The sequence below is a fragment of the Otolemur garnettii genome, unplaced genomic scaffold, assembly GCF_000181295.1.
Source record: "Otolemur garnettii isolate 467f Iridium unplaced genomic scaffold, OtoGar3 scaffold00030, whole genome shotgun sequence".
NCBI lineage: Eukaryota > Metazoa > Chordata > Mammalia > Primates > Galagidae > Otolemur > Otolemur garnettii.
Window position 1 is genome coordinate 4155921 of NW_003852425.1, and position 262381 is coordinate 4418301.

The 262381-nt window shown below is 44.6% G+C and overlaps 1 protein-coding gene and 1 pseudogene across 2 annotated transcripts; both read left to right on the forward strand.

Moving 5' to 3' along the window:
• The first annotated feature begins 59023 nt into the window (after nucleotides 1-59023).
• Nucleotides 59024-187110, forward strand: SEMA6A (semaphorin 6A). 2 transcript variants are annotated; one of them, XM_003788897.2, is made up of 19 exons: nucleotides 59024-59773; nucleotides 124763-124900; nucleotides 127076-127193; nucleotides 131323-131383; nucleotides 132396-132458; nucleotides 133177-133278; nucleotides 139269-139359; nucleotides 142357-142476; nucleotides 143431-143519; nucleotides 144368-144585; nucleotides 149029-149160; nucleotides 151264-151419; nucleotides 152853-153029; nucleotides 153364-153504; nucleotides 153580-153660; nucleotides 155859-155917; nucleotides 158200-158220; nucleotides 163711-163875; nucleotides 183015-187110. In XM_003788897.2, the coding sequence occupies exons 2-19, from the start codon at nucleotides 124801-124803 to the stop codon at nucleotides 184208-184210; spliced, it is 3090 nt and encodes a 1029-aa protein (XP_003788945.1). In that variant the 5' UTR covers nucleotides 59024-59773; nucleotides 124763-124800; the 3' UTR covers nucleotides 184211-187110. The 2 variants fall into 2 exon arrangements, with proteins under 2 accessions (XP_003788945.1, XP_023368487.1); XM_023512719.1 differs by lacking the exons at nucleotides 59024-59773; nucleotides 124763-124900; nucleotides 127076-127193 and having other exon boundaries at nucleotides 131350-131387; nucleotides 183015-185054.
• On the forward strand, nucleotides 185666-186514 carry LOC111725025 (annotated as a pseudogene).
• Nucleotides 187111-262381: the final 75271 nt, after the last annotated feature.

The window sequence follows — 262381 nt, forward strand, 5'->3', positions numbered from 1 at the left end:
AACCCTAACATACCTGTGTATCATCTGTATCATCCATTCTTTGTTCTCTATTCTCTTCCCTGGAGAACCCTAACATACCTGTGTATCATCTGTATTAGCTATTCTTTGTTCTCCATTACCCCCTAGAATGTAAGCCTCACAAGCCCTACAACACTGCCTGCCACACAGTAGGCACCGAGCAAATCATTTTTTTATGAATAAAATATGGTGAGGACAAGAGCCATGCAGAAACCGAATAGAATCTGACTTACATGGTCTGATTTGAGTGACGTCAGAGGGGTTCTTTTGTCCCAAGATAGCTTTCGGGCTGTAACGCCACGCCAGCATTCTCCCCTCCTCTCTGGCCTGCAAGTCCCACCTTTAGCCTTAGCGATTATTAGTCCAGAATAGGAGTGTCAAAGAGCTAAGGGACACACTTACAGTAGGAGCTCAGAGAAGAGGTGGCTTGGGATGTGAGGAGGGGAGAGAGGGAAGAGACAGAGTGTTGAAGCAGAGAGGGCCTGGGCCCTTGGAAGAGTCTCATAAGCTCCATTTCCGCATCTGAAAAATTGAAGGGCGGAATGATGATCGCAGCTTTCCATCCATGTAGTGAAGTGTAGTGAACAAACATCTGGAAATCAGACAGCTGGATCCAAACTCTATCCTTCTCACTCTATAGGTTTACAAAATTGCCTCATTTCTCCCGCCACCGTGAATGGTGGCAGCATGAGGGGCCTCAGTGCCTGAAAGAGAACACTCAGGGTGAGTCCTTAAAGACAGAGTTGAAGGACCGAGGAGCCACTGAAGGAAAACACTGCGGCCTTTGTTGCCAAGCCTGTCTCTGTGATAGGAACACGGCCAGGACAAACAGAGACCCCCTCATTTTGTAAAAGTCTTAGTGATCCAAAGAGGATGTGGCATAAAGGAGCTGAGATGCTGTTATCTTTATCCATCATCTGCTACGTAGATGAAAATCTAAAAGGAAATTCTGTGTCCCTGGAGACATTGGCTTTAGACCCTGGGCAGATGACTGGACTATAAGACCATAAGTTTAAGGCAAAGGAGATTCAAGGGTCTGACTGTGAAATCTGCCCAGGGCCAATCCCTTGGGGTCCTCTGAAGGTTCACAGGCAAAGGAATCAGGAGTCCATATCCCCAGTGCACAGCCAAAGCAAGTCAGTACAAGGAGGTTTTCATTCAAACCTAATTTAATTTCTCTGTAAATAAGGACTAAGGTAGTCACTGGCTACTACAATTTACTTATAGTCCCCCCAAATGTTTTATAGTCTGTATCATTTCCAGAATAACCACAAATGGAATCCATAAATACTCTCTCTCTGATGTTTTTACCCACCTTCTTTCTTCCTTCCCTGCTTCCCTCCTCTCCAAGAATTGGTCTAGATTGGTTAGAAACCATCACAACATCACTTGCAGAATCAAGAAACTATATTGGTGCTCATTAAAAGAAGCCAGACACTAAAACGTGCATATGGTATGATTGCATTTCTGTGAAGTTTTAAAATGAGCAAAGTTAATATCCCACGTGAGAGGTCAGGGTAGTGGTTACCTCTGTGGGGGGTAAGGACCGGGTGTTTAGGAGCTCCAGACTGCTCAGAGTATGGCACCTCTTTATCTGGGTGCTGGTTACACTTATAATACCTTCACTGTATGTTTGTCTTACTTCATTTTAAAAATAAACTGTGAGGTGATTTTAAGGGAACAGATTTCTTCATTTCATCAGTAAGCTAGAAGTTCAATCACACTCAAATGAATATTGTGCTAGTTTCATTCCAAAATTGAATCTGTAGCCTAAAGAAAAAAAAATCAACAAAATAAATGAAAACTCTATTACACCATCACATTTTTAAAAATCAGCATGAATGCCTATGACATTCTAGCACCAAATTATTCAAATATCTTAAATATCAAATCTCAAATGTTCACATTAATATAGTAGATAATGCCTGCTAAAATACTGAATATATGCAGCATGTGTGTTTAATTAGCACTTGAAATTTTTTGGCCATGCCAAAGCCTGGTCTGAGAGCAAAGGGGAAACTGAATTCTAATAGATCTTGCTCAGAAATATATTGCTCAGAAAAAGCCTATACTATAACACGTCAATATAAATTGTAATGTAGAACCTGTCACCCCTGCCCAGATTCTGAACCCACGCATTATGGGGGGAGGTCCCGTGGTACAGAAGAGACCACTGGAGGTGACAAGCCCTACGAGAAAAGACAAACATTCCAAATAGGTACTTTCACACCCTCCTATGAGCACCAAGATGTCAAAACTGGTGGGGTTCCATCTTCATGGAAGAAAACATCAGGAACAGGGCAGACCCTGGGGTTCCCTAGCCCCATTTGCAAACACCAAAATTTATTTAATAAGTCAACAGATTCCTTTCAGCGAGGTGAGAAAGCTGCCTTGATTAGTATATCAGAGCTGGTTAAGTCACAGCACCAGCCCATGATGTGGGTATTATTCTTCTCTTTCTACAGAAAGAGAATTGCCAAACAGTAATGAGGTGCTAAGTGGTAGAGCCTTCCTACTTACAGCACCTGCTATGCACTCTGCCTGGCTGCTGTCTCGGCGTCGTCATCGCTGGTTTAGGAGACAGGAGATAAACAGAGGCACCGAGGTGAGTTCAGCCTCGGGTGGAGATGGTAAAAACAGGATGCGTCAGTGCCATGGCAACTGGCCCTCAGGTGCACCAGCAAAAGAGTAAACTGATGATTCTTATCCTTGCACGCTTCTTGTAATGAGGTTGGCACCAGACAGAATAAGGATCGGGCTGCTTGCCTGAGGGCCTGCATTCCAAAAAGTTGGATGCGAGGACACACTGGCTTGACCGCAGTTGGAAAAACTATGCTGCTTAAGGGGACCGTCCTGGAGTACATTAGATGTGCCCCCGTGGGATCTGGGAAAACCCATTCGCCTGCTGGGGACAGAGTTGGCTGGTCAGGTTCTATGGGAAAAGAGACAGACCTACCATGAGCGGCAGTATGATGTCGGGGTTACCAGCAGAAAGCCACCTGTGCTCCAGGACCCACAGCTGCACAAATCCAGGCAAGTTGCTTAAACTCCACGCCTCAATTTGCAAAATGAAATAAACAAAACTATCTTCTAGGGTTATCGTAAAGTGTAAATGAGTATATATATTTAAAGCACTTAGGACACCTGGCATACACGGATGTTATATAAAGTTTTAGTCGTTATAAACACAAGTTTCATAATTAATAGATGTTATGGACTGTGCGTTCCCCGCCCAATCACCCATGTAACAATCCGATCCCCTGGGCAACGGCATTAGCCTATGCACAGGGAAGTCATCATTGTGGAGCCCAGAATTAGTATCCTCGTAAGAAGAGGATAGAGCACTAACTCACTTGCTCTGCTCTCCACTGTGAGAAGATACGCACAGAAGTCAGCCATCCAGGACCCAGAAAAGGCCTTCACCAGAGCCCTGCCGTGCTGGCACCCTGATCTCAGATTTCCAGCCTCCAGAACGGTGAGCAACACATTTCTGTTGTGTATAAGCCACTGTGTCACAATATTTGTCCTAGCAGCCCTAACTAAGACAACGGGCCGTGTATGTGTAACACAAATGGTAAGGCAAACTTAGAAGCCTGGAAACATACATATTTCGATAGCTTTGATTCACTTCTCTCATTGATCAAGGGAGAAAGTAAAAAGGATATCCAGAGGAGCACTCGTTGAACCTTATCAAACTGCTGCTATTCAGCCTTGCCCTTTGCCTATAAAATAGCAGCTCCATGTGGTTCAAGCTGTTACTAAAAGGGGCCTCAAAAAGTCTGCATTTTCTGGTCTTTGAACTTCCATGGCCCATCTTGAACCTCAGGGCAAGAATTGCATGTGGCTGTGTGGCCACTGGACTCCTCCATCAGGTCATTCTTTCTCTCATGTGGTCCACAGACACTCACTGGTGAACACATGGACTGTTGATCGTGGGTACCCCACGGGATATTTTCCTCTAACCTGAACTTTGAAGTGAGCAGGGGGCACCAGGAATGCCCTGAAGCATCAGTGCTCAAATGAACCCAGGGGCTTTTTCTTGAAGTCTTAAAGTTTAAATGTACACAATCTGTAAACTGGAAGGAACCTGAGATGACCTTCCCCTAGCACGCAGCCCACCCATCACAGCAAGTCCCTCTGCCATGTTCCAAACAGGGAGACATCCTGCCAGGTTTTAAAAATGTCTCCATAAAAGTATGAAATAAATAGTAAGTCTTCGTCACCTATCCTCATAACTAATCTCTTCCTCTAAATCAAACATTGTTAAGAATGTCTCAGGTATTTAAGCAGAAAAAAAACGATGCTAAAATTTACACAAATGGGAATTTAACACGCATGCTACTCCTTTACTTTTTTTTAATCTAAAGACCTACATGGAAATCTTCCCTTTATGCACAGACAGGAAAGCATCCCAGAGTGACAAGGAGTGGGCCTAGGAGTCAGAAAGACCACTTTGTCTGTTGGGAAACGAGTTAGTTGGTCAAGTGACGAGAGCAGTGACAATCTTGTCATAAAAGTAGCTGTGGCCAGAAGAAAATCCTGTGGAATTTTTTTTTTTTGCAGTTTTTGGCGGGGCTGGGCTTGAACTCACCACCCCTGGTATATGGGGCTAGTGCCCTACTCCTTGAGCTATAGGTGCCGCCCTGGAACTTTTTTTAAACAATCTCTTATTCATGATCTTTACTGTTTCCCATGTTTTGCTAGTACAAATGTGGATAGAGTAATATCCTTGGTGTGGGGATACACTATTTTTTTTAAGGCAATCTGTTCCATTGTAAGGCATTCCAGTTTTTAGAATATTTGTCTTTGAATTGATCTGATATTCAGTTCAAAATATTCATCATAATTTATAATTTGGGGATCAGAAACAAAGAACCATGCAGAAAAATGTATTCTCCAGTTTGTGAGACATTTCAATATTTCATCACGTGTCCCAGTAGGCTTGACAGATTTAACAAATAAAAAAAATACAGGGGACCCAATTACAATTTAGAGAAGTAATGAATAATTTTTTAGGGCTCGGCGCCTATAGCTCAACCGGCTAAGGCGCCAGCCACGTACACCTAAGGTGGCGGGTTCGAATCCCCAGCTCGGACCTGCCAAACAACAATGACGGCTGCAACCAAAAAATAGCCAGGTGTGGCAGGCGCCTGTGGTCCCAGCTACTTGGGAGGCGGAGGCAGGAGACTCGCTTGAGCCCAGGAGTTGGAGGTTGCTGTGAGCTGTAATGCCACGGCACTCTACCCAGGGGGACAGCTTGAGGCTCTGTCTCAAAAAAAAAAAAAAAAAAAAAATAATTTTTTAGTATGAGTTTGTCTCAGGCATTTTCTTAAAATGAATTTTAGTTATACTTTAAAAATAATTAGTATTTATCTGAAATTCAAATTTAACTGGATATTCCACATTTATCTGGTAATCCTACTCCTGGGTTTATCCTTCTAAGTAAAAATGACCATTTTCTGTGACCATTTCTCATATTATTTTATTCCCAGGTGCTCTAGCTTTGGGTTCATCTTGAAACTGTGACCCAGAGCTCCAGAGAAGCCTACAGCAGGTGCTACCTTCATTACCCGACTCAGCACTGTGTCAGCCATTTCTATCCAACCCACAAAGACTGTGCCCCAAAGACAGACCTATGAGTAAAAGAAGACTCACACATTTGGCTCCTACTATACAAGAGAGAGATGGGACCATTCCCAAAGGAAAGGAAAATGAACATCTCTATTATCTGTGTCACCAGAAAACTACTCAGCAGTCCTGCTTTGCTACTTCAATTTCTTGAGTCACTATTCCTCTGCTACAAAAGGCAATCATGAGACTAGAATTCTTCAATTCAAATCTACCGGCTCTGATGATAACACAAAGTGCAATGCTACTGGTACTTTCTTAAATACAAACATTATACATTTATTATTCAACCCACACTTTAAAGGTCTTTAAAAATTTTTTGTGGGTAGCTTTGTCACATTGTTGGTTTATTTTTAAATTTGTATCATAGCCGAGGCAGGCAGGTTCCATAAAATACATCATATTGCTGCTCAATTAATTATTCATCAACACGATGCTGTGAGCCAGGGCACAGGCAGTGGAGCCATTTATTTTGACACTTTAAACACCAGTTTGGATTGGCCACGCGGCTAATCAGCTGAGTTCAGCTAGTTGTTAGTGAGAGTAAACACAGACCGTTCCTAGAATGGAGATTTGGCTTCAATGTTAACCATGAAAAGAAGTGATTAAGAAAGGGAAGGGTGTGGGATGAAGGGGGAGAGAGAAATGATGGAGCAAAATGGGGAGAAATGGCTGACGGGGGCAGGACAGTTATCACTCTGCCCACTCTTGGGCCTCTCACCCCACCAAGGTCATTTCCATGAGCCCATCATTTTCCTCAACAGCAGTAAAACAGACCCATATTACATTTAGCATTCCGCAACCTCCTTTTTCACTCAACAGTATTTCCTGAGGATTTTTCCAAGCTAGCATTTCCAGATTTCCCTTTCACTGTTTTTACTACCGCATACAATATCATGGTAAAAATACACCGCAATTTATTTAGTCCCCTATCAAGTTGTTTACCTTTATTGCTATTATAAACAAGGCCGCCATAAATATCCCTGCTCGTTCTTCCTTATGCACATTCAGGAGCTTTGCTTAAGTGAAACTCCTGAGAAATAGAATTTCCTGGTCAAAGCAAACATAGAACTTGAAGCAGATGCTGCCAATTTGGAAAAGGTCTGGACGTTTTCATCTTTTGGGGAGGGGACTGGGTGGCAGCCAAAAGGGATTTTATCCTTATGGGGAATGTTTTTACTATTTTTTAATACAGGGAATAAATTAACTTGGTAATTATGAAATTAAAAATTTTTAACAAAAGAATGAAATTTTAGACAGAAGACATCAATGGCTTAAATAACTGAGTATCAAATTTAACTGAAATTCAACTTTCACTGGCTATCCTACATTTGTCTGGTAACCCTTAAATTGATCTGAAACCATGCAACTTGCCTATGCCATCAGGGCCCTTGTCTTGGGAGCAAAATAGCTGTGTTAGTAAGAGAAGGCTGAGCTTGTTAGACACCCCCCACACACACATGCACAAGCATGTACGTGACTGTCTAAAGGGCACCTTTGAACAGGCCAGTCACTTGGCCATTCCATCTAAACCTGGTCATGTGCTCTGGATAGGTTAGTTTCTGAGGGAGCCACCAACGAGTAGCTTTCCATTCAGCTTTTGAATGATTTATATGAAGAAAGCAGAGGTCAGCTTTATTAAGCTGATTTTGGCAGGTGTGAGAATTCAGATTCTCTCTGCCAAGAGGGAGTCCTAGTAATACCAAGCCTCAGAACGGGGATGGGGTGGGGGGGGGGTGGACCACCAGTCACCAGATGATGGCTTAGAGCAGGCTCAGCCCAATACCCTGTCCCTGTCAGTCAAGGTCACACGCAAGTTAGGATGATTCAAAGAGACTCCATCAGAAGTTCGAGCAGGAAAAGTACTCTGAGGTGAAGAACAGCCTGTATCTTAAGTCCAACCCCCAGGCACCAGGCTCTGAGACAGAGATTTTCCACTGGAAGTTCACTGGGGAGCACCCTAGGATCTGGTCCTGTCGGGGTATGAAACAGGGCTAGGCCAAGAGAGGGACGACCTGCAACGCAGTGGTGACAGAGGCCTCAGTTGGTCCCACAGGGACTGCACGAACCCTCCCAGATGTCTTGCTAGATGCGGAGAAGTTGATGCATCTGTGTCAGCCACAGCTGGACTGGACTGGATGTTCTTCCCTGGGGAACCGAGTGTGACCTAGATGAAAAGAGGTGGCTGTCTTTCCTGAAGGCAGTGCCCTAAGAGGGACTCAGCTGAGCATCACAGGTCACCCACACCCTCAGTAGCTAGGAGACTGACTCCTCAGTTCTGATGGGGGAACTGGGCAGCACCCCGCAGCATTCTCCAGGGTCAGCCCCCAGGCCACTTGGGTTCATTTTCTTTATACAGTATAACTTGGGAATTGCTCCTCCAGGACTCTAGTGACCCATTTTTCCTAGGTAAACTCACAAGGGGGGAGTTAGAGATGTGAATGACCTCTCCATGCTGCAGCCAGTCTCATGGTGACTCCTCACATCATCTCTCCTCCCTCAGTCCACATCCCCCCCACCCTTGGCCAGCACCTCTGCTGGTCCATATGGTGTATGGGGGAGGTCACCCTGACCTTTGTGAATAAGATCAGAGCCCATCTCACGCCATGGCCACTGCATTTGTCCATTTATTATTAAAAACAGGCACGGGAGTTCCAAGAGAAGCTGAGTTAGTAACAATAGCTGTGTCCTCCTGATCACCGGGGTCCATTACTCCTGCTGAGATGAGGACCATTCCCCTCACCTGGAGACCTGGGCCCATTGGTCAGTCAGCAGGTGTAGCCTGAAGCTTAATGGGACCCTTGCTGAGTTTCCCGGTGGAAATGCTCTGTCTCTGGAAATTAAGGACCCCACGCCCCCAAAGCCTAGAAGTACAATAGAGGAAGGACAAATCTCCGAGGTGGGTCACCTGGGGTGGGACAACCTGGGCCATGCCTGTTTCTACTCCTTGGTTTCCTGACTCACAATCGCTGCCCCCTGAGGTTTAGGGTGTGCGCTGTGTTCTAGAGGATGCTGACCACCCCAACAGTTTCTTCTCTTTAATCTAGGTCATGGATGGCTAGTAAGAAGCTGTTTCATTACTCCACAAGACCTCAACCTCTGGGTGAGGCAGTAGGTGATAATACCAGTGGGTGCCACAGTCCCACTGCCGCACCTCCTTGACTTCAACTCGGCTCCTCCGAGCAGTTGCTACCCGGGAGCCTGCGTCAGAGAACCAAGCACAAACACTGACAATCGTGCTGGCAGAGAAGGCATCTCTCTCGTATCACTTCACATGCCCATGCAGTTAGCATGAGCCCCCTGCTCCTTCTCAGACGAGAGGGGACCAATGCAATCACTTGCCTCCAGCTGGCTGGTTGTTCTCCACAGACGATGGTGGCAAATCAGCGGCTTAGTATTTGTTCCTAGAAGGCTGGACATTTAGCAGTGGCAGATCAGCCTTAGTGAGAGAGAGCCCATGCTGTTGGGAATACGCATAGCTTCTGTCTCTGCCACCGAGGTGTGAAGTCCATTCTGCCAGTGTGGGAATGTCCAGTCAACTGGCTGAGCCATTTTGCCTACTTAACTGTTTAGTACATCCTCCCTTGCAGGGAGGGTGCTCTCTGTCATGCACTGATATTTACACAAGGCTTGTCACACATTATGCTCCCTCTCAAAGAAGCTTCCATATGCCCCTTCCTCAGATTCCTCCAACCCCTCTCCTTCCAGGCCCTGACCAACCAAACAAGCCATTCGTTCCTGACCAGGAGCCCACATGTATTCTTACTGTGGGGCACTTCTCTTTGCACACAAAGGAACCACGCACACCTCCCATATCTCTGCCCATGTGGGGGGATTTCTCTCCCCTCTTTCCATCTGGAGTAAAGAATGGCACATATCTTAAGTGGGTGGAGGTCTGTGGCAGGAAGTTTACTGGGGAGTACCGTACGAAGCAGGGGTCAAGCAGGCCATTTGCCACTTCCACCCATAGAAAGAGCCAACCCCTTCATGAACAAAGAAGTTTGGCCTTTCACCTCCCCCCTTGGCTGGTTCAGGCCCTCCCACCCCCACACAGCCGTACGTACTAGTGAGGGAGAGACACCAGTGCAAGAGTGGCAGGTGACCAGGCTGTGCCACCTGCTCAAGTGGCTTCCTGCACCTTAGACTCTGCACATGCCCAGTCCCCATCGTAGTCCTTCATCTTACCCTGACCTGCTGAGTGTACGAGCTCGTGATCTGGTCGGTCTGACGGAGGTCAAAGGAGTCCATGTATGAAGGTCATACAGGCCAGCCTCCTGGGGCCCAAAGCAGGGTGGAGAAAGATGGACGGTGGATTTAAAGGCAAACAGAAGATTCTCAGGTCACTGCCAAACCCTCCCCACCACAGGGACAGAGGCCTGGAGGAGGAGGAGAGCTTGTGCGCCCAGTAAAGAGCTCATTCCCAGTTATTCTCCCCAGATGAACCAGTCGCTGAATGATCTTCACCTGCTAGGAGCACAGCGCATAAAGGGGCAGACACAAGTCAGAAATGTGCTCAGGGAAAAGCCTTTGTGGAAACCCAGAATGGAACCGCACATCTCTGCTCTAATAAGCCGGACGAGTTGGATCCTCCAGGCCCAGAAGGACAGAGCACGGCCTGATAGAGGGAAGTCCCATTAACGGCTAGAAGGTTTTCGTGTTGTCCAACAAAACATTCTGTGAAATTAAAAATGTTGTAAAGGTTTGTGCTGTCCAGAGAGCCACTGGCCACGTGTGGATACAGAGCACTCTATTTGTGGCGACTGTGACAAGGAAACTGAGCATTTTATTTAACTTTAATTAATTTAGATGTAAACAGCCACCTGTGGTTAGTAGCTACTGCACGGGACAGCAGAGACTGGGAAAGTGCAGGCACTAACTCTCCAGATAAGTCCCTTTGGAGGGTCAGTCAGCCCAGTTCCCACAGAGCTATGAAGGCACAGGGCACTTTCACCTAAATCCCTGGAGCTTAACCAGAGTTCCTGGCCTGTGGTAGGGAGCAGGCTTTGGAGTCAGCCAGGCCCTGGAGCTCCTGCTCACAGCTGTGTGATTTCAAGTACGCTGCTTTCCTCTCTGAGATTCAATTTTCTCACCTGTGAAATTAGAATGGTATTTCCCTTATAAGGGTGTCATGGATATTAATGAAGAGCCATCTGCAAGGTGCCTGGTCTATAGAGGCCATTTCCTTAATACTTCCTCTGATATCAGTCACCAGCCTCGAGTCCCTTCTACTACCGCTTGTCCTTAGCTAATCCCTAGGATAGATATCACACCAGCTCTCTACTCAGAGCTCGCTATCCCGGGCTGGCTGCTTTGCATGTTCATGAATTGACCTCAGAGAACTGGAGACATTGATAATTTGGAGTATGAAATGAAGGGTACTTTAGCTGGGCACCATGGCTTACGCCTGTAATCCCAGCACTCTGGGAGGCTGAGGCAGATGAATAGCCTGAGTTCACAGGTTCGAGACCAGCCTAAGCAAGAGCAAGACCCAGTCTGTAAAAATAGCCGTTGTGGCAGGCACCTGTAGTCTCAGCTACTTGGGAGGCTGAGGCAAGAGAATCACCTGAGCCCAAGAGTTGGAGGTTACTGTGAGCTATGAAGCCGCAGCCATGGCACTCTACTAAGGGTGACAAGGTGATGAGACTCTGTGTCTCAAAGAAGTAAAAAATAAATAAATAGAAACAATAACTTTAAAAAAATTAAGGGTTCCTTCATGGCGGGGAGTGGAATTTATCCTATAATCTCACAAACATGGCATTTCCTTCCCCATCGCTCCTCCTTTACCCTAACAACACAATGACCTAATAAAATCAGCAGCCTCATTGCATCCGTGGGAGTGAGATTCTCACCTATTTTTGCTGCCAGTTCCTAGGAGTAAAAGTCTAAGATGAGAGGCTGAAATTCTCAGTTGAGGGCCCTTGTCTGGGAATTACGTAATTCCCCGCGGGCGAACAGCCAGAAACCAAATTTGGCAACTCACCAGGGCTTGCTGGAGGCTGACTTCTCCTCCCGTGGCTTTGGCTGTTTGGCGAGGTGCTTTTGTTTTGGTTTGGGATGTTGGGAGTGTTTGGAGCTGTGTGAGTATTCTCAAGTCTGCCCTTTTTGCCCGTGGTTGGGGGAGAAGGGAGGGCTTCCTTTGTCTGCAAAGCTGGGTAATGATCTCGTTATTTCTGTGGCAGGAGGTATTGGGAGTTCGGAGGTTCAAATTTTAACCTAGCTCCATTATGGATCCCTCTAATGAATTTATGTTTTAATTTTTTTTTTTATCCGAGTCTCAGCCCCAGACATAAACACACGGAATACCATAAATAAAATTTATGAACCTGGCTTTGGGGATTTGAAGTGGAGAAGGCTTGCTGAGTTTCAGGGGCGAGTTTTAACATCAGGGCCTCCTCACCTTGTTATTTATTATTACCTGTGCAAAGCACAGTTAGGAAGGAACAAAATAGGTCAGTCCCTGCTGTACCGCAACAGGATGCAGTGAGGGAACTACCAAAGAAATGTTAAAGCCCGTCCTGCTCGTCGGAAAAGCAGGCTTCCATCGTTTGTTTTTCACAAGAATCCTGCAAATCAAACTCATGCCAGTGAAGTGACGCTTTCAGCCTCTCTCAGGCAGCAGTAATAAGTCATCCTTCCTGCAAATTTTATGTGGAAAAGGACCACGTGTCTTCATGACAATTAAAAATGCTGGGAAACCACAGACGCTTCTCTCCCTGATCTAATGTTCCTTTTACGTCACTTTCTACCACTTTGCTTGGTATTTTGTTTTTAACGTCAGTTTTCTCTAAACTCCTAAAACTCACTTTGCACTCTTCGGAGAAAAAACAAAATCTGTGCTTAAATAGGATACACCAGCATTTCTTCAGATTACCTGCATTTAAATGGCTCTACCTGTGTGCAAACCCTTTTGGAAAGATGGGGGGGTGGGGGCAGGGTTGGCAATCTGCCATCTTGAAATGAGCTAAAGTCAAATTGCCAGAGAGAAAGAAAAAGGGGGAATAATTACAGCGCCCGTGTCTTCAAAGGCAAATGTAATGGATAAAGAAACAGAGCAGGCAAACAAAAAAAAAAAAATTGAAAACATTATGTTCCAACTAGATTAGGGGTTTTCTCTTCAGAGGTTTTCTTCAAGAGAAGTCCACAGAGCAAACGTCAATCTCATGGAATTGCAGTCTCAGCAGACCAACGTGGAGGGTCCACATCAGCTCTGGGAGGCACAGGCAGGAAGCCCTGCACTGTCTGGTTTTGTAAATGCTCAGGTAAACCAGCGGCCCCGAGCCCAGCCTGCTGCCCTGGTCAGTGATTGTAAATTCCCATGTCCTTATCTTCTTCCCCACCCCCACTCGGGACCCCCTGGAGAGGAAAGCAGCTCCTAGAGAGATGCCCAGGAAAAAGAAAATGAAAGCGCATCCCCAAGAGGACCTCCTCTGCCAAGGGCACAGGGAAACGTCCTCTTGTTCAGTGCTTCCCAACAGGCAGGGATCTGAGTGTTTGGTCCCCCGCAGAGAGATGGGGAAGATGGCTGCTGGTTCTTTTCCCAACCCCACAGCCCCGGCCCCCATCCCTAGAAGTGGTTCTGCCATCACACAGCATGGACAGCACAGTGACACTTAAATGTCATTTTGAACACCTTGGCCAGAGCCGTTTTCCTCCTCATGTCACTTCAGATGGGGAAAAAACCCTTAAAGTGGAAGGAGAGAAGTAGGGCAGGTGGCTTAGCAGCAGTGCCCTGCTGGGCAGCGGAATGTCCCCTCTCACCTGTGTGGCTGTCCTTCAGCGACCCCACTACCTACAGTCCCTTCCCTTGAACAAGCATCAGGCTGCCCCTCAGCCCCCACCACCCTCCACGGGCAGCTCCTGTCCCCAGGGCCCAGGGTGCGCTCCACACAGCACTCTATAATGGAACAGTCCTGGGCCAAGTCTGGCGCGGCTCCCAAGCCCAGCTCCTCCCAGAAGTGCCATCTTCTGCAAATTGCTTAACCTCTGCAAGCCTTCATTTCCTCACCTGGGACATGTGGACAGTAACACCTAGTTCACAGAGCTGAAATGAGGCTCAGATAAGATAGTGCACGGAAAGCTTCTAGCCTGGCACCTAGTAGGTGCTCAACCAATAGCAGCATTGTTTTCTCTTACATAGAATAGTCAACAGGTCTCTTAATGAATAAAGAGACTCTCCCCACCACCCCCCTCACCCTTTAAGGGAAAACAAGGTGAGAGAAACAGCTCAGTCAGCGAGAGCAGTGCAGCTGGTGGCGTGCACAGGTTCAAGTCCCTCAGGATGTCAAGACCAAGGAGTCTGTCCATAAACACAGAGGTTGGGTTGTACCATTCTGAAGATCTGAAGGAGAAACTCGGCTGATCCATGACTCTGGACGAGAGAAGAAGTAAATGAACAAAGGAATGACAGCCTTCTAAGCAGGATGGGAGGAGGTAGGATCCCAGTGTGCAGAATTCTCCTAAGACTGAGAAGGCTGCCCTGGAGAGGGTCGCAGGGATTCCTTCTGATTCCCTCAAAGACCCCAATCCCAGTGGACATGAGAAGACACAGAATTCAGCCAGCAAAAGTCCACAGGACAAAAGGCAGGTAGATCACACACTCAGTAGTGCAGAGGAACAACACCTCCTTGAGACTGAAAATCTTCTTCCCTTTGAGTTTGGTCAGGCTTGCTGTTGAGCCAGCAGAAGAGAGGCAGGTGGGCGGGACAGGGGTGTGGCATGCAAGTGGGTGGGTTCTGTCACAGACACCTTTTTCCACACTTGCTCCCAAGCCCAGGGGTCTTGAAGAAGCCAGGCTGTTGGAATTTTGGGGAAGCATACCCAAGTGTGGACTGTGAGACTGACGAAGGAGCATTGGTTTCAAAATGCAGATTCCCGGCTCGGCGCCTATAGCTCAACCGGCTAAGGCGCCAGCCACGTACACCTAAGGTGGCGGGTTCGAATCCCCAGCCCGGACCCGCCAAACAACAATGACGGCTGCAACCAAAAAATAGCCGGGCGTTGTGGCGGGCGCCTGTGGTCCCAGCTACTTGGGAGGCGGAGGCAGGAGACTCGCTTGAGCCCAGGAGTTGGAGGTTGCTGTGAGCTGTAATGCCATGGCACTCTACCCAGGGGGACAGCTGGAGGCTCTGTCTCAAAAAAAAAAAAACAACAAAATGCAGATTCCCAAAGGATGTTGAGCACATGTTGAGTGAGGGGCAGAGTCTCCCCTGCCCACCCCACCTCTGCACTCCTCAGGAATTTACCCTCTTTTCACAGCTGACACTGGGGAAAGGAGGAAACAGTCCGGCAGGAGATTTGATGATGAGGCATAAGAGGGAGTGAAGAAAAAAGGCATTGGCTGGGATGCTCCAGATGTCTTTTAGGATAGGTGTTCTCTTGGACTGAAGACCGGGAGATACCTGGGTAGTCCTGGAGATATTCCAGTGCCAAGTAGATAGTCAAGCAAACAAAATTTCTTGCATTTTTAAGAAGAGTGTCGGCTTTCAAGTTCAGTTTAGTTCAACAACATACCTGCCCCTGTGGTGTCGGGTTGACTTGGGTGCCTTTAGTTGTGATTCAGAGAAGTGGGGCGTTTTATTTCCCCAAACCCAGGCTCACAGGTGTTTGTGCTCCATCATGGAGAAACTCAAGCAGCTGCCCAGCGCTCATTTCTTCTGAAGACAGGAGGACCTGTGCATTCCCTAATGGACACTTGGCACTCGATCCAGCCAGTGTCACATAAAATAAAGACAAACCTTTTTTTTTTTTTTTGCTCACAGGTTAAAAAAAAATGGGAGCATGATGGGAGCAGGATTAACCCTGAGGCACTCCTTCACTGGTAGGGTTCTCGCCTTGGCTGCTCTCTTGGGTGACATGGCTGCAGTCTCATTAGAAAGCTGTAGGACAGTGGCAGACACAAAGGAAATGAAGATTTCTGGTGAAATAGGTATTACGGAGGCCTTTCCCTCCTGTAGCTGTGATTTAAGAAGCAAAGTACTTTTCACAAACTCCTCTAATCCCAGCTCTGAGGAAGTTCATTCAACCCATTCAAACCCGTACTCTACTCCACAACCCCAGATTCCAGCTCTGTCCCCCCAAATCTGACAGTCCCACACTCACAACCCTGTGACCTTGGGGAGAGCAAGGCCTCCTGCAAGGTTGTTCTTCCCTGTCTCACTTTCCTCACTATGTATTGAATGAAAGAACAGTTGACAGAGGAGAGTTTGTGTCCTCGCTGAGGTCCCAGTGAGTTTGCAGAGACCCTGCCCTGCACGATTAGAGAAACCAGGACAGTGACTGCCAAGGTCCTGCCCAGTTTTCCCCTCCGGAGGTGTAGCAGGGATCCACGTTTTACCATTCTATAATGTTGCCCATGAGTCCGCAGCACCCTGCTCGCCATCGGGCCATTGTTAGAGTGAGCACTGATTGGAATTCCAAAGCCCAGAGCTAAGCTTTTTGCTAAAAGAAAAGCCGACTTGCCAACTTTACAAGGTTGGGAGGCCCAAGTCTCTGGAGCTAGAGGAGCTGGTTTGATTTAGTGGCAGCACCAATCTGATCCTTTAAATTGTTTCCGAGCAGAATGTAACCAGCTCTTTTGAAAGTCAGTCTGACTGTAATTTGCTACTAATTGTAGTTTAAAATGAGCTACTCTGGGCCCAGCTGATAGCAAAGCATAAATTCAAGTGGCTGCTCTTAGGATGTCCTTGGATTAAGGTGAGTGTTAGCATCTTCACTACCTGGGCTTCTGGAAATCGGATCTTTTCTAGGCCTATCATACATATCCCCCTACTCATCAAATCAGAGCAAGCTCCCAGATGATGGGAAAGATAAGAATTATTCTAGGTGGCACTTTTAAATTTTAGGAGAAATCAGGGTCATAGTGGCGAATGGGCAGCTTGCTTCTATCGTGCCTTTCTTTGGCTACCCATACGCTGAGATTGTTGCTGCTCCTTTCTTAAGCCACTTACTTCTTAGGGCAACATTCACAAAGTGCGGTCTGAGGACCACCATGAGGGAAAAGCTGCAGGCCTTTTCTGGAGGCTGCAATCCTACTCTACTGAATCAGAACTTGGGTGTGGGGTAGGAGGTGGGTCCCAGGAATCCGCATTTAAAGTGAGATCCCTGCCCGATGCTAATGTAAGGCCCTGCTTGAGAACCACCGCCTTGTAGAAAGATTAGGCTGCTTCTTCAGTGGGGGGTTTTGAAATCAAAAAATTGAGTGCTGCTTGGAGTGAAATGGAAATCAAGAAGAGAGCATGGCATGGAGGCTCTGGGACGAGCTCCTCCCTTAATGCGCAAACTACTGTCTCTGCCATCCTGGGCACCACAATCCAGGCTGGCCAGGCTAGGTCCAAGGGCAGACCACTAACCACAACTCAGGGTTCCCCTTCATCTGACCTTGATCTCCTCCTCCTCTCTCATACTCCAGTTCAGGCAGGGGCTCCCTTCTCACCTCGACTGCCAGGTGATTAATGGGGTTTATACCAAGACTGGCCCAATTGCCTGAATTCTCCTGGGATTTTTCGGTAAGAAAGTGGGTATGATACTAGAGGCCTGCTAAACTTGCACTGTAAAGATTAAAGAATTAGATAATGCATTGGAACCCCTGGGAAGATAGTTCAAATACATTATCAAATGGTCTCAAATCAGCAGAAATTTAGCCCCAGATTTCTTTGCAAATAAATCCCAGAAAAAATATGAAGGAATGAAGGGAGGAAATGGCATTATCCCCGTCCCCATGAGTTCTTAATAAAAATCAGTTACACAGTTCAACAGCTCTCTTGTGACTTTCTGTGGGTTGCAACAAAGGGGTGTTTTAGGGGGTTCCAAAAGAATCCTCCCTGGGAAATTTGGCTGCCTATCAAATGACAGAGGGTATTGTTTATTCCTGAATAGCTTTGTCAGCAATAGGCACATTTAACAAGATAGTTACCCTGAAAACTCAGTGTGTAGAGAAAGCAATAGCATATGGAGACGGAGATGTGTTTTAAATGTTTCTCTTTCCTTTGGATTGCACAGAGTGTGCTACGTGTGTCTCTGGAGAGTGTGTGGGAAGGGAGGAAAGGGTGGTGGGGAGGGGACACCAGAGACACTGGCCACACAACACAGCCCGAGTCAGCCAGATGGGTCATTACGCAAACACACACGTTGAAGAAATTTCTCTAACCTTAAAAACAAGAGATTCAAAACGGTATTTTCAGAATACCCAGACGATTGAAATAGATAATGCACCTGACCTTATGTACCCAAAACCAAACACTTCCAGTAACTAAAACTATAAACACCTTTGCGTTAAATCTAATCCGCTGCTAATAGCCATTTAATAATTAATCAACCCATAAAAGCAAAAGATATATGTTTTTACAAATAGATGCTTCCCTGTCCACCTGTGTATCTTTCTTTTCTGGGTATTTAAATGCTGAAAGCACATTTAGAAGAGAGTTTAAGAAGGAGAAAACATGCTTACATTTTGCTTTCTCTGTGCCAGGCCCCCCTCTCACGTCTTTGCATATCTTAATTCATTTGCTATTTGCAGTGATCCTGTGAGGAAGGTATGAGCTTTATTTCTATTCACAGTTGAGGACACTGAGGCCCAGAGAAGTTAAGTAACTTGCCCAAGGTCACAGAGCGGATCCTTGGCAAAGGCGTGACTGAATCCAGGCAGACAGTGGAGGGTCACACTCTTGACTTTACTGCCATAGCCTCTCTCTAAGGCTCAGGAAGAGAGAGGCTTCCTCTACTTCCTATGGCTGGTAGTAATTGTACTTGCCTTTAAGGAGGTTAGAAAAATACAATGTTTCCCAGGCTTTCCATAGACTTATTTTTAAAATCCTTGTTTAGCTTAGATGGTTAATGATGAGGTAGTCACAAGTTCACTTACAGCGAATGAAATGTCATAAATAAATCACAAATGGCTAATTTGCACCACCGAAGTCAGAATTTGTAACGAGAGCAAGAGGGAGAAATGTTTGCGAAAACCCCCTTCAGAGTAAAAAGCAAAAAGTTAAAATTAACTCCCTTGAGGTAAAAAAGACTACTCTTTGCAATTTACCCAAGTGCTTGGAGGTGACTTACAATTCCCAGCCTTCACTCAGATCTGAGTTTAAAAGTGCTTCTTTTAGCAGCTCTTGCAGGATAAATTATGACTTCAAAGCAGAAATGTCTCCATTCACAAACTGGGTCGCTGACAAGAGCTCTGGGGTGCAAGGCAACTGTAACAAGCAAAGAAGTATGGCCACAAGAAAAATGAATTTTCACCCCGGGTTCTGCCCACTCTTCTCGATTTCATACGGTATTACCGAGAGCGCCACTCAGGCCCCACCCAGTGGGAGGAGCCGGGGGAGGGCACAGCCTCGGTCACATCCAATGGCCTCGTGGACCTGCAGCTGGAACAGCAGAGCAACCCCCAGCTTCTCCCGCGGATTTCCCAGCACCAGGGGCTGTGCTGAGTCCCGGTCTGGGTGGTTGACCAAGACTTGAAGTCCCAGCTTAGGGCTGGGGTCTGGGCCCAGGGCAACGTGGAGGTGCCTAACGAGGCTTCCTGTGAAGTCCCTCTCAGACAAGAGATCCTGAGGCCCTTGGAAGCCTGCAGCCTGTGTGAGGCCACTCAGCTCTGAGGCAGGGTGGTGTTCCTGTCTGAACAGGGGGCAGGAATGGCTGCTGTTGCACTTTCAAATTGCACATCCAGGAGTGGCTTTAGAAAGGCCCATCTTGGCTTGGCGCCTGTGGCTCAAGCAGCTAAGGCGCCAGCCACATACACCTGAGCTGGCAGGTTCAAATCCAGCCTGGGCCTGCTAAACAACAATGATGGATGCAACCAGAAAAAAAAAAAGGCCCATGTTACAGTCTAAGGATGAAGACAGACACTGTTTTAGCAGGAAAGCCTCTGTGGGCTCTGAAGTGGGAGCTGGGAGCTCCTGGGAGCGCAGCAGCAGCTCTGAGTGCCAGGCAGGCACAGCCGCACCTCTCTGTACCCCAGGTGGTAAAGGAACTTTAGAGCAGAAGCTAACCTGGCAGGATTAGGTGATGCCCTTTCCCCACAGGCTCACCTCTGCTCTCCCCAGCTCAGCCAGAGCCCGTAACAGAGGCCAGCTCAGAACCTCCAGCCGGGGCAGCAGAATTGGGGCTTGCCTCAGTGTCAAGCCTGGCCCTGCAGCTCTTTCCTGGGACTGGAACACAGCTGGAACACAGATCACTTGGCCAAGGCCCTGATGTCTCATCTGAGTTTCACCATCTTCCTCCTCCACCTTCCCAGAAGCCTGAACTCTTTCTCCCACTCCCATTCCTAAGAAAGAAAACTTGCCTATGGGGGGTGGAGGGGAGGGAGGGAAGGGCAGTGCGCACCAGATCTCTGCTTCATGACTTCTTGGTTGAGAGAGTTTGTGAGTGTTCACAAGAAAGTATGTCCTACCTGTTGATGCCACTTAATAAAAATTAAAAATAACTCAAGGCTAGCCTTCGTGGCAAACACTTTAGGGAATCCTCACATCTAGCCCATGAGGGAGGTATTCTTGTCCCTATTTGCAGACGAGGAAAGGTGGTCCGATGTGGTCATGACTTACCCAAGGGCCTACCCTCGAAAGAGGCGCCAGCGATCAGAACTCTACAGCCGGCTCTTACCTCATGCACCATGTATTTCATTTCTCCCGAGATTTGCCGGACGCATTTCCCTTACCTTGCCGTGATTCCCCTCTCTCATCTCTCGCAGAGGTTCCAGTCTGGCAGAGGGTGTCACCCGGCAAGGCAGTGGAAAGAAACTCGATCTAAGCCATGCTGTGAACTAGTTCTACAGAGAAGCGGGTGAGATGGGAGAGCCCACTTACAAAGAAAGCAAGCAGTTTCTCACCCTCGGCTAAGATTTCCCTCCCCACTACCCTCCTTCCCTCTACTTTTGCGGTAAAATAAGGCACGAGACAAAACATTCCCATCCTTCCTGCTATCTCAATGCAGCCAGGAAAATACAGACATAGACCCAGACCCCAGGGGACAGAATACTGACAGGGAGGATGGTAAGACTTAGCTGGGAGCCCAGTGGGGGAAAAATTGGATACAACAAGAGAAATTAACAATGAAAACCAAAGTGAGTTATTCTATTGCTGCTAACTGGGACAGTATCAAGATACAGATGGAGGAAACCATATGGGGAAAAAAATAAATAAGAAAAGCAAGGAAAGAGGGGAAAAAATGTAACTGTACTCTTTTCCCTAGTGGAAAGACAACCCACTGGAGGTCCAGCGTGCCGAGGGGCTGGCCTTGGCTGTGCCTCTCTCTGGCTCTGTGATACTGGCCAAGGCACTGCCTGTTTTCCACCCTCATTGCCACGAGCAAAACAAACACATTCTACCAATTAACCAGTCGCTGGCACTGGCCTGTTGTGAATTGTTCCCGCACCTTTATGCCCATAACATAAACAAAAGCAGAAGGGTAGGAAGAAAAACGTGATGCTTAAGTCACTTGCTTTGTTATGCAATAATTTATAAGTCATCCTTCCATGCTTGGACACACAAATGCATTCTCTGTGCCTTTTAAAAACTTTTGTTTGGACTGATATTCAGAAAAGAAAGCAGTAAGTGGCTCTATACTGTGAAGTTTACATTGCCCTGTTTTGGTGTTGCCATCATTCAGCTGGAGTCTGAGAGCAGACATGAATAGAGCTAAGTACTACGGGCCTTGCAGAAAATAATGTGTATTTCACTTCTAGAAGGAGCTCCAATCACTTCTTACAGAAGAAACAGTGACTGGAGGACTTAGCTTACCTTTTTTTCCCCTCTTTCTAGAAGTTAATCAATAATGTAGGCACAGTCAAGATCTGAGGTTATGTTTTCAGAATACATTCTAGCTTAGCTAATGAGACTATACCCCACATTTTTTAAGGTTAAATACACACAGTGTGAAGGAGACAACAGTAACTGTGTCATCTTGTATCAAAATGTGTCTTTCTATAGTAGCTGGGAACTCAGAAAATTCTCTCCACGTTCTGTACTCATTTTGGGTAGAAGTAGAGAACTCTAACAGGCTAGCTAATGTGTGGGGAGAGAGCTGTAGAGACTGGCTCCATAGGCCCCTCACCTGTTTGATGCTAAGTAGAGAAACACCAGGAGTCTCCCGTAACCTTTGCAATGACATACTCTTTATCTAATGCACTCAGCTACTTAATTAGTCTGCCAATATAAATCTTTAGAAAAACTGTGTGCAGAGTCAGCAGGGGGTCCAGGTCCTGATGTTGTTTTTCCCACCACTGAATAAATGATTTCCACCACCACACTGGTGCGCTCGTCCTCATCAGTATGTATGAAAGAACAGAACCAGCACTGGGAGATTTATACTGTACTATACCCAACTTAATTAATAAGAAAAGGAGCCCATTTCTGGGGGAGGGAGACAACGTCCACAGGTTCCCACGTACCTCCGTTTAATTAATAGTATAAATCCCTCATGAGGAGAAGGCTTTAAGGGTACACTTGCCGTTTTTCTACCTGGCACAACTACCGACTAAACTTTTCAGTAACCGACAGATGTTAAGATGCCCTGATCTTTAGGTAGCACCTGCAATTTACTGACGACCTTTGTGTCTGAACCCAACACCCATGTCAGTCATTCAGTGAATATTAAATGAGGGTCAGGCTACGAGCAGAGGGCACACAGGTGAACTAGGTAGAGCCTGATTGTCAAGTAACTTTCAGTTAAGTAGAGGAGACAAGGTTATAAACACTCATGAAACGGAGAATCTGTGAAGGGGACCGTATGTACAAATTTCAAAAAGAGCCTCAGGTGAAGACACCCGGGAGAGCAGGGCACACAGGGGTCAACGGGTAGAGCAGACATCACGGGGAGCTGAAGTCTGCACACAGCTGTAAGGACAAGTGTGTCCCTGCCCTGGGACTCAGGCAGATTCCCCACTGGGTCCCCAGCATCCAGCCCAGAGCAAGTGCCCAGTGAACTCTTCTGAGTAAACTGAGTGAGTCGACCCGGAATAGAAGGGTGTGACAGCACTTCCAGGGCTTCCACAGGCCAGGGCCCAAGGGTCTTGGTGCCTTCTGAGAATCACAAATAATTTATACACTGGACAATGTGAACAAGGATGTGGCAAAAGGGGCGGGATGTGTGGGGGGAGCGGAAAAAGTATTCTACGAAGCCTGGTCAATAAAACTGGGTGACATAAGTGGCAGCCTTCCAACAATTCTTACCTCACAGAACCCTGGAACCTATCAGAGCAAAGTCGACTTCATACATAAACAAGCATGACGGGGAGGTGCTTCGATGATCACCCTGAATTGTTCCTTGACTCATTAAGTGGCAGAAAGAAAACACCAGGTGTCTCAGCAGTAAAATGCCGTTTTCAGTTGGAAATGGTGGAGAGGGATGGGGGTGGAGAGGGAAGCTGGCTGCACAACAACGTGAGTAGACTTAACGTCATCGAGTGGTTCACTTAACGATGATTACAATGGCAAATTCTATGTGATGTATATTTTACTACAATAGAGAAGAGTGTTTCTTGAGTGCCAATCATGCCCAAGGCACCCAGACTTGCCTCAGAGAATTTTGGTCATGGTCAATAGCAAAGCTCCTGGGTTTAGTTATGTTTTTATTGAGATATAAGTTACATACACGAGGTCTTAAGTGTCTATCTCAATGGATTTTAGTACCTGTACCTACCACTGCCCAGGTCAAGAGTTAGAAAACATTCAACACTGCAGCAGGTTCTCGCCACCTTCCCCCCAGTATATGACATTCCCAGCAAAGCGAACTGCAATCTGGTTGCTGTATGAAAAAAGTTTTTTCTTTAAAAATAAGTTTTCGGGCTCAGCGCCTATAGCTCAACCGGCTAAGGTGCCAGCCATGTACACCTAAGGTGGCAGGTTCGAATCCCCAGCCCGGACCCGCCAAACAACAATGACGGCTGCAACCAAAAATAGCCGGGCGTTGTGGCGGGCGCCTGTGGTCCCAGCTACTTGGGAGGCGGAGGCAGGAGACTCGCTTGAGCCCAGGAGTTGGAGGTTGCTGTGAGCTGTAATGCCACGGCACTCTGCCCAGGGGGACAGTTTGAGGCTCTGTCTCAAAAAAAAAAAAAAAAAAAAAAAAGATAAAAATAAGTTTTCGGGAGGTGCCTGTGGCTCAAAGGAGTAGGGCGCCAGCCCCATATGCCAGAGGTGGCAGATTCAAACTCAGACCCGGCCAAAAAAAATAAAAATAAAAATAAGTTTTCATCCTCACTTTTTCTTGATTTTATGCAGGGGCAATTGTTAACATTGCTGTTTAGTTGTTTATTTTTTTTTATTACTGCATAGCAAATTCCTACCAGCTTAGTAATAAAAGACAATCCACAAATTAATTATCTCCCACTCCACATGGGCTAGCAGTCCTGGCGAGTGTTAGCTGGGTTTTCTGCCTGTGATCTTACAAGTAGTTTAGGGTCCTAGCCCATCTCTCAGGCAGAGTCCTCTTCCAATCACCCTGGCTGTTGGCAGAATTCATTCCCCGTGCAGCTCTGTCTTTGAGGTCCCTGTTTTCTTGCTAGCTGTCAGTCAGGCCTCTAAAGCCCCTCCCTGGCCCAATGCCCCCCACCCCCCACCCAGGAGCTTATTTTTGTCAAGGTCAGCAGAAGAATAGGCTGCTGCCTTTCATTTCTTTTAAGGTCTCACCTGATTAACTCAGGCCTACTTGGGATAAATTCCCTTTTGTTTTTTTGTTTTGTTTTGTTTTTGAGACAGAGTCTCAAGCTATCACCCTGGGTAGAGTGTGTGGCATCACAGCTCACAGCAACCTCAAACTCCTGGGCTTCAGCAATTCTCCTGCCTCAGCCTTCCAAGTAGCTGGGACTACAGGCACCCACCACAATGCCCGGCTATTTTGTTGTTGTTGTTGTTGCAGTTGTCATTGTTGTTTTAGCTGACCCGGGCTGGGTTCAAACCCACCAGGCTTGCATCCTTGCCATCCAGTGGCTGGCATCCTACCCACTGAGCTATGGGCACCGCCTGATAAATTCCCTTTTGATTAACTCAACATCTACTGATTTGGGATCCTAATCACATCTGCAAAATCTCTTTTGCCATATAGCAGAACAAAATGACAGGAATAATATTTCACACTGCTCACAGTCTTGTCTCCACACCAGGGGAGAGGATTACACAGGGTGTGCTCTGGGTGCCCAAGGTACACTGGATTCAGGAATCTTGGCGCTGTCTTAGAATGCTGCTGACCACAATGGCCTCTCAGTCATTTTGTCTAACCACAAATGCAATGACATAATAATTTCTCCATTTAAGACATTTATTTTAGAAAATTTAGAAAATACAGAGCAAAGAAAATAAAAGTGGACGTGCCATTCACTATTACAACCAGATAAAATTAGCATTTTCATGGATCTACTTCGAGATTTTTCCTAAGTAATATAAATATACACCTGTGAGTGTTTGTAGAAAGAAGATGGCTCTCTAAGGACCAGTGCTGGTCACCACAGTGACTATTCAGTCTGGTTGTTCATCAGCTCTTGGAGAACTAGTCTCATCTTTTGGTTCTGGACATATTATAGAATACACTAGTATATGTACATATATACATACACCATTCGATTCTGCTGAACTAGAACTTGACAATATGTAAATATCAGCAGAATATCCCAAAAAATCCCTCTTCGCATGTAGCAAATGTAAAGAAATTGGTCCAGAAAGAGTTAGCTCAGCTCAAGGGTGGCCCAACAGAGCTGTTTTTGGACGATTAAACAAGCAGGGCAGTGAGGTCCATCATAACTCATTACTACTAATGACTTTTCTCATTTCAAGTCTGTAGTAGTAATTAGGACTTTCACAAATATTCCATTTTTCCTTCTCTAAGCATATGATAGGATTCCTTTTCCTTATCCTCACATATCTCTTTGCTTTTCAAAAGATTGGGTCTCCTCATGTTGTCCAGTTTCATCTTAAACTCATGAGCTCAAGGGCTCCTCCCATCGCAGCCTCTGGAATAGCCAGGAGGATAGGTGTGGGTCACCAGCCCCAGCTCCTGTGCTCACATAGCACCACCCCTGTGACCTCTCTTGGTGGTGAAATGAAAACACAAGTGACATGCGTTATCTCAGGGCAAAAACATCAAGAATGAGTTTGTGACTGGTGAGGCCACGATCACCCAGCTCTGTGACACTGTGAGCCACCCTGAGATGGCATCTCTGCTAGCTGGGTCCTGCCCGGGTGGCCATGAGTAGACAGCACCCCTTCCACTGTTGGCCCACATTGTGTAAGAAACAAAAGTTTGTTGGTCAGCCACCAGGAGTTGTCCCTTATTGCAACAGAACTAGCCGAAAGTGACTAATGCAAAAATTAGCATTTGAGAATCACTGTTCTCTTTTTATAAATTAAAACAGATTCAAGCCCATGCCCACACAAATATGTCTTTCACATACTCGCACTCAGATGTGTTTTTTCAGGGGAAGGGAACGGGTCCGGAATGAGGGTGTCCTGGGAAGGCACACCGGAGCCTGTCCTTGGGGCACATCTTCCTTCAGAAGCAACTTTGCAAGAAAAGGTTGTGGACAGCAGATCACCACACGGGGCTGGTAAGGCCGGAGGCTGAGGCACCCGCCCACCTTCACAATTTCATATTATGTACTGCGAGTTGGTCAGATTAATCAGAAACTGAAATTGAATGTCTCTAAACATATGTTTGTGCTGTTAAAATCCAATTCTGCTAACTTCTCTTTTGAAGGCAGGGCACCATAAAGAATTACCTTTAAAATGTAGGAATCGTCATGCCTAATACGGATTTTCCAAGGGTAGATTCTTCTGACTCAGGGCTGTGGCCAGTTACAATTCCTCATGGTCAAGACAGGTATGAGTAGTGGTGTTTTCTGTTAATACAAAAAAAAAAAACAAATAAGAAACAAAAGCAGAAATAGTCATCCCCGTGTTATCCGTGAGGAGGTGAAATGAAAGTTTTAGCAAAGAGCAGAGAATGCTTCTAGACTTGCTAAAACCTAGCATTGGGTCAGGTGGCGGCCTCTTTGTATTTGACACTGAGAAGGCCCTGCTGGCTTCCCTGTCCTGTTCTGATTTTTTTTTCCAGGTAACCACAGCTCCCGTGAGCCCCAGGGGTTAAAAGGGGCTGAATGTCTGCCGTTCCCACTGAGGGTGGGTGTGTAGCTCAGGCCTAAACCAATCCATGTGATCCCCTGCCCCAGCCACAGTGACTGCCTCAAGCACGGGTGACACAGTATGTGGGCCCAGAAGACTGGAGGACAAGTTTTCGGTAACTTTTGAGAAAGAAACACCCTTCTCTTTTCTGACAGCTGGAAGTGACTATCTCTCTGGCTCTCTCCAAGGACACATGTGAAATCAAGTGTCCTGAGAACTTGTCAGCAGCCAGATTACTGCCGGGAGGTTAAGGCCAGCCTTGGGTGAATCTGCCATTGTGGCAGACTAAGCAGAAAAACAGGCAGGAACCTTGATGACAGTGACTGTGTCACTGAGTTAAACCAGTCCCGGGGTTGGCCCCATCTGCAGACTGCCAGCTCTAACAGACCAATCCATGTGCTCTTAGTGCTTGTTGAAGCCAGTTTTTTTTCTTTTTGTTGCTGGGTTTTTAATTCTGTCCATCCTACACTTAAACTGACACAGTTACAGACTATTATAACGTTACTCAAGGTCCTGGATGGAACAGGAAACCAGAAAGTCTTTGCTCAGTGCAAAGCAATGCCTTCAGCAGGGCACGATTCTAAATATCCTCAAGTGACAGTTCACACTGAGTCACCTGCGATTCCAGGAATGTTTAACTTCAGGATTGTAAAAAAAATTGGATATGGTCTTTTTCGTAGCTTTGTTGGGTAAAGAGGTGGGATCAGGAAAGGAGTGGCAATCAGAAAAGAGGACAAAGATTTGGTCACAATAACAGCTGACATGACATTGTGCTTACCATGTACTCAGCAGTGTTCAAGACAGAAGATATACTTACTCATTGACTCTTCATAATGATCTTACAATATTATACAGAAGGTGCCAAAAAATGTATATACATTTTAAGAAAGAAAAAACTATTAAAATTATAATATTCGATATATAGCAATAACAAAAGATGAATACAAGTCAGGCTGAATAGCTCTTGTCATGGCAGAAGTCAAACATGACTTCAGTATTACAAATGTGATACAATTTTTCCCTGTCTTAAAATGTGTATACGTTTTCCTGGAAACCTCTATATTTATCTCCATTTGCTTAGGAAATAACTAGAGGTACCAGAGGTGCCAGGCCCCAGGTCCCATAGCCAGTAAAGAGCTGCCACTCTAGCCACACGGCCTTGTGCCACTGGCTGTCCCACCCTCTGCTGGTTTGGCCACCTGAGTCCTTTAAGGCCAGTGTAGAAACATCCCACTATGGACATGGGCCTTCCCTGAGTCCATTTTATTTGTAGCTCCCTTTGAAATCTAGCAGGAATACCTCGGATTCATCTGGATGGAGCCAGCATTGGGAGAGCCCAAGTGTGCATTGTTTGTGAATGAATTGTGCCAAGGAATCAGGTAAGGAGAGGGGGTTCCCAGGCCAGTTACTTGCACAGACTTCATCGCCACCTCCTAACCTGGTGATGTCATGGAGAGCCAAAGTTTTTGTTTATAAACAGTCTCCATTTCTTTCTCACTCCTCTGCAAGGAGAAGGCTATTACATTAGGATGAAAAATCTTTGCCAAAATTGTAACAGTGTTAGTTAGACCCAATCCAGTTGTAAAAGTAAATAGAACGAAAAAGAATGCATTAAAAGTTTCTGACGGTGGCAATGATAAACGTGAAGAATGAGCTCAGTGAGTTCCATGAGATCGTCTTCGTGAAGTTCCCTCTGTATTCTCCCTGATGTGTGTAAGACACCACAGGGAAATAATCCCCAAAGCATATAGATGGCTACTATTTTCAAATGCTTGCTTAGTTTACTCTTCTCTGTATTTCTCGTGTTTTCCTCTCTTGGCAATAAACCTCTCCCACCCCACCCCCCTCCCAGCACAAGATCGGATCTCTACTCATTCAGAAGGGGCAGACCAGAGAGTGGGAAGCAGGGCAAACCACAGGCCTTTGTCTCTTTGTTTTAGAAAAGCCTAAACCCTTGGGGAAAGACATTCTCTATTCATATCCTGAAGCAACAGGAATGGAGAAGTTCTTCCACACTTCCCCAATTCCCTGAGCTTGGGGAAGGGTGGAAGAGGCGGAGGCCTGGGACGAGTCCCAAGAGCAGAGAGGAATTGTGTCCCACACTAAGCAGCCCACTAGGAAGGCTGCCAGCTGGGAGAGGGACGGCTACATTGTGCACAGTGACAGAAATATAAGCAGCCTTCACAAAGATTCCTGGGCTCCCAGCATGACATGGGAACAGCAGAAGACCATTAAAACTGAGGACAGGGAGGACAAGCTCCCAGGCCTACCCTGTCTGGAGCAATAACAGAGGACCCAGTGTCTCCTGTCTTCCCACCACTCGGCTCTGTGGAAGACGCCAGACTGTGGCACAGCCCCAGGAAGAGGTTACATTATCCCAAGACAGACTCAAATTTAGTCATGTTTTGCTGGCTGGCTTGTTTTCCACAGGCCCAGCATCACGGGCAAATCAGAATCAGATTGTGAGATTATGAGTCGGGACACAGAAAGCAGAAAGATGAAGTGGCGTCTGCAGACCAGAGTTGGGCATGTGAAACTTGGGGTGCTACAGAAAACATAGCATCCTGCCATCAAGGTTGATCGTCGGCTGCTGCCCAGAACAAAGCAGGGACAAAGCAGAGCTGGGAGCAGCCGAAGCAGACAGGAGCCAAGGGACAGCGTGTGTGGTAGGAGAAGTGGTGGTGCACTGGGGACCCCTGGGGACCTCTCTGGAGAAGGTGGGATTTGAGCTGGTACCTCAGTAGGGTGTGTGAGGACGGGAGGGAGAAAAGCTGTCCAACCACAGGGCAGCACGAGCAGGAAATCGGATGGAGCGTGAGCTTAGCTGCTCAAGGGTGATGACATTTGACAGACTGACTCGAGGGAAGAGTGGACATGTAAATAAAGGATGGGGGCCACCTGGGAGGCTCTTGAGTGCCTTACTCAGCTGTCTGTGGATATCATAATCCACAGGACACCAACAGAGAGCCTCAAAGTGGACGGTGCAATGATTTTCAAAACAAGTCTTCTCAGATTCACATGAAGCTGACAGGACAGATTATTGATTAGCCAGTGAACCCAGAACTAGGGAGAAATGTACAGGAGGCCATGCCAGGAATCTAGGGGAGAAGGGATGAGGCCTGCCTTAGCTGTGATGAGAAAGGAGATGAGTAGGAGAAATAGTGGAAGAAGATGTTTTGACAAGTGGAATTCACTTTGGCAAGTTGAAACTGTGACGAGCATTCTGTGTAGCTGAGCTCACAACCAACCACATTGGGTGTCAGGTTGTTTATTTAATCTAAGTAATGGTACAGGCAAAAACGGCACAAGGTATTTCAGTGTGTTATCTTAACCTCCCCTGCACCCTATTGCCTTTGTAAATAGGTTGTCTGGGCCGGTTGAGAAAGAAACACAGAAGTGAAGAGAAAACAAGAGTTTCCATCCTCACGAGGGTTTCTTTCTGGTCATGTTTGACGCTGGTGCTGTTGAATGTCTGCTGACACTTTGACACATTTTTGCACAGAGCAACTATGAGGACAAGCATCTCTAATTGCAAGAACAAAGCCATCTTAGAGCCCTTGAATCTGTTAGTCCTTACAAGCAAGAGAGAATTTATAAAGAAATTAGCCAGGTCTGTGCAAAAACTACCACAGATAAATACAATATACCCAAAAGACACGCAGGAAATTGCTCCAGCAGCATAGCAGAGTCTTTGGATTCAAAGTCCTGGGTTCAGAGTCCAACCTGGCCACTTAATGACCACGTGGCCTTGGACGTATTACTTGAAAGACTAGCTCTGAGGCCCCAGGGTATGAATCAGAAACAGGTACCCCTCTCGGCAGATGAAGTCCTAAGAAGCTTCCTGCTCACTTCCCTGACTGGGCACTCAGGTGCAGCAAGCAGTATGCCATTACTGTATACAGTAGCTCTGTTACTAGTAATCAGCATTTTTATTTCTTCTTTGTATACTGAAGAAAGCAAGAGGACCTGTCGTAGGGAATATTTTTAGGGTATAATTTCTGTAGAACATGTGGAGTGTTTAGCATCGTGTTTGGCACATTTCAAACATACAATAAATGTTTATTATTAATACTTTATGATTATCCATCTAAATGTCTTCTGTTTTAGAGGTCAGCCAACTACAGCCCATAGCCCACTGCCTGGTTTTGTATTTTAAATGGTTGGGAAAAAAGTAAAAAGTGGACTCTTCTGTGACACATGAAAGTCCCATGGAATGCAAATTGTATTGTCCTTAAGTCAGGTTTGACTGGCGCATCGCTGCGCTCACTCATGTCCGTATTGTCCACGGCCGCTTCCCTGGTACAGCAGCAGGGCTGAGAAACAGCATCGGCAAGGACATGGTCCATAAAGCCCCAAGTATTTTCTACCTGGCCCTTTACAGAAACAGTTTGCCAAATCCTGGTTTTCTTTTCTTTTCTTCTTCTTCTTTTTTTTTTTTTTTTTTTTTGCAGCTTTTGCCTGGGGCTGGGTTTGAACCTGCCACCTCTGGCATATGGGGCCAGTGCTGTACTCCTTTGAGCCACAGGCGCTGCCCCCCAAATCCTGTTTTATTATTTTTCTTTCACTGGCTCCAGGACATGCTCCTCAATCTTTTCCAAAGATGAGAATTAAATTAAAATGATTTTTGAAATTCTTGGTGCACCAGTGAGCACCAAGCTGTTGAAAGAGAGTCATTCTTATCCTTTCCAAGTATTTTGCAATATCTTTCAAAACACTGTCACCTCTTTGCACGGGTGCTGACAACGTGCCTCCCATTCCTCCTTTGCGTGTACAGAGACGGGGTAGGAGGGGCACAGCGCTGCCCCAGCACACTGCCTAGAAAGGCTGCCCTCAGTGTGACAATCAGTCTATGTTACCCAGGTTCAGAGCTGGGAACGTTTTATATGGACAGGAGCCAGCAATCTTTGGCTGTCACACGGTGTCAACATACATAAATGCAAAACGAGGCATCCAGTTGATCACTGAGTTGTTGTATCTATCTGATGCCAAAAATCCATATATTTGGAAACATCTGGATAATTGATGACACTTTTCACTTTTCATCTCAATTTGGCATTCGGCCTATTTCAGCGAACATGAACAGCCAAATATTAGCCGTTTTCTGAGTACCGGCATGGGGGGAAACCACTGCATCCAGCATCCTTTCTCCGACGAGCTTCCCGGTTCTGTTTCTGCTGTTCAGAGCGATCCCTTTGTCCTCCTCTGCTTCTTGCCTCCCTTCTGTTGAGCTCCCACTCCTTCCTCTAGCCCAATCAACTTTTTTAAGACTTCCCTCTGATTTCTAATCCCTTTTGTCCAAAGAAGAAAAAGGATTGGGTTTTATAATAATTGAAATTCTTAATTAAAGCCCACTATATAAATGGCTTCTCCATTGCTGGGAACCTGCTGTGTGTATAATTTACCAGACTTTGTCCCCTGCAGAATTCAAGGGAAAGGTCACAGAAAGACAGCTCTTGATTTATCTATTCATATTTTTCCTATTATTTTCAATTGATTTTTAACAATCTGCTCAATGTCATAATTGTATATAAAATCCTGATGATGTAAGGCAGGCTTCTCTGGGCCGCTTATGTACAATTACGGCAGTTATATCCTTGTCTTGACTTGGGCTATTTAAGGAGGCAGGGTTATGGTCCACACCGGGCCACAGTCTTCTGCTGTAATAACACGGACCTTGCCAAGACAAACGCACTCCCCTCTCTCTGCCCCTCTAAATTCTTGATTGATGCTCCGCCTTTATGAAGTCTCGCTGTGAACACAGCATTTAGTCCACCCGCTCTTGTCAGGACGCCTTTTGCACATTCCCAGGGAGGGCTTTTTTCTTCTCCAAACAACACTGTAGATTTAGCTGTAGCCCCAGATCCTATAAACAGGGATCACAGCTGCAAAACTGTGAATTTTATTGTCGTTGGTCCTAAGCTGTGGACTTCCTATTAAAAAAGTAAAAGCTTCAAAAAGAAGAGAGAAAGCATCTTGATTTAAAAATAATTGTGGCACGATCTCTGGAGCTACATTCTGTTCATACAAACGTTCGGTTTCCCTTTCAAAGACCACTACACAAATACTATTTTCCTAAAATTCTTTTTAATTAAAGAGGAAAAAATGATGTTTACAATACTAGATTGGTCAGCTTAATTTTAATGCCAGGCAAGATCATAAAAATAGGTAACACAAAAATCCTTGAAAGGATGATGAAAGGATAAGATGATGAAATAGCAACCAAGATGGTTGTGACAAGAGAATCCTGCCAAACCAATTTAACGTGCAGGTGAAATTACATCACAAAGTATGCCATGACAAAGATACTACAAAGGTATCTCTGGACAGCTAACTTACCTTAATATCTCAGGGATAGACTAGGATGACAGTAATTTTTAATTAGATTAGGATGAATTTCATATAACAAACTATTTCATGGATTATATACTCTCTCAGACCCTATCAGAATCTTTTTGTCCTTTACCCACATTGGACAGAAATAAACATGAAGAGCCAAGATCATCTCAGTTCTTCTACTAGAGTGTCTACTAAGAGGGGTCACGTTCCACTCATCTTCCCACCTGACACTCTGGACACCAGGTCACCCCTGTCAACATAGGACTCAGTCCCTCTCAGAGGGGAGAACTCACATGACATCCTGCTCTCTTCATGTCCAGCTTAGGACGTGTCCCTCTCTGTGCTGACTGGCCCATCAAAGAGCTTGGAAAGGAGTTCTGTTTGCTCCTAAAACCTCTGCTAAGAAAGGAATTTCTACAAGTTTATTAATTTCTAGAACTATATCAGCTCTTACCCATTCCCTCTAAGAACGCTCCAGCAAGCTTCTGGTCCCGCTCAGAATGAAATCCCAAACTGTGCTGTAGGAAGCCAGGCAGAGCACGCAGGCACAATCCCACCTTCCCTCCAGGGACCCCTCCTTTTCACCTCCCTGATCCCCTCTGTACCAGCCACTCAGCCCGTTTCTCTGCTACTGTGTATGTGACAAGCTCAGCCTGTCACCTGGCTTCTACAACCTCTTTCCTAGAAGAGTCTTGCGCCATGTCCTCCCATGGCTCATCCGGTCACTCAGGCCTCTTCCGTGTAAGGTCAAACCCCCAAAGAGGCCTTCCCCGACCACCCTGTACAAGGCAGAATAGTACCCCAATAGCTGCCCATGTCCTAATCCTTAAAACTTGTAAGTTTCCTGATACGGCAAAAAGTCCTTACAGGTGTGATTAAGAATATGGAGATGGGAAAATTATCCTGCATTATTGGATTGGGCCCAGTGTAACCAACCACAAGGTCTTCATGAGATGCAAAGAGTCAGAGAGAGATTTAAAGAGGCCAGGCTGCTGGCTTTGAAGGTGGAGCAAAGGGCAATAAACCAAAGAATGAAAGTAATTTATAGAAACTGGAAAAAGCAAGGGACATTTCTCCCCTGCAGACTCCAGAAAGAATGCTGCCCTGTCAACATTCTGATTTTTAGCCCAGTGAGATCCATTTTGGGCCTTTGACCCACAGAACAGTTTATCAAATTTCTAAAATTTGGGTTGCTTTAAATGCTTTACTTTTCTTGACAGCATTTACCATTATAGAAAATTGTATTGCTGACCTGGTGCAGTGGCTCACACCCGTCATCCCAGCACTCTGGGAGGCCGAGGCGGATGGATTGCCTGAACTAAGGAGTTCGAGACCATCCAGAGCAAGAGTGAAATAGAGAAACTACTGAAAATGGAGAAATTGGCTGGGCATTGTGATGGGCACCTGTTGTCCCAGCTACTCAGGAAGCTGAGTCAGGAAGATCACTTGAGCCCCAAAGTTTGTTGTTGCTATAAGTTATGATGATACCACAGCACTTAACCCCAGGGTGACAGAGTGAGACTCCACCTTAAAGGGAAAAAAGAAAATTGCATTGCTGTCTCATCTGCTTGTTTACCTGCTTACTGATCTCTTGCCACGGAAGGTAAACTTCGTAAGGGTACAGACTTCACTGTGTCCACCTCCAAATCTCTCATAAGGAAAAGCTAGTCACTCAGTGGATTATTGTTGAATGAATCACTGAATGAGTATGTAACTTAACACAGACACAACTAAATTATGAATATGCAACATAATGTGGATGCTTGTGGAGTTGTGCATGTGTATGCATGTGTGCGCATGTGTATGCGTGTGCTCGTGTGTGCATGTGTGTGCATGTGTGCATGTGTGTGCATGTGTGTATGCACGTGTGTGCACGTGTGTGCGTGTGCACGTGTGCGTGTGTGTATGCGTGTGCACAGGTATAGCGGTCAGAGGAGAGTGAAAGGAGCAGTAGAGAGTCCTAGTGGGGTTAGTAGCAGCAGCAGTGGTGGAGCTGGGGAACTTGACCTATGTCTATGATGGAGCAATGACCATGACTGATAATAATGAAGATACCTCATATGAAAATGTCCTCCACATTTAAGTTTGGAAGGGTTCAGGACAATGCTGTTCCTACCATATCACTGACATCCTCAAATGAAAGGTTCTACCACAGGGCAATAATCAATAGTTCAGTGTCCATACAAGGATCACCTACATTGACAAATTTCATCAAATTATGCAACTAAAGAAGTCTAGTTGTGATTAAAGCTCTAAAGAAAAATTAACTCCCAGAAAAATTTAGATCACTATGTAAACTCTAGATTTGTAAACCAAAAAGATTCCCTTATTAAAAAAAGGAATAAAGAAAAATAAATTAAAAAGCTGAGGATTTAATTGGTACCAGAAATAGACCTTAAAAGAGTTATAGGCCCAATTAGTAAATTGGATCTCAGCTGACATTTCTGCTTCTAGTGTAATGGTGTATTTATTTAACTGCCTTCAGAGGTTCTATGCACTTGGAAAGTAATAATTTTCTTTAAAATACTAATGACCCTTCACAGGAATAAAAGGATAATCTGTAACTTCCTTCAGATCTCTGCAAATCATGTCACTGCTCCGGCCACCTCACATGAATCCTAGTGCCACGCGTTAAATCAATCTGTGTCATTCACTCCTGACTCCACATTCTGGGCAGCATGCTCAGGGCTGCGGATTCAGAATGAAAAAGCATGGACCTTGCTTTAGGAATCTTATAGGTGAAACAACCACTAACACAATACAGTGTAGTTGATACATATCAACTGGACAGTGTCGCCCAGCCTGGGGGTGGTGGGAAGGGGAAGGGGGGTAGTGAGTGATCCAGGCTTTTGGGGAGAAACAGGAAGTAGGCACTATCCAGGAAAGGGGGTGAACCAAGGGGGTGCAGTCGGGAGACATTCAGGGAAGGCTGGGAAGCATGAGAAACCCCAGCACAGTGAGAGTCACCCCAACACCACCCTTAGCTTACTCTTCATTTTTTTTCTCCATTTATGATAGTGGGGTTGTGTTGTATTCTTTGAAGGTCTCTCTGTATTACTATACACAGGTATAGTGCATTCACCTGGTGGTGTGAGTATTTCAGCATCTCAACTGCTCATGTTATTTATCCTTTTTCTTATTTATGTTGAAATTGCTTCAATTGCTTTGTTTTGATTTTGCCATTGCAACAACATTGCTATTTCCACCTCTGAGTAGTAGTAAATGTTCTCACCTGTCCTCCTTACGTACATGTGTGAGAAATTTTACAGAGCAATATATCTAGAAGTGGCAATGTTGAGTTTCAGGGTATGTACACATTCCACTTTGATATTTCCAGACTGTTTCCCAAAATGGTTGTAATCCACACTCTCCCCACATTAGTATCTTGTTTGTTCAATAAATGGTACATATTAGGATTGGGCATATTTCATTAACATTTAACTAGTATATAGACTGAAGACACCAAATTTACTATCAAAGTAAAACAAGGTGAAACAAGATACTATAGATTACATCTATCGTTAAATTTCCCCAGAAATGTTTAAAGGATACTTTTTAAAAACTACCTAGAAGAGAATTACTACAGACCTTCAATCAAAGAAGTAAAACTAAATTTAAATTATATAGAATTAATCTACATGAAATTTCAACTGCAGAATTGGTTGCTAGATATAAATTCTTAGTCACAGTACAAGGATGAAGCAAACTCATAGAAACACTTCAGCCACTATGCTAGACTTCTTCACTAATTCTCTAGAAAGAACTATTAGAAAGATGCCAACATTCACAGATAGGTGGATAGAAGGAATTAGTTTTGCTTTCCTTAAAATACCAACTTCTGGCTCGGCGCCTATAGCTCAACCGGCTAAGGCGCCAGCCACGTACACCTAAGGTGGTGGGTTCGAATCCCCAGCCCGGACCCGCCAAACAACAATGACGGCTGCAACCAAAAAATAGCCGGGCGTTGTGGCGGGCGCCTGTGGTCCCAGCTACTTGGGAGGCGGAGGCAGGAGACTCGCTTGAGCCCAGGAGTTGGAGGTTGCTGTGAGCTGTAATGCCACGACACTCTACCCAGGGGGACAGCTTGAGGCTCTGTCTCAAAAAAAAAAAAAAATACCAACTTCTTTGAGAAGTTCTTTTCAAGAGCAAAACACCCCAAACCAAGGAGTAAACTGTGCAAGAGATTGCATGACCCACCGCCCGGATAATTAGCTCCTGAACCATCAAATTCTGAGGGTTAATGGAAGGAGTGTTAAAGACTAAGCAGACATCCAGGATTGAAGAACTGATCAGTAATGTGGGCAAGAGAGTTTGGACATGCAGCCATCATTGTATTCTGAGTCAATTATAATTGGTATTTATTTATTGATTGATTTTTGGGAGACAGAGTCTCACTTTGTCACCCTTGGTAGGGTGCGGTGATGTCATAGCTCACAGCAACCTCAAACTCCTGGGCTCAAGTGATTCTCTTGCTTCAGCCTCCTGAGTCGCTGGGACTACAGGCACACACCATAACACCTGGCTATTTTTAGAGATGAGGTCTCACTCTGGCTCAGGCTGGCCTTGAACCTGTGACCTCACGCAATCCACCCACCTCAGCCTCTCAGAGTGCTGGGATTACAGGCATGAGTCACCACACCTGGCTATAATTTGTATTTAAATACAAATAGATATTATTTAAATAAAATAGATATTATTTGTGGTGAGGTCAACCTGTGGCTAAAGGGAAAAGAGGTACATGGCTGGAAGCTTCTTGTACACAAGGCCAGACTAGGCCAAAAGCCAGGCAGTCTCAACTTCTGGGCATTTCCAACTGAGAAGTTAGTCTGTAGTGACTTCTGTGGTTCCCTTTCTTCTGCCACTGGCTAATGGTTTCTCCTCTGAATATTTCTTTCTTTCTCTTCACAATTCCTTACCTTAAAATATCTAGCCACTGGGGGCAGTGCCTGTGGCTCAAAGGTATAGGGCGCCAGCCCCATATGCCAGAGGTGGTGGGTTCGAACCCAGCCCTGGCCAAAAACTGCAAAAAAAAAAAAAAAATATATATATATATATATATATACACACATACATATATACATATATATATGGCCACCATATGGGTATAGGGCACTATAAAAAATACACAAATGATTTCATTCTGCTTGGGGGACTCATAGGTTGCCCATTCTACCTACAACAGGAGTTTCAGTAGGAGCCTGCCTTTCTATTGCTGTTGGCTGCCTTTCTTAGGCAATCTATTCCATGCCAATCCTTGAGCTGAATTAGCCACTTCAGTATGTGCCCAGTAGTGTTCTGAAGAGGACAGAGGATCAGCTGTGGAGCTGAACAGCTGTAGGTTTAAATCCTGGCTCCACCCCTTACCAAGTAGCTGCATTATCTGTAAAGTAGGCAATTGTTCTGAGCCTCAAATCCCATATCTCTGAGTCCACTATACATACACTGCCTTTCAGTTTTGTGGCACAGAGTAAAGGAGTGTGGATGCAAAGCACCTGAGTGGCAGAAACAGCTTCCTAGAATCCCCAAGGCTTGTGGAATGAATTCTAGTCAATGGATGGGACCCAAGGAATCTATGTCCCAGGTAGGTACAGGAAGTTCAGGGTTTCCTCCATCCCTCTTGTGCTGGGCTGCAGCTTCCTTGCAAGCTGTGTATACAGATGGCTAGAAGATGATGGGACTTGGCAAAGCAAGAGATGTTAAGCTATTGAGATGTTAGAGTTGAGTTCCTCCTATAGCCCAGCATAAACCAGTGGTTCTCAGTGTGGTCCCTGGATCAGCAGTATCTGCACCACCTGAGACTGGTTAGAAATGCACATCCTTAGGCCCCCACCCCTGGTCTGCTGACTCAGAAATTCTGTAGATGGGACCACAGTCCCTGCAGGTAATTCTGATGTATGCTCAAGTTTGAGAATCACTGGCATAGACCATCCCGACTACACCAATCTAGCACAACACAAGCACTCAAGAAATGGTAGTTACTTTTATTTAGTAGAACTACGTGTGGTAAACTACATGTTGCAACTAAGGAAAAACACTCAGGTTTCTATTCCTCACTAGCAAATGTATTTGTTCTACTTTCTAAATGGAGTCTGATCCTCAGTGAGCACACCCCTCTCTATGGAAATGAAGATGGTGGAACTGTTCAGATGATCAAGAAACAAAGGATGTGGTGGTCCAAATGCTAAACACAAGTTTATGATCGCAGTTAAATTGATATGTGAGATTCATTGATGATGTTTGGAAATCAAATCCCGCAAATCTATAAATATGTCACGATCAATTATGTAACACAGCTGCAGTTATGAAGTAGGAAACCTTACAAGAGAAGTTGCAGTTGTGTGACGTTTTCAGAATGAGATGTGAAATTTAAATTTAAATTCTAATTTAAGCTGTGTGTGTGTGTGTGTGTGTGTGTCCATGATTGGGAGGTTGGCTTTCTTTGAAAAAGTCCTAAAAGGAATTTTAATGAGATTTATTTCAATTTTGTCTTCTTACCCTGTCTTCGTTCATTAATGTCTGTTCAGATTTTCAAATTTTGCTTTTCCCCCTTTAATGCGTTAGGCGCTGGAGTCATAAGCCTGTGATCCCCAAATACAAACGTACAGACTCTAGAAGCTTAGGATGAGCTACGAATATATCACATGAGGACCCTGGAAAAACTTTAAGTCTTTAAATTATGTTGCACAGAGCCTGAGGTTTTGGTTGTAAGACAACAGTCCTACATTTCGAGTGCCTTGCCTCATTAACACGATGTGATAATCCATTTTTCTCTTAAAAGTGCTACATGACATCTATTTACTTGTCCTAATTAAAGTGAGTTAAAAATAAACTTTGTTTTAAGAATTTCGTGCCATGCCTGAAGCTTTCCTGAATATCAGCAAAATAAGATCTGGAAATCGCTTTTCTAAGAACATTACAACTGGACCAGGCTATTACAACCCCATTTCCATTTTTATTCCCGAAACTCTCAAAAGTAATCCCCAGCTAATGAATGGATTTTTATAAATGAAGTCAGTTCTCTGTTTTGCTATTTCTTAAAAATTCATACTTGCATGCCTTGGAATTTCATATCACCTGCAGAATCCATTCATTATCCATTTAGTAAACGTTTTTCCTAAATTGCTTTAGTTATTTTTCTATTTTATTTTATCTCCCCTTACCCTTCCCCATTTTATAAGGAGCTGTTCTGATGTGTTTAATGTATACCTGCTATTCTGCACCCAGGTTTTATTTTTGTAAATGACATTGGGTTATGTATCTAACTTTCTTTCCATGCCTCTTACACTCAGCACTTTATTTGTAGATACAAATATATTGCCATATATACACTCAGTCCATTATCTCTAACTCTTGTATAATTACTGCAAACCCTTTTCCAACCCTTTTCTAACTATTTCTTGTTTGAACAAGAAAATTCATGGTTTCTCTTTCCACAGAGCTTACAGTTTAGTGGGGAGAACAGACATCAAATGAATAACCGAACACAGTATGGCAAGTGTTTATCATTCATTTTTTTCCACAAATATTGATCAAATGCTTTCCATGTGCTAAAGATGAAGTGAAGCACTAGGGATACCACAGAGAGCACGATGGTAGAGGAAGTTCACATTCTCGGGAATGATCCCAGCCTTGCAGAGATTGAAGATCAATGGCAAATGGTTAAATGGTTTTATGCAACAGTGATATGATGCAGTTCGTATCTTTATTCTCAATGCAGGGTGAATAATGGATCAGACAGGAGCAGGACTGGACTCAGAAAAACCAGCCAGGAGGCTGCTGCAGTAAAACAGTTGAGAAATAATAGTGGCTTCCGCAGAGGGTGGTGGCAGTGGACAAAAAAGAAACAAGACAGTGAGGTGGTATATTTTGGAAATGGAACAGACAGCATTCGCTGATAGATTAATAGTGAGTGGCAAAGAAGAATCAGGGAGTATCCCTGGGTGTCTAGAAACTGAGGTGGGGAAGACTGAACATGGGTCAGGCTGAAAAAGAGCAGAGTCCTATTTGGGTCATGACATCTATGAAGCGTCAAATGGAGGTGCCCAACAGGCAATGGAGCACACAGAGCTGCTTCTGAGCAGCTCTGCAGAAGGAAGATGTGTTTCCTGGAGTCATCACATATGGATGGTCCTGAAGTCTTGGAAATGAACAGGAGTGTAGAAATGGGCAAAGGGGTGCCCGTTACATTTCCCAAATGACACTCAACACTGAGGGACAGGATGGAGGGGGAGTCTGCAGGGAAGTTGCAAGGGAGAGCTCAGGGGGGTCTGCTGTGTGTGACCCTTCTGGGTATCTCTGTTTCCCCAGCTCATACCCTTGACCAAAGCTGCTCTACGGGGAGACAGGGAAGGCAGCCTCGGAAGGATGGTGTAAAGAGAAACTGGAAATTAGGATGTAGGGGTGGTGCATGCAGGCAAATCTTTGGTGAACTGGGGTGAAGGGGAGAGAATAAGGCAGGCAGTATGTGGAGGAGAATTTTAAATTAAGAAAATAATTTTTTTTTGGCAGGTGAGACTTGAGCATGACTAAAACAAGATGCAAAGGTGCATAGTAGTGGAAGATCCCTTACAGCCAGAAGGAGGTGGGATGTGAGCCCATGGTCAGTGACACGAGTTCCACCCCTGTCCTTGAAGGCCACCCCACTGGTGAGTGAGATGAGAGCAGGGGCCGGTCTCAGGCCTCTCTTCCAACTGGTTTCACAATGAGCAGGAGGAAAAGGGACCCAACTCCCTGAAAAGTAATTTGTTTGAAGGTCACTGTCAAACCATCTAGGCCTTAAAACAAGAAGACATATATAGAACTGAGCAGAGAATCTGATTCTATGTTGTTACAGGGAAAATCTGGGTTGGGAGATGGCTGTCCGGTAGAAGAAAATTACTCTCGTCTAGTCTGGGAAGTGACCATAACTGGCTTTGACAGAAACCCAGAGAAATTGTGCAGCCTTTTGTTGTATTTATCAAAAAGCTGAAAGCTCCCTTCTTTTTCAGCTTAACCAGCCATTTAGAGCAAAAGACAGATTCTCCAGGGTCAGTCAACTTCAGGAATACCAGAAAAAGTGGCGGTGACCCATCAACCAAACAGGGAGTGACCAGAAGACACACTGAGGCCTTCAAGCATTTTGTTGTCACTGGCCAGGCTTATACCCCCTAGACCTTATCCAGGAGTCTGCAAAGTCCTGTCAATCTTCTGCTTAGGCCTGGGAAACAGCCATATACAAATTCAACAATATTTTAAAACAGCTAACAGGGTAAATAAAAATATACCTAAAGATCATGTCTTTAATCTTAGGCTAAAGAGCATAAATGTTTAATTTTCCTAATCAAGGTGTTCATGAATTAAAACTAACGTTTTGGAACTTTCTGAATTGACTTCTTACACATCAATTTACCAAATCACATCCTATGTCCTATTTTTCGGAGCTTTACGCACAGGTGGTTGGGTCACAAAGCCATAGCCAAGAGGACAACACTGGCAGAGTAGCTTAGAGGAGATAAACCACTCCTGCAGTCCTAGGCGAGACTCTCAAACTCAAGGGTACAAATTGGCATCACAGGTAAATAGAAAGGCGATATATTTTGTTGCAAAGAAAGCTAACTTGGGAACTGGGCCTTTGGTGCTGGCCTGCCCCTAACATAGAGGTGTGAATTTGGCAAGTTACTAAAGTCCTCAAGGCTCTTCATCTGTAGAGCACTCACTAGGTGCTCAGAGATTTGTAAGATCTCTCCCACTTTAAACATCCCTTCCTCTGATGTATTAATCAGGATTAGTTCAGTTCTGAGTGATATAAAGCAACCTCAAACTGACTTAAGAAAGAAGGGAGATTTAATGGTCCACACAACTACAAAGCTATGGCAGCCTGCAGGGCACCATCTGGGAAACGGAAAAAGGGGCTCCCAGGTGAGCATGTGGCTGGAATCTGTGTGTGAACAAACCAAAACCAAAAATCAAAAACTCATGCCCCTTCCTCCGGATAGCTACAGCCTTGCTCCCAGGTGCACACGATTTACTTCAGCCCCCCTTGACCCACTGGCTTGGAAGCCTTTTGCATTTGACAGCTGGTGCAACTCTATACAGGGGCCTCGAATCTCAGGGTACTACAGCTTCAGCCCCAGCTGGGTTAAGGGACTCAAACACCATCTCCAGGCCTTACTCTTTCCTCTTGGCTCTGCTTTTCTTTGGGATCTACTTCTCTTCTCTCTCTCTGAGAGAGAGAGGTGCCAGCGACAATGCTGACTCACACATTCACCTCTTGTATCTGAGGACGGGGCCGGGGTCCCATCAAACTATTGGGATTAAGAGAGAAGAGGAACTCAAGGTGCCGTTCCAAAAGGCGGGTGATGGATGCTGACCTGGGAAACATAATCCACGTCCTTTTATGTGGCTCTGCAGCTTCCAATCAGCTCACCAAGTACCATTAGAAGATCTAAAGAACCTCCCTCTGAAGTTTTTACATCAGCAAAAACCTTGAATTATGGTAGATGATGCTGACAGTGCCATGGCAAAAGTGGTACATGTGCACATTGCTGGTGACATCGTTAACTGGCGCACAGCTTTGGAAATCTATTGAACAATTCTGATCAATAGTCATAAAATATGCTTGCATCATGTGGCTTAGTAATACCCCTGAGGACGTATCATAGGAAAATAGCTGAAATTTAAAGATTCATGTATGTGAAAATGTTTATTCACCAATATCTATGATAACAGCAAGTTGGAAATGGCCTAGATGTCAACCACAGGGGAATAGAGAGAAATTATAACAACCGCATGAAATATTGAGTAACCGTTGAAATGACGAGTATAAAGGGTCTACAAGAAGCATACCAAAAGAGAAAAGAATGTACAAAAGTATGCGAATGCTTTGATGATAACAAAAGATACACACGCATATAGCTGGCCTAGGAAGGAACACCTAAAAATGGACCTGATGGCTGTGTTTAGAGAGCAGGGGTAATGAGGAAACTGTCTTTAAATTTCAGGCAACGTTGGTCTAATATTGTTTGAAAATAAACAAAATGTAATGAGAAAATTCTATGATTTATGATTGATTATCTCACTTTCCCCATAGGGAGTTTCTAGAGGATGAAATGAGACAATGGTTATACAATGCTTAGGGAGGAAGGAGGAAGGAGGGAAGGGAGGGGAGCACAGAGCGGGGTTGGTGTGCTCTTACCTAACGGGCACAATGTCAGGGTACTTGGCACATCTACTGGGTGCAAGGCCCAACTGTAACTTCGACTTTACCTAACAAATGCGAACAATGAAATCTAATCATTTGTACCCTTATATTAATCTGAAATTTAATTTTTTTTATTAAAGAAAAAGTTTAGGGAGTGCCTGCCACATATTGAGGATGCAATTCATGTTGGCCATCAATATTAAGGTGATACATTTAAAACCCTGTGTGCATATTATGTCCTATTAAAAATGATAGAATTTGAGCCTTCTCCTCTAATACTAAGAGAAAGTGATTTCTCCTTACCATCAATCCCCTTCCCACACCACACTGTTACTCTGTTGATCTAACCTCAAGCGCCTCTGATGGTATTTCCTTAGAGGTTCATGGGGGAAGGAAGGGATTTATTTTCAGGGATCCTGACCTGAAGGGAAGTCCTCTTGAAAAACAGAGCTAGGAGGCTTAGAATGCAAATGTCTGCCTCAGGTCGTGAGTAATATTGCTCAGGGAACACAAGCAGAACAGAAGGGCAACTGTGGGGGAAGAAGGAAGAGAAAATTGCCTTTCAAAAGTGAATGTTTTAATCACATAAGTAATACATAAATACATTCTCACTCTAAAACGTTAAAACATCACAGCTTACATGTCAGCTAAGACAAAAGTCCTCTTTAATATCAGTCTTAATCTCTTCAGGCTGCCATAACAAGACATCACAGACTGTGCGGCTTAAACTACAGAAACTTGTTCTCTCATAGGTCTGGAAACTGAAAAGCCCAAGCTCAAGGTTTGGCTTCTGGTGAGGGCTCTCTTCCTGGCCTGCAGACAGCCGCCTTCTCACTATATCCTCACATGGCATTTCCTGGGTGCAAGCAAGGAGAGAAAGAGAGAGAGAGAGGAGGAGAGAGAGAGAGAAGAGTGTGTCCTCTTGGACGAACATTAATCCCACCAGTTCAGGGCCCCCCTCTATTCCTTATGACCTCATCTAATCCCAATTATTTCCGTTTTCCAAATACAGCCGCACTGGAGGTTAAAGCATCAACATATGAATTTGGGGGCACACATCCATTCAGTCCAAACAATACCCTGCCCCCTTACTCCTAGGTGCTGCTTCCCCAATACTGACCCCTATTATCAATTTCAAGATACAGCATGTTTTTAGACTTTTTCTAAAAAAGAGAAAAAAATGTACACATAGAGTTACGAGGTTATTTTTATTCTGCGCAGTTTTAAAAATATTCGTATGCCTATATTTCTTTAACTTGCTTCTTTGTAAAATATGTCTTGGTGAACTTCCATAGTACTTTATAGGTATATATTATTTTTTAACTGCTGCAGAATACTTTAAATATGATTTAAATCCTATTAACTATTTTTATGATTAACGTATTGGACAATGGGGTACAATCTGATATATCAATACATGTAGACAGCATGTAATGATCAAGTCAGGGTAATTAGCTTATCCATCACTCTAATCATCATTTCCTTGTGATGACACCATTCAAGAAACTCTCTTCTAGCTATTTCGAAATATACATTTTTGTTGCCTCTAGTCATCCTGTGCCAGAGAACACCAGCACCCATCCCTCTTATTTAACTATGGCTTTGTACTGATTAACGAATCTCTCCCCATCCTATTCATTATTTTCAATAACTACCACCACCCTGGCAAATATTTGTCATCTAAAATTTTTTAATCACCAACAGTTCGACAGTGAGAATCTTTGTAAATGCCTCTTTGTTTACAAAAGCGAATGTTTCTTAAAGCTGAATTGCCGGGTCACAGAATATGCACATTATGAATTTTAATAGATACTGTCAAATTATTCTATTCACCAAGGTGGCTCTACTAATTTATATTCTCACTGGTAATTTATGAGGCTGCCTGAACATCCTTGCCAAGATTCTGTATTATCAAACTTTAATATTCTTTGCCAATCTGATACACACACAAAACATTGCCTTACTGTTTAAATTTGTGTTTTCCTGACTGATGGTGAAGTGGGAAGTCTTCTGGGATGTGTATTGGCCAACGGCATTTTCTCCTACGTATCACCTTTCTGTGTTCTGTCCACCTTTCCCTATTCAGTTGTTTATCATTGTCTTTTTAAATTTATAGAACTCCCTTATAGTTTCTATATGCTAATCCTCTGTTAATCAGATTGCAATTATTTTGTCCTCTCTGCCATTGCCCTTTTTACTTTATTTATGAAAATTTTTGTCTGAGAAAGTTTCTATTTTGGAAAATAGAAATTTTAGAAAATTTCTAACTTTTTTGGCTTTCAAGGTTTTGTTCTTTAGTTGTTAGGAAGGCCTTTTTATGCCTCCAAGATCATAATTTCATTCTCCCATACGCTCGTTTAACTCCCACATTTTGTTTTTCTCTTACTTTTAGATATTGAATGTGTCTGAAATCTATCTTTGAAAGTGGTGTGAGGCAGGAACTAGCTTTATTATAATTTTCTGAATGGATAGCCAGCTGTCCCAGGGCAGGGAGTTGAATCTGTGTTAGAAGCTCATGCTCTAAGCAGAGAAAACACCTGTTATTTCCCTGTTTCTGGGCTTGGCTTAAGAGGAAATTCCACTGATGTCCACCACTGTCTGGAAGAATTGGACTGCACTCGGAAGCACAGAACCTGGGGTGCCTTCAGTCTCTGTGCGACAGCTACGTGCTGGAAATACGATATTAGCAAGGTTCAGCGAAAACCTGCATCAAGAGCTCGCGTCAACGTTGAGCCCTCTCGAAAGCAAATTATCTTTGCTATAAATCAAATTATCAAGCCCTGCTTTCTCTCTTTTATAATTAAGATTTTCCCATACTGTAATTTGGTTTTGGGTTGAATGAGCACACATTTAAATGTAAACAATTTCTTGAACTTGTGTGAGAGAAAGATTCACCGTAATATGATGCACGTTTCAAGCCCAAATGGACTTTCAGGTGTTTTCCAGAAGGGCTGACACCAGGAACTCCGTGTAACACGCACACTTCCCTGGCCCGAGTGTTGGGCAGCAGGCGGGTAGGTGCCCACTCAGCCACTGCACAACTATGAAACGTTTGCCAACTCACCTTGATATCTGCTTTGCCCATTTGTCTTTACTACTGAATGAAGATAGTAAAAATAGGCCTGGCGCGGTGGCTCACGCCTATAATCCCAGCACTCTGGGATGCTGAGGCAGACGGATCTGTTGAGCTCAGGAGCTTGAGACCAGCTTGAGGAATAACAAGACCCCATCTCCACTAAAAATTAAAAAAAAAAAGATAATAAAAATAGTCACATTATAAAGTCTAATGGGATAATACTTGCAAAGCTCTTAGAAAAGCGTCCACATGCCTGTTTTCAGCGTTCAGGGACGATTTCAGCCCTGAAGGAACCGCTTTCCTACTTTTGTCCTTTTTAAAACTTTGCATGTTTTCAGTTTAGCTTCTTTTTCCATCCTCACTATTTTTTCCTTACATATGTTCTATCATAGAGTCTTAGGCTCAAAACCATTGTCAAAGAAAGTTGGGAGATGCCTCTGTGGCCAGCACCCAGATCCCCACCCCCCAGTTTGAATCCAAGGGAATGAAGGTGAGCTTCAATCACAGGCTCTTTCACAGTCAGCTGCCAGGCCGGCTCCAGGCCTAAGCTACTCTGAGAGACTCCGGGGCACTTGATGGGAAAGTTATGTGTTGTGCCATGAAGCTTCAAGAGCAGACTTGCCAAGTTTATTGACTGAAGAACTTTTTATGAGCAGCACTTTGCAAGGAGATTTTGGATATGTAATCTCAGGGGAGGAAAGGTTAGGGTGCCCAGGCTCACCTTACTTTTCTGGGTTCCAAGCCATGCATGCTCTTTCACCACACACGCTGCCCTCCTAGGCACCAAACTACACCTCAACAGAGCTCCACATTTTACAGAACAAGACCTGTCTGCTCCGCAGAGAAACAGGTTGCACGTTACTGCATCCACCCTGACAAATGATGATGCCCTCATCATCCAGAATGGCCGGACAGTGCCTGGGGTCCTTTTGTCACCACAGTAGGGGTGAACCTGGAGGTGCAAAGACTAGCCTGGGACAACACAAGAGTATACTGAAGGTGTCATTCATTCCAGAGAAGTCTCAGAGGAAACAAGACCATAACAAGGAGGTTTGGTAGGGAGCAGAGAGGCGGGCGATCCAGTCAGGGAGGAAGGAAGCAGAGCTGAATGGACAGTAAAGCCCAGAAAAGCACCACTGACCGGGAGAGCCAATGCCGAGGTAAACCAGGATTAATGGGACAGCCAGCATGGTGGACACTGGGCCCAAATCTCAAAGGCAGGAGGGACTCTCTGATGTTGACAGAGGCTAGATGTTCCATTATACAAAAAAAGTAAGAACTGCTAAAATGGCCACACATGTAATTCTAGCACTCTGGGAGGCAGAAGAGGATGGATTGTTTGAGCTCAGGAGTTCGAGACCAGCCTGAGCAAAAGAGAAATCCCATCTCTGCTAAAAAGAAAATAGGAAAACGGAGGGGAGAGGATCACTTGACCCCAAGAGTTTGAGGTTGCTGCGAGCTATGATGCCATGGCACTCTACTCAGGGCAACAGAGTGAGACTTTGCCTACCTCCCTCCCCAAAAAGGTGCTAAAAGAGGCTTATAGCATCTGTGCAAATATTTAATGTGTAAAATAAAAAACAATGTTTTCATGTATTCTATATGTTTTATTGTACATACATGTATATATAATGTTTTTAATATATATGGTATGCATGTGAACATTATTAGACAAAAAGGTCAGATCATATCATTTGAGAACTCTCCTGAAGGTGAGATGCAAGGCTTACTTGACGTGCACCAGCCTGGAGGACCCTGGCTGAGGGTACACAGGATTCACACAGGCCTCTGGAGGCTGCTGTGGACTAAATGTTTGTGTCCACCCAAGTTTCATCTATTAAGCTTTAATAGATGCTGTGTTCGGAGTAAGGAAGTAAGTAATGGTTAAGTAATCATGTTGCAAGGCCTTGATTCCTTGGGGTTAGTGTCCTTGTAAGAAGAACACCAGAGATACGACCAATTGGTCTGTATCTCCCCACCCCCTCTCTTTTTCTCTCTGCTCTCAGGCATCAAGGAAAAGCAATGTGAGCACACAGGGAGTGAGTGCTGATCTGTAAGCCAGTAAGAGAGAGAGCTCACCAGAACCCAATAGACCAGATCCTTCATAGCGGACTTCTAGTCCCCAGAACCTTGAGAAGATAAATTCCTATTGTGAAAGGCACACATCCTGTAGCATTTTGTTGCAGCACCCCTCGCTGACCGACACTGATGTGAGAAGGAAATTGTACGTCTAGCTCTCCTATTCTTACTGGTCTTTGCAAGAGACCGTAGGAAGTAACCAGCCAGTAGTAAGAAAAGTCCTCACCACCCATGTCAGGCACTTCTTTACCATGTGGAACCTCCTCGCTCAGCAAACCCAGTCCTACTCTCACCCCCAAACTGCGGGCGCTGCCCCCAAGCAAACTGGATTTAAAGAGAAGGACCACGTGCTGCCCACTGTAACCTTAGGCAAAGAAACTGCATTTTAAAACCTGTATGTCTGGGAGCATTTCTTGAAAGAAAGCTACTCACTTCACTTTAAGTGTTACCTAGGGTACAGGACGTGCACCCAGTGGCCCCAGCGTGACGACATTACATGCAGTGTGGTGTGGTTACTCACTCACTCAACAACTATTTATAGCAGGTGTAGGAGGTGCCAGGTGCTTCTCTAATTGCTGGGGACATGGGGCCTAATGAAAGACTCCGTTCCTGCCCTGAGGAAACTTATGACCCAGTGGTAGAGATGGACATTAAACAAACAAGGAAATATATACAAGGTCAGGCTGCAGTAAGGGCCAGGAGGAAACGCAGAATGGGGAAGGGGAGCAGGGAGGAGAAGCTGTTATGTTACCGTGTGGTCCCGGAAGGGCTGAGGGAGAACTGACATTTGAACAAGGACTGCAGGGGATGAGGGAACGAGCCCTATGGACATCTGGGGGAAGGGGGTTTCAGGAAGAGGGAGAAGTAAGAGCCTGAAGGGGGAGTGGGCAGGAGGCAGGGAGGCCAGAGCGGAGTGAAGGGCTGGAGAAGAGCAAGCCAGAGAGCGGGAGGAGCGGCCAGGTGGTGCCGACCGACCGACCGGGGCTGTTACTCGGAGGGAGGGAGGACAGAGCCACTGCACGGGTTTGAGCAGAAGAGTGCCATGTCTTTAATGAAGGAGTTGAAGGGTCATTCTGGCTGCTATTTGGGACTAGCCTGTAGGGAAGCAAGTTCAAAAGCAAGAGAGGCCAGCTGGGGGGTCAGGGGGCCACTATGAAACCCCAGATGAAAATGACGGCGGTGTGGACCAGGGCAATGACAGTGGAGATGAGATGTGAGCAGATTCTAGATACATTCTGAAGGGAGGCCAACGGGATTCACTGATGACTTGAACGTGACAAATGGGAAAGGGGGAGGCGTCAAGGATGGTGGAAGGTGTGAGGTCTGAGCAGCAGGAAGGATGAGGTTGCTACAGGATCTGGAGAAGTAACGTGGATAAACAAAGGCTCCCTGCACCTTGTGCGGCCTCCACCCAACAACGCACTGACGGGGCCTGAGAGTACAAGGCTAATTCTTGGTCCACAGTGAGTGAGTTAATTACTGCCAGACGATGTTCTTACTAAAGGTTCTTTGGTGTGTTTTATAAAAAAAAAAATGAGCAAAGTAAATAATAGAATGTAAAGAAGTAATACAGTGACTGAAGAATTAAGCAAAAGGGAGAAATTCCCTGAAGTAAAGGAATCTAGCAAAAAAAGGAAAACAAAGCTATAATAATTCAAAACTCTACGTCTGCAATCTTGCTTAGAGGGCAAAGAATGGAAAGGAACAATAATAGTGCGGAGGAGGCAAGGGTTAGGGACTTTCAAAAGTTTGCTTCAACCGAAGAAAAGGCTTTAAAAGGCTATTTGGAGAAAGGAAATGAGTCAACTGCTCTGAGGCATGAAAAGAAAGGGAGAGAACTCTGAGGAAACCAACGTGCGTTTTGTACAGTCTTAATAATACAATTCATGGCACAATACAGTATTTCTTAAGAAAACAGGTGTGTGGGTTTTCAGTTTAGATGTTAAAATGCAACATTCTGCTTTATATTAATAAGTACTTGGTTATGAATAAAGGTGTATTTAAGAGGGTTTCACAAAGCAACTGACATCAATTGTTCTACTTGTCTTGCACATAGCGATATACAAATCAGATACTGGTAAGGAGTGAAACTTTGGGAAAGTACCAAATTATATGTTATTTATTTTAAAATACAGTATTTAAGCTCATTTCAGCCTAAAAGTTACATCTGAAATAACTTTTAAATCTAGCTAAGTGTGTTCAGTATTTTCATAGGGTGATTAACTAGGGACTTCTCCCAGGCACAAAATCCAAAGTGGAGCGAAGACATTCGGAAACCATCCTTTTATTTCATAATTATATGTATAGGGGAGTGTTCAGAAGATAATTTTACATTCGATGGTTTGTTTAATACTTCATTTAAAAACCTACTTTAGAGCCAAATGTATCATTTTTTAAAAAAGTACATTCATTCATTCATTGTCCACAATGAAACCAGCCTGTTTGGATGGTTCGAACCGCTGTCTTCTGTTGTAAGATTTCAATGTTAAAACAAACACTACACCCTCAGGTGTCTCCATTTCTCATAATAAATACACATTCATCATAATAAACAGCCTGGAAAAAGTCTTTCGGGTGCTATCAGTACGGAGTTTTCCCACATACTCTAAAAACTAGAATTGGAACAAACTGAAGCATAGTGTTAAATTTAAGCATATGCCAGAGCAATCTCGTCTCCTAAGCAGGCCTTCCACTAGCTAGAAGCAAAGGCCTTGAAAGCAGCTCTCAAAAACAAGTACATTTCAATTTTCATCCTCCTTTTGGCCAAAGAGCAAAGTCCAACGTAGTGTTTAGTCAACTGGTTTATCTGGTTATGAGAAGCATAAATCACATTCAGATAACTGTATGTTTAAACAAACTCACATCCAAGTAGATACCTTTATGTCTAAAGATCAGTGGGGGTGGGACAATTGAAAAGTTAGGTTGGAACAGAACGATGAAACTAAGGCCAAAAACAGACTTTGCTCTGTCATTATATAACTAAAGAGTTCAACTAACGTAAATGTAAAGGGCTTTTGTCGGGGGGGTGGGGGGGGTGGGGGGGGGGGGGGGGTGGGGTAGGGTGGAGTTAGGGTTTACTTAACATTTATTGTCCATTCATTACCTTACTTCTAATCTGCCATTCTCTTAATTTCCCAAACAATAATTTGATATCAGAAGTGAATGGAGCCAAGGCTTCACTGTAGTACAGTGGAATGATTGTCACACACAGGGTGGGCACCACCCTGAAGCTATTCATGAGGGGCAGACAGGGGATCACTGTTAGCAAACTCCAGCCTGCTGGTAGAGCTGGTCCCCAGAGAGGCTCTTACATTGTTTCCAGTGAATTCCAATTGCAGTTTTATCTCCTTCCAGGGGTCTTTAGAGTACTGTTTATATTCTTACTGCATCTTACTTTCAAGCATCTTGTTTTTGTAATTGTTGGATTGACTCATCACTCACATGGATAAATCTTTAACTCCTTCTTCAGGAAAGCAAATGAGATACTATATAGTAGAAGTTCTTTCTATATTGGGAGAGAGCCTACATTTTGTTAATCTTTAGAACTGGAATTTCAAAATAAGAAGGGTATAAAATATTTTTAGCACTTTTAAAAATTTTTGTTCTCTTTTTAAATGATCCTATTTCCTCCAGTGATCTATTTCTTATCCTACCGAATCCTTGAAAAGGAACTCACTGACTCATCCTCTCTTTTATGTACCAAGCCCTCACTCTCTGCGAGGTGCTAAGGATACAAGAGAAAAGAAACAGATGTTCTCCCAAGACTTGAGAAGCTTCTGATCTAACAGGAAAGAGGAACATTCAACAAATAATTGTATCAGATAACAATTCTAGCTGTCATACATAATATGTACTACCAGGGAAATTCACAGGGTACTTTGAGAACACATAATGGGGAGTATGACCTTTTCTGGAGTCTCAGCAAAGTCTTTCTTGAGGCAGGAACCTTGAGGCTGAAGCTTGAAGGATGAGTAGAGGTAGCCAGGTAAAGGGGGGGAAGGAAAAGTCGCAGTGTTCCGGGCAGATGTACATGGAGAGGCTATAGTTGCAAAGAAGAAAGAGCTTTCCAGAAACTGAAAACAACCTGTGATGCTGCAAGAGAGACAGTGATGGGAGAAGACCAGAGAGGGAGGCCAGAAACCAATTATGCACAGTCTTCAGGCTGTGCCAAGTGTAAGAATGCCCTGGGGTGCCTCGCAAGTGTTTCAAGCAGAGCTTCCATGTGATCAGATATGTGTCTTTCAAAGATCACTTTGGCTACAATCTGGAGAATGAATTGGATAATATTTAAGTTAATTTGCGAGGGGGGGGACAACTCAAAACATCGGTATATAGTCGATCTAGATATAGATGCATATGTAAAAGTACAGAAACAAACTGTAAGGATGCACAGAAGACTCAAAATGGTGCTAGCTACGAAAAACAGGGGATGGGAGAGAGAAAGAGGTGTTAATTATAAGGAAGTGAGGCTATATCCACCATGTTTTATTTCTTATTTACAAATACCACAAAAATATTAACCGTTGCTGAGTAATTATGAGAATTAGGATGTTTATTATTCTTTGAAAAATTTCGTATCTTTTGATTTCCTCAAAAGAAAAACAAAGTTAAAAAAAGAAAAGAGAACTGGGAGGAGGAAAGGAGACAGCATTTCCCAAGGGAGGGTGTGGCCATGTTCATGGTTGCTGAGAACTCAGGTAAAATGAAAACTCTGAAATGTGTCTGCTGGACTTCCTGTCATGGATGTCACTGAAGACAAGAAGCTTGTCAGTGGAGAGCTGGAAACAGAAGCCAGACTGAGGAAGGGGTAGATGGAAAAGGAGGACGTGGTCGGTGGTGGCTATCAACAATCTCTGATGATGTCTGCCTTTGGAAGAGAAGAGAGGAATTGGCTTGAAAGAAGCAGAGGATTCAGGGAGAGCTGTTTCTAAGACAAGCAGGACTGAAAATTGCTTACATGTTGATGGGAGATGCAGGAGAGGGGCTGGAAAAATAGGTCCGAATTTGTTAGCACGTGTGAACTACTGGGAATGTGGAGAGCAACTGGTCTCGCATTGGCGGACAGACACTCAGGACATAATGGGACAGAAGTAAAAATGTTCCCATAGATAGACTATGTTTTTTCAGGGAAGTAGGAGGCACCAAGGGGGAAACATCTGATTAAGGGAGAAAGGTAGAGGCTGAGATAGAGCACCTGGGGGGGATAACTCAACTTGCCTGAGGCTTCCAGCAGGACTGAGCTGCCCAGGACAAGAGCAGCAAAGGCTGGTGTCTACACAAGGCTTAACTTTTAGTCAAATCAGTACTGACAAAAAGATAGGAGAGGAAAGGAATTGAAAGTATTTGAGAGGAAAGACAGAGAGAGAGAGATACCACCCTGATACTATGAAGCTATGCTGGTAGAGAAGGGAATGAAAGCAGGGAGTGGATGGATCGAGACAGAGGTAACACGCACCATCTGGAGGTCTTGGAGAAGTCAGAGAGAACGCAGGGAGGGAGCTCGGAAGCTGGAGGGACGGGAAGCTGGACTGGAGAGTGGGGTGTCAGAATTAGAGACGTAGAAGATGGAGCATCTTCTGCTAGTACAGCCCAGCGTGAGTCTCTGGAGTGGGCGGCAGAGGGAAGCAGAAAAAGGCAGTGTAGATGATGAAGACAGGAAACTGAGGGCCAGCGGCTTGGTGGTGAGGCGGATGCTAACACCACCACAAGCAATGACGGGAAGTAGGACAGGAGGACGGTAAGAACGGGGTAAAATGAGGTATGTGAGTAACAGCACCGACATATTCACGGAGCACAGCTGCCAAACCCACACGGGGTTTTCAGAGGGGGAGAAATGGCTCGAATGCAGCAGAAGGAGCAAAAAGGACACTGCCCGCTCTTCCCAACCCTGGGATAAAGGGGGCAAGAAGGAGCAGAAACAGCCCTCACGGGAAGAGGCTTGGACAAAACAGTGTTCTAGAACACAGCCAGGATTCACTGTGACAGTGGTTCTCACTCTGGGCTGCACAATAGAATCATCTGGGAATTTTGAAATGTACCCATGCCCAGGTCTCACCCTCGCCTGGTCACACTGAACCTCTGAAACCTGGGGATCTGTGTCATTTAAGAGCTCCCCTGGCAATTCTAATGTGCAAATGGATTTTAAAACTACTGATTTAAGGAAAAGAGGTGAAGGAATTTGGGAGAAGGGGCTGAGGAGGATACAGACAGATTTCTTTCATTCATTCTTTCTTTCTTTCTTTCTTTTTTTGAGACAGAGTTTTACTTTGTCACTCTTGGTAGAGGGCCATGGCGTCATAGTAGCCTCAAACTCTTGGGCTAAAATGATTCTCTTGCTTTAGCCTTCCCAGTAGGACTAGAGGTAACTGCCACAACACCTGGCTTTTTGTTTTTTTTAGAGATGAGGTCTCTCTCTGCCTCAGGCTGGTCTTGAACCTGGGAGCTCAGGCAACTCACTGGCCTTAGCCTCCCAAAGTGCTAGGAATATAGGCAAGAGCCACTGTGCCTGGCCTAGGGATAGATTACTTGGTCATGAATGATAACGTCCTGAATGTACAAACCGTGCTGTCCTGTGTATGTCCGCAGGGAACTTACACCCACAAGGGAACTGGGCAGTAAGCATCAGCAGTCCCTTTATCTCCCAAGTTCACTAAACCTACCTTTAAATCTCTCAAAGCAGAGGTTCTGATCAAACAGCTAGATGAGGTTTGTAAAGGGATCCTAGGTGAGTTTTTCTTTTTTTATTTTAATCTTGCTCCACACTTTTCTCAGGTGATTTGAGGAAAGCAGATGTTGTCAAATAAGCGTTGATTGAAGAGCAGTTGTTACTAGTGGCTGCCGGGCTGGATTCCTTCACTGACACAAGTCGGGCCACTTCTTTCCTCTGGGCTTCCATCTACAAACCCTGTAAAAACCGCAATTGATGTGGAGGACAATGATGCCAGTAACCCTTGCAGAGCAATGCTTATCCTAGACTCAAAATTTACAAACACCATCTCGTTTAATACACAGGATCCCAGGGAAGTGAGTAGAGTATTTGAATTCCATTTACAGGTGAGTCCACTGGGTCTTCAGAGAGATAAGTAACTTACCCAACATCACCAGCTAGTAAGTTACATCCCTCAGACTGTCTCCAGGGGCCAGGGCCTCAATCACTCTAATTCACTACAAAACTGGCTAAAGTTTCCTCCCACCTAGTTCCTCTAATTCTTTAACTTCCACTGGCTTTCTTTCCCTGAAGGACAGGGAGGAATGCACACTTCAAAGGCTTTGGAGGGTATGGTTTTACCAACAGTTAAGGCAGGCTTCTGGGAGTGAGTCTGAGGCCACAGGGGGTAAGTGACATCATGAGCTTTCAAGGCTTGGCTTCCCCACTCCTCCACAGGGGCTCCCCTGAGGGATCCAGGAGTCTCACCTTAGCCGAGTTACCTTCCAGCTCCTGGAGCGTCTCTCTTCTGGCAGGTGGAAATGTAACATAATGTGGTCAGGACAACCGGTGCCTAATTGGATGGTGAGATTTTAGGATCTAGTCATTGCCAGGAAGAGTCTGGGTGGTATTTCTTCAGCCTGCAAAAGTAAATTAAAATTCTTTCCCTCTTGTAGTCTATAATTTTAAATTAGGTAAATTTAATCTATTGCTTCTTAGCTCAGCATTACTACAAATTAAACATGCAAATATTAATACTGAAAATAATTTCCCTTTAAATAATATCCTGAACCCTGATGTGGGGCATTTCCAATATATCCATAAAGCAAACAAGACAACTTAATTGTTTGTTTCTCCAAGGGAAGGAGCTAAACCCGGAATTAATTTGGTTCAGCCTGTGAAACAATTCGTTTGCTCTGCCTAATTCTGCCAATTAAAGAACTTTTCCCAGACACAATTAGCATGTAAATCAGCGGCGGAGAGCAAAGGCGGCGCCTAGGCGACCCGGGTGGAGTGGAGTGCTGGGCCGAGAACCCCCGGCGCCGCAAGGACCGGACACCGGACCAGGGGACCGCGCCGGAGCTCACTGGCGATCTAGGAGACAAGGCTCGCTTCCACTCTGCGGTCACCAGCCGAAATCTGGGTGTTAAGAGCGCGGCCGCGCGGCCGTCTTGGCCGACAGAGCCTTTGCCGAGCTCTCGGTGGGATCCCAGGGGGTCGTCCAGGAGCCAATCCCCACCCAAGACGCGGGAGCGCGCAGCCCAGCCGGCCGCCTTGCCGCCCTGCGTTCCGCTGCTCCCTCCCGGAACCGGCTCCCGGGGCCGCGGGGGCTGCGCGCGCACCGACGGCCGCGCCCCCCCCCCCGGGGCCGTCGCGGCCTTCGCCTGGGAAAGGTGGAGATGGCGGCCCCTGGTGGCATCTCTGGAGAACAGCAGAGGTACTGACTTTTTCTCACCGTTCTCCCCACCTTTTCCAGGTGATTTGTGAAAAAAAAGGGGGGGGGGAGTGTTGTCGCTTGTGCATTTTTCTTGAACCATCTTTAGCAGATGTCTGTATATGCAAAAGTGGAAATAAAGGTGGACTTACTAGGGGCCCTACCCCCAATTACGGAACAGGTACAGCTTCTAATACGAGGGACTGAGCCCCTCCCGCCCCAGTGACTAGTAACTCTCCTAGAACTGAAGAGCCGCCCGGCATTACTTTAAAGGCTGTAACTACAGTCCTTGCCATCTGCGATGCCCACTTGGGGAGCAGCAGCCGCGGCGCGCGCAGTCGCTCGCGGGGCGCGAGCAGCGGCCGGGGGAGGGGAGAGCGGCGAGCGGCGCGGCCTGACGAGTTGGCACAGGCCTGTAACTGCAAGACTTCTTGGCTATGAAAGTTCAAGTGGTGGAGGAAGGCCGTGCCTGCAATTCTTCGTGTGAGGGTAACAATAGTGCCTTGGAAGTAGTTGCGATTTTCCTCTTCCGTGAAGCTCTTGGGTTCTCACTGGAATTGTTTGCGTCTTATTTCTGAAGTTTATTTCTAGGAACAGTCCACACACTGTGGACTTTAAAAAACGAAAGTTTAAAAATGGATCGTCGTGGTTAATATTAATAACACCATTCTCTGCACTGTGGTTTATTTGCCTACTTAACATGCTTTATGAACGGGTGTATGCGCGTAACCAATAGCTGTGTTCCGATCTTCCAAGAATATTTTTAACCGCGCCGGCGTCTATCCAATTCATTTGGGGATGTAGGGCATCCACCACTTCTGAAATCTACCTCTCGATAACAGTAATCAGAATTAGAAAGCCTCGCCATTCACTTACCCTCATCCTTTCGAACTTTTCCATTTAAGAAAATCGATGAACAAAACCTTTCTTGTAACTCGCTCTTGCGCTACGTCTATTTTAATTTATTTTTCTGATTTGGCAGGACTCAGCAATGCTGTCCGGGATTTTTACCCCCAGTAGCTGGAGCAGATATGGGGGTGGGGGAGGTGAGGGCTGGGCTCCAGACCCAGTCGCCCCCGCAGATCTCCGCGGAGCGCGCCAGGGGGCCGGGAATCCTGGTGGCAGGAAGCGGTGCTGGCCAGTAGGTCCAAGACTCCACCTGCAGCCACATTGCGCAGGTTCTCCCTCTTGGCCTCGCTCATTTGCGCTCACACACACCCTACAGCTTTCTTTGGGTCGGAGCAGACGCCAGCCAAAGTAGGCGGGGTTGCAAGAGGAGAGTCCGCTCTGCGCGATCCAGTCCGGGACTTGGCTCCGCCCGGGAGCGGCGGCCTCTCCGGTGACAGAGTAGTGAGCTGCACGGGGTGAGGCTGCAGCCAACTCCGCTCCCAGCGCACTCGGCTGCCCAGGCGCACGGGACGCAGCAGCGGCGCTCCTCCGCGGTGCCGATCGCCCGAGATGCCCGCTTAAGAGCGTGCGGCCGCGGCCAGCATCACCACACCCGCGGCACCGCTCTCCCGGCCGAGGAGCCGGGCCAGAGCCGCGCACCCCTGCCCCAGCCCCCACCCCGCCCCCCGCCCTGAAATGACTTGTTAATCGGCGCAGACACCACCAAGGGGACTCACCGGAGTGGAATCCAAGTGGAATTTGGATTTGGCGAAGAGTTTCTTGAACATTTACCCTCTTACTTGTTGGTTTTCTTCTTCTTCATCTTCTTTTTCTCTCTTTTTTTTGGGGGACCGTCTTTTCCCCCTCTTCTCTCTCCGACCATCACTGGAGATGAACACAGCGCGCTTGCATCCCAGAAAGTAGTCGCCGCGACTGTTGCCCCCAAAGAGACAACAAGCACACATGTAGGAATGACAAAGGCTTGCGAAGGAGAGAGCGCAGCTCGCGGCCCAGAGAGATCCCCTCGATAATGGATTACTAAATGGGATACACGCTGCACCAGTCCGCTCCAAGCCAGCCTTCTGCCCGTCGATGCACCGAAAAGGTACGGCCCGGGCGCCCCGGTGCGCCCCACCTCCCGGGCAGCTGGGCTCCAGCCTGAGGGTTCGGGGTCCGCGGCCAGCGCGTGCGATCGGCTTTGTGGTGCTTGTGTTTTATTTTGTCTCGTGTCTCTGTCTCCCGAGCGTTGCAGAGTCCTGGGGGAGCAGCAGGGAGCCCTGCCTGCTGCCTTTCGCCCTGCGCCCCAGAGGCCGCCTGGCTCAGCGTCCAGAGCTTCCCCACCCGCGTCGCGCACACGCCCGGCGCCGCCCCGGACCGCGACGGCGTGGATGGCTCCCCGACCCGGGGTGTGTGTGTGCGGGACCCAGGGCTGGTCTTCACTCTCGGGCCAGCAGAGAGTGGAGCAGGCCGGAGAGGGTGGGAATCTCAGAAGCTCCCAGTTGCAGTGACTAAGGCAGGGAAAGGGGTCCTGCCCTCGAGGGCTGGAGGGGGTTGGGTAGAACAGCGCTGCTTTCGTCCAGTGCCAGCTTTGGATTTTGGGTCGAGAAAAAGAGTTCCGTGGAGACTGTGTGGAAGCGAAGGGACTCTTTTGTTGTCAGCACGGGGTTTGGGCTGGGCTCCGTGGAGTGCGGGAAACTTGTAATGGCCCTGGGCACCCGCATGCCCTGCTTCTTGGTGAGATCTTGGCTCCAGTGGCTGCTGGCACCAGAGGTTCCGGGCTTTGTTTGCTCGGATAAGTGTTCAGGAGCGGCCTCTCGGTGTGGAGCTGCGCCCCCGCCCTGAGTTCTGTCCCTAGCCACAGCTCCAAACCGAACGACGAGAGGTCCGTCGCGGCTGCGTCCCTCTCAAGCACCAAGCTCTCGGCGATGGGGCTGGCGTATGCTGCGCCCTCCTCCGAGGTCTGCATGGTCCCTCTTTGGAAAGGAGGCATCCCAGGAGGGGGAAGGGTGGGAAGCTTTGGCTAGTGGTGGCCCTGGTTTGCTACTCAGACGTGGGCTCTGTCCCAACTCCTCTCTGTGTTCTAGAGCGGTGCCACAGGGGCCGCAGGGCGCCTGGGAGCCAGCTGAGCAGTGCCCACCCGCCCTGCCTGACCCTGCTGGGGTAGGAGATGTCTCATCTCCCATCTCCCAAGAACTGAGATGTCTTTCTCAGTTCCTCACTGTGGGAGACCGTGCAAAGCAAGATCCTGAGGTCTCCTTTCTCGCTCGAGCCGAGAGTCACAGGGGGGAGCCAGGGAGCGGTCCTGGACTTGTGGGTGTCGGGAAAGGAACCAGAAACAGGATTTAGCGGTCTTTCCCGCTCCCTCGCCGCCCTCTGCCCAGCGCCTCCGCCCCCTGCACAGCGTGGGGTCACTGAACCAGGCGTTTCTGGAAAGTTTCTCTGAAAGCTGGGGCAGCAGGCACGACAGAACTAGGGAGCAGTGCATCTGTGGGAGACTGGAGCCCAAGGGAATCATGTGCACAGCCCAGAGATGTAGCCAGGACTAGGTGCCAGCCCATCGGAGAGTGGCGCCTCCTGGCCGGCGGCACTTGCTTGACCAGTTGGGAAGGGGACGGGATGGGGGTTGGGAGATGCTGAAGCAGGACTCAGGATGCAGGTGTGACCGTTTTGGTCGCAAGCGGTCGCCAGGGTTCGTGTAGCCATTGGTGGGCACTCGCCGGCTTGAAGCTCCAAGGGCAGCATCCCGAGCCTTCTGCACCTTGAGCGCGATTTTTCTGCTGCCAGCTGTCCAGGGAGGGGCGAGGCAGAGCCAGGTGTGAGTGGAGCGGGGGCAGCACAGGAGCCTGGGAGCCTGGAGGCGCTGTCTTCACAGCCTGGAAAACCTTCCAGGGGTGACCTCTGGCCTTTATGGCAGTGATCCGCACTGCCAGCCATTCCGCGTCCAGTCACTGAAAGAAAGGTAACTGCTTTGGGAGTGAGGTGGCCTGGCACAGCCATGGTGGGATCGCTCCTGTTTTATACCCAGTGGAAACCGAGTTGCCGCTGAACCCGATCCCTGACAGGTTTAATATGCAGGCGCGCGCGCGCACACACACACACACACACACGCACGCGCGCGCACACACACACGCACGCAGAGGCACACACTATCTCACTTGTAGTCACAACTTTCTGTGCCTCACATCTGAGAAGCCGTTTAAGCAGTATTTTCTCAGCAGGTTTCAGGAAAGCTATTTAATGCCCCCCAGCGCTGGTTTTTAAGTCTTTCTGGGATGGGAAGGTGGTGCGTTTGCCTGTCTTCCTTTAACCCTGCTAATTGTTGGTCTCTGGTTCCCTGATCGACACACACATCTTGGGCATGAAGTGCGTGGTCGGCTACTGCGATGGCCTGGGAAGATTGGTGGTTCTGAACCCATTAATCCTTTATTTAGATTTTTGCTGGCAGAGTAAAGATGCCTGTGTTAAATTCTGAATGAAAATACCCTTTGTACACTTTACCCAAGTGGCTACCAGAGGTCAAGATCGCAAGCATTTTGCATGACGTTTTAATACCGTGTTTTGCCTGCATGTAGCAGTTTGATGATTTACAGTAAGCTTTGATTAAACTACTCCAGGCACCAAAGTTAATTATTAACCTAACCTTAAATACAGTGGCAGAATCGTGTCTCCACCTATTAACCTAAACTATCTATTAAAAAATAATTGCACTAGCTATTTGAGTTTAGTTTACCCATACTTGTTTATATGGTAACTTTTATTTGAATCTTGAGTAACACCCACTCCCAGTTATTACTTGGGTTTCAGGATATTCTTGAATGAGGAACTTTGCGAACTAGTCTAAAGCAGAAAAGAATGATCAGATTTAAAACCTACGTGTTATGAGTCCTTTTTCCAACTGGATTTAAAGAAGCATCCTACTTTATGTTATTTACAGGGTTTGTGGGGTGACAGTCTCCCTCATGTGCTAGGCTTTACAGCAGTCACACTTTAGAGATGTGCCACATTCTCAGTAATGCATATAATTAACATACATAAATGTTAAGTAGACACCTAAAATGATATCTCAGGAGCCATCTCTAGGATGTACTTTTTGGATAAAACACCTAAGTTTGAATAGGTTAAAATTTTATAAGAACTAGTATGGAATACTCAAGTAAATGTCGAATGAATGAATGGTACACATGGCTCACATGTGTCCACTTACAGTGGACCTGTTTATTTTTCCTACAGTGAAAAAAAAAATCTGTGCCTTCAGTCAAGTGGTTATTACAAAGTGGGGCTAAGTAAAACTCTTTATTTACATACAAACACACCCCCCTCAAATTCCTTCAAAGTTTAGCCATTTCCATCATTTAAAACATTCAGCATTTGCATTTAGCGTTAGAGTGGGCGGGTAACACTGCACTAGTGAAGTCTAGTGTGTTGGTTAAATCAGGAAGATAGCAAGACTTAGGAAGACTGTTATCTTCACTGAATAAAAATAAGGCATCCAAATTAAGAGTTTGTATTAAATTCAAAATGCATATTCATGCTTTCAAAGTAGATAGGTAATTGCACTCCCACATGAATGGAAGGAAAAATACTGTTTTGAACCAGGAGGTAAGTCAGATAGTTTACTCTGTCTACATAGTAGTACAGCTCTTTTCAGGGCAGGACAAAAGAGTGATGATGGGACAAAAAGGTTTTTTTTAGAACTAGATTGCCAAGAACTGATACCGTCTCTCCATCTTATTTGTTTGCAGGAAGGAATCACAGAACAAGCCAAACTAATTGCAAATGCTTTAATTAGGCATCTGCCATTTGTGTAATGTAAAGCCTAGGAAAGCCTCTGCACTGGCTCCCCCCACGCCCTTCTCTGGGTTTAGACAATCAACTGGCCTTCTCCCAGAGTGGGTGTTCCTGACATCATCAGTGGGAACTCTGTGTTGTGGCAGACACATCTGTGCATGCCAGGGCAGGGTAAAGCTTTGAATCAATCTGCTAGGCCCTCCCATATCAATGCCCCCCACTCTCTTGGGGTGCCCTGGGCCAAGTTGTCTCTGAGCTATTTCTATTCCAGAGTGAAGGCTTTTCTACCTTAAATGTGCTGCAAGAGCAACTGAACGATTCTCTGCTGGCAACCACATGGTTGCCTCTTGGGGATATGGTAAGGGAGGGAGAGAAGGGAGGCATTCAGTTCCTTTGAAATGGGCAAATAAGATGTCATACCGCACAAACCTCAAGGGGAGAAGGAGCAGCAATTTCTCAGCATGGGACGATTACATATAGTCTATACACAAGGGTGTCTTGCTTTGTGAAACATGAGCTCTAGCGAAGCTTTCTTATTAAAATAATTCTAATTATACTTATGGGGAGTATCATAAGAAACTGTAATACACTGGTGATTTCCAAATAACCTCTTCATCCCAGACCTCTCGCTCAGACCTCCCAAATATCCAGTGCCTACTGGCATCTTAAACTTAACATTTGGGAAACCTGGATCTTTCTCCCTCAATCTACTTTTCTTATAATCTTCTTTATCATGGTAAATGGCAATTCCATTCCTCAAGTTGTTTGGCCCCCATCCTTTCTCCCCTTGACACTTCTTTCTCACCCCCATGTCCACTGTGCTACAGGGAGCACGTGCAGGCTTCCTCCAGGCCTTCCTTCTCTGTGGCCTGCACGTTGACCAAGCCACTGCCCTCCTGTGAGGCTTGTGCCAGCCTCCAAGCCAGTCCGCCTGCTTCTGCTGCTGACCCCTCCAATCTTTTTTCAACACAGCAGTCCACAAACACAGCAGTGTTCCTAAGCCTGCTAACTTGGCTGCTCAGATGTTTTCCTGCCTTCTTCCAGTAAAAACCAAAGTCCTTACTATGGCCTTAGCAGCCCTTCATGATGTGCGCTGGGGCCTCCACCTCTCTGACCTCCACTCTTCCTGGGCTTCCTTGAAGATGCCAGGCATGGTGTATTCTTGAGATCCTTTGCAGGGACTTGGCCCTTGCTCTTTCTGGGCTTGGTTAGTTCTTCCCCTAGAAAGGTGCATGGTTTGCTCCTCCTAGTCTTCAGGTTTCTGCTCCAATGTCACCTTCTGGCAAAGCCTTTTCTGATCCCCTAATTTACTTTACCCTTTCCCCACCAGCACTCCCACCCCTTAGCATGCTTCATTTTTCCCTTAGCACTTTGTACAGGCTGACAGACTCTATGTTGTCCTTGTTTATTTTCTGCCTTCTACTAGAATATAATGCCACCAGGACAGGAATTTTATGTGTTACTCACTGCAGTATTTCCAGCCCCTAAAACAGTGCCTGGCACACCATAGGCCCTCCATAACAAGTGCCTGTTGGCAAGAATAAACAATGGATCTTTTTGCAAACAATGAGTCTTCATTTTATCTCTTTTGTTTGCCCTTATTCTTCTATATCATGCTCTTAACAAATGAGATACTTCATTGTTTGCAGGAGTGGACGTGTGTACATGCACGTGCTACTTCCATGTACACAGACGACTTGCCTCACGCACCACTGGTGGCATGTTCACTGTGTGTTGTTCTCCCAGTCTTCATTCCCACGGTCTAACCCTGTCTTCTTCTGTGGCCAAGAGCGCACATCTGTGAGACACCTGGTTGTAGCTGGAGGGAGTCTAAGTTAGGTAAATTCAACTTGCCAGGAAACAGAATTGAGAAGACAGCCAGCATTTATGAGGCTTGAGCTTTTGACCCTGGCCTCATTCATTTGTTCTGCATTCTTCTAACAGAAGGCCACAGAACTGTCCTTGCTTCTTTGGAGTTTGCCAACCATAATTTTAAAATGAAAGTTTCTGTCTGGAGAATGGAGTATGCTTGTTAATCCATGTCTCTGCCCTGTACCAGTTACAGTATAACTGCTATTGAAACTCCCGCTCTTGGGAGCTGGGAGATGTGGGTTCTAAACTCTTACTATGTTGGAATGATCCTTTAACTTCCTGGGGTGTCATCATTTTAAATAAAATTGTGAATAGTAAGTTTTTTCCTGTCTTATAGGATTACTGGGAGAATAATAGGAAATCATGACTATGAATGTATTTGGTAAAATAGAACACAGGCTCTGGACATTTGAAAAGTGGGAAGAACCTATTTCATTATCTTATAACACACACACACAATTATGCTCTATGGATATATATAGTTTCAGCATCAATCACATTATGAAACTAAATGATATGTTCCATTTCATCGAAAATGCACATTCCACATATAACATGGATAGCAAGCTTATTACTTAGAATACCCACCACCTCAAGTAGAGATTCCTTTCACTATGCTCATGAAATTGGGCAAAGTCACAAGAATGGCACTCTGCCAGGAATTATTTAAAAAGTAAGAGAATTGTTTTTGCTCAGTTAAGTTCTGAAATAGCTCAAAGTGACCACTGATGTAGAGTAGACTTGTCAGGGTGAACCAGGAGTGGTGGGTGCGATGTTTCCATCTGATCCCGTACCAAGGGCAAATTCATTATATTTTGTGGTGTGAAGTATATAAATGTGGAGGAACTGTCAGAGGTAACGCAGTGAGCCGCTCCAGAGGCAGCGCTGAGGTCATGCTTTTTTGGCAGACAACAACACTTGGATTTCTACCTCTTTTTTTTTTTTTTTTTGCCACTTACTAACAGCGTGACTTTGAGCTATTTCCTTAACTTCTCTGCTTCACTTTCCATTTGTAAACTGCTCGTAGGTTGGTGATGTTATGGTTACTGAGAGGAGTAAATGTGACAACATCTGTAAAACGCATAGCCCGATGCCTGAGCAAGCAGCAACCTCACATTCTCTGTGAGGTGTTATTTTTATTTTGGCCACTGTAGTCATGGAAAATGCCCTGGGAATGGATTTTTAAAACGCACACTGTTTTTCTGGGAGGAGAGGACCCATAGGGAAATGGCTACAGATCTGTAACATGAAGAGATGATGCAAAGGAAACAACCTTTGGACCAGAAAGGAACATTCACACCATAAACTGGCCAGCGTGTCATGGGTTTTAAGCGGAGAAGCGTGTGAGCAGGTCACTTAGCAGGGAACAGGAGTGATGATTCTTTTCCTAACTTTGGAAGTTGAACCATCACCCCCAAAACACAAAGGAAAAAAACAGTATATAAAACAATAACGAGCAGTACAGGGTCAAATAAGAGCCCAAAGGGTAGTTGTTTTAAGAAAATAATAGCTGTCACTTAGCATTTTATAATAAAATGCACAGTCTGCACCCACTTTTGGAGTCTGAGAGCAGCCCGTCATGACTGTTCAGGGATGGATTGAATTTCCAAGGACCACAGCTGGGTTAGGAGAGAAATTGGGCTGATGATTGCACTCCTCCAGGAGGCTGTGGCTGGGACCCCAAGAGGGTCTTTATGGGGGTCAGGTACTCACCAGGACACTCTTCATGGCTGAGCTAGAAGTCAGTTTGGGAGAGCGTGAATTTCCCAGCAAAAGCAAACTACTGCCTTCCTCATGAAAGGTACAAAATACTTGGCTGACCCAAATTGAGATAACACTTACTCTACTGACAGATAAGAGTGCTACAAAACCTAATACTTGATTCAAATGATAGTCATACAAGTTCTTATTAGGGAGAAAAATCTGACTTCTAAAAGGCACAGCAGAAGGGGAAATACGTTGGTGTCATCACTACAAATCCCTGGACTCCAGCTGCCATCGTGTCCTCTAGGAATCGCTCTATGGCTTAGAATTACAGTTATTTTCATCTGGGAAAAATTTTTTCTTCTCAAATCCTTTAAGTGGAAAGGAGACATAAGATGATGGGAGTGAATCAGTAATGAACACGTTCCAAAGACCGAAGGATGGGATCTTTCCAGCAGCCAGTGTGGTGACCACTGCTGTCAAAGTGTTAGTAGTGATTGCTATTTCTACACATACACATACAGCTTTGGACCTGAGGCTTTTCTTTGATATTCCTAGATGTTTTCTAGTGATTTCCAACTAACCTACACTTGCTGTCTCTAAAAAATTGAATTCAAAGAATTCCCGCCAACTAAAAAAATGTAGGAGAAGAATCTTTAAAAAATGGATGCTGTTTACCATCTCTTAGCTCTTCTGCCCCTTCCACATCTCTACAGCCGGCCTTTGGCCAGGATTTGATTTGAATCATTTATAGAACCAAGCAGGATCTGGCACTAAATACAATGAAAACCTGCCATTGGAAAATAAACATTTTAGGGACTGGGAAGAAATGATATTAAGTACGGTTTAATGCTGCATGAAGGCATTACAGACAAGCTTTCTGTGGTGGGTCCGTTCTTTTTCCTGTTTCTGATTCTTTTCATAGGCAGAGTATTCAATCTTTTCATTAATATTGCAGTGACTCTGGCACTTCCCCACCCCTCCCCCAGACTCCTACTGTTCTTGCAGGAGGAAACTGAGAGAATACTGATCGAGCTGGTGAATGGAAATGTGCCTTTCCTGAAAATGGAATGCTTTATGAAAAATTGCATTCCACAAAAAAGCACTCCAACAATCTCCAAACAGCCCCTCCTCCTTTCTCCCCAAGAGAGCCACGTGACTTCATTCACACATTTTGGGTTTTGAAGGCATTTGTTCTTAGTGACGATACGTAGAAACCAAATTGTTTATAGCCTTCTAAACTCGAGTATATGTAGCAGAATGGCAGTCGGGTTGATTTTTATAAGAATACTTGTTAATGGTTCGTGAGATGGATTCTGTGCTAATTCTTCTTGCATCGTGAATGATGGCCCTAGCTAGACACTGTCGCTGGGATCTTCATCTATTAATCATGGAGGCTGCTTTCTTATTCGGTTGCCATAGTTTCAGTGCCTCAGATAGTGTTGGGGTGTCTTGGGAAAGGTTTGAGATATACTAGGGCTTGCAAGCCTTGCAGTTACTTTGGCAGTTGTGCTCTGAAAAACTGAAAACCGCTTCTCATATAATTCAGTATCGGATTAAAAGAGGCAGCTTCTGAGAGTGTCTCCCTGGACCTTGTTAAGTGCACATCCAGCTGATATTTACGCCAGGATTTGCCTCTTGCTCAGTCTTGCTGGTAAAAAAAAAGAAAGAAAGAAAGGAAGGAAAAATGACAGGGGGCTGATGTTACTTTCATCTTTGGATGGGAAAGCAAAGGGGTGCAAACTCTTCATTAAGGCTATTCAGAATGTGGTGGTAAATAGGGGCGTTCATGACTTTGCTTGAAATTTCAGCTTCATAATTTGGTCTTGGCTCTGCAGATTGCTAAATAAATAAAATGACATCATGAGTGTTTTGTGTCGTGTTTTATTTGGGCAATGGAAACATTTAGAGCTCTCCTTGAGGTTTAACCTTTAATTTTGAGGTTTGACACTCATTACTGAGGAGTTAGAGACCATTTTCGTGTATTCCCCCCCCCCCCCAAAAAAAAAGGAATGACATGTTTTGGATCGTTAAGTGTACTGCTTTATCAGCTCTTGAGTATATGAACATTTTTCATTTTTGGGGGGCTGATTAGAAAATGCTCTCCAGTTATGTATATGTTATGTGACTCAGTCAAGAAAAGATCTGGGGAGTAAATTGCTGTGGGAGGGAGAGACATCCCTCCTGTGTGATGTAGGACACAGCTTGCTTTTGTTAGGCAAATTTGGCCTTGTGTAACAGATACCGGTACAGGCTCAGTGTTTTAGTTCCCATTTCTCCAGTGGACTTTCCAGGACTCCTACCAGTCTAAGCCAAGCAACTTGACTCCTTTGTAGATTAAAATATAAAATAAAATAATCTCACCTTTGAAGCAAATAGTGCTGAATTGAAGACCTGCAAAGCATCAAGTGAAAACCCAGTCTGATTCAGAAGAAGAAACTCTGAATTTTTTACAAATGGTGGGACTCATCTAGAAAATTAGTCCTTTTTTTTTTGTAACTAGAAAATGACCAGTTTTTATTTCAGGGTGAGCTTCAAAGCAGCTGTCTTCAATTTCCCCAGATCTAGCCTGCCAAAATTTTTGCCTAAGATCAACGAGCATTTTTAATGCACGTGCCTATTATGTTGACCCCTCCCTTAGCCAACCACACTCAATGATTGATTTTAGGGGCCAATAATGTGAAGTAAATTAAAAGGATAACATGGCCTTAATTGCTACTGGCTTCACCAGGCTTCTGGGCACTGGAATTCCTTGTGGAGAAACACTTTCAAGTGTCACAGCAGTTTTTGATCATGTGGTCTGGCTCACCCATAGGCTTCAATTATCCTCCAACCCTCCCCTGCCTCTCCTCACATAGATCCCAGAAGCAAGGAAAGCGTGCATCTCCACGTTCAGTTTTATGAACCCCTGATTATTTGGCAGGGTAAGAAAACAAGCCCTGTTTGTTTTACAGTATTCTCCTAAGTTAGCTCTTAAAACAGAAAGACAGACGTGGCATGGAGAACAGTGGAGCTGTTCTTTTTGTTTTAAGAACAATTTGGGTGAATTCGGTTTGCCCTCCTCTCCGATGATAACAGGACTGTGATTACTCTTGGGCTCTTGGGTGTCCTATTAGACACAATATTGCACACGTACCCTTCAGAAAAGTAAGCAGTAGGTTTTTGTGTGGATGCCAGTCAAATACAATGTGGACCTTAATTAACCTTAATTAATGATTTCTGATTACAGATTTTCTTTTGTGCCTTAGAGGCACAAGGCATCAATGCCTTGGAGGCTATATTTAGGTGGAACGTTTTCAAACAGCAATGCCATGAATGTACTTCCATTGTCTCGCCCTGCAAACCACACTAGGTTCTTGTTATCACAGAAAATGGGGTTCTGCATCATTTTCAGAATGGGCGTGTAATAAATGACAATGTCACGTTGGGTACCACTGAAATTTATAAGTGATGTAGAGTATTTGAATCTTCAGAGGAGGCATTTTTAATTTTAAATGACTTTATGTATCAAAATTGCAGATAGGTACTGGCTTCTAACTGGGATCAAGGCCATTCCCTCAAAAGGTTCAGCGGCACCCTAACTCTTTAAGAACATAAAAGCAGACTGCATGCCAGAGACAGTAGACCAGGTGGTGTTTCCTTGGCTCAAGAGTACCCTTTACTGAGTGCTAACCATAGAACAGCAATCAGGGAATATTGCTGACGCCGGCGAGAAGTGGGCCTTACTTTTGGTGAAATACTTTTTCCTGTGTTTTAAGTTTTAGAACAGATATCAAGAAGCTGAATTATGATGTTAATGAGCTATTTACATTCAACTTTTAACTAGAGGGTCTAATAAAAGTGAGATATAATATATTAATGCCAACTTAGAAATTAAATTTCTGTGTGAATAATCATTTTGTAGCTTATATGAAACCCTAATAGCATATAGCCCATCTAGTTTAGCATAATTTGTGCTTATGAATTATAAATGCTTAGTTTTACAATTAGACTCACCAATCTGTAGCCATGTTAATGAGAAATTACCGAAATTAAATTGATTTGTAATATTTCTTGTTGGGTGTTCTAGGGTAGTGGTTATCTGAAATAATTTTCAGTTATCTGTCCCAGTGCATGCAATATGGTTTCATTATTTATTTATTTATTTTTAAGAGACAGAGTCTTACTTTGTTGCCCTCCGTAGAGTGCAGTGGCGTCACAGCTCACAGCAACCTCCATCTAGCTCTTGGGCTTAGGTGATTCTTTTGCCTCAGCCTCCCAAGTAGCTGGGACTACAGGCACCAGCCACAATGCCTGTCTGTTTTTTGTTGCAGTTTGGCCGGGGCCAGGTTTGAACCCGCCACCCTCGATATTTGGGGCCGGCACCCTACTCACTGAGCCACAGGCACCGCCCCATTTTATTTTTAATGGAATAAAGTCTGCTCCATGGGATGAGCTCACCACGTTTGACCCAGTAAAGAGATATCAAAAGTAGAAAGAGCAAAGTAGTTTCCTATGTAGCTCAAAGAAAAGGGAACACATACTTTAGTTACTTTTTTCTTGTAAAGGGATGTTCAGAGTACAGGGAAGAGTTTTTAAAAAGTCAGCTTTTATCTAGGTGTTTCCATTTCTTTGTGATGAGGGGAAGTAACCATGGTGAACATGCTGATTCACGAATTCTCCAGGGATATCTTGGAGGGTGGAACTTTCGTTTTCATATTTTGTCATGTCCAGAACACAAGACCTGTGACTATTGCCCAAACACATCCGTTCCCAAGAATAAAAAGAATGACATTATTGCCTGTGCGGTTAGAAAACAGCCCATTCCCACCCCTCCAGCAGATCCTCCCAACTTGCCAGGTGTGCAGGAGAAGGCTTTGAAATGTTGTGAATAACTTGACATTATCACATTGTTATTGAATTGCAAATTATTCGGAGCAGAACTTGAAAGAGTTTTAAATGTAGGACTAGGACAATGCATTTTCTTGCCTGTTGTCAAGCATTCCTAGTCTTAACTCCTTTGTTCTATGAAATGTAATCATAATGTATTTGCATCTTTCAGTGTCAACACACCTTCCTGGGTGGCACCTTTGGAGGAGAAAATAGCCTGGGGTGCTCAGCAGTGAGACATACTCTGTAGGCGGCAGGGACCTTTCTAGAGGGGTCTTGCTGAGTCCCACATCAGAAATAGAAGTTAGGCTTACTGAGGTTGATCAACACCAGCAGTATTTATAAACATTGACTTATTTAATCTTATTACAACCCTCTGGATTTGGTGGGGGCAGGAATTAGGACACCCAATTTAAAGATGTGATAACTCAGCCTGGGACCAGATCCCCAGCCTTCTGAGTTTGAGTTTTGTTTAGCGTCACTGTGTTGTTTGCTCAATACTTCAAACATCTTTCAAAAGATGACCGTGTTTCACCCACAGATACACTCGGAGCAGACTGAGCACTGACAAGAGCAGGGTTAGAAGTAGCCGGCTAAGGACCCCACCTGGGGCGTCTAGTGCGCTGGAGCCCTAGATTCCTGCTTCTCGGTGGACTACTTCTGGGAGGAGACACTGTCTCTGGAGGTTCTGAGAGTCATGAGTCAAAATCATCCTAAAGGACATCAGTTGGCAAACAGAGGATGTTTTTATTTGGGGTTCTAGTCCTATTTTATGATGGGGATAAAAATAAATAGTTACATAAGGGTGGCAGTTTTGGCTCTGGCTCATGGTAACACTGGAGGGACAGAAGGTCGGAGCAGATACTCTCAGGAATACCCTACTGGGGCTTGCAACTTACACCTAGACAACAGAAACACCTTCTCAGCAGGAATCAAGTAGGTCCAGTGGCAGAACGGAAGTCCACCCCCCACCCTGACCCCCACACACAAAGGTCGTCTGACTCTAGTTCAGACTACCAGGTCTAGTGAAAGGAGCAGTGTCGTTTCAGCAGATACATATGTATTTATCACCTACCATAAGCGAGGAAAAGTTCTAGGTACTGCAGGGCAACAACAAAGACCTAGTTCAGAATTTACAGAATAATTGCGAACCTACTCTAAGTCAGACATGGATTCATATTTTAGAGAACGTGGACACGTGAAAAGTCACGGTGGTGTGAGGTCTGATTATTCTCTGCCTGCCTCAAAGGGGCTCTGTGCAGCTGGGGTGTCAGGCAGGGCTGGGGAAGGAAGAGGCTTCAAATGTGTCACCTCCTTAGACACATTTGAGCTGTGTCTAAGCAATCAGCTAGGAGGGAGGCTGGGATGGAGGAGCAAAGGGCCCAGAGGCAGAGAATGGAGAACTTGCCCCCCACCCCCACCCCCAGCAAGGGTCCTCCAGGTGACTGGTGCACGGGGAGGGGGTGATGTGAGAAGCCTGGAAAGCAGGGGGAGCGAGAGCAGCTCTGCCTAGCAAATGAGGGAGTCAGTGCTGCTGCAGGGGGCTGGAGTTTTCAGTAAGAAGATGATGTCCTCAAATATGTGTTTTAGAAGTATATAGAACTTGTTAGGACTGTGGGGAAAAGGAAACAGTTTCTGGGTATATTGGTACAATACAGCAGACAGGACTTGGGGGCCAGTTGGATGTGTGGGGTAAGGTAGTGAGTGGAGGGTGTGAAAAAGGCTTCTGTGGCATCACATCCAGGGAGCTGGGTGGAGAGTAGTGGCGTTGGCTGAGACGAGAACCCAGTTTTATAGACAAAATCTTTAATGAACAGTTGTCATAAGCTATAGTTAAGTGACAACACCATACCCTGGGACTTAGTTTGATTATTCTCTGCAGAAAGAGTACCAAAGGCTTTCAATTCGAGGGTGTTTAAACGGTCACATTTGGTCTGGCCCTGGGACCACTTTCTCCCACATCAGAGAGGTCCACACACTACTATGAGGTGGTAAATACCAGGAAGACTCAACCCATCCAGGGCAGCTCCCCAGACCACAGGAGGGCCAAGGGCTAAATGACCTGCTCATGGGAGAATCAGGGCATCTATGGAGCCACCGGGCTCCTGTTTTTTTTCATTCCAAAGAATTTTACTTAATAAAAGTATTTTTTTTAATTGCTGAATTGTTTTTCCCCCTCCCCTGCTCTACGTGGGGTATATTTATATGAGTGGTTATCTCTTAAATTGCCTTGTGCAACCAAAATGCTACCGATGATGTAATTCACAAAATACAAATAACACCTAAATCGTGTTGTTTATTTAATAAGACAGTGTTAATCAGACAGCCAGTTCTTTTTATTTCCTGCATTGCACTAAAATTGAACACTGCTTACATAGTAGAAGGGAACATGTGGTGTTAGATAATATTTTATTTAGGAAGAACTAAGTCGTCATCGCACAGGTGATTGAGGGCTCACAAATTTAGTTTGTATGATTTCAACCTTTAGATAAGTATTGCTATGAAGAATCCTTCAATGCCTCGACCAGTTTAAGATAACTAATATTATACTACAGAGAAAAAGAATCCGGAAAAGGTGCGTATCCTTTATTTACCCTGCACGGGGCATTTTTCTTTCTGGAGTTTCTAAATAAAACTTGTAACATAAAAGTTTTTATTCTCACTTTTTATTTTAAAAAGAAATTGAATAACAAAAGTAAAACAGAACAGGTTTAGAAACATGGAGAATTTTCAAGGGTCTTTCACAAGTTAAATGAGTCTCTAGAAAAGTTCTAGAGAACCTCTATGAACTGTGTGCCTTATTTTAAAGGCACACTAGAATGAGACATTAAGGAATCATTTGAATTTTTAAAATGTTGGGACATCATGTTGGAGTTGGTGTCATCGTGGCCGGAAACTGAATTATGGATCACTGATGGAGTGTATGCCAGCTTATCACTTAGGCGTGGAATCTCCTGCTTCTAACTTTACTTATAGGCTGCCCTCTAGTGTTACTGAATCTCAGCACAACCACTTTTGTTTGGATCCCCTTAGAAGGAGAGAAAACAGTCAGAGGAAGCGGCTGCCTACCTCAGTGATTTTTAACCGGTGTGCCGCGGCACACTGGTGTGCCGTGAGGGAATCTCAGTTATGCCTTGAAATATTTTAAAGGTCATTAATTAAGTTATTTTCTAAAGAAGTTCAAAGCATAGTAAGCATATTCTTTTTTTTAACTTTTTTTTTGATCAACATAATTTATGTGTGCCACAGAAGTTTAATGACAGGTTCAAGTGTGCCGTGAGATAAACAAGGTTAAAAATCACTGATCTATCTAGTTAGTAGGTAGCCCGGCCTAGCTAGACACTGTCCCTAAGTACAATTAAGAAGGTTATGATACATGGTTCGAAAGGTTTTCAATAAATTAAAATGTGCCCACTGCCAATGCTCTGGATGGCCCAGAAGAAAATATCGGGTGGAAACACACACACCCCAAGACTGTGAATTGAAGTCAAGCTCCAAATCCAAAGTCAAACACCAAACAAGAAGCTCTGGGGCTACCATAAGTAATTGTACTTATATTTTCTATTTTGTCTGTTCATAAGAGCGATACAAGATAACATAAGCTCTATGTCTAAATGACTCTCAAAGAACTTCTTTAATAATGTCAACTAAAAAATTACAAGTATCAAGAAAAGCATTTCAACCATCATTGGTGGGAGATGTTTGACCAGACCAGACAGACAGCCTAAAAGTTGATGGAATAATTAACCCTCTGAGAAGAGTTATTGAACTTGGGCCTTTTTTCCTATTCCAAACCTTCAAAGAGTGTATTCAAGAACTTTAAAGATTATTCTCTGAAGATACTGAGAAGAGAATGCATTTGCTGCAGCCTGAATGGTGGAGCTGAGCACTTTGCTGACCGTAGTGTCAGCACTGCCTTTTCTTGGATGAAGAGTGAGCAGACTCCAGAGTCTGCCTGCATTAAGTGGGAGGGTCATTTCAGACTCGGTAGCTATTTTTTGCCAGGTATAATGTTGGCATTCTCAGTGGGTTAGGAAGGGAATGTTACAAAGTTCTAAGTGCACCCAGCTCATAACAGGAGAGTGGTATGGATTTTATAAAAATGGTTACTGATCATGATGATAGTGATTTATCATAGTTTTGAGACTAACGTCAAGAAGAATAACTAAAACCGTATGAGTGGGAGACACACACAAAGTGAAGCCGAACGTCCACATGGCACTTGGAAGTCACTTCTCGTCATCTAGAGGGGTATCGTGATGGAGGGGTGCAAACTTGTGTTTCTGGTGGCAACGCCTCATTGGGAATGCTACTTGACCTCTCCAGGCACATCTTCCTCATGTGTGAAAGGGAAATACTATAGTGCCACCTCATAAAATGAATTGATGATTAAATGAGATAATATGTACTGGAATGATGTCTGGTACCTAGTCAGCACTCAGTCAAAATCAGCTGGGCCTTTGGCATGTAAGTTAAAACTGAAAAGACAAGCCGATGAGAGGGCGGGAGTGTTCATATGAACCTGTCTGCCTGCTTGTGTCTTCCTCTCTGCTCCTTTTGTGTTTTAGGGCATGGTTTAAAATAACTGAACAATCATTATTTCGTTTTATTTAGGAAATATTTAATACATGGTTACTGTATGCAAGGAGCTAAATTAGATCCTGCTAGATATTTACAGAATACTAAGTAATCATGAAAGCCAAGGTGACTGAATTTTGCTACAGTTTTTCTTTGCCTTTGTTGTGTCCCCTGCTCAGTTAGGAGACCATTTTTCATGCCACATGTGCTGAGCTCCAGGCTTCCTGTACCCTGGGAACAGAGGATGTGGAAACTCTGGGGTCATAATACCAAGGGTTTCCTCACTGGGTAAGTTTTCTGAATGCGGTGTTCAGATTGTAGATAATTTTATATTTGGATTACGATACTCGGGAATTTTCACTAACAAAGAGTATCCAGAGGCTCTTTTAATTTAATGTTTGACGCACACTAATGTATAGGTACAAACAAGTTTTATATTGTACAATAAAACTTTGTTATATGTGTCATTAACTACTTAGACCAATTGAAGTTATGGGCTTTATACACTTGTTTTTCACAAAAACCAATAGCTGAATTCTTAAACAGCAGAGTGAGTGGATTGAACAGTAAATTCCTATTCTGACCCTGTCTTCACCCCTACTTCACGGAGGTGTAATGAGGAGACAGAAAAGGAGTTGGGTGATTGAAAAAGAAAAACAAGGGCCAAACTGATCATTATCTCTCAAGCAAACAAGAGTTAATTTTAGCTTTAGCATCCTAATTATTTACTCGAATGAGCAAAGCCTAATTCAAAAAAATAAGGAAGTTGTTAAGAGCTTGGAGACTGGGTGTCTCCGGAGATGGATAAAAGGAACTGGGGCCCCTCCTTCCCAGGGCAGTGAGAATTGTGTTGGTTTGCTATTCACCCAAAGTCAGGACCATCTGACAGCTGTTTGGGGTTTCTTGTGAAATGGACTTGGGCCCTGGCCAGATGCTAGTGGACAGATGTTCACAACACAAAACCCTTCCTCAAGATAGGAGCTAATTGGCACCCTCCTATCAATCTCAACAAATAAGGCCAGGAATGGGCTGGATCTGCTGGTGACCATCTCAACGCTCCAGCCTGCCTGCCTCTCCCGACTTAAGGAGCACGCCCTGTAGGGAGACTGAGCTTTCTCCATGGTCAGACCTCTGGCTCCAGAGCGTCTTGACACAAAACCTCCAAGGAGGTGTTTAAGGTTTGTTTTATATGTCAGCGTGCTTGTCTGTGTACACTGAATTGAAACCTTTCAAAAACGAGGGCCAATGAGGGGTCATTTGGACTTTACTGCCCACCTCTGACCAAGGCAAGTTTTAAAATGCAGAGTTTCCTCCACAAACCTGGTTTCTGGGGCGGTATTTTTTGAACAAGTACCTTTCACTTTATTTCCTCTTACCTTTCCGTGAACCCCTCCGAGCCCTCCCCGGGAATGTACACACTTCATTTCAGACCTTTCCTGACATCTGATGGGTAATAGCTGCGATGTGGTTTCATTAACGTGGATTTTTTAAAAACTGAGGTGGTTTAAAAGTAGGTATTTTAGGGGCAAACTGGTTTGACAACGACCCGTACATAACGACATGGCCTGGCTCCTACACTTATCCAATGTATAATTAACTGTACTTGATTTCAAGCCTTTCAGAGTAGGAATTCTCCCTATTTTCCTCTCAGTTTCGCAAGTTGAGAACAAACACTCTACCTTTTGGCTTATTACTAGTAGAATCTGTTACCCATCTATGGACTGACAAATAGTAATTCTTTCTAAGGCAAAGTACGCTCTTACAATATGTGATTTAAAGTACTTTCACTGATGTTAATGTTCAGTGCTTTTATTTTTGATGGACTCAGTTCATAAACAGATACAGAACAGAAAGACACCTGTCTCCTGCCCAGCTCTAGGCCTCTCTGCGGCCCTCCTCCCATCGCCACCCACGAACATCTTCCCCCCTTTCCAGGGATAAAGATCTAAGAAAGAGCCATTCTCCAACCCAGGTCTTTCCAAAGCATAATCTGTCTTAACCTAGGTAAGGCCAAATGCAGTCTATCAGACATTTCTATAGTTATTTATCTAACAAAAAATCGATGGACTTGGTTGGAGCTCTAATATATGGAGCGTGAGAAACTGCCTTATCATGATTCCCCCCTCGAGGACCCACCTCACCCTCAGGATTTCTCTGGACTAGGAACACACCCCCGCTTTTCCATTCTCTAGCGTGGCTCCTGCTCCCTTCCATGAAAGGCGGCTCTGACTACAGGAGCTAGAAGATGCCCAGCAACCGAGCCTGGCCACTATTGAGGCCGTTGTTTGTTCCCAGCACCGTGGAGCCAAATCTCATTTTATAGCACAGTGTGTTCTAGGAATTTCCCTTCATCAGTACAACAGCCCTTCTCTAATGCCTTCCTCTTCCCCATTTGCTGCTGTCACAGGCAGCGCCACACAGTCCTGCGGCGGGCAATTATAATTCGCTTCTCTCCAAGGCTTCGCTCTCCCCCATTTGCAAGGGACCACAAGGCATCAGCTGCCATGTTAAATAGACGTTAATGACACCGAGCGTGAGCAGCCAGAGCGATGGAGCTGGTGTAGTTAAGGTTTAATCCCTTTGAGGGACTGAACGGCAGGGGAATTCAGGAGTGGTTTCACTACTGTGGTTACATTGAGGCTTATGAGAAATTTGGCTGAGATGAAACTGGGTGGATTTTCAAGTACTTAAAGGTAAACGAGGCATTTGTTGTTTAAAGTGAATATGTTAATAAAATTTTCCAAGCACAGTCACAAAAAATAGGTCTGATCCCAAGTTACATGATGGATGTGCAAAGGTGCCTGTGTGCTCATTCCCCCCCACTCCCAGCCCCCGTAGTTTTCCAAGCTGTTTTCTAAATGGAGAAGTGTCCTTTGGTGACTTGCAAGGATTCTGGTGAATGAATAAATGCTCTCTAGTGCACAGCCAGCTCCTACTGGGCCCTTCTTTGTGCAAGGAGATGCTTTTCTCCTGAGACGGGGTCTCCATCATGACTAACTTATCCCTATACCCAAGCCACATAAAATTTTACCTTTTTTTTTTTTTTGAAACTTTTCCAGTATATGTTGGCAGTGGTTAAATGAACATATATTCATTTTTGTCACATCTGGCAACCTTTGGCACCACTTATGAAATAATTTTCTGTTGGACTTGTAAAATTGTTCCATTAGTAATACTTCCTGTAAGTAAGTGTAAGTAAAAGTAATTGTAAGTGTAAAGAAGCCTTCTTCCCACAGCTGCCCCTCCACCAGTTTAAAAAGGTTTGGAACTTTCCTCCTGGTAGAGAGGAGGCAGCCTGATGCCCCCCACCCCAAGTGTGTCTCTCCTTCACACTCCCTGGCCTTGCACAGCCGTGCTGGGGTGGGGAAGAGGCACCTCCTAATGAACCTGAACTTGGAGCATTTCATTTAGTACCAAGTCATTAATTGACCCAGAGAGCGACCAAGTAACTGTGCAAAGTTTTTCAAAGCTCTTTTATATGCATCTCATTTCATTCTCCTTGTCGTCTATGGCACCTCCCTCCAGCCTGGTTTGGAAAAATAGAAGCAACATTTTCCTCTTGACTAAAAAGATACCATAACGTTATGTGTTTTTATCATTTTGCCCAAATATTACTCATCGTAATTTTCAGCCTAGCAAACTAAAACCCATTGAAAAGCATGGGTGGCTAGAAAATCCTTTTTAAAAAAAGAAATTGGAACATCAGAGGAAGCATGAGGCCTTCAGTAATGTTATTTTACACACTGTGGGACATTTTAAAAAGCAGGGACAAAGCCCATGGCTCGCCTCACGGCACTCTCCAGGTTCATCAATGATTCCTTTCCTCCTGGCAGTGACATGGGGTAGGTGGTGATTGGCATGCTTATGTTTTTTGTTGTCACCATTTGCTCGGGTTAATGTAGAAAACTGCAGTCAGAATCCACAGACAAGATCCTGTGACTGACTCTCGGGAGAATCTTTGTGGCAAACAGCAGGCAGCTATGTTTTAAAGCTTCACCCTGGCTGTCAGAAGGCTGACGGCTGCTGGTACTTCAAGTTGTCAGTCCAGACATACTAATTCTTCCGTGGGATTATTGATGCTGTTGTTGGTGTGGCATGTCTGTGTTTAATTGCAAACAGGAAGCTGAAAGAGAAAGCTTGTTGTGATCACAACCTCTGAGATACCTACTATAGCTGAACTTAATAATCAGCTCAAAACTTAGGGGTGCGTGGGAGGAAATTGACTTCAACAAATGAAATGATGCATAGGAGAGAAGAGAGGTGGTCTGTCACTGGTTACCTGCAGAATAGCCAGTGCCTGTGTTCAGATCCAGATTTCACCTTTCTGTAGCTGTGTGATGTCAGGCAAACTCCTTAACCTCTCTGTGCCTCAGTTTCTGCCTCTGTAAAATGCAACAGTGATCGCATCTGCCTCATAGGGTTACTGTGGGGATTAAATGAGTCAGTATGTGTAAATGGCTCTAAGTGCATATTGCATTGCAAGAGCTAGATCTGTCAGTGTTCCCTATATTTCCATCCCCCCAATCTCCTGCTCATTTGCACACTCTGAGGAAGGGTGAGCCTGCACAGGTATGCACCTGTAAGCTGGAGAATGTCCTGCAGGATTGAGTCCACACTCTGTTTGTTACACGGGCATGTTTGGGTTTTGTTGCCCACTTTATCTGTTTTAACCCCCTTCCCTCCCCTCACAACCCCTGCATGTCATTCCCCGCCTCCACCTTCCCCCATCATAGTCTTCCACCTGTGTTCCCTTTGGTCATGGCCTGTACCTCAAAGTGATGCTTTATGAATTTCATAAGGCCATTCTTCTTTAAGGCCCCCAAGAACAGAGGCTATGCCCTCATCTCTGTGCACTGTGACCTGTTGGATGTGCTAATTAATGGATGCTAACGTTTGAAAATGGAGCTAACACAGGATTTCTTATGAGAATGTGGGATTCCCATCCTGAAGAGTGAGAGTTTTAAGCATGAGGGTACTTGGAGACTGGGTTGCCAAAGACCTATGTGATCAGAAATGCCACAGTTGAAGCCTAGGAGTCTACAGAGGCCCATTTCCCTCAGATGATTATGATGAGAAGTCAGTTTTGGGAGCCTCTGATTTGATTAATTATTCTGAGAACAGTGTTCCTTTTGCATGACGTGATTGTAGAGCTAAGCTTTTCTCTCAGGATTCTGATGCAGACCAGTTGCTGTTCTCCCTGTTTTTATGAAGCTATGGTTAAATAAAAGTGCCAGGTAGATCTAAGACATCATTATTACTGATGGATGCAGGCCACCTGGGGACGGTGGCAGGTCCTCCGAGTCCAGGCCACAGAGATGTCGGCCAAGCACATGCTGACAGGTGCTTCCACAGATAGTCCTTGGAGAAGAATACTAGATCAGCATTTCTGGGGAAATCATCTCTGTAGCCTTTGTAGTGGTTCAGTAGAGCCAGTCAAAGGCAGTTTCCAGCCCACGACACCCGCCGTGGGATTCTCTGTATCATTAGATATTGTTAACATTAGCAGTTTTGAAGTATTATTTCTCAGACCTGGTTTCAAGTTCAAGAGCTAAAAGGTAGAGGAATGGTGTCCGATAACCTCAGAGAGGATCATTCCCTTGGTAATCTCTCCTTTCTTAAAATAATCCAGACGTTGCTGACAGTGTGAAATTTGTAACTAACCTTCAATAGATGTGTTTATTTTGCTTTTAGAATTAAAACCAAGGAGGCTTAGAAGTAGTCATAAAAGGAAGCATTATGGAAATTAATGATCTAAAGTAATCGGCAGATAAATACAATACATATTTTAAAATGACAATGACGGTGGTTTGATGTTTCTTTAAAAAAAATAAACTCTCTACCCATCAACCCCTTTCCACTCAGGCTCTGAAGGGATGCAGTTCCTTAGTTTCTGTTTATACAAGGTCTGTCCTGACTTCAACATGACCTTAAGATGCCCAGAACCAGGATTTCTGGCTCGCAGCTGATGGAATTGCATGTGTGCATTGACCGACCGCATAGAGAGGGTGTTAGTGCATCAGCATTGGTTGAGAATTCTGATTGTTGTTCTTAGAGCATTACTATTAAATGCTCTGAGAAGTGTTATAATTTATGCATAGTTTATATGAAATGGGGGGAAACTCCCTGGTGAATTTTGCGTAAGTGGTGTACTACAATCCTGTTGTTACCAGCAAAACTCTCCCAGGGCACATTCTGTTAACAATAATTATATAGTAATGCTGCATCAGAAGAGTATCATTTCCCACTTACTATGACTAAAATCATTTTTATTCCACTTCTCCACTTTCCATCTCTGTTTTGATTTTGTTTCTCCAGGCAATATGGACAGAAGTGAAAGGAAAATTGGCCCCCCTCGGCCCCCATACTGACTCCCCATCCTCGTCCAGTCCCTCTGTCATGAGGGTTGTATAATAGTTTGGTCTCCTCCTGAAGATAAGTATGAGCAAGCCCCCCTGCCTCTGATCTTTCCAGGCCTCAGCACTTCTGTTCTGCTATCTGAGCTCTCCATATGCTACAGGAGGGCGCAGACCAGGGGAATTTATTCCATTATTAAAGCTAGCCTCTCAGACTCCAAGAGAAATTTTTATTTCTGGATTCAGTCCCTCAAATGGTAGACTTAGAAAGGTTTGTAAAGTACCCTTTTAGTAAGCCCTTGGCTATATTAAGGGATTTAGTATGTGACTTTTTTCTTTCCTTTTTGTTTTTAAGAGACATCCAAGGGATGATTTATCAGGTCCATTTTGTTGTTTGCTGATAATGATTTTTATTTTTATTTTTAGTTGATTCATCAGAGAGCCTGAAAAGTGCTTATTGGGTCTTTCCATCAGCTAGCACTGAGAACCTTTAAATGAATGGTTTAGGCTACTGTGTCCACAAGATCACACTCCTCTTATCATACACTTCTTTCTAGAAGGAGATTGCTGGCAGAGAAGGCCAAGCCTGTCCCATTACTCCTTTCATTTCCAAGGCACCGTTTGTTTAAGGCTAGAGTTTAAAATGTTTGGGGAGTAATGATAAAACTCTTTTGGTTATCCATTGTGGGTTACAGAATGGAATGGCGCAGAGCAATGCTGTTTTAGGGTGAACTGAAGCCATCCAGGCAGAGAGCATAAGATCATCTTCTTTTCTCTTCTGTTGACTTGGTATCCTCTGTGGGTAGTTGTTTCCTGGCCTCAATTTTTCCATTGAAAGGGGGATTTTTGGAAACATATCTTTAAAGTCTTCAGCTAAAGCAGCTGTATCAATGAAAAATGTTCTACTGAAGCACGACAGTCACTTAAGCATGGTATGTACCATCACATGTGTACTTATTATACACTATACACTGAAAAAACCTTAGAAGATGACACGAATACCAAGAGGCCTGTTTTATAATTCCTGTCCACCAACACCCCTGAGATGTGTTAGCAGCCCTAAGGAACCCTCCAGAACCCAAGCAGGAGCTTGGAAATTCCCTCTCTGTACCACCCCAAAGCAAGTTTTCTGCTCCAGTGTGAAGAGAAATATAACATTTAATGAAATGTACCATGAGCCTTGGGAACCGCTGTTCAGCCAGCTTAGACATGGCAGCTAAATGTACAATATCAGGAGTGTGCCAGTCTTCCATGGAAGCAAGAATTAAGGTTCATAAATCAAATCTCAAGTCAAGAAAAGAAAGCTGTTAAGGAGGATAAAGGGATTCTAGCTGGTCCTGGCTGTTCTGACATGCCCAGCTGTGTTGATACCCACAGAGCTTTGGAGTCACTTCAAGACCATCAACCCTAAACTGGACGATTAATTAAGTTCCAGGGCTGCCAGGCATCCCTTTTTGCAGATGTGAATGTAAGTGATGGGGTAGATGGTCTAAGACTGTAACCATGGTAGCCAGAGTACTCCAGCACTAAAGGTGTGACCAGGGATAAGGTTCAGTGCCTTTGGAGATAGCGTCAATTTGCAGCCCCTCAAAGCACTTCAGCTTCTCTCAAAGACGAGCTTACATATTGCAAGATTCTGAGTATAATATGCCTTAATTAATATTGCTGATCATGTTCCCTCCTTATTTGCAGAATGCTTCCCATTCACAGGTGTTGACTCATGGGATCATTCGGCTTCTTCTATTAAATATCAGATGTATCACAGTTTACCTCACTGGATTTTCTTTTCTGGTTTGGATCCAAAGACCTGATCAGACAGTCTTACTGCTTGCTTGTTAGTAATACTGTTAGGATGTAAAACCTTCTGAAATGGAGGCTTCCTTAGTAGATAAAACGAAGGCCTTTTCTTAATCAGCATATTATTACTTAAGAGAATACTGTGAAGTATTATAATCATACGTGTTGGGCACCTCTTTGTAAAATTTTGTAATGAATGTTTTTTGTAAATAAATGTACATTTGCTGGCTTAGTGCCCATATAGCACAGTGGTTACAGTGCCAAACAACAATGACAACTGCAACAACAACAAAAAATAGCCGGGTGTTGTGGCAGGTGCCTGTAAGGACCAGTGACCCTTAGGGCTGCTAACACACCTCAGCTACCTGGGAGGCTGAGGCAAGAGAATCTCTTAAGCCCAAGAGTTTGGGGTTGCTGTGAGCTGTGACGCCACGGGACTACCAGGGCGACATAGTGAGACTTTGTCTCAAAAAAGAAAAAAAAAAAGAATATACACTTGGCTATAATTTCCCATTTTCCCCATGTACGTGACTTCAGGGACATGCTACAAATTAACTAGTGAGGGAAAAGGTGATAAATTCTTTTAAAATATCACCCTTTTCACCTTTCGAATGTGTAAAACAATACAATTTTTAATACTAACCCCCTCAAATTTGTGGTATTTCAAATGCTTAGGCGTTAATTTCATAGGTTTGAATATTGCAAAACAAACATACAAAAGTAATATGAACACATTCAAAGGGCTTAGTACATGCCTTGGCTGGCAATCCAGTTAGGATGACCTGGAAGTGAAGGATCAAAGCAAATATTTCCATAAAATTGAATAAGAGGTTCTTTAGTAACATCAATCCTGTACTTCTTCGGGACACTGAATACATGTGCCCAGGTGTGCCATTTCTTTAATGCCACTGGAATAAAAAGGATAGATTTGCAAAAGTCCTTTAAAAGTCTTTTTAGAGTAGCAGGAAAAAGTGATTCAAAAGCAAAGAGCAAACAGGATGACTTAATGGAAATCAGGCAACAAGGCTAAGGAAAAAAATAGGTTTGGAACCTAAAATAAATCGAATATATAACACCTTTCCATTCTGCTCCTTTTCCTTTTTGTTTTTCATGAGAATCTGTATTTATGGAAAAGTCAGTTGATTGCTTATCAGGCTGAAGCTTGTGTTTGCTCAGACTAGTGATAATGAGTGATAAAAAGAGGTGGGGATGGTTAAAGTGGGAGGAGATGGAATCAGGGAAAATGGGTGGGCTCAGTGCAGTTCGCAGGATCCCAGTTCTGCGAGCTCTATAATTCCCCATTGTGCTGTTATGTTCATTGGACAGGGATTAGAATGAGCCTCGGCGGTTTCCAAGCAATGGTCCGCTAGCTCCCGGAAAAGAGCTCCCAGTAAGTCCTTGTGGTTGGGCTGACTAGGGCCCTGCTCCTGGACCAGCAGTATCAGCATCACCTGAGAGCGTATCAGAAATGCAGATGCTCAGGCCCTATGCCAGACCACCTTGGCATGAATCTGCATTTTTAACAAGATCCGTTAATGTCTTAGAGGCACTGGTTGAAAGGACATGTGGACACAAGATGTGAGGACACAGAGTGTGGGGTGCAAAATTAGGGTTACCAGAGGAAAAGAAGGAGCAGGCTATTTTTAGCTAGCGAGCCAACTACATTCCAGGCATGTGCAGATAGTTGTTGGTAGTTTATCTTGCAAGATGTAAAGCAGTCAGCTTGTCTCAGGGAAGTACTTACCTGAACCACAGAAAGCTTGTGCCTTTGTGTCATGGACAGCCCCATATTTACCTAATAGCCCAAGGCCACGTGGGCAGATGGAGCTGAGGTAAGAAAGCTGTATGCACCGTGTATGCACGGTGATTCTAATCTCAGTGGCCTTTGAGATTATGATTGCCACCAGGTTTGAGAAGTTTTACTCCTATAAAACAAGATTGTCTTTGGTTCCCAGTACACACTTACTATTGAAATGATTTATTATTTTATTAAAGCTTCTGGCTCCCACAATGCACAGCAGCCCTTTCAAAACAATCTTAGCCTCATGAGATAGCTCAATACTGGGTTCCCTTGATTCTAAAAAGCAAAGGCAGGATTTATGCCATTACCCAAGCAGACCTGGACGGGGCCATGAAGATGACAGGGGAAAAAGATCAGAGCAAGTCATTGCCCTATCTAAATGATATCCCCAAGCTTACATTGAAAGACTAGATTGGTTCTTGTCTCTGCTGTCCTACGTGGGGCTGCCATTTTCCAGAACAGCCAAGCCCACTAGGCGGTAGGTGGATAAGCTGCTTTCTCTCCTTACTTAGCTGCCTGTAGCAGTGGAGGCCAAAGTTGCAGATAAATCCCCTGCCACCTCACCTTTGATGCCAAAGTCTAAAGGCAGTAAATACCGAGCTAGAGAAACATTGCTTAGCAATGGTGATACCGCAGTAATTACAAATCTGTCTTCGTCCAGCAACTCTTTGCTGTAATGATCTCAGTCCTGTTTGGCAGACAGAATTCAGTCTCAGAGTCACGGCAGACCTCTCCTGAGAAGTCCACAAGGAAAACTGTCCCCGCATCCTTGCCACGGATCCTGCGTCCCTGTGCCAGACTGCAGCCCTGGGAAAGGGGATGAGGAAGGAAATTCCTCAGTGATCCCAGCCACTAACTTGGACAAGGAAAGGCCACCCACAGAAGCAGAGGTTGGAAGGAGTGCCTTCAACTTCCTTGAAACAGTAATAAACCAGGAGTGAAACTCACATACTGTTACAAGGCCTAGAGTCTCTTCCCAGCTTTTCCAATACCCAGATTCTTGGAACCATTAGAGGCCAAGGAAAACTCTATTTTTTTCAATCCTGTCTTTACCAGGGGCATTGTGTGTGTATGTGTGTGACATACTTTTTATTCAGTCTACATGAGGAATACAGCAGAGGACATTGATTGCCATGTAATCAAAGAGATTAAAGAATTTAATAGAGAAGTGAAAGGGAAGAGTGGCTCTGCAGTCTCCTATAGAAGTGAAAGGGCCGGTTCCAGCATGAAGTTAACCACACTGGAGACCTGATCGGGGGCCCTGCGGCTTGACCACATTATCCAAACAGGGCCGCTGCCTTATCATAGGCTTCCATTTACTGTTCTTTCTCTAATGCCAGCACAAAGTCGTGTCAACACGTGGGAGTGGTATTGCTGCGACTAATCTGTGTTAAACAGCGCTTGGGGCTCATGAAACTAGTCAGATTATATACCTTTGGAGAAGATTAAATAGGCATCGGGGGTTAATCAGTCCTGACCTCTCACTGCATTCGAAAATGAAAACCTTGGCCGAAGTTTAAAAGGTAACAAGTCTAGATGTTAAGGATGAATTTTGTTTTCCTATTAATATTTCTTTGTAGCCAGTTAAATTTCAAGAGTAATGAGATTTATATTTAAAAAGTTTTTTCAGCAGATAGTAAAACAGTTTTTTTAAGGTTAAGACATGTCTACAGTTTTCAAGAGTAGCTGAGAAACGGTGAGAACAGAGAGGTTTCAAGTGGGAGAGAACCTTTCTGAGCTGGGTGGTTTTGCTCACATGCTGTGTAAGAGAGCCGGGAAGTTCTTACTGGACCAAGGCGCCTTTTAAGAGTTTTCTAAAACATTGAGTAAAATTCAGCTAGTTATGAAACAGGGAGGTAGCTCTTCTGTGTCTCAAAAGCAGCCAGTTATGGTCACAACACAGAAAAATCAATCATTCTTCCTATAGTAGATGAAAGATGAAATTTAAAGAGAAAGAAAAGCTGGTGTTTTCTGCACTTAGGGGGATAAAGCCTTCAACTGTATGCTAATGCTGTTTGGGCTTCACGAGTATCTGAATACACCTGCATTCACATACTCTCAGTGTTACAAATGGAAGATAATGATGCTGTCTCCAAAATGACAACCACGACATTAAAAGAGTGGATGTGGCTCTGAGCAGCAGCCTCGGGAATGAAGGGAAGGGCTGGCAGGCCGGGGAAGTGAGGACAGGGAGGAGCAAGCCCAGCGTCCCTGGCTTCTTGCTCAGGGTACCACACAGCCCAGCCCTTCCTGTTTCCCCAGACCACTGCCTAGTTGTACTTGGGGTTCATGATAAACCCCACAAGTTTTGCCCCAATCTGCTTTCTGCACATGGCCAAAGTTTACCTTGAAAAAGATCGACATTCTCTTGGAATCCTAGTAGAATAGGATAGGCAACGGTTTTTGTTTTGTTTTGTTGCTTTGTGCTTGGGGCAGTGGATATACGAACCCGTATTGCTTGAAATTCTCTGCAGCGTGATGTGAAGGAGATGGGAGAACACTCATGTGCTCTGGGCCCTTTTAATGAAAGATAAAGGGACAGTCAAGGTCCTTTAAGAAAGACTATTAGTAAGATATATGTATGTAAAAGGTTGGGAAGGGGTGTCAGGGGAGGAAATAAAGAACAATAGAGCATTGAAGAGGAAAAGGTAATGCTGCGTGTCCTTTAGAAGACAGTTTATTTCCCAAAGAAGTGTCTGGTTTTCTGACTTATAGAAACACCAGAATATTGGTTGGTGATGGTAGCAGACTTGGTGCATGGTCCCTAATCTGACCCATGGTCCCCACGCTGACCCATGATGTGGTTAGCAGGTTATGGCTGTGAAGGATCTAAGAAATGATTATCTCAGACTCCCTATCCAAAGTCTTAAAACAATTCCACACCAATTCCTCTATCTCAGATGAAGAGGGGAATACAGACCCAAAATCTCGTGGTTCCCCAGGCTACTCTCCCAGCAGCAGGGGCAGAATCCCCAGGAAACTCAGAGAAGACTATGAATGAGCAAGTCCCAGTGCACTGACCCAGATAGGACACCTGCTCCGCACCTGAGAGTCACCTTACCCAGTGAATAAGGCATCTGAAAGGACTTAAGGGTTTTTTTTTTTTTTTCATGTAGAAGATGTACCAAGTTCACTCTATGAATTGGCATTTGAACTTGTAATGACAATAACATGAACTTAGTACTGGCAGAATGAACTTATGTGGGTGGCCACTTGGTATAGCGACATGCACAGTCCTTAACCCTTTGTTACCTCATGCTAGTATGTGGTTGCTGCCTTTCAGAATATTGCTTTCAAATGTTATTGAATGCTCGTGAGCATTAAAAAATAAATGAATGATAACAATTTTGGTAACTCCTGCTCCCTGGCCCCTGACTTGTGAAAACACAATAGGTTCAGATAGTGACCTGGGATGCTAATTTGAATCTGCCAGATTTTGAGTATTTAGAATGTACTGGACACATTGATCATCACCACTTAGCATTCCGTGTGGCCAGACCGGCATGGACTCAGCTGCTTTCATGTTCCCCCTCCACCCCCATGACCCATCCAAGCTGATCCGCATGAACGTTATCAAGCATTTGCAGCCCTCGAAAGACATGATCCAGATCTGACTCCTGTAGTTTATTACGAATAGTATCAAGTGGGGCAGAACACTCTCCTCTGTAAGCCATTTATGTTGTCATCTCAGTATTATCATGATGGTGAATTCTATTGTCTTGGGATAGATGGAGAGCTGTGACATCAGTTCAGTGTTGCTAATGGAAAATATTATTTACACAAGATTTTTCCTGTCTACATTTAGCCACGTACAAATACACTGCCATCTCAGTGCCAAAAGATGCGGGTCTGAAGTAGAAGATGTTGGCAGGTGTTGGTGCCAGTCAGATGAGAATAAACTGCCAAGGAAGACACAGCCGTGAAAGATGATTGTTTCGGCCAAGTTTTGTTTTCATCTTTCTTGCTCTTGAAATTAGGTATCTAACACATGCTTACACACAACATCAGTCTGTATGAACTATGAGGGATGCCTGCTTACAAGCAAACAGGGAAACAGTGCAAAAACTATGCCCCGCATCTTTGGCATAGCTTGGCTTTGACTTGTTGTAATGGTGGGGAAGTTCATTTCTCCTAGGTTTCAGAGTATGATTAGGAACTGGGCCCTTCAGCAGTAATGTGAGAGAAGCTATAGCCAAAAGTCAGGGGATCTTTTGTGAACACCTGAAAAGGGGTTTATCTAAGAATAGAGACCTCCAACAGGGTGGAGACCACACACAGGCATGGGGCAGAAAACAGCCTCATGCTGTCTGGTAGTGATGGCAGAGTCCAGCTTGGCACACGTTTACTGTAATAAGTTTTTACTCACTTTTAAAATGGCATCTGAAATGATTGTGAATCAAGAGCCATGATAAGAGATAACTTTCCCAGTTTTAGTATATGTGAGGATGTATACATTTATCTATATCTGTCTTTTATAGCTTAGTGTTACAATAACTGCATAGCTTGAAAATAATGAGTATTGAAGTCTTATCCATGTTTTGAGGAGAAAAAAGTTTTGGAAAAACTATCAGAGCATATAAAGATGGATCTTTTATGTAACCAAGAAATTAAGAAAAGGAGTCTTATGGGCGGCACCTGTGGCTCAAAGGAGTAGGGCACCAGCCCCATATACTAGAGGTAGCAGGTTCAAACCCAGCCAAAAAACAAACTGCAAAAAAAAGGAAAGGAATCTTATAAAAATTATGTAGTTTACACAAGAACATGAATAAATTGAACTTGTAATGGAAAGAAAGACTAACAGAAAGAACAGTGGGATTAGAAAATTCTCAAGAACACTTCCTTGACAAACTAAAAATTAACCCAGGAAAGCAATATAATACATTCTGCATCTACTGAGAGTTGAAGATACATCAGGAAGAACAACTCACAAGACTAATGACTTAAGTAATTAAATTTTACATAGAAACCAAAATATTTTTTATAAGTCTGAGCCAGAAGTAAAATAATGGCTAGATATAAAGTATCTGGACTTGAAAGATGCTAAAAAATAATATAATGGTTAACATCATTTCCACGTTAGTGGTAAGAGTCAAGTTGTTATAAGGAAATCCATCAGTGATTTTGTATATTGTTATGTGATTTGAAGGAAATTAATTAGGTACAAATTAAAGGCTACAGATGTTAACACTGGATGAATTATTAAAATGCATTGCAAAGAAGGATGCAAGTTAACCATACTGGAATCCTGGGATCCACTTGTCTGGAGTGGGACCCAAGGAGCAGGGACAGGAGCTCTGCACACCACCGAGGACAGCTACAAGGCAGGACGATTCTTACAGACTATGACTATCAATGATTTGTTTTGTTCTCAGTTTGCAAATGGGAAATGCTTCCATAACATGTCAGATTATGTACATACTCAGTAATCTACCAATCTTTAACAACCTTACCATTAGGAGTATGTGACATATATTTCCAGAGGAAAATTACCAAAACAAAACAAAAATAAAAACTATTTCAAAAGCAACCCAGTATTGCCCCAGCTTTAGCCACAGCATGGTGCTTGCCCTAGATCATCACAGCCAGAACCCCATGGTGAACAGTTGTCTACTGGTAAAGAATGCAGTACTATGTGTCAGAACTTCCAGAAGTGGGGGTGTTGGGTTGTAGCAAGTGAGACAGGGTGTGAATGTTTAGAACTGTACCTTATGTATAGTGAAGAGAAATTTGCTCGGTTGCAGAAGACAACAAAGGAAAATGGTTTCGTATTTGCTATGAATGACTTCCCGTGAAAAATACGGCCCAGTCCAAGAATGCCTTAACAACAAAAAAAAAGATATTAGTTGCACAAATGTACAAAGGCAAAGAATGAACACTCTAAAAAATACATAGGAAACAGCCTGGCAGTGGAGTGCCCCTGTTGAACGGTAGGCTGTGGTATTATAGGATGAAGGGTCCATGGTCAGACAGGACTTCAGCTTTGTTTATCATCATGTTTGTTTCATTTATTAATTCTTCCATGAGAAGGGCATTATGTATTAAATGTGTAATTTTTTTTATTTTTTTTACACAGAATCTCACTCTGTTGCCTCAGGCTAGAGTGCTGTGGCCTTAGCCTCGCTCACAGCAACCTCAAACTCCTGGGCTCAAGTGATCCTCCTGCCTCAGCCTCCCCAGTAGCTGGGACAATAGGCTCGTGCAACGATGCCCAGCTAATTTTTCTATTTTTATTTATTTATTTTTATGAGACAGAGTCTCACTAGGTTGCCCTAGGTAGAGTACTATGGTGTCACAGCTCATAGCAACCTCCAACTCTTGGGCTTCAGCAATTCTTTTGCCTCAGCCTCCCAGTAGCTGGGACTATAGGTGCCCACCACAACACCCAGTTAGTTTTTGGTTGCAGTTGTCATTGTTATTTAGTGGGCCTGGGCCAGGTTCTAATCCACTAGCCTCAGTGTATTTAGCCGGCTCCCTACTCACTGAGCTATAGGCACTGAGCCAATTTTTCTATTTTTCATAGAGACAAGGTCTTGAACTCCTGAGCTCAAGTAGTTTTCCTGCCTCGGCCTCCCAGAGTGCTAAGATTACAGGTGTGAGCAACCGCACCCAGGCTATTTATATAATTAATGTAAGTACATGAAAAGTAGCCATTAAGTATATTCTAACAGATCTAACAGATACATAATGACTTTAAGATGGCAGATAAAAATATTTCAACCTTTGGTTGGACGTAAAAACCCATCTAGTGACACTAACCGAAATGCTGTTCCTCTGAACAGAACTGTCTTGAGAGCGTCTGTAGGGTGGCAGCGCTAGAGGAGCCCTGGGAGCATGGGACTGGAAGGGATTCCTTGTCCTAACACCCTGAGGTGGCCCACATGTGAGTTTGACCTTTCAGGACACCAAGTTGCATTTTCGCCATCCAAGCTCAGGATACCCACTGATCATCAGGAAAGAGAAATTAAACTGTCCAGTAATAAATTCCTTGGAGGGAGACAAAATGCTTTTAAAGGATCAACAACACCTATGAGTAATATTAGAGAAAACAAACTCCAGCCCTTGAGCCCTTATAGACGGTTCAGAAACGTAATGCTCACGTGTAAGGCTGCGAGTTGTTATTTGGACAAGGTTCTTAAGGGCAGATAAAGCTATCGAAGTTTTTGCTTGTGTGGCCTGTCTACATTTATTTCCCATATGCTTACTCATACACCTTTGGGGTTTTTTATTTCCTGTTACTTTTTTTTCTTTCCTTCTAAATGTACTGAAATTCCTGAGAAGATGAAAACATCACTGCCACTGCTGACAGCACCGAGCAGACTCCTCGTGTTGGTTTAATGCCCACTGTTCGTTTGCTTCCTCTGTGCAGCCACCTTACAGGCCCAAGTTACTGTTACCCCCATTTGGGGGGTTAAATCAGTTGAGATTCTACAGAGTAAAGAATTCTTCCCAAGTCACACAGTTAGAAAACCACAGTGCTTGGGGTTCAACCCCGGGTTGGCTAATGCTAGGCGGCCCCATGCAGCCTAGTGTGGAAGTGCCAGGGCATCCTCCCTGGAGGGAGTGAAGAGCTTGTTTGTGTATGAAGTGTCCATGTGTCCTGGGGAGAGTCACTTCACTTCTCTAAAACATGCTTCTTTTCAGACCGAGGTGCAAGATGAGATGTCCCCAGGTCCTTCCTAGCTCTCATTCTTCTGTGGTTCTCTTTTCTCTTACCACCTTACTCTCAAGAGATGTGTTTGTGTGCTACACACACTGCTGTGCTTCTGTGTGTGCGTGGCTGTTGTGAGCACTTCCCTGCTCCCCTCTGCTGGGGCTGTTTCTGGCAAATACTGGGCTGTCTCTACTGTGGACTCGATTCTCAGAAGCCTTATTTTTTTTTCTTCCACACATGCTAATATATTGTCCGTCTTGCCTCTCCTAATAGCCCATGAGTCTTGAACTTGGAGCCAGCAAAGTGCTGCCTTTGTAGAGCATAAAAGAACACCAGTTTTGGTTTTTAGTGTTTTGTTTTTTTTCTAAATCACACGAGGCTTGAATAAAAAGCCTTCCGACCATTCAGAGGCAGCTGGCATTGTGCAGCTGTTCCTTGACTGCTGAGAGCATCTCGGCAGACAATGCGGTACCTGAAGGATGGGAGCCATTCAGGAGCTGCAGGGCCTAGGAGTGTTGCCAGTGTCCTGTGCGGAAGATCGGGAGCCTTTTTTCCTTGGTCAAACCTTGATAAGCATATTGCAGTTTGTGGCTGTTGTTGTTTCTGTTGTTTGCCTGCCTGCGTTAGTTTCACAATTTTATTGCAATGATGACTTCCCAACACAATGGCACTTGGGGAATTGGTCCCACCTCCCTGAAATGTACAGTGAGACTTTGATTGGTCATAGTCCCGCTCACAGTTAGCAATACATCACCGGGACTGAGTTCCCAGGCCTCTGGCTCCCTGGGACAATGTTTCTTTCTTCACCAAGCTGATGGTAAATATCTGGTCAGCCTCATCTATTTAAAACCAGCCAAGCAGGAATCCTAGTGCACGGGAGAGGATTCTTTTGTTTGTTTGTAAGTAAACAATGGACTCAGCTCTTCCTAACTAAAATTAAATTCCAATCACTCTTAAAATAATTCCAAAGGACTAATCCACTTTCAACAGGGAACAGGAGGAGGAGGGCCATAGGCAAAGTTTCTGGTGCTGGTTGCTACTTCACTGTGCCTAACATCTGTTGTCATAACTGATGATTCTAGGGAACTTTCTTGTGCCAAAAAAAAAAAAAATTATCTTCCTTTGCAGGTAGACAGAGCTGTGTGAACTAAAAGCCAAGTAGGCATCTTTATCTGAAATCATTTCCTTGTAGAGAAATAAGATTGAGTTGATCTAATTATTTGGGGGTGGTCATTTACATGTTTTTTTGGTGTTTTTTTTTTTAAGATGCCTAAAACCTAAAAGACTACTTAAAAGGAGCCTATCTTTTTGCTTTAGAATGACAAAAGACCCCTACTCTAAGCAGTCAGTATATAGAAATCTGGATTATTGAAAAATGGAGGGAGTAGCTGTGATCTGTTTTACAGAGTCATTTAGAGGAGCGTCGTAAGCAGAAGCTCTGCTCCTGCAGTTATAACATGACCTACTTACAAGCTGGACACTTGCTAAGAGATGTTGTGTATTTCCAGTTGTCCCTGTGCTCAGCCTCAGCGCTGTTTTTCAGGGTGTGTCAGGACCTCCCATAATGACCAGGACATCAGGATAAGGGGTAATGCTTTATGGCTCCCCTGAAACTCAGTGGATGGGTTGTTACTCCTCATTTCCCACAAGTTTAAGTCAGCCGTTACTGAAGTTCACGTTCCTATGTAATATTTGACCATTCTAAACCCAATTGCCCTGTATTTCTGAAACAAAGTCAGGGTAACTGCAATATAGCTTGATTACAGTTTAATCATTCACAACCCAAAGAGCACATGCCTATCCCAACCTGCTGCTGCTTCCTCAGACCCGCCTGAGCCCCGTGCACTTTGCACATCGCTGCTCTTTCTGTGTATCTCCACCCAAATCCCCCCCCCCTCCCCCCCCCCATCCTCTCCTAACCCGCCCTCTGCCCCTAACCAGCTGCAAAGCCAACCTTGTATCTGTGTGGGACTCACAGTCCTGCATCCCACTTTCTCCCCAGCTTCCCTGTTTACCCACCAGGTCATGAGCTTATTAGTTACTAGTTGGTCTAACTTTAGCCGCCTTGTCTGGGTAAAACATACCCCCCTCCCCATCACCCAACCTCCTTCTCCTTCCAGGCTTTGTCCTCCCACTGAGCTAGCAGCAGGCCTGTCTCTGGGCTGCCCTCCCTCCTTCCTTCCTTCAGGCCACCCTCGTCACTGCCCCCAACACAGTGTCTGTACATTTCCAATAAAAGGATGGATATTTGTATTATGCTAAATGCTTATCTCCCCCGGGCTGAGTGGCCCGACTGACAGACAGTATACCCAAGCATGAGTAAGCATCCTTTCTGGCATTTCAAATGAATTTGAATTTCTTCAGTTGCTCTTATTGAGTTATTTCTCGGGTCAGATTTCTTTAGTTCTTCTAGAATGGCCTTCTGTAGTGAAAGTATAAAGCCTTCATCTGTTCATTCATTCATTCAGTAACAATGCTCCTGAGATTCGCCTAAGTACTGTGTCCAGTGGTGAACAAAAAGGACGGGATCCAGAGACGTGCGGGCTCTCTGCCCAGTGGGGGCAAGAGGCGATTCACCCAGTGGGCATACGAGGGCATTGGCCATTACAACTTGTAGTCCCTCACAGAAGGGAGAAAACTGCGTGCATTAAAAAGAGGGGTGTGGTGAGGAGAAGCTGGCAGGAACCCAGACAGGTGGACTAGTCAGAGAAGCTTTCTCCAGGGAGGTCACATCTGAGCTAAGACCTGAGGCAGAGGGGCCAGCAAGGAGAAGGAAGATGACCTGGTTAGGTGGAGGGGGTATCTGCTGGGAAAACCTCAAATGAGAAGAAGCTCTGGGGTTTCTGACGACTCAAAACAGAGTTTGACTGGAATTGGTGAAGGGGGAGGCCAGGCTCCCAGGGGCCAAGCCTCAGGGCTGTGGGCCACATAGGGAGAGGGTGGGGTTCTAAGTGCAGCAGGAAGCATGGGAGGCTGCGGCAGACTCTGATTTATGCTGCTCATATATGAAGTTCAGCAAAACACGATGATGCCAGCAATGATGGAGAGAAGGGAGGAATTCTGGCTAAATTTAGGAAGAATCAATAAGCCTTGCTGAGATAAAGCTATCGGTTCTGGACGCTGGTCTTTGATGGCCTTTTCACCAGTAGCTTTGAGGAAGTTGCAGGAGGAGAGAAACCTAGTTTTAGAGCAGACAGGAGGTTAGGAGGTAAGTATGGATGATACCCTCCCTTACAAGGTGTTTGGCAATAAAGGAAAGGACCCCCCTTGCAGGAAAACATGGAGAAGACGATTGGTTTGGAGTAGGGAGATAGGCGTGTTTACGGGAATGTCAGTGAAACTACCAGGAGAGGGATGATCCCGGGCACAGCCAGGAAGGAGCAGCCTGGGATGGACCTGGGACACTGCAGGTGGAGGCTGGAGGTGTGAGGAAGGCGAGCTGAGCGGAAGGCTCAGGGCCTTAGTTTTGTGCCCTGGTAAAAAGCCAAGCCTCTTCCTAGAAAGAAGGGTTGGAATCCCAGCTGTCTCAGGAAACTCCAGGGGGACTGCTCTCCAGCCAGAGAAAGGCCTGATGAGTCCAGGGCAGTTTTGCTAGACTTTTTTTCCCATCCATACACCTGTGTACTGTACAATTTTTCTCCAGCAGCACCACCTCACTCCAGAGAAAAGTATGCTGATGTGTTTTGGAAAGATTTTCAATAACAAGGGCTTTGTAAATAACTTTCCATTTAACCAGAAAATCATTCAAGCAGGAACCCCTGTCCCCCAAGTATTCCAGTTAGTCAAAGTTGTACTGGGAAAGGCAGAAGGCTGCTAAGTAGGCCAGACTAAAAAGGCCGGAGAAATCCCACGTGTGCGCGCAGAGAGCAATGCCGGGCTCGCCCACTGCCAGCCACTTCCAACCTGCTGTGAGAGGCACCGCTGCTGGGGAAGGGAAGGAAATCAACACGGGGTCCTTCATTCAGGGGATTCTGGGGCACTGTTTAGTTTACTTAGAAATAAACCCATGTACAAAAATAAAACAAAAAAGAAAGAAATTAACGCATATAGTTTGGATTAACAGTAAAAGATCTCAAAAGGCCAGTACTTGACCAGATAGGTGCATTGTAGAATTTACTGTAAAATAATCCTGTAAGAACTTGTATGGTGCATATGTGGGGCCAAGATAAGATGTCTGGGAGCTGTTGGCAGAGGGCATGGAGAAATCTGACCCTGCACTTGGTAAATTACAAACTGTCATCTCTGTCTGCATCCCCGCTAATGATACTTAACAACTGGCTTAGGTGTGACAACATGCTAAGAGCTGGTGCTTTCAGACCAACCACATCCAAAGGCATTGTTACTGATGTCCTCTGGAGTTTATTTGTAATAAAGCACTGTGACATACACAAGGACTTTTACCGTTAGATTTTGGGTGTTTTGGGGAAGGTGGACCTTGGCCCTGTCTCCATTAGATCAAGAGAGCCTTTATACAGGACTGAGCATGCAGGTTGTACCACTCCGAGAAACCCAGGTACTTCAGAAACTCCCAAGCTTTGGGTCCCACAGTTCACCAAACTAGAGGAACCATCAGAAAAGGGCAACATTTTGTACTTTGTGTCGTGGTCACTGAGCCTTGCCCATCTGGCTGATGAAGTTAGGGTAGGGATTTTGTTCTATTAAACTTTCTTCACCCTTTCTCCACTCTCCATGCTCTCCATCCTCACCCCGTAGCCTCTAGCACAGTGCCCCCCACACAGACTAATCAGCATGTATTAAATGGTTAGAGAATGGAAGAGTACAGAACCGCCCTGATTACAGGGCCAGTACACGTGGCAGTTAAAAAGGTGGGCTTCAGAGCCCGCTTACCCAGGAGTCAAGTCCCTGTTCCCCGACTTGCTGATTAGTGTGTGACCTTGGAAAGCGTCCTCATTGGTAAAATAGGGGTGATTACAGTGTGTATCTCTAAGTGGTGTGAGTATGAAATGAGTCGTCACACATCAAAGGCTAGATCTGAGTCTGACGCATTGTAAACACACAATAAAATATTATTTAGTACAAAATGAATTCCTTCGGTCAGAGAGAGCTCTTCTGAAAATCAACCATCTAAAATAAAGACATACTCGTCTTTTTAGTCACTGATTAAGGAACGTAATACAAACTGGGCATTGTGCCAGGCGCCTGTAGTCACAGCTGCTTGGGAGGCTGAGGCAAGAGGATCCGCTTGAGCCCAAGAGTTTGAGGTTGCTGTGAGCTAAGACGCCACCGCACACTACCAAGGGTGACCAAGTGAGACTCTGTCTCAAAACATAAAAATAAAAATAAATAAAAGGTTATACAACTTGTGTGTTTTCAATGGCATGTTTTTAAGGGTAAGGATTTTAGATAAATAAGAGTTTTTACCCCGCAAATATCCAAAAGGTTTTTAATAAAATCGTACACAATTTTATTTTTAAAACACCCCAAAACCCAGTATGAGTCTTCTTACAAAATACCTTACCAGATACTGTTTCTTTTTGGAAATAAATTAATAAATTCACATCTGGATGCTAAATTTCAATCTTAATATAGTATGGAAACAGCTGTGTTATAAGTTTTTAACCTTCCAAAACACAGACTTCTGAAGGGAACATGGGAAAGGACATTTATCTTTTTTTTTTTTTTTTGCAGTTTTTGGCTGGGGCTGGGTTTGAACCTGTCACCTCTGGTATATGGGGCCAGCGCCCTACTCCTCTGAGCCACAGGTGCCGCCCAGGACATTTATCTTTTCAAAGACATGAAAATGAAATGCATAATATTTTTAGGGAACTTAAAAGAAAAATACATATTAAAAATGAAGACCATTTGTAACAGGGACTGTCTATATAGCTACCACATTGGAAATTCTATAGTTACCCCATGTACAGCTTGTAATGTGTTTTAGTAATTGCTGGAAGCAATAATGCCTTTTTATCATAGAATGAAAGCAGTGTAAATGGTCATCATTTTTAAGATACTTAAGATTTGTAACGTTTCATTCAAATGGGCATATCTGCAGCCATCTTGAATTATAGCCACCTTTTATTTGGGAAAACAAAACAAAGTTCTCAAAGAAAAAGCAGGAAATGCTGATTATGATAGTGGTTACTTAACGCCTGGTTTTAGACCATATAATGGCTTTTTTTTTTTAAACTGGGTAGACTTATGAAATGACTCTGGATTTTGGAGCCATTGAGACCTGAGTTTTAATCCTGACTCTGACGCTATCTAGCTGCAAGGTCTTGGCCAATCTCTCTGAATTCTATTTTTCTCTTATTATTATTTTTACTTGATGCATAATTAGACATTTGTGAGGGACAGTATGATATTCTGATACATTATGCAATGTGTAATGATCTAATCAGGGTAATTAGCATAACTATCACCTCAAACATTTATCATTTCTGACTGTTGGGTGCATTCAAAATCTCCTCTTCTAGCTGTTTGAAAATAGACAATAGACTGTTGTTAATTCTGTAGCGCTGGAGAACACTAGAACTTACTCCTCTTGGTCAGCTGTACTTTGGTGTCTGCTAACAGACCTCTGGCTATTCTGCCCGCCCGCCTTTCCCTGCCTCTGCTGGTCCAACAGCTGCCTTGGAACTCTTGTCTCAATATTTAAAACAGCTGAATGAAATAGAAAATATTTGGTAAACTGCTATTCATACTAAACCAACTCTTTACTCACACTGTCCAAATCCTTTTCTGTTCTTGCTAGTTGCTTTATTTTCGTTCCTGAGGTTAATAACACCCTTTGAGACTTAATGTCCACCCAGACCCGGCAGCGCCTTGGCTTGTTACTATGCTGGTTCCCCCAACTAGAATCTCTTAGTTAATTTAACATAGTCAGAGAAAAACTCATTTGTCTCCTTCAGTGTGTTTCATAGTCAAAGTGACACAGGGTCAGGCATTATCTGGTGGAAGGGGACAGTGAAATTAAAGTCCCCGGGCACAGCCATTCACAGCGGTAGAACGGACGATTATCAGACGGTATAATTATAAAGCCACAGCAGTCCCCCACAACACACTGGCTGGCTGCCTAGCACAAAGGCTTAGATCCTCCATTTGTGCAGACTGGAATATCTATGAAGTAGTCATGCATTTTTGTGTACCGTCCATCACAACTTAGATAGGCAACTGCCGCTGTTTGCATTTCGGGAAGTTTGGTGGCTGTTAAGCTTCTGCCTGGTGTTTGGAGGGACAGATAGGAGGCAGGGCTGAAGAAGGACTTTTAATGGCAGAATGATGACACCTCTGCCAGGGTCTTATCACAGGCTCATTAGCTGAGTGGATATTTGAGCCTGGACAGTTTCAATATATACAAAGTCATCTGTTTCATTAAGTTAATTTACCTGAGCTGGCGCTCCTGGTAATCAACTGCGTCTGCAGTATCAGCTTGATATTGAAAAGGCAAATGAGATCAGGGTTGGGCAGGGGGCACCGGTCCCCACGGTACTGGGGTCTGTGTGGCTGCATTTCCCTTAAATTGGGCACTTCCAGAAATTCACATTACATTTGCAAGCTAGAAGCATGGCTGGAAGTTTACTCCTCATTCACTTTTGGTTTCACTGGGTGAAGTTGAGAAATGAGAAGCAAATACGTTATGTTAATAATGTCAGGTTATTATCAAGGCAATCGTTAAGGAAATGAAGAAAGGAAGAGGAAGCCAAAGAAAGGACGACCCATTAGTGGATTAGGTGTTTAACCTCTGGTGTTCCAGGAGAGCTGTAAATTGCTTTACAACTAGATTCACTTAAATGATATGACCTAAAGGAAATTGTATCTGCAGCTTATATCCTTGAAGACCCTGGTAATTAAAGAAAAACCTGTATTGTTTCCCTTTCTTTGTTTGGTTCTCAAAGATGCAGCTTTGTTCCTTTTTTAATAAGCACTTGCCTTGGCTTTTAGACTTGGGCCTAATGACACCTGAGTTGGTTTCTGCCTGATAGGTTAGAAAGCTGTTTGTATGTTAACATTTAATCTTATCTAAGGTTTTGTGCCTCACAGGGTTGACTTCTCCCTGAAAGTTGTTACTAACTGTCACATCATGCTGTTAACTCTGACAACCTAAGACCAATAATTAGACTCATTAGAACCCACTGGCTTGACAAGAGAAAAATAAAACAATTCCTGAACCAGAAAGAATGTGTAGAAAGACGTTTGTATAAATTTCTGGTTAAGAATACATAATTCCTACCTCTTTCTCCTAGTACATGGAGCATCAGCTAGTGGGAAAAAGATGGATAAGAATTTCCCCCTCAACCTTATTTATACTTTCACCTTTCCATGGCCTGTTGGGTATACAAGATCACTTTCTGAATGTAGTGAAGTGAGAATTACTTCCTACGTGTAAGGGGAAAGCGTGTGTTTCTTTGCATTGAAGAATTAGAAATCGTTTATTTTATTTAGCAAGCCCTACATCCATTTGTTTAATTTGGCAATATTTGCCTTTTCTTCATCCAACATTTTGGAAAATCCATCACTATCCACTTTTTAGGGCAGAAATAGTCAGTGGATTTTTCTTTTAAGATGAAAAATACTTAATGTTAAATATGATTTTGAAGAATTAATCTCTATTTGAATTGATATTTTGCTGGAGCTTTAAGTAACAGTTTAAACTGTATCGTTAGGAGGAGATAAAATAAATATCATCATCTTTTCACACCCCAGGGATTCTGGTCCAGCTATGTCTTTCTCAGTTCTTATTTCATTGTTCATATAATTGAATAAAGTATCTACTCTAATGTGATATTAAGGTCACAGATTTAATAATATAGAACTTGGGGAATGCAAAATTTACTTTTCTCAAGATAACAGATTCTTCCTTGTGCTGGGTATTATGTGCACTTAAACTAAGCTCTCAACAATGTAACTAGGTCAGGGATTTCATAGAGTGTGGAGGTGTTGTGTTACTGTATCTTATATTTCATGTATATTTCCAGAGCCTGTATTTGCAAGTAGAAAGGCAGATGCTGTATGTCAGTCTGATGTGTGTTACCAGGGCGTGTATACGTGGTTTCTGAGGCCAGCCAGCACTAAGGCCTGGTATAATGTATGGTAACCGCATCAAGGGCACCAGTCCATTATAAAGCCAGCTAAGTAAGTAAATCTAAGGCTTTCTGGAAAATTAAAACTTCAAAATTATATAGCATTTTTGTTTGTTATAATATATGTGTATTTGTACTTTATTTTCAGGTTTATTATTGATAATATGTCTGTCTCTCCCATAAATTGTAAATCCTCTAAGGCCAGAGATTGTACATTAGATTATTCATTTATTGATCCATTTATTTACCCATCAAACATTCATCAGCCCTTGCCAGATTCACCATCTAGCGGTGTGGACCGATTAGTAAACAGCTAATATCAATTTGATTGCTATGATACAGCTCTCCCAGGTACTGTGGAACAAAGGGATGCATTAGTGATTCATTGTCGGTGAGAGGCAGAGGAGACTTCACAGAAGAGGGGATGTTTGAAGAGCATCTGAAGGGAAAGGTAGAAATTCACAAGACAGAGGAGGAAACAGGATAGAGAAGTGGGGCAGGGAGAAGGTGTCAGGAGAGAAATGGGGGGGGGGGCCCACCCTAGGAATAGTGCAAGATACAAAGATAGGAAAAGAGGGAAGAAAAGAAACCAAAAGCAGATCTGATAAGAGCCATCCTTTCAAACCCCTCCCTCACTCACCCAGTTCAACTGGAGAGTGAGAAATGCTCAAAACCCTGTTGTTGGGGGCAGTTCACTGAAATCCTGGTGTATATTCTTAATGTGGATCGGCAGTCAGGAAAGCCGAGATGGGAGGGTGGGGCAGCTCACCTGCCTGCCAGGTGAGAGGATTGATTCCAGAGAGGGTCTCAAGTGTTGCTTCCTTCCCAAATCCTTGTCCTTCAGACAGCCCTTACCTTTGTGCTGGCCACAGCGCCTAAGACTGTTCCTTGTTCATTACTATAGGCAATCAATACTCGGTTTAAATTGCTGAAAACAAATAGAAGTAAAAGACCACCTCCACTGGAGTTGTTCTGTCATGTAGCGCAGAAGAGAGCTACGGGCAGAGTAGACATGACTCAAAAACTAATGACTGTGGCTATTCTGGTTTTGACATTGGCGTAGTACTAAAAATGCATTATTAAAAATATAGTCCTCCTTCACTCAAAGAAATAGTTTAAATTTTCACGAAATTTTGGTTAGGCAACAAATTGCAGTTACTATGTTTTCAGAATAGCAAACAAAACACGGGCAGCACCAGTGCAAGACACAGCAGGCTGTGGGCAGGAAGTTTTGGAGACAGAAACTTCAAACTATAGTGAGGAATTGTTTTTAGCACACAGGGGATACAGGACACTTTGTTTCCTATAGTGTGTAGGCAACAGTTACATAAAATTCTAAATGCTGAAAGGTAAGGATACTTTGAGTTTCCAAATGCCAACCCCAAGTACGAAGGGAACTGAATCCAAACAAATTGGAGCAACACTCTTCATAACTCTTTGAGTTATAATATTTTCTCCACATTAGTAAAATAGGGGGATTGGAGTATAAGGCCTTTATCCCAATTTTACAGACAAAGAAGTTGGGATACGGAACGGAGTGACAGCCTCTGGATTAAAAGGGAGACTGAGTCCACACTGGCTAATGAATTGCAGAACTGACATAATTAACTGCACAATTAGAGAAAAAATAATCGTTTTATCCAAAACAGCTAGAAAATTGATATAAAGGTGGGCATTTGCATTGAATTTTCTGAATGCTATATCTCTTGGTAGTTATTTTACATTTCAAATATAGAAATAAACCTCAGATCGACTTGGAAACAGAAAAAAAAATGGAATCCTACATTGCTCAAATGATTCTTTGTGGACCTGAGCCTTTTCATGATACTACGTGAAGGCATTGTTATCCCACATATAGAGCCAAGAAACTTGGAATTCAATAACTAACCCAAGGCTGCTTGGCCCCTAATGGAAGGAATGGGCAGAAAGCCACTGGGGCATGAGCTCAGTGAAAGCAGAGACGTCTTCTGTTCACTGAGGAGTCCTCAGTGCCTAGGACATACCCAGCACACAGTAGGTATTCAGAAAGTATTTTCTTAAACAACTCAGAACTTCATTGCTTGGGTTTACAAAGTGATCAGGGGATGAATTGGTCACAGAGAAGAAAAACTTTTGTGTCTGCTGCAGGAATGAAGAATTGTCCAGCACGTGGGCAGACATTCGGTTGGAATATATGGCAATCTAACAGTAAAAGCAAAACAAAATACACAAGATGAAGAGTTAAGAGATGGTATTGCCTCGGTCTTTATCCCAAATATCTTGTACTAGTAGAAAAAATGTTGTCCATGTCATGGAAACAACAGCTGAGACAAAGCACAGAGCATCTGACCCCTAACCTCTGTAGAATAGGTTCTAAAAATTGTGTGTGCTCCTGGAGGTGGGACGCAACTACAGTGGGGACCTTACCTAACAATGCCAACATTGTAACCTAATCCTTTGTACCCTCATGTGAATCTGAAATTTTAAAAAGTAAAATAAAAATTGTGTGTATGTGGGCATACCCATGTAATCACACACACATTGTATAGGTTAGGAACCTGTGAAAAGAAATGGTTATGCCGAAAGATGTGTTTAACCTTGGCTGTAGCATTTGCTGGTGGAAACTCTGTAATTACTGTTATGTTTTTGGAGGTGACTGTTCATGATTTTTTTCAAAGTCTGACAGCTGCCCTCTTGATATTTATGTGTTTCTTGCCAGGGAACCCAAGATTCACAACTCTGAGCTTGTAATGAGGAATAGAAGACAATACAAATAACATGAAAAGGAGTATGAATCGGGTATCGTCAGAGAGACAAATCACATATTCTATGCTGCTTTAATTGGAAGACAGTTCTTTCATGGGGTTACTTTCCCTTCAGCTGAGATAATTAAGTCTGGGCTGACACTGGTGACCAGCTACTGATGATATATAGTCAGAGACTAACAATGCAGCAATCAGTAATCAAAATTTATATTTCCCAGGTTACTAGGGCACAGTGGAAGAAAAAAACAGCATTGATAAGGCTGAGAGATAGGGTTTCACATGCAGCATTCACACGGCCTCTCCCGCATAGCATCTGGGGGGGGGGCGTTAATGAGGTCTGCTTTATTTCAACCCTGTCATAAAAGAGAACATACCTATTGTCTATGTTTACATGAGAAATTCTTTGCAAACCCTATGCTGGAAAAGAAGTTTCTGCATAGCTCCCTGTAATTTCTAACAATTAAATTATGTTTCAGAAATGGGTTGGCATGAGCATAGGTGGGCATGAAGTAAACTTAAATATTTTTAAAACCACTCCATGCAGCTAGCACAAATACAGGTTTTTGTATCATGGTTAATGATCCCTGGCTTTGGCTGAAGGTACTGGAATGGCAGGGTTAGGGTTATAATGTAGATGCCATTTGTGTTTGGTTCAGCGGTTCCCAAACTTGTGTGCTCACTAGAATCACCTGGGGATCCACTAAAATTTTCCCTGCTCACACCCCTGAGGCCAATTAAGTCACAATCTCGGGGTGTGGGACCCAGGCTTCTGCAATTTTGGAAGCTCTCCGGGCAATTCCAACGTGCAGGCAAGTTTGGAAACCACTGGTTTATACTCACAGTATTATATAGTGAGTATATAACACTCAACCTCATGAACTTCCCTCAACCCTATCCCATATTCCAGAACATTCTGCATTTGGTCGTGAACAGAGCAGCATGAGCCGGTAGAGTGAGGAAAAGAGAGCCAGGGTCTTCGGATGCCACTGGCCTCTAAGGTTCTAATTGGAACTGAATTTGGAATCAGAATCTTCTGTCTTCCCCCCAGTGAAAGACCTAAAACGTCGAAAGAGAGGCCATAATGGGCCCCACCAGGTGAGAAAAGCAAGTTCAAAGTGGCTGAAGAAGACTGAGCTGTGGGGAGAAGGCGAACCAGAGAGAGAAGAAAGCAGCTTTTACTCCTTTCTTAGGACTTAGCTCAGGGCTTATTGGACGAGCGAGTGAAACAGAAAGGGGAGGCTATCCCTGAGAGCCTGCCTCCCGGGAAGGGTGTGGGGTCAGCAGGAGCGGTGCTTCCACCTCCACATCCCCACACAGTGGGTTCCTCTCACTCTGCTAAACTCTCTCTCTAGTCCAGTCAAGCCCCTGTCTTCTCGGGGAGCAGCCCTCTGGGAAAGTCTGGCCATCCCAGAGGATGGTCGCTCAACTTCTGAAATTCTAGACATCCTTCTGGGGTCTTTAGAAGCAGCCCTTGGTCTTTCTTTGCCATGGGAGGTAGACAGGAAGGACAGTGAAGCCGGACGACATGGGGATAGGCACCTGTCAGAAGTGAGTGGTCAGATAAAGAAGGAAGAAAAAGGTTCCCACATGCAGTACTGGAATCTCATTTGTAGAAAATTAAATAAAAACCATGAAGGGTATTTGCTGTAAGCTCATCTGATCCTTTGTATTTGACTTCATTGTGCCCCGTTTTTCTGAGGGTTGCCACATTTTTATTTGAAAGTTCATCAATTAGGCAGCCATTTATATGGCATGCTGGCGGGTTTATAGGGCCATGTAAACCACCAGCTGTCATATATATCCATCTGTGTCGCAGATAAACTGGAGCCATCGCTATAGATGCCACAGTGCCTATAAACTTCCCTCACCCCCATCTTGTATTCCAGAACATTACTATTGGCTGAACCTACTGGGAAAAGTTGGGATCCTTGGGAAAATTGTGGGAATTGGCAGGTATCAGTAGGCCTACGTTCCAGATTTGCCTCTGGAGAGAGAGAGTTTTGAAAATAATAACGAGTTTTGTTTTGTTCTAAAAAAGAAACACATGCACAAGAAAAAATTTTCGAAAAAACATAAAAGAGCGTAATGGAGAGAGTGAGCTTGTTACCCACATCTGACCCCCTTGTCTGCCTCCCTTGGAGACGCTGTTACTAGTTGCTTATATATTGGAACTGAAATATTTACAACACTTAAAAAAATCAATCTTGGCCTGTACACACAAATTTCAATTTTCATTAAGGAAAATAGCCCCGTTTACAATCACTGCAGCACTCAATGTGCTGATAGTTAAAAATACTCAAAGCTATTTAAAACAAAATCAACAAATATTTAACAAGTTCCTTCATTGTACATGATGTTGTCTAAACAAGCCATTTCTAATGAGGATTTTACACATATACATTTTATCTTTTTTTCCTGGTGAATCATCAGTTAGTCTAACTTTACATTACTGGAAGGACAGTCATTCTTTGTTTTAAATCATTTTCTCAGAAATGAAGATGATCTCCTTCTTGCCCCTCCTCCCTCATCTTCTCAGCTTTTCACACATTCTCTCATTTGAGCTCTTTTTTAAGCCCAGACATCTGGGTGGGTGGTATGTTCTGGCCAGAGAAGGAGCTCTCATACCTTCTCCAGATGGATTGGCTCAAGGATCTAATATTCCCCCAAGAAGTAAAACTTCCCCAAGTTGCAGATGAAGAAGAGCTATCTGCGGGACACTGTGTTCTAAGCACACATGCGTTGAAGGATGAGAGATGGTCATGACAGAGCCCGGATCCCCGGCCACGTCTTGTCTGCAGAGGGGGAAACGCCCACACTCTGTAGCCCATGGAGGGATTCCAGGCAGGTTGTATGGTTGAGAGCCCTAGTGCCCCCCCCAAGGGGGGGCCAGCTACACCTATCTGTATGTATGCCTTCTCTCCAGCTGTCTGGCCCAGCTGTCCTGGTGTCAGAAGAAAGTTATGAGTCACTGGGAAGGGATGATTTGAGACAAGAGTAAAGTCATCTCTTGGAGTCTGTTTGGCAGTTAAGTCTTAGTAACAAGCCAGCGGCTGACATGCTCAGGACGGCCACACAACCAGAGCTTAACCTTGTGTTCCGGACTTCGAGACCTCTGGGCTTTGTAGAATGAGAAGAGGTAGGGCTGAATGGCTGCAGTGTGTCCCCACCCCAGAAGGCCTCTGGTTGTGGTCCATGTAGTCATTAGATTATTACCATCTCTCTCCTTGCAGATGTTTTTCAACAATAGACCTGTATCCTGTGTAGTCTGGTCCAGCTAGGAGCCTGAATGAGTGAGGCTTGGCCAAAGCCTCAGGGCTTTCTTTGGGTTTTTTGATTCCAGGCACATTATTTCATCAACGGAGCTCTATGAGCAGCTGCCAGCAAGAGTTTGAGTCCACAGCAGGATTTTGCTGGACCATCTGGGGCTTCCTGCTCTAATCAGTTTCCTCAGTATGTGGGAGGAAGGACTTGTCAGAGGATCCAGGAATCACAGGCAGTCAGGCTGTCCACTGGGACTCTATAAACAGTGTCTGGTCTAGCCCCACACCCCAGGTCCCAACCCTCAACAGTCTTCCACCCTGCACCAGCCTTCCCTCCCCGTAGGGAGGCCAGTCCTTGTTTGGATTATGGACTCTGCTCTTGTTTTGAGCAGGAATCATCTCCTTATAGTTTCTACCTACTGATCTTAGTTCTGTCTTTAGGTTTCTCTGCAGATATCTGAAAATGCCTGTCTCTGCCCTTTGCATCCCCTCTTTTCCTTGTTTCAACACTAATTTTTAAGAAATTGTCCCAATGCTCTTTCTCGGCGTAATAGTCTTTCCTCGTTTACTGAATGTCTGTTACAACGTCGATGCCCTAGGCTTTGTTCTGGAATGTGGGAGCACAATGATTTACCCACAGGGAGCTTGCGTACTACTGGAGGGGAGAGAGAAACAAAAGAAAATAAGAATATAAATGTGAAAACATCAACCAGGGACAATCCCTTGCAGAAATTTTAGAATAAAATGATGGAGGGCAAAAAAGGTATTGGGCTCTTTGGGGAGGTCAGGGAAGTCCTGTCTGAAAAAGTGACATTTTAGCTGAGTCTTGAATGACAAAAATGAGCTATTTATATATGAAGACTGGAGTGAGAAAGATCACTCCAAGCCACAAGTGCAGCAAGTGCATGAGGCCAGAATGAGAGCTCATGCCTTTGAGAAAAGCGAGGCAGAGGGGGTGGAACAGTGAGGGACATTGTGATGTGGAAAGTGAGGGGGTCAGGAAGGTAAGTACATCTTTACACCCAAGAGAGGGGATTTAAATTTTGTTGTTAATGCAATAAGAATCCACTAGAGGGTTTTATGTAGGGGGAGGACATAATAAGATCTGTGTTTTTAAAAGACCATCAGTTGCTGGGTGAAGATTAAATTGAGGGTTATTAGATAGCTAAGGCAGTAATCTCGGCAGGAGCTGAGGCCGGGGTAGATGAAGATGATTGTAGGCAGAATGTAGGGAAGGAGATTTGCCATGTGGTTTGGAAAAAGAATCAATATCTGGATATTATCTCTCAGTCCTTTTAATTCTTATAGTATTTTATATATGTGTACATGTATTATGTGTGTGTATATATACGGTAGAACTTCCATAGTTGACTGTCACGACCGCATAAATGATCACATGAGACACGGACAGATAGTACATGCCACAAGAGGTGAGGCTAACCATAGGTGCAGGACAGCACTGAGCCCTTCTCGCAGAGTCCTTTTATTGAGAAGATACGTAATAGGTGGAAAGACTACTAAGCAAAAACATGGAAATGATCTCATAGGTGCCAACAGAGTGTGTACTCAAGGAATTGATCTTCAAGGGTGGTAAGGAAATGATCTTTAAAATACTAAATGTAATTTTTTCCACTAATCCTTTAAGGAACTTGTCATAAAATGTTTAATGTTTAACCATGGCCTTACTACTTCAGGATTGAACTTTGCTCCTCCAGGATTACTGAGTTACTTGGTGGCTTGCCTTCCAAGTCACGAGAGATTTCTAAGCTTGCCAAGTATGATGTTTAATCCTCTATAGTTGACCACTTCCCTACATTGACCACCTCCTTAAGTTGACCTGATTTTCCATAGACTGGACACGCACCACATGTACCTATCAGGACATAGGCCTAGTTCCATCTGTTGGCCACCTCTGTATGTTTACCAGTTTGTTACAGTTCCTTGGGTGATCAGCTTACTGAGGTTCTGCTGCGTTCTTCATTGTTCTAGCAGTTTGTGTTCTATCTTCCATGGTGATCTGGAGACCCCATAAGGGCAGAATCTATGGTCAACCCAAGCTCCTTGGTATCCTCAACTATCTTGAAACAGCGTCTATCTTGTATGTACTAGAAATTGAGCCACTTCAGGAGTGACGGAGTCATTAAGTGAATGAGGGAAGGGGAACCGCTGACGAAGGCAGTTTCTGTGTTTTGTTGAATGTTGACACTAATGTCCTCTCTCAACACCTGCCCACCAGTGTGGTATTTTCTCACATCTCATGTTCTTGCTTGTCACTAACTCAAAAACACTCAAAAAAAGTAATCTATGATGTTCAGGAGCAATATTCCTCTGGAATTTATCCAAAACACGGATAAATGACCAAGAAGGATTCTCTTCCAATACACCTGTTGTGTGAGTGTGGACAAGGCTTGCTCACCTCCTTTACTTTCAAGTGTGGGAGCAGTGGCCCAGTTTGGGAATCTTGCCCAACCTCCGTACAGCATTGTGCTCTCATGGAAGATTCTGGAGGACACTCACCTTCCTTTCATGCCTTAGCAATGCAGGAAAGAGCTGATTGGATAGATACGGGATGAACACCCCCGCCTATTCTTGTATAACACTTCAGAATGACTTTTTTTCCCTTCTCTCTCTTTGGAGAGACAAAGACTATGTTACCTAAACAAGATAAGTGTTGCTGTTGGAGAAGAAAATCACTCTGCGTTAGTCTTTTAGTTATTTGTAGTGAACCTGGAGAATCTCCTTTGTGAAAAGTTCATGTAATATTCTCTCTCCGTGTGTCCCACACCCCTGTCGTTGATCTAGGTGGACCTCTGTGCTCCTCAGGAGCCAGGGCATAAGGGGGGGCCTCAGAACTGTCCGTTCCCATGCCTCGACTTCCTCTGAGAAAGGGGGGCACATGCCTGGGGGTGCTTGCTCAGTGCGGGGGTGCTGGCCTGGGCCTGGCCCACTCACTCCCCCTCTCCGTCTGGTTTATCACCTGCTGTGGTCTGACCCTCACAACACTTTCATTCGGTTTCTGCTTGTCACACCCAAGCTTATTGGATCATTTCACTTTTCTTCCTGATTCTGGTCTCTCTGGCAGAGATTGTAATTACAGTGATTGTCTGCTGTGCTATTAATTATGGGAATTGTGATATTTTTTTAATGTAGGGGTAATTGGTGAGACCCATGTACTGTCTTCCCTCTAGATAATTTGAATGGCGGTAATTAACCTTGCCTCCAGGTTATCTGATATTAACCATTTGCCTCCATTTTATCTCAGAGTTAAAATTGATTACCGCTGTGCCTGGTGCCCCGTGTTCACTTTGGGAGAAGCAAACGAGGGACAGAGAGGAAGGGACAGAGCACATGTCCCCCTCCATCAGTACCAACCCTTGTGCAAGATAACAGTTGTCCTCCTAAAATATTTTGGAAATCCCAATCTTTTATTAACTTGGTCCTAAACTTCTAATATTAGTCATCCAAAGAAAGTTGCAGGCATTTGAAAACTAAAGACAGTCGTACGCAGCAAGGCAGGGAGCAGATCCTGCCTCTCACCGACCGTCCCCTCTGATGACAGGGTTGGAAGAGGCCATTACTAGCATCTTCCACGGGGAGAGGAGATTATAGGGTGCTGACATTGTGGGCACTGTTTGGAAAATGCACCTTCAACTGCACAAAAAGCTTGTGACATCGACCCAGTCAATATAAGAGAGGAAGGAGTGCTGAGCCCCTGCTCGGTGGCCTTGGTGACCACCAGACAGAGGAAAAACCAAGGCCACTCAGGCAGAGGGAGTGCGGAGCCCGCCACTTCTGCCTTTGCCCAGTGTCACTGCTTACTCACCAGGGGCTGTGAGACCTCTCCAACAAGGCGACCCCTGCGTTGTGAGCCTTCCTCATTCAGGGGAAGCCTCTGCTTGTGTGGAGAGTTGCCTGGAGAACTGCCATTTTATAGGCACAGAACGTGGGTAATTAAACATAAGTAACTCAGCCAGCAATTCTTAATCTCTGAATTATTCTTGCAAATGTAATATGACATGCATTTTAAAAAATAAATGAAATCAGATGAAATGTTTTCTATTCTATGAGAATTTCACAACGCACTGTGGGATAATTAGAGAGCTCCTGATTTTAGCAAAACCAGGGTTTGGGATTCCACTCTCAAGGATTCCCTTTCTCTGTCACTTTTTATCGGAGTTTTAATCTCTTCAGGAACACAAGCCTATAATTCCATGGTTCCTTTTTTTTTTTTTTTTTTTTAAGCTCTTGAAATGGAACTGTTTCCAAATTAAAATTTTTTTTCTTATTTTAGAAAAGTAACCTAGGCCGGGCATCTGTAGCTGACGCCTGTGATTGTTGCACCCAGGGAGGCTTAGATAGAAGGATCCCTTGAGCTCAGGAGATAGAGACCAGCCTGAGCAAGAAAGAGACCTCATCTCTACTAAACTAGAAAAATTAGCGAGGTGTTATGGCGAATACCTGCATTTCCAGCTACTTGGGAAGCTGAGACATGAGGATTGCTTGAGTCCAGGAGTTGGAGGTTGCTGTGAAGTAAGCTGATGCCATGGCACTCTAGTCTGGGCAACAGAGTAAAACTCTGCCTCCAAACAAACAAAAAGGAAAAGTAACTTGGGACATATACCCTGGTGGGTCTGGGGCGATATCTAGTCATCGATTCCATTAATATTTTCCAGTGAAATGTGAATATTCATACTAAGAGGGAGTTCAGGTCAAATTTTGTTACCAAATTAATTTTTTTATTTTTAGGGTTTTTGTTTTCTTTGTAATTGCAGTTTGCTTCATCCAGATCTAGTAAAACAAGAAATTGCAAATCTTACTTTTCTTTAATCTTAAGCATCAGGACAGACTTCAAAACTGTCCCCACAATGGTTTCTCCAGACGCTCAACCACCTCATGCTCAGTCACTTCCCAGTCAACAGGACCGCTCTGTCTCTGTGCAGTGACCCATAAGTCACCTGTGTAAAGAATCAAGTCATTAAGTGGTGGAGATATTCAGGCACACCCCTAATTTCCTGGAACTTACTTTTATTGGCCTTAAGGAAGCATATTTCAGTATGTTTGGGAATAGTTGTTAATTTGAAGGTAGGGTTTCCCATCATAAACAAACCAACATGTTAGCAGGTGTTAGCCTGAGATTTGACTCTGATTGGGGAAGAGGCAATAAGAATGATTCTCCATCACAATTCAAATTGATAAATAGTCTTTGAAAAACACCTAAATCATTTTGCTAAGTAAATCAAACCAGGCTGAAGAGTCACTTTTGATGTGTTAAGAACATGAGCAAAGCCAATAAAGATATCATTCATTTCAGAAAAATTTGGCAGTATCTACCAAATTTTATAACAGGTTTAAATGTGTGGGTTTGTAGTTTTCACTTCATTCATTGGGCATAAAGCAGCCTTTTGTTTCTTTAGATAGATGAAATGAATTTCCTAAAGGTTGTGGGGGAAATCGTGGAAATTCTAGAAGTGATTCTTCCCTATCATTTCCCTTCTGGATGTGTCTGAACCTTGGCAGACTGAGAATCCACTGTAGATATTGAAGATAGACACCCGTCAGCATGACCGGGCTTTGCTACAGTGCAGATCCTGAAATGATATTAAACCTCCTTCTGTATAATCAGAAGCTCATAATCAAATACAAACTCTATTTTTGGCTTTCTGGGTGCTGGGCTTCAGAGCTCATTGAAGGAGACAGGGCATACAATGAAAGGTGACATTTGCAGCGTGCACCAGAGGACCTGGCTCCGGCATTCTGCAAAATGTTTTCCACTGTCTTCCGGGTCTTGAGACTATTTTAAGAAAACGTTTACAAGCAACAAGAAACAATAAGGATGTGTAGGATTTGGTTGAAATTTAAATCATCTGTGATTATTGGTGACATGATTGTTTGGGGCTGTTATTCAGAACCCAAAGAAGGAGAGAACTGCAGTTTGTTTTCTCTGTCTCCAGGAGCCATGTTGGAAGTGGACTTCAACTCCAAAACCAGGGAAAGAACACATCCCCGCAGCTGCCTGAGGCCTGAGCCTGAGCAGTCCCAGGCAGAGGGAGGATCAGGGAGGTTAGAGCTGTGGCAGGGAGATTTTGTTTTCATTAACTACACTGAGAGGAAACAGAGGAGAAATTATTAGGGAGAGTCATCCCATCAAAGGGCAACAATTGCTTTATATTAGTTTAAATCTGCTCAGGATTTTGATAAAGGCTTATGGAAAACTCCAGTCACTAAGAAGTCTCTAGTTCACGCCTTTAAAATCACTCTGCAAATATCTTTCTACAGACTATGGAAAAATGCCTTGGATTTAGGCTTTTTTTTTTTTGCCCTGTGCTTTATTTTTAATGAAATTACAAATGCACAAAAAATTAGAGTAATGTGGAAATAACCCACATACTTGACACCTTAAACGAATACATCCCCATATCCTGAGCTGGTACCTTAGAGCTCCTCCCACACCTTTTTCTTCTTAGCCGAAAAAGGCAATCAGGCACAATCTTTATTCTCTCTCAGTTACAGTGCTTCAAACTGAACTTTGGGTTAAATAAAAAAAGTCCACTCATTACTTTAGACAAATGTTTGAAATTCCTTAAGCAAAGAGTGAAGTAGTTTCATATGCATGTTCAAAAATCCAAGAAGCAGGGGGCTGTCCATTTTAACACTCGGCTGTCTTGACCTGGCCCTGTTTCTGCCTGATCTGTCTTAGGTCCTCCTACCTGCCCTCTCCACAAGGAGCGACCATGCAACCTTCCAAGGCTTCCTCCACCCAAGGCCTTTGCTGACCATAGCGCCCTGCATACCTCTGCTGGACCTTTGCCCTCCAAGGGTTAGAGAGAAGGAAAACCGTGGTGATGAGGAATCTTAATCTCTTTTTGAAAGTGTATTGTTGCTTGTGTGTTCTGTTTTGAACAATGGACAGGAGCTATCAGGTTTACCCACTGAACAGTGGGTCCTGGGTGCATGGAGGCATTCCCTTCTGTCTGTAGCAACATCTTAGCACACGGCCTCCGGTAGAAAACAGGGAATCGTTAAAGCCAGGCGATGGAAGTCACGAATATCAGGCAACAAGCCAGGGAGAAAGGAATGAATATTGGCGTCCTTTCTGAAAGCAGTGTCAGGTAGGGGAAGAGCTTGGTGGCAGGAGTCAGAAGTCCTCAGCTCTGTCACTTTGGAGCGCATAGCATTTGGCAGGTGACCTTGCTTTGGGGGGGGGGCCTCTGTTTCCATCACAGTAAAATAAAAGGGGTATTTGTTTCTGCATCTGGAGCAGATGCTGGAGTTCAGTAATATTGTAAAAAGTGTAAAAAGCTGGAGATGGCAAAGAGCGGCGGCATGCCGTGGGTAAGCCTCGTTTGCAACAGTAGTGTCAGGCCCACCAAGGTCATGACTACAGCAGTGGAGTCCCAGTGAGCCATTAGACTGTGCCTGAAACATCCCAGCAGAGTGCACTGACTACGTGGCTCGGAGCTGCGTGTCTGGATGGGGGTGCAGGCTTAGAGAGAAGGAAATCACCTGAAGGACAAAACGTGCCTTCTCTCCTCAAAAAGATAACAGGCATACAACCAGCCTTTATTTTTCAACGAGAATTTTTTTTTTCTAGAAGTACTTTTGAATTTACAACTATTTTTCTGGGCCTTGGTGACAGTGGTTTCAGATCTAAAACGGAACATCTATTATACACAGTCGATATTTATTATTATCCTCCATTGAACGCCATCATCATTCTCCAAAATGTGTTGGAGTTAAGTCTGTGGCATTTCCCTTTCCTCCGAAATGGGTGCTTTTATGTCTCTGTTAATGGCTGAGAGGAGGAGGAAAGAAAGACCAGATGCTTTACTAAGAGGCTAGAGCTATTTTTCTCATTGGCGTGAACCTTATATCTTAATGCAAATATCACCGAACAGGTGGCCTTCATGGTTCCTGAAGACTGGGTAGAAGAAAGGTTTCAAACAGAATTAATGGGCCCAAGTCATTTCTAATTCCATTTGGGAAATTTTCTTTGGCCCAGCTCTGCATCCTGTAGACGGCAGCACCCTCTTAATGCTATAGTCCTTGAAACTGGCTGTCCAGGTCACTGCAGGACACCTGCTATTTAAATCCTCATTAATTCTTTAAATTGTCCTCTGGTTCAAGAACCATCAGCATTTCCAGTCTCTGTGAGATGGGTCTCTGGCATCCCGGAAGCTGGATTTTCAGTACAAACATCTGCTTCTCCCACTTCTCCCTGGACAGTGGTTCCTCACTGACCCAAGAGGCCCACATCTGGTTAATGTATCAACCGTGGAAGCAGCAACCTTGCCCTTACTCTTCATGACTGATGCAGTTCTCTGTTATCTTGCCGTTAAAACCTGCCTATTGAGGGAGGCTGCAAGCAGGCTGGTGGTTCCCCTGTACACAGTGGTGTTCGTGAAATAATGAAGTCTGCCTAATGCCTATTGAGAAGAATTTGCCTTTTAGTATCACCTTAAACCTGCAAGCACAGGGCAGCAAAGTTGAATGAGCCTTTGAACGCCTACATATTTGAGAGCCACTGGGTACGCCTTTTAAAGATTTTTATCACTGAAGCCATTAGGGGCTTTCAGCCACTCTGTCCACGTAAGCAGAGATGCACCAGCCTATATTCAGCCATGATCCTAACTGCATTTTCCTTATGCCAGCATCATTTTTTCCCCAAACCTGCCTTCTGTCTCCTTTCCTTTGATGTCCTGTGAGTCCTGGCCTCACCCTCGACCTCTGTGCTATAAATGCAATCACCCTTTTACACAGGTATCCACGGGTTCCACATCGGTGGACTCAACCAACTGCTGGTCAAAAATATTTGAGAGAAAATTGCATCTGTGCTGAGCATGTACAGACCTTTAATTCTTGTCATCCTAAATAATACAGTAAACTAACTACAGCATTTACGTTCTATTATGTATTATAAGTAACCGCGAGATGATTTAAAGTGTACACAAGAATGTGCACGGTTGCAAATGCAGCACCGTTTTATATTTGAGCATCCTCAGATTTTGGAATCCATGGGAGGTCCTGAAACCAGCCCCCACAGATAGCAAGAGACGACTGTGACTGCATTTACTATGTGTTGCCAAGACGTGTTACTTAACCTCCCTGAATCTCAGTGTCCTCGTGTGTACAATGGAGATAAGAAGGCTTGTCTCTCTGGGCTGCTGTGGTGTTAAAATAAAATAGTGTGCACGTGAACTTTACCCACAAGGTACCCAGTACACTCCACTTCCACACGTCTCTGTCCCTTTTCATGTCATTATTTTCCTTTGCGTGAATGCCATAATTTACATTTTTTAAATTAAAATGTGAGTGTGATTCTGGAACAGGCCCTCCTACCCCTCCCAGGTGCCCACTTCCAGAGGTAGGGGTGTTCTGGGGAGCGGGTGGGAGGGAGGGAAGGAGACTTCTCTTCCCACTGAAGCAGGTAGAACACCAGGGGCTACTCTGGAGTCCACCCGAGAATTACTTGAGGAAGTCCAGGAAAACCATGAAAAGGCGTTCTTTAGTGTCTGAACTGAGGAATAAACAACAATGTACTGAGCGCTTTGTACCATCTCTGAGACACTGTTTACCTCATGAGGAAACTGAGGCTCAGAGAGCTTAAAGTTCTTGCCAAAGGGCCAAGCTGGTAAGGGGGGCATGAGGTTTTGGGTTTTTTTGTTTTGTTTGTTTTTAAGACAGAGTCTCACTCAGTTGCCCTGGGATTGAGTTCTATCATAGCTCACAGCAATCTCAAAGTTTTGGGCTCAACTGATCCTCTTGCCTCAGCCTCCCCAGTGGCTGGGATTACAAGTGCCAGCCACAACACTCGGCTATTTTTAGAGATGGGATCTTATTCTTGTTCATGCTATTCTCGAACTCCTGAACTCAAGCAATCCACCCACCTCGGCCTCCCAGAGTGCTTAGGATTACAGGCCTGAGCCACAGCGCCTGGCCTTGGGACATGGGGTTTCCAAGGTCAGATTTCACTCTCTGCTCCCTTATGTTATTAGCAACAGTTTGGTTTCATGTAGGAGCTTTTAAACTGAGTTCAATTCTGAGTTTTTAGAGGCAGTTTCACTGTAAAGGTAGATGATGAAGTCTGAAATCTGGAGTGATAAAAATGAAAATACTAGACCATGTAAAACCCAAACGCTGAATGGGATTAAATCTTAACAACAGTGTTCTCTTTGGTTATGTTTAACAGCTTATTGAACTTGGACTTTGTCCTCAAGTTGAGACTGGACAGTGTAACATGCTGGGACTGCTTTGCTCTAGCTTGGTGAACTTTTCACAACTTTTTCGTGCTGTGCCTCCCAGGGGCTGCTGCATCACACAGCGTTTGTTACGTTGTGTTTGCCACGTATCATACCACACATGGACACACCGATTACAGTTTCCAAACAACTCACTGTTTAGGGGCAACCAGGAAAAAGTACAGAAAAAAATAAGGCATGTTCTCCTGTTTGTTTTGGAAAGAGCCCTTGCCTAGAACGTTTGCGGCCTGCCTTCTGTCATAATCTCAGAGTGGCTGCACACCAGCCAGAGCCCAGCTGTATCTCCCTGTGCCTCCTGGGCATGAAGGTCCAGCGCCTTTCCCTGCCACCATATTCCTCCTCCTGCCCTGACACCGTCCCTCCAGATGGTGTCACTGGCCCGAGTCACTCCTTGTACTATCCCTCGTAATCACATTCGCTCTCTCTCTGCGTCTCTCTCTCTCTTACATACACCCTCTCTTCTTCACTGGAACAGAATCACCTAGGATAGTACAATTTCACAGCCCAGAAACACTTTATAGATCATTTCATTTCATATTCTTTCATTTTACAGATGAGGAAACTGGGAGCCAGAGAGACTGATGACCTGTCCAGGGTCCCTTTGTTAGCTGACCCTCCCTTCTTCTTCTTTTACTTTGAGATAGAGTCTCACTTTGTCACCCTGGATAGAGAAACCTCAAATTCCTGGGCTCAAGCAACCCTCTTGCCTCAGCCTCCCGAGTAGGTGGGACTACAGGCACCTGCCACAATGTCTAGCTTTTTTTTTTTTTTTTTTTAAGAGACTCGATTTTGCTCAGGCTGGTCTTGAATTCTTGAGCTCAAGCAATCTACCTGCCTGGGCCTCTCAGAGTATAAGGATTACGGGCATAAGCCACCACGCCCAGGCCCCTTTCTTCTATTAATGATGGCGTGAATTATTGATTATCTTTGAAATTTCTATAAGGTCAATAAAAAAGAGTCAATTCCTCTTAATTTCAGACTAGAAATCAATCAAATCGTTATCAATTCCTCTTGACTCAGAGCTATGATTTTGTATTTGCCAGCTCCCAGATATATTATTTTTCACCTTATCATCACTTGTTATTCAAATGTTCACTGGATGCCAACATTCTAGAAAACGTTGCCACCTGTACCAAATCAGACACAAGTTGCCTCTATAACTAAGTCCGCCAAGCAGCTGGCACATTGGTTGCTGAAGCGGGACAAGTGGAGAGTGGGTGGAGCAGCCCATCTGGGTCTTTAAAGAAAGCAGTGTCCATCTGTTTGTGTATATAGAGAGTGGGGACCCTGAGGTCCACTTGCTAGGGCTGACACTCAGCAACTTACAGACGACAGTACAGAGAAGCAGAAGGCCTCATGCAGCAGCGATGATGTCCTTCACCCGGTATCAGAGAAGTGGCCCTCAGAGCCTGCCGGGGCTGCAGGCAAGGTTAGTAGGGAAGGCAGGTCTCCCAATACCATGGGAAGTGTTGTGAATGTTTCCAAGTGGGGGACAGCCGCTCTATCCTGTGTGGCCACTGCCCAGCTCCAGAGTGTTGCCATGTGGGAGCATGGACCAGCAAAGCCAGATCTCTGATTTTGATTTTTAAGACACTAGAAATCTGGATTGCTATGTGAAGTCTCCTATTATTTTTTTCCTAAATGTTGCTGATTCCTTTTTTTCCTTCCTTGCAAGTCAGCTTTTGGCCAAAGACTACTAATCTGTGAGCACCAGCAGAATTTCCCAGGGCAGGGTTGGGGCAGTAGTTAAGTGGTACTTGGCTGGGTAGGCTTGTCCTGGCTCTCCAGTACTCAAGGCGCTTATGAAATTAACCTGATTGATTAGAAGCAAGCTGTGGCCACAGGTGACCTCATTCTGATGCCATAACCATTTCCAGTTCCTCATCCCCCTCGCTTCAGACTTGGTTGATACGGGGACCTGCTGTATGATGAGGGCATGGGAGGTGGCAGTGTGTGTGGATGGAAGCTCCAATGATTGAAAAGATTTTATTATTTCCAAAAACAATGGTTGGTGTAAATGCACTCAGAGGATTTCCAGACAGTGCCCCTTTCAGTGCCTTTGGTCTGGTCCCCGTCTGGAATACCTGAGGCCACTTTGCATCGTGTGCTCTTCCTTCGGCTCCTGGCAGCCGATAGTCAGGCTGCTCTTTGTACATCACAGTTCTGGTATTCAGTTTGGTCTTTGAAACTGTGGAGGGGAAACTACTGTAAGAAGAATTTTGTCTGAGCTTAAAGTATATAGGAAGTCAATACAAATTCCTTTAGATGGGCCTAAACAGACCTAATAAATTCGCCAAGCAGATTTCACCTACTGAAATGAAGAATGTTAGTAAAGTTTTCTATTAATTTTATGGGTTGAAGCAGGCTAGGGTTATAACTTTGTAGTAAAGGGTATATCTTACAGAGGCCGCTTCTGTTCAGACAAGGATGGAAGAACGCTGAGACAATGAGATGGAAAATTCAGGTATAATAAGCTCACTTGTGAAGTCAGTGTTTTATTTAGAATCCTCATATTGACCAGTCTTCCTTTACCTAATTTTCTGACTAGCTCCTGTAGTCTCCAGTCGTATTTAGCCTCTACGAGCATAGCCATAGACAGGGAAATCAACACACGTTTGCAGATACCTATAAATATGCTATCTGTGGGTAGCACTTCTCAAAGTTTTGAAAACTGTTTAAACAATCTCTTACATTGCAGCAGCCCAGCTGCTCAAGATTTTTAAACCCTGTAGAAAATTCTTGTGTCTTTTTGTTCAACTGGACTGGTACCCATCTGCATTGCAGTGATCTCAGGAGGGGGACTGAGCCCACGTCCTGGAGGATAGGAAATGACAATGTTCCTGACTTAGGATCCCTCCATAAGAAACTATTTCAACAAGAAAATGTGTTATCTACCTATTGACAAAGGTTAGGGCCCAACACTGAGTAGGAAGGGAATAATACATCAAAACTTCAGCTGAAGAAGATGTCCCAGTGTTCACATGGACTGGCCGAATTACCCGGCACTGCCAGAACCCTTCCACCCATATGATGTACCTGTTAACTACCTGTTGAGATGGTGCTAGAAAGACACATTAAACAGCTGTTTCCTGTAAGCGAGCCCTACTATAAACCTGGAGATATTTGAATGACATAGCTCAGCCATGATTCTGGCTGCAAGAATTAAAAAAGCCCTTAACTTACATAACAGATTTCTCCTCCATTCATTGCTCTTCTTGCCAGCTTCTGGGGTTGGGAACTTTGCATCTGACCCAAGCAATCTTTAGATGGAAAGAATTCAAGTCACGGGACATAATAAAGTGGCAGGATTTTGTCTTGTGAGCTTGTAGGACATGTATACAAAGATGAACACGGTTAAGGAAGGATAGAGACTCATTTGTCATGTCAAGCAAAATTAATCCTTAAAAGCATACAGATACTTCCAAAGATTTTCAGAGGAATGAGAATCAGCCTTTGGAGTCTCTCTTTTATTTCCTCTACATGCTACAAGCTCTTGAGCCAATATGCCTTCCTCTAATACCCTAATACCACTCTTGAGTCCTTAGTAAACACTGCCCATTCTTCCTCCTCCCCCATATACTATCTCATCTAAAATGTAACAGCTGATTGGGGCTCGTTCGTTCCATGTTTTACTTTTGCTGTTAATTTCTTCTACAGTTATCCTGCATAGGGACCATGAAAAGGAAGTAGTGCTTCTTTCCTTGGGGTTCAGATTCTCCAGAATAGGAAGAGCTGGCAAGTAAATGAATGAGTAAACTGTTGCTTTTCACCTGCCTATAAATACCTGTTTATGTCTCTTGGTAATGGATCACCCTCGTGAACAAGTAGTCATCTAAAGTTTAATTTTAATCTACACATCAGAGTTGGAGAAATGGAATTGTTTATGTTCTTCTTTCAACCCCTCTCCCTCCTTGATTTTCAAGATAAAGCAAATTAATTAATGTGTACTTTTCAATTGAAGGAATGATTAAGGCCCAGCAGTGTCTGTAAAATTATGAGTTACGATGCAACACTTGGGACTTATTAATGCTTTTTTTGGCATGAAGAAAAGAGACATAGGTATCTAATATTAAATGGTGTTCCAAAATGCGTAAGTTAGCAGTCTGTTTGCCAAATTAACTTTCAAAGACATCTAGGTTACTGAGTTTGACATTTCTACACACAAATCTTCAATGATTGATGGACTACTGTAAAATAGCTTTGTTCAAAAAAGATAGTCTTTGGCAGGCTACTTCAAAGGGTACACTAATGTGAAAAGATGAAAAGACATCTTAATTTTACATTAATTTCCCTGATCAATGCTTTTTTGAAATATGCCCAAGAATAACACTGTATCCAGCAGCCCCACGTGGGATTGTTTTTATTTCCAAGAGTAAGGAGAATTTTTCTACACATAAAGAGCATCTCCAAGAAAATACCCACGTTTAGAACAGTGTATCTGGCATTTTATTCACTAATGTTCCACAGCAAGGTAGAATCTGAGTGTTTTTTAATCAACAATGCTGTTTAAAGATGTGCTTTCAGATTCTTGGTGTAGTCTTCCTCAGAGTCTGAAAGGACCAACTTACTTCTTTTTAAATGTAGATCATGTGGTTTTGTTTATGTCTGAGGTCACTGTAGAATTAACATAAACCAGGGGAGAAAATCTCCACTAAAGGATCAAGCTCGTCGTGGAGATGAGTGAATGGGGCTAGTTATACCTATACGAGTGTACGTGTGTGTGCACCTGTGTGTACACGAGTGTGCACCAGTTGCATGCATGTACTGTCCACATGGACATGCTTCTTTGTGAGTAGTAGAGTGTCGGGGGAGGGGCATGGTGCCTGGGGAAACTGACATTTAGGTCATTATGACTGATTCTGATTGTTGTAAAGGAACTGAAAATCCAGATTATTATCTAAAATCTCCTAATTTTTCAGTGTTGACCACTACTTCAATTTTCTGAAAGATTCTGCACCGGCCAAACAAACATGGCTGTGTGTGGCAGTGTTTTATCTCTATAACCTGCTGAGAAAAAGAAAAATATTTAGCTTAAGAAGAAGAAAAAACACTTTTCAGTTATCACCCTTTTTGGGGAACGCAAAGTTTCATAATTGTAAAATAGCCACCGACAATGGCCTAAAGCTGACCCGGGACAAAGGACGTCTGTGTCCTGTGTCCACAAGAAACTTTGCAAAGGGGCTGCAGTGGGTGGGGAAGGAGAGAGCAGGGGTCGTGCGTACAGATGCTTCGTGCAAAACACAATAGCCAGCGAGTCTGCTGGGAGGAGACGCAGAGCAGAAGCCTTTCTCTCTTCAAGGCTATTTCATTTTATGGAATTGAATAAAGCTGACTTGCCAAAAAAAAAAAAAAAACCCTTTTCTTTGCTCGTTGGCAGGGTGAAGTAGAAAAATAAAGTCTCCCCGCTGAACTACTATGAGGTCAGAAGCCTTGCTGCTATATTTCACACTGCTACACTTCACTGGGGCTGGCTTCCCAGAAGATTCTGAGCCAATCAGTATTTCGCATGGCAACTGTAAGTACCCACAGTCTCACCCACTTTCTCCCTTTGCAGATATTTTATCCTGAATCAGCCTAGCAAAAAATAACAATTTGAAATGAAACCAAAAAGGAGCCTATGTAGATGGCAGAGGTAGATAATTCAGGTCCAGTCCATTGGTGGGATGACTGTTACCTACTTCAAGCAAATGTTGTGGGAACATGTGGGTGAGGATTTGAAAAATCCCCAGTACCCTGATGAAGTCTCGATTATTATAGGGAGGCCATTGTGTTTGTGCCTTATAACCAGCTATGGGGGAGGATGTCACGCTCATTTGTGTCTTGCCCTCGTTACGTATCTTCATATGGTCTAATTCATATTGTTAAAAGATATGAACAAAATAACGACTGCTTAGGAGTACTTTAGAGAAAAAAATTCGTATTTTTTAGAAGTTTTAGTATTGCTAGACTTGGACAGAGAGTGATTTTGAATTTGCGGAGTCTGTTTTAACCATGGATAACTGTCTGTTGGTCTCTGCTTCCCTGCGAGGAGTACTTGCTGACAAGATTAAGAATTCAGTTGTCTCCTCCAAAGAGGAATGTCTTCCTACCTCTCTATTAGACGGGACACCCAGTTTACTACTTTTCCCCTCCCCTTCAGAAGCTAAGCCGTTTATCACATTAAGGTGTAAGAGAGCATTTTTTCCTAAGTAACTGTTTTTCCGGTATTTATCTCCCTCTCAAACAAAACAAAACAAAAAATAACCTGAATAAAGCACACCAAAGTGTAATCTAGCTAATACGGGATACTAATGGCATCCATTATTGCACTCTCTCTTGAATAAAGGAGGTAATTTTACATGAAGGTGAAGTTGCCAAACTGACACATAAAACAATTAGAGAACAAAAGGTCAAAGGACATGATTAAGACCAAGTTGTGTAGTTCAAGGTCATCACTCCTCTTGAGTTCATCAACTCAAGGTACCAAAACTTAATAAACACTTCTTTGTCTTCATTTGAGATAAGTTTTATATCTTTTGTGGCCCAGTACAGAAGGGACCCAGCCCAGATATGCTGCTGAAAGTCCTAACTCAGTGGTTACTCAGAGCCTCTTTGATGACTGAGTATAAGAAATTTCAGAGCAGTGGAAGGAACTGCACAAAAATAATCCTACAACAACCTTGCTTGTGAACAAAATATACTCAAGCTCTCATACGACACACACTGTGAGCAATGCTTAGATACTACAAGGGTTTAAAGTGTAGAGGTCTAGGCATAAATCCGTGAATGGTTTTCTAGTCATTATTTACACCCCCACCCTTCCCCGGAAAACAAGTGCTTTTTAAATGTGACTCATCTTTCTTTGCTTCTAAGTTTCTGGAGGACGGCCAATGCTCTGGATATTGTAGGTGTAAAGGCAGAAAGATGTTGAGACGTAGGTATTTCTAAAGGTCAGATCTCATTACAAATTGCCTACTCTCAGCCAAAGAGAACTGTAGGGAAGGAGAAATATGTCCATTGACGACTCTCCAACTCAGGGAAAATTCCAGATCACCTGACTGGCTACACTCAGTTTGACCCTGTCCTGTCAAAGCCCACATTTCTGTGAAAGTAGCCAATTGCTTAACTCCAGAGTGAACTTCCCACAGTTCCTAGAACGCCAACCAAGCTCACAGGGCTGCCTTCAATAGCAGATTATTCCAACTGGACGCCTGTGGAGACTGTATTTTTCTTCTGGCTCCTGGACGAGGGCTCTCGCCTCCAGACCACATTGCCTTTGTGGTGATTGATGGGAAGGCTGCTTTGAAATAGTTTTGTCCCGAGACAAGATCTTTGGCAGACTGCCTCCTCGGGCTTAGCACTCTACAGAAGATGAAAAGAGCACTGTGGAAGGAAAGAGCACCTTCCTGCAAAGCGTTCACTGGCGAGTTTCAACCCCAGAAAGAGGGACCAGTCAGAAATTGTGACACTTAGAAATAGAAGTCTAGGCTCATTATCATCTGGAAACGAAACTGGAACTTGATCGTCCTCAAAGAGCACTCTTCCTTGAGACCATTTCCTAAAATAACAGACGTATTTGGAGATGGAAAATGGTGGCCCGGTCTGATTTAAACACAGTTTTGTTTTGTGGCCCACCTCCCTCCCCCGTGCCCTGTCGATTCTTGGCTTGATCTGCTTTTCCCCCCTCTTGCCCTTTCTCCTCTTTTCACAGATACAAAACAGTATCCGGTGTTTGTGGGCCACAAGCCAGGACGGAACACCACACAGAGGCACAAACTGGACATCCAGATGATCATGATCATGAACAGAACCCTCTACATTGCTGCTAGGTGCGTGGCCCCATCCTCACGCCCGCCTTCAGGTGCCCAGGTCCTGAATTCACCAGCTACGTGGCGTTTTTAAGAGCTTCGGCCCCCAGTGTTCTTTACACTAAAGGCCACTGTAATTTCTCAAGCAATCATTCTGTCAAGATTGTCTGTGTCTACTTAACTTGATGGGATTTAGATTCAGATAATTGCATACTTTGGAGCTTATACTCAAATATAGGCACCTAGTGCTGTGCTCCACTCCTGGATACTGTGTCGTTAAATTAAGGTGAATGTGTGAACATGGATCGTACAGTGTGCCTGGAGTATGTGCGGTAAACCTGTTTGTACTTTGCACTGAGTATATATATACACGTATGTATACATAGACCTCACTAAGGCGTGAGATACCTGTGTCATGACTTTGAAAGAATGGCAACCGCAATCAAAGAAAGCATAATACCTAGACTTTAGAAGGTTTTGTGTGACTATTGTAAAAAATACTTATCCGTCAAGAAAATGTTATTTAGACAGACCAATGTCTTGAGGCTGAATGTCTTGGTAAGAATACTGCTTCAAGTCAGATCACACGGATTTAGGCTTTTGTTCTCATTCTGCCCTTAATGTAGCTATACCACAACTTCTGACCACAGTGTCCTTGCCAAATGGCAGGTTGGATTTGATTACCTTAATAAAGTCCCGTGGGATTCCAGCAATAGATGAGCCTCCACTGGGGGGCGGGGGGGGGAGTGTAGCTCCTTCAGAATAATTGCCCATGAACAGTGAGAGGGAGCACAGACCCACAGTGCTCCCCTGCATCTTCCCTGGGCCTGGACTGATCCATCACTACCCACTGGGAAGCAGAAACGAGCTTATGTTTGTATCTGGCTGTGACCACAGGTTAGAACCTATGGGTAACAACAGTGCTGGGTGTTCTGATGTTAACTTTTTGCAACATAACGTGAAAAATAAAAACACTGGCAAATCATCCTGAGCATTCCCCATACTTGGTCACAGGGAACAAGAGCAAAAACACCTTTAAAAAATTCACAAATACATATAGCACATGTAGCTAGTATGTTGTATTCATACAATTAACAAACGGAGTTGTAAGCTCTTTTGAATATTACTTCATTCCGTCCTGGAAACAATCTTATAAGAAGGAGGAGCACTTATTACCCCTGTATTTTAGGGAAGGAAAGCACGGGACAGAGAGGTAAAATGACTCAGCCAGATGACAGGGGCGGGATTTGAACTGGGCAGGTCTTGCTCTGGGTTTCATGTTGCCGCTGCCTGTACCATGCTGCCCACTAAGGAGTAGAGGAGATGCTCTTTGTCCTGGTAATAACTTTCTAATAGCTGTTGCCCCAAAGCATACTTGTCGTGTGTATTCATTATAAAGCGTCCCAAGGAGGTCTCAGTGGTCACCTCTCTGGCTGAAAACCAGCTTCTTCTTAAAGACCATTTTTGATTTCCTAAATGCAGCAGAACTAGATTCCATTTGTACCTAAGGGCTGATCAAAGCAAATGATTAAGCATTGGATCTGTAAGAAACAGTTCGACTCACAGATCTCCTGGGAACTGCTCACTTTGCAAGTGAGTCTCTGGGGCTGGGGAATGGCGTAACAGGCTGCCCTCAAAGCAGGCATTTCACAGGGGGTGGACTTCAGGTCTGAGGCTAGCGGAGTGTTAGGAGTGAGGCCCCATGCAAATTTAAACGTGACCATAACCCCATCTCATTAAAAACCAAGACAGTTTCATTCTAACTCCCCAACGAAAGAAAGGAAAAAGAAGAGAGAGAAGGAAGAAAAAGAAGAAACACGGTCAGCTTTTTAAAAATCATTAGTAGATTCTTCTTGCTTTCATTAAAGGTCAAGTTTGTAACACGTCTAGCACCGACTTGCTGCTTTTCACAACATACACAGCCACTTCCCTTCAACACACACAGAAAAATTCCTAAAAGAGTTCTGTGACCACCATATTTAGGAAATCTCCTCTCCTTTGAATTTCACATTTCCCAGCATTGCTCTGAGAGATCCAGGTTCCTAGGCAGCAAGTAACATGATTTCAAGTTAAATCCTTGCCCTAGGCTCGAGCCATGGCAACACAATTCAGTGGTACTCCCTGGAGGGGTAAGAGGAAGTCCTAGGATTAAGTCAGTTTATGTTCAAATAACTTAATTCAGCAAGAACAGCGCATGAAGCCCAGGATGTGTGTCTGACGGTTGGGACTGACCTCTGACCCTGGTTTGTGGTTTACCAGAAAGCACCTTTTCTGTTTGCTGATGCCATAGGATCTTCTGGATTTTAAAAAGGATTGCCATTGTCCCCGAGATTTCATTCACAGAATCCTATTTTGAAAAGGCTTCCCAGTTCTTGCAGACAATTGGTGTCGGCGGTCACGAGCCAAGTCCCATCCAGAACCCGGGGAGGGGACGAGTGAGGCTTGGTGGCAGGAACCCCTTTCAATTCTGCTTTACTATTATCCACTTTGTAAATTCCTCTTCTTTTTTAATCTCTAAACTGCTAATTAACATAAACAGGCCGAGCCAAAAGGGGGCAATCTGAGAGCTTTCTGAGGAGTTGCCAGTGCATATTAATCAGCTGTTAATTTACAATTCACATACTCAGCTCCTACTTACGTTTTGAGGGGAGGCAGGACAAGGAAAAGCCTGGAGTCCTCTCAAACCCAATACCAGAGTAATAGGCAATCACATCCCCCAACGAGCCTGACCACAGCACCACTAATAAAGTCAAACAAGTAATAAACAAATGCAGTAAAACTGCCTAGAAATTAAAGGGCAGGGCAATTCTGGCGACGTCCTGAAGTTTGAAGAAACTTCCCAGTTCAGCAATTTACAGAACAGGCTCTCCACTCTCCCCCTTGCCCCCCACACACACTCACACATGCGCGCACACTCTCTCACAGTTCAGTAGCAGGCAAGGGAATTTTGTGAGCCAACTGCCTACCCCTTCCTTTTATTTTCACGTGAGAGAGCCTGTTCTTATTTTTATTTTTTTTTTCTGTTGCACTTTCCCTAAAAGCAGCAGCAAACAGATTTCCCAAGAACTAAAAATTACATTTCTATGCATACTGTATATTTAGTGGAGTAAATCCTGCAAATAGTTCCTTTCTTTCCTTTTTTCTTTCTTATCCCCCTTACCCCTTTCTTTTAAGTAATGAGGGGGCTTGAAAGTCTGCATGGGAGACTTGAGGTCCTGGTTTAAAGCTGTGGGTAATTTTCCAACCCCAGGACTTCCTGTATTTTAGAAAAAGTCAATGTTATTTCAAGGGAAAATGAGCTGTTTTGCTTTCCCTCGCTAGCCCCCCATCTCCTCCATTGAGTGTAGTTCTTTTCTTTTCTTTCTTCTGAATTCCAGACAAAAACGCCCTTGTACTCGGCTCACACAGAAGGGGATGTTTAAATATAGCCCCACACCTGAGCTGCCGATTCTGTTTCTCTCCTTCCAAGGGGAGATTGGCAGCAAATCGTAAAGACAACCAAATTCTCAGCAAAACATAAGCTGAACAGAAGCGCGGAATGTAGACTTCAGCTCAGATACGTTTTAGACTCTTAATTGACCATGGTCTTGTGAAGAAAATGGTGGCTTCTGGAAATAATTTCACCTTTATCATTTCCCATCTTGTCAATCAAATCATCAAAGCTAAGACTGAAAATGTTTTCTACAGAGAGATGGAGAGGGAAATTAGTTTTTTGTTAGTCCTCTGTGATGAAAAAATGCGGCATGTTGAATACCAAGTGTTTGGTACGTGGCTTTGACGACAATGAAAGGGCAGGAGAACCCATCTGTGTTCCGGTCTTTGGGCCAGTTTACCCTGCAGAGTCCTCCCTCCTTAAATGTGTGTATGCAGGTGCTGCTATTCTGGTGTCAGAGAGAATAGGGACTACAGGAAAGCTTTCATAAAAGGTGTCCCTAGCACAAGGGCCATGATTTATCAAAAGGGGTTAAATAGGACCCAGAGGGGTCTGTCTAGGGCCGAGATGTTTTCTTTTTCTTGTATATGAATGTCTTGTGTCCTAAAAATACGGGTAAGCACTTCTCTGCCCTGAATGAGATATAAGTCATTCCGCGGAAAATGAACTGTCTTGACTCTTATGTTTGACCTTGTATTCATTTTTCTTTGTTTATAGGGACCATATTTATACCATTGATATAGACACATCATACACGGAAGAAATTTATTGTAGCAAAGTAAGTTGTTTGAAAACCATCTTTCTAAAATGAAGGACCTGAGGATAGTTCTTGAAGAGAGTTTGTATTCTAAATGTAGTGATGGAGATGATATGGCTAAGAATAATTTGGAAATGCCAACAGCCATTGTGTACAATCCTAATTAGAGGGTAGGTTAGGATCTAATGCCTGCTCAGAAACAGTTATGTGCTTTGTATTTTACTCGTCAGATATACGTATGCACATACATTGTGGAATTTTAGGTAATTTCTAAATTCTTTTAATAAAATATTGCCACATTTATCCAGGAAAATATCAGTTTTTACAAGTAGAATTTTATTCCACAAGCATATTTCACAAATATTTCAATGTTATAGTTCCTTGACTTGCAATGTTATCTTTGATTTGACTATTGTGGTTCAAGAATTTGATCATTATCCATTTTGGACAGACATAAAGTAAACCTAAGCTTTCCTTGTAACTCCAGGTGGGGATATTTTAGTTAATAAAATCTGTGCCATAGAAGTAGACGATCCATTCAGGTCATGAATTTATGTGAAGGAATAGAACCTGAATTAAATCTTTGTCCACCTAAAGTGAATGTCCCCTTTATGTTTAAGAAAATGACTTTCATATTTTAAGGAAAAAGCCCTCTTTATAAAAATTGATTTATCAACTGAAAGGAAAGGGTAAGGGCATGTACTTTATCAAAATGAGCATAATTTAGCAAATTCGCTTGAATATTCGACGTAAAATTTCCACACTGTTGTTTCTAATTCTTTCTTTCCTGCTTCATCTTTATTTCAAAGAGAAGACCATTTTGTGGTTTAATGAATAGATAGGAATACGAAATTAAAAGAATGTTTCCATCTCTAATCTTTTGTTGTTACAGTGAATTAATCATGGAGAAAGGGTGGGGAAAGCTTTCAATAAATATATGTTCAGCCTCCAGTCTCCCCCAGGGAACTCTTACTTCTAAAATCAAATGCAACAACCTCTGGGCTCTAATTGATTTCTTTCTTGATCCCGGCAGAAACTGACATGGAAATCTAGACAGGCCGATGTAGACACGTGCAGAATGAAGGGAAAACATAAGGTAGGCAATTTTCATTTCTTCTGCAGCTGCCACTTTGGGTTAAGTTTTTGACTGTTATCTCCTGCCGTAGACTGTGATGTAGAATGGATCATGCCATTCCCTTTTCCCCCAGTAATTGCTTTTTCCATCAACTTATTGAAGGCTTTAATTTGCAAAAATAGTTTGCTTTTAATGTGATGAAACATTACAACAGCTGCTAGGCCTGCATCACGGACTACTTAGGCACACTTGGGATTACGGACACAAAGCTGGCTGCCCGGAGTCTTCCCAGTGCCGTCCCGGACAGCCCACCCCGCAGCCCAAGGTCCAGGGGGAGTCTGCGGAAGAGCTCATAAAAGGCTGTCACAGACATTCAGGGCTTTGTGCCCTTGGTCATATAACAACATAAAAACACACTTCAACCAGAAGCTTTGTACATTAGGGAACCCTGGAGCATCTGGCATTAAAATTAATATAATAGGAGGTTGCCTTTCCAGTCTTTCATTCCTTTTGTGACATAAAATAAACACACACTCTTCCATTCTGTGCCATGTTTTCATTTACCATTGAGGCACCAGTTGTTGCCAGCGACATTGACTTTCAGTTAACATCAGGGAGAACTTGAATTTTCAACAGCCACTGGCCTTTTCCCCTGACTGCCGGCAGATCCTGGTGAAGAATCTGTTTCTGTGTCGCAGGGACGGGATACAAACAGTCTGATTTTTTTTATTTTTTTCAGGATGAGTGTCACAACTTTATTAAAGTTCTTCTAAAGAAAAATGATGATATGTTGTTTGTCTGTGGGACTAATGCCTTCAACCCTTCCTGCAGAAACTACAAGGTAAATGCTATTTGTCTGTTGGAGCCACACGGCCAGGAGGTATTTCATAATTTACTGTGATTGTACCTTCAGCAACCTAAGAGGGGTAATTCAACACCACCTGGGCTTCTCTGACTTGTTGACTTAATGTGCTGCCGCTCAGGAGTGATCCTGAGCAGGCTTCTGAGCTTCCTGTTTGTGCAGGGTTGATTGACACATCTGTAAAGAGCTACCCAGCAAAGGTAGTTTCTGTAAGACCCGATTCTGTATTGTTCTGAAGACTGACATGCTTACCGTGTGGACCGCAGGAATTTCCTCTCTCTCCCTCTCCCTTTCTCCCTCCCACCCCACTATCTCCTCTCCAAGCACAAAAGCACACTTAGATGGTGAGTGATTTCTATTCTGAAAGGTTCCTCAAAAGCATGCCATTTGAAACCGTAGACTTTCCTCTAGGTAAGATTTTCAAGAACACAGGAATTTAATTCCATTAGCGCTCAGCTTACTTGACTGTGGCCTGCCTTACCTTGGCCTTTATGCAAGGAAAGAAACAAAAAAACCAGAAAGAGTTAGTAGGTGCAATTTGTTCCAATGCAGCTACTAGAGGTCCCACTGAAAGAGTAAGGAGGTCCCCAGCTGTGGATGAGGAGGTGGCCATGAGCTGAGGTCTTGGTCCACATCTGTTAGTTTCCCTTGTACGTGTCTCCGCGGCTCTTTCACCCTGCAGACACGTACTGGGTTTCTTCCACGGTCAGAAGGTTGTAAAGACAGCAGGGAGGACCCCACCCTGAGGAAGCCAGGCAGGAGAAGAAAATGGCCATCTCCTGGGATCACGGCCACCCTGATATAATGCAGAGGATTGTGGAGGAGCAACACAGACATTTCTACCCAGGCTTGAGATGAGGAGTGAGGGAAAACTTGAGGAAGACGGTCAATGGCCTCTCTCTTCAAACTTTTCTGTTTTTCTCATACCTGGAACATTAATAGCCCCATAGGAAACATAGGCTTTACAAGGGTAGGGGGTCACACCTGTGATTTTCCAGAACTTAACACAGTGCCTCACAAACAGATGATTTTGTGGAATAAGTCTTAAAGAACAAGAAGAAGTTAACTAAATGAAGGAGGAAGGGCATTCCAGGTAGGGGGAACAGCATGAATGAAGGCTCAGAGTAAGAAGTGGCCTCTTGAGATTGGTTCTGAATAGCTGGGCTTTGAAGTGATGAATGATGATAGAAAGAGGCGAGAGGGAGGTGGCCCCGCAATGAGAGGAAGAGAAGAGATTCAGGAAGTCCTTAAGTGACAAAAACCAGTGTGATTTAATAATTGATAAGAAGTGTAGGATAAAGAGAGTGATGTCAAGAATGACCACCATGGCTCGGTGCCTGTGGCTCAAGCGGCTAAGGCGCCAGCCACGTACACCTAAGGTGGCGGGTTCGAATCCCCAGCCCAGGCCCGCCAAACAACAATGATGGCTGCAACCAAAAAGCAGCCGGGCATTGTGGCAGGTGCCTGTGGTCCCAGCTACTTGGGAGGTAGAGGCAGGAGACTCACTTGAACCCAGGAGTTGGAGGTTGCTGTGAGCTGTGATGCCACGGCACTCTACCCAGGGGGACAGGCTGAGGCTCTGTCTCAAAAAAAAAAAAAAAAGAATGACCACTGTGCTGTCTTTTGGTGGCTACGTGGATGGGCCTGCACCCACTCAGGAAATTAAGGAAGAGCAGTAAGCTTGGATGGGGTAGGGCTCTGTTCTGAACACCACGCCTATGCCGAGTGGGTGGCGCTGCCTCGGGGGTGTGACTGGAGATATCTAGCAAGAACATGCATGGGTGAGCCTTGACTTAGGGAGAGACGTAGGGAGCAGATCTGGGTTTCCTCATCATTAAATGAAACCCAAGGAGTGTGAAGAAAGAGTAAAGCCCGGAAGAGCTGGAATCAGAACCAGACTCTGCCTTACGTGGCATAGATCCTGAAGGGAGGGCCTCTTTACCCCGATGCTCATCTTCCATGTTATGCTTGGAAGTGGGCACCAACAGGACTAGGATTAGGGCATGGCAAGTGAGTGCTCAGCTCAGGGGCAGAATATTAAGGGGCCACCCAAAACTTTCGTGATTAAGGTAAATTAGATGTTTAATGCAGTTTAAAAAAAAATGAAAATTAGTACCAAAAAAATCTACCACAAACAAAACATGAAGCGTTAAATAAAAGCGGGATCCCTAACAGAGGCAGGCAGCCCAGCCCAGCATTCATTCCGGCCAGCGTACAGCGGGAGCTTTGACTCGAGTCAGGCCACTTAATATTCCATCCCTGCCTGTCGGTGTTTAGGACTCATTAAGATTAATGCTTCTAACAAATCCCAAGGAATTCCCTAGCTGGAAAGCTATCTTTGACAACAAATGACAGGTTTTCTTGGCATTGTGATGCACAGGCTGTGAGTCTTCTAGCACATTCTTCCTGCACGTGTTCCATTTCCCATGATGTGGCACCTAGAGTCACGCTGCCACCTCTAGCTCGTTCTCCCCACACCTACCGAGACATGTTCTGGGAGCCCAGGTGTCTGAGAAGCTCCAGGCAGAATGTCGCTCGTGCCCAGTCCCTGTCGCTACGCCTCACACTCTAAGTGGTGGTGGGAGGCCTTGGTGTTGCTCAGAGAGGTGTTCTTTTAGACTCAGCGCCCTGAGTGACATTGCCGATGATCTGGCACATGATATATTTGGCTGCCAGGAGAATGACAGCTTCTCTTTTAAGTGTTTTTTTAATCCACTGGTCAAGACAGGTTCAAAGCAAAAACAGTGACCTTAGATTTTTTAGTCTTCCACTAAAACACTTAAGTCTCATCATAGTGCACTGCCACCAAGTGGGTTAGAGTAATGTGAAGCAGGAGAGTGACAAATTTTCAGCCCCTGCACCATGTCCTGATCTCGATATATGCATACATTTTTTTTTTTAGTGTATTTCATTTATTAATTTTTTTAATTGTCTCACTCATTTACCCTGGGGTTGAGTGCTGTGGCATCGTAGCTCACAGTAACCTCAAACTCTTAAGCTTGAGCAATCCTTGTGTTTCAGCCTCCCAAACAGCTGGGACTACCAGCGCCCACCTGGCTACGGTTTTCAGTTTTTTCAGTTTTAGTAGAGCCAGGTCTTGCTTTTCTCAGGCTGGTTTTGGACTCTTGAGTCCACCCTTCTCGGCCTCCCAGAGTGCTGGGATTACAGGCAGGAGCCACTGTGCCCGGCCATGATCTATATAATTTTTATAATGGAAATAAGTGGAATGTGTTAGAAAAGATGATAGTTCCAAATAAGATTATCTGGGGAAGAATTTTGAAGGCTGCTCGCTATAAATCTAAAACTGTACCCCATACATCTTCCTTCTCATCCTCTTGAACTTCTGCAAACGCCAGGCCAGTCCTTCCTATAACCATCTGTACCCTGTGGTGGAAGGAAGGTTTCACCCGGGCATCATGTTGCCTTTGGACTTCCCCAGGGTCACAAACCAGTACGTCAGTTCTTCACTGCTTTCTTTCTTTGACTTGCATCAGCCACTTTAGGCCACATTTAAGGAGAAGGTACATTTTAGAAAATATATCCTCCTTGTCTCTTATTTCCCTACTTGCCAGGGTAAGAGTTGCGCGGCTTGGGAGAAGGGCATTTGCGTTGCATCCCTGTGTGCTAAGCGTCACTTTTGAGTACTTGCCAGACCCACAGACCACAAAGTCTGTCACAGTTCAACAGAAAGCTCTTGTTGGGATAAAATACTTCAAAAAGTCTTTCATACAAACTGTTTGAGGAAGGGGGAGAGTACATTGCTGTAGAGGTCATCTGATTTGGCCACCTTTCCCCTAAATTTTTTTAACCACTATTTTATGTGACAGTTTTAAAAAAATAGGATGGCTTTAATAGGGTCCATCTCAAAGTGTTGAAGGTAGAAAAGGTGTGTCACATCCCTGAAATGGTTTCAAAGGGTTTAGGGGAAAAGGCAAAATTCACTGGACAACACACAATTGCTCAGTGGGAATCTTACCCTTTCCTCTCGGGCCATGAACCTAAGCACCTCGATTTATGGCTAAAGGCCTGTCCACAGGTCCTTCCTTGGCCCCAGGGCTGCCTTGGATCTATTTTCTTTCCATTTTTAAAGCTGTGCTCAAACTATATAGCTCCAAGAGGATAAACAAGGTACCCTAAGACTATAAAGAGAATTGAAATACAAATGAGTAAAAACCTTCACGACAGGGAGATCATTTAATGGAGTTGGTGGTGTTGAGATTCTGCATGCTAAGAAGATCCCGTGGCCTACGCAAGGAGACAGTGTGGTATAAAGCAGGAACCACTGTTTTATTGGTCAAGGTGGGACAACCTCTGACTAATGTAGTGGTTGAACAAAGAGGTTTATTTCCTGCTCACATTATAGTCAAATGTGGGTCAGGGAGAGAAGTCCACCCCATGGGTTATCAGAAGCCCAGGCTCCAACCCACTCGTACCTCTGCCACCACCTAGGGTCTTGGAGTCCTCTATGTCAGGGAGGACAATGTGGAAAGGGAGCAGGAATGGTGAAGGACCCTGGGAGGTTCACAGGGTCAAGACCTAGAGGTGGCATACACCCTTACAGGCAGCGTCCACTCATGGCCAGAGCTCAGGCACGTGGCCACACCTGACTGCAAAGGAGGTGGAAAATGACCTTTAGTGCGATCTGGAGGAGAGAGAAATGGAGTTTGGTAAGCAGCTAGCAAGGCATTGTCACCCCACAAATACCCATGGGACCAGGCAGGTAGCTTATCAGAGTTCAACAAGCAGGATGGAGACGCGTTGGGAGGGGGAAGGGGCCTCAGCACGGGAGACCACATGCTTATCTGAAGAGCACGGCAGGGACTCAGCCGTCGCTGGCTGTTGCAACTAAGTTAAAAAGGGTCTGAGTTGACTTTCCCACTTGCTCATAAGGTGCAAGGAATCCAAGTCCTCATGTACAAATTTGGGGCTCAATGTCTTTTCTTATTTTTCTTTTTCTGTCTTTTTTTTTTTAACATGCTAAAATAGCCAAACAAAACTCACTAGCAGGCGGGTTATAACCTCTAGCATAAAAGAACAAGGCCTGGAGGGATCACTTCTGAGGTTTATCTTATAGGGGTTCAGGTGAATCTTTCTAAGAGTAGAATGTGAACGTTTTAAAGCAATAACTGAGAAAATGACATGAAGGCTGTGTTGAGCAGTTTGATGGAAGTATTTCAGATTGCATGTGAAAACCCCACACTGTACCCCAGAAGTGCATTAATGTACATAGTTACCATTCAATAAAAAAAAGAAAAAGAACAAGGCCTGGGTTGGGACTAGGAGATGGGGGTCCAACAGCAGCAGCCCCCACACTGCATTAGACTTGTGTGAACCCCTCAGCTTCTGGGCCTCTGTTCCCATCTACAGGATCTGAAGTTGGGACACATTCCTAAAGTCACTTCCAGAGCTACCGTTCCACGATTCTGAAGTAGGTGCAAAAGGCCACCGAGCTCTGCTTCCATCCATGTTTTTGCATCTGTGCTGAGGCCGTGTGATTCTACCAACTAGCCTGAGGAGAAATTCCCGTGTCTTTTACTGGGATGGAATCCACAAAGGCCGCCCTCCTCAGGCAAAACAAAACCGGAATCTGAGCTCATTCTCTCTAGAGTTCATGACTCAACAGATCGCTGGAGTTGAGGAGGATAGGTTTTCTCAGCGATTGCCTCAGAAACTCCTTGGTTTAGAATGCTTATTTCTAGAGCATTCCATAAGGATATGCTGTATGGTGAAGAGTCACACAGATAAGACCGAATTGCAGACTCGCCTAGCTACAGACCCTTGGTCAAGTGACTTAAACTCTCTAAGCCTCAGTTTCTTCATTTAAAACCAATCGATTTCTCTCAGGAAGTATCGGTGAGGATTCTTTGCCAGCATGTGAATGATTTACTTAGCGCGTGGAATCTCCTAAATATCAGTTGCTTTATGACTGTTGGTGGTTGTTTGTAATTAAGTCCTGTTATTTCATTTAGATGGACACTCTGGAGCCTTTTGGGGATGAATTTAGTGGGATGGCCAGATGCCCTTATGACGCCAAACATGCCAATGTCGCGCTGTTTGCAGGTAAAACTACAGGATTGCCCCACGTTGCATGTGCTTTTGCGTGTCTCGGCCTGTCGCTGAGAGGCCTCTCTGGAGGATTCACAGAGTCACAGTCCTACTTTAATTCTCTGGTGAATACTGTAATTAAGAACGCCTTTTCCATTTGACATTTGCATGAGAATTATACTTTTGCTTCTCAAAAGAAGACTTAGCCACACTTACCCGCGATTTTGTGCCTTCTGGAAGGGATGCGGGCATAGCACTGGACATGCAGTATATCAGTTAGAACGTGTTTGGGCTCAAATAATAGAAAATCGCACCTCAGACTACCAATGTGGGGAGACAGAAATAAAGTTTAAATATTGAGAGAAAACCCCACCCATGTGGATTTATGGTTTAAGGTAGAGTCGACTTTTGGGTTGGTTCGTTTCTCCAGCACCCAGTATTACCCAGGATTCACCTCCTTTCCATTTCTCTGCTCTTCCTTAACTTCACAATGAGGCTGGCTGTTCTCACAGTCGGGGATGGATGTCAGCCCCAATCAGGGCTGCGTATCTTCTTGTCCACTTAACAAGGGAAAGGGAAGCTTCTGGAAGCTCTCTCCACACAGTGAAATCACATACCTAACCAGCATCCAACAATCATCTTCTCCAATACCACTGGCCCGAGTAGGTCACCCCTCACCTGTTTCTGACCGAGAGATGGTGGCTGAGGGGCTGATGCTGACTGCTTGGGTTGACCCATCCCCCCAATCGTACCTCTTCCTTCCACAGCAACAGATAGAAAGACATAGCAAGTAGGACATTATTTTCAGATTTAGCGGATTTCATGTATGAGTGTGTGTGCTTTAATTAGGAATTCAGTTAGCAATTCATTACCAGCTGTGTATGTGGAGGTGGGTGCAGAGAGAAGTGTTGGTATAATAGTGACTGTCATAGCATGTAGTGAAGCAGTTAGCTGTCATAGCTACCACGACAGCTAAAAACTGTCCTAAGTGGATGAGGATCTGAGGGGTTTGATTATGAAACAAGATTATTTTCTGGCTCCTTGAACCTTTTCCTCAGTGTCACTCACTTGTACCTGAGTCTGCAGTGACAGACTGTAGAGTTATGACGAAAATGTTTCAGAGTTCTCCCCCTATGGGAGAGCACAGTGCCACTGGGCAGCAGCACTGTCAAGAACACGGTCTGGTAGACCTATTTGTCAGTGTGGGCAGGGGCAGGGCCGGTGGCAAGAGCACTAGAGCAGGTCCCCAAGTGCGTGAGCAGCTGAAGCACCTCCCAGACACTTAGCACCTGCTTTAGTTGGGACCTTGGAGGAAGTGGGCTGTAGGGGAGAATTTAAACTTAGCTGTAAACTAAAAAGAAGACTTGTTGGAGCCTGAGGTATAAAAGGGAGAATTCGCAGAATTATTTACTAAGGCCACCAAGCTTCCAAGAGCTGGAACGAGGCGCAGGAGATAATCCTATGACTGCCCCCACCCTTAGTGGTATATTTGAGTAGTTTTTCATGGAAATGTTAAAAATGTCTTAAAGCTCAGCTCAGTGCTTATTAGTAGAAAATCTGCCTTGAGGATGAATGGCTTCCTAACCAAAAGTGGCAGAAAATGTTCTGCTTTACAAGTAAAAGTGCTGGTGAGATACCCTGTGTTGAAATGAATGTAAAACAAGAAAAGTGGTTAGGAAGAACCCCCATCACTGCCGCCCACCCACACTGCCCAGGTGTGACTTGGGGCCGTAAGAATATAGAATATGTATTCTTTAGTCATAAATACATAAGGAATATGTTTATGATCTAGGTCTTATATTCCATAAGAAAAGTTGTGATTTGTAGATAATATTTTTTGTCAACAAAAATGTTTGCTGTCCGCAGTTCAAATCTACCAAAACAGTCAACCCTTGATATAAAGCTTTTCATAATGCAGATATCAAGACAGCTATACCCTGAACTTGGGAAAATTTCATATCAAGATTTTTGCTTCTATTTAGATAAGCTTTCTTTTAGCAAGACCGTGCTGCTTATTCTGTACGTGGAATGCATGGAAGTGCTTAAATTGTGTATAGACGTCACTTTAATGCACAATTAGTTAAGATCTGTAACCCATCCTTAATCTGTAATTAAGGATGTCATTTTTTATTTTGGACATAATTATTGTTTTTATCCAATCTACCTAGATTTTACTATCCTAGAATATCCCATATAATTTTTTGTAGCCAGAGTGTTTGCTAAGGCAGAAAAGTACCACAAGTTTCAGGCACTAATCTTCACTTCCTTCTCTTTTGCTTGGGATATACCCTGAAGCATATCTCCCCCAAAGCATGAATTCTTACAGTTAAGGAAAGGCTAGTGTGAACTCAGCATCACTCCTTCTCCTTTCTTCTTTGCTTTGGCATCTTACACATCAGAATGTTTTCAATTTGTGATTCTGGAAATACTGAAGCAAATACCTGTTACTGCAGCTGCATTGTCAGGGTTTAGAGGTAAGGAGGAGCCCTGACCCTCAGGAGATAGTGATTTAATCAGCTGCTTTTTTGTTTATGAACCCTTTCTCTTTGGTTCTCATCCTGCTCAGGCTCAGGACTGCCTGCATGTCCTCAAAAGGCCCTGTGGTAACAGTCAGCGCCGGCCTTTCCCTGGGCTCCCACTAGCCCAGCTCAGCACGGTGTGGTGTGGCAGGGGCAGTGTCTGGGGGTCTTTGGCCTTGAGATTTCCGTCAAGGTCCAGCTAATCAAGTGAAGCCAACAACATTTTTCATTTACTCTGCTCCCTGAGCTGCTGCTGCTCTATGAAATTGCCATGCAATTTAAAAATGAAAAATGTTTCATCTCTCATGATCCCAATTTAAGATGGTTAAGAATGTGGGCCAAGTGTTTTCCCAGCAACTCTTGGATTTTCCCCAGTTGTCCTATCTCATTTGCCTGATGTAGGGAGGCAGTCTGGGGGAGGTACGTCTTTATTATCCCTCTGCCTGCCCGGTCTTGCTCCCACTCTGTGCACCTCTTTTCTTTCTCTTCTAAGATGGCAAGCTGTACTCGGCCACGGTCACTGACTTCCTTGCCATCGATGCAGTCATTTACCGGAGCCTGGGAGACAGCCCTACCCTGCGGACTGTCAAGCACGATTCCAAATGGTTGAAAGGTGAATGAACAATTAAAATAAGAAAGGAGTGGGGAGGGAATACATGTTTTGTGGAAGATTTAGAGTCTGGATGGACCGGTCTATTGCTTCATTTTTTTTTTTTTTGAGACAGAGTCTCAGTTTGTCGCCCTCAGTAGAGTGCTGTGGTGTCACAACTCACAGCAACCTCAAACTCTTGGGCTTAAGCGATTCTCTTGCCTCAGCCTCCCAAGTAGCTGGGACTCAGATGCCTACCACAACACCTAGCTATTTTGGGGTTACAGTTGTCATTGTTGTTTTTAGCAGGCCCAGGCTGGGTTCCAACCTGCCAGCCCTGGTGTAGGTGGCTGGTGCCCTACCCACTGAGCTGTGGGCACCACAAATAGCTTCATTTTTGAAATGGCTTCTGACAGACAAAACCGTGTAAGCTGCTTCTTATAATGAGCTGATTTATTTACCTTCCTTTTTCACTTCCCATGAGTTTCTAGAATATTTAGAAAACTACCAATGCCAGCCATTATATCCATCTTTCCCTGCCTCAGACTCTCATCACAGTGTCCCAGATGAAAAGAAGAGAACAATTCATTCATGGATGGGGACAGGGGATTGGAGGTGGTGGGGAAGAGGAAAAAAGCTATCCATACCCAGCACAAGTCAGGGCGACCAGGCACTGCGTTCCAAATCCTCTCTGTAATCTGAGCAGGCCATTGTGGAAAATAAAATTACAGAGATATGCAAAACGCAGTTATTCTTTATTGTTGATTGCAAAGCTTCTGAAAGCTGCAATCTGTAAGCTTGAATGCCTCCTCAAATCACCAGCACTTGTACGTGTGAAGTCATTAAAAATGGTTAGTGTTAACCAAATGTCTAATGGCCCTATACTTTTAATTAATAACATGCCCTTGGTTACACTTGACTGAAATTCTTTTAACTCTGTGTGACATGTTCTCAATTAAAGTGTCCGATTGTCTACAGAACCATACTTTGTCCAAGCGGTGGATTATGGAGACTATATCTACTTCTTCTTCAGGGAAATAGCCGTGGAGTACAACACCATGGGAAAGGTAGGGGAGGGCCACCCTCACTCCCTGTGGCACATTTGTAGAAACCCACTTTGAACCAGTGTTGTTATGAATGACCTTGAAACGGGAGGCACAAATCAAAGCACAAGGTCATCATTTTAAGAATATGCGGCCCAAGATTGGCAGAAGTGAAACAGTGTGCTTCCTGGATGCCCTGGATGCTTTTTCTGAACAGTAATGAATTACAGGAACCCTCTCAGGTATTTCACTTGAAAATTTAACTGACAGATGTTTGGTTGATCCCATACTGGGTTTCAACTATATTGAGACGTTGGTTTCCAGGTAAACGCCACGGTGCTTTCTTTTTAATTGAGTTGCTCCACAGAGGGAGTAAACTGAGTCTTTTTTTTTTTTTTTTGGTCATCATTGCAAAAAGCCATAGAACCCTTAGGGGATGTCCATTTCAGGTAATTTTCCCAGGGAGGAGATGAGGTCCCTAGGTTGGAGGGCCAAATCAAATGCTGGGGTGGCTTGCCCAGACTCAGAGCCCAGAGGCTGGCGTGAGGCCGGCAGAGATGATGCATACAAAGTGTGCTTTTGTTTGAGGAAATAAAAAGCTAAGCAGTCTGTATGGAAATGAGTTTATGTGGCTGGGAGCTGATCCCCTGAAGGATTTATAGCTCTGTATTAAATGCCACAGCCTTATCTTTTAAAACATGCTGTGCCAATGCTGAGTTTTCCTCCTTTTTTTTTTTTTTTTTTGCTACTGATTTTAGAAAGTATTAAACACCTTGTTGTTTTGTCTCTATTTGCAAGGAAATGCAAATTCTAGCGAGGTCTCCTCACAAAATGACTTCATTTCATTTTCCCTCTGTGTTTTTCCTCTGCAGGTCGTATTCCCAAGGGTGGCTCAGGTTTGCAAGAATGACATGGGAGGGTCTCAGCGAGTCCTGGAGAAACAGTGGACGTCTTTCCTGAAGGCGCGCCTGAACTGCTCGGTGCCCGGGGACTCTCATTTTTATTTCAACATACTCCAGGCGGTCACAGATGTGATTCGTATTAATGGCCGTGATGTTGTCCTGGCAACCTTTTCCACACCTTATAACAGGTGAGCATGCCTGGCTGTGTTGACCTCATCGGCTCTCCCCCGGCTTGGTTCTCCCAAGGGGCTCTCCTCCAATACACAAGATTCGCAACCAACTGTTTCTAAATTGTTTGTAGCTAAGAAGCACTTAATGCTTAGTTTTCATCGACAAATTAATAGTAATTTATAAGCATTATGAAGCTAGGATCGTAGGGAAAGTAATTAGATAAATTATAACAATATCTTCTATTTATGTGCCCGGCATAAATAAACACTCTCCATATGTTATTTCTAAATCTCTCCAGTAACCCTAAACTTTATCAAGGGTGTACAACCTGCAGCCAGGGGGCTGCATGTGGATTATGGAAGGACTTTTTATACTTATCTATGTGTCAGATGCTATGAAGATTGTGCAGGGATCCTCTTTGCTCATCAGCTTTCATTATTTTTTTATGTACTTTTTTTTTGGAGACAAGAGTCTTACTCTGTTGCCCAGGCTAGAGTGCTGTTGTGTCAGCCTTGCTCACAGCAACCTCAAACTCTTAGGTTCAAGCAACCCTTTTGCCTCAGCTTCCTGAGTATGTGACTACAAGTGACACCACAATGCCTGACTAATTTTTTCTATTTTTAGTAGAGACAGGGTCTCTCTCTTGCTCAGGCCTAGACCTCTTAAGCTTAAAGGATCCCCCTGCTTCAGCCCTCCAGAGTACTGTGATTGCAGACCTAAACTGCTATGCCTGGCCAGTACCTGTGTATATAATATGTAGCCCGAGACAACTCTTCTTCTTCCAATTGTAGCAGAGAAGAAAAATGTTTGGACTTTCCTCTGAGTCTAGATAAAATTGTTCTGAGCTCAAAATATTATGCTCCTAAGTCAGTAGATAGAAGAGGCAGCTTTGGAACTTAGAGAGTTCCTCCTCCCTCTTTAGGTCAACTAACTTGCTATGATGTTTGATTTTTAATATGCCACGATGGGAGCAATACCTTTTGAAGTAAAAACACTGGAAATACCCTGTTCAGAGAAGTCACCCAAGGGTGACCTCACTCCACAGATTGGACCATGGCCCAGATCCCAACCACAGCACCATGGTCTGACTCCGGATTGCTCCAGTGAGGATGCACAAGTCACCTAGAAATGTTGAATGTGAGCTTGGCATTCCTATTTTTAAATTTAGTTAAAAGTAAAACTTTCAGCCATCAAATGACACACTACTAATTGTTCTTCGTAAAGAACAGAAGGAAGGTAAGCTTTAGGATCCCGCCCTGCTACTCAACTCTCTATCAAACCAGCAAGATTTCAGGGTCTTCGCACCGTTATGTGAAAATGATGGTAACTCTGGACACAGCCAAGAAATCTGAGTTCATGAGAGTTCGCATCTCTGTGTAGAACGTTGGATGTTCTGTAAAGACCAGCTTCCTCTGACAATACCCGACCTTGCTTACTGTTTCCAAAGACCTGTAAGAACTTGATCCCTGATGAAAGGCACAGAAATGGTGAGGGTGGTAGACGGCACCTCGAAAGGAACGTTTGGGGGTGGTAGAGCAAGCTGCGAGATGCATTCAGTAATGCAGAAGGCCAGACTCCAGGTTCCCCTCTGGAGACAGAAAAGAATACGATTCCCGCAAGAAGTATTTAGTTGGGTTTGAGTCAGCTGTAATCACCTATAGAGATTTTTAGACTTGAAGATAGAAGGTATATTTTTAAAAATGTAGAGCTTGGTTGTTCATACGTGTACATCAGAACCCATCTATCTAGGATATGGAAAAAATACACTATCTTGGCACGTGGGGCTAGTGGAATGTAAGAGCACATTTCACGTTTTTGATTTTTTTGTTTTCTTTCTGGGGTGTGGGTTACTTTGTGATTATAACATAGTAGTAGATTCCTACATGTTATATATATTACATTTAAAGTATTTTCTTAAATGGCTTCTAAGAAATATTTACTTAGTATATGCTTATGTAGTCTCAGAAACCATATTTGTCTGGTAAAATCAGAAAATGGCAATGTATGGCCGGGTGTGGTGGCTCACACCTGTAATCCTAGCTCTCTGGGAGGCCAAGGCTGGTGGATCGCCTGAGCTCAGAAAATCTAGACCAGCCTGAGCAAGAGCAAGACCCTATCTCTACTAAAAATAGAGAAAACTAGCCAGGCATTGTGGTGGCTGCCTGGAGTCCCAGGTACTCGGGAGGCTGAAGCAAGAAAATCTCTGGAGTCCAAAAGTTTGTGCTGTGAGCTATGATGACACCATGGCACTCTACCCAGGGTGACAAAGTGAAACTCTCAAAGAAAGAAAGAAAATGGTAATGTAACTTCATAGTTTAAAAATACACATGCCCATTTTCACCTCTAAATTATATTCCCTCTCTGGTTTCACTCCCCTGGTCTCGTCCCTCTCCACTCTGTCCCTTAGACACGGAGACTTGGTCACGTCAGATTGTTTCTAACCCTTTACGGGCCTCTTTGCTGTGAGGACAAAGCCCAAGCTTCCTGGCAGGGCGTGCCCGTCTCCTCAGGGTCTGGCCCCATCTCCTCCTTCCATCCTTTGCCACGCAGCCTCCGCCGCAGGCCTACCCGAGCTGAGATCTGCCTCTTGAACGTGCCATGCTGTGTGAGATCTGTCAGCACGACTAGAAGCTGCCCATTGAAACCTTTTGGTGCTTCAAGTCTCAGTCACCTCCCTTTGGACCGTGTGCATGTTTCTTTGATAGGTTGCTCTGACCATACTGTCCTGGAGTCATGGTCACTGTTACTGAGAGCATTATTCTACCTGCCTCCACTGAGCTGTGAGCCCCCTGAGGGCCAGACTCTGCTACTGACAGACTGTGCACAACATTAGGTCAGGGGTTCCGTAAATACAGAGAATGCCAAAAAATGTATAGACATTTTTAAGAATGAGAAAAAAAATTGTATTAAAATTGTAGTAATATAACCAGTAACAAAAGATGAATACACATTATGTCGAGTACCTCTTATAATTGTGGAAATCCAACATGACTCGAGTATTACCAAATTACTGCAGTTTTTTCCTATCTTAAAAAGTGTGTACATATTTTTGGCACCTTCTGTATATGTCAAACAGAAGGTGGGGAGAAAGAAATGAACAGAAGAGACAAGGAAGGGAAAGAGGTAGAAAGAAAAGCAGGGGAGGTAACGTCACAAGTGAGTCTAACCCTGGGGAAGTTAGAAAACCCTAGGACATCTTCAGTTATTACAAGGTGCATCATAAAATACTTCAAGCAGAATTTATCTCCTGTTTTTCTTCAGATATAAGGCGCGGTATGTTCACCTGTTACTTTTAGGAAAGGAAGACGGTGGGAGTCTTACAGAATTAAATAATGTCAGGTTCTGGAATGCCAACCCCAGTGGGGATCACTGTCCTATATACTCACTTCTGTGAACAATGTATACATATATACACATTAAAATTGATCCAGCCATCTTGTATTAAATAAGCTTTCTAATCCTCTCCCTATTTCTTGCTTTATTAGTAATACTTCAGTAATTGTGTTAGGAAATTAAAGATGGCATAAAATGCTCCCACTCTTTGGTGAATCGATTTCCATATCCTTTCAGCTTTTGCAAATTCAGGACTAAATTGTTTTCTCTGCCCTGGGTGATGACCCCACGCTGCCTATTCCCCATGTCTCCTGCTGTGTAACGAACGGCCCACTACCTCAAAGCCTGATTAAAACTGTTGGCCAGCTGGTACCTACAATTTATTTGATCAAAATTAAGGAAAGACCACTGTCAAAAACAAATGTGGGTTCAAATGTAAACTGGGTACCCAGATGAATCAAGAATTCATTTCTTCCCACTACTCATGGAAAAAAATAAAACCCTAAGTCCTTCCAAGGGTGTCCAGCAAGGACATTATATAGGTAACAAATACTGTCATTATGTTATTTAGCATTCTGTAGGACACTTCATTTGCAAAGTGCTGGTGTTTTAAAGGCTTAAATTGTTTAGTCTTAGGCAAGTAATCAGGAAATAAAAATTTTAATGTACAGAGACATATTCTCACACCCTGAGTCCTTAGCTTAAAGAACTAAATTTAAAGGAGCAATTTGTGTGCAGTTGGGGGCACATTTGTTTCAAGTTTTCACTAATGCTAAAAATGCAAGCTGTTCTCCAGAGATTTTTATCTTTGGGTTACTGACAATTAATATTAAGAAACTGATGAAACTTATCCCCAGCTCAGCATTTCTTCCTTTATAAATAAAAGCAGTTCAAAAGGCAGTGTAGACATGAAGGGGTTGGTTTCTCTCTGTGCGATTGCTGTAACTAGTCTGTTCTTTAAGGCCATGGCTGCGAATTTGATTGACAGAAACATTCTTTATATGCACACAGATCCCTTACATTCATTCAAATTTTAATTGCCTACAATAGGGAAGTTTCTTTGGAGCACATTTTTCAAACTGTGTACATTGCATAAGTAATACTGTTTATGAAACGTCATTTTGTAGCATCCCTGGCTCTGCAGTCTGTGCCTATGACATGCTCGATATTGCCAATGTCTTTACTGGGCGATTCAAGGAACAGAAGTCACCGGATTCCACCTGGACACCAGTTCCTGATGAACGAGTTCCTAAACCAAGGTGTGTGCAAATATATGTAGTGTGTGTGTGTGTGTGTGTGTTGGGCTATTTTAAATTTTCAGAAATAGTGATGCTTGCTCCTCGGACAGAGGACATCCTGTAAACTGCCTATCAGTGTCTTCTGCGCTAGCCAAGCAGATAAACGTGCCAGAACAATAAAAAGGCCCATTATATCATTTGCCTTCATCCCATTAACCAAGCTCAAGAGTTACCTTTTAGTACATTCAAAACAAGAACCCCCTAGTCTTTGGCTTAACCTCTCTACCCGCGATTTATCAGTGTGATGCTGGGATAATAGGAACTGTTTGATACGGCCGGCCACATTGGTCTACAGGTGAGGAAACAGAGGCCCAGAGGTGGTTGTACAAGTCCCCACAGCTGGGGAGATTATTTCCACTGTCCATCCCTACCTCTTCAGTTTAGACAGACTGTGCCTTTAAACTCTAATAAAATGTGCGATATGAATGGTGTTCCCTGGATTTGGTGACCAAGCTGGATCCAGCTGACTTTAGGATTCCAGACCAAGAACAAGAAGAATCTAGCAGAAACAGTGGGCTATTAGAATGTGTCTGGTCTGCCAGGTGCTGGTCTGTTGGTGTCCAGGTGCAGGACAATATGATCCCCACAAATCACACCCTGGAATTGCCTTCCTTGGGAACCCAGGGTCCAGAGGCAGTGCAGAGACATTTTGGTCCGACGTCATCTCTTTTGGTTTGCACGCTAAGCCAGCTGACTCATTCTTTCTAACCTGCACAGGTCGGAGTGTGCCTGTTCTGGGTACCACACTCACCCCTGACAGCATTTGTAGTCTGAGTGTTATAGAAACTTCCTGGCCTATCTGCCTCCCTGTCACTGGATTTCTGGATCTCTCCCCCAGCCTCCAGTCCTCCCTACAGAGTCCCTACCTGAGTACACTTATTACCTGAGCTGACGTGGATGGCAGAAACTGCTACATTTAGGGGAGAAACCCATGGGGTTCATCCACCTTCATCACCTGAATTTTCTGACATGTTGGTCCTCTGCTGCTTATAGAGAACAGACTAGGTGGGAAAAGCACACCTTGGCCACCTCAGATAGACTGTTCAAACTGTCGCCTGGGATGGTTAACTACCTTCTAGGTGAGCAGGAAGAGGAGTTAAGCCTGAGACATCAGTTTCCAGAAAGCTTTTATGTCTGGCTCTCTCCTTGGTTTGTAAAGATGGTGTCACCCAGCCATCACTAGAACACTTGAAGTGATTTCCTACCCGTCCGTGATAGTGGGTTTGCCCACCTCCTTCCAGGGCCTGGCCTTTTCCAAACTCTTGCAGAATCAGGATGCTTTCACGGGGCAGGCTAGGATAGTTCCTGGAAGCAGTGTCCACACTGGGCTAGCGCATGCTGGTGTTGTGAGGGTCTGATCACCTCTCCTGCACCACTGGGCAAAACAGGCAACTGGACAGGCTTGGTTTCAGCGATTCCCTGATCTGACTTGGCTGAAACGTCTCTTGCCTCCTGAAACTGTAGAATTTCTTGTAGTAACCAATTTTCACCATCATTGTTCAGTTATAAGGAAATGACCTTTTAGGAAAAAACCTTCTGGACAATTGGCTTTTCATACAACAATAAAAACTGAAACCCAAAATGTTCTCTGAGAGAGCCCCAGACAACGGGAGATGGTTGCATTGAGTCTTGCTCTAGCACCTGGTGGCTTTTTGACTGTCTTTGTTTTCTACTTCCCTGTGTAGAGCAAAATACATTAACAACCTCTAGCAGAGTATCTGAATAACTAAGGCCGTCCTGAGTTATGTACAAAACACACTCACTCACTCGTTTCAAGCTGTTGACTGGGGTTTAGTTGAGCTTTTTAGAGGAAGCCAAACTGGCCCCAGCCAAGGCCACGCAGTACTGGCTGAGGCCCTTCTATGAAGTGAGGGGGTGGAGGAAATTTCTCAGAGGAAATCTCAGCATATTCTACTCGGTGGCATTCTGTGCTGTTCAACTCCCTCTTCTGAGCCTGCAGCACTTTCTCCTTCATGCCAAATGCTTAGAGAAGCAGCTCATTCAGAGAATTTGCCATAAAGCACAAAATAAGCTCTCTCCCTCCCGCCCTTTATTTCATTTTAGGCCGGGTTGCTGTGCGGGCTCATCCACCTTAGAAAAATATACAAGTTCCAATGAGTTTCCTGATGACACCCTGAACTTCATCAAGACGCACCCCCTCATGGATGAGGCCGTCCCTTCCATCTTCAACAGGCCGTGGTTCCTGAGAACGATGGTCAGGTGGGTGTCCAGCAAACCCTGCCCTAAAGACTTCACCTCATGCTTGTAGAACCTATCGGTGGATCACTCTTTGAAATGCCACAAACATTTTCTGCTATCCTGGGCATTGATTCAGCTGTGGAATGTTGGCCAGTTGGGTGGGTGCCACAAAACCCCCATAGCCACATTCTCGGTGAGAAGAGTTCCAATATTTTCAGGCTCCTTGGACACGTGCCAGTAATTAAAGGAAAGAAAGTTATTTCCTATGGGATTAGTATAAAATCCAATCTGCAAAAATAGAGGAGCAGTGAAGGAGAACCATCAACTGGATGTGGATACCTGTCTGGTCGGGTGTGATTGCAAAATATGCTGCAGAGTCCCCCTGAGCATGGCCCCCGGATGGGTGGCTGTGAAGCAGAGCACAGACACCACATTAGCCGGAGTGCAGGATTCATGATGTGCTATTCGTTATCTGAAGTGGTGGCGGAACAGAGAAGGGATAGCTGATTAGAGAGCTGTGATAACATGAAGTACTCTTTCTTGTAGCCCTTTAGAATTTATTTCCAAACAATTCAACAGGCTTTTTCAAGTACCATCTGATTGCGGCAGTCATCAAACAAAATGTCTGTTAATTTTATCACCATTTTTATACTGTGACTTTATGGAAAGATATGAAAGTACTCTGGTAGCCCTTGCCCAGGGGATGGAAACCGGGGTATATAACTTACAAGAAGATCCATATATTTTGGTTCCAGCTATGGTGCTTAGGACAGATAGATCCAAGGAATGTTGAATGAGGGAGGGTTTTCAGAGAAAGAGGACGCCCAGCAGGACTTATCCTAGGGATGGCCTTCGCCTTTGGCATTCGGCAGGTATCATTTATTTGCATGTCATCCTATTTATGAGGAGCGCCGTTAGCATGCCACCTCCCCATGCTTCGGAACTTTCTCAGCCCCTCTCTGGACAACAGAAAGCTTTCCAGTCTGACATGGTGTTGATGAAGGCACTGTACCTCACAGGAAGAGTCTGGAGAGATGGGAGTCATTGCTTTTCTTTTCAAAGTTAAATGAAATGTTAAGTGAGCTCACTTATTTTTTTTACCTCTTTATAAAAGATACCAGTCTTTCTTTGTTGCTCATGGAAGAGATCATTGCTGAATGGTTTCAGATGGTTATAACTGCTTATTTATTATGGAACTTGGCCTGCACGCACACACACACACACACACACCCCACACGCACCCACACACAAGCCTCCCACCTTCTTTTTGGAGCCACGCTAATGCTCTGCGTATGAAAATAAAGGACTGGAACCACACAAGAATGTCATTTATATGCATATATTTTTCTTGAGGTTATTACTAGAAAGCTATATCACAGGCATTTGAAGTGGAAAAGGGGACACTTTAATGACAGACCAACAAAAAAATAAAAAATGTGATCCTGTCATTTCAGATACCGCCTGACCAAAATTGCAGTGGACACCGCTGCTGGGCCGTATCAGAATCACACTGTGGTTTTTCTGGGATCGGAGAAGGGAATCATCTTGAAGTTCTTGGCCAGGATAGGAAACAGTGGTTTTCTAAATGACAGCCTCTTCCTGGAGGAGTTGAGCGTTTACAACCCTGAGAAGTGAGTACAATGTTTGGGTCCTTCTCACTCATTATTCGTTATGCTATCAAGATCTCTTCCATTCAGAGGAAATCATGCAGGCTTCAGTTCTGTGCTTTTTAAAATGACTTTTAATGCTGTTTGTAAAAAAATGTTAAGAGATAAAAAGATTTTCTCCTTGCCAGTAGTGTGTGTGTGTGTGTGTGTGTGTGAATGAGGATCTGTTTCACCTCCAGTTAGCTCAGATTAAGAGATGAGCTTGTGGGCTGGGAACTGAGATGGGAGGGTGGTGGCAGGAAAAAGAGCACTGGCCCAAGAGAGCGCAGTAATGAAATTACCCTGCTTCACCACTTAGATGCAGCTACGATGGCGTGGAAGACAAGAGGATCATGGGCATGCAGCTGGACAGGGCAAGCAGCTCTCTGTATGTCGCCTTCTCCACCTGTGTGATAAAGGTTCCCCTGGGCCGGTGCGAGTGGCACGGGAAGTGTAAAAAGTACGTATTTGACAGTTAGAAAGTTTACGATGTTGAAAAAGTCCCAGGGAGCTCATGGTCATCCTCTTCCCGCAGAACCTGCATCGCCTCCAGAGACCCATACTGTGGGTGGGTGAAGGAAAGTGGTGCCTGCGCCCACCTGTTCCCCAGCAGCAGGTAAGGACCCGAAGCACAGGAAAGGAGAAAGTAGCCGCTGGCTGCTGAGTGTTCTAGACGCATGCCTCACCGTGCGGGCACACACGACACGGCCCCCGTGTACACACCCCGGCCACGGACGGTCAGCCCCTCTCCTTCCGTCTCCCGTTCCATAGAGCCTCACAACATCACACATAGCAGATTTCCAATTGATTAATCATCCTCAGACTGATTAAAAACACAGAGAAAGGGAACACCATGGGGATTAAAGTATACCCTGAAGAGAGAGACAGAAGCTGCCTGCCTTGATCTTCACGGTGGGAGAAAAGGAGCAGTCGGATACCAATTAGATTAGCGAGTGCTTTGTCCGGCTGCAGCAACACTGGCTCTTCTAATTGACTGCGCAGGGCAGAGAAGAAATTGCAGAGCATTTGTTAAGCAGTGCGTTTGTACTGCGAGCGTGGTGTGTACATCCAATAAACCTTCCTCCTGAGCTGAAGAGCAGTTGACCCTGCTACTCGTTAGGCAGTCAATCAATTCTTGGCAGTTTGCCAACAGATCAGCCAGATCAAGCCTGTCCACCACGCCTGGGATTTTGGTGTATAAAATTGTTACCCTGGCTTTCAATGCTTAGATGCCATTGGCTAAGAGGTTTCTTTTTATGTTTTGGATGTGAAATCCAAAATAACATTTGGGAAAATATTTGATGCATGTCTTTGACAGGTTGTGGCAACTCAAGGAAGGGGCCATATGGCAGCAAAGGTCTTTCCTTCATCCCAGCCATTTATTCAATCTCCCCAGATCCAAAGGGGAAATAGAAGTATCTTTATATCCCTTCAAGAGTCCTTTCCTATTTTAGAATAGCTAGACAAACAGACAGAAGGGCTTATCTGATGACTGCCACCTGCCTCATTTGAGGATAAGTATTCTCATAAACAGAGCTAATGACAACTGTAAAATCTGACCTGGAAGTCGGGCTCCATACAGAGGACTGACTCACTATATATTATTAGAACAGCTTTACAAGTAGCGATATTGACATAGTCTCATGTTAGAGCTCTATGTGTCTTCATGGGAACCCTCGAGGTGGAGGAGAAAGGACGGCAAAGCACAGGGAGATTAACTAAAACGTGACTTGTCTCCCTTCTATATTCAACATGTAACCAAAGATAATAAGACTGAATTTTTCAAAAATGATTTTTAAGTCAACATCAGAATACTGGCTTGCCTGCATGTTTCAAAGTTGCTGGCATTGCTCAAAACACGTGGCACTCCCCTTGGAGGGCACGCTTCAGAGCATGACGAATATCGACGCTCAGTACCACTAGAAACCTTTATTCTTTGAGGATGAACGTGATTTTTCAGTGCAGCAGAAACAGAACACAGTGGATTCTTAGCAAAAAATGTGACTTTGAAAATAGTTTTCCTATGTGGCTCATTAATAAACTCTGAACGCAGTTACAAAACAGGAATTTCAGTTATATGATGGAGATAAGCATGAAGTTCTCCCAAATAAGGACAGTATTCCTTTGAATGATTCTAGTGTGCTGCTTTTAAAAATCAAAATTAATACTATCAAAGTTGGTTTTGTTAATGAGACGTAGCTCATATAGCCCAGTGGTGACTTAGTGGACTCTTTGGGAGAGAGTGGGGGTAACACTCCTTCCTGAGGTTTAGGGCAAGCCAGGAGTGTATAAAATACCCAAGGAGTCTCAGCAAAATGCCACCCCACCACCCCAGGTCGGGTCCCTGACAGGCTTCACGTAACCAGTGGCCCTTCGGACCTCTGAACACTTCACTCACACAGGTTTTCTAAGCAAAGAAAGGTAAAGGTTTACAAAGGCAAGACAATAGAGGGGGAAAAGTCTTCCTTCTGAGCCATCTGTACATGAGAAGTATTTTAATATCTAAACTTTAACAAATGTTTGAGAAGTGCTTAGGGAATCAAAGTAAAAGAAAGACAGAAGTAATCCACAGACTAATTAAATCCTTGAACAACATCTGAATTCGCTGCTTAAACCATGGCTTCTTTTTGGAGACTCAAGCCAGTGCAAATGGCAGAGATAAATTTTCACGCTGCTACCGATTTCTTTTTTGCACCTGCCACTCCGTTTATCAAACTGTGTCGCTTTCTTTAGTGAAACTTTAGACACATTCCTGAATAATGACTCACATTATTGTATCTGTTTCTGTCTGTCTTTTTCCTCCTGTTCTTAAAGACTGACTTTTGAGCAGGACATAGAGCGTGGCAATACAGATGGTCTGGGAGACTGTCACAGTAAGTACAGCCTTTTATCCATTTCTATCTTTGGGCAAAGATGCTTTCATCAAATGGCCTAGAAACATCGCCCCACATGTGGAATTGAGTGTGGCTGCCACTAATGCATAAATAACAGAAATCATCTTCTAAGTATCAACTAAAGCAAGCAGTGTGTTCCAAAGCCAGTGCTGTCCATGTTGTCACTAGAAGTGCTGGCACCAATTTCATTATTCTAATTCCGGGGAGCAAATTCACTCTACAGGATATTAATTATCATAAAACAGTAAGTTATATCAGCGTTTTCATTACAAAATGACAGTTTTGTTGTTTTTTTTAAATGTGCTATTACACTGTCATTTTTAGCTAAATAATAAAAATGGTACTCAGCTTTTTAATTGAGCGAGGCTGTTTTAGTCTTCTTGTGACAGAACAAAATTTTAGAAGTAACCCATAAGTACGAGGTAATTCAAAATAGCCTTTTTGTAGGAATGGGCTTGCTATGCGGATTTTAGAGTTTGTTTTAAATGTTTTTAAGTGACAACATTTTACTTAGAACCTTATATGTATAAAGGATCCTGGTCAAGTTCTGCCCAATTGTCCATCCAGTGACCTGATCAATATCAAAATTCTCCTGAAAAACATCTTTATGAATACTAAATTAGGAATAGTACCATACTCTCAGAAAATATGTTTAGTTTATGTTATTTTAAATGATACGTATGCTGAACGTCAAGAAGCTTGCATTCAAAATGGCACCAAATAATGACTCCTAAGGAAACGGAACGTTTTCCTTCCGATATTTGATTCTGTAATGAAAATCATGGATATAACTCTATAAGCCTTTCGGCTGTGAACACTGAAATTTCAAACTCTAAGATGTCATTCTGTTTTCTACCTTATCTTTTTAAGAGATTGGATATAGTCAAATAAGGAGGACTATTGGCAGCCTTGCCTCCAAATGCTTTGCCTTGTTTTATTCTTCATTTACAAATGAAAAGGCAACATTAATGAGTGGAGAAATGAGCCTCAGAAACTGCATCTTGGCCCCCAAATCAGGGTTACCACGAGTGTGTGTGTTCATCTGCATCAGTGAAATGGTCTAACATTTGATCAGTGAGCCTTGATCATCCTGGTGCCTGAAAGCTTCATTTTCAGGGAAACAGGTTTAGGACACATTTGTGTGTACATGCTTAATTAGCTGACTTAAGTGAATCATTTTAATCGTATTTCTATGATCTGGCAGTATGGGCATCTGTAGAAAAATACTGATTTAGATTGAATCGGGAAATCTGTGAAAAATGTGAAGGTGGCTATTACTGGCTTTATAAAGCATCCACTATACCAATCAGCTCACACCATATCCGTGTTCTCAGGCAGAGGAACCCAGGGAGGCCTGGGTCACTAGCTCATGGGAGACCTCAGGGCCCGTGATTCACTCTTTATTTCCAGGGTACCATCAGCAGTCATGCCCCTAGACCTGCCTTTGTGTTTCCCCCAAACTTGAACCCCCACTACTCTTGCCGAGGCACTTAGATACTCTCGCCGGACAGGGGGTCAGGCTGCCACTGTGCCTTTCTTTCCCATGGCTTCCCCTCACCCCGCACTCCTGACAGAGCATGAACTATGTCTGTTGAACAAACTGCTCACACACAGGTGTTCAGAGAGGGTTTCAATAATTGGAGACATGAGGAAATCCCAGAAAGCCAGTTTAGAGGCTTAGGGAACACCCCCCCCCCCAGCACATGCACCTACATGCACACGTGTTGCCTGATATGGGTATGAGTTCGGGGTGGGGGGGGTGTTTGTTTTTATTTTCATTTCCAAACTAAAACCCCTGGTGAGCTCAATCAGTAGATTGTGATACTAGACGGTTCTTCACAGCATGGCTGTGAGAATGAAATGAGATTGAACATAAACAAAAGTGCTTTTTTGGAAATGGTGATCCAGATACCACTTAATTCGATCCCCATACACGTCACTCCATATAAAGAAGGGCGTAAACCCTCAAAATCACAGAGAATCGCAGCTACCATTCCCTCTGCTAACTCTTCCTCTTCCTCTGCCTTCTGGCAAAGGCAGTGACTTGGAGGAAACTCACTTGGTGGGAGGGCATGGAGGTGTGAAACCAGACCGAGCAGGAAGCACCTCCCATTACCAGCAGGAATTAAGAACCACTCACTTAGTTCTGAGACTCATATGTAATGGCAGAGTTCTGTATTGGCGCATTCCCATTTTTTACAGAAGTCACCCAGGCAGAGTGTAAACCATTCAGTAACCTTCTCTGTCCTTCTGTCTTTCAGATTCCTTTGTGGCGCTGAATGGTAAGGAAGATATTACTCTCATAATTTAATATTGCTGGAAATCTATCTGAGAAATCCTATTTCACTAATCCTCTTGAGTATTTTCAAACCGTAGGTTTCTTTTTAATTAATTTTTTATCCTCATTATTTTTTTATAGACATTTCAACTCCTCTACCAGATTATGAAATGTCTCACAACACAGTGTATGGTCAGTTTATGGATTTTTTTTTTTTAATTCTTTAAGTCATCCGTCCTGTGGTAGCATATAGTTTTCATTTACTAAACATCATGGACCAGATTCTTTGTTACTTCAGGGCCCCAATTCACTAAAGTTATTTATTAATTTTAGTATGCTTCAAAAAGCACTCTGCCTATATGAGACAATGATGTGGGAGACTTGAGTCCTACATTTTTAATCCACCACAGAGCATGAAATATGCCAACCTTGGGGAATTCGGTGAATACATTTAATGAGTTCTTGAGGGAGAAGAAATTGCTTTTGGACGTAAGTATATTCAAGATAAAAGAACGGTGCTCATAGCATATAGACTGTAGCTCTTCAGCTGATACAGAGGACCATCCCCCCAAAATGTTAGCTCTGCTGGGGAAAATCTATACAGGGCGCAGACTATCAGTTTCTTATGAGGCAAAACTTTCCAATATAGTATGACATTGGCCATTGAAATTTTAAGCTCACAGAGACTGTGAGTATTTAGGCATATTTTCAATGAGATGGCTTCGGAATGTATACAAGGAAGAGTGACGCAGTGGAAATGATGTGCAAACAGGATTTATCCTATTGTTCTTGATCTGAAGTACACAAGCGCTATATTAAACAAAACTACCAAGTCCATAAACAGAATATTCTGAACTCTTTATACAAGAAGTTGAAATGTAGCCTTCCAGTTACGTTTCTGAAAATATCCTCAGATGTTTATTAGGGAAAACTAGCCGTGTGTTTTTTCTTAATATGAAAAACATCTTTATGATGGCTAATGTAAGCCCCTCGGCTGGGTGTTTCAATGACACACAGCCATTTTATAGTTTCTGTGTTTAAGATACGTAACAAGTAACAGTTCCAGGATAGTCTTTAAATACAGAGGCAGGAAGGGGGAAGCAAAAGGGCAAAGAAAAGAAAGAGGAAGGGACAGAAAGCCGTGCAAATTTAGATCCAAAGAAATAGTTCGAGATAGCTACAAACGTGCTTAATAGCTCTATGTAAACTCTCACTCCCTGTGTCTAATTAGCATAAGTAAAAAGCCTCTTTGAAAGTCTTAAGAAACTGGAGCTGTGCAGATACAGAAAGCTGTGCCTAGTATCCCCTGCCTTCCCCTCCACCCCCGAAGTGAGGCACAGGGATGGGCCAACAGAATTCATCCACTTTTAATGTCCTCTAGGATTCAAACCAGAATATTGAACACCAAATTTTACTATGCTTCAAAAAGCAGAGCGAAGACTGGAAGAAAAATTGTGTGGGAGGCAGATGGGATCTAGCTTAGCCCACCTTCCGAAAGAAAACCCACTTAGCCTCCGTTCTTTTCCAATATCATACTTTGCGATCATTTTCTATAATTGAATAATCTTTATCAGATATTGAAAAACTCAGACCTTGAAACTAATTGGACCAGCAACCTCCCCACCATTCATCAATCATAGGAAGACCAATTTTAACTTCTCGGTCATTTGATAGAATAATTAAACCACAGGATGCTTTTTAGGAAAAAAAATCACTCTCCAGCCATGAATCCTGCTTCTTTCCTTTACAGAAAGAGAGGTCCTTATCAATTCTTCCATATTAACACTTTAAAGGACGATGCCCTTTTGTTCTCAGCTCTTGATCACTGGTTTCTGTGATGAAGAAACCACTGAGAGGAGCTGAAATTTTTCTTTTAGTGATGAACCATTTCAAGCTAAATGTATTCAGCATGAAGTGGTGAGTTGATTAACTGACCATCAAAATGAGGGCTGGTCCCTACAGTACTTACAAAAAGATAGGAGACTCTCCCCACCCCCACAAACTATTGCAAGGGATGCTTATTTGGGAATTAGTAAGCCCAGAATAGAATTAACACATTCATTCAGCAAATACTTGTTGAGTGCCTACTATGGCTCAGGCACTGGACTAGGCGCTCTATTTGTAGCATCAGAAGAACAAAATTGCTATTTTTATGAGCGTGGATATAGACATGGAAACCAACCTCAAACTCCAGAGGGGACCTACACTATTTCTAGCTGTGTGTTTTGCATGTCCTACGTTCTGTGCAAAGTCACAAAACCAGAACCTGCCCAACTCTGGAAAAGGGATCATTTCAACAGACCATGCACACCTTCCACTGGCAAAAGCTCTGTGCAGCACCAGTTAACATGCACAAGAACCCCTTTTAGTGAATTGGGCTCTGATTATTTTCCTTCTCTCTCCCTCTCCTGTATTGATTTAGTGTCTCTGTTTCATGTCTAATTGGCTACAATCATCGTTAATAGGTTAGAATAATTTGAAGGGTCTCTAACCTCTGGAATCATAATGACATGTAGATACAGAGAAACAATTTGATGCATTGATGTTAACTTTTAAAATACATCTATCTTTGTATTTTATAAGAATAATGTAGTATAAACTCCATTGATTAAAATGCAGCCTTTCTTATTGGCCAAGACAAAATTATAGGTTCCAAATCTATTGACATGTAATAACCGTATCTACAAATGATTGCCTATTTTTATAGCATTATTTTGGTGCGAAGTCTTTAGGGAATGCATAAAAATAATATAGCTTCTAAAATCAGATTATAACAAATACTATAAATGGTTTCCTAGTAGCATTTCTGTTAAGCCTGGAGAGGTAATAATAACACATCTTTGATTTCAAACTGAGGACTGCTATTTAACAGTGGTTTTACGTGGCGGTTCTAACATTGTTGAGACTCAGGTAGTGTTCTCTCTGACTGTTTAACTCACCACTGGCATGTGTTCCCTATCCTCACGCATGTTTAAAAGATTACAAACCTCATGCTGCTCTTTTATTTTTTTCTTTTGAGTAAATAAGATGCATAGTTTCTCTAGATTTACATATAGAAAATCAAGATGTGGTGGGTATTAGACTAACACTTTGGCGGTAGGAGGAATACGCTGATTTCTCACATTTGTGTAAAACATTTTCCTACCTAACTGCCATCTGGTCCACATTAATTTCCTCTCATAGCCATAGCTTTCCACTACCAATGAGTTTTCCATGTATTTGCAGCATATGGGCCAGGAAATCTTTCTACAGAGAATGTGTCCCTTAGGCATATATTTCCCCTAGATTACCGTATTAAGAAATGTTCTCCCTAAACCATACTTACGGTATTACCATAAAATTGCCCCTTGAATACAGTTAAATTGAAAGCGTTCGAAAATGCATATCAATTCAGGTAAAAGAAAGCTTGCTACTTGGAGGGGAGGTATTTTTTTATTCTTCCTCTCTTTTTCCAACTTCCTACAAAGCTATTTCTAATTGTTTGCTTATGCTGGGTGCTGAATTGTCTTCTTGTAGGCCAACCATACATTTTATTAGAGCAATAATGAATTCAGGAGTAGAAAAAGAGAGGTTATGTTTAAATCTCAATGTTAAGCAGAAACGAAATACAGGAAATTCTGTATTTCCATTTTTCAGGCTGATTTTCCTGCCCCTGTTCTCTGATCTGTATTATGAGTTGTGAAACCCAGAAATGTAAAAGCAGAAAGTCTAGAGTCAAACATTCCTTGAATTTAAATGAACATGCTTTTAGCAGTTGGATATGAGGCAGACTATTTTCAACAAAGTAGATGTTTGGAACTGTGCGGGAGCCAGACGAGTTCCCTGCAGACAGAGACCTCTTCAATGTTACCAAAGCTTTGTGTGGCATTTTGAAGGTTCTATACAAGTCCCTATAGCTTAGATGAGCCACGTGGCTTGCTTTTTTCTGCTAAGCAACATTTTAAGGAAATAAATAGCCACCAGATATATATACAGGGCGGACAAAAAGTTGACGTACATTGCAATTGCACATGAACTTTATGTCCACCCTGTATATATACACGCACAGTAGGTGGTCTGTAAGTGGACCACCCCAAAGGAGTGTGACAAAGGGGTCAACATACAGAGATGGTCAACATGTACTGATATGTACGTGTGGTGCATGTCCGGTCTATGAAAATTAGGTCAATTAATTGGAAGTGGTCGGTGTAGGAAGGTCCCAACTATATGGAGGTTCTACTGTGTGTATATACATATATATACATACACACTTTTTTTTGCCTGTAATTTGTAATACTTAATTCCCCTGAGGAGGAATCCAACTTCCAATAATAACTGGAAAAACCTGTAGTATATTTTATGATTATAATCTTTATTTCTAGTGGTATTTTCTTTATCACATACATAGTGATCATGGCCCGAGGCTGGAGGCTTTGTATTCCCATGAGCTTGTCCTACTTTCTACAAAAGGCACCCACTATATATGCACGGCAGTTGCCCAGATTTTTTTTTTAATTGTTTAAGAGGTTGCTGTAGATCAGATGGTTTAATAAGCCAAAGATTCCACTTGAAAATCATAGGTTATATTTTATTCCTGCCACAGAGAACAGGTAGTCCTGCTTCTTTAAATCATTGTGACGGCTTAGATCAAAGTGCCTGATACCATCTGTACTTAACCCCGTGGAATGATGGAGGGAGAGCTCACGAATGAATTCTCAGGAAATGGCCAGCGTTTCTGCCCTAACTCTCAACCTAGCCATTTCTCTGGCCTTCTCTTCTGCTAGCTACTCTGGATCTCAAAAATCTATTTTTTTCTAGTTTGAACCATTTCTGTCAGTGGCAAATAAAAATTGAAACTAATTTTTATTGGAATGAGACACAAAAGGCATAGCCCTAATAACGTGTAGCAGTTGAGACCTCCATTCCATTCATCACCCCCATCAATCCCTTTTCAAAGCATTAACTGCTCCTAGAAAGAGGAATGCCCCTCACGCTGAGTTGAAACTGATGACCAGACACACCAGGCGCCTCTGTGGCGGGGACTCAGGGCAGCTGCGTTGTTTGCGAGGGGCCAAGATTCATCCACTACCATAAACCTGTCCCACCTTAGTCACAGGTGGGATCCCTGGAGTGGACACTTCTGTCTCTAGTGAGGCCATGGGCATATCAAAGAAGGACAGTAGTGTTTCTAGACCACCTACTATGTGCCAGGCACTGTGCTAGAACACTGCATTTTTATCCTCCCAACAGTAGGAGCTGTCTGTCATTACCCCCATCATGTGCACAGGGAAAGGTTCAGTCATTCCCCAAGGCCCACCCAGCAAAGCAGCAGGGACAGGATCTGGCCCCTCATCCTCTGACTCCGAGGGCCCTTCTGCTGGACATGCCCCACCCCCACTAAGCCTCAGTCTCACAGCCAGCATGGGCGTCCCATCTCCTTCCTGGCCTCTGAGCAAAGGGAATTTGGATCTCTCCAGTGACATTTTCCTTAACTGTATTTGTGATGAAAACACAGGCCACTCCAGTTCCCTCTTGCCCAGCACCACCGCATCAGATTCGGCGGCTCGAGAGGGATATGAGTCTAGGGGAGGAATGCTGGACTGGAAGCACCTGCTCGATTCACCTGACAACACAGACCCTTTGGGGGCAGTGTCTTCCCATAATCACCAAGACAAGAAGGGTAAGGCCTTGGAAATGCCTCTTCCTCTGGGGGGAGAGGGGGGGAAGTGGGGAGGACTGTGTAACTGCTTCCAGCTGAATCCTCCAATGCATGATGCTTGAAAGCTTCTCAAAAAAGACTGCAACCCGATCCTCAGCTCCAGGATTGATCCTAAATTACTCCCTGACCACGGAGAAACCACACAAAACAAATAACACATCCTCTGAGCTTCCTCTACCCAAAAGAGGTGGGGCTTGGCCACAGCAATGCAGCTCCTGAGTTCCCTTAATTTAAACCCTTCTCAGTCTCGTTCCATGATTTTTGGGCCCTCTTTTCCCACCGTGATGTGATGGAATGCAATTCGGCTCTGGCAAGTGGATGTCATTGAAGTAAAAGCCCTGTTAATCAGTGAATTGAGAAACAGCAAGGCAAAGTCTTTTCTGGCTGGTAGCATCCCTCACTTTCGCCTGGTGCTGAATTTGAATAGAGCCGAGGTCCTCAGATGTACTGTCACCGCCCTCAGAGGACAACAGCTAAAACAAAAATATGTTATTTAATCAAGTAGAATTGCTATGCATTTAAAACGGAAAGGAAGCCTCGCTAAATGAAAGGGGCTCTACTGTGAACTGTCCTAAATTCTCCTCTGCTTTCTTTGCTTCACTACAGACAGGAAATGTCATCTCTTTCCTCGCCATTTGCTGCTTCTGGTAACACATCCTACTTTAGTCGCAGCTGCAACCAAAGAGGCCTTTACTTGTCCAAAAAACAGTCTTGTAAATCAGAGACTGAAAAGCCCAGTTATGTTGCTGAGCTGTTTCCCCCCATTCAGAATTGTTTACTTCTATATGTTTTCAAGAGTTTCATCCAAGTGGGGGTGCGCGTTTCGAGGGCAGAGCAGCCACCATGACCCTCGGAAGACGGTCTCTAACGCGCCCTCCCCCAGGCGGTTCTGCGTCCATCTTTCCATCTTTACTTTTATGGAATGTTTTCTGGGGCAGACTTGCATGTTAAATTCTCTTCCTTTTTTTCTGCTTCCCATCTCCTGAGAGTGAGGTGTGCTCTGCAACTCTACTTGCCAAGCCAGAATGTAAAGATGGGGCTGGTTCGGTCTTGCTCTTGAGCACGACCCTTTAACTGATTCATTATTCTTCTATAAACTTCCTCTATTACGGCCCTGCCCAAAATCTTTTTTTTAAGTATTGTCTTATCAGCCTCTTTCCGTTCAAAGGATCCCTGCTCGTACCCTCCCAAGAAAGCCCCAGACAGAAGAGAAGCTGCCTTGGCTGCCGACAAGCCCTCGCACGCGCCATTATTTGTTATGTGTGGCTCAGCCCTTAGCTGTGTTAGTCTTGGCTGGGTTCTCCGAAAGAGACAACTTAGTAGAAATCACTTTGTTTTTGCCCACTGCGATTTTCTGAAAAAACAAACAGGCTTTCCAGTAAAGCATTAAAATATGCCAACCAAACAGCTAGCTGCTGGTGGCAGTGATTTTCTTTTCACTTCACCGAGAGGGGTAGCGGGAATTTTCTCCAGCCATTAACTCCCCCAAGGAATGAAGGTTCTCGAAGAGTCCAATTAACACTTTGACAGATCATTTCAAAATTCGGCACTGCTCATTCTCTCGGGTCTTGTTATGAATATTGACAAAGCTGGAAGCAGTCTACATGTTGTCAGACAATGGTGGCAGAGATGATTGCATGGGTGTTTAACATGATCACTGTTCTCGTGCCATTAACTCCTTGCCTTGTCCCGTCAAATTGGAGTTTGATTTCTGACAATCGGTTATGCATATGATGGGGCAACGCCAATGAGTTGTTGTGCAGAAATTTGTTTTAAAAAGGTGTAGCTTACTGTTCCTTTTTATCATAGTTTTTATGATTTTAATTTCCATTTTGTTCCGAATTATTTTTTTCTGTTTAATGTTCATGATCCGTTTGAAGCTTTCGTTTCGTTTTACCCGGCGCTGTGTGCCCTGACTCGGTGATGGCGTGATTCCCTTGGATAAGTCTTGTTCCTTTCCTGACTCATTCTGACGTCCTTTGACTTGAAGCAATCTGTGACGCCCTCGCTGCTTCTCATTCCCCGACGTCGGTGCCTTGATGATGTCACATCCGTGTACGCAGCCTCTCCTGCGCTGCCTGAGTTTCATGGGCTTTCTGAGGGCCTCTGACTGGTGCTCTTTTTACTGGGTCTATTGTCTCATGAGAATGTGACATTTGTGTGCCCCAGCTTTAGAAGCTAAATATACTCTGGAATTGTTTCTAAAATATCTCACATTTTCCCTCTGAGCAGAAATTGTGTCTGCTGACCAGCTAGCTGAGGACGAGTCGAGTGTCCAATGCCCTTTTAATTTTGGCCACTGAAAAAAAGGCCAATGATCAAAGCAAACCTACAGCTCTGTCCCGCAGACTCGCTGAGCGCCGGTGAGCTGGTCCTGTTCTGGGTCCACTTCGCCCTCCAAACAATTCCGCATTTCCAGAGTATGTTTGCTGTCTTTTTCTTTCTTTTCCTTGCTATGTCTTTCGTCTTGATTTAATCCCATGCGTCCCTCCCATTCCGTCAAAACACCGCTCCTCACCTCACAGTCTAACCCCCTTCTGCTGCCATTGTTCTCAGCCTCCCCCTTTCAAAATGCCAGCCCCAAGCCCTCTGCCCCTCTGTGGAATGTTCCAAGGCTCTTTCCTTCTACGCCGTGAGTAGCGTTCTGATGCTGTGTGTACATAGAGCTGTACTAACGAAGTGTGAGAAGAAGCCTGCAGAGACACGGAGCATTATCATAGAAAATGAAGTAATTTTCTGTCTCAGTAACTGGCCTTGCCCTTCATTACCCTACTAGCCTTGTCTAATGTCTCCTGTCCTTGCTGCTTTTCTGTAAAATTGCCTGATATCTTTCAAGCCCGAGATTCATTAGTGAAAACACAGCCAACTGCCCTGTTTTATCTCTGGGTCCCTAGATGTCTGGAGCCTCGAGAGCCAGCCCTTTAATCCCCACGTTGATAAATGAGATGTGGCCCTGGCAACTTCTTTCTTAGTTTTGCCACATTTGAAAATACATACTATTTATTCGCCCTGTCACTATTGAGGTGGTAATAGGTAGTTACAGAGGGACTCCAGTTCCCTATAAATAAGACAGAAATCAAGTTTATTTTTAGATCAGGCTTATTCCCTGCCACCCCTTCCCACAGCAAAAGAAAAAAAGAGCTTTTTCTTTTAGGTTCAACACTTTGGAAAACGAACAGACACTCTTGCACCTCTTACCAAAAGTAACAATACCTTAAAACCTGATTTCCAAGAAGACTTAAGATATATTAACCATGCCCAGAGCTTCTCAGAAAGCTGTGCAGTCTAATATAAAATGTAAACACTGGCCACTGCCATTAGGACACAGGAATACAGACAGAACAGGAGGAAAACCCCTGCCTTCAGACTTTACTTTGTAGGGCTCTTGTGAGCTCTGGGAGAGTAGATGAGATATAAATATATCGGGAGATGTCCCCATTCTATTGAAAACCCAAAACTGTAGCACGCGTCCGTCTTTGAGAAATCTGTAAAGGGAGACATTTTCACCTTATTGCATTGAGTCTAGAATGTAGGCTCATTATAGGCAAGAAAAAGATGTGAAACAATTTAGAGATGAAATGAATAATTTAAACTCCAATGTGTAGTAAATGTTGAACATGTTTTAACCAACACGCAAGTTATGTGTGTAAGCCATTGTTAGTTTGGGAATTAATATGCCAGCAGGATTCCTCAGGTCTGTGAAGGATGAGGAGTATGGTCTGTGCTGTAGAACAGTCCTGAAGGGGACTTTAGGAATCACGGTTTACCAGTAATCCTCTTCACAGTCCATTATTTGTTCTTTAAATGCACTGTAGCCTTCAGCAGTGTTGTCTCCAAAGCCAAGGAGCACTTTACCTGGCATGATTGAGGTGATTCAGGGCACTGTAGCCTTCAAGAATATTGAGGCAGAGGGTGGAAATTTATGCCCGTTGCGTTGCTCTTTCAGGCATCTTGATTATATCCAGGGAAAAGTCTGAGTTTGGTGCTTTATTATTAACAACTCCCTAAACTTGCTACTATCCCTTTAAGCCAGAGAGACAGGCTGGGGCCCTGGCTTACAGCTGGATCTAGCTGGAATTAACATTGTTTTGCTCTCAATTTTATTTTTATGGTTACCATCGATCTGTGAAAAGTGGTGTGTATTTTTCTATTTATGATAATGGCATAAAGTTCCCATTTGAAAGACATTTTGAGGCAATTTAAATAACATAGTAAGTAAAAACTAATGCAGGAGCTATTGGAGATATTAAAATACTAAGTAAATAATACTGTGGGTGAGACTCACTGGGATAACTAAAGTCATGGTATTGGTAGCTGAATGACTGAAGTTCAGGTAACTCTGGTCTAGTGAGAGTTAAACCATTACCAAGACTTTGCTTCTGACACAGTAACTGCTGTCCCCCCCTGTTGGCGGGGCAAGTAAGTGCTGCAGAACCAAGGGGGCCCCCTTTAATTATGTGTCTGTTTCTCTTCTGATTCCTTTTCTAACTGCTGACTTTTGTGATCGGGGATGGGGTCTTTAGTAATGTAGGAATTTAAAGTAAAATGGATTTAGACTAAAAAGGAATTAGCCACTCGTGGCTTGCTAAACATCTGGCAAGATTCTTCCCCACCCTGGCAGCAGGCACCCCCATGTGAACCACAGTTAGTTGGAACCCAAATTGTGGCCTAGGGAAAGGTTACCTTCAGCACTTTACTTCTCCTACTTGTCTGATATCCGTAAGGCTCTTATCTACAGAATGTTCCCCTGGCTTGACCTTTCTTCCCCCTCTCTCCTATTGAAATGTTACTTATACTGAGTTGCAAACCCCCAGCACCAGGCTTTCTTTGTGAACAGACTTGTCTGTTGCCTCGTCTGTTCACAGACTTGCCTTGTAAGCAGAGAAGTCCCATGTTAGGTGAGTACGGTTAATAATAGATCCTACCCCTAGTAAGATCTTATCCTTGCAGCTTAACATTCTTCAATGCTTCATGTCTAACAAGTCTAACAAATAGAGGATTTTAAAGCATCCCAGTTCTCCCAGTGTGAAAGGTTATTTTTGACGCTTAACAAGTCATAGGAAGGGATGGTATGGACAGAGAAAATGATTCCTGGTGACAGTAAGAAAGGAAGAGAAATTGTGCCTCTTCTTTTTCCTGACTTCTAAATGGACCGAATTCTCCCCGCCATGTCTTTGGTAACATTGCCAAACAGAAACACTCTGAGATGTCTCAAGCAGAAACTCATCACTGGCTCAGCAACACAGTGTGGACACCAGTAAGCAGTTAGAGGCGATAGTAGAGGTAGACATATAGTTCCTGCCCAAGAAATACCAAACCCCCAGACAGAAGGGGCACAGGCAGACGTGAAAGGATACCTAGAGGCCTGGATGGCCACCGCTGCCTTTGGAAACAGACACATCCTGCTCAGCAGACTTTAGGAGATGGTATTAGACGACTGAAGACAACTTGGCTGAAAATGTCAAGGACTCAGCACTCTGAAACAGTTTCCCGACCCTTTTTCTTTAGTCCTTTCCTTCAGGACCAATAAATATCACAGCAGACGAGGAGAATGAGGCTTGGGTGATTCTTAGTTACAATGTTTGTGTTATGTTGACAAACTCGGGTTTGTTTTTTTTTTTTTAATAGATTGGGCTTTGCAAAAAATCCACCCATATTAATCTGCATTGCTTTTATGAGTAAAGCCTGCTGTATTGTAGTCATTTTTAAACGTGATGGGACAGCAAGGACGTCCTCCAGGAGAGTTTGGAGAAAGGAGTTCTGTCTCGGGGAGCACACCGCGTGGGACAGGCTCTCCACTGCCTCTTAACAATCGAAAATTAAGTGGCCCGGGTAGAAACGTGCAAGATCAGAGACCAGGAAAGCTAAGAGATGGGGGATTGAGTGAGATGATTCCAAGAACTCTTTCCAATCAGAGTTTATTTCTGTTTTTCAAGGTTTAGAGGAAAAGTATCCTTCTAAAGTTCATGAGAAATGCAGTGTTTAAGCTACTATCTTTGTGGGTTATGTAAAATAAATACAGTTCTTAAAATTCAGCCCATTAGTATTGTATGTGTTTATAAATTGTGTTACACCTTCCCCATACAGATTTATTTACTATCATTTTTATTTCTCTCTGTTAAACTATTTTAATCTAGAAATTTAGAGTGGGCTTAAACAATGTTTGTGGAAATCATTAGAATTACCTTGTTTAGAATGAAAAAGTAGGGTTGCTAGGCAAAATATAGGATGCCCAGTTAAATTTGAATTTCAGATAAACCTAATATTTTAAAAATTGAGATAAAACTGAGTAATTTTTGGTATAAGTATATCTCAGGTATTTCATGGGATATACTTTCAACCAAATGTATTGCTTATCTGAAGTTCAAATTTACAGGGGAGTCCTGTATATTTTTTTGCTACCAGGCAATCCTATTAAGGGATTGCCAGTAACTTATTAGAGTGTAAGATCTAGTGTCTAGATTACATTAGCCCTTTAACTTGTGGCAACCTAGAACTCATATCAGAGGAGTTTAAGTAAAAATCTTATTGTGTGAAAAATATTGTTATAAACATACTTAATTTCAGAAAAAAATCACAGTAAGTTATATATTTGTTATCAGTGTAATATAGAGTAGTTCAAAAGATTATCACAGACTTTTGCATGTCACTTTTAAGTGAATAAGGCTCAGAAGACAAATAGCAGCATTACATGGTTAAAATTATTGGCACTTTTCATTTAAGTTCAAGGTTGTATCGGCTGTTATGTTAAATGCATTTTTTTTCTTCTTAAATTATACAGATACCTTCCCCCCCCCCCCATTTCTCATTTTCATGGCTTTGGAGGGAAAGAACTAGAATTCAGAAAGCATTAGAAAATAATACTTTAAGAAAGATAATAATAACCCTATCGCAAAGAGACACAGAACAGCCATCTTTCCTGTGTTTCTTTCTTCACGTGTTCGAAGTTGAGCAGACGCGTGCCATGTGTAAACCCCACGCTGAGCATTACACCAGATACTGATTTGAAGTCAACACAAGCTGGCGTTTGAGTAGCTTACGGTGTAGCAGAGGCTACACAGAGATGATCTCCTGTCTAACTGCCGGGAAAGAATGAAGTCTGAGAGTAAGAGAATTCGAAGAAAGAGGGTTAGGCAGAGCATAAAGGAAGGATCCACTAACTGTCTGGCAGGCCAGGGAAAGGCCTTGCAAAGTCTTGAAGGAAAAATTGGATTTCAGGGGAAAGAAGGGGAAGAAGGACATTCCAAGCTTGCATGACCAAGCCTCCAAGCTGCGGAAGTACAGAGTGTGATGAGAAAGAGGCAGAGGGTGGGGGGCAACTGTATGTAGGGCCAGGACGGGAATCGAGGTTGAAACCGGAGCCTGGAGCCTACATCTATGCTACGGCGTTTTGGTCCCAGTGGAGTCTGGGGAGGCAGATGGTGGGAAGACAGGGACCAAAGGAGGGTGCACGGGGGTCGGGGGAGACGGACACAGAGGGACTGAAAGATGATAGAAGCGTAGTAAGTCGATGGTTTTATCATACTAGGTTGTTAGTTACGTACACACAAAGCATTTGGGAAATGGACTTTTGCATCAGTTTTGGATCTGAAGCATCTGTCACTACACGTCACTGGCATTCTCCTGGACAGTGCTCCCTGCCAAATGGAGCACTCTGTCCTGGGCAAAACCCCGGGCGAGCTGAACTCCAAACTCGAGGCTTCTCTGTCACGTTAGTTAAAACACTGTGGTGCGTGGCATGTGACAGACTATGCAAACAGGACAGATTGTGAAATCGTAGGGGTGGGGGAGCAGGAGAAAGAAATGATAATACACCCAACCCATGACGCCACTGTTTGTTTTTACTATCGTAATAGTAAAAGTGACCAGGAAAGGAATCTATTTGTAGTCTCTGACTATTCTTTGGGCAACTGAGGAAAATAATCATGCCAGCAGGTCAGGCACTGGGCCCCCAGATGGAAGAGTGGGAGTTTCAGCGTGGGGGGCACGTGGGGAGGCGGGGTGGGGACCGCAAAGCACTGGGCAAGGCTATAATTGTACTTTCAGCAGTGCGGGCATAGATGTAGATTTGATCTAATTAATTTTGTATCCTCTTGACAACTTGCTGAATGTATCTAAGGTCTTGATGAGATTATTGTGGAAAGGGTAGAAGGGAAAAAAAGCTAAATGCCAGCCATGTAGAGAGCTGTTTCATCTCCCTGCCTGTCTGAATCTGCACACCAGTCTTGGAATTTTCTTTTCTGGAGATGCCCACTGAACCTCTTTTTCACCTAACATCTGTCTTCTCAAAAAGCAAAGGACTTAAATTATGATTTTAGAGAGTTGAACTTTTGCTTTTAAAACAGCAACTTAAACCTTAGAGTATTAAAGACATCCATTCACCTTCCAGAGGCGCTTCTTACCTCTAATCTGTAGCCACTTTTCAAGCCACATCATCCTTGACATGACACTTCACCCCCACCCTCTTCTTCAAGTCTCTTCTCTTCTGTTCTTTCCCATCTTTTGTACAAAAACACACGCAGTGACAAAGTTTTCTGACAGCTTAATGGAACTTTCAAGGACTACAGGGACTTATCTTATTAACAGAGCATCTGGAGTAGTTACAGATTTGCTCCTGAATTGGTTCAGCTGTATACTGTGTTCATCTAGGTTTTGTTTTGTCCTAACAATAAAAATGTGAAGAGTCAACTTGTTTGGATCATGTGCAATTATGGGAAAATAATTATTAGCTTTGTCTCAATTTTTTTCTGGTAACTTTTTTTTAGGAAATTTTGTTTTGTTTTTTTCTTAAGAATTTGTAGGAGTTTTTCTTTGCAAACCTCAGTGCTCCGTAGATCAACTAGTCTACAGAGAACAGAACAATGGAAACCGGGTAATTTCCTGGGGATAGCTTTTCCTTTCTTGACATTACACATGAGGATGGCCTCCAATGCTGCGGGCTTTCCCAGCATACATAATGCACATGGCATTGCCATAGAGAGAAGGCAAAGGGGAAAGCCGCTGCTTCATTTGCTGGTTCCAGGGAGATGCAGGCTGTGCGAGGGAGCGATGGGCTCCTACCAGGGGCAGGGGCTGCTCTGAGGACTGCAAGGAACCACATGCACCTCCTCATATATAAGCACCTTAAATCGTGGAAAGGCCCAGTTGGAATGCAGTTGGGTCTATTCAAATATACTGGGTGCACAGAAGACAGGATCTTAATCAGTGTCAAAAAGCCAATTACAGGCACGGTGAACATTTGTCATCTTTAATTAATATTTCTTAAGCTCTTGTAAGTCTACAAGCCTGGGAACTGTCTTTGTAAAGAGACTCATTTTTAATGGGGTAATAAAAATTTTTCCACTCCAATTATTTTTAAATTTCCTATTTTTTTTTAAAAGATGCATTCCCTTTCAAACGTATATTATCTGCAATTACGTTTTCCCCACTGAAGTCCAAGGTAGTCATTATGAACTATATAGAAATAATGGAAGTTCCGTATATAGTCAACCACTGACAATGCTTTATTACAGGGAAAAATGGTGTCGAGAAATTTATAAGGCAGCAAACTGCCTTATGCCTAACCTTTTGGACATATTAAAGCATGTCATTTCCAGTCTTCCAGCCTCTTGTTATTCATAAATAATAGATAATACTGGACACGATCATCTGGTATTGGTTAAGGTAATAAATAAACCCTAAGTGCTGATGGGTCTTGCGCTCCATGATTTAAAAGCACACAGCAGAAATTTAATGTAACTTAAAATGTCTTATGTAATTCTATAGATTTGCAGATTCCGTTCAACTCAGCAGATCTGTAAGTGCAGAGCTGTGTTGAGTGCTAGCTCTGTTGTGCTAGCCATTTTCATTATTATAAAGCAGGACTTTAATTTGGGAAATGAAACATGAGCTCAGGTCTTTTCAATCCAGGAATATAAAGGAAAAGAAGCTTCCCGAGTTCCTTTGCTCTTGTCTAGTCATGCAGAGATAGGAGGAAAAGATTTTGGCATCACTTGAACCATTCTCAAATGTCATTCCGTGGCTGTGAGCTGAGTTTAAGGAGCTGATTTCAAGGTACTATTAGCTGCAGCATTTTGAAGGAGGTTACTCTATCCAGTAGTGGGCAGCGCTGAATATTCTGCTATGTCTTGAGAAACCAATCACGACTGGGCTGATCCAGATCTAGGACAAATCTGTGCTCTCTAGTACCAACCAGTACCTGAATGCCACTGTCACAGAGATGGGTAGAATCAAAAATCCCCCTCCAAGTCTTTAAGCCAGGGTAAATAAAGAGACCACAGACATTTTTCTGGCAGGCTTGGTGCTAGCAAATTGGGTTGATTCTGTGCCAGGGAAGGAGCACAGTATTTTAGGCCATATTACATACTTCTGTCAGGTACCAAAGAAAGTGTTAGGGGGTTGTTTGTCTTTGTAAAAAAATAATAGTAATAACATCAATTTTGTGTTCTTTGTCAGAGTAGTGGTAACTGCAGTGAAGAAATTGCACATGAGACTCACTGAAGACATTGAACATCAAGGGAGACTTTGTACATTTATTTATTATAACAAAGCATTTTGAAAGTCTGGTAGTACCTTGCCCCAGTGATGTCTAAGGCTGGATTTTAAAGCTAAGCACTTAGATGAGTTCTCTAGAATATTATTCATGTAATTTAGGACAAGACTTCCCAAGCTTTAGTGAACATAAGAATGATCTGGGAGCCTTGTTAAAACAGAAGTTTTGGGACCCAACCCAACGATTCTGACACACAAGTTCAGGGTAAGACCTGAGGACTTGTGTGTCTAACATGTTCCAGGGGACGCTGGTGCTGAGTAGCACTGATTTAGGATACTTCCCAAGTTGGTGATGTGCTATCTTACTTGCTACTCGAGATTTTGTTGTATTTTTTTAATCCTTACTTTTCTTCCCTTGGCTAACACAATCGAAACCTACCAAAAATCTTGGACCCAATACAAAGCAGAAATTTTAGAAACCTGTCAGAAATTTTAGAAACCCTTCTTTTAACATTATTAGTTGAGTATTAACATGTCTCCTGTACGATGCCAACTGGTTTATAAACGTTCATTTGTTTAACCTAGTTAATCTTTCCAATAACGCTCATCTTATAGCCGACACTCCTGGGGCTTAGTGAGATTGAGTAACATGCCCAAACTCACACAGCTAGTGATATGTGTAGAGGTAAGACTCAAACCCAGTTCTTTATGTTCTCAGAGTTTATGTTCTTAACCAATAAAACCCAGCCTCATTTACAACCAAGAGTGCTACTTCTAGCAAGTTTAAATTGGCAGTTTTAATACCCCTAAAACTGAGTACGAAAACAGACCTTTTCCTCATATTCCCTTTATCTTTGCTTTGTCGAGAAAAATCAAAGCACCCCAAATAATTGAATCACTCAAATATCACAATTTCATAAGGAGAGCCATTTCCCCATTGAGTAGATTTGATGCCTTTTGAGACAGCAAAGGAAGAACAGGGGACCAGCACATGGAACATAGAAATGCTTTGTCTGATTTCAGAAATCACTTAGACGTTGGGTTTCCAGACTCCCTGAGAAAGAAAAGCTCCAAAGGCAGGAAAATACACTTTGCAAGTCCTGTTAAATCTTTGCCTTATCTAAAATAATCATTGAAAAAAAAATAATAGTAAAAAATAAAATACTTGTTACTTTTACGGGGATGGTGAGAGTTCTAACACATGAAACCACAGACCAACATTCCAGGGCAGGGCTTTTAGATATTATCTTATCATACCCCTCAGTCTAGACATCAGTCCATGCTCCCGGGACAGCACTCCCAGTGTCAAATCGAAGGCAGTGGATCCCGGGAGGAACAGTGAACGGGGCACTCAGGTTGGCACAGAGGGAAAAATGAAGGTGTTTCTTCTCTTCAAAAAATGTAATTGAATGGGTTTCATGCTCTCCCTCTGTTCCTATGACATCCCAAACCTCCCCTCCCCCCCACAAAAATGCTTTGCTTTCAAAGTGATGGTTCACCTGGAGTCAACCACAGTAAGCATCATTTCAGTGTGTGAGTTTTAAAATAGCTCCTGAACTGAGGGTATTAAATCCAGACCAGGAAGCTGCCTCTGCTTTGGCACAGTCCCTCTTAACTTTGTACATCTTAAAGACCAGGGCCCTCCCAGCATCTAATCTTCAGCCTGCCAGGAAAAAAGAAAAATTAAAGGAAAAGGAAAGTTTGAGTTATAAACTCCGAGGCAATCTCCATGGCAGGGTATTCCTAAGCCATCTGGTTCATATTATGCCATAAGACAAGAAGGAGGCGGCTTCCCGCCCAGAGAACCGCAGAGAATTCCCAGTTCGCTCTCACTGTGGTCATCCCGATTGGCAGGGTGCGGCTTTGAGAAGAAACTGTCTTCAGTGAGGGTTCCCCCTACTTGTTTTCTTCTTAATCAGGACGGCAGGCCCTGCGTGGTGAGGGGCAGCGACTCTTGGCTCCTGACGAGTTCATTCATTCCTGTTGCCTCGCCGGACCATGAGCCCGCCTGGCATTTTGTTACAGTAAGATTTTCAAACAAGAAAAATTAAGTTGTTAGATTTCATTCACTCAAGTTGTTATGAGGATTTCAAGGAAATTGCAGGCTTGTCTTACTCCAAAGCAGAATCAAGAGTCTATTTTTAGGGGCTCCCACTCTGGGGCCTTTCTTGGTGCGTTGCCATCTTTCTGCGCTCTCAGACCCAACACAAACTCTCTGTGGCTCCGCGATGGAGGAAATGTCCATCCTCCCTTTTGCTTTTGCACGTTTCTCTAAAAGACACAGAGAGGCTTTGTTGTCTTTGTGGTCACTGGGTTCGCTTTACACAGATGCCTATTAATCACTTGGCTATGGAGACAGACACATCCATCATATCACAGCAGCTCAGAAACAGGCAGCCCAGTGAGTGGCTGAGAGGGAAAATGCACACTTAACCATTTTGAGCCAGTGGCTGCATGGGTCTTAGGCACTTGGGGCAATAATCGAGGTGAGGGGCGAGGGTGGGTAGGGCTCTTCTTGCTATTTAGCTTAATAGGTGCAATTGATTTTCCATCTTTATGTATTTTCTTGTTTTGCTATTTTGATAGGACAGATAACATCTCCCAGCTCTGTGGGTAAGGTACAGAAGATAAACATACTTGAAGACTGAGAGTCTTTAAATTTAAAAACAGTAGTAATAGATGCAGGTAGACTAGCTGTGCTTTTGATACAAAGATACTGACTCTTTGAAGCCCCTAGTTTTTTGGTAATGGATTCATGGTTGGAGTTGAGCAAACTAAAGTCAGCTTTCTCAGGCAAGAAGACCCTTGAAATTACAGATAAATTAACCAAGAACTTTCCCTCCAAACTGACAGGTTTTCTGAACATCTTCTTCAGTCATTCAAGGCTGTTCCCAGTCTGCTCCCAAATGGTGTGTCTAGCTCAAACCCTCATTTTTCCCTCCCTCATTCATCCGTGTGGTCATTTGCTGTTCATTTAACAGATGGACACCGAGCATCTTTCTGCCTGGGGATTCAGTGGTAAATTCCTTACTCTTAGAGCCCTCTAGGTGAGAAAAATAGACACGTGATGATTTTAGGAGAGAGGAAGCAAAGAGCTCTGGGGACGAAGAGCTCGCCTGGACTGAGGAATTGTGGAAGGCTTCCCTGTTTAAACTGAGACCTAGAGACGGGATCTGATGAGCGGGCAAGTGGGCAGTAATATTCCAAGTAGAGGGAACAGTCCCGAAGCAAGTTAGAGAGCCAGGTAGCTCATGCCTACAGCCTAAGAGAACAGAAAAGAATTGGACTCTTCAGCATTACTGAATACAGACTTTATCTGCCGTCTCTCCAAGCCTTGGTCCTCATGGCTTTCCAAACTCCGGGTGAAATCTTCTGCATCCTTAAGGTGCCAAAGTCTAACTCAAAAGTAGAAGTGATGTATCTCATGACACATGGCTGGAGTTGTGCACAGGCACCTGTCTGCTCTCTTACTGGTTTATGTCCCATTGACCCTTGTGTCCCCAACACCTAGCTCAGTGCTTCAGTGCACTCAAGTTCGTTTGCTGACAGCAGTTACAAAGATGCTTAGACCAAAAAAACTTGTTATCCAGGAAGGTGATAGTAAAGACACAAAGAAAATCACAGTCTAACCCTGAGTTAGGGGAAAGCATCACTCCTGACGCAGACTGTCCCAGAGCCTGGCGCTGGGCTCACGAGCAGGGCTATTAAAACCATATTTTTAATCAAAAATGGTATTTGATAATTTCAAAATTTATTCACATGATCATCCTAAGACAGGTCAGAACTACATTGAACTTCCTCTTGTTTAGAGTTTACAGTTGCTTTTATTGTGAATTACATGTTGCAGGTGGAGAAGAAGCCTCTTTCATAATCTTTTCATTACTTTGGCCTCCAAAAACCTTCAAACTGCCTCTGTGAGGCCTCCTTCCAGCATCTGAAAATTCTCTCACATCAGAGGGAAGAAAAAAAAAACAGCATTCTATTCTTTCTCAGTACTGCCAATTTAAGGTATGATTTCAGTAAAATCTCTAAGCCGTTGTGTGCCTTGCTTCCTGCAATAGGAAAGTGGAAAGAATAACCATTTAGCACTTCATGACTGGTGAGAAATAACTGGTGGTTAATGAATCAATGCAAAGGATTTTTTCAGATGCTGTTGTCTTACTAATGCCCCACTTTCATTCAGTGAAAGCAGAAGACCCAGGAGTAGTGGTGCTGAAGTCCGTTTAGGGACTATGTTGGTAGAGAAGCCAACTCTGATTGTCCCTCTTGCAGTGAGAGGACACCTGGGGAGGAGAGTGTGCCACCTTTACAAAGGCCCTTCCACCTGCCCAGGGCTTCCATGCAGCATCTGAAGCAGCGGTGCGTGTCTCAGCTCCAGCCCATCGCCCGCTGCAGAGGCGTACTTGTTTCTAATTACAGCAGAATCACCATAGGTGCCCACCTCCCTACAGTGACCACCTCCATAAGTTGACCTAATTTTCATACCCTGGACATGCACCACATGTATGCATCAGTATAGTAGGCCTAGTTCCTTATGTTGACCACCTCTGTATGCTGACTAGTTTGTTACAGTCCCTCAACTTATAGAGGTTCTACCATATTCAAGTCCACTGGAGCACTCAGGTTTTGCAAATAACCCATTTGCCCTCATTGACTCATTTGAAATTATCCCAGAACCAATTTCTTTTCATTTTTGAAAATAGTTTTTTCACGTCTTATTTTTTGAGCAAATACTGAGTATCATAGATTTTGTTTCCTTTCTCTGAAAGATGCTACTTTGAAATAGTTTCACGTCTTATTTTTTGAGCAAATACAGAGTATCGTAGATTTTTGAAATAGTTTCATGTCTTATTTTTTGAGCAAATACTGAGTATCATAGATTTTGTTTCCTTTCTCTGAAGGATGCTACTAAGCTATCTCCAGTTACATACTTGGAGATGTAATTTATTCCTGTGACTTCAAAAGCAAGTTGATAGTCACTCCAGCCATGACTCACCAAGTTTAGACGTTTATTCAAATATGTCTCTACGGCGTACTGAAGACTCATTCACTCAACCAGCATTTGTACAATGACCCAATGAAGCGCTCTGAGGATGGCCAGGGTTATAAATGCAAACGAAACATGGTGCCTGCCCTGAAGGGGTTCATCGTAGGAATATGACTCCACTGGGAATCTAATTGTAATTGACGCATTTTACTCAACATTTCCTACTTTTTGTTGTATTATTTTAAAATTCAAGATGTATAGGCAGTCCCGAAACGGAAATATATATTCTCTTATGTTGCTTCAACATCTCATCTCACTTCCTTGGCCGCACTTGGACAGCAAAAGGTTTGGAGCAGGAAGCACATGTCCCCCTCTCCCCTGGGAGACCAAGATCGAGGGGAGCAGCCATGACTGTGACTTGGAAGCCCTGCTGAGTCTCTAGCCCACCACTTCTCTGCATCTTCTTTTGATCGGCCCAACAAACTACAGCATTTTAAGCTCTTTCCTATTCTTCATTTTGTTTAAGTTTGGTTGACCCCACATTACAGATGAAAACACTGGGGCCCAGAGATGTTGAGTCACTTGCCATAAGGTCCCCAGCCAATAAATTGGAGCCTCAGACTCCAGGCCCTGGGAAGCTCTCCTTCAGTGGTTTAGCTGAGGCTTCTCTGACAAGTCTGGTGAATTCAGTCCCTCACAGTGGTCATGCCCTCAAATTAATCTGATCATTTCCACAAGTGTGCCTTTGACTTTTTTCATGATATAAGGAGAAGGCTTTAAGTTTTGAAGGCATTTATAAAAATAATTTGTACTTTCTTATCTTCTTTGCCTTAACCTCTGATCTAACTTTGGATGCTTTGGAATTTGCACAAGCAGATGAGGGAAGCCCCCCTCCCCTGCCTCCCCCAGGATGTCTAAAGGATAAAGAGATGAAGAAATGTTTTTAAAGACACTTTTAACAAAAGGAGATGGGGAGGGGGAAATGTCTGAGACCCTATTTCCCTCAAAAGTCAGGTCCTGCTTGACTTGTTAGTAAGCAAAAACTTGAATTCAAATATCATTCACTAAAAACAGTTTTCCCCAGTGAAAGAGCAAGTGGTTTCCTTGAGTCTTCAGTAAATAGGGACCTTCAGACATGAACAAAGAATGATATTTGGGAGCTAAAAGTAAAGAACCAATGAGTAAATAGGAAGAATTTGCAGTTTCCCAATGAAATAAATGAATTTCTCTATCTTTACCCTTTCCATGTTCCTCTTAAACTGAGCGGGCAATCTAAATTGAATGCCAGAGTCAACTGTTAGTACCTTTCTACCATCACTCCACATTTACTGAGAAAACACAATCCCCCTAAATATGGTTGCCTGGAAGGGCTCCATGAAATACTCATTGCCATGAAAAAACTACCTAGTACCCACTATCAGTGGGGTCTGTCTAGCCTGTGTTAGACTCCAACTGAAATCAATGAGGGAAATTAAACCCTTTTTATTCACAGGTGTACATTTTTTGTGCAATTATATGTAGGTGGTTAAAAACGATATTCAATAGACCCCATACACAATCAAAATTGAAGGAAAATCAGTTGCTATTTAGCATAACAAGGAGGAAATGCAAATTTAAGGAAGAAATTTTCATTAGTACATTTCCTTGGTGAATAGGTATTAAGACAGATTTGAATGCAAGGTACCCCACAGTTTGGGGAGCACTACACATAAAAAGTATGAGTTATAGCCAAATTCCTCTGCTGTGTTTTGCTTCTAGTCTCTACCCCTTATAAGCCCATGAAGATAAATCCGGAAATATTTTTTAAATACACATTTGGAATCAGCCTAACCATCTTGGTGAATTGCCTCCACTGCCCTTCATTCCCAAGGGTCTTTGTTTAATCAGACTTTTCTTTCTTGAGCAATATTTGTTCCATTTATTCCCACACCTGAAGTCACAATCCTTTGTCGCAGGACGATCATTTCTACAGCACCCAACTGTGATGTCACATTTGAGGGGGAGAGGACTGTTCCCAAAGAAAAGAGAAATGTGCTCTTCAGTCTGAGGTTTCTGGGTATTGAAGCCATCACTTTAGTAATCAAAATATTTTAGCAGAAAAAACCCCGTGACAAAGCTGCATTGCTTCAAAGTCTGGGCTGTGACATAAAAAAACATTTCAACAGGAGTTTCCAGGTTGCATGTGGTGGGTTTGAGAAAGGGTAGAGATTTTATTTCATTTCACTTTAATTCTGTGCCACTGATTTCTGCCAGTAAAATACATTAAACATATTCCAGAAAGAGTTGATTTAGTCGATGAAAAATGTGTCTCCGGAGACCAGAGAAGGTACCTTTTCTGTCTTGCTATGGTTTCCATAATAGGAACAATGTTTACACTTCCTCAGCCCATGCAGTGCTCTGATGGATTCGTGTTCTTTCACTCTCCAGAGGCAGGAATTGAGGTATTTGAGATTTTATTTTTTAGCTACTGCATCAAGCACTTAAGATCTGGCAATTGTGATGTGTATTCTCACTTGGTATTAAAAAATAAAAAAGCTCCAGCGTTTGCATCTGATGAGAGCTGCTCAGCTTGGTGGCTGACTAAGCAGGAGCAAGGCGAGCTACTTTCTTTGGAAGCAGCATCTTGGTTAATGGAGTGTAAGTTCACGGACGGGTGTAGTCCCATAATTTTTATTAAATTGAAGAGATTAGCTCTGCTGAAGAATCTCACTGTGACAACAAACTCTAGGCACAGTAATGGAATTTGACACCTCTCACACCCACTACTGGGCCCCAAATGGTCTTCTTTCTAAATATTATTTCCATTCCAGTAAGGAGAGAGCCTCATTCAAATATTCAGCCTATTCACCTGAAACTGAGTCTGCATGGGTTTGTTTTCTGAGACGGATGAAAAATCAACATAAGTATTTCTTCTTGTTGTTGTTGTTACAGTTTTTGGCCAGGGCTGGGTTTGAACCCACCACCTCCGGTATGTGGGGCAAGCGCCCTACTCCTTGAGCCATAGGCGCCGCCCAGCATAAACATTTCTAATCTGTACATTTTAACTGTTTTCTCTTTAAAAATAGCACACTCTCTTCTCTCTCTTTCCTGTTTCTTCTTTTCCTTCCTCTAGTTGCTTAAAATGCAAACATATTTTTTTCCAGACCGAGGCCCTGGTGCCCCCAAGGAGGTCTTCAGAAAAGACCCCAACCCCAAAGTTTGAAGGGTTGTGTGATTTGTTCATTTAACACACATAAAATTGTTCCTTCTTCCTCCAAACTCAAAATATCTTGATTATCTCAATTCTGTGAGGGGAAAATTGAAAGACAAGAGAGAAAGTGAGATAAATGACTTTTGAAAGCCGAATCCTGCCATATTCCGCAGAGGGAAGCCGAGTAGATAGTGTGTACCGGAGAGTGCGAAGCACTTTTTCAGAACACAAAGAAGTCTACTTGTATACCTCAGGGCGGGGTGGGGCTGGGGTGATTAATTAGTTCACGTTTGGCAAGCTGAGCCTTGAAGACAAGCTCTGCAGAGGTGCTGTTGTCACTTATTACTGTTATTAATTAACAGGGTGAACGCACGCAAAAATAACCCGTGGTGTGCCTTCCTCTCCTGACACCATATGCCATGTCTGTTGCAGGAGTGATTCGGGAAAGTTACCTCAAAGGCCACGACCAGCTGGTTCCCGTCACCCTCTTGGCCATCGCAGTCATTCTGGCTTTTGTCATGGGGGCCGTCTTCTCGGGCATCATCGTGTACTGTGTCTGCGATCACCGGCGCAAAGACGTGGCCGTGGTGCAGCGGAAGGACAAGGAGCTGACCCACTCGCGGAGGGGCTCCATGAGCAGCGTCACCAAGCTCAGCGGCCTCTTTGGGGACCCCCAGTCCAAAGACCCCAAGCCGGAGGCCATCCTCACACCGCTCATGCACAATGGCAAGCTGGCCACGCCCAGCAACACGGCCAAGATGCTCATCAAGGCCGACCAGCACCACCTGGACCTGACGGCCTTGCCCACCCCGGAGTCCACCCCGACACTGCAGCAGAAGCGGAAGCCCAACCGCGGCAGCCGCGAGTGGGAGCGGAACCAGAACCTCATCAACGCCTGCACCAAGGACATGCCCCCCATGGGCTCCCCCGTGATCCCCACGGACCTGCCCCTCCGGGCCTCTCCCAGCCACATCCCCAGCGTGGTGGTCCTTCCCATCACGCAGCAGGGCTACCCGCATGAGTACGTGGACCAGCCCAAAATGAGCGAGGCGGCCCAGATGGCGCTGGAGGACCAGGCTGCCACCCTGGAGTATAAGACCATCAGGGAGCACCTCAGCAGCAAGAGCCCCAACCACGGGGTGAACCTCGTGGAGAGCCTGGACAGCCTGCCCCCCAAAGTCCCCCAGCGGGAGGCCTCCCTGGGCCCCCCAGGAGCCTCCCTGTCCCAGAACGGCCTGAGCAAGCGGCTGGACATGCACCACTCCTCCTACGGGGTCGAGTATAAGAGGAGCTACCCCACGAACTCGCTCACGAGAAGCCACCAGGCCACCACGCTCAAAAGAAACAATACTAACTCCTCCAATTCCTCTCACCTCTCCAGAAACCAGAGCTTTGGCCGGGGAGACAACCCGCCCCCCGCCCCGCAGAGGGTGGACTCCATCCAGGCGCACAGCTCCCAGCCGTCTGGCCAGGCCGTGACTGTCTCGAGGCAGCCCAGCCTCAACGCCTACAACTCACTGACCAGGTCGGGGCTGAAGCGCACACCCTCCCTAAAGCCGGACGTTCCCCCCAAACCTTCCTTTGCACCCCTTTCCACATCCATGAAGCCCAATGACGCGTGTACCTAATCCCAGGGGAGAGGCTCAGGTGTCGAACCAGCAGGCGAGGCGAGGCGCCCGCCCAGCTCGGCAAGGCTCTCAACTGCCTCGAGTACCCACAGACCAAGACGGCCCGCGGCAGAGCTGAGGACGCTGGGTCCTCCCCTCTGGGACACGGGGTACTCACGACAATTGGGCCACGAGGTTGGGTGAAGGTTTGTGACAGCGGGGACTCACCTCCATCCTCTTCCTTCACTCTCCCCCACACCCCACACCAGATCGGACCCACAAAAGACTTCAGTTATCATCACAAACATGAGCCAAAAGCACATACCCACATACACACACCCACACACACTTCACACCACACACACAGGTGAACAACAACTGCAACGTTCTGTTATGTCCAGGACTGCACCGGCGTTGCCAAACTGGGCTAGCGCCCCAGACTTGCAAAACACAAATACATGTTAAAAAAAAAAATCATGAAAATCTAAAAAGACAAAAAAATAAAGAATTCATTGATAATTCTAACTCAGACTTTTAACAATGGCAGAAGTTTACTATGCGCAGATACTGTGAAACGCCCACCAGTGTTATAGCTTTCTGTTCTAGCATTGGAAGGCCACGTTGGGGAACTATGTCATAGGTTCTGCCCCTCCTCTCTCTTAATGAAATAACGTGACCGTTAACGCAAGTAACTCTTTATTTATTGTTCACCCTTTTTTTTTCCTTAAGGAAAGGACTCTTCCACATATCATCCTCTGAACGGCTCTTCAGAAAGCCCATTGAAAGTTAAACTATTTAACGGGAAATCCATTAACTGGAATAATTGAGTTTCTTTATTTTTACAATAAATTCACTGAGTAAATAAGTTGGAGCTGGAATTCTGAGCTTTGTGTTTGGACTGTTTGATCTGTAGCTGAAGGAAAACGTTAAGAGGGGAATATTTATTTAAAATCGACCAGTTTCTTTGCTGGTCAGGTTTCTGGCCTATAACATGCAAAAAATTAATTACTTTAAAGTCCTTCCAGATATCTAACTTCTGAAGCCACCAGGAGCGAAGCTTTTAGAATGGCACCCTGTGTCCCACTGGTGCCAGCGATGGCTTGGTCCGTGGTTCCCACTGTCTCTGTGAAGGCACCAGCTTGCGATCCGCCATCTCATTTCACCTTGCATGTGAGACAGCAAACAAAATCCACAAATGGTGTGAACTAATTACCATGCTGGCTGCTACCTTGCATAAATTAGTGGTTTGATCACACGGGGTTTTTCGTGGGGTTACATCTGTGAATAGCCTGTTTTCCACATGTAAATTTGTGCCTTACACCTTGAGTTGTGTACACTTGTAAACTGTCATTATGATCAACTTTCCCCCCCTTTGGACGTAAATGCAGATATTTATTTAGCCCGCCCCTCCCCCTGCCCCCACTCCAGCCCTCTGGAAGAGCAGAATCAAGCAGATGGAAAAAGAATGCAGTGGTGATGGCTGTCACGCAGCAGCCTGGGAAAGCCAGGCAGCCCCACGCCCTCCAATTCACGCTGCCTTCTAGTTGTGCCAACTCAAACCACCCTTCAGCTGTGCCGCCAAGCATGGACCCCAGTGTTGTGGGTGGAAAATCCCCCTTCTTCCTCCAGAGCTCCCCGCTTCCCTTAGATCATCTCAATATGGTGATAGCCTCATTAGCCGGCATGTCCCCATCCTCATTTCTCCTGTGTCCCCTGGCTGGAGAACACGCTGTGTGTGGTTGAGAGGCACCTGGGAGGAGTCTCCAAGCCCAGCGCTCTTGTGCAGTGCACACACAGAGACATGGAAATAGATGGGGGCAGGCTGGTCCCTGCTGTGATAAATGAGTAACTCCAAGTACAAGGCCAACCACAAAGGATGCTGCAAAAACTGGTGATGGGGCAAAAGATTTTTTATTTTTGTTATTTTTAAACTCCTTTACCCTTTTGTTATTGTTCGTAGGGGATGGGAACCCTTGGTTTTCATTCGCTCAAGCACACAGGAGAAGGGGCTTTTGTTTACTCTGTCAGGAACAAAAGAATTGTCAACATACTATAAACTGTGAGCATTGTTATTGGTTTTTGGTTTTTTTTAACAGTTAAACGGTATATGTGGTGATCTCTTTGTCTCTTTTTATTTCCAGCTTGCTCTGGGTTTAGTTATGTCACATTAAAAGTTGAAAAAAGACTGATGAGGACAGTTTTGAGTTGGAAGCAAAACAGTGGTGCCTCCGTAATCAGAGTGAGACCTAGGTGTGTAGCTGAAGGTGAGCGTGCAGCCCTCTTTCCCGAAACCCATTACAGTTTTACTTCCGTTTAGGGTAGGTTTTTCTTACACTTTGGTTTTTTTGGTGGAATCAATGTTCACTTCCTATGAACTCTGTCCTCTGAAACCCTGGAAGTCTTTTCTAGAAACTGAAACATTGTTTTCCTCCTTGAGTTTTCTTGAGAAATGCAGAAGTTAGGAAGATGGGCACATATCACCCTGTTCCCTTTTCCCCCATGCCTGACACCTAGGAGTATGGATTGTGCAGTGTCACTGTCCACACAGGGACTTTCTCGTCCCGGGTCTGTGGGCGTCATTGCCTCTGCTGTGTGGAGAAGGCCGGTGTCAAAACTTCCCCCCTACATCTGTACAGCCCACAGCCCATCACCTGCGGTGTTAACCCTGAAATGCCCACTTGTATTGAGCTGGCCTTCTGCACTGAAGTATCCCCCCCTTTATTTTCCCCACAGTGTGTGGGGGGAGGGTCCATAAACCCGAGTGTGCCTTTGCTTTCCACCCTTGCTAGACACTGGTAGATGCAACAAACTCAGAGTTATATTTGTTGTAAAGTTGTAAAAATATTGTGATGTCACCGATTTTTCTTCCATTTCCACATCCCCTAACATCTGATTCACCACTTAATGTATGTTTTAAAAAAGGAAAAAGGAAAAAAAAAAAGCAAGGAAAAGGTTCTTTATTACTTAAAAGTAATAAAACCAGACTGTTCTACATTATCTTTTGTGTCCTGAATACTTTTATTTATCTCTTAATTTTCCCTTCTTTAGTGGCTCCCGCCCAACCATGTTCAGTATGATTCTCTCTCCTTTACCTCTATCTGCTTTTCCAAAGCATAAGCAACTATGTAGTTAGATGTATTTGTTTGCAACATCCACACCCCCCACCCCTCCCCCAAATTATCGATGTCTCTCTATGCTTACACCCAGCCCAGAGCAGAATTTTAGCAAAAGCCACCGGTAATTAAAAGGCAGAGCACGAATTAGCTCCCTCTATTCATTTTATGCATTTTCTTTTTATGGGCTTGTTCATCATCAAACATTTATGGTAGGCTTGATAGTTTAAGAGATCAAGGCTAGGATTTTAGTATGTAAGGTCCACTAAAAATAGATCCGCGCACAGATGTGACTTAAGCCTTTTTACATATTAATAAGGTGCAGGGGGCCGGCTTTTATTCCGGGTTAGCATTTATCTCCTGTAACCCAGAGACGCGGTTGGAGGTATATTGGGATGCAGCTCTTGATTTCTGTTTTGCAAACTAGCATTGTAAAATGCCTAGATCAAGTTTTCCCCTTCAGGGTATTTTTAAAACAGTTATTTAAATAAGTGCTCAGCTATGGCATTTTACTTGTGACCTTCTGCAATAATTTTTTTAATATTTTGTAGGTCAGTTTGAGTGTGGGAAGCTGCTGGCTGAGGCCTCAGTTCGAACCTGTCATGGTTTCTTGGCCTGGCCGGTTACCTTTCCCTAAGTCATTTCCAATTGTGTTTCTTGAATTACATCCATAATGCCAGACACTGGCAGGCACAAAGTTAACTACTGATGCTGTTTATGCCTCCACATTTACAAAGAGATTGGCGGGGCCTTTGTAATTACCATTCAGAAGTGAAAGCAAAATCCTAAGGAAGCTTCCCAGAGTTTGGGGTCAAAGGTAAAGGTGGGGCTGGTGTGTGCAGAATGGGACTCTGACCAATCGCCCCAGCAGAGGGGATGACTTGTGCAAAGGCGCTGAATTTGCTGTTCGTGCAGGGTCTGTGACAGCCTGGCAGAACCATTCTGGGAAAGGGGTGAGGACAGACCTGGAGGGACCTAGGATTTGGGTGATGGGCATGGGTGTCCACCTGGATTTGGGGTATATAAAGCAAGAGACACAAGTGTAATTTAGAAAGTTACCCAGTGGTGACATGAGAATCAGACTGGTTCTGGGAGAGGCTGCTGGCCAGCCAGGCTGTGCACCAAACGATGTGCCAGGTAGGGAGGAGTCATGCAAGTGAAAACCCACATCCCATTTCAGATTCTTTAGGAATCAGCTATGTGACTGGATTCTCTTTTGCCAGACAAAAGAGCTTCATCTTATGTGATTGACAGGTCTGCCCTGCCCAAGGATACCCAAATCTCTTACCATAGCATTGAGAGAATGGCCGGTGTCTAATCCGACTCTTGTTTTAAAAATGTGGCAAGCTGAGATCCACTGAGTGAAAAGATTTGCCCAAGACCCAAAGCTAGTGTCAGAACAGCCATTCTGAGGACAAATCCATTGTCTCTTACCCCCATTCATGCAGATGCTTGAAACAAAACTATCTAGAAAGGCTTGGCCCCCAGAGCAGCCAGCATCTCCGTCCCTCTCCATCCTCCTTGCTCCCAGAAAGCTCCTCACTCATACACACCCACCCTTCCCCAGCTGGGCACCCCAGATTCCTTCATTTGGGCCAAGGCAAATGGTGGGCAGAAGCTTGGATGGCGTGAGTTTAAAGCAAAGAATCCCTGCAGTGCAAGCTGATGCTGAGTCTGGTGGCTTTGGGGGCAGTCAGCTTTGTGCTAGTCTGGTGTAGAGGCTCACTAGACGTAGCCAGCATTTTACCTGGGGCTCCGGGGATGGCCCTGCTCAGACACAAAAATTGTCTCTGACAACCCATATTTTTAATTGTTATGTTTGTTTGCTTGGCTTATTTTTACAAGGTTGGAGGTTTCTACAGAATAGACTATTATCTTAGACTATTATCCCTTAAGGACTAACTGTCCCAGGAAAGCCAGTAGGCTAGGTGTTCCATGAGGCCAGCGCAGACATCTTGAACCTGACGGTTTCCCTAAGTGCTATGTCAGATAAATAGAGACTGGGTTCATTGTTCTTGCACAGGCCGAGGGAGATGCCCCAGAACCACAGGGCCTAGGTTTTACTACCTGAACAAAAGCTCTTTCAACAAAAGTCATTCAGCAAGTGGAGGTGTCAGAAAGGCATCTCCAGTTTCAGACACTGGTGCATTTCACTTGAGGAAAGGGAGTGAGGGGAATTTAAAAGAACCCTTTAGTAACAAAATAACGTGATTAAGAGCATAATCCTTCTCCTGGCTCAGCACTGTGACAGCTGGGTGCTCAGACTCAGTAACCCTTAGAAACCCACATCTCATCTTGTCTTAAAATCAAGTGGTGACGTGTCTCTTATACAGAAGTGGGAAGAAAGGGCTCACATTTATTGATTGGGACTGCCAGACAGATGGGGATCTTCAATATTCCATTTAGAGTATTATATATCCTTAGCTCTACCCTCCACCCCCAGGATGCTTGGATGTAGGGGGTGGTTGACCTTAACAGAGGGTTAGGGCTGAACCAATGTGCATTAAATGAGGTTGGGCAGGAAAATGTGCAGATGTCCCTCCAGTAAATGGAAATGAAATTTGAGCAAATCAAGAGAGGCAGCTGAGTAGCAGGGGGCGGGGGATTCCCATCCTCCTCTGCAAACACATCCGCACACATGTGCACACACAAATGCTATCATGGGGCTTTTTCCTCTTGGTGTATATAACCAAAAATGTCACTGAGGTCGGAACCCATGCCTGCTAGAAGCGGCCTCTTTTAGAGTGCTTTCAACCCTTTTCTTTCTTTCTTTTTTTTTTTTAGAGACAGAATCTTCACTTTGTCTCTCTCAGTAGAGTGCTGTAGAGTCACAGCTCACTGCAACCTCCATCTCTTGGGTTTAGGTGATTCTCTTGCATCAGCCTCCTAAGTAGCTGGAACTACAGGCACCAGCCACAATGCCCAGCTGTTTTTTCTGTTGCAGTTTGGCCAGGACCAGGTTTGAAGCTGGCAGCCTACTGACTGAGCCAGAGCCACAAGCACTGCCCCCTATTTATGTGACTTGCACCTAAGCACTCCCTGTTCAAAAGTGAGCTACCATAAAGTACAGTTTCAGAAATGGGAACCAGTGTGTTTGCAGGCAAGCCTGGATGCAGGTCCCCGACAGCCTAATGACACTGACTGGGTGGCTAACAACTTTATTCTTCCTAATCACCTTCAGATAGAAGACTCTCTTGAGAATCATTAACATCATTTCCAGAGCAAGTCATCAGTTCTGCTAAAGGGCTGCAATAATGCTCCAAATAAGGGGAAGCCAATGAAGGGGAAAGTAGGTAACCGTGAAATCAGAGGCATTTTTCATTGATGGTTTTCGGCAGAAAGAAAAAGAAACCAATATGGGTGACATTGGACAAAATATCTAATGCCAGAACACCAACCCAAGGGAAACTCAAGCAGGACTCCCAGCAGTTTCCTAGGATAAGAGAGATGATGAAAAATCCATGAGGGAGTCAATCCGTCTATTTCTCCTGGTGTCTCTGGACAACTGCCCTTGCCCTGTGACGGATGGTGAAAAAGTAGGCTATTCTCCCCAAACTTAGTATCAGTTCTCTGGTGTGAACACTGAACCTTTGCACATCTAGTTCCATGTCAATGCCAAAGTGTGGATTTCAATAATACAGCTAAAGTGTATTTAATTAAAAATGAAAAGTAAAATGGCACCCCGCAGAGAGGGGCAGGGCTGCCGACTGTCAGTAATAACAGCATCATTCTGGGCAGCCTTTCATAACTGCAGGCATCACCTTGCCGGTTATGTTGCTGGGTCCTCATACCAGCCTAGAGAGGTAGGCAAGATGTATAATAATTATCCCCATTCTACAGAAATCAGAGTTTGGAGAGAAGGGATCCGTTGAGCCCTGGTCGGCATAAAAATGTAGTCTCGTTTCAAAAACCTATGTGTTGACATCACTCCCTCAGCTCTCTTGGGGACACCTCAGATTACACAATTACTCTGCTTCACTGGAGGGGAAGAGCCTCCTACAGCATTTCCCAGGAGAGATCGTTACAACAATAAAGTCCCCAAAATAAAGGCGAGGTGCACACGTTCTATTTCCAGCTCATTGTGCTCTAATATTTTTCCATCATTAAAGAACACATCTCTTCCTTCCTGCGTCTGCCGAGCCCTGATGCCAGTGGTGTTATTAGGAGCTGTCAACAGAGCAGGGAAAGAGGAAGCTGAAGCCAAATTCAGTGACCTTCCTTCTCGAGGAGCACCCTGCCACTTCAGGGCCACGACGCAGGCTGCCTCCGTCAGGGGAAAGGACAAAAGCCTCAGCTTTTGCAGCTGCTCCTTCCCCCTCAAGTCACAGAGATTACAAAAGAAACGTAAGAAGCTGGCAAGAACCTGGGATGAATGGGGAGCAGAGAGGAAGAAATAGCCTGTACCTCAAAGGGGAAAGAATTTGCCTCGCCCTCTCTGCACAGAAGACATAGATAAATTCAGTGTGAAGGACAGAGAGAGAGAGGAAACCCCCACTGTTATCTGTTCATGTCGGCCCAAGGCCACATTGGCACCGTGAGTACCAACTGAGCAACCTTCACCCCTGATGTCAGTGGTTGTATGATTTAGTTGAGTACCTAGAAAATTCTTCTGGCAGGAGACAGATGTAGATCACCCTATCTAGGGACCTGTCCTCCTCCTCCCCCATATCCCATGTGGCTGCCACCCTAGACTCACCCTCTTGGAGTTAATGAGCTGAGAGCACATGTGGTGTTGGGGGGGCAGTGCCATCTCTGGAGGGGGCACCCAGCCTCCCTCCTGCCCTGGGAGCAGTGTGGCCCAGCCAGTCACTGGGCAGAGCTCACCTGGCACTCTGAAGAGGCCAGCGTCTTCTACTCACCCCCTTGGCAGAGGACTCAAACAGATCCCACTCAGAGAGAGAAGAAAGTAAACGTCTTCCTTAGAACCCCACCGTTCTCTTTGTGTTCAGTTGTTCCTGGGCTTTTTCTTTGTTGTTTTGTTTGTTTGAAGACATTTGAAGCTCTGTTGCCAGTCCGCAGAGCCTTTTGTTAGTACACAGATAGGTTTTTTAGTACATAGGAAAGAGTGGTGGCAATCAACTATGGTAGCTGTGGTATAAAACATATATGTAATTCCAACTGCCTTGCGATGCTATTTGCATAATTATGTACTCAATAAAGGTAACAACTTTGGAAGCAATTAACTTTCTTTGATCTAAAGGGTCAGAGTCCTTAGCTGGTTAACTTCAGAAGGAATTTATATATTCCTAAAGATGGATTCCAAATGCTAGAGTGGTTCTGAAGACCCTTCTCCTTTCCTGGGGACAAGATACTGTGTGTGTTTGAGTGTGTGTGTATAAAATTGTCTGTTAAACGTTGACGTAGGTGTTGGCTGATTTGAATTCTTCCTGGTGTTTAATTTTATTTAAGAACCAAAGATTTATTCTCCTCTGTCTCCAGGGTGAAGAGAAGGCCTGTGATCACATTTCATGCTTGGGGAGAAAAGATAATGTGTTAGACTTATATGTATGAATAGAAACAGGTAAATAGTCATATTTTCTTCTGACTTTGTAATTTAAACAGTGTAAGTCAGTGGGGAAGGGCTGTAATTGGAGCCAAAGTAAGTGAGGTGAAAATTACTAGGTGTTGGAGCGTCTGCATCTCATTTTAATTAGGTGACTATAATAGCAAGATCAAAAACTTTTCCTTGTCACTCAATCTGTCTGGCTTTCTAATTGAGAAACCAAAGGGAGTGTTTTGTCTTTAGGAAAGAGTGACCCAAAATGATCCTCTTTAATGACTTGGCCAAAGCAGTAGACAGATCTGGGCTCAGGGAGAGAGTGTGGCTGTGGGGGTTGGTGTGAGGACGAGGTGCTGCGAGGCCGGCCCCCAAAGGCTCTCAGGTCATTCCTAATTTGGCAGCTTGGAGCTTCCCCTTCTTGCAGGCCAAGCAGCTTAGAAGGCAGCACATGACATTGGGAGCGAGTCTGCAGGCCTGGGTTCTAGTCTGTGGGGCTGGGCATTAGTCTGAGCCAGCTCTCCATTTGTGGGTCACCATTCAGGGCAGTTGTTCAAATCTTGGTAGCTCATTCTCCCCATTTGTCAAGTGGACCTACTGACACTGGCCCTGCCCACCTCGCAGGAGTGTGTACAAGTCAAGTGAGGAGATTGTTCCACCGGTGCTTTTAAGACGGGATGTCCTGCTGCATCCTTCTGTTCAACAGGGAGTACAAAATGAGGTCCCAACCCTCTAAAGCTTCACATTAAGTGTTTTTGAGTCCCATCCTGCTGAGGATAAAAATATCTCTTTTTGCTCTTCCCTAAATAGTCCTTATCTGTCAATAAAAGCAGACAGACTGACCGTGTTAAACAAAAGCTCTGTCCTGGTAGCCTTCTGGCTCCCTCCACGGTGAGGCCACAGCAGCCACACAGTGCCCACAATGAGACCGAGAGGAGCCTGCAGACGTGGTAGTGCTGTGCTCCTGGTCCATTTCCAGAGAGGTGGTCTGGGGAGAACTGGGCTCCCCTTGCCGGTTCTGCCTCCCTGCCACCTGGGCTCCTGTCTGCCTGATCCCCGTTATTATCTCTGGGTGGGACCTTCAGGCCCCAAGCATGAGGCCCACCGTGCACTGCAGGGAACACAGTGTGAACGCACTTCCTGCCCTTCCTCTGTGGGCTTGCACTCGTAGACACCAGTACCTGGCACGTGGTGACCTTGGCTTGCCTATCTGCCTTGGTGATGTGCTCTTTGGGCTGATACACTCACATCCATCTTCCCCAAGCGCATCTGCAATGCTGCCCTGCCTGAGCCCAGAGAGTTTCCACTGTTAGCTACTGATGACTGGATAGAAGAATGGCTTACTCATTCCCAAGCCTATTCCTACCTCCTGTCTCAAGAGTTTGTGACATTTCTTTCAAGGGAAAGTCTCCCCTTTATTCCAACTATAAAGCATTGTACTAGATATTTGATGATCATTATTATATGCCTCATGGTGCTGAAAGATCTAGTTCAACACCCTCCTTTTGGAGAAGAATAAATCAAGACACGAGAGGTTGCTCAACTGCCAACCACTTATTTGTGGCATTATCTAGGGACAAAAAGCAGGTGTTCCAATTCCTAATTCATTATTTGAAAGTATACTCTAGTAAGGTGCTAACTTAACTTCCTTCAGAACATGGCGGCTATAAAGAAAAAAAAGAAGAAGGAGGCAAGGTGGGGTGGCTCACGCCTATAATCTCAGCACTCTGGGAGGCCGAGGTGGGTGGATTACCTGAGCTCACGAGTTTGAGACCAGCCCGAGCAAGAGTGACACCTTATCTCCAAAAATAGCTGGGCATTGTGGCAGGCACCTGTAGTTCCAGCTACTTGGGAGGCTGAGGCAAGAGAATTGCTTGAGCCCAAGACTCAAGCAGGAGTTGCTGTGAGCTATGACACCATGGTGTTTGACTGAGGGCAACAAAATGAGACTCTTGTCTTTAAAAAAAAAAAAGAAAGAAAGAAAGAAAGAAAGAAAATAGAAATTTATTTCACTCTCAGGCCACAGACCAGAGGCTTACAGTCCTGGATTGGTGGGTTATCTCTCTTTATTCTTCAGTGTCTGGCTTCCATCTTCAGATTCAAGAAGTTCTTCTAACTTTGCCAATTCCTTAGTTGGTAGGAAGGGCAAAAGAGGGAGAGGATGCAAGAGTGTGCCTATCACCCTTAAAGGCTAACCTTACTGGTTGTGCAGAGCACCAGCTCACATCCCACAGCAAAAACACAACCCAGGGCCTCAGCAAGCAGCAGAGAGACTGGAGAAATGTGGACTTCAAGGCCCTCAGCTCTGCCAACACTCAGGAGTGTGTATTATCTTTCAAAAGGAAAGAGATTAAAGATGTAAATGCAAGGTCTGAAACTATAACATTCCCAGAAGAAAACATAGGGAAAAGCTCCTCGATGAATAATGATTTTTCTGATAGGACACTCAACGCTCTGGTGACAAAAGCAGAAATAGGCAAGTGGGACTACAACTAATAGACTTTGCATGGCAGAGGAAGCAATCTACAGGCAGCCTGTGGAATAGGAGAGAAGAACCTCCACAGCCGAGCACCTCTCTACACTGAGCACCCCCTCAAGTTAACCTAACTCTCATAGACTGGACACGCACCACATGTGCATGTCCGTATAGTGGGCCTAGTTCCTTATGTTGACCACCTCTGTATGTTGAACAGTTTGTTATAGTCCCGTGGGTGGTCAACTTACAGAGGTTCTACTATATTTACAAACCATATACCTGGTGAGCAGCAGTTTTCAACCTGTGGGTCATGGCCCCTTTATAACAATGAAAATACATCCTGCATATCAGATATTTACATTACAATTTATAACAGTAGCAAAATTACAGTTATGAAGTAGTAGCGAAAATAATTTTATGGTTGGCGGTCACCACAACATGAGGAACGGCATTAAAGGGTCTCGGCATTAGGAAGGTTGAGAACCACTGTGATAAGGAGTCAATATCCGAAATACACAAGGGATTCACGAAACTCAATAGCAAAAAAAAAAAACAAAACCACACAAACCCAAATAACCTAATTAAAAAATGGGCAAAGGACTGGAAAAGACATTTTCAAAGAAGACATACAAATGGGCGACCAGTGCATGTGATGGCACTAACCATCATGAACCATAAGAGAAATGCAAGTCAGAGCCACAGTGAGGTGTCACCTCACAGCTGTCAGACGGGTACTATGATAAAGACAAGAGCTAAAAGTGAGGCTGAGGGTGTGGAGGAGGGAACCCTCATACACTGTGTGTAGGATTTTAAATTATCGCAGCCATTATGGAAAAAGGTATGGAGGTTCCTCAAAAATATTAAAAACAGAACTACCACATGATCCTGAAATCTTCATTCTAATTATATATCCAAATGCAGTGAAATCAATTTGGTGAAAAGCTGTCTGCACCCCCACATTCACTGCAGCATTATTCAGAATAGCCAAGTTTGGGAAATAACCTGAATGGTTGTTAAGGGACAAATAAAGAAAGGTGGTACGTGTATGCAGTGGAATATTATGCAGCCAAAAAGGAGGAAATCCTGTTACTGGCAAGAGCCTGGAGGACGTGAAGCTGGGTGAACTAGGTCAGACATAACTCTGTGATCTCACTTACATGTAGAACCTGAAATATTTTAACTCATAGAGGCAGAGAGAAGAAAGGTTGGTTGCCAGAGGCTGAGAAAGGTAGAGGAAATGGGCAGATGCTTGTCAAAGGCTATAAATGTTCAGTTATAAAATGGACAAGTTCTGGTTCTGGGTGGCGCCTGTGGCTCAGTGGGTAGGGCACTGACCCCATATACCAAGGGTGGCAGGTTCAAACCCAGCCCCAGCCAAACTGCAACAAAAAAATAGCCGGGCGTTGTGGCAGGTACATGTAGTCCCAGCTACCCGGGAAGCTAAGGCAAGAGAATCGCCTAAACCCAGGAGTTGGAGGTTGCTGTGAGCTGTGTGATGCCAGGGTACTCTACCAAGGGCGATAAAGTGAAACAGAGCCTCACTATAAATAGTGAGACTAATAGTGAGATAACCCACTATAGAGTCTCTCTATAAATAAATAAATAAATAAATAAAATTAAAAAATAAGTTACAGCATGGCTGGTGATGGGTGTGTTAATTATTTTGATCATGGTAACCATTACCCAGTGTGTATCATTACATTATACACCTTGATTATATTCAATCTTTATTTTTCAAGGAAATATTTAAACCATTTTTTTGAATTTTAAACAATAAGGGAGAATGGATACTGCAGGAAATCAGTGTCGACCACATTCTCAACACAGGAGAACATGTCAATCTAATTGCACAAGGGAATATAGGTGCAGAGGGTGCCAAAAAAAGTATACACATATTAAGAAAGGGAATAACTATAGTAAAATTGTAATAATATATACTGATGGCAAAAGATGAAAACAAGTTGCATTGAGTACCTTGTGTCATTGCAGAAGTCAATCATGACTTGAGTTTTACAAATTTAATACAGTTTTTTTCCTTTCCTAAAATGTGTATACATTTTTGGCACCGTCTGTATACACAGTAATCAACCCTGAGCATGCTACATCAGGCCTGGCTTACACATCCTACCTCCACCACGCCTCCCCTGAGCTCTCTTTTCTTTCCTCCCAAAGCTCTCTGTGCACAAACGTTTCTAGCACCCACCAAAATGGTTTAGAAAGGTTTCCTTCTGCATACCAAGGGCAGGAACTGTATCTTTTTCATCTTTATTTTGTAAATCCATAGTCTACAACAAATCTGGTAGTTGAGGGCTACAATAAATTCTTTGCTGAATGGAGTTACCATTATCACACATGATCATGTCCCATAGAAACAAAGTCACCGCTGGTGATTGCCACAGTCTCCCAACAGTTGTGGCATGAATTACACACTCTCCAGGTGTCGTGCTCTGGGCTTTGTTTCTGGGGTGTCAGGTCATTTACTCCTCCCCACATCCTATCAGGTAGGCACCCTTTGCATCTCCTTTGACAGGTAAGGCAACTGAAGCACAAAGAAATGGAAGAACTTCCCCGTTCTCAGCAAGTAATTGGTGGGGCTGGGTGTAGATTCGGGTGACCCCATAGCCAGTGTTTTTAATCATCTTGTCTCATTAGGACAGGTGGGATGGGGACGCATTTTTAACGTGATAAACAGTGCCTATCGGAAACCGAGAGACAGCCTACCCTGGAGGAGCCGAAGTGATTAATGACACGAGGGACGGGAGTCAGACTGATCTCTTAGCAACATGCTCCCAACAATGCACGCTAACAACGCCCAGCCGAGCCCACGCATACTCCATATGTGCACACCCACGTCAATACTGCCGAGATGCTCGTCCTGTTTTCCAAAGTTAAAACGTAGGAGATAAAGTTAGCAGCTGAAATTTCAAGGGTTTAAAACAAGACAAAAAAACTTCCAAAACCTTGAACCCTCGATCCTCACCAGGACCACTCTGCAGCTCACAGTCAAGAACCTCAGGTACATTTGCAAAAGCACAATGACAAACTCAACACGCAATGCTCGTGGGACATCGATCAGAGATGACCCAATACAGGGGGACATCAGAGGACTCGAACCGGGGAGATAGCAATGGGGACACACAAACACATCGGCTCTGGAGACCAAGCTCATGACAACAGATCTTGGCTGAGTACAGCTGGACAGAGAGAGAGAGAGAGAGAGAAAGTTTTATTTCTCTCTTCATTAATGTTCTGCTGTGTAAGTGCTGATAAGAATCTCCTCAAACTATTTTAGGGGATTTTTCTAATGCAACTTGAGTGTGTTGGGGGAAAAGGCTCTTGATTTGGATGGGGGGAAAGACAACAAGATTTGATTTCACAGATGCTTCAGAAATCATGGCACAATCTTATCCATTTTCAGCAAATATAATCTGAAGCATTCAACCTCTGATAAAGGTGTATCGCCTTCATTCGTGCAGCAAACTGCAGATTAAGCTTTTTTTTTTTAATGCTGTTCAAATTGCCTGTGAAGCAACCTTTTATGAGATATGATGGTTCAAACAATTTTGCAAAGAGCAGAAGACAAAGAATACATTTTTACCCTCAGTCGGTTTCCTAGGAAACACTGTAAAAATGTAATACGATATCTCTTAGCGGTAGTTCAAGGACCGGGGCTCCTCTTTACTTATTTAATTTTTTTCAAATAGTGTTTAATATCTGCCTCTTCCCCCTCTGCAGTGGAAACTTAGAAAATTGAGCAAGCTCTCTTGTACCCAGCAGCCCGAGTATCCTCTCGCTAATCGAGTGCCCACTTTACACAAAGGAAAAATATTTGAGCCAAGTTGAGCCTTCATTACTCTCCAGAGCCATTTGAAGTAAGAAATTAAAGGAATAGAATGTGAACATTTTGTCCTACCATTAAAAAAAAAAAAAAAAAAAAAAAAAAGCTCAAATGCCAACAAAGAAATTACCAAGAAAAAAGAAGCCAATTCACTCTTTCCCAAACCACATCTGAATTAATCTGTTTCAAGGTCTTCAAATACCACTTACTGTGGCTTCATTTATACGCTGGCTCTTCCTCTGTCTCTATGATGTGCTGGCATACGTGGGCTGACAGACTGGTGCCCGAATTAGCAGGCTTACACATTTCCCAAGTTCAGAGACAAGATCACCAGGGTCCAGACAGGACGGAGATGCTCGGGATGGAGGCGTGGGGGAAACCTGTGGGTCAAAGCATTTTAAAGAACGTGAAGCTGTTTGCAACAGCATCTCTGCAGGCCCTAACTTCCACCATTCATTACTCGTGTCGGGAGGAAATCAAAGCGGGAAAAGTGAAGGAACATCTGGGTTGCGTGGGAAGAAGTTAAATTTGATTTTAAAATAAACAAGGTGTCAAAGCTTCAAGTTTCACTTATTCCAGAATTTTGGATGAAAAAGCAAAATGTTGCTTTAAAGAAGTTCGGGGTCTTTCGTGGTGGGTGAGGTGGGAAAGAGCTAAAGCTTCACACGTAACTCCTATCCCACCTCCCCTAAGGAGATGGCAGCGGGCTGAGGGGACAGCGCTGAGGGTGGATGCCCCCCAGCTCTTCACAACCACGGAGTCTGGGCAAAGGTGGTTTTCTGGCTGAAAACATTATCATTGCTTCTCATTGGGGATCTTTGAGGCAGAGAATTGACGTGAGAATCGTTAGGGCGGCTGAAGCACATTTAATGCCTGCCTTTTTAGATAGGACACTTGTGAGGTTTTCTAGGAAGAGAGAAGGACTCAGAATTTGAGTCCCTTTCACTAAGCTAGGAACTGAGAAATGCCAAACTAACGGGAGCAGGTTGACACACACCATGGTCATGCTTCAGGCTTGATGGAAATCACAGAATTCAGGCTCGGCCCAAGGGATATGGCAGGCCCTGGAAGGACCTCAAAACCCTGCTCTACACATCCCTTAATGTGGGGTGAACTGGATTTAAATGAGTATAAGAGACCCCATCTGGAGATGGGCAATCCAATATAAAAGCAGCCTGTAGGCTACGTGAAGGAACAGGGCAACCCTTCCCATTCGCCTCGGGACAATAAAGAGCCCCCCCACACACACACACAAGCACATACAAAAGCCTCCGGGAGTGGGAGAATTGAACTGAACTTGTTTCCTAGGAAACTTGGGCTTTTAGATGCCACGTTTCCCTGCTTCCTGTTTTTGATAGCAGGTAACAAGATCTATCTCTCTTTTGAGAGTCAATGGCCCTTTTGTTATGACTTTCATGGGACCATAAATTAAAGTTGCTTGCCCTCTCTTAACCAAGAGGTGGGCAGGTGACGCAAGCGAGATCAACTGAAGTCTTTTTCCCAGAACCTTTAGGAGAAGGAAATACTCCATGGGTGATGCTGGTGCCTGAACAGGTCACCAGCACTCACGGAGCCCTGGAAGGCCCAGACTCAGATTCCACAGCTGGAAGCTACTCAGAGTAGAGAGACAGTGAAAGAGCCATACCCAGTAAGGACGGGGGTGCGTCAGTCCGAGGGAGGTGCACAAAGCATACAACTTGGGGACCTAATGAACATGACACAGAATCAAGATTCATTTGGTGACAAATTACAGAAACTTACTCAGACCAGTTTTGTAGGAGACTGAGCACCATGCTTACGGGACTGGTCACCGGTTCTTGAGGGAGGCCCTGGGAGCAGACAATCTCCTGGCCGGCTTGGAGATGTTTTGCAGACTGGAGACACGCCTCAAGCAACTTAGTGCTCTAATGAGATAAGATCCGTCCCTCGTTGTAAGCAGGTGTTGGACTTTAAACATTTGTGGTGCATCAGGGTGGGAGTCGAGCCCGTGGGGAAAGAGCATGTAGGGATCCTTGGCCACGTAGTCCTTGTGCGTGGGGGCCCCCCACACCTGTTGTATATCGTTTCAATAAAGGGCCACGGCGGAGGTTACTCGAGGCTCTCCTGCACCTATGGGGAGCCTCCCCTCTTGCAAGCTTGTACTTTCAATCCATGTACTGGCTGTTTCCTGCGTGCGGTGCTGGTGGCCACAGCGGCTTCGACACAGTTTAATTCAGTAAAATGGGAATTTGTTAGAATATAGGGGTGTAGCTGACCCTCCATATCTTCAGATTTGATAATACAATAAAAGGTAATATACATACAAAAAACTATAATAACTCTTCATATAGCATTTCCACTACATTAGGCATTATAAGTAATTTAGAAATGTTTTATGCAAATAATTATGCCATTTTCTATAAGAAAGTTGAGCACCTGTGGATTTTGATATCCGCATGCGTCCTGAAACCAATTCCCAGGGATATTGAACGATGATTGCATCTCAAAGAACCTGATGCAAAAGAGTGCCGCGCCTTGTGAGGGCCTGGAACCCAGAACTATAAAGTCAAGTAGCAGGTACTTTCTGTGTCTTTCTGGGGTCCTTGGCCTCTGCTGTCCTGTCCTAGGCCAGCCCCAGGGACTGCTACTCACTCATTCTGTGCACATCGTCTAGAGCAGCCACTCCAGAAAGTGAGCCTGAATTTCCAAATCCATCCTTCCTCAGTGTAAACATCTGGCAGAGGTTGGCAGCCTCCCTGCACCTCCTCGGCCTTGGGACATGGGATAAGAGCCCAAGGCATGGGGTCTGTGACTGTGATGGCCTACGCCAGTGGGGCCTGGTGACCACCCATCTCACCAGAGCAGATCACAGCTTACCTGTGTTCCATGGAGCCTCCATTTGGACCTTGGCAATATTGCCCTCTAGAAAATTTCTCTAATGTCATCTAAGGCCAGAAGGAGGGAGAATAGTCTGATTCTGGAGTTCAGTAATCACCACTTATAAATTGGGCAGCACAGAGAAATTAAACTTTCTGAGACCCAATTTCCTGGTTTATAAAAATGTTGGGCTTCTTTCTTTTCTTTCGTTCTTTCTTTTAGAGGATTTAATTAGATAATTTAAGGAAAGTCCCCAGCACACATTGGCTCTCTATCAGCCACTCCCCTGCCTTGCCTTGTCACATAGGAGGTACCAGGGGATGGGAGGACAGGGGCCCTTTGTTGTGACAGTTGCATGGTCTTGGGGACTCAAGCACACGCAGGTAGCAGTGGATTTTTCTTAGCTTTTCCAAAGACCCGTTCTCTCTGTAAACACAAATTTCCTGAGCTTGCTGTAACATTCAGACTGTGAGTGTGAGACCATTAGGCTGAGTGACAGGGCTGTAAGCAGTCTCTGGGACCTGCCTGTGTTTAAACAAACATGACATTCTACAGGGCTAATGTGACTCAGTAAGTGCTCGAGGTATTTTTATTCTTTAACATAAAATTTTAAAATATTTTCCCCAGAACATCAGAGCACCAGCTGTCAGTAAGGAGAAAAAGAAATCTTGGTTCAATACGTGAATTGTATTCAGAGCTGGGGGGATGTGGGGTCTTGCATGTGGCAGGCAGGGGTGCAGTTTTCAGCATTAGGCTCTCTGCCCCTGGCGAAGCTCCACTCTGGTTCTGTTTGGGGTTCGGCTGGCAGGAATTGTGGCATATTCCTAGTGGCCACGAAAAAGCCCAAACATATTTCTCACGATGTCTGTCAGAAAGTCTGAAATGGATTCATTTAGTCAGCAAACTCTCTTTACACGTCTATCTTGTGTGCTATTCTAGGGGCTGGGAAAACTCACAAGAGACGAACAGGAGGCAGGGGGCCATGTGCCCTGAGAAGGTTCCGTGTCACCACTGAGAAGCCAGAGAAGGGTCCCCCCCACTGCAGGGCTGGAGGGGACCTGAGAAGGAGGAAGTAACACCCCCCCCCCAGTTGTATCTTAAAGGATGAGTAGGAATTAGCTACAGAAGGGGAATGAGGGCTGGGTTTGGGGGCAGGGAGGCCTGTGGGCTGTTCCGTGAGAAAGCGTGTATACTGGGTGGCGCCTGGGGCTCAAAGGAGTGGGGTGCCGGCCCCATATACCGGAGGTGGCGGGTTCAAACCCAGCCCTGGCCAAAAACTGCAAAAAAAAAAAAAAAAAAGCATGTCTAAAGGCCCACAGAATATTGCTCCCATAGGAGCCTATGACATCCAAGCACCCAAAGTCTTCAAACCCCAAGTAGACACATTTCTCCAAAAGTTAAGGTCTCTGAACGCAGCACACATCCTACAATCAATATCTCCACGTAATGATGTTTCCCTGGACAGCCACCCCCCAACCCCCCGAACGCACACACAATATGAACACTGTGAAAACCTGACATGTGCCTGACTTCATACTTTGTCTTTTGCAGAATTTTTAAAATATACGCTCTATCCATACCCCCACTCCGCATGTGTTGTGAGTCCCATCATTTGCATTAGCCAGACAGCCACGCCAATACTAGCACCATCCTTCATGGTGTCACAAATGTCGTAAGTGGGTAGCATCACACGTTATTCCTGTGTCAAGACTTCAGTACATGAATTTGAAACTCTACCTTTAAAAACTGTTGTTATATTTATTTAGGAGATTATCAGAAATTTGGATTACTAAAATAAAGGATATGAGTATTTCAACATTAAGAATTATTTCTGAAATTCACGTAAAAGTGTTCCTATAATTCTCAGTGATACCGGTAACAAATAAGATTCCCTTTTCCTCACCTCCTGAGTCCCCTTGGGGGATTCCACCGTTTTAAGATTGCCTAAACCTGTGGACGAGAGGGGTCGTTGTTGGTTTGGATTCCATGTTTCTGAATATTAGTAAAGTTAAGCAACTTTTCATTCTCTTCAGAAAACAAAAAGAGAGTATCTTCTGTTTTGTATGGACTTTGTCCATTTTCTTCATTTATTTTGACGTGTGTATAAAGCAAGGCTTTCATCTTGTCTTCCAAATAGATAAAAGGAGCTCTCACCCTGTTTATTGAATCAGGCATACTTTCCCACCGTCTTGTAATATCAGTGCGGTGATTTGGTCCACTCAGCTAACCCGGGACTCTATTTTCCAGGATTCTTTTTTTCTATGTGGTTCCAGTTTATGGCTACAAGCAACAAATGGAGAATGACAGTGACACAGCAGCCACTGTGTCTCAACAGTCATTGCAGGGTGGCTCTGAGATGCCATTGCTGGCTCTTGCTCATTGTTGGTCTGGGACAGCATCTAGGCCGACAGCTCCTTCCCCGCCCAGCACATCTCTTCCTGTGCTTCTCTGAGGCCTAGGCCAGGTGTACCTTGCAGCCCTGAAGCACAGGGCACCAGCTTCTCCTGTAGGTCACCTGCAGCATTGAAGTTGGAGGTGGTAACGGTCAGAAAGAAGCAGGTTCCGGTTTGCTGTCCTGCCTTCCAGCTTGTCCCTGCCCCTTCACTGGAGTCTGACCCAACATCCTCACCTATCCATACAGGTTTCTTTCCTGGCTTCTAGCCAGCCCAACCTGCGGTGCCCAGACCCCAAAGGCACAGGCAACAGCCTTGCCTCGACTTCTCCATGAGTCCCTACTGTTGCATGAGGTCAAAGTTCTACCATCCCTTATATCAGGGTTTCTTCACTTCACTACTACCGACGTTCTGAGTTAGCCAATTCTCTGTTATGGAGGCTGTCCAGTGCCCTGCTGAGTGTTCAGCCCCATCCCTGGCCTCTACCCATTAGGGGCCAGCAGCACCTACCTCCCAGGGCTATAAAATAGGTGTCCACACATTTCCAGATGTCCCATGAGGTGCAAAATTATCTACCTTGAGATCTGCACTCTGTGGTACTGATTGGTGTTCTGCTTCTGTGGTTGAACTCTGAGTGTCAGCATCACCTTTGCCATGTATTATTTCCAAATTTAGTAGGATTTCTTTCTATATTCTAGTCAATTGACCCACTTATTATTTGTGTCAGTACTGTGCTGTTTTTCTTTTGAGGCAAAGTCTTACTATATTGCCCAGGCTGGTCCCAAACCCTGGGCTGAGGCCATCCACTCACTTCAGCCTCCTGAGTAGCTGGGACTACAGGTGCACACCCCTGCACCCAGCTACTACTTTGCTTTTAAAAACCATGGCAGTTTTCAAGCAGAGAAAGCAAAAACATCATGCTGTTTTTCCGTGTAAGCATTTCTTTGGCAGTTATCACGTATTTATCCATGCACGTAACAACATCCTATTTCAGCCATGCTATAAAGAGGAGGTGTTTAAATTGCAGTCCTTGACCACCTTGAAATTATATGCAAAATTGTGTGTGTCCACAAATGGTATGTAAGGGGGTTGCTCTGAGTCTCAATATCTTTCTAATCTCCCTGGCTTTTCAGAATCTCCTACCTAAGGGTCTCACACCTGCTGGACAAATCAGGGTGGCTCATCCACAGTAAAGATGAATTCATTGTATGGACTGTATCCCTGAAGTTCGTGTAAGACCCTCTGGAGAAGGGCCTGAGCAATGGTCTCTCTCCGCGGGTCCACTGGGGCTGAAATAAATAGCAACAGAACCGTCAGTGCTCCCCAAATGTGACCCAGACCCCAGGCTGTGTGTCTCTGGGCCTGGGAGCACACACCCACACTCGGCGAGGGAACCTTCTTGCCTTGGCAGGCAGGGAAGCATCATGAGTGCACCAGATCATATGTTCATCTCTCATCTATTATTTATACCCCACCTGCTTCCTAAAGGATGTGACATAGCTTTCAACGCAAACACATAGGAAAGAAAGCTACGAGCTCTAAATCTAATGTCAAATTATAGCAGCCAAGGAGAAGAGGCAATAGGGGGAGGGAGTCTGTGGAATCGTTATACAAGAAAGCCCTGGCAGAGCTCTGAACTTCCTGCTCTCCAGGAATGAGGAAGGAAGGAAGCAAGGAAGGAAGGAAAAGGAGGGAGGGGAGGAGGGAATATGATGGTACATAGTTGCCTTTAGCTATCAATCGGAAGAGGATCATCAGGCAAGGGTTTGTGGTTTCGTTTTTGTTTTTTTTTTTTGAGATTGAATTTCACTCATTCGCCCTGGGGTTGAGTGCCATGGCATCATAACTCACAGCAACCTCAAACTCTTGAGCTCAAGTGATCCTCTTGCCTCAGCCTCCGAAGTAGCTGGGACTACAGTCACCTGCAACAGTGACCAGATTTTTTTTAGAGATATTTTTTCTTGCTCTCACTCAGACTGGTCTCGAACTCTTGGGCTCAAGCGATCTGCCCATGCTGGCCTCCCAGAGTGCTAGGATTACAAGCTTGAGCCACTGTGCCCGGCCTCATCAGGAATGGTTTTAACAATCTATAGGAAACTCTGTCCCCTTTGTCCAGCAAAAAGCCAGGCAATGGCAGAATGGTCATGAGTCCCTTTCCAAACATTTAGTCTCTGCAGCCTGTGCCCACTCTAAAATTGTTAATTTTCTGGTGTCCAAAGGAAAGCCACCCTTACAGAACTGTTCATTTCACTTATCAAATATTTCCTGGACCCTAGCTCTGGCCAGACTCGGTGCTGATGGATTACAAGTAGGAATAAGAACGTAGTATCTTCCTTCAGGGAACCCATGGTTAAGCAAGGAAAGTGGACATAAGCACATAATGAAAACGAACCTTGATAAGCTTCCAAGGGACGCTTGGAAGGGACAAATGGGCCATTGGAGGCAGGCGGAGCCAGGAAGTTGCTTGGGAGGGACGCTGTGTGCCAGAGAGCAGGAAGATGAGTAGTCTCAGATGAAGATGCTGCCGCCCCCCCTCCCCCCACCAAGTATAAAGATACGTAGGAAAGTGAGTAGCCATTTGAGGGAAAAGGAGCAAGGTGGCGTGTATGAAGCGTACCAAGTTCATGGTGAAACAAGTGGAGACTTGAAAACTGGGCTGCAGTCAAATCGTGAAAAGTCTCTTACATAAGGCTAAAGAATCTGGGCCTTGGTGTGGAAGGCATCAAAGGCTTTTAAGGAGGGAATGATGAACTCAGATCCTGGGTTTTCTGTATTTGCTGAAAATCCACACATTTATACCCAAAAGGCTTCTAAAGAGGCTAGAACTGGCCAACACTTCCTCACCTGGACCAACCCAGAGCTGAAACAGGGGCATTTCGTACCAGCTCAGTGTTCTTTTGCAAAGCAGAACTGTATGTCCTTTCTCCTCATAAAACGGATAACAAGGGACTCTGGCTCAGCGATCCTACTTAGACACAGCCAAGAGAGAAGTAAAGTCAGCAGCAGGGGGCTGCTTCCAAGAATAAATCTAGAAGTCTGGGGAGAAAAAAAGGAAAAGACGTATTTGTGAGTCATCTAAAAATACATTCCATGGCGACGGACACACAGGTACTTTCTGCTTTTCTGTGTAGTTAAAAGGATAACAAGTGGCCAGCTCCATTAGTACAAATGATAAAAGTGGGTTTCTAGTGGAATAAAAAGCCAAGGGCAGCACAGTTAAATGAGGGACAGAGCCTGGAATGGATTGGGGACCAAGGACAGTGGCTCCAGGCAGAGCCCAATGGTTTGTTGGGGATGTGGCCAGGAAACATGCCTTGTCTCAGTCTAGGGGAGGAGCGTGGGGAGGAACCCCGGCAGGCCAGTGCAGGGAGCTATCACTCTGCTCCCCGCTCTCTTCAGGAGAAAGACGGTGCACTGACCCTGCTCAGCCTGACAGTAACCAAAAGTCCTTCTCACCGGCCAGCCTCTGTGACCCGGTCCTTCACTGGGTCTGCCACTGTGAAACTTTGCTCCTTACATGTGTTCTAAGCCTAAAGGATCTAATAGGATAGGAGATATCTCAGCTTGAAAATACAAGGGATTTGTGATGCCAGAAACTCTGAAGTAGGCGTGGGCTGCAATCCAGCCATGACACTTTCATTTTACAACTAGCAAGACCCCAGGGCACAGACCCTGGGCATGAAGTGTGAGCTGCTATTTGATGTAGTGGAGTCTTCCCACAGGGCTGTGTGATGTCATAAGTTTGTTTGCTTTTTTAAAGCCATAAGTGATTTATTTCCCTCCTGCTCTTTCTGAGAACCAATCTTTTATTTTCTCTCATGGCTTTTATGACTTCTCTGCAAACCCCTCTGAGGGCAGCTTTGCCTATGACCGTTCAACACCCCAGGTCTCCCAGCACCCTTGGAGAGGTTCCCCAGAGCACTAAACTCAGCGAGCGGCCACAACGGTGCTCTCTCCCTGGAGTGGCCTGCGTTGCTCTCTGACCCCATTTGGACTGGGGTGCCCGGATAATGTTTTGAAAATGGCTATCTTGAAAGGATAGTGCTTTGTTAACAGAGAAACCCAGTCTGAAAGTCAGGGTTCTCCTTGGACACACTGATAAATCAACACATTTTATGGTTGATCTGGTGCATTTATCACCTCCCTTTTCCCCCTTCTCATTCAGCACTGACTTCCTGTCCACGCCACGCTTTTCTGGGGTTTGGGTGCATCTCATCCTCTTAGGTCCTCTACCCAGATTTGTTTTATCACTTTCTATCTTCCAGAACTTTCTTGATGTCCACCCTTACAGTGTCCCATCTCCTCCCTCCCTGCCCAGTGTCCCATCTCCTCCCTCCCTGAAATCTGTTGATCCATTAAAGGCCAAGCAGCTCTGCTGTGAAGACAGGCACTTCAGATGGTGGACGGCACGAGAAGGCGCCTCTGACCCCAGTGTGGGTGTGTAGTGGGCACATCTCCCCAGCCTCTTCACGTTTCTCTGTGACAGCGTTTGTATTCCCTTGGCACAGCCTTGTCTCCACTATCGGATGCCACTTTAGGAGACTGTCAGTCAGGCTGTACAAACAAGGAGGGATGCGGGACCCCAGCTTGGCCCAGCAGGCTCTCCTGAGAGTGGCCGAAGGATAACCAATGGCTGGGACTGACGGACCTCAGACGAGGGCTCTGGAGAAGCCATGTGCTAATTCTGGTTATCTCGTGCTCCTCACCCGGCCTGGCCCCTTCCTGCTCTTTCTGAATAATCATTCTCCCTCACATTAGCTAGTAGAGCAAAAATCCTAGATCCACTTAGGGTCACTCTGTAGCTCCACCAAGGCTCTCCAATGAGGGGGCATCCAATGGGATTTGGAATCATTTGACATGGGCTGACACCTCGGCATGAGTATTCCACTCGGTTCATGGTCCGCGGGGGACACTCCACCAAGCAGTCTGGCCATGGCCTCACCTGGCACCCTCCAGGAGGTGACATTGCAAGGCAGAGCTGGCTGCCATGGCAACAGGGTGCCTTGCCTTGCCGGGATGGCCCAGGAGGAAGGCTCCCCCTTCTCTCCTCAGAGGAAGGCTCTGGCTCCTGGCTACTGCCCTCTAAGATGACAGGTGTGGGTGGGGGGGAGATCAAATCCAATGTGGTCAGAGACAAAAGTACTGTGAAACTAGTAAGGCTCAAATTTCAAAGCTCACACATGTACTAGGCTCTTCCAGGATCCAAATGTAGAAATTATACCTAATTTCTACTATTATTTTATGTATTTTTCATAAAGCAAGTCCTCAAAATTATGTAAGCATTGAGCCCACATAACTTGGATCTCTCCCTGAATGCAGTACAAACAGAGAAAAGAGAGATAAAATTAGGAAACTCTGAGATCAGGGTTCTCTTTTGAAATAGAATGAATATAACCTGGGTGTGTTGGGACACACCCCTTATTTCTGCCTCATAGGGGATGTCCCTCACTACCTACCGGGGGCCGAGGGTGAACACCGAAATATGCCTGATGGTCCCCAGGGCTTAGAGAATTGTCTCCTGTCTGGAATGGGCTCCTTTCAGCAGTCTGAAGGGGAAGGGCTGGGTACTGCTACAAGGTGATCAGGAAACAGGTGCTTCCTCTTTGGAAAACCACCGCCCTCATCTTCCCCAGAAGCCCACTCTGAACTCAACGGGTGGTTTTACTGAAGAGTCTGGAAGGTATCCTGAGGCAGACGCAGCAGATGAGCCAGAAGATGGTGCTTTATTTAACTGATATTGTTCCTTGCCCTTTGCAAGGCTGGGGGCTGAGAACAAAGCCTTAGAGTTTGGGCCTTCTGGGGATGCCCCACACTCACAGCACTTCCTTCTCACCCAGATAGCTGCTAGGTTAGGCTGTGCCTCTGTGAGAATGAGAAAAATAGCCCCCCTCTAGATGGTGCTCTATGTGCCTGACACCTTGGTACGTGAAGCAAGCGAAGGCTGGATTCTAGCCCTGGGTTCTATCCTCTCTCCCCCTCCGGGTCTGCACCCAAGCACAGCCTGACAGGAGGGCCCAGAGCCCACCTCCAGCTCGCCTCCAGGGCTCTGCTCCACCCCTTCACTTGCAGCCCCTCTCTACACTCTGATTCCTCCAGCTTCTTGCCCCCATCTGTATGGATACAGCCCTTCCCTTGGGAGACAAACAGGCAGGGCCGAAGTGAGGAGGTCTCCTTGTCCTCTGCCTGCTTTTGCTGGCTGCGAAGTGGAGAGAGGCGGGCCCCGGCCCTTGCATGGTGGGGATCCACTTTAGTTTCTCCACCGATGGCTCAAGCTACCTCACTTTTACCTAAGAGCAAACAACCTCATCCAATAAAAACTCGTTTTTCTTCTGGAGACATTACACTCTGATTTCACACAAAGTGTGCTTATTTTTTCTATTAACAATAGCTTGGCCCTGCTCTTAGAGAAACAATCATCCCAGCAGCATTATCTCAAAAGAAACAGTACCATCTCCAAACAGATTGATTCCGATATGAAATCCCCTGCAGCTGAATAAAGATGGAGGCGAAGTCTCAGTACATGACACCACAAATGTTCTCAGGGCTTGTCAGAAGCATAAGCCCCTCTGTGCACCGTGATTCACTTTCTTCTATGGCTTCCCTGGAACAGTTACTTTCTCTGCTATTTAATACGTGTGGTATTCATTATGGAGTGTGAAAGCAATAAGGCAGTTATCCATTAGCTATTGCAACAATGACGCTACATAAACCCAGACACATACAGCAGGCGCAGATTTCCCCCATGCACCTGCAGGTCATCTGGGATTCAGCTGATCCAGGTTGGGCTCAGGCTGGGTCCAGGTCTCCTCCACATCCCTCTTCCCCTCTGTGGACCAGCGGCTTCCTGAGGCATGTTGTTCTCAGGACAAGCAGCGGGAGGACAAGAAAAGAAGCTCAATCACAAAACACATTTCAGCCTCCACTTGTGTCACATCTGCTAATATCTCAATGACCAGGGCAAGTCACGTGACCAAGCCCAAAGCAAATGAAGTCACCACACCCAGTATCAATGGAGCAGAAAAATACAGAAGTTTCCAAAAACGTTTATGCAGTCTAAGAAAGGAAAACACAGTATTTAAATTGTAACACTTGAGTCACATTTGACTTCTGCAATTACAAGAGATGTAATATACAAGATAAGCAACTTTATCAATATATATTATTACAATTGTAACATAGTATTTTCCCTTCTTAAAATGTGTACATATATTTTTGCACCCTCTGTATATTCTGCCTCTCACGGAAGGAACTTTCAAGTTACAGGGCCAGTGATGCACAGGGCAGGGGTGGGGGAAGTAAAGAGCTGGGAATAATAAAACCACCTGCCGTAGGGAGGAAGGAGAAAGGGAGAGGTGGCAAAAGAAATAATAGTTTTAGGTACCTGCTTTGTACCAGGTACTCTTCAGTGTGATGCAGGCTCACAATTTTATTGAATCCTCCCACAGCCCTGTGTTGTGCATGGAAAACTGACACCCGGATGACAAACTGAGCCTGCAAGGGTCTAATGGACTCCAGACCACACCACTACATTACAGCCTAAGATAACAAACTCTGGAGCTGTTTCTTGATCTTTCATAGCGACAGACATATACGGAGCCAGAAAAGAGGTAAACTGTGAAATTTCAAATGTAGTCTCCCTCCAATGGGCCTGAAGCAGGGACATATGCGGGAAGTAATGATCTGAGTCCAGCGACCTGCGTTCATCACCATTACATCTGGGGTCGCTGCTCGCTTATTCCCAGAGCTCCTGCAGGCATTTAAACCAGTCTTGGGCTGTATGAGTCACTCTGTTCTGATCTGACACCTGTTATAATGGGAGGATCGGGAGCCATTTTCAAGATCTCTGTAACAAGTTTGGGCTTTTACGTTTTTAACTGCTTTCCTGCATTTGACTTATTATGCGTTAATGCAGAATGCACGTGTAGGAGAAAGAAGTTAATGTTGTCAGGCAATTTCCCAGGTATGGTGTGACTCTCTTAGCACCCAGTTTAGACTGACCAGGATGCTGTGAGGAAGAACAAAACAGGACACAGACTGTATAAATCAGGCATTGGTTAGTTGGTGCTGAATAAATATTTGTCGAAAGAATGAATTCACCAACAAGGATTCTTCCACCTGCACTGAGCAGCTGTGCTGTGGGATGGGCTTTGTGGTCCACTCGGGCCTGGAAGGATGATCAGGATTCTTCTAAACACCAACACTTCTCCATTCCGAGCAACACACAACCTCTGAGGTTAATTCCTGCCTGCTCTCTCTCCCTTCTCCTTTTAGACATCTAGTGGCCGCCTGATGACGCCCCTATATTCACTGATGATTTGGACTCATGGATTACAACATTGCTATCCTGGGGACCTTGGATACTGCCCTGCAGTTCCCACCCCACTCGGCACCAGCAGGCTTGGTCCGCACCACACTCACTTACCCTGTGGCCCAGGCTGTAGCCCTCAGATAGCACCTAAGCCATAGTTTCAAACAGTGGGTCAGAGCCATTGGTGACCATGGCATTGAAATGTAGTCAGCTGCAGCATTTTTACAAAATAAAATAGAAAAGTAAATCTCCAAGAGCATTGCGTGTATTAAGGGTTTTTTTATGAGACTTTTGTTCAATTATACACGTATGTATCAGTGACTGTACAGGCTAGGATGTCAGGTTTTTTTTTCCAGAGTTAAGGTCAAAAAATTTGAAGAATATCTCCCTTGACTTTCTCATGTGCAGAACAGTCCATGTTTCCAACGTCTGCTCAGCTCCACTTTTCACACTCCCAACGTTGCAGCTCTTGGGTTCCATGTGGGCCCATCAGCACAGCAGGAGAAACCTCAAGAACATGGATACTGGCACCTGACCAATCTCCTACTTCACCCCCGGTCCGGCACCTGACCAATCTCCTACTTCACCCCCGGCCCTCTGACACACACACATGCACCCCTCAATACTGTGCGACACACACACACTGACGTGGGTGGCGTGGGTGACCACTCAGCACATGAAGGAAAAAAACACGTCTGAGTGGATGTTGAGACAGAAGGTGGATTTCACATCTAAGCTCACGTGGAACAAAGCAGAGCACCCCTTAATGACCAGAACCTCGGACATGGAAGGTTTTGAAGTCCAAGATTTCAGAAGGGGTAGGAATCTGGAAATTTGAATTAATCTCATGAAATTAACTCAGGATGCAGAAAGATTTCGGCTGTCATCTGGATTATAAAATGATAACCCAGGAAGGAAAGCCCAGTATTAAAAATACAAGCCGTAATCTAAACTTCGGTTCAACATAGATTGCCAGGTTCAACATTAAGATCTTGATGTGGTAAGATACAGCAGCAGTTCTCATTCTCAGCACTACTAATATTCTGGGGTGGATAATTCCTTATTTGGAGGGTGGATGTTCACCGGCATCCCTGAGGTCCACCAACTAGATGCCAGTCGCATCCTCCCCCCACCTTGCGATAACCAACTAATGTCTCCAGACATTGCGAAATGTCCCCAGGGGGAAAGTTCACCCCAGCTGAGAACCGCTGAGATATAGAAAAGACACCAAAAGCAGTGTCCTAAAGTGCCTCATCGTTGCTGAGTTCCTGTCCAGCCATGGCCTCCCTTGGCCCACATGGCAGTCCTGTGAGGTGAGGCAGGCCCCATTGGAGCTGTCAAATTTCTGGGTGTGCTTGGAGCTCAGCCTCAGCTTTTCAACTCTGAAGTATAGAGTCTGTGGTGTCTTCATGTTGTTGAACTGGTCACAAAATGACCTTCCATCTTAAGCTCTCTGGTAGTGCCAAGTCAGGAATCAAAAGACCAGGAGACAAGATTCTAAGAATGCTTTAGCATTTGTGCTGTGTCTGGGAGGGGGCGTCATGCAACAAGTTTGTGCATTTTGCATTTGTGTTGAATCGTGAGAACGTCCACTGTTAGCCTTATTCATCTCCTCACGTACAGGCAGCTAAGGCCCAGAGAAAAGAAATAACTTCCCCCACATCAAGCAGCTGCCAGGGGTGCCACATGCTCTGGGCCCTAGGACCTCTGACCCCAGCCAGTGCCAGTCTGTCTGCCTCCCAATCCCAAATTCTGGGAGCAAGTCCCTGCCAGGGTCTCAGGATGACAGAATTCTTTTTTTCTTTTCTTTTCTTTTTTTTTTTTTTTTTGAGACAGAGTCTTACTATGTCGCCCCTGGTACAGTGCCCTAGTGTCACAGCTCACAGCAACCTCAAACTCTTGGGCTTAAACACTTCTCTTGCCTCAGCCTCCCAAGTACCTGGGATTAGGGGTGCCCACCACAACACCCGGCTATATTTTTGTTGCGGTTGTTTAGTTGACCCCGGCCAGGTTCAAACCTGCCACCCTTGGGTGGTACATGGCTGGCGCCATAACCACTGTGCTATGTTACCAAGCCGGGATGACAGCATTTCTAAACCCCAGGGGCACCATTCACACAGAATACAGAAATCCCTGGCCCTGAGTCCCAGAGAATGAACAGGGTTTCAGGAACCACCCCGTGGGTAGACGGTGGAAGGAAGTGGGCAGGCATCTCAAAAGGGTTCCTGACACGACCACAGGCAAGTCACGAGACTTCTCTGACTTTCAGTGCCCTCAGCTCTATTTGCTAGTTTTAGAACATGGCCCCAGATTCTTTGACATGCCTCCCATTGAGAAGTAGAGGTCTTTGTGCCTTCCCCTTGAATCGGGCTGTGGGACAGCACGAACAGTAGAATATGGCACAAATGCTGCTATGCGAGTGTCCAGACCCAGGTCTTTAAGAACTCCAAAAGTTTGACTTTACGTCTCTTGAAATGCTCACTCTTGGGACCCAGCCAACATGCTGTGAGGACCCAAGTGGCCCCCAGAGGTGCTCAAGGGGACAGCAGCACCAACTAGCCAGCCAGGTGAGTGAACCATCTTGGATAATAACTCGGCTGTCTATCGTAATGATACAAATGCCATCTTCCAGCCCCCAGTCAAATTACCTCAGCTTATTCCTCATGGAGCAGAGATGAGCTTCTCATGAAGCACTTTGCAAATTATAAACCCATGAAGTAAATAAATGATGGTCTACGTTTTCAAGTACTGTGTTTTGGGATGGGGTATCACACAACAACCACCAGAAATATGGAAGTATTACAGCTGTCTAATCAGATAGAGGGCATGAAAAGTGAAAGTTCTCAGTAAACCAGAGACAGCCCAAGCAGATTTATTTTGTATTATTCCAAGGTAAACAGGCAGCAAAGCCACGGTTCTCCCAGCCAAGTCAACAGCTGGCCTGTGTTCAGGGGGGAGGAGGTACTTGTTAAAGGCAGAGCCCAGAGGAGCCCAGTTGGAGGAAAGGACAATAAAGGTGACCGTGTGAGGCTGTCTGAGACCCTTCCTCCAGACAGATACACGAAGAATATTGATTTTATTTTAGAGGTTCTAGGGGAAAACAAATGTCAGTGTCTAGCAGTAAATTTGAATTATTCCACATTCTCTATCAGGAAATTCTAAACCAAGTCCCTCTGGTTTCCTATTTGGTCTGTGTCTTTAGGTTATGCTGTCAGATATATTAGGGGACAAAAGTAGAAAGTCTACAGAGGAAACAATTTAGGAGAGTTGGGTAGAAATGAGCTGCCAAACAAAGTGGGGGCCTGCAGGGTGGGGCAACAGCCAGGGCGGGTCCCAGGACCCACCAGGCACCTGTCGGTGCGGCCTTGGCCAAAGTGCATCTGGCCCAGGAGTATTTCCAAAATTCTCAATCACTGCAAAGGGCTGTAACTTTGTTGTCATTTAAAAAATAGTTTCCCCATTTTTTGGATATATATTTTATAAACTGAGTAGAAATCTGGCAGATCCAGTCCCAGTTTGGTGATAGAAATCCATAAATTACTTTGCACATCAGGATGCAAACAACACCGAAGGATCTTTCTGAATCAAGTTCCATGCCTGGTCATTGCCCTGCAGGGGTTTCCTCCTCTGCAACACAGAGCTAGCTCTGCACTTGGTGGAAATAGGCTTTGACCTTGTGCTTCACTGGATCTGCCAAAAAGCTGATGGGAGGCAGACTGGAGCTGAACGTATCTTGGAAACTAAAGACAGTGTAGGCACTGGTGCTACTGCCATCATATCAACATGGTATAAAGTCAAGACAGACTCCAAGTCACCGAAAATCAGAGAGAAATGAGTCCCAAGGACATGATCTGAGCCCCAAATCCAGGCGTGCTACATCCAGGCCTGCTTGTGGGCAGTGCAGCTTCCGTGAATGAATACACTCTGCTTTATCTGGGGACAATTTGGGCTGGCTCTTTTGTCACTTGCAACCAAGAGTCCCACGTGACCATACGAGACAAAGAAAATGTCCTGAGGTGGCCGAGTCAGGAAAAGCACGTGCCAGTGCTCCTACTGTTGGCATAAATATTACAAAGCCCCCATCCCCGTGGGAGCTCTTGTCTTCTCTTCCAGCCACCCAGCAGCCTTCTGTCAGGCGAACAAAGGACACTGGGAGACAACTCCTGACCCTCCTGACCATCCCTCTCACCGCGGAGCCTCAAGGCATCAAATCCTCTCTCTCTGCCCCTCTCTCAATCTCTCTTTTCTCTGATTCGTTTTTTACCACATTAGTGCATATGTGTGAAACAGCCTCAGGGTGTCAAGGCCCATAAGTCAAAAGAAACAAGGAATTAAAATTTCGGAAAACTACAGCTACTTGAGAGCCAACCCACAGGAACCCAGCATCAAACAGCTCCATCTGTCCCCAGGTGGATCCACTTTACCCCTGGGACCAAAGACCACGAGGGGCAGGAGAAGACCCTCCACTCAGAAGCTATTTGAGTACAACCATCACTCCCTGTGTTTTCTGGAACAGTCTCATTCTCAAATATGCTATCCTGTGACCACACCATATATTCTGCTTTGGGATTCTGAAAAGGTGGCTGCTGAAGCATAAAGCAGCCACCAAGCCAGCTTTTGCCTTCAGCTCCCAGGTGTAGGGCAGGGCCCGTGTGCACCGCCCTCCCCCCCCACCCTCCGCACGGGGCTGGGAGGCGGGGCCGGGGTGGAGCCTCTGGTTCTCAGAGACCCTGACATGGGGGTCTCACGCAATAGACCCTCAGGCATTGATTCCCAAAGTGTGACATTTCAGATGATTTTCCAGTGCTACACATTTTTAATTTCAATTGTCATGTCCTAATTCAAGGATTTTTTAAAAAAGATAAAATTAGCGAGTAATTTCATGGATAGTATTGCTGTTGATGAGACCAAAATGCTTTAAAAACAAGTCTAAATGAAAACGTTAAATAGATAATAGCTCAGTTGTCTATGGTAATGACCAAAAAAATCATAAAGATGACAGGGAAGGAAGGGGAATTTGGTAAACTCTGTCCCTGGCTATCACTCCTAGGTCTTCAAAGGTGTCTGCCTTCACCTCACACCTACCCGCTGGCTGAACCCAGAATGTCACTGCTGGCCTTGTAAAAATAGTGATGAGGCCATTGGGCTTGGAATAACTTTCCAAACTATGCTAAGAAGGACAATTAGTCATCTTATAAATGTGTCGCAGTGCTGATATCAGTGTTATGTGATTCTAACACACACTTCACGTGTAGACTTCCCAGTACAGCCTGTGCTAAAACGTCACTCTGTTCACAACTTTGACCACAATCCAAGATATGTTTAACTTCTACTAAAAGGAATGGCAGAACTAGGAGCCATGGTGGGGAGGGTCAGGGCTGATCTGCCCACACTTGGGGTGTCCCCATCCAGTGAGATGTCCAAGCCACACCTCCCATTGCATCCACAGTTCTCTAGCCCTGGCCTGGACACCCTCGGTTCCTCCTGTACGATGACGCTCTACCCACCAGTGAGACATCAGTCTCAAAGCCAGGCAAAGGGGACTCTTAGACACAGAAGTAAATTTTAGAGAAATAGTAGACTCTTAGAACCAGTTATAACCCTGAAGTAACACCAGAAGTAACACCACAGGCTGTACTTGAAAGTCAGGAAACCTGGATTCAAATGTCACTGTCTCCCTGTTGGCTACCCGATGTGGGTTTACTTATTTCTTACATCTTTAGCCTGGGTTTCCTCATTTTCAAAAGTAGATTGTCGCATCAGTCTGCCAGAGTTCTTGTGATGCTTCAGACAGATTACCGTATGTGGAGCATTTGGCTCACAGTTAACAAATACTGACTGGTCATTCCCTAGCTTCCTCTCCTTCCTCCTCCAAATGCACCAGCCAGCGGAAGGGGGCTGCCAGGAAGGGGCCGGGCGGGATGGGAGCCGGCGGAGGCTTAGCTGTGGCTTTGCGGGCAGAGCGCGGCCGCCATGCTCTTCACCTCTGCCCCTCCAGGCCTTGGAGACAGGAACCCTTTGCAGCGCTCTCAGGGCAGCCAGGCAGGAGGAATAGACAGAGACTGGGTCAGACAAGGGCAGAGAAAGCTGAGCTGAGACAGGCTTCCTTGCCAGAGGATGTATTTCAGATTTTCCCTCCTATGGATGCTCTCTCCAACTCACAGGCCTGTTTGGCAACTGGACTGCAAGTGATGGGCTGTGGCAGGTCGTGTGGCTTGGATGCCATCCCAGACTCCATGCCGTCTCTATGGTCGACTACAGCTACCGCACCAGGCAAGAAAGGAAACATTGATATACTTTGTCTTTTATTATTATTAGAAAATGAATCTATGCCTAGACTAAGAAAGGGGCAGAAAACGGAGAAGTTACCAGTCATCTTGCCTCCTGGAGACAATCACTGTAACTGAGTCTGATCTGTAAACATCTCCTTTCTCCCTTATTCAAAATGGAATTTCTCTGTCACTCATTTCTTATTAAACAGCTTTCTTTTGCTAGAACAAGACATTTGGTGAGCAGTTTCTACAAGGAACATTCCAAGATGATCCAAGGTTCTGCGTGAGCCCCGGTTATGGAGGTGAAGGTGGAGCCTCTCTGGAGAGGACTGCTGGGCACATCCACACAGGTCACATGCCCAGATGTCCCCTTCAGTGGCCAGTGCTGTGGAAGGCAGCCACATGCTATTGGGAGCCAAACCAGCTGGCCCTTCTTTGGGCTCAGAAACTCAGCAGAGAGGAAAAATGGGGTTTGCTGCATCCAGATTTCTGCAACCACAGGACAGGCAGACAAAGACAGGTGCAGAGAAGGACTGAAAAGCTCCAGTATTTCTCACCTCTCAGCTGCCTCACATTTCTCTATACTCTGGGCATTTTCCCAGACTGCAAGGCCTCTCAAGGGCAAATCATTCTGCTCATCCCTGCATTTCAAAGGGGGTGGGTGGAGGTGGTTGTAATTACTCCATATTACTATGAATTAAAATGATATTCAATTAGTACATTGTGCATTTAAATGACTTATTTATGATGCGTAATTGATAACGTTTTTGTGTACACAGCTTTGCTGAGTCACTTTAAAAGTTTCAAGGCCTCAGATGACAACTAAACTTGGCACCGGGCTTCCTTGCCACCTGCTCTTTTGGGCCTTTTCCACCAAAAAGGTGGTAGTTCTTGCAACTCCCTGGTTTCTGACTTTCAAAGCAAAAAAGGCTGCATCTCAGTTACTGAGAAGCCAGGGGAGTTCGTGTATTCTGGCTGCCAACTCAGAAGGAAAAGAAGGAGTAAACAGCAGGTGTGGTGGCCGGAGGCATCCTCCAGAAGCTAACAGAGCAGAAAGGGGCTGCGAGGGGAAGTTGCTGCACAGCAGGGTGATGGGAGCGCTCCCGGCACAGCCTGTGCCTTCAGGGAGGCTGAACACCTGGGTGGTAGGTTCACCTGTCTTCCTGTCTTGGAAGCTCACCGGCTACCTTCATCAATCAGAAGTTTGCAGCCCAGGCAGCTGAGCAGGCAGAAAAATTGGACCTGGGGCAAGTTCATCTTTGGGAGCTGAATTCATTTACAAGGGCTGCCAGAACAAAGTGCCACAGACTGGGTGACTTACACAACAGAACATTCTTCTCTCACAATTCTGGAGGCCAGAAGTCTGAGATGAAGGCTTTAGCGGGGCTGGGTTCTTCTCTGGCCTTCTCCCTGGCTTGTAGGTGGCCGTCTTCTCCCTGAGGGGTACCTGGCCTCCCCCCATGCATCTCAGTGTCCTAGTCTCCCTTTCCTATAAGACCCCAGTCACATTAGATGAGGGGCCACCCTAGGACCTTATTTTAACTTAATTACCTCTTTAAAGACTCTGTCTCCAACTACCGTCATATTCCAAACTACTGGTGTTTAGAACTTCAACATACAAATTTCAGAAGATACAATCAGCCCCTAACAAGGGCCCTCTCCGCAGCGGAGTGATTTCCACTCATTCTGAAAAAGTCTCACCTAGGCGCTTCTCAGCACTTTGTCCAGAATCCAAACAGCAGTTGATGCAAGTAGGAAAGAGAGCCGAGGGAGGTTAGATTCAGAACATGGTCAACAAGGCACCACTATGTCCTCCCTCCCGAAGCCCCACTCCACATTTAAATGACTTAAGATGCTCCAGGCCACTTCTCACTATCAGACTTAGAAACTGGTCTCAATTAACTGGGTTTAATGCAACAAGTATTCTAAAAGCACTGACTGTATTAGACAGGGCATCGGGGCCGGTCCCTGTCACAGTCGCCAAGGAGGAACATACCCAGACAGCTCTCTGACCAGAGGTGGCTGATCTGAATCTCACAGCTGATTCCCCCACACAAGCATGGCTGACTGGCTCGGAGCCATTTGCTTGACCAGGGACAGATAATTTTGGGGGCTGGTGGAAAAGTTTTCCTAACTATAAGTAATGACAATCTGCTCCCACCCCCAATATAAACAGGAAATAAGAAGAGAGGCTGGTCACTGGTAGTGGCAAGAGGGAGAAGACTCAGGAAAGGAGTTGCTGAGACACACTAGACTCTCTGAGCCCCCTGCCCAAGGCTTTGAGTCACCAAGGGCCCAGGAACACCTTCCAAATCCAGGCATCCTGAGCTGCCTCTACCCTGGGGTTTGAGTTCCAATGTTTCCCAATATCTGTAATATTACCGTTTCAACATGTGATCGATATAAAAATGTTCAATGAGTTATGTAGAAGTCGTCAAAATCTGGTGTGTGTTCCTTACAGATATCTCAGTTTGGACTGGCCAGACTTCCAGGGCTCGACAGCCCAGGGGCTGCCCTTTGGGACTGTATGACTCCAGGGACTCTCCCAAGGGAAGCCTTCAGGTGCACCAAGGACACAGTTAAAACCATTAACTAGATCACTTGTGCCCTAAGCTCATCTTTTTGTTTATTGCCTAGAGTGATTTGTTGCTCTAGAATCCCAACTTCAATTGTCCTGGAGCCCAAGGATATATTTACCTGGGAGCTTATAGAGCAAACTTCCCTTTTGGATTTGGAAATAAGGGAACAAATGGAATAATTTGCCACCTTAGGAAAGTGTAGGCCAAGTGCTGCACATCATGTGAGCCTGGCCAGCTTGTGCTGTGGAGGTAGGAAAACCCTGCAGGCTCACTAGTGTCCAGCGCAGTGCCAGGCAGAGTCACAAACATTATGTTTAACTGTCAAGACAGCTACTGCAGGCTGGGCAGCGTTATCCACCTGCACCTTTCTGGTGAGGAAGCTGAGCTCGGGAAGTGAGGGGACTTGCAGAGGCCACTCACTCAGTAAGTGGTAGAACCAAGATTCAAATCCAGGTCCTTCTAACTCCAAAATTGGTGGTTTTCATAACTTCCTAAGGTTCCAGGGACTTAGGCATAAAAATAACTGCTCTAGAAAATAAAACCCAAGGTGACGTGGGAAGTGTTGTTATAAATGTTTTAGCAGATTATTCAGATCCCAGCCTCAAGGGCTTTGCACATGAAGACTCCCATGGCTGAGCAAGCTGACTGGCCCTGCGCTGGAAGAAACTGCTTCCTTCAGGATCCTGCTCTGCTGAGAAGCTGGAGGGCAAGCTGATGTGGACCTTGCCAGCCGGGGTGTTAAATAGAAAGTAAAACGCCCGTCCTCTTGGTGGGTAGAGAAAGATGAATAAGACAATAGCTGTTATACACACAGAGCTGCTTGGAATGACGGCGCGCAAGCTTTACTTACAAACTCTCTGGTCCGCCCTTAGCATGCCAGGCTGCCTGCAGAATGATCATTCTCTCCCTCCAGTCTCTGGAATTGCTTTTCCCGCAGACCCAGCCCAGGCCTCCTGATCTCTAGCATGCAATAAAAGACTCACCTGTGTAGGTCTGAGTTTAATTACACTCGTCAGGCAAGGGATTTGGGGAGCCTTAATTTAAGGCTGGTGTTGAATGCTTTTAAATTATTTTAAATTTTCAGAGGCACCCAGGTGTAACACACATCTCTTATAAATTACAGAGCAAATGCTGTAGAGGTTGGGTGTACAGAAGGGCCAAGGATTGGAACAGATTCCCAAAGGATGAAATATATTTCTGGCAACAAGGAAGAGCTCAGTGCACACCTATCATTACTGTTAATGGGGCTGGAGTGTTTGGCTTGCTCGGGAGGTGCGGCACAATGCAAATATGGCTCTTGGAATACAATTCAGTTCTTACCACTCCCTGCCTGCTCAGTAGCACCGAGCCCTGGTGAAATGTGTGTCAAGTTCTTCAAAACAATTATTGCTGCTGGAGGAAAAATGATCAGCGAAGTACTCTGAAGTTAACACCTCCTCAGAGCTGGAAATGGAAATGGAAATGAATTCTGGAAATGTTTGCATTCTGTTTAATAGGAATCCACAGACATCTCGGCTGCTGTGTGCAAAATGAGAGATGGGATGGATTTTAACAGATGATAATGAACTAAGGAAGGAGCTTGCAAGGTGTAGAGCCATGGACTGGTGGCCACACTTCAAGTTCTGGCCATGGTTCTGCTGTGTGACCTTGGATGAGCTACTTAACCTCTCTGGGCCTCCTTCTGTGAGCTTGAGTCCAAAGGTGTTTAGACCAATAATTTATATTAAAATCTAAATAACCATTTAAGATATTGGCAAGAGTGGCTAGAAGTCCCATCAGATGTGTTTGAAATCCACCAAATGGACACAGGAACAAGGCGTGTGAATGAACACTTCTGTAGAGGGACCACAGTGGATGGTAGATCCTCCACCAAGAACATTCCACTTAACATGGAAGTAGAACTAGAAAATTCTGACCTAGACCATAGGCATGGACTAGGATGTTACATGGGAATTGTTAAGTATCGGTGAACAAGGAAGCCGCCATCCAAAGGGAAGTGCTAAACCACTTGGGCTGGCCATTGGGAAGGTTTGTCCCCTGGCCACAGTCTGCCTGGAGGGTATAAAAGGGTTGAGGGTGATGTGTGAGTTTTTGGAGAGTGTTGGGCGTGTGCTCTGAGGTGCGCTCTCCCTGCACTGGGGCTGGGAAGCAGGGCTGACTTCCCTCCATGTGATACAGCTGAGAGGGGCTTCAAAGGAATCACTTGGAGTTTGACCTGTGGCCCTAGAATATGTGGGGTCAAACTCACACCTGCAGGAGGGCACAGGCTAGAGGCCTGCTGAGGCAGCCGGAGGTGGGGGGGGTGGGGAGGTGGAGGGGCAGGGTAGAGAGAGCAGCCTGAGGGCTCATTACGTGTCTACTAGGCAGCTTCCCAAGGAGTAGATGTGGGGCCATGGGAAGGGATCTGGCTTCGCAAAATCTTGGTATTTTGGGGGTGTTTTTCAGACAGAGTCTTACGTTATCACCCTTGGTATAATGCCGTGGTGTCATAGCTCACAGCAACCTCAAACTCTTGGGCTCAGCAGATTCTCTTGCCTCAGACTCCTGAGTAAGGGAGTACGGGTGCCCGCCACAAAGCCTGGCCATTTTTAGAAACGAGGATGGGGGTGGGATGGGTAGGTGGTCTCACTATTGCTCAGGCTGGTCTTGAACTCCTGAGCTCAGGCAATCCACTGGCTTTGGCCTCCCAGAGTGGTAGGGTTACAGGTGTGAGCCACTGTGCCCAGCTGGCCTAGCAAAATCTTAAACATGACTCACATGGACACTGAGAGGGGAGATGGGACCCAGGAGCACCAAGGGGACTGCTGAGTGTGCAGCGAGTGGAGGGGTGAAGGTGATGTTCATCGCAGTGAAAGTTTCTCAGGAAGAGACTGTCCCCCATAGAGACCAACCAATAGGTAGCAATGAAATGCAGCGACATTTCCTACTTCTTATACCCCCTCCCCAACCATCTCAAAGCCCTGCTGGAGCCAGAAGCAGCCTGGTAAAGGGGGAGGAAGAGGAGAGGACAAGGCAGGGTGAGAACCAGGAAGAAGCCAGCCATTCGTCTGCTCAGGCCCAGGCTGGGAGGAGGAAGAAGATTTAACTTTTGAATTAAGTTTCGAGTTTTAATTATTAGGGCAGGCTAGATATTTTCGCCTGAAATAAAACTATTCTTATACTTAAAGTGACCAGAGAACTTTTTATTATCTACAAATGCCAAGAAAAGCCATGGGATTTGCCTGATCATTCATCCCGTGCGTGATGGTCTGCAATGAGAAAGAATAAAACTGCTTTCTGCCTGTACTCCACCAACTTCAGGCCAGTCAAGATGCCACTTATAAACTCTTTAGGAACTGCAGTGTGTTAGCAGTGACAGAAGTACCCTCTGGTGCAAGTCCGACTTGGCCAAAGCAGTGAGTCGACTCACTAATCCAGCTGGACACATGGGAAAGTCCATGATGGCCATGAACCCCCTGCTGCCTGGATGGAGAGCTGAGAAAGGTTTGGAGAGGTGTGGTCTCTTTCCTGTCCTTGACCGCTGGGTTGGTGTTCCAGAACAAATACACTTCTAAAAGTGTATATATTTCCTTATCAGTTATATGCCAAAGCTCAGCGAGGGGAAGGCATTCGCTAAGTCCACTGTTCTTTGAGTTGCAAAGGATGAAGCTAAGCCAGAAACAGGAAAATAGGAAGGTCAGAAAGAAGGCGGGGACAGAGAGAAGAAAAGAGAAAAAATGTGAAGACAGGGGACGTTGATTAACTCATATGTTTGAAAAGTCCAAGAATCTAAATTTTGTCTCACTCATTCAAAAACAACGTTTCTTTGTAATCTGGAATCATGAGTTGCTCAAATTAGAGCTTTGAAAAACTGGCCACTATATCCAGGTGCTCAATGAATGTTCCCAAAGGGTCTTTCTTCAGCCCCTGGCAATGTATTTGCCTTTCTAAGAGGTGATAAAAAATGCCTCCCCCCCCCCCCACAAGCTCTAGCTTTATAGTCCAGCCACTGGGCAGCCCCGGAGAAAATGACCGAGAGCCTCTGGGTCTTCCAGCAGAAGTCACATTCTGAATCTCACTGGTCTGGTTTAAATTGCATTGTCCAGGGCTGAACTAATCACCATGACTCCGAATGCCCCTAGGGCTAGAGGAAGGATTCGGCTTTAAGGGGATTGAAGATTGTGAACAGGAAAAAAGATAGGAAGGTTGGTGGCAGATGAACAACAATGTCCATTCTGGACAAAGGGCCAGTAAGCACATGGTAGAGCTGGGGTTAGAAATTATTTCCTTTAGTTTAAGTCATTTCATTCGTATATACCTTTTACAATTTGTATTAGCCAGTATACATATGATAAATTTGGGGTTCAAACACTAAATTTATCTTGCACTCCTAGGTAAAGAGCTTGCTAAAAATAAACCCGTGTAAACAATATCATTTCATACACAAGACAGCAAATGGAACCATCAGCCTCATTTTATTAGGATTATTCAAAAACATCATGTGTGCTGTAATTTACTCTGACACTAGAGAAAGCTCTAATTTGATAAACTCCTGATTCAGGATTACAAAGTAATGTTGCTTTCAAATGAGTGAGACAAAATTTAGTACAAGCTGGCAACAGACTCAAATGTATTCCTCAATGCTCTCCGGAGTTCTGACAATCTATCACAATTAATTCCGAAAGTGAAGAGCTTAATATGGCTTGTGGAAGTGACGAAGTTATTAATTTGTCAGACAAGAGACCAAGAGCATAAATAGAATGTCTAGTGTGAAGTTTGAGGGGTTTCTTTTGTTTATTTACTTGTATATAAGAAAAGATATTTTTTTTCTCCAGAGAAATGGCAACTAGGTCTTTAAAAATCTGTAACCCTGCTCCACAAAACTTTGAAGCTTCAATGACATATGAATTGGTTCATCCTAGAGGTTGGCCGGTGCTGGGTGGAACCACCCGATCATGGTCTTACCTGAAGGGCAAAAGCACAGCGTGGGGAGACGGGTGGGCTCAGACGTAAATGGAGGGGGATTGTGTAGTGGTATTGAACTCAGGACTGGACGTCTGCACGCTGCTTTGCCAGGCCCTGGGAAGGAGTGAGAGGGACTCGGGAGCTGGAGGGCCTGGAAATCACAGGCTGAGGGTGACTTGTGCCGTCTGAGTTGGGTAGGGTTACTAATCTCATGACAGGGCTAGGATTAGGTCCAAGTTTACCAATTATTAGTGCTAGATCCAGAGGTCTGGCCTAGGGCCAAGCATGCAGTGAAGGCCTCTTTAAAGTCTGACAAACACCCTTCTACCCACCCTTCCACCTGTCTGTCTGTCCATCCATCCATCCAACAAATTCCCCCGAGCTCCCCTGTGCGCCAGACTGTGCGAATGAGACACAATCTCTGACACACTGGAGCACACAGCAGCGGGAAGCATCCGTGGGACAAATCATTTCAAGAGCGATGAGTATTGTTCGTGCATCACAAGGGGCCTGACCTAGTCTCTGGGGTCCCGCTTTCAGGAAACATGACTGCCCCAGGTGTGAATCTCTAAGAGGGTCACAGCCAACATGGGCCAACAGCCGGAAGGATGAGGCTGCTCAGGGCGCCTGCACAAAAGGAAGGCTTTGTGCTGGCTCAGTGTGGAAACTCGGAGTTGGGGCAGTGCAGGCTTTCAGATGGATTTCCTATCATTTATCTTCTTATCAAAAGGTTTAATCACTTTCCTCTCTCCTGACCATAGGGGAATAATGAGCTTATTCTATCCCCACCAATACAATGCACAATAGGAACGGTTCAGGGACTATTTGGTCCTCTAAAATGAATGTTTTTATTGTATAAACATCATTGAAACCACAGTTAAAGGAATGTTTAAAGAAGAAAAATCAATCTTGGTAATTCCATGCACAGCCACTTGGTCACTGAATGTTGCCTGCTGGTCTTCAGCTGAAGACCAGTATGAATTCTATGGGAAAATTAGTTGTCATCTCATTTCCCCAAGAAGCTGAATATATTCTGACATGTAATGGACCTGTGGTTTTTGGAAAAGAAAGCATACTCCCTCAAGAGTTTCAACTTCTCTGTCCAGAGTAAAAAAGTACTTAAAAATGGAAAACTAATTGCTGTGGTTTCTGAATAGGGTTCAGAGTTGCTTGAGTCTTGTTCTGGAAACAGTTAAAAATTACATTACATTCCTTGAGGGCAAGGTCTATATCATATACCTTGATGCTCAATTGGCTTGCACCCCTAAACAAAGCTTCTTTATATGAAGTCAGACGTATTAAATAACAGTCAGCATGAACCCTGAGACCTTCTGAGAGGCAGTGTGGCTCGGCTGGCCTGCAAAGAGTGGTTGAATCTTCCAGAGTGATCTTGGCTTACCCAGATTCCTTTTTCTGGCCTGTCTCCCACATCAAAGTCGGGGTCCTCATCCTCCCTCCATCATCAAAAAGGGAGAGTTCTTTGCAACTCGTCAGTCATTTTGTCCTGCAGAAAGATTTAGCACTGACACTGGCGCTTAGGCTGTGTTAAAGTTGTTATCTCGTTGTACAATAAAGTGGATTTAGACACTGGCAAGTAAATGAGGCAGCAGCAGGTGGGGGGATGAGACGGGCCCTCAAAGCACCCCACAACCGTGCTACTCAAAGTGTGGCTCCTGGGCTGGTGCTGTGTGCTGCCCCTGGGAGCTTTTCAGGAAGGCAGCAACTGGGGTCCCATGCAGCAGTAGGGGATGGGAGCTGCATGCAACAAGACCCACAGGGGTACCGACCTTGCTGGCCAGGGAACACACTTTGAGCGCCCCTTCCCTAGCCCTATTCAGGGAATACAACCCAGAGTCATCCTCCTGGGGGGGGGGGTGTGGTTAGGGTAGAAGAGGCAGTTTGTTGGATTCACTGCCTTGCTGGCCGAGGAGACCCCGTGGCAGGGCAAGGCGCTGGAGGTGGAAAACCCTCTTCCCTTTGCCACCAGCGGTTTCCTAGCTCCGGCCTCCCCTGCAGCCCTGCCTCTGCCCCTCCTCCCCCTGCAGAGTCTCCAGTGCCAGTTATCAGCGTCAGTTATCACAGCATGGCCACGTTTCAGAAAACTCCTCATCGTGCCAGTCTGAAGCCATGCCATAGAAAATAGTATTGGTAAAGTCTCGTGTTATATACAAAACTGGAATTAATGTCAGTTCTCCAGTTTTTTTTTTTTAATCCATCAAAAATCTCATAATTCCAAGATTGGCAGAGATCTCTGGAAATGGTTTGCACTTTTCCCACATATGAGGCCAGAGAAACGCCTGCCGTCCTTTCTCAGGATCTGCAGCCTGTGAACTTCATTATTGTTCACACCTACCAGAGAGTTTGTTAGTGTCTGGGAGGCTCTGTTGCTGTTATTTGAACCTTTACTGATGTAATTTATTATCTTTCAAAAGTCTATGAGAGCAACATCATCCAAAAAGCCCCTGATCAGGGGTGCTCATGCTAAGGTTGGTTTAAAAGCTCCCCCAAATCAAAATCTTAGCAAGGGAAGTGAGATGTGGCAAAATGCCCCAGCAAAGCCCGGCCACGCACTCTGATGTACTGTTAATGTGGGGAAAGGCTCTGCAAAATATTAAAAATAACCTGAAGAAAATATAAAGCAGCCTTAAAGCAAAAAACAAACAAACACATAGTAATTACAGATTTACGTTCTCCTGGAATATATCCAACTTTACATTTATTGCTATGGAAAAATTTGTCTTGAATTATGCAGTATCTTCAGAAAAGCATCCGTTGCATAAAATGTGGCCACCACATCTATGAGAATATTTTATTTTTCACATAACTGAAGCCAGAAATACATCCTGCTGTGTCCAATGCGACTTCTTCACTTGCTTATGGAACCCAACTCCTGCCCTTCCCCCCACCAGGCCAAGGCCTCCCATTCTTCCTGTGTCTCCTGGGGTCCCACACATCATATTGTATGCAGTGGACACCCTAATTCCATGACAATTATGCCTTTACCAACAAGAAAGCTGGTTGTTAACTCATTTTGTTTGTTTTTTTATCCAAGCTGATACTTTTTTTTTAAGAGACAGTGTCTTGCTCTGTCCCCCAGGCTGGAATACAGTAGCCTGGTTATAACTCACTGCAGCCGGGAACTCCTGGGCTCAAGCAATCCTTCCACCTCATCCTTCCAAGTTGATGAGACGACAGACATGCCCCACCACACCCAGATAATTTTTAAATTTTTTTGTAGAGATTGAGTCTCCCTATGTTGTCCAGGCTGGTCTTGAGTTCCTGGTCTCAAGCAAGTCTCCTGTCTTGGCCTCACAAAGTGCTGGGATTACAGGTGTGAGCCATCACACGTGGCCTTAATCCAGGCTGACCATACTTTCTGAACACGGGTGTGGAATAGAGCCCTTGTCTGCTCTGCTTAATAGGTGTTTGATTACCTCAGTTTCCCATCAGTACAAAGAGATTTGCTCTCTGCCTGACAGTCACTGATGAAGGGAGTTGTTTGAAGAACACAGAAGCATTGGAACCATGGTGCCCTTCAGAAGTGAGGAGGGGCAGGGGCCTCAGCCATGTGTGCAGCAGAAGGGGGTCAGAGAAGATGGGGGTTAGAGGCTGCTGGTTCATCCAGCCCTTGCCCTGGGGCATGGGGGCCACCACAGGGTGGGGCACGACCACATTCTTTTCCCTTTTGCAAGATCTATGGCAGGACCTCCTTGGCAGAGGGAGATATGGGGCCATGTCTCAGAGCCAGGTCGGCTCTAGGCTCTCCGTGAAGTGGCTGGTTGAAACTGTGGGTGGCTGAGCTCTGAGCATCAGCAGGTAAGGACCAAGTGAGGTGGAGCCATGGGGACACTCCTACCTGAGGGGGGAGCTTGCAAAGAACTGCGGAAGACTATTAGAGAGATGGAATGCCAGGAGCCCACAGAGGGTGGGCCTCTTGTCCCCTCTCTGGAAACTCCTCGTGGGCCCTCACTTCACGTGAAGTATCACCAAAGCCAAGGAAGAAGCTCTCAGCTGAACTGAGAATATGAACTGAATATGAAATTGCTGTTGTTGGAGAAAGATGGTTGACTACTGGCAATTTCATGTGGTTTAACCTAAAATTACCCAGTGGGAAGGCTTGAAAGAGAAGATGGGAGGTCTGCAATTAGTCTGTGTTGGGAGGTGGTGGTGAGTGGAGCTGCTTGGCAGGGAGCAGGGACTGGGCTCTCTGTCCCCCATGGGAAGGCAGTGGGGAGGAGGAAGAGCCACCTCTCCGAGTGGTGGCAGGGCATGACAGAGGGGATAATTCCCATGAGCTGCCTCCACACCAGTGGGGCCCTGTCACCCTGCCTTGTCGTGCTTTGTTTTCAGGTATATTCTGGGGACAAGGACAATGTTTCAGTCTCCTTGTATCCCTAGTACCAGGCCTGAGATGTGTCACCCTTAGCAGAGGCTCCATAGATGGGGAGTAAATTGAAGCAGAAGCCTGACAAAAAGGAAAACCTCCTCATTGTGTAATCCGATGATACAACCATTCCTGGGAAAACCAGTATCTTATAATCTCCAAGAGTAAGGAACTAGGATACAATATCTCTTAAAATTATTTAACCACAAAATATGTTGTTTTCATGCAACTTCTCCCCAGACTGGTGTCCCCAGAATGTATGTTAGTCATTCTGACAAGAGTTGGTCTGAAATATCTATGCACTGTCTATGAACAAGAAACTAATAGTGTAAAATAGATTTCTATTTTCTAATATTCAAATACTTAGCAGAGGAAGAGGAACTATTTCCAAAGACCTGGGAAGTGTTTCAGAAGCACCAAGTATGTATGAATAATTGATATAATATTAATAATAAATGAATTATTCATTAGACTAGGTTCCCTAAAGATATGAACGAGACAAGACCAGATCAGCCTCGTTGAAGTATTTGAAAGTAATATGACCGCCTTGCTATAGAGTCAAGTTTTTCAATAATTCCAACTAGTTCCCCCATTTTATTTTGCACATTAAAGATTTTAATCCATTCATTTAATTCACTAATTCATTTGAAACTACGTAAAGAATATACTGTGCTTGGTGTCATGAGGCTGCAAAGATGAATTAGGCAGGGAATTTGCCTCGAGATTTCTAGAAGAAGAGATGCTGAGCCAGGTAGGGTAGACTGCCAGAATGTTCTATGAAGTCGAAAGTGATTCAACGGTATATGAAAGACAGAGCTAAGTCCCAGGGCTTCTGAGAGGGGGCGGCTGCTCCAGCTGTGTGGTGTGAGATGACTTCAGGAAGGGAGTTCTACCTGGGAGCCAGGTGAGGAAGGGCTTTGCAGACAGTGTGAAGGGGTAGAGGAAAGAGCATCCTTCAGTGGGCACCATGATTTGTGTTTGGGCCCTTGAACACAGTATTTGGCCAATCAAATAGCCAAGTTATGATTTGGGACTTGATTCTGTAGGTGACAAGGAGCCACCAAGTGTGCAATAAAGGACTGTGACAGTGGGTGTGTGGGAGGTACAGCTGACAACAGCAAACTCAAAGAATAGAAGGTTATAAGAGGCTTTAATAGGCTGGGCGTGGTGGCTCATGCCTGTAATCCTAGCACTCTGGGAGGCCAAGGCAGTTGGATTGCTTGAACTCAGGAGTTCAAGACCAGCCTGAGCAAAAGTCAGACCCCGTCTCTACTATAAATAGAAAAACGGAGGCAAGAGGATCGATTGAGCCCAAGAGTTGGAAGTTGCTGTGAGCTATGACATTACGGCACTCTACCCAAGGCGAAAGCTTGAGATTCTGTCTCAAAAAAAAAATTGTTAGAAATAAATAATAATAAGAGGCTTTAATGGAGAGTTCTGTGTTAAAAGAGAAAAAAAAAAACCAAACAGGTATTTCGCAAATATGAAGTCCTCAGCTCGGCTCTATCTGCCTTGCAATTCCCATATTCCAGCAATACATACCCGAGAGTAACCCAGGGGATTCCCGCAATGCGTGCCAAGTGATTTGCCGAGTGAATGAGAATGGACAGAGCCCTTTGGGGTCATGCTATTTAAAATAGTGTAGGAACAAAATGAATGAGGCCGGCCATTCAGTGTGGGGACACTGGGAAATGTCTTGACAATAACGCATCGGCCTCACATTGGGGCACCATTAATGGCAAATGGCTCTGAAAAGACACTGCATGTGAATGGCAAATGAGCAAGAGAGGAATAAAACAGCACAGTGCTTGGGCTGTTGATAGATTACAGCCAGCACGACCACCAGGATTAGAGCCCAACTGTGTGTTTTCATTTAATTTTCATATCAGGCCCGTGCATTATATTATTCTCATAATGTAGATAAGGAAACTTTAAAAAAACTGCAAGAAAAAAAGTAAAAGATACAACTTCATAAACCAAGGGCAATTCGAATCCAAGCCCCTTTGACCCCAAACCTAGGGCTCTACAGAAGTCACACCTTTGCCTAATGAACTCCAACTCCCTGCCTTTTATCTGTGAAATAAGGTTGGCAGGTACTAAGCCTGCTCACTTAATAGGACCGTTCTGAAGCTCAGACACGGAGGAGCCTTTCAAGTCTGAAGGATGTCTTGACTAACATGTGCTTCTTGATCAAGGCATGCGGCACTGCAGGGGCTGTGCAAGGCACAGACTCTTCCAAAAAACAGCAGAATTGGCACAGCTGGGCCATCCGGGGAGGAACATGTTTTTAAGGGGGTGGTCAAAAGAATTGGCCCTGAGATATATTCATGATTTATGTATATATGACTTAATTAAAAAAAAAAAAAAAAAAAAGAAGTGGCCCGGAGACCAGCTGGAAGAGTTAAGAACAAACTCCTTGGGCTCTCCAGCTTTGCCTAAGGCCAACTCTGGTCCCAGCTAAGTGGCATTGGAAACCCCTCCCTCTTCTGGTTGTCCTTGAGGCTTTCAGCTATAAACCCGCAGGCAAGAGCTACACTGCAGAAACCCTCAGTCCCCCACAGTGTGCTCCCCTGGCTGGCCTGGCCCCAGCCCCTGGCCAGGTGCTGGTGCTGATAGACAGGCCTGAGCCAAGGCCACCAGCAGCAAGACTGCCAAGGGATTTGGTCTGGGTCCATGAAGCTTGTCCTGCCACTGGGAGAGAAATGTATTCAAATGTAGCCAGGAAGCCTTCCTTTCTCCACTAGCACAGGGGGCCATGGCTCCCCACCATCTGCACGATAAATCAGTTCAAAGACACCAGCTTCAAGCCCATAAGGGGCCCTTATTATCACAGGCCAAGCGCAGAGTCAGTGCTGCAGCATCTATTTTCCTGGTAGTAAATCTTGGTTGATTGGAGCTTGTCCTCGGACTTTGCCCAGCCCTACTAGCAGGAGCAGTGCTCGAAGCCAGAAGCCATGGGCATGGTTCTCAGCCTTTGCCTCCTGTTCCCCGGCCAAGAGTCTGCAGCCAGCAGAGAAGGTACCACTTACCTAGCAAACAACAAACTTTGGTTTGAATTTCTAGTATGAAGAAATATTGGAGGGAGGGGGGAAAAGAGGAAGGGAAGAAAGGAGTGAGGAAGGGCCCTGAATTACCTAAATTTCCCAGAATAAGGCCTCTCCTGCTTAAACTGGTGGGTGGAATATTGTTCTTTGGGGTTTGGGGCCAACCAGAAATTTTTCCTGGGCTCCAAACTCCCACTACACCTTTGGCTGAATGTGAGCTGATCCATGAACTTCCTGAAGCTGTCATGGACATGTCTACATCTTGTGTGTACCAATGAGGATTTCCTTTGAGACCCTATAGTTTCATAGCTTTCTTATTTCTTGAGGGAACCGTGATTTACAAATAGTTGTGCACTTGTGCTCTATGAAGATAAACTACTCTGTTCTTCCTCTCTGAGAAGCGGGGCCCTTTGCTTACAGACCTCCATGAGCTCTTTTCACCTGCCCAGAACAGTTAGCTGCATAGAGTTCTATGGCCTGGTTCTGGAACCAGTATTTCACTTTTCAGAAAAGTGAAATCTGCAGCACTTTCTCCCTGACTCTTGCAAGGACACTCTGCCTCACCCTTCGCAGCCAGTCTTCCTTATAAAGCTGGGTTCTAAAAGACTGGAAACAGACACTCTGATACCCCCTGGAGTAGGCACCAAGCAGATGGCTACAGGGGCCTTCTGGGGACAGAGTGCAATCTTCAAGGAGACTCAGGAGGCTCTTTGCTTTCTGAGGCCTTGTGAATTGGAGGAGCTGCTGACTAGCCTCAGGAAAAGAATGTAACAGCTTGCACAGAGCTGAGTGTGCTACATAATCCTGTCTTAAAAGAAAGAATACCCCCTAGAGGTAAACAAGAGCTATCAGAAGGCCTCAGAGCACAGCAGCCACCCAAGCCAGAAGAGACAACAGCAGAATCGTAAAGAGCCAGCTGAAAACAATGCGAGGATGTGTCTAGATGCAAAATATTTCCAGTACAAAAAAAAAAAAAAAAAAAAAGCCAGTTTCAGAAGGCAGGGGAATTAAGGCAATAGAAGTGCCTCTCCTCCTGTCTCCTTCTGGAAGAGGTGTCCTGGGGGTCCTTGAAAGCTGGTGGTGCACCCCAGAGAGGCAGGAGGGACTGAATGCCTGGCTCTAGTGAGAGCCCGGGAAGCCTGCAGCAGCCCAGCTGTGCTGCCGCTGGATGTGGGAACACGGACCTGGCACTGCTGCACCGTTCGGGAAAGCTTCGTGTCTATGGGGTGCCCGTGGTGCTTGTGTGTGAGAGAAAACACTGAACCTTCCAGATCCACTCCTCTGAGCAGCTCAGAGCATCTCTGCTGCTGCCACCTGCTTTTTCAGAGGGAGAGGGGACGGTGTGGAAAACAACTTTTCCAGACAGCTCCCCATCTCTTTTTTAGCAGTGCGCTCTGCTCCCAGCTCTGTTTCTCAAGGGGGTGGGGACGGGGCGGCAGTGGGCACCCCTGATCTTGGAGACCAGCTTTTATCACCTCTTCAGCCTGTGAGTGAGCTCCAGTGGGGACTGAAGCAAAAACACAGCAACCTCATTCCCAGTGGCCTGTTGCCAGAGGACAAGGTGCACCCAGAGTCTTCAGGCAGTCCAGTTCTTCAAGGGAAGCAGGAAATCCATGTTTGTAAGTGAATTTTTTCATTTATAATGATTGGTTCAAATTTTTTAAAATAATAGTCTTGTAGAACAGACTTGGCCAGGGCTCCGTTCTCTGTTCCCCTGCCCTGCGGGGAGAAGCCCCCATGGGGTTGTGCCTGCACCCCCCAGCCGGCTGCCTTCCCTCCTTGCCCATGTGAGCAATGTGCCCTCACAGGGTACAGCTTGTGCCACCATGCAGTGCTGCCAGCTTTAGGAATTCTTTTTTATTTGGTTAGTTTTTGTCACTTTGTCACCCTGGGTAAAGTGCTATGCAATTATAGCTCACAGCAACCTCAAACTCCTGGTCTCAAGTGATCCTCTTGCCTCAGCCTCCCAAGTAGTGGGGACTACAGGCACCTGCCACAACATCAAGCTATTTTTAGACATGGGGTCTTGCACTTGCTCTGGCTGGTGTCAAGCTCAGGCAATCCACCCACCTTGGCCTTCCACACTGCCAGGGTTACAGGTGTGAGCCACTGCTCCAGAACTAGCTTTAGGAATTCTTAAGGCCAAAGAAAACAAGTCCTCTTTCTATAATACACAGAATCCATGGAGGCACAGATCCACTGATCCTAGCAATGGTTTTGGCCCCTTCATGATCACGGTTTCTGGTCTGGAACAAGTTACCATATCCTTATCAGCTGTAGAATCTGAGATAAGAAATGATGGAATAACTCCCACTTTTGCCCTCTCTCAGCCATGATGGAAGAATAATAGTCTTTAGGTGTTCAAAGTTACTATAAAAATAAATAATTACAATAGCTTCATCATAGCATAATAAAATAATAGTTATTGCTATAATCATAAAACCTTAATAGTCTCTCCATGTCTCTGTGAAGTACGAGAGACATCCACCATCTCCCCTATTTCATTGTACTGGTTAAAATCGAGGAATGAAGAATATCCATGTGTACATGAACCCACACAGTTCAAACTCAAGTTTGTTCAAGGGTCAAATGTACATACACAAATTCAGGTGGTTTAGCCTACTACACCCAGGCCATATGGTATAGCCTGCTGCTCCTTGGCTGCAAACTTGCACCGGAGCTTACAGTACTGAATACCATAAGCAACTGTATCTGTGTATCTGAGCTTATTTACACACAGACGAGGGGCAGTAAAAACACAGCATTATAATCTGAGGAGACCACCAGGGCATACATGGCCTTCAGTTGACCTAAATGTCATTATGCAGCTTATGACTGCACATAGATGCCTGTATACTTGGAAGTTCTATGTCTATGTTCTATGTCTCCAAGTAGTAGGATTATGAGTGATGTCTATTTCCTTCTTCTGTTTACATTTATTTTATGTCAGTTGTACAACTTCTTTTATAATGAGCATATATGACTTTTTTCTTTTAATTTGGGTTTCTGTGAGGAACCCCTGGAAGTAGGGTGAGCAGGTTTGATGATAATTTACTAATATCAAAGGACAAGGGAATTCTAAAAGGAGCACCCCAGTGTTTACAGTCTGGAACTCAGGGTTGGTGTGGCCTAGCAGGAAAAAGATACTTTGTTTCCTCGACATGTTGCATTTCCTAGTGTCTACTTCAAAAAGCAACACTTAGGGAGGAGAAAAGGGGAGAAAACAGAATTTTTAAGTTTCAAACCAGGGACCGAACAAGGAGATAGTGGCAACAAGGCATAAAATCCCGCACCAAAAGCAAAAGCTGTTTTCCATACAACACCCTGGATATCGAACCATCCACATGGATACCCAGTGCATCTGTGGCTATCTAAACTAGAGGCTTCCACTTTCTGAAAAGTTGAGAAACAAATTCATGTTACTAAAGAAGGTATGATTGTTCTAGTATCATAGAACAATTCAGCTCAATATGTTTGCTGAATTCTAGAATGCAAGATACCTACCCTCTCCTAGAAATGACAAATGTGAACAACGACATATATAACTCTATGAAATATTTCTTATATCAAATCATTCATTCTTTACAACAGTATTATCCTATACAGTCATCCCTGGGTTTCTGGGAGGGACTGAGTACAGGTCCTCAAGTTCCTCATATAAAATGGCATAGTATTTGCATATAACCTACGGACAGCCTCTTGTAACTTTAAATCCTCTCTAGATTACTGCTAATAACTAATACATTGGAAATGCTAGGTAAATAGTTATTATACTGTATTGTTTAGGGAATCATGACAAGGAAGAAGTCTGTTCATATTCAGTACAGTCACAATCATCCCTTTTTTCTTTTCCAAATACTTTTGATTTGCAGTTGGTTGAAACTACAGATGGATGTAGACCCCACAGATACAGAAAATCTACGGTAATCACAGTGAGTAATCTTATGCCCATTCTACAGATGTGGGAATTGAAGTTTAGGGAGATGATCAGGATTTTACTTAAATGTAGTGACTTTCTTCTCTCTAGGTAACTTTTTGGACCATTTTATAAACAAAACTCATTTCAAAGACAGCCATTGACTCCAAATATGTACTGCAGCATTCAATCTTTAAGCAAAGAAAGAGCTCAATCATGCATATCTTATTTATTATTTTGCCTCATTACACAATCAAATTAAGGTTGCTGATACATTGAAGTATAAGCCCAGTGTTTCGTTTTCTTTTGTTTTGTTTTGTTAATCCCACAATGGAGTTTCTGGTCTACTAATCAACCTTAAACCCAGCCTTTCCTCTTCCCGAGTGCTCTCTCAGGACGGAGGAAATGCTCTCTGCTGGAGGAAGCCCACCTGGCCAGCTCTAGAGGGTGGGGAATCTGCTCAGACCCAAGATCCCTGCCCTTCTCCCTCTCACTACCAGGTCTGCACTGCTCCATCCCAGTCCCTCCCTGATGAGAGCCTGTGTGTGCCCCAGGGGAAGAGAGGCTGGGAACTTCCCTCCCCATTTCACTCTCGGAAGGGGTGGGGCTGCCTTCCTCAGCCTCCTCTGCTGCCTCTTCCTCCTGCTTTGAAACACTCTGATGATTTGAAACTTGAGGGTGCAGGATATACTCCCAGTTTCCTTTTATGTTGAAAAACAAACTTGGGAGGACAAAAGACTCTTTGGGGAAGGCAGGTCCCCTGGTGTGGTTTGGTCACAATGCATTGCTCTGAGCACGGGGCAGACTCCAAGCTGGGGAGAGGCCCCGCTTGGTTTCAAGAAAACCATTAACAGGCTGGGATTTGCTTGCTTGTTTCTTTTTATCTTTTCTTCTTCTTTTTTTTTTGGGGGGGGGCAGTTTCTCGGATGTCCTGTTTGGTTGGGGGGGGGAGGGATGAGTTTCTATTGAATTTAATGTTTTGAGTAGGTAATACATTTGCATAGCTTAAAAACCAAAATAATATAAAAATGAAAACGTGGAGGAATCTTTCTCACACCCATGCCCTCATCTTTGCATTCACTGCCTTCCTCATAGGCAGCCATTTTTATTGGTTTCCGTTGTGGCCTTCCATTTTTGTTATGTAATAGACTTATTTTCTCCTTTTCTTATTGAAGAGGTGATCTCAACAGGGGTGATATCACCCCCAAGGGGATGATAATTGGCTTTTGGATGTGAAAAATTCTCACTCTTTTCTTGTATAAATCACAGATATACATCATGTATACAGTACATAAACATATATGCATAGTATTAAAATTTTATAGGAGGGTAGAGATTAAGAAAAACTATTTTAAAAAGGCTTCTTAGGGAAGTGATAATGAAAAAAAAAAGTTGAGAAATACTGTTATAAAAGTAGTACACAATACACACTGTTTGGAACCTTGCTTTTTTCCCTTTACAATACAGCAAAACCCCCATAGCTGACTGCCTCCCTGCTTAACTGCCTTCTTATGTTGACCTGATTTTCATAGACCAGACAGACACCACAGGTACATATCAGTACAGTGAACCTAATTCTTTGAGTTGATCATCTATCTAAGTTGACCAGTTTGTTACAGTCCCTTGGGTGGTCAACTTACAGAGGATCTAATGTATCTTCTAGAGATTTTTCCAGATCAATTCATATAGATTCAGCTCATGCATAGCAAGTATTCCATTCTGTTGATGTACCAGTGTTTATTTAACCAGCTCCTTATTAGTGAGTACTTGTATTGAATCTAGGTGACTCTCAGAACTTATTCAAGACAGCTTCTCCTTCTGTATCTTCCAATCAGCAACCTGCGTTTACATCTTTCCTGCCTAGTTCTGTGAGCAACTCTCGACTCCTATCCTGCTCTAAGGAAGCTCTTTGGTTGAACGAATGAATTTAAATACACAAACATCTGCCATAAACACGACTTCAGAGATGAAATGGGCACGGTTCCTCCCCTTGCCCGTTGCCGCCTCTTGGAGTGCAATAAAGCTCTGTGCTCTCAAGAAACATGATAGAAGTGTCAAACTACATAAATTGCGAATCATAAGTCACAGTTCCATTTGCTCTGCCACAGTGAAAAAATTGCAAATTTGTCATCAAGAAAAGAAAAAGAATGATGAGTCCATCGGTGTAACTCAGCTGCCGTGACACCAATGTCACCCACACCCACCCAGCGGGTGCTCTGCCCACACACTGCCTGTCTGGCCTGCACCTACACAGCTGGTCTTCTCTGGGGGCATGCCTTCTTCACACACACCCCCCGCCATTGATTAATATTTCAGGCAGGTTCCACAGTTGTGGCACTCACGGTGGCAGTAGTGGGAATAGATGGCCAAACCTTCTTTTCCTCCCCATGGCTATTACTCTCCAGCACTCCAACAGCTGCTGGTCCTTGCTCTTGCTTTCTCTCCCCGTCCTCACTATCCTTCTGCTTTCCCATCACCGTATTTTCTCCCACCTGCCCTGGAATTCCAAAGACAGATGGGACAGAAACCAGCAGGATCCCAGGCTTAAGAGAAATAACCAGGTCCTTTTTCAAAATGATCCTTAGTCCTTGAGTGGGGTACCCCCAATACTTGTGAAGTGTCACACTTTGTCCATGACAAAAATTCCACGGCTTCCTCAAGCCCATTCCTAGATACTCATGCTGGAAAATGTGCTTTGAAGGGGGGACGAGGTGCTGGCATTGGTGCACAGCTTCCCAAGGGGAGTGTTTCCAAGGTGACCATAGTGATACTCAGCAATGAGGTATGAAGCACTTTTTCTGGGACGAGTTCATGAACTTAATCGTCAGTCCTCATATGAGGGGCACCTGAATCTTGAACTTCCATTTCCACACCCCGCCGCTGTCTGGCCTAACTGGCCTATCTCCACACTGGCCAAGCCATACTGCCAGGTGCCACGCACTACTGGACATGCCTGGGCTCTGCAGTGATTTACTTCTTATTGGGTTGCAGTTAGAAGGCTAGTTTAGGCTACTGAGTCTCAGAAGGCCAGAATAGGCTTTATGCCACCTCTTCATGGTGCCACCTAGAGGGTCTTACTATTGCCTCTGGGCAGTGATAGGGAGAGGACATTCTGAGATGCAGAGTGCAGGACAGTTTTCCAGGTGGCCTTGGGCCAATGTAGTTCTTTTCCCTTTCCCACCTGTAATTCTCAGGAATCCCTGCAGAGTGTGCTGGCGAGGTAACATCCGGAGATCCTGTGTGCCCGGTTCTAGTCACCCCTAGAAACAGGTTGACCGTGAACTTTTAAACCCAGAGCATAAAATCAGTGTGGGGGCTTTCCCAGGTCCCCCAGCTGCGATGCAAGTGGGACACTCAGCACAGGCAGGACGCCCTGAGCATTCCTGAGCCTCGGGGGACCGACCCTCAGTGAATGTCAGCTTGTTCTTGTTGTTCCTTGCTATCTGTAAGTAATAAACCCATGTCATAAAACTTGCTGTGTGGGGAAGTGTTTTGTCTTACTGGACTCAGACAAGTTGGTAGCCAATGCACAGTGAACTTGCTTCGAAGAAAGGATGATCATCTGATGTTCTGTATTCAGGAAAATGCGTTAATAGTGTTCTCTGAAATCGCAATCAGTTTCCTAAAGGAGGAAAACTAGATCAACTTATAAAGAATAGAAATCTCATTTATTCTTCAGCCATTCAATTATTTGTTTTATAAACACGTATCAGTCTGCAAGGTGCCATGTGGTGGAATGGAAAGATAGACAAGATGAGCCCCTGACATCATAAAGCTTAAAGGAGCAGCCATAACATCAGCAATAATAGTAACAGAGTAACGCCCACAGCCAACACTGCTGTGCGTTGCTGGTCACCGTTCTGCACACTCAGCCTGGATTTGTTTACTCGATTTGGACCAAAGTCCCATGTGGTAGTTTCTCATTATTTCTCATCTTGCAGATGAGGAAATTGATGCACAGAGTAGCTAAATCATTTACCCCAGGTCACATAAATAAAGTCTAAGCCAAGGTTTGCACCTAGAAAATCTGTCTCCAGAGTTCACATACTTAACCACTACCCTGAGAAGGTCGATGTCCCTTAAAATTTAAGGTGGTTCTCACCCTTCCTAATGCTGCGACCCTTTAATACAGTTCCTCATGTTGTGGTGACCCTGAACCATAAAATTATTTTCGTTGCTACTTCATAACTGTAATTTTGCTACTGTTATGAATCATAATGTAAATATCTGACATTAGGCGACCCCTGTGAAAGTATTGTTTGATTCCCAAAAGGGTTGGGACCCACAGGTTGAGCTGCAACGATGCAGCAATGAATGAGAGACCCCAGCTAGGCTCAGATGAATAGCTAGGGAGTCCAGAGGAGAAGGCCATCAGCTTTGGCATAGGGAACCGGCCAGTGTGGTCTCAGCCAAGGCTTCGTGGAGGACGAGGTGTTTGTGTTCACCTTTGAGACAGGCAGGTTCAGAAAACTGGAACTGTGCAGGTGGAGAAGATGTGGTCTCAAAACCAAGAAAGAAGCATGTGGCTTGCACAGGAACAGTGAAACGTCCAGCAGAAAGAGTTCGAGGGAACTTGTGAGGCAGGATTGAAAACGAATGGAGAGGGGAGGTTGCAGGTTTTATATTGTAAAGTAAATCTTCCAAGCATTATAGGATTCATTTGGGTCTGCCCCCCTCACTGAGAAGCACAGAGGTGGCAAGATGTAAGGGTCTCTGGGCTGCTAGGGAAAGTGGGGTGGGAGCTGAGGCTGGCCCACAGTGTGACAAACTCTGGCAGTCACCCCTTTGCTGTGGCTTCAAAGCTCTCCCAGAGAAACCTGTTTTTATTGTCATAGTCAGAACAGACTCAAGCCCATGACTCAGAGTGGCTCAGTTTCCTTTTTAAGGTGAAGTGTGGTCAAGTTGCAAAGAGAAATGACTTGATCTTAGCAGATGGCCACTCAAGCTGACCGGGGCAGTCTGAGCTCAGCTCTGTCATTTCACCCTGAGTCTCAGTGAATGTGTGCCCTGATGGGGACAGCTGGAAACTTCTTTCCTCAAGTTGAATCGCTCATCTCAGTTCTGAAAATACCATTCTTACAACAGTGTGGCCTCAGATGCTCTATTCAGGGCTGTCCCAGCCCCTGGGTTACAAGCAGAGCAATGCCCAAGAGCTGACACCTTGCAAGCCTGGACAACACAGGCGGAGAGGTGGTGCCAGAACCTGGCCTGTGTCCCTTGACAACAGTGGAATGCGTCACACCAGGGATGAAATTTTCAGTGGTCCTGAAACAGAAGAGGCCTGGCCAGAAAGCACAGCGAGGAGAGGCTATAGAGGGATGATCATCAGACCGCTGATTTACACAGCTTCTCAGTTGTTCATTTGATTGAATATCAAACTTAGGGGAACAGATGGTAATAAGATAAAATCAAGTGATGCTGCCTCCTCTGGCTTCTCCTTCCTCGTCCTCAAGAGAGTTCCAAGGTTTTTTTTGTTTTGTTTTGTTTTTGTTTTTTGACAAAGGAAACTAGACAAAGCAGAACACAGAAGCCTTTGGCACACTGCATGTAAGGGGGGGAGGATGCTGTCTTTGCAGAAGGGCGGCTGGCATTCTCCTCTGCTCTGTTGGGATCGGGCGAAGGGAAGGAATCGTGCAGCAAAGAGCCGCAGGGCTTCCGTTCCCGGGCATGAGACCATCTAGGGCAAGTTCACTGGCCTTTTGCTCTCAGCCGAAATCTATTGCAGGGCCGGGTATGATGACAGCGAGGAGGCAGCGCACTCTGAGATACGAATCCATAATAAATTCTCCCTCCGTGCTGGGGGAAATAAAGCCGTTTCTTACATGTTCGTTTGTCAGACATCTTGGGCTTACCGAGGTGAGAGAGGGAGAAAAAAATAACAGACCTCAAAATAGCACAGCATTGCGTGGGAAGGATGATAAAATTATGGCGCTTTGAATGGTGACAGACACTGAGGCTTCATTTTATCACTCTCTAAAAGTGCATCTTGGGAGGTTCACTGTTTCCATTCCTTTTCTCTCTCCACGTCCCCATGTTTTCCTCACATGAATATGTACATTGTGGAATATTTAACTTTGACGTTGGCTGTTTCTTCCTCATCCCTCCTGCCTTGCTGCTCAGTGGTGGCTGCGAGTGTGCCCCTGTGCCACGTGGAAACGTTCTCCAGCGCTGCATTGCGAGGAGCCAGGGGACATGCTGACAGCCCCTGGCTGGCCTCTGGGCCACATCCTTCAGAGACCAAGTAGGCTGCTGCTCCTTTGAAGGGAAATGCATCTCCTCAATCTGGGATGCGGACTTCCGGTATTTCTCCCCACCCCCAGTTCATAGGAGCCAGGCAGGAAAACTCTGCCCAGCTGCAAGGGAACTGCAGCACACCCGTCACTTCCAGCCGTGGCGGTCTGCAGCGGCAGGCGCATCTTCATCATGCAGCCTTGTTTTGAACAGGTTGTTCCTCTGGTTGTGGTCATGTGCACAAAGCCTACCACTTCCACATCCACTGCAATCCTGACCTGAGTGGCCGAGGGGTGACAAGGCGTGGTGGGTGTTCCTGACCCTTACCCTGGAAATGGGACCGTAGGGGCTCCCACCGCACTCATTGGCATGTAAACGCTCTTAGAAGAGGTGTGATGGTGGAGCCTGCACATAACAAGGACTCCACAGCTGTTATCTGCTGGGTCAGGCAGGGCCGGATCAGAGAAGCACAAGACCAACCAGGACCCCTCAGTCCACACAGGTCAGGCCTCTGCAAGGCGGTGGCAGAACCACAGCAGTGCTGCCTTGCAGGATTCACCTCTACACCTGCTGTTGAGTCTAAAGTCACCATGTGTCAGCCAGCACATCAGTTAAGAAGCAACTGGCACCCACAAAGATGCACTGAGACACGCATGACAACTGGGACCCAGCGGGACAAACTAGAACTGTTTCCATCTCTCACCGTCTCATTGCCACAGGTGACCTGCAGCAGAAGCTGGTACCCACTGTCACAGAGTGCCCTAGCCACCTGGCACAGGACTCAAGAAAGCTGCAGGAAAAGACCTGGTGGGAGCTGGAGGGTCTGCTCACACAGGAGGGGACCCACATCACCAAGGTGGGCCAGCAGATCAGCACCCAGGTGCTTGGTGCCCTGCACCCACATGGAAACTGTGGGTCCTCCTTCTAAATTACATTCAAAATCTCTCACTGGTTCCAGTGCTCACCAGGAACCAAACAGGGTTGGGAGTTCAGGGGACTGTAGCTCTAATTTAGCAAAGTTTATGCAGGCAAACACTATGATACTTATTAAGAGAGCTGTGACCTTCCACCTCCGCATCGCTCATCCCACCTGCTGAAGTACTGATCCAAATATGATTCATTCCCATCAACACCCATTCTGAGACTGTCAGGCCCTGGAAGCAGGAATTACATGTGTTTGTTCAATGCTGTGTCCCTGTGCTCCGTACATTTTGGTTGAATGAGTCAATGCCAGAGAAAATCAGAACAAACTTTGATCTTTGCTCCAGACGTCAGCCTGCTCTGCCTTTCACATCAGTCTAGGGTTTAAGGAACACTTACTTAAGAGCACCTATTTTGGCCCAAACACTGGGCTAGATCCTCAGATGAATGCAAAGAAGTAGAAAAGCCACTCATGTCTATAAGTGTATCCATCTTGCATAAGAGGTGATTCATCTAGAGCTAATTAACATCACGGCATTATATTTGGTAAGTGGCAGGGAGTGGGAATAAGCACTACAGGAATTCCAAGGCCGGAGAGATCCTCACAGGTGGCTTTAGGGGAGGCTTCCCAGAGGAGGTGAGCCCTCAGCTGGCTCCTGAAGACAGAGGGAGAAAGAGGAGGACAATAGAAGTCAGAGTTCAAAAGGCCCCCTGGGGACAACAGGAAGGCCTCTGCTGGCTAGCTTTGCAACTTTGCACAGAGGCTGAAAGGACAAAGTCAAGGTTCACAATCAAGGATAACACCAAGATAGCCTGAGCTCTCCCAGCATTGTGAATGGAAAATGAGTGTGGGCTCAGCGCCTGTGGCTCAAGTGGCTAAGGTGCCAGCCACATATACCTAAGGTGGTGGGTTCAAATCCAGCCCTGGCCCACCAGAAACAACAATGACAGCTGCAACCAAAAAATTAGCCGGGCGTTGTGATGGGCGCCTGTGGTCCCAGCTACTTGGGAGGCTGAGGCAGGAGACTGGCTTGAGCCCAGGAGTTGGAGGTTGCTATGAGCTGTGAGGCCATGGGACAGCTTGAGGCTCTGTCTCAAAAAAAAAGAAAAAGAAAAGAAAAGAAAATGAGTGTGTGTGCAACTTCAGTAATGGTTAAACATGGCTGACATCCCTGAGCATGTGTGATACACCAGTGCTATTACATCCATCACTTAATCCCAAGCTAACCATCAGATAGTTCCCATCCCTATTGATGGATGAGGAATTTAAGGCTTAGAAAGATGAAGTTCCTGGTCCAAGGTCACCAGCTTCTGGCCCCAGCATCTGAATCTGTGCTGGCCGGAGTCATGTCTGCACCTCCAGCTCCATCCCTAGCTCCTGCTTGCAGATATGAGTCTCCTGTTAATGACCTTTCATCCCTAACTTGCTTGAGAAGGAACAGCCTAGTCAGGGCTGCAGCACTAAAGTCTAGTGACAGAAATGCTGGTGCAGATGCGAAGCAACTGGTTATAGGTTCAACTCATGAGAGCCTTCCCTTGTTTAATTTCAATGTTGATGAGGAAGGAAACACCCTAGAATTTAAACCAGCTAAATGATGAGAATTCCGCCTAAAACAGTGGTTTTCTCTACCCTAATCCAGGAGACAGCCTGGAGTATTTATCTTGAAATGAGCACTCAGTACCTTTTTGCTTTTTATGTTTCAGAGTTTTCCCTTGTAGATTACAGTTTTCTATTGTGAAAAAGGTTTTCAGTTTATAAGGTTGAAACACATTCGTTAATGCCGGTAATGAAAATGTGCGCGCACACAGAATTCATCCCCTAAATGTCCGGCTTGCAATTGCCCTCCAGACAGGCCAGAGCCTCATCCTGTCCCGGGTGGGGGAGCACACCCCACCCACTGAGAACCGAGGCAGCAAGGGCAGGCCCAGCTGAGGCGATGAAGCCGGAATGGGAAAGGAGCTCAAGCCAGTAAATGTGTCAATTTATTTGGACTCCCTGCAATTTAGAAGCTGATTTCAAAGAAAAATTGCTTCAGGCTTCAGACTCCTTCTGTTGTTGCCAACTGTGGCCCATTTTTCCAGCTGACTGACCACCATCTAAAAAGGGTCCCCGGTAGTCAGGCAGGACTTGATCGCTGCCCCTAGCAGAAGTCAGAAGCATAATTACAGCTAATGGAGGCAGGTTGGGGCAGGCCAGCCCCTGAGTCACCACCACCTGCTTCCCCGGGGATGAGGCCCTGGCTTGCACACACAGCTGTTTGTTGTGAATCCCAAGTTAACAGCTGACATAATTCATTAAAACTTCATAGCCTTCCACTGCGGTCCCCACACCTCACACACATCCCTAGGCCGGGGCTCATGTCCCTGCCTCCCCTCTCCCTCCATGGTCTCCAAGGTTAAATATGCCCCCTCGAGGCCTCCACCCAGAAGGAAAATAAACATTCTGACTGCACTGGGGGAGGATGTCCGCCCCCAACACGCATAAATCATAGCACGGTCCTTTTCTTAGCAGCCTAAATCTGAGTGTGTCTCATTTAAAATCCATCTCTCTCCCGTTGCCAGCCTGAGATTGGGGATAAGGGGTTATCAGACTGCTCTGTGGTAATAAGGAACACATTAATCTCAACCTAGTTTCCAGAGAGATTTTTTTTTTCTTTTGGTTCAGAAAGGGCAGTTATTTAAAAAGGGTTGTTTGGAGGGTGAACCATTAATACGTTGTCCCCTCAACAAACCCTTTAAGAGCCTATTAACAGAGCCTCAGTTGTTCAGAGGGGTGATTCCTCTGCAAGGCTTATCTCAGGGCAATTGGGGGGTGCCTGAGTCCTGCTGAAAGAGAGCCTGTTCTGGGGAAACAGGGCTCTGGGGACGCTCTGAGACGGTGCCTCGGCCAGCGGGGTTATTCTAGGCCAAGGTGAAATGCGGGAGGCCAGAAACAGAGCGAGCGGGCAGCAGCCAGTGAGGCCCAGAGGACGAGGGTGGTGGACCCACGACCTCACTCCTCTGCCGCCACCAGCCCGGGGGCTCCCCGCCTGCACTTTCTCCTTTTGTGAGGAGCGTAGTCCAGACGATGGAGATAACCTTTCCAGACCAAGACATTTGCATGCCATTCTCACACAAAGGTCACCCAGAAAACTCCGTGGTCAAAGAGCATCCTTCCAAACAACAAATGTGACAGTTAAAACAAAGCACCCTTCTCATTTGTCGGTGGCAAGGAAGCAGCTGGGCTTCAGGACAGCCTGGCTGGCCCAGGCCCGTGGCATTTGTTACCTGGGGGAAACAATAGCAGCTCTGTAGGCACTTCTGTCTGAAAGGCCAGGAGCGGTGCGCCTGCTTCTCGGCTTCAGGCCAACAAAAAAGGAGCATCAGCAGACTTCCCACCAAGGCTGCAGGCCAGTGTCACGGTGTCCTTGGTCCTCAGGACCCCCCCGTGCCCCCCGCAGTGTGCCCATGGGAAGACATTCCGTTTTGATTCCAGAACAGGACATGAAGTTGCAGTGTAGGGCAGGCCCAGAGGCTGCGAGTGCGTCTCTCTCATTCTACTCAGAACAGCTGGCTCTGCATGGCTGTGCCCTTGAATTGAAGAAGTGTGTTGGACTGCTATTTCTTACCTTCTCCCTGATTTTCCAGTCACCTGTGGAACTGGGTCTTCTGTGGAAATGACAGCTTGTGCCTCCTCTAAAAGGACTCCCTGTGCCCACATGTGCTGGTCATACTGGCGGGTGCTCAGTACCTGCTCAGACCACACTTTATTTGCAGGAAAGGTAGGCCACATAAGGGCCTTGCAATTCAGGTGTTCTGATTTGAGCCCATTCCTTCCCATCCACGCCCCACCCAATTGGCTGATTGAGCCAGGGATTAGAGGCCTAACCCACAAAGAACCTACTGAAACTTTTGCAATGACCCACAACCCACGTGTTTAAAAAGAAATAAAAGAAGGAGGATGAAGAATGGAACCAGTTAAATTCTCTCTCATGTAAACCATGAATCAGAGAAGAATTTCCTATTGACAGCAGCAAACTTAGAACCCAAGAAGCCAAAATTAAAGGGCGAGCTGGGGCAGTGGGCAAGCACAGAGAGTGGGAGGTTGGGCATGAGAAGAGAGAGGCCGTGGCACACAATGTAGGTGTTTCATCTCAGTGGGGGAGCACGTGGGTGACGACCCCCGAGCATCTCTGGCAATAGCTGTACAGCCTCCGCCCCTGCCCCCCTGAATCCTTGTGCTCAAGTTCCAGGTCCTGGCCCAGGATTCCCGGGAGCCCGTGGCCTTCCTCATTGCTCCACACACCCGGTGACATCCATTCCCCTTTACTTAACCCAGATCAAAGAGGTCCGGGTTCCTTCCCTGAAAACAAGCCTGGAAAAACAATAACCAACATCTTGGGGAGCCCGGTTTCCCAGGGCCCAACAAGAAACAGTGATTACATTAAGAATACATTGAATTGTTGCCATTCTATTTGATTAAAGGAAGGAAGACAAAAGCCCTGATTTATGAGGCAATCACCAGAGCCAGACAGGAGAATCCAGGCAGCCAGAGGCAGTGCCATTTCTACAGACTGAGTAACCTGATTGCCTCCAAGGGAGGAAGACAGGTGTCTGAGCCCTCCTGCCAGAACAGCTGTCTGTTTGGGAACTTGAGAAACCAAAGCAATGCCAGGCAGCTCTCAGGTCTCTCTCTGGGCAGGGCTGGCAACACCAGACACCACAGCAGACCTGGCTGGGGAAGAGGTCAAAGTCCCGCTCCATCTCATTCCGTGGGCCTCTCAGAACCTGATGGAAAATAACAGGGTCCAGGAGCCTTAGATAGATTCATATTCTAGGCTGGGTGTCAGTCACTTAGGTATTTTATCTTTTTCTTGTTTGATTTACCATGGATGTGCCCGAGGCTAGGGAGAACACACAGTATTTTTATAAATATCAAAAAGTTTCTGTGTCATTAAATATTCTTCACGACTTATTTGAGGAGGCTAGTTAGAGCAAAGAGCAGTCCAGGTTGTGTGAAAAGACGTCAACTAACTGGAATTTAACATTCAAATGTTTCAATTAACCAGATAGTTTACCTTCTACTTTTATAAACACAAAAGATCAAATGACCCAAAGAAATCAATTAAAAAATGTCAAACTAGATTGTCTTATAAGATGCACACAGAGATTTCTAGGATGATGACCTTGAAGTATTACAGCCTTGAATAATGGGAAAATATCTGTTATGCTCATTAAACTCGACTTACTAAGGCAGGGAAGTGACCACAGAAATTTTGGAAGATGTGCAGTAAAACAGGTTTCTGTTTTGCTTTCATGGCAGCAGGGAATTGGATGTTTCAATGCCCACCCAGGAGATCCTCATCACCACTCCTGAACACTACACAACAGACCGAACACCATTTTCTTCTGAGAAGGATTATGAGGAGAGATTTGCTCAAGTGCCCTTGAGCCAGACCAGGGCCTCAAGGACTCAATGGCATGAATGAGTCAGTGAACACAAGCAACTCATGGATTTGGAGGAGGGAGTCAAGAGACAGGGGTTCAAATCCCAGCCCTGTCATTCAAGGAATGACCTTGGAAAAGCCCCCAAGGCTTAGTTTTCTCAGCTATAAAATGAATACAGCGATGAGATTGCATTCCATTAAATGATTGGTCTCCAAAGATTAGCTCATTTCCAAAATTCTGCACCATTATTTGAAGAGATAACTTAGAGGCTGCTTGTCATCATGTGTAGCCCTGACCTCCAGGCCACTTGTAGACATGGATCTCTTTGAATCCCATGCTTTTTATTATAATGTTGCCCTTTGATGGAAACTTCACCTGGCATAATAGTCCTGCTTAGATAATTCTAGCTCACGAAGTCCTTTTCTGGCTGTAGAAAGATCTTGGAATTTCCATGAGACTAAAAGCCTAGATTTGCCATTTGCAAATATATTCCACCCCCAGTGGGGACCTCGTGGCCAGACCTGAAATTGTGTAGCCAGAAGACTCCTTTCTATCCTCCCAGGCCCTTAATCTCAGGCCAAACCCCAGAGTGCTTCCAAATCCACCTGGAGGTGAGGAAGTGGGAGGCTGGCTTCGGGGGAAATGATGAAAAGCTTCCTTCCTTCTGGGGCTGAGTGAGCTCCCTCTTCGTGACTCCCACGACCATAGAGGCCAAGGTTCTGGGGCCTGAGAAATAGGGCAGAATCAGGTTTCCCTTCAGACCACAAACAACAGGTCTGATTCCAAGTTCACCCATTGCAACAGATGCAGGTCATGTAATGTAAGTGGGAGACAGCAGTGTGTCTAATGATTACACTCTGAGGCTCTAGAGCAGCTTTCTCAACCTTCCTACTGCCTCCTAGTGCTGCGACCCTTTAATACAGCTCCTCATGTTGTGGTGACCCCCAACCATAAAATTATTCTCATTGCTACTTCATAACTATAATTTTGCTACTGTTATGAGTTGTAATGGACTTATCTGACATGTAGGATGTATTTTCATTGTTACAAAGGGGCAGCAACCCACAGGTTGAGAACTGCTGCTCTAGAGTCACAGAACTTAAATAAGTGACTTTATCTTCCTAAGTTTGTGTCTCCTCATCTTTGAAATGGGTCTAGTAAAAGTCTTCCCTTGTAAGGTTGATATGTTGATGTACAAATTCAATGAGATCATTTATGCCAAGTACTAGGATGTAGAAAGTATAGTTCTTACTTACGTTGCAAAGATCCTGAAACCCATTCTTTGTCTGTGCCCTCAAAGCCTCCCCTGAGGATAAGGTATTACTGGAGCTAAATGTAATATGACCTCTATATCTCATCGTAAGAAGGGATAGAGGCTACAGAAACTTCCAGTTTGGGGTGGGGATGAACCAGTCCACTGGTGTGAGCCACAGCTCTGATTTTTCCTGGGATTTCACTTGGCTCCAAAGCCCCAAAGTACCACCTCTGCCATTTGTAGATAGAGGTGAGAAATGAATCATTTTTGCCACCCTCCTTAAAGCTCTGATCACTTCAATCATACCCATGAAACACAAGATAACTTTCAATTAAGGTCTGGGCATTCAAAGGCACCTGAGCTTAAACAGAAAAGAAGAGCTAGTAGAATTCCACAGAAGGAACAGCCAGCCAGTGGATGAACCAGAGGGATCAAAGATGCAGTCCCAGTTCACTCAACTTGGCTCTGTCCCTTGCCACAACTGCCTTGTGGGCAAGTTGTTGAATCTTTCTCAGCCCCCGTTTCCCCTTGTATGAGGGGGAGAAGGGAAAAGCCTGTGGTGAAGGCCTTCCTAGGGTCACGGTAGAGACAGCCTTCTGCAATTCAGTACTTGTTGCTACAGGCTGAGTATCCCCTTATTCTAAATGCTTACGGCCAGACAGGTTTCAGATTGCAGATATTATCCAGATCTTGAAGTATGTGCATTATGCTGGTTGAGCATCCCTAATCCAAAATTCAGAACTCTGAAATGCTTCAACAAGCATTTCAGTGTCATGTCAGCTTTCCAAAACTTACAGATTTGGGAGCATTTCAAATTTCAGATTTTTGGACTAGTGAATCTCCACCTGTACTGAGTGCCCTGAAGTCTCTCCCAGACCCCTGATGCATGTTAACTGTCTAGTATCATCCCATCAGTGGTAACCACAAGCAGGCCTCTCCTCCATCCCTTGGGCCATCTCCAACTCACACCATGGACAGTACCACCGGAGGGAGAACTCCAAATCCAAGGCCAGCCTCTCCCAGTCACCTGTATGTCGTCAGTCTAGGAATGACTTGGAACCAACAGAATGGGAATCACTTTCACTTGCCTCTCATTGGTCATCTTTTGCCCCTAGAGAGAGCCTACACCCAGCTAGAATCTGGTGGAAATGGCTCAGTGGGGATTCCAGCTCCAACAACATAGAAAAAAGGCCTCTTTCCCTTCTTCTCTTGACTACCTGTAGCCCCTCCCCTAGGACTTCCTCTGCTGTCTTTCGAGTCTTGGTCACAGCCCCTCCCACCTTGACTCACTGTTTACTTAGTGTTTTCTTACTATGAAACTTTTAGACATTAGCAGCATGGATTATGGTCTTGCACTCCCTGAGTTTAAATGCGGCTCTTCCACTTACTACCTACAGGGCATTAGGCAAATTATGTGACCCCTCTGTGGTTCAGTTTCTACATGGGTAAAATGGGGCACTAACTGCTCCTTGGTGACAGGGCTCCTGTGAGGGTTAAACTGGTTTGTGCAGGTAAAGCACGCAGCACAGTGTCCGGGACACGGTGGGCAACTCGTGTTCACGACGCGATTCCTGCTTTCTTAGGCCTCAGTGATATCTCATAATGAGCAGGGCTCTCTGAGGTTTCACCTCTCAGGAGAGACAGGACAGAGACTGCCCAGTCAGCTCTTCACTCGGGACACTGAGTTAATCCATCATCTGCTAACACACAGTTGGACTCTCTCTCTGCCCGTTTATTGTGATCCCTGAGTGACTCTGTCCTTCCTGTTCTTGGGACAGTTCCTCTTTTTCCGGAACTATGTGTTTACTCACATTTCTGTGTAACCTTCTCCACTTTAAAACAGAGAGAAATACATAACTGTATTTTACAAACAGATAAAAAACTTAAAAAAAACCTCTGAATACTCAAATGTATCAACCCACTACCATGACCCATGTTCAACCCTACACCGTGACCCAAGAAAAAGGAGATCTCTGCTGTGTCCCTAAAGTTCCCCAAAGGCATCAGGGACACAGGAGAACACTGTTAAAACCACAACAGCTGAGGAGTTGAATTAAGAGACAAATTTGTCTTTTTGCCACTTGAGTAAAACTTACAGAAATAATATCCCAAAGCATCCCACAACACCCTCTCCTTAGCCAGACCCCACTCCTCAGAGCCTACATGGCTCCGTGGCAGCAAAGTCAGTGTATCTTCACATAAGACACCACTGCAAGACACGGGCGCAGAGAGGGACCTGGGCTGAGATCATGGTCCTGTCCCCCATGGGTGACCGTGTAAGCGCTCCTCATGCTTCTCCCAACCTGGGTGGGTCAAGGTACTCCAGACATTTCCCAGAAATTACCCATCAGCTTCCCAGTACAACAAAAGGCCGTAAATTGGCACTTTCTTTTCTCTCCCCACCCAAGCTGTTCATGCAGAAAAAAAAAATAAAAAATTAAGTCTACAAGTTTAAAAAAGCTTTTTTTTTCTTTAAAGCAGCTACCCACATTAAAGGAAGACTGTTTAATTCCAGATCTACAGCTAGAAGATCAAAAATAGGAATAATTAAAGCCTGAGATGTAACTGTTAAGAAAGGCATTTTTATATCCTCTTTGCCAGCTCCTTAAACAGGTAAACCACACATTTAATGAAAGCATGAAGAGCTGAAAATCCCAAAGGGAATTATTTTTATGTTTAAGATGTAATGAATTCAGTCTTCAGAGACCACGAAGTTTGTGAAGCTTTCTGAACTGTCAGCTGAATAATTATCTAGCAAAGCCCGTGTGGAGGTGACTCCCTGTGATTCAGCCTCTTTCCTGTTTTGAAACAGAAGGTTACTAACCTCTGGAACAAAAATTGGCAAAGTCAGGGAATGTCAGTTTTATGCAAACAGTATTTCCTTTTTGTGGCCTTCCCTTTTATCCTATGATATTTGATTTTTAAAAGTCCTGCAAATATACTAGATTCTACTCAAATGCCCTTTCCAAATGCCCCCATGAGCATGTAGAACTTGTAGAACTTGAAAGAAAAGGAACAAAACAAATTTCTCTTTTCCGGCGTGGCGAGAGCCAAACGAACTTTATGTCAAATTCCAAGAACAGTCAGTCTGACAATTTATATTCCAAAGAGAAGGTGAGACAGGCCCATTAAGGGTCTTATGCAAAATAAGAAGTCTGAAATAAAAATCTCATTACTGCCAAACCTGTTGGTTTTTAATATCATTATAATTTTAAATTTTGGCTTTAAACACTGTCTGAGGGTTTGGATGTTATAGCTTTAATGTCTCCACTTGAGAGGTTGTGGCTGTGGTTTCCTTTCTACCTAAGAGTAATCTGGACAGCTGAATAATGGGCTGAGCCTTTTGCGGCATGGACATGTTCATCATATTTTGAAACTAACTTATTCAACCTCCTTCCCCACAGGATGCAAAGTACTTTCAGGCAAAGACAATGCAAGGCATTATCCTAACCTGACAGAAGGGAAAGCCCAGCAGTGAACTTGGGATCAGAAGTAAAACGCGAGGTGGAGCAGAGACTGGCTTGCAGGTGTGTCTGGGCATCAGACAAGGCCATTGACTGTACCTGACTGGGCAGGAGACGTGGGATTTACAGAGCAGAGCCCAGAAACTCAGCTCATTGAGTGTAAAAAAGGGGAATTAGCAGCCCACCTATTCCAGAGCTCATCAGCCTCCTCCAAGCTTAGTCAGACAGGATGTTTTGTTCTCCGCTCTAAAAACAGAAAACTGCCTACTACTACTGCTACTGCTGCTGTCTGTGGCATCTGCCACATGTCAGAATGAGCTGGGAGTAGGCAGGTGATTTCCTGCTTTGCTCTCGGGGTAGGAGTGGAGTGGGGAGAAGAGCAATGAACAGGAACGGTATCCAGGTCTCCTGTCCCCAGCTAAAATCACCTTTGTATACAGTCTCCATTGCCCGCATAGAAACAGGTGGTTTGCAGAACTGGACAAATCACCAAAGCCATCGTAACTGTTCCTGATAGGACCTTATTTCTAGACTCATCAGCCTGGGCTGTGCTTCAGGGACTGGAACCCAGCATGTTCACCATCAATCAACAGTCATTGGACAGGCCGGGTGCGGTGGCTCACACCTGTAGTCCTAGCACTATGAGAAGCTGGAAGGACTGCTTGAGCTCAGGAGTTCAAGACCAGCCTGAGCAAGAGTGAGACCCCTGTCTCTTCTAAAAATAGAAAAATTAGCTGTGCGTGGAGGGCATGCCTGTAGTCTTGGCTACTGAGGAGGCTGAGGCAAGAGGATTGCTTGAACCCAGGAGTTTGAGGTTGCTGTGAGCTAGACTGACACATCTTATTTAAGCCTGGGTAACAGAACAAGGCTGTGACTCAAAAACAAAAACAAAACAAAACAGGTCACTGGACAAACCAGCAAATAAAGAAACAAGCATAAAGAAGCAATTTCTCAGCCACGTGTTGGTGTAATCATTTCCTCCTGGAAATCAGGAGTTAAATTGTTAGAGTACTTCATTTTACCCTGACTTTTCTGCAGGTCCCCCAGCCCTGGAAAGCACAGGTCTTTGTGACTTCCTTCCACTTCAAGACAAGTTTCTTGGGAAATTTCTCTATCCTGACACCTGTACTTGAAAATCTGGGGCCAGCATTCATCTCCTCTCTTTATTCAAACCACTTGATTCTCGGTGTTCCAAGCACCCTAAACATCAAAGTCTCTTTGACTGTTTCTGCCCCCACATTTCAAAGCGCTTATGAAAACTGACTCCGGAGGTCTCCTGTCCTGATGTCATAGAGTTCCCAGCTCAGACAGGATGACGAGGCCCTGATTAGCCTGCAAGGCCAGCTTCCGAGGTGGGGCAGACATACATCCCACGAGAGCTGGCCGGCTGCATCCTCCATGCCGGCTCACCTTTGTAATGAGGGAAAAGCCCACTCAGTGCATGAGAGAGAGGAGACGCTGAGACAGTTTCTCAGCACAACCAGAGAGTGAGGGCTCTTTACCCGCTGGTAGTTTTCTGTAGCATCAACTCCAAGGCTCCTGTGATCACAGCGCTGTTATCAAATCATATAGCAGGTGATCTGGCTTTCCCTGAAGACCAGTTGGGAGCTGTCTACATCCCTCTGGTCCACCTTCTTTCTTTCTAGAAATTGGAAAAATTGTACAACATACTTAAACTGACCAGTGAATACCTGGCAAGAGGTCATCTGGAGGGATATATTTTAGTTCAGCAAAACCTATCAGATCAAATCAAAACAAAAAATACCATAGCTCAGTATCATCAGGGTAAGGGACTAAAATAATAAGTATCTGATTCTGACAGGTCAATGAATTTTTTTTTTTTTTTACATTTTGACAAACCTATCTGAGAAAAAGTAAACTCATAGCCTTGATAGAACATCATAGGTCAAATATGATGCAGAATGGTTTCACCCTGACAGATCCCATCAGAATCCTAGATACACTGACACTTAAGTAATTCTTCATTAGGTTTCCTTAAGTCTTTACAAAACTGTTTTTTATTCCATTGTTCCTTTTTTTTTTTTTGAGACAGAGTCTCAAGCTGTCACCCTGGGTAGAGTGCTGTGGCATCACAGCTCACAGCAACCTCCAACTGGACTTAAGCAATTCTCTTGCCTCAGCCTCCAAAGTAGCCTCGACCACAGGTGCCCACCACAATGCCTGGCTATTTTTTGGTTGCAGCCATTATTGTTGTTTGGCAGGCCCAGGCTGGATTTGAACCCACCACCTTAGGTGTATGTGGCTGGCGCCTTAGCCACTTGAGCCACAGGTGCAGAGCCACTCCAACTGGGCTTAAGCAATTCTCTTGCCTCGGCCTCCCAAGTAGCTGGGACTACAGGTGCCTGCCACAACGCCCGCCTATTTTTTGGTCATAGTTGTCATTGTTGTTTGGCAGGCCCAGGCTGGAGTTGAACCTGCCAGCTCCGGTTTGTGTGGCTGGCACCCTGGCCGCTTGAGCTACAAGTGCTGAGCCTATTCCATTTTTCCATATAAGTCTTACACATTTTTCATTCCTGGGTAGCTTAGAGTTTTGTAAATGTCATCTCTTTTTTTTTTCTCATGACATTTTCATAATTGCTTATTAATGAAGTATAGTGTCTGGACAACTTGCTGAATTCCCTTATTAGTTCAAATGATTTTTCAGTTGATTTGTATGGATTTTCTAAGTGAACAATGATCTTTCCTGCAAGTAAAAACTGAGTCATCTCTGTCTTTTCATTATTGATGTTTTATTGCTTTTTATTGATTTATCCCATTAGCTAGGATGTTGAATAATAGTGTCAGTGTCTTATTTTTTTGTTGCTGATCTCACTACTGAGATTGAGGTTTGGGTAGGGTTTCTTTCCTTCATTAAAATGAATCTGTTTTCATTTTGATTTCTATTTTAAGTTTTTCTTCAATCATAAATGAGTCCTCATTGAATTCATCAAAATTTCTCCTAAATGCATGAAGATAATGTTTTTTTTTCCCTTCTTAATTCTTGATCAAATGAATTACATTGAGAGACTTCCTAAGTTGAACTATGCTGCCATTTCAAGGATAAGCTCTATTTAATTAAGAGGTACTATTCTGTTGAAAGATTTAATTTGCTAATGTTTTATTTGGGATCTGCGTACCTTTGTTTGTAAATGTGATTGGGCTATAGTTTTCTTTTCCCATGCTATCCTTGTTTAGTCTTGGTACGTGGTTATATGATCCTCATAGATGAATTAAGAGGCCTCTGATTTTATTCTACATCTGAAAGAAGCCACATAGCCCCAAATTATCTGTCCTCACAGCTTTATGACTAACTTTGACCAACTTTTAAATGATGCTATGATTTTTCTTTTTAATGAATGTTGGAATTTACATTTACCTAGAAAATGATCCATTTTTTAATCTAGCTTTTCAAATTTATTGTAATGAAGTTGAACACTGTGTATTTTAAATCTCCTACCAGGATATTAGTCTCTTTTATTATTTCCATATCGTTTCATGAATTTCCCTCTTTACCACAATTGTAGCCTCGGTCAGTTTTTCTTTTTTGCTTTTACTCCATTAACCCCTGCATTTTCATGTTGACGCTTGCCTTCTACTTTCTTGTGGTTTGACTTACTATGTTTCATCTAGTTTCTGATCCATCCGTTTAGTTTATTCTTAAAAATGTTTTTAATTGTCTAATTTAAACATTTGAAGCTATAAAATGTCCTCTAAGTATAATTTAGTGTACATTGTCTGAGTTTGTTTTTTTTTTAAATTAAATCATCACTGTGTACATTAATGCAATCATGAGGTACAAGGTGCTGGTTTTATATACAAGTTGAAATATTTTCATCAAACTGGTCAACATAGCCTTCACGGCACTTTCTTAGTTATTATGTTAGGACATTTATATTCTACACCTAGTAAATTTCACAAGTACCCTTGTAAGATGCACCATAGGTGTGGTCCCACCAATTACCCTCCCTCCACTCAGCCTCCCCCCTCCCCTCCCCTCCTTCTCCGCTTGTTTGAGTTCTTTTTAAAGTGGTGCTCACGTTTTCATTTATTCCCAAGTTGTTTATAATTTCAGTAAGTTTTCTCCTTTAACTTACTGAAAGTTATTTAGAAATTTGTGTTAAAATTTCCTGGTAGATGTATATAGAATCTAGTAAAAATTCCTACCAATTAATCTTGAAGAGACATACAACCCATTATAAAACGAAACTAAATTTGTAAATAACTTCACAAAAGAAGTTATTTAAACGGCTAACAAACTTGCGAAACGGTGTTGAACATTACTAGTCATCAGAGAAATGCAAATTAAAACCATACTGAGATACTCAGCCTGACAGTTAAGTTCACGAACTCATTCTAGAAAAAGTGCTATGTACCTCATTGCTGAATATCACTACAGTTACCTTCAAAGTATTCCTTATGGGAGGCTATGCACTGATGCCAGTGCCTAGTCTACCCTTCAAAGCAATTTTGGAATTCTTTTTTTGGAATGGCCATCAGAACTGTCATCGTATTACTCTTGAGGTCCTAAATGTCATCAAAATGTCTTCCTATCAATATTTCCTTTATCTTTGGGTAAAAAAAAAAAAAAGTCATTGGCCAGATCAAGTGAGTAGGGAGAGTGTTCCATTCTTGCTATTTGTTTTCTGGCTAACATTGCCCTCTCAGACAGCGCCAGGTATGGTGGTGCTTTGTTGTGATGCAAGAATCATGAGTTGTTGGTGAAAATTTCAGTTCGTTTTTTTCTAATTTTTCATGCAGTCTTTTCAGCACTTCCAAATAGTAAACTTGATTTGAATGGATGCAACTTTTTTGGTCATGCATAGTTGGATGACTTCCATCGTGCACTTTGAAGCTTTGTTTCAGGCTTGTACCGGTACACCCATGTTTCATCACCAGCTCTAACATAGCCCAAGACTCATCTTGCCTCTCTAAAAGGTCTTGGCAAACTTCAACTCTCCTTTGCTTTTGTGCATCGGTGAGCTCCCTCAGGACGGTTTGTGCACACACCTTTTTCATGCCAATATTTTCAGTTACGGTTTTTCCTGTTTCTCTATCCATGTTTACTTGGTCTGCTGTGCTTCTCATTGTCAGTTAATTATTTTGATGCACAATTTGATGGTGTTTTGTAATCTTTTCATCAGTTCTGCTTATTACTGGCTTCCCTGACCTCTCTTCATCAGTGATGCTTTCTCTCCTCTCAAAGAAATATTTAATCCATTTGTACACTGCCATATTCTTCATGGCATTATCCCCATAAACTTGGACTAACATGTCCCTGATTTCACTTTCACTCTTGCCAAGTTTAACAAGAAATTTAATATTTATGACTTGCTCTAATTCAAGTCTAACATTCTCAGGACAGCACACAAAAACACCCAACAACAATAATAGATGCCACTCAGCAAGACACAGCCATATTTTGACACCACGATGGCTGTGAGACACTGACCAAGGTTATGAAACCTTACCAAGTTGTATACCAAGTGTTGCCAACAAAAACACATGGTGGCAATTTCATGGACTTAATCGTGAGATCTTATATGTCTTACATTCTCTCTGTTATCATTATGATATATGATGTAATGGTATGTTGATAAGAGACAGAAGATAAGGCAAGGTCTAAGACCTCATGGAGCTTACCTTGTAAGGAAGAAGCCTAAATTTTATCAAATAATTACACATCTTTAACTCCTCATGATTGGATATATTTCTACAGTCTTACCTTCTGTTTTCCATACAACCCAGTTTTAAAAAAAATTATTAGTTTTCTCTGTTTTACCATTTATTTGGTTTTAAGTGCTTTGAATTTGTTTCCCTAGTAGGTTGGACACTATACATACTATTTTTATTTTTTTTCCAGTGACCATTGTTAAATATTTACACACATTTAAGCACATACTTTTCTAGCAATGTCTAGTACTAGTCAGTATCTCTAGACTTTGCCTGAAAAGGTGTCTATTGATTTGACACAATTCTAAATTGGCCTGCTTCCATGTTTCCCATACCGTCCCCATCCCAAAGCCATGGGATGTTCAGCTATGTTGAAATCGTTGGGACTTTAGTTCTGGTTTAGTTCTATGAATTATCTTTTACATTATACTATCAAGAACTTTTTAGATTTAACTTATAATTTCACAGTTTTATTTATCACTTTCTTGTTACTTATTTACCACTCTGTTAGTTTCATCATTCTCCTTGATAGAAATGCCTGAGCATATCTGCTCAGAGAAGGTCTGCATGTGGTTACCTGCACATCAGTGATCTTGTTTTGACCTTCACCTTTAATGCTAGATTGGCTCAACCCCCAAAGTAGTTTTCTTCCAGCTGTTCTCTTTTCTGTAGTAACTATCCTCTTCTGCGGTTGAAACCAATGAATTCCCCTAAATCGCTGTCATTCTGTTCTACTGCTGCTTTTCTTAGATTTTGGTTCAACAAATATATTTTTTGAGTCCCTAGTATGTGCTGGCCACATGCCTAGGCACTAGGGATACAGGGATGATTAAGACACAGGCCTGTACTCAGTATGCTGGGCTCACTCCCCACTACTACCCCTGTTCCTCCTGTGTTTCTCCCAGTGACCACATCTCTCCAAGGGGCCACCTTCCTCAAGGGAAGCCGATGGTGAGTCCGGGCAGCAGCCAGTGGTGTGGTCTGCCATTAAACAAACACAACTACTGAGCTGTGCTGACTCAGTTCTCATTTTCGTGCATCTGAATGGAGAAATGCCCAAAGAATAAAGCTGTGAAAAATAATGCTGCCTGTTCTTTGGCCATCTGCCTACTGAGGGCTGAGCTCGGGGCATCTGGTCTCTTCTGATAAACGCTCTGACCCAGCTCTGACTGACAAACCACCACTTCCTCACTATCACTTTCTGAGCAGTGATATTTGGTAGCGGGAAGACTAGCTTCTTGGCAAAGTAACTCCCTGAAAAAAGAAAATAGGACTGAGAATGGAGGGAGCATTTATGAACTGGGAAATTTTTTTAAATGCACATTTTGAGGCCTTACTCCCCAAAAATGAGATTTGACCTCTTGGGGGAGCCCTCAATAGATACATGTTTTTAAACAGTGCTTTGGGAAATTATCATATGTAGTTTATGCACGACCAATCTGCTACTTCCTCTTTTTTTTGAGACAGACTCTCACTATGTTGCCTTCAGTAGAGTGCTATGGTGTCACAGCTCACAGTAACCTCAAACTCTTTGGCTTAAGCAATTCTCTTGCCTCAGCCTCTCAAGTAGCTGGGACTCCCAGCACCCACCACCAGGCCTGGCT

Coding starts and splice junctions, on each gene's coding strand:
- SEMA6A (XM_003788897.2), top strand. CDS start 124,801: ATGAGGTCAGAAGCCTTGCTGCTATATTTCACACTGCTACACTTCACT. Junction 133,279..139,268: donor CTTCCTGCAGAAACTACAAG/GTAAATGCTATT, acceptor TATTTCATTTAG/ATGGACACTCTGGAGCCTTT. Junction 142,477..143,430: donor CGATTCCAAATGGTTGAAAG/GTGAATGAACAA, acceptor GATTGTCTACAG/AACCATACTTTGTCCAAGCG.